General features: G+C 41.4%; 2 protein-coding genes across 4 annotated transcripts; both read left to right on the forward strand.

Moving 5' to 3' along the window:
- The first annotated feature begins 6,473 nt into the window (after positions 1–6,473).
- Positions 6,474–78,973, forward strand: TBCEL (tubulin folding cofactor E like). Of its 3 annotated transcripts, XR_015716223.1 has the most exons (9): positions 6,474–6,517; positions 25,242–25,391; positions 26,772–26,911; positions 33,413–33,594; positions 34,827–35,083; positions 37,669–37,795; positions 39,260–39,376; positions 76,249–76,451; positions 77,432–77,511. XR_015716223.1 is itself a non-coding variant. In XM_087828513.1 (8 exons), exons 2-8 carry the CDS (start codon positions 25,259–25,261, stop codon positions 77,748–77,750), a joined length of 1,275 nt encoding a protein of 424 aa, XP_087684639.1. In that variant the 5' UTR covers positions 6,474–6,517; positions 25,242–25,258; the 3' UTR covers positions 77,751–78,973. The 3 variants fall into 3 exon arrangements, 2 of the variants coding, with proteins under 2 accessions (XP_087684639.1, XP_087684640.1); XM_087828513.1 differs by lacking the exon at positions 76,249–76,451 and having other exon boundaries at positions 77,432–78,973; XM_087828514.1 differs by lacking the exons at positions 39,260–39,376; positions 76,249–76,451 and having other exon boundaries at positions 77,432–78,973.
- A 3,417-nt stretch (positions 78,974–82,390) lies between these two features.
- Positions 82,391–210,365, forward strand: TECTA (tectorin alpha). Its single transcript, XM_087828512.1, has 24 exons — positions 82,391–83,020; positions 93,289–93,353; positions 96,415–96,548; positions 99,991–100,278; positions 103,843–103,980; positions 104,374–104,539; positions 108,069–108,481; positions 125,523–126,093; positions 128,396–128,985; positions 130,197–130,770; positions 135,264–135,865; positions 150,453–151,014; positions 161,097–161,296; positions 190,546–190,929; positions 192,678–192,962; positions 194,486–194,783; positions 197,515–197,625; positions 198,779–198,981; positions 199,927–200,090; positions 200,540–200,788; positions 204,652–204,814; positions 205,860–205,947; positions 208,956–209,072; positions 209,585–210,365. Exons 1-24 carry the CDS (start codon positions 82,929–82,931, stop codon positions 209,683–209,685), a joined length of 6,558 nt encoding a protein of 2,185 aa, XP_087684638.1. The 5' UTR covers positions 82,391–82,928; the 3' UTR covers positions 209,686–210,365.
- Positions 210,366–268,489: the final 58,124 nt, after the last annotated feature.

Here is a 268,489-nt window from a genome sequence, read left to right on the forward strand (position 1 = left end):
GTTGATATTTGGTGGTGACATATTTTGATATCCTTCCCATGTCCTTTTGTCTATATTCCATAGATTTTTTTTAAGTTAAATGGGGTTACATATAACATCCTACAATTATAGCAATCTATTTTGAATTTGTACCAACTTAACTTCAATTATAAACAGAAACTCGACATTTTTTACAGCTCTGCCACCCCCTGCTCTATGTTATTTATGTCACAAATGACATTTTATATATTATGTACCATTCACATTGATTTATACTTATTTTTATGCATTTGTCTTTTACATCTTGTAGAAAATAGAAAGTGGAGTTACAAACCAAGATAACAATGATACTAGCTCTTATATTTGCCCCTGTATTTACCTTTTCTAGAGATCTTTATATCTTCATATGGCTTCAATTTGCTGTGAAGCATCCTTTCATTTCAAACTGAAGAACCATCTTTAGCATTTTTAGGACAGTTTTAGTGGTAATGAACTCTTCAGATTTTATTTATATCTTAATTTTTTCCTGATTTTTGAAGGACAGTTTTGGCAACATATAATTTTTTATTGACAGTATTTTTTCTTTGAGCACATTTAAAAAATATATTATCCCACTACCTTCTGCCCTTCAAGATTTCTGACGAGAAACAGACTGGTAATCATGTTGAGGTTCACTTGCATGTTATCATAGGGAGGAATTAACATCATTAAAATGTCTGTCCTACATAAAGCAATCTATAGGTTCAATTCAATTTCTGTAGATACCAATGGCGTATTTCGCATAACTAGAACAAATAATCCAAAAATTTATATGCAACCATGAAAAATCCCAATAGCCACAGCAATCTTGCAAAAGAACAAAGTTGGAAGAATCACTGTATCAACCTATACTACCAGGATATAGTAAATAAAACAGCATTGTACTGGCATAAAAACAGACATACAGACAATGGAACAGAATAGAGAGACAAGAAATAAACCCATGTCTTTATGGTCAAGTCATCTTTGCCAAAGGTGACAAGAACATACAATGTGGTAAAGATAGTCTATATAATATATGGTATGAAAAAACTGGCCAGATATATGCAAAAGAAATGAAACCAGACCGTCTTACATCATATACAAAAATAAACTCAAAATGGTTCAAATGTAAGACTCAAAAGCATAAAACTCCTACAAGAAAACATAGCAGTAAAATCTCTGACATTTCTTTTACCAATATTTTTTTCTGATATATCTCTTTGAGCAAGAGAATCAAAAGAAAATATAAACAAATGGGATATCAAACTACAAAGTATTCTCACAACAAAGGGTACCATCAGGGTAATGAAAAGACAACCTTCAAAAAGTGGTTAATATCCCAAATTTATAAAATGCACATATGACTCAACCCCAAAAAAACAAACAATCCAATTGAAAATCAGACAAAGGACCTGAACAGACACTTCTCCAAAGAGGACATACAGATGGCCAATAGACAACATATGAAAAGATGTGCAATGTCACTAATCATCAGAGAAATGCAAATTAAAACCAAACTGAGATATTACCTCACACCTGTCAGAATGAGCACCACGAATAAATCACCAAACAACAAGTGTTGGTCAGGATGTGGATAAAAGGGAACCCTCATGCACTGTTGGTGGGAATGCGATAGGAGCAGCCACTATGGAAACACTGCGAGAGTTCTCAAAAAATTTAAAGTGGAACTGCCCTATGACCCACCAATTCCACTTCTGAGTATATATACAAAGAAACCCAAAACACTAATTTGAAAGAATATATGCACCCCTATGTTCTTTGCAGCATTACCTGCAATAACCAAGATACGGAAGCAACCAAAGTACCCATCAATAGACGAGTGGATATAAAAGTGGTACATATATACAATGGAATATTACTCGGCCATAAAATGAGTGAAATCGAAAGACAAATACCATATGATTTCATTTATATGTGGACTCTAAAGAGCAAAATAAAAGAACAAACAGAATAGAAACAGACTCAGACTGACAGTTACCAGATGGGAGGGGAAGGGATTAAGAAGTGCAGATTAGGCCCAGCCAGGTGTGGCTCAGCAGTTGAGCATCGACCTAGGATCCAGGCGATCGGGGTTCGATTCCTGGTCAGGGCACATGCCCAGGATGTGGGCTCGATCCCCAGTTGGGGGCCTGCAGAAGGCAGCCGATCAATGACTCTCTCATCATTGATGTTTCTATCTCTCTCCCCCTCTCCCTTCCTCTTTCTGAAATCAATAAAGATATATTAAAAAAAAAAGTACAGATTGGTAGTTACAGAATAGTCACGGGGATGTAATGTACAGCCTAGGGAATACAGTGAACAATATTGTAATAACTGTGTATGGTGGGTGATAGGTGGGTAATGAAAATATAGGGGGAAAGCTTTTTTAAAGTGTATAATTGTCTAACCACTGTGCTGTACACCTGAAACTAACAGAAAATAATATTGAATGTAATCTGTAATGAAAAATAAAATTTCAACATATTCCTCCCCGTAAGGATATCCTGTTACTTTCTAAACAGTTCTAGATATGACTCTCCAGTTTAAAATAAAAATATATCTGCTTTTTGCTTGGTCACTAAGCTTGGCATGACAGACCATTTCTTGACATATCAGTAATGTTGATAAAAATAAAATATAGAACCTCAGGATTACAGTATTTAATGTCATAATGTAGCCTAAAAGATCTCTGAGGTGTAATTTCTTTGTGAAGCTGATAGAACGTATGGCACTTCCTCTTGAAAATACATGATGCATGGTATATGTATAAACATAACATATTACACATAATTTCAGTGGGTTCACCAGGGTTGTTTTACCAGTTCAGGTTATTTGGCAGATAAAGCTCTAAGGCAGAAAGAGATCAATGCCATGGCTGCTTAGCAGGAAACCAGGACTAGTACTGCAGACTCTTAATTCTAAACCGGTCACTCTTCTTTCAAGCAAAGCACCTGGCTCTCTCCCGGTGCTCTCATCTGTGCACCCTCCTGTTCACACTGGATTCTCAGGTGAATCTGACCTTATCCTCTTGCCTGCTTTGGGGACAACTTCCGCCAAGAAGATGACTTCTTTATCCCCTTTTAAAATAACCAACCTTTAATTGCCCTGTATCACAGCTACTTGAATATACAGGGTGTCCCTAAAACATGTATACACACATTTGAGCCGATGACTCAATTGATGATTCTTTCTTTTCAGATTTAACCCACTGGAATTAATAATTACTCAAAGTGTGTATACATTTTGGGGAACACCCTGTATGCATTATCTTTCCAACTACATTTTAGGGACAATGCCTTATCCATTTTTGCTTTCTCCAAACCACCTAGCTAAATGCAAGGAACTACATCCCTTATAAAATAACCATTTGTTGAATTAAAAAGACAAATACATGTCTGGAATTACAGACAGAGCTGTATCCCATCATCATAGTGTTACTATAAACTCAGATTCTGGTGTTAGACTGACCTAAATTTCAATTCAGCCTCTGCCATTTACTAGCTGTATTTTGCAGGGAGTGTATTACTTAACCTATGTCTCACTTGGTAAATCAGATGGTACCAAACATATATCATAAGATTATTGTGAGGATTAAAGGCAATAAGTTATGTGAAATATATCAAGCATTATCTGGCACATGGTAAAACTCAGAAAGTAGTTATGACTGTTGTTATAGCATAATCAACTTTGAATTAACAACTCAGTTGGAAGAACATAGACTTAGAATCTTAGAATCAGACTGGTCAACCAGTCTAACCTATCCAGGAATTTTTTATATATTATTCTAACAGATTTAGCCTTTGCTTACCAAGTCGTAAAGACAGGGAACTCATTAGATCTGACTAAAGCACCTCCAAGTCTTTTAAAGCTCTTCCTGCCTACTGGGCATGGCTCAGCGGCTGAGCGTTGACCTAGGATCCAGGTGATTGGGGTTCAATTCCCAGCCAGGGCACATGCCCGGGTTGCGGGCTTGAGCTCCAGTCCGGGGCGTGCAGGAGGCAGCCCATCAATGACTCTCTCATCATTGATGTTTCTCTCTCTCTCTCCCTCTCCTTTCCTCTCTCTGAAATCAATAAAGATATATAAAAAATTTAAAACAATAAAATAAAAAAATAAAGCTCTTCCTTACTATTAGGTTGAACCATATGAAATTGCTGTTTGTAGGTTAAAATAACCGAATTATCAACAAGTTCTAATAAAATGACCAGAAATTTGCCTTTCTGTTACTTTTTTTTCACTTTAGTTCACTGTCTACTCTCCTTCTATGTCCTTTAGACATAATGGGGAATCAGTGGTGTATAAGATAGACTCAGTTCCTGCCTTCATAGAGGTTTACGTGCTTGTCAGAGCCAATAAGAAAATAAGCAAGTATGTAAAATTTTCAGTCTCAAGGAGATAGAAGAATGTTTCCAGCAAAGAGCTTAGCAAAACAAATTTCCAAAGAAGAGAAACATGAGGAATTGAGAGTATAGAGCAGCACTGCCCAATAACTTTCTGTGATGATAAAAATACTCTGTATGGACACTGTCCAATATGATAGCACCAGCCACATATGGTTATTGAGCACTTGAAATATGGCTAGTGTCATACATCTCAGGAAATACAGTTTTAATTTAACTCAATTTTAATTAATTTAATTTTAAATAGCCACATGTAGATAGTGGCTACCAGACTGAACAGGACAGGTACAGAATAAGAGGAGACAGGGAATAACATGATCAGATATGAGTTCTAGAAAGATAATTCTGGTTGTCTTTTTGGGATAGATCGGAGATAGGTAAAGACACTGATCTTGCCTTTAGGAATTTATTCTATAAGGGGAGAGAAGGGAAGAGAAAAGTGACTCAATAATATCTCAAAGAAATAAAGAAGTATATAACTAACCACACCCAGTCATATACAATCCTCACATATACATTTATATACTTGTACACGGTATTTGTTAACAGTAATGACCCACATATCTTGCCTTTTTTCCTAGCTGCTCAGAATACATTTAACTTCCCTAAGTATTTCTGGGTGTCCCCAGGGGTACTCACAAGTAAGTGTATCATTTGAGTTTCCACGCAGCATTTACCCTATTCTTCCTCCTCTGTGCATATTTCATTCTGCTCTTCTCATGATTCTTGCTACTGAGGCTATTTTTGACTGTGATCATGGCAATGACCGGGACACTCCCAAATACATTAATCCTAAGGTGCCAGAAAGACTCTCTGTTCTCTGCAGCAGGAGAGGGAAGCCCCATCTCAGCAAACTAAGCCACACTGCTTTGGCTCACCCTCCCCTTGACCCTCAGAGCACTTTCTTTAACCAGCTCTTTCATGCCCCCTCCCCTTTAACTCCATTAAGCCCTACCTATGGGAGAGAGAAAACAGAACAAAATGAGAGAAGTCAGTCCCCAGGAACTGCCATTGGGTCCTTCCTAAAGAATTCTGTCTCCCCGTCTCCAGGAACCAATAAATACACATGCATGCATATGCGTGTGTGCCACACACAGCGAAGTACACACAGCTTATGCAGCAGACCTCAACCCCTAACCCTTCAGCTAACACATCACACACGGCCGCATTAGCCTCAGGATCAGCCAGCACCATCCTATTCCATGCACGTTCCTGCAGAAGAAATGGACAAAGAAGTACATAAGCGTCACCATCCAAGTCAGGCGCAGTGCGGGCTGGAGCAACAGCACGGCGCAATGTGGAGCGCATGCGCGGGCCCGGGTTCAAATCAGCCCGGCCACTCCTCCTAACTGGGTGGTCTGGGGCGGATCACTTAACCTCTGTGAACTTCCGTTTTCAAATCTATAAAACACTTATTTGTGGAAGATTATAAAATCTGAAGTGGCCCAAGCACAGGGCCCGGCACCTGGGGGGCGCGGCACCCGGAAGCCGCTACCGCCCCGTCGGCCCTGGAGCGCGGGCGCCCGGGACGCCCCGGCCCCGCGCGACCCCGCCTCGCGCCTCGGGCGGGCACCGGTTCCGCCTCGAGCGAGGACGCCGACCCGCACAGGAAGCGAGCGGATGGGGTCACCCTGCAACTAGGGACAACCGGGCAACCGCCACGTCGGTCGGTGAAGGTTCGCCCAGGCCCTCCTGTGCGGCCGCCCCGCGCGGCCCCCGAGCCCGACGCGGCCGACAGCCCGCGCTCCTCCCCGCGCCCCGGGCGGCCCTCGCGCGGCGCAGGGCAGGGCAGGGCCGGCCCGGCCCGCGGCCCCCAGGCTCGGCCCCGCCGCGCCAACGCCCGCCGCCCGCGCCCCCGGCCCGCGCCCGGGACCCGCTCCGCCGGCGCCCCGCCCACGCACGCAGCCGACGTGAGCGCGCGGCCGGGTCACGTGGGGCTGTTGGGCCTGACAGCTGCTTCCGGGTCAGGCCGGGACGCTGGGCTCCTGCGGCCCGCGGTGGGGACGAGGCGAGCGGAGCGGGTCGGGGTGGCCGGGACCGGGCCGAGGCGGAGCGGCTCCCGCGGCGGCCGGGAGGGGGGAGGACGGCGCAGCAGCTCCCGCCTCCCGGGCTGAGGGGTGAGTGGAGCCCCGCGCGCCGCCTCCTTGGGCTCCCGCGGCCCAGGCGCCCCTCCGGAGCCGAGGCGGGGGCCGCTCCTGCGGGCGCGGCTGAGCGAGCACCCGAGGCCCCGGGCGGGACGAGGCCCGTGTGGGAGAAGGGCCGGGTCGGCGGCTGCCCGGGGCCCCGGGAGGCAGGCCTGCCTGGCCCGGGCAGGGCGCCGGGAGAGGGTCCGGGCGGGAGAGGGCGGCCGGTCCTGGACCGGGGGCGGGGGCGGGGGGCGGCGGAGGTGCGGCGTCTCCCGCGCCCGGGCGTGGTGCATGGGAGAGGCCCCGGGGCTCGCGGGAGGCCGGGGTCCCTGGGAGCTGGGCGGGCACCTGGGCACTGGTCTCTGAACCACTGAACCAAAGCAGAACAGTAGAGGACTCGCCTCTAGGAGGTCCTGGGGCGCCGGGCCTGGCCCTCCCTGGGCTGATGCAGGGCGCGGAGCTTACGGAGGGCTTCGGGGAGTCGTTCTGCCCTCGGCGGGGGATGCGGAGGGGAGGGACTGGAGCCGGGCGGGGCCTGGGACGGGCAGGTGGCGGCCGGCTCTGCTGCGGGTGGCGAGGGCGGAGCTCGGGCTTCTCGGGGGAGACGGGCTGGGAAGTGGTGCAGCGCAGGCTTTACGCTGCCTTCTCGGGGCACTGGTGCTGGCGGCTGTAGTTGAGGAAAGTTAACTGCAAGAGTTGAGTGTTCACTAAAGTGGAGGAAGGAGGAGTTCTACTCTGAAGGTTGCTGACCTACAAGGAGTTTGTAGGCACCGCCTAAGGCTGCTTGGGGAAGTTAAGAATCCTAGTCCAAGCACAGGTTTAGCTGAGGCCTGTGCCAGCTCTTTCTGTGCTGCCCTGGAGCTCTTTAAATCGGTTTCGGAGAGTCCATCTTGAGCAAAGAGGTTTTGTGTAGGTGCTGAGGACTGTTGAAAGCATTCAGCCTCTGGGTCCTGAGCCGTTACACCCAGATCTCTAGAGCAGGAGCTTTCAAACTTCATCTTTTTAAAAACCATGTTCCATAGAGAGAAGTACATTTAATATCACGATCTAGTACATAAGGATCACAAGGCAATGTTTATCCTTATTACATGTGATGCAGTCTAATAATTTCTATTATATTTTATTCTATTTCATTAAAAAATGCTGACTAAATCCACTATGTTGATTTACGGGTCACAAATTGCCGTTTGAAAAAGACTCCAAGGCACATTTCTTTGGCTTCAATTAATGTCCTCATACTGTATGCCTCTAGAGAGCAAGGATGATTACAGGACATGGATTGTGAGGGTGTTGGGGAGAGGACCAGCTTCATTTGTTTAAATATTAATAACATACCATATTTGACTGCTGTTTTGTACCATAATCTTAATCTTTGATATCTTAATTTGCTTGATCATTTGATGAAAATTTTGAAATAAGCATGTTCTTTAACTTTCTCTGTCCTTCACTGTGTCTGAGAAATACGAGAGATCTAGTTCCATTTAGTTGATTTATCCCTACAACATATTTAAGGTAATTTTATTTCAGTGTTACAGTGCTGTAAATATACATTGATTTGCTTTTCTGCTATTTAAAAAAATATCAAGTTGAAACCTAAACTATTCTTACTCTAATAATGTATGGTATACTTCTAAATAATTAAAGGCTTTGGTGTATATTTTAAACTTAATCATAAACTTAAGTATAAATTTGACTCGGTTAACATTGTTATTCCCCTAGGAAAATGTTGTTTTCATCTGTTATAAATTAGTGAGGTGCTTATATGATAGTATTATAATAAACAGTAAGAGTGTTGGTGACCAAGTGAGAAGCCTACATATGTTGCTATGTTTAAAGCTCTTTTAAAAGTTGTCACGTAGCCTATTGCTACAGGATGTTGAGTGTCAAATGGTGTTAGCTGATTTCAGTAGGTAAATTTATAGGGTATATATTTAAGACCAGCTTAATAGTGTTAATTTTTGTTGAGGATGGCTCCATATTATTTGGAACATGGAATTCAAAGGCACAGCAGACATCAGGGAAGAATTACTGAAATTAAACTTCATCAGTGGAGCCACATTCTTGACTAGATGCCTTAAGAAAGCATTCTTACAATCTTTAAACCTTTGTGTGTTGTAAAATACAGTTTTCTTACCTTTAACTGTTTATTGACTATATCTTGGTTATTGATGAGCAGACTGTGTTGGCATGTATAAGTCCTCCTTTAAATTTTAATCGGTAAATAGTTGTTTTAAAATATTTAGCTTTAAAGAATGTTTAAAAGGTTTTTTTGTGTATGGGGGGTAGGTATTTGAAACATTAAGGAAGATTCTCATTACTTTTTTTTTTCTGGTAACTGTGTACCTATCAATAAACAGTTGTGGAGAATTTAACCTGAGTGATTGTGTGTGCTTTTTTATAGTTTTCATTTCTTTTGAACCTCAGACTTTTAAATGAATGTGCACCTATAGCAGGATCTTTTCCCCTTCTAATTTTTGCTTCCAAACTGCTGTGAGTTTGGAAATTAGATGCTTACATTTGTTAGAACTTTGTGTAAAATGAGATTGTATAGCTCTGAATAATGTTCTTTCATTTATATATATTATAATATGAAAATTAGTATATTTTTTAGCACCTGAACTTCGTGATACATATTTTGGCTACTCAGAGGCCTATTAACCACCTCTTAGACACATACTGTGTTTTAAATAAGTGAACTTTATATATTTTGAGCCAGGTTAGCTGTGTAAGAAAAAGTTCTTAAAAAGTAACATGAACCTGACAGTGATACAAGTTGGGTTTAAGGGGTGAAATCATTTAGCTGTGAGAGTTGCCTTTGCCCTACATGCAGTTAGTCATTAAGGATTACCATTCCTCCCTTTTTCAACTTTTTCACTACCCTATTCTGACTCGTATTTCTTTGAGATTAGAAAGAAATTGTCTGTTGTTCTAGTTCTGCATGATCTTGTATAGCTTCAAAGAATATTGTTGTCCTTTATCATTTCCTTCCTCAAAACCACTAGCAGCTTCCCAGTGCCAGCATTAAGAGCCCATACTGTGTAGGTTGACCTTGAGGTCATTCCACAGCCTCTATTCTTTCTGACGTTATTTTTCCATTCCTAAATGCAGATCCCCCATTTCTACCAAGTGGTCTACTCATCATACCTTCCTTTGTATGTAACATCATCCCTGAAAGTCTGTAGGAAATGTATCCTTTCCTAATGAAATCCATCTTATTTCCATTTCATTACAGATGACCCTTCTTCCTTTAAGTCTTTGTTTTCTGTATTGTCTGTATTGCTTTTCCTGAATTGCTTTGTGTTGTTTGTGTACCTTCTTTTTACCCCTTTTAGACTGTAAACTTATAGAAGACAGGAAGCTCAAATATCCTTGAATCTCTAGGACACCTAGCACAAGTTTTATGAGAGTATGGTTCCTGGACCCTTGAATCAGAATTAACTGGATTTGTGGTTAAAACTGCAGATCTCTGAAAATTGTGCCCTGGACTTACTGAATCAAAATCTAGGTATCTGCCTTTGTGATTCTTCTATACAGTAAAATTTGAGAATCACTGACCTAGCGTGATGCTTTAAATTACAGTAGGTACCTACTTATAGTATGTACCTTTTTGTTCGAGTGATGTAAATGAATAGCAGTCAGTAGGCTGGTTTAATTTTAGGGCTTTGGAGTCAGGTGGTCCACATTTGAATCCTGTCTCTTCTACTCACTAGCCATCTGACTAACATTTCTGCCTTAGTTTTTCAGTGCGTTATATGGGATTAATAATAGTACTCTGCATAGGGTATTGTAATAATTGGATGAGAGAACATATGTAAAACAACATAATACAAGGCATAAAGTGAAACTCAAAAGGTCTTATCTGCCGTCAAAAGGATGATCAGCATGACAAGAGTGGTGCTAATAGATTCCCGGTCAGTCATAGTTAACTTCTCAGGTTTAGCAGATAGAGGGCCTATATGATATTTAAAGTCATAAAGGTGTTTTGCTTTAGAATTTTTGTGTCAAATTAGCACATTAAATTTTTTTCCCCCTTCATCTCCCCATTGCCTGAAGAATAAAGTGCAAACTTTGAACGGAGGGCTGCCCTTACCATGTGGTCCTGCCAGCCCGTCTTCACCTTCCAGCCCTCTTCCCACACAGTCCACGGCAGCAACTCAACACTTGTCACCCTTATTTTGGCCTTTACATGTTCTGTATTTTTCATCTGGGGAGTTCCTGTGGCTCTCTTTTAAGACTCAGTTTTGGTGTTCTCAAAGTGCTTTGGACATTCTTTTGTATCACCTTTCTGTACATTTGCCTTCTTTTGGAAGGAAAGGCATTTAGTCCTGGTATGTATTCCCCGTACATTTTAAAAGTTAGTCTACCTCTGCTAGTGACAGAAGATGTTTAGTTGTTATCTGACTCAGATAAGCTTTCCTGCTTGTCTGGATTTTCCTACTCATAGTTTTCATCATAATAACTACAACGTATTGACTACTTACCACATGCCAGACACCACTAGATATTTTAAAAATTTTATTTAATCTCTACTATGACTTTGAAGTAGCTATTAATAGATCCGTTTTACAAATGAGAAAATAGGATTAGAGAGGTAAGTAACTTGCTCATATTTCAATTTTGATTCATTATTGAACTCAGGCCAAACTGAAGTTCATGTTCTTAATCATAGTGCTCTTCTAAGAACAGGAGATTTAGCCCTGGCCAGTGTGGCTCAGTGGTTAGAGCATTAGCCTATGCACCCAAGGATCAAGGGTTCGATTCCTGGTTAAGGGCACGTACCTGGGTTGCAGGTTGGATCCCCAGCCTGATCTGGGCCTGTGCAGGGAGCAGCCTACGGATGTGTCTCACATTGATCTTTCTCTTTTTCTCTCTCCCCCTTCCCCTCCCTTCTACTCTAAAAATCAATGGAAAATATCCTCCGGTGAGGATTAATGAAAAAAAGAACAGGAGATTTAAGCAAATGACAAACTACTGGAATTCAGGACTGTATGCCTGTGTGAAGCCTGAACTAAGATCACTGATGATCCTCGGGAGTGGGATCTATTACTAGTACTTTAGAGACAAAGAATATTTAAACTAAAATTCTTAGATGAATGCGTTTCCAGTGATTTTCAAAATTTCTCTTTCCATTCTGTCATACTCCTGATTGGTGTACTTGATTTTCATTTCACTGCCAGAAGATGTTCATGTTTATTCACAGTAAAATTAACTTTTTCATTCATCCAACAAGTACTTGTTGCCAGGTGCGAGACACTGCTGAACCAGGCTGATGGCTCCTGCTTTTGTGGGATTGGTTCTGAGAGAGAGGGACCTAGAACCAGGACCGAGAGAAGTACTGTTAAAAAATGAAAAAGGGTTGAAATGATAAGTGATTGAAGGTAGCAGGGGTGCTGCTTTTGATGGGGTTGCCAGAGGCAGCCTCATTGAGAGGTAACATTTATGTTTAAATTTATTTGAGGCTTAAATGCTGAGATGAAGCCAGCTAAGCCAAGAGCCAGGAAAAGGGCATCCTTGTGAACGCATTAAGTGGGGGAGTCACCTAGTGGGCTAGGAAGAGGGTGGAGCTCGTGAGGTTCTAGAGGGGTAGGCTTAAATGAAGCCCTTAAGACTATGATAAAGAGATTGCGTTTTATTCTAAGTGTGAAGGGAAGCCATTGGAGAGTTTAAAGAACGTGACTAAAATTTAGAGACCGCTTGGCTGCTTTGTGGAGATTGAATTGTATTGTCATGAGTGAGAGGCTGATGGAGGCTTGAACCAGAGTAAAACAATGGAGATGGAAAGAATTGGGGTGTTTTAGAGGTACCCTTGATCGGTCTTGCTGATTAACTACAAGAGAGGAAGACAGAAATCGGATGTAGCTCTGAAGGCAGGGCCCGGTGGAGGAGCGAGTTTGAGGAGGGAAGTAGGGTTGATCTGCCCCGTGTGTCTCCCTGGTTATCCATCCCCACCCTCCAGCGTACCACCACTCTGAGTGTTGTTAGCATTCTCTGCCTTTTCCTTCTGGTTTTTACCACACCTGTATGTGACCCTAAATGATACAATCATTAATTTTCTATGGCTTTAAATTTTTTAATTAGTGAACTTGTATATAGTCTTGTGATTATTCATTCAGCTTTGTTTTTTTAAAGTCATTCATGTTGATGAACAAGCAGTCGTAGGGAGATACCAATTGTTAATTTCCGTGGCTGTGTAACTATTCACCGTATGAATATAACAGTTTATCCAGCTGCCTATTCTTGGATGTAAGGCCCTTTTTACTACCAGGACTTTTGTAATTTCAAAAAATAGTCTTGTGGAGATTTTTACTTTTCTCCTGGTGCAGGTGAACAAGTTCCTGTAGAGTTTACACTGAGAAGCAGAATTTTTGTATCACAGGGTGTGTGCACCTTTAACTTCACTGGACAGTGATTGATAAATTGTTTTGCAAGGTATTTGCATTAATTTGTACCAAGGTATTTGTACTCCCACTAGCAATGGAAGAGTTCCTATTCTTCCACATTTTCTCCAACACTTGGTATTGTTGGAGTTTTTAAATGTTGTTGATTTATATAATATGGTATTTTATTGAGATTTTAATTTTTTGTTTTGGAATATTGTTGAACATCTTTTGCACATGTTTATTAATCATTAGAATTTTATCTTCTGTTAAATATTTGTTCATGTCTTTTGTCCGTTTTTCTGTTGGGTGGTTTGCCTTTTTCTTACTGTTTTCAGGAGCTCTCTATATTAGTTACATGTGTTCCGAGTATCTTTTTCCAGTTGTCTTCTTAAGTGTTTAATGCCTTTTCATGATCAAAAGTCTTTCATTTTACTGGTCAACCTTTCCTTATGGGTTCCTTTTATGTTTTATGAAATATTTTTTTATATCAAGATCTTAAAGCTCTTCTATTAGAAAAATATAATCATTTTCTTCTCATAAGGATAAAGTTTGCCTTTCACATTTTATCTGGGGTTGAGTTTTGCTGAGTTGTGAGGTGAGGATTAACTTTCATTTTCCCCAGATTGACAATCACTGTCTCAAGACCAGTTATTGAGTAGTTTTTGTTGTGGATCTCTATGCCTCTTCTTGCAGTATTACCTGTGCCTGCGCTTGGGCTGCCTTTTCTACTCACTGACCTTTCCCCCCACTCCCACCCACACCCCGAAGTTGTTAGCTTTAACAAAGTACAGCCTGTGCTTCTGAGGCTTGTTATGCATGGTACCTGTGTAAAGTTGCCACGAATACTGAATTAGTGCCTCTGGAACCATTGCTCCTGGGAGAAATACAGACTTAGGTTCCTGCCAGCCCTTGGTCAACTGATCAATACATAACCTCGTTTTATATGTGTTTCTGTTTAAAGACACCTTGTTCCGTATATATTGTTAATTCATTAACTTTGAATTACTAGTGAGCAGCGTTATAGTTCATGCCTAAAGAAATCTCATTTAATATGTATTTTCTCCATAAGGCTCATCACAGCCTTCTTGCTCTTAGGAACACTAGACAGCACTTTAGCACTACACTTGGGGCCATTTTCAATAGTAAAGTCACCTCAAAAACACAAAAATATGAAAAGCATGGCATTAAATAGATAGCGGAAAAGACACTTGTTTACAGCATGAGGGCTGAAACGAGAAGGCAGAATTCCACCTTGTTCTATCTCAGCTGGAAACGTGTACATCGTGTTACTCAAATTTTTGTTGCTTTGTGAGTATTTGCAAACAACTCTAAGTTTTGAAGTGAAAATGCTCCAAATACTGATTTTTGGATTGCAACAAATTTTAGTGGGTAGGCAAATTTGTAGATAAGGAGTTCACTAATAACGAGGCACAATTTTACTGTGAAATCTTGGGAGACAGAGAGTTTTTCAGAAAACGATTAACTTTAGCACTTTCCCTTCCCATTTATGTTTACACATATCTTTATAGTATTTTATTTTCAAAAAATAGTTTAATGCAGTGAATCTCTCAAATACTAAGCTCTTATTGACAGATATCATTATCGTAAAAAAGAGACTTCTTTTTGAGAATAATTTGCTATATTTGTAATGATATTGATACTTAATTCATAGGTAAATGAGCAAAGAATTTTAGGAAAGAATTAGGACTCTTAAAATGTTGAAAACAAGTCTAAGTTATTAATCCTTTATTATTTTAACTCATGAGGATCATTCTCAGAGATACTGTTAATAACTTGAGGCATAAATTTTATAAAGGCAAGCACCTTTTGGAAGTTGTAATTTAAATTTTAATTCTATAGTTCCTCATACATTACCCACATTTCTCCACATGAACATTAGTAAAGGAGCCCAAGAAAAAGGCAAAGATCATATACATCACAAATTAAAATTCCCATAAAATGCATTTATTGAGATTTGACTAAAATTTATCCCTCACTCACTGAGATCCTTAAGTGAATTGTTGTCATTAATTTGGTAAGTGTGCTGAGAGAGAACCAGAAATTTTGGACTTGACCCATATTCATTTTTTACATATTATATATCTTACTAAGTTTTTGAAATATTTTCTATTGTGGTAAAATATATATAACAAAATATACCATTTTTACCATTTTTTTAAAAAAGATTTTTTATTGACTTTTAGAAAGAGAGGAAGAGAGAGAGAGAAACATTGATGTGAGAGCAAAGCATCGCTTGGCTGCCTCCTGCACGTCCCCTCCTGGGGATCAAGCCCAAAACCTGGGCATGTGTCCTGACTGGGAACTGAACTGGTGACCTTTCAGTGTGCAGGATGACACCCAACTGACTGAGCCACACCAGCCAGGCCCCATTCTTACCATTTTAAAGTGTGCAGTTCAGTGGCTAACATTAGGCACATTCACGTTGTGCAGTCACCACCCCCATCCATCTCGAGAAATTTCTCATATTCCCACATTGAAACTCTGTACCCATTACTCAGTAACTTCCTATTCCCGACTTTCCCCGGCCCATAATTCTACTTTCTGTCTCTCTGAATTTTATTACTCTAGATAGCTCATATAAGTGGAATTGTACAGCATCTGTCCTTTTGTGTCTGGCTTATTTCTTTTATCATTGTGTTCAAGTTATTCCATGTGTTAGCATATGTCAGAATTTCCTTCCTTTTCAAAGCTGAATAATATTCCATCATATGTACATAGCACATTTTGTTTATCTATTCATATGTCAATTGATATTTGGGCTGTCTTCATCCTTTGGCTATTGTGAGTAATGCTGCTATAAACACTGTTGTACAAATATCTACTCAAGTCACTGCTTTCAATGCTTTTGGTATATATCCAGAAGTAGGATTGCTGGATCATATGGTAATTCTATGTTTAATTTTTTGAGGAACTGCCATTCTGTTTTCCACAGCAGCTATACCATTTTATATCCTCAATGCATATATACCAGCAATGCATATATATTAATCTGTAGTTACTAAAGTGTTCTGAAGTATGGCATAAATTATTAACTCTTGCATATGAAATGTATGATATGGATACCAAAAATCATATGTTCAATAGTATTAAAACTATTGTGATTGTAGGTTTTGCAGAAGAATTTAGCTTGTCTAGGTATTTCTGACTATGCTACGGATTCATTGCTCAATCATGTCATCTGTTATTTTTGGAATCCCCATGGAGTGGTAGACTTAAGTACATATTTAGTGGTTGATCTGAAGTATTTTTGTTCATAAGTACTTTGATCTCAGAGTTTATTAATAAACGTGCTTTTCATATTTTATAAAATTCACTTGATATGCACAATCAGAATTGATTAGAAAACTCATCGATTAGCACATTTGCTGAGTGCCAAATTAAGTGCAAAATTTTATTCCATGATCTCTACAAAGAAGCATGTGGTAAAAATAGTCCTTCCCCTCAAGAACTATACATTCTAAGGACACAAGGCATAAGCACATGAAAATCACATCATTATGCATGAGTGGTGGGACAAAAATGAAAAGATCCTATGCCAGTATGTGATTGATTAGTTGCCCACTGAATATTTTAGGCAATAGATACTATGAGCTTAGCTCAGTGGAAACCGGTAATTAGGGCAGGGGGTATCTGAAAAGGCTTCATTTTTGAAATATATTCTGAGTTGTGCATGGAAGGATGTATAAAATTTAGATAGGTGGAGAGGACAGAGGAAGAGCTTCCAGCTAAGGAGGCATTATAAGTGTCAGACATTTTTACTGCCTGAATTATTAATTGGCATTAATTAACAAAGACCTGGAACCAAAAACAATTAGGTTGAAAATTGCTAGTCCCCCAGCCCTACATTAATGCTACCATATTCCCTGGGTAGTGATGGTAGGAGTACTAGGAGTAACAGTAGTGATAGGAGTAATAGTAAGCTCATATTTATTAAGTGCTTTCTATGTGCCAGGCACTGTGGTAAACACTTTTTATGCATATTGTCACCACTCATCTTTAGCACCCTGTAAACTAGGAGTTAGAGGTTATCTATTACCCCTTTCTGTGGATAAGGCAACAAAGACTTAGAGAACCGAAGAAACTTGCCGCCAGTCACACAGAGTGGTAGAGTCAGTCATGATTTACATCAGGCAGCTCTGATCTAGAACCAGCACTTGTATTACCACCACCAGGCAATGCCACCACAGGCCATGCTATAGCAGCAATAAATGTGAAAGGGACTAGTGAATTGTTTTAATGGCATGTAAACTTTTGTGAACCCTATGTGGCCGATGTTTAACATTCTGGCATTCCCTGGTTATAAGCCAGAATGGTTTGTAAAGTCTTCTAGAACAGCAATTTTCAACCCGTGAGCCATGATCATTTTTAAAACATGCAATACCTGACTATTTATTCAGGGGCACTGACCCCTTTTCCCTTATATTATCAAATAAAATAAAAAAGACAACAGCCAACAAAATAGCCATCTGGTGTGAATGAATCAAAATTATACCAATGTTTTTTGTCAGATTGGCAAAAATATATTATTTGGTGTGCCGCAGAATTTTTGTAGTTAGTTTATGTGTCATGAGATGACAAAGGTTGAAAATCACTGGTCTGGAAGGCTACAGAGTGAACCTAGTAGTCTGTTCCCAGTGAGGCCTTATTTTAACTTAATAGTTTCTATTGGTGCTCAGGAGTGGAGATCATGGGAGTAATCTGTTCTGTGAACAGCTGAGTAATGATGACCTTAAACTTGTGTATTCATCACTGAGAGATAGCATGCACATATAATTTTCTTTTAATGAAAACGAATCCATTCAAGAAACTAGTATTTATTGCTTTTTTTAGCAGGAAGGAGAAGTTGAGAATATTTTTTCCCTTTTGGTGACTAAACCAATATTGCTGTTTAGTTTTGTGCTTCAATTTGATGTTGTTCAAGAGGTATTTTGGGTGTAGCGGTTTTCATATATTTTAATAAGTTGTATTTCTATGATTTGTGTGTGATGCCATATATTGTTGACGTGAAATATTTCTTTTTTAATAAACACAGCATGGCTCAATAGATTAGGAGTGCAGAAAGTATGACTTAGCATGTTGTTTGTGCCACAGAAACCTGAGCAAGTCACCTCAGTTTCATATCCTGTAAATAGAGATGTGTCAGTTTGTCTGTTTCAGGGGGTGGTTGTGGAAAACTGCTAGGCTTTAAAACGGTTGTTAAACTCTGTGTGGGGACACTTGGCTTTGGGGGAACATGAATTTGAGAGTAAATGTATCTGCTCCTGAATTTTGAGAAAGTGCAACAAGCCTTGAGATTGTCCCAAATTGAATCTGGGCCAGTGGAGAGGGAATGTATACAAATTTGTGAAGGAGCTGGGAGGTGCTGTAAGGGTAGAATTCTTCCTTGGATGCTAATGAATTAAAGGGTATAGTGAATGTTAAACTTTTTTTGTTACTCTTTCTGAAAGTTTATGGAAAGTGTTTTTCTATATTTTAGAATGCCTAATTTAATAGGGATATCAACACTTGGTTTAAGCCAACATTTGTGGACAATAAGGACCTATAGAAATCAAGAGAGAATTCCTTAGAAATATTTTCACTTCAGTATAAATAGCAATACTTTCTTAATTTTTGTTTTCTCTCAAATGCTTTCTAGTCAGAGTCTTAAAATTCTTAGGTCAGTGCATTTGGATCAGAAATTCCAAGTACTGTATTTACATACAATAGACCACAAGCAAGCATGTCAGTCACATTTGAAAATGTGCAGTTGTAGATGAGAAAACTTTGTCTCTTTTCAACATCAAATATGCCTTATATGCATTATAGTTGTTTAGTAGAAAATATATACAGCTCTGAGGCTGTATTCACTGATAACAGAGTCACAGCTTTAGATATCTTTGGAATAAAGAATTTGAGTTAGATATTTTAATATCTGTTACTTTTAGAGAGAAGCAAAGTGCTGTGAGAAGTTAAGAGGGCAGTAGCAGTGACTTACAATAGCATAATTCAAGGACTAAGCAGGAGACTGAATTCACATTTCATTTGGCAATGTTGGATATTTTAAAAAATATTTTATCTTGAAAAGTTGATGTGCTACATTATTACACTTAAATGTGGTTTAGTATACAGTTGAGAAAGACTGAAAAACAGTGGTTCATAGTTTATTAAGTGGTATGTCACAGTAATGGATTTATTAGCTACACTACAGTTTGTACTTGGAATGCATAGATTTGTGAATTGGTGAACTATAGAATAGTTCTGAAAGTTTATTAGAATTAGTTTATTTTCCTCTCTTTTCATCCCAAGAAAGCATCCACTTAAGTATGTTACATAATGCTTACGGGAGGTACTGAGAATTGCAGGTTTACATACTTGAAGATAAATGAAATCAAGAGTGAGACTGTCTAGCCTAATTCTATTCACTTGGATAATGTCCCTGAAGTGTTTTTATGGGAGAGATAGCTGTCATTCGTGACTTCAGCTGCAAAAGCTTGTTATTGGAATACTCTGCAAACCTTAAAAATGATTATGTAGATATACATTTATTGATAAAGTTTTTCATGAGCTATTTAGCAAAAAAATATATACATAGTATATATATAAAGTAATTTAATGTTTGTGTAAAAAATATGTATCTACATAGCATGGAGAAACTGTCTGCAAAAGTATACACTATAAAGTGCATCCTCAAGCTTCTGGGTGTGGCTGTGGCTGTAAGCATGCTTCTGATAAGAGAAGGTTTGGGCAGTGCTTATTTACATGCTTTTCTTAGCCAATAAAAATGGAAAGTACATCTACAGGAAAACTATATGGTGTTATAGGTTTTTTACAATTGAACATTTAAAAAATTCAGAAAGTGTTATCACTTGTATTTTTAAAGCAGTTATTTAGAAAAAAACTTTTTTTAAAAAAATCTTCACCCAAGGATATGTTTTGTTGATTTTTTAGCAAGAGAGGAAGGGGAGGAGAGAGAGAGAGAAACTGAGATGTCAGAGAGAAACGTTGATCGGTTGCCTCCCATACATACCTGACCAGGGATCGAACCTGCAACCTAGGTAGTGCCCTGACTGGGAATGGAACCCGCAATCTTTTTGGTATATGGGACGGTGCTCCAACCAACCAAGCCACCCAGTCAGGGCTAGAGAAAGCTTATTTCATATACCTTTATTAATTAATTTACTTAATCTTTTATGGAAGGAAAAATATATAACACGTACATATCCTTTCCTAGAGTAATTATGTTTTATTGGGATATACTTATGCTGAGGATCAGAAAGATTTGGGAAATAAATAGAAGTCCCAGCTACCTAAAATGTCCAAGACACTGGCATGGTTTGGGTGTAGTGGGATCTTTCAAAAAAGGAAGCTGTTCTGGGTTAAAAACCAACAAAGCAAAAGTTAAATGGGCGTAAAACATAATAAAAAAATACTTGGAAAAGTTGAGAAAGCTAATAATCTTAAAGGATTCTTTGATGACCTCTGGGAGATTTTCCCTCACAAACTTATTTTGTTTTTATTGACCTCCCCCCCTGAAAAACTCAGACTACAAATTTATCTTTTATCCTTTTAAAAAAGAGAATAAGCTATAAAAACTCTGTCTGTGGACACTTGGTTTTTCCTCATCAGTTTTCCCATCTCTTCTGCTCTCATCTAAACTTCTCGGAGGCCTGGTCCATGCCCCGTCTTCACTTATTTCCTTCACTGCATATGCAGTTTCTATCTACTTGTCTGTACTGAAAATGTGCCCCGAAAATGAATAAACTCCTAATTGCCCATGGGGTTTGAAATTCTCACCATTTGACTCTTGATATTCTGCATGAAGACTGGTAACCCCCTCCTTGCAACTATTCACAGTGATCTATCAAAAAATTTCTTACTGTTATCTCTAAAGGATAAAGTTGAATCTGAGCAATAAGCTGAGTCTTCTACCCACCCTGCAGCAAAATATCCTGCCTGCCTTGCTTCCCCAACACGTATTTTACATTTTAGCAATACTGCTGACTAGACAGTGTTTTATGTCCCTTGCGCCTGTTCACATTCTGTTATTTCCTGTGCATGAAATGCTCTTCTCCACCCAGTTAACCTAATGTTAATCACCTTTCAGAATGGCTCAAGCTTCACCTCCTACTTCCTTGATCATTCTTCCAAAGGTTCATCACTTCTTGTGTCTGAATTCATGGTTTCTGTGAGGCTTCTTTCAGGCGTGTGTGATGCCCCTGTTTTCGTGTAGGTTGTGGCGGTCCTGAGGGCAGAGCTCGGGTTTTCTCACTCTCACTTCTTTAGTGCTCCCCACAGTGTTTGACACAGATGCACTGTCTGCTTCCTGTTTGTTGAACAGAACTAAATAAGACTTTAAGCTTTGTGAGGACATTCATTTTATGATACATGAATGGGAAAAATGATAAGGTGCACAAAAGAGATGATAAAATTAACTAAATATATTCACTCCATTTTTGTTAAACAAGTGGTAAAGAGATTTTTACTCTTAGATTGTCTTGTAAAGGAAATAGACACCTAAGTGGAGGAAAATGACTAGAATGAAATGTCATCTGACCAAAGGGACCTAAACATAAAATTGTAGAGCCTTCATCCAAAATGTTTAACCTAAGTTTTTTTGGTTTTTTTCTTCAAATATTTGATACCAAAATATGGGCAGGTGGCTTTTATTTTATTTTATTATTTTATTTTTCAATCCTCACCCAAGGATATTTTTTCCATTGCTTTTCAGAGAGAGTGGAAGGGGGAGAGAGAGATCAGTGTGAGAGAGACACATTGATTGGTTGCTTCCCACACTTGTCCTGACGAGCTCTGGGATTGAGCCTGCAACAGAGGTACGCGCCCTTCACCAGAGTCAAAGTCAGGACCCTTCATTCCACAGCAGGCTGACACTCTAACCACTGAACCAAACCGGCTAGGGCATGGGCAGGTGGCTTTTAGAGCGTAGTTTTTTTCTGCCCTTCTCTGATGAATGATGAGATTGGTTAGTTGTGTATAAGTGGGTCCATGTCAAATGACTGAAAGTAGTTTTATTTTTTTTTAAATATGTTTTTATTGATTTCAGAGAGGGGAAGGGAGAGGGAGAGGGAGAGAGAGAGATAGAAACATCAATGATGAGAGAGTCATTGATCGGCTGCCTTCTGCATGCCCCCCGCTGGAGATAGAGCCCAAAACCTGGGTATGTGCCCTGACCGAGAATCAAACCGTGACCTCCTGGGTCCTAGGTCGGTGCTCAACCACTGAGCTGCACCGGCTGCGCTGGAAATAGTTTTAAACAACCAGAGAGTGTCTCCTCCACTCTTTTTATGCTATGAAAACTCTTACTGGAGATTTAGCCTCCCCCTAAACTAATGCATATTTTGAATTATTGCAGTTTATTTTTTAGAACTGTAAATCAGTTTCCAACTATTTATTATTCCAGTTGGATCCTGTGGGATTGGCTTCCTGCTGCAGGAAGCACCAGGCCTCTCAGTTCATCTCCATAGGAAGAGGTAGTAGGAAGCCTGGAAGCTCGCATGCACCCTCAGGTGTATTTATGGCTTTGTCACCTCTGCCTCTTGGAGCCATTATGGTTCCAGAGTCACAGTAGTTTGAACATAGTTTGGGTAATTTGGATGAAATGTTTGGCTAACATGTATTAACACATCTAACTTGTCTCTCAAAGGCAGTGACACTGCAGGCCTGAGGTGCTCTCTCAGCCCTCCACACACAGCACAGTGAAGCTTTTGCTTCATGCTGGACGGGGCCTATTTCTGTTCTGATATTATCTATTTGGCAAAAGTATACTGAACACCTTATCCACCAACTTGCACTTTATAGTGACATTGTCCAGCACTTTACAAGAGCATAGTATAGTCAGGACTTGAGGCCCAAAGGAGTTGAACTTTTGACAGGCGCGCTCCCCAACGTGATGATGGAACCAAGCAGCATCGCCCAGGCCCTGCCGCCCGCCTGAGCGCGCTGTGGGCCACTTTCACAAAGGCATTAGCGCTGTGCCAAGGAGACATAGTCAGATGTAATTTGACACCTGTTTTCCCCCCAGAAAGGCATAGATTTCCCCCCCACCCCCCAAAACCTTACAAAAGCTCCACTTAAAGATCTTTTTGCATCCTGCATTTCCTCATTTTTCAATCTGTTTGGTTTTCAATTTTCCTTTCCCACCTACTGTTCCTCCTCAAACTCCCTCAACAGATTTTGAGTAGATTTATGTTACTGATTCATTTTGCAATCTTAGCATTCTAATTCAGAACCCACATATTAATGTGTATGCTATCTACATTCCTGGAACGCTTTTTCAATAGAGTATCCTGGAAAATGACCAATGAAGGCGCCTGGCATTGCTTTTAAGCCTTTAGGGTGGGAAAAAAGAAGGAAAAAATCCCCAGCCTGTCTGGAAGAGTTATTAAAGCCTGGGGCCATGAGAAATAACTTTCCTGTGTTCCCATGATTACTCGCTTACTCGGACTTATTTTGACTTGAATGTGTCTTTAATATTACCATCCCTCAGTTTGCCTCATTCAAATTGTGTATGATTATTGCTATTGCATAGGTTTGAATTTAAGTGGTGCTGAAGCTTCCAGGTAAAAGATGCTAACTCAGTGACTTGTTTTGACACCGACAGCTCCCCGCCCTCCCCACACTCGCCATTCTTTTTGAGCTGCCAGTTGCATGGAAGACAGCAGTGTAATTTCTGTGACCTTTTTTCTTTTTAATCCTCATCTTGAGGATATTTTTTCCATTGCTTTTCAGAGAGAGTGGGATAGGGAGAGAGGGCGAGGGAGGGAAGATGGAGAGGGAGAGGGAGGGGGAGGGGGAGAGGGAGAGAGGGAGGGGGAGAGGGAGGAACATCAATGTGAGGTTGACACATCAGTTGGTTGCTTCTTGCACACACTGACCGACTGGGGCCTTAACCAAGGTGTGTGCCCGGCCAGAATGGACCCAGGACCCTTCTGTCTGTGGGCCTGCACTCTAGTCACTGAGCCAAACCGGCTAGGGTGCTGCTTTGACTTTTTTTTTAAACACTTCTTTTTTTTCTTTTTTTTAAAAAACATTTCTAAAATTTTCTTGGCATTTACTTGAGACAGATCTTTAATAAAAGCTATGGTGCTATAACTAATGACAGCACCTGCTCTATATTGTCTGTTACTTGTGATAAATTTACATTAGAAAAAGAATCTTACGGCCTGAAGTTTCCTGAAGGCCTAGATGAATGCAGAGCAGTTCAGTTTTGACACAATCAGTGCTGGGATAGAGGACACTGATAGAAAGAACAAACTGTCTTGAACTAAAAACTAACCTTAAGGTCCCAAATGAGGATCCTGACAGGGGGCAGCCCTGTATTCTCCAGGTGACTTGTGATATTATGAAATGTGTTCCATAGTCTAAACTGGTAAATTCTGCAGATAAAACTTTGATTCAGTAAGTGCACAAATGTTTGTACTGGCACAAGAACAGACACATAGATCAAGGAGCAGAAGAGAGAGCCCAGAAATAAACCCATGCCTAAATGCTCAATTAATCTACAGCAAAGAAGGCAAGAATATACATTGTTGTAAAGACAGTCTTCTCAATAAATGGTGTTGGGAAAACTGGACATGCAAAACAATGAAATTGCACCACTTTCTTACACCATATACAAAAATAAACTCAAAACCTAGTAGAGCCTTAAATGTAAAACCTGAAACCATAAAACTCCTACAAGAAAATTTAGGCAGTAAACTGTTTGATATTGATCTTAGCAATTTTGGGGGGGATATATCTTAGGCAAAGACAATAAAAGCAAAAATAAACAACTCAGGCAACAAGCATACTTTGGTTCTCTTTGAAGAATGATTTCTAGAAGTGGCCATAGAATAATTTATTTCATCAACTAGAACTTAATCGTATTCTCATTCCTAAATACAAGTAGCTATGTATACAATCAAAAATCCTTTTACTATGGAAGAAGAGACAAATATCAGAGGGTTCATTCAAATTCTTTAGTGTGATGTCTCATCAGTTCCTTCTGTCTAGCCCTTTTCACCAGTGACTACGTGAACCATATACACCACCCCAAAGTCCTGTCACCCTGAGTTGAAAATGTTTGCCACCACCTCTAAATCATGTAGGACTTTTCATCTGCATTGTAATTATCATGTGCTGAAGTGTATTGCTGTCTCTTGTCTAGATATGGTCTTCCTTAAGTCATAAGGTCTCACCACAGTATAAATTTTTGGGAGCAGTGACTGTGTCTTATATTCTGCAATGCCTAGTCTAGTGCCTTATAAATAATTGATTCTTAAAAAATTCTTCTTATACTACAAGAGAAATAATCTTAATGACTTCTTGGTTTCTTGTAGAATTTTAGGAAAGAAAGATGGATCAACCTAGCGGAAGGAGTTTTATGCAAGTATTATGTGAGAAATACAGTCCTGAAAACTTTCCTTACCGCCGTGGTCCTGGGATGGGAGTCCACGTCCCAGCTACACCTCAGGGTTCTCCTATGAAAGGTAAGAAAGATGGGACCTAAAACATTTATTTGCTGGAGCTTAATTAGCACATTAAACCACAATATTGCCTTGTTTGCAAATTATTTTCTTTATTTTGAATTATGAGTCATTCTTTCTCCCTTGCTACAATTTCAGTTTTTTTTTAAGAAATGAAAGGATTTGTTTTGCTCCTGATTGGCCAAAAGTCATTTTAGTTGCATTCATAGGACAAGAACAATATTTGAGTGATAACATTTCAAATACATATTCTTTCAAGGAACTTGGAGGGTACAAGATACTGTAAAACTGTACTGTGCCCTCAACAGCCCAACAATCTGATTGGATTGCAAGATAGCCCCATTTAGAAAAATACAGCATGAGGTAGTTTACGCTGATCCCAGTGAATGGCACGGTGATTGGGGAAGAAGTTTAGAAGAGAGTAAGATCAGAAAAGGGTTCAAAGGTGTGAGACTTGAACTAAGCCTTCAGGAATGTAGAGTTTAGTTAGAGGAGATACATTCCAGAAGAGGGGTTATGATGCGAGCAAAGATCTCCAACTAGAAGTGTGCAGGTTGTGTTTTAGCTTAATGTTGTAATTAACAGTTCATAGCATTAGTTCTTTGTAATTATGGGAGATTATTATTGAATAGTGTTTTGGTTCCTGTGTCCAAAGGTCACCGAGCATTTGTTATTTCTCAGTACAACTCTCTTGTTGCTCCATATAAACTGAAATGACAGAGAGAAGTGCACTTCTTACTTAGTCATTTTTTTCAGGATCCATTCCCATTCTAAAAAATTTGATACTGATAAGTACTAAATTGAAAAATCATGTAATATGAGGCCTCCATTAATAAATATTACCTTTGTGAGCCCTTGTTTTATACCAAATAGGGAAAGAGTGGTTGACTTCTCATGTTCACCCTTCTTATTAGTGATAGTAAGTGGTTTTATTGACACATGTAGAACAGAAGTAGTTTTGCAAAGACTAACTTTAATCGTTTGAGGTTATTTTAAAAGGCAGCAAAAGGTGAAAATATATACCAGACAGAGGTAAGAGAACTCCCCAGAGTGATACTTTTGAACTAAATTTTGAAAAGAAAAGAATCAAGAAGATACTGGTGGTCAGGCATGAGCCACAGGGACCTGGTCTTCAGGTGACAAGGTGATGGCGTGTGATGAATAAACAGTCCTGCGGGAGGTAAAGCCTCCAGGACTTTGGTGATGCTGCTCCGGGACTTCACATCTCCTGGTTAATTTTTGAACCAAACTATTGACTGATTCGTACTTGGCTGTCTCCACTTAGAATTCAGAATTCTCAGGTCCAATGCTTCCTGGGTGCTGAACGTATGTAGACAAGAATTAGGCTGACATAAAAAGTGTTTTGTTTCCCCTGTGATTCAGATCGCCTCAACCTCCCAAGTGTCCTGGTGTTGAACAGCTGTGGAATCACCTGTGCAGGGGATGAAACAGAGATTGCTGCCTTCTGCGCTCATGTGTCAGAACTAGATCTTTCTGACAACAAACTCGAAGACTGGCATGAGGTAAAATTTATATAGCTGCATTTTGGTGAAATGTAGCAATAATTACTCTTATTGTTTATGTTATTAAGTGTTCTGTGGAATTCGGTCAGTTGAGATTCTTGTGGTCTGTATGTCTCAGGATAAATAACTGATTGAACTGTTCTGTTGATAATTTTTCAGCTAATTTGGTTATTGCTCATTTGTTTTTTACTATTGTGAAAAACACTGAGGAACTTTATTCCAGGCACCCAAAGGTTAATGAGATAGAGAAGCTTAGGCTGCTAGCAGTGCATTGCTTTCTACTGTGTCACTAGTTTACATAGCCTGCACTTTGTCTCCCCTGCTCCCTCCACATTTATTACTATACACTGACATAACAATTGCTTGAGGTTGAAACTAAGGTTATAAAAATATTCTTGTTACTGAAATTTATTCCAAATACTTTAGAACTTTTTACAATTTTATTCTCTGTGGTTTGACATAACTGATGCCTTTTGATCTCAGAGTACACAGATTATAAATTCTTTCTCATGATTATACATATCATTACCTACCGGATTATAACATTACCTAATAGAAACTACCCTTTAGAATAAGGAAAAAAGTCTTTTCTACTTGATTTGTTCTCCTACCTTAACTTAGGCTCTTATTTCTTACTTGGAAAAGCTTGCTAATGGGTTATCCAGCCTCAGTTTAATTCTACCTTCTCTAAGTTAACTGCTTCCTCTAAGCTATCTTCTGCAGTGAATAAGTGAAATAGGTCATGACACTCTCTTGTTTGAAGTCCTGTAGTTGTTTGTTACTGCCTGGAAACTAAAGTGAATTCTCTAAGTGTGGCCCTCCATCACAGGGCCCTGTGCTATGTCTAGAGCTTTATCTTCATCTTTAGTCACAGTGCTGCTGCTTACAGCGCATGATAAACTCTTGACATGAAAGGCTTCCTTGCTTTCATTTCATTCTGAATAGATTGCTCTCTTCCTATGTCTCTTTCAAGACTGGCCAAGGTTGCTGTTCCTCTGAGAAGCTTTCCCTGGCTGTCCCTCAGGCAGTTGGATTACCCCAGTGCCTGGATCAGGCTGCTGTGAAAGGGTTGGTCACAATGTATTGCAACCACTTGCTACCTCGATATTTTCCTACTGGACTGTGCTTCTTCAAAGTAGAGATTTTTGTCTTTTTATCATCAGCACCCAGCATAGTAGGTGCTCAAATGTTTGTTGATTTTGCTAATGAATAAATGATTATATCCTAAGGATTGATAAAGACCACTGCTCCAGCTTTTCTTGTGATCTTAAGAAATTTCCTTAATTTTTTGATGCTTAAGTTTGCTCATTTAAAGACAGGGCTGCTAATAAATCATTGAGGCACTTTGTAGATGTTAAATGCTATACAAATTGTAAGATAGCTTTCTTCTTTACGAAAAGCCTGTCTATAACCCAGTTTTCTTCAGCTTTTCTCATATTTATTTATTTAATAGTCTTTGATCTGGTGACTGTGCCCCAGTTACAGTACTGTTCCTACTGAGATGTTTGCCAGAGTGCTTTGAGAGAGAGGCATGCCGCTTGATTTCTAAGTGACTTGCTAATAATGCAGATGTATTGGGCTGTTCCAAGAAAAAAAATCTCTCTTTGTACCTGTATTTATTTATTGATATACTTATTTAAACAGCTAGCGTAGCTCATTCTTTAACAAATGACAACCTGTGCCTTCTTGTCCTTTGAGTGCTTAATTGGCATGCGTGCTCTGTCCACACTGCACAGAAGCAAAAAGAACTCCCTTGGTAGCCTCCACGACCCCCACAGCATCCTACTGCTGAACCGCGGTGAGATTTTTGACCTGTGTGGGTGACAAGTCAAACCAGATCTTCCTCTGAATCATCTCCGTTCCTGTACTCACAGGCTGGTTCTCCTAAACTTGCTTTCTGGGAGTGTAACATTGCACGAAGGGGCTGTGCTTGCTGCTTTGACTAGGCTTTGACCACAAACATAGGGTTTTGCTAACTTGTGGGAACAATTTAATAGTGATGACGTTGCTGCCCCAGAAGAATGACTTACGTCAGTACGGATCGGAACACAGTTTGCACTAATACTTCAGCCTTTTCTCTGCCTTGACGGAGATCTGCATTAACTGTTTTCAGACCATGATGATGGGGATAGCCAGAGGGCCCGTGTCTGTCTGCACTCTGCTGAGTTTGTGTATCTGTATCCCAGATGTACGCACTCTGTAGTTTGTTTTCAAATAAATGTTTGCTGCTACTACTATTCAGGCATCTGTTTTGCAATTTATTTTTGTTTTCATCATTGCTTTATATTTTGTCGTTAGCCTTAAATGTAGTTGATCTCAATCTTCTAGAATATAAATCAGAACACAGAGAGATGGGAGAAATTCTGATAGCAAAAGAATATTGATTTTTTAGGATTGATTAAACTCTTTGCCAGCTGCAAAAGCCTCATAGGTCACAGCTTTAAGACATTACATTTCAACCCCATTGCAGCCCATATATCTGATTTCCAAAAAGATAATTTGTCTCTGTCTATTAACTAACTTTTTTCAGCCAGTATTTGATATAGCAGTGTGGAACAAAATACTGTAATATCATTTGTTCTTTTAGTGTTTTGAATGATCCCTAATGCTGTGAGTAACTTCTTTTCTAGTTTAAAGTACTGGCTGCTGTGTATCCAGAGACTAATATAAATGTGAGTAGGAAGCATAATACTTTGGGGGGAAACAAAGATTTGTCTCTATATTTCCAAAATTGGGCACCTTTGTGTTAAAAAAAAAAAAAGATGCATTTTTTTAGCTTTTGACTTAAATTTTTGTCTAGCTAGATTTTGGTCTGACCTTTCCCAAGGTATCTCCTGTTTCCTCCCTTTCTTATCAAAACCATTTTATAAAAGAAACCAAGTAGTTGAGAGGAGGGAGGTATTAGCTACTCAGGTTGGGTAGAGAATAGCTTGGATATAAATTACAGATTGTTGTCTTACAATGCTTTTCCCATTTTTCTTAAAACTAATTTCTTTTTAGAAGCCAGAAGCCTATTAAATCATAGAGTTGTGGAGAATTAAAAGGAGATCTAAGTTCATCTCTATGTTTCTGCACATGAGTATGCTCAGCTCATTCCAGCTAGAGGAGTTTTTGTTTGCTTGGGGTTTTTTTAGAAATTAAAAAAGAAGTAAATATACTGCCCTAGAAACTTATTGAATGTCAGTCTTTGCTATTAGGACATTTTTCTGTCATAAATTACCTGTGTAATTAATGTTATATTTTCCAGAATCTTATTATTTATTTAAGGTTGCCCTAAAGTACTTTCTAATTTTAGCTTTGTAAAGAAAATATTTATTTATTTCTAATATTTATTATTTTTTCTGCTTTAATTATTAGACTATAGCCTGACTGTATCTGGGATATTCCAGGGCTAGCAAGTCCTTATTCCAACCTTTATTCTCACTGGGCTGTAGTGCAGATGCAGACTATGAAAAGATTACGTCAGTGTCTGTTAGCCTTGGGCATTCTCCCAGAAATTGCTTCAAAAACGCTTAATTATCAATTTTTGAGTATTTTCCGTTTTGTCACAGAAATAAAATAGGAGGGGTGGCGGCAGTAAGGGTGTGTCCTCTCGTTCAGGGGCAGTGCTCTCGTTGGCTGTTTGCCGCGCTGTAGCTGAAGCGGAGCCCTTTTTCGTCTTCTTTGCCCTTAAAGAGATAGAGACAGGTGGCCAGCCTCTCCTGTAGGAGCGTCCACTCCATGGTGCCCGGGGGGCGGGGGCAGTGGAGGGGCGCTCCCAGCGTGGACAGTTAGCTGTGTCATGGCCACGCGCTAACTCCAGATCCCAGCCCTGCACCCCACAAACGCTTGATCAAGCAGGAGGCTATGTGCAGCCCAGTGTACATTCCTTGCGTCGTAAACAGAAGCCTTGTGTGTTTTCTCAAAAAGAACTTCATTTGAAAGTGAGGATGAAAATGGTGTTACTTCCAAGGGTTAGCGAGGAGGGCTGATGAAAATAGTGTATGTGAGGGCTCTCCCCTCAGCCATGCTTCTCTGAACCTCCTTGGAGTTAATCTGCTTCTTGCTGATTTTAGAGCTCCTGAGCTGTACAATACATAGCAAATCTGCGGTAAAGTGCAGATGGCTTTTTATGTCCCCCCATAGTGCTTAGCACGGGACACCTTTTTAACATCACCTGTGGCGCTTTGAAAACAAAGAGGCATCCATCCAGGTCGCAACCATGAAGTTTGTCCTACCCAGGAAGCTTCTGATTCAGTAGTTTAGGGTGGATGCTGGGTTCAGTATATTTTTGAAATTCTACCAATGACTTTAAATATGACGTTTAATTAAAATAAATATGGTATGAAAAAAAAAAAAAAAGCCCGGCCGGGCGTGGCTCAGCCGTTGAGCATCAACCTGGGATCCAGGCGATCGGAGTTCGATTCCCAGTCAGGGCACATGCCCAGGTTGCGGGCTCGATCAATGACTCTCTCATCATTGATGTTTCTATCTGTCTGTCTCTCTCTCTCCTTTCCTCTCTCTGAAATCAATGAAGATATATTAAAAAAATAAAAATAAATAAAATAAAATAAGATAAAATAAAAATGGTATGACATATAGCAAGAGTTGAGATAATGGTTCATACTAAACTTATATTAGTAATAGTTACATTTATTGAATGATTCTGTACCATTAATTTATTCAACAAACATCAAGTGCCCTCTGTACAGTAGTGAACTAGGTAAGTACTATCCCTGCTTTCACAGTTTACACTCTTTTGGGTAAGGAAACACGTTTCTAAAAGGTGTACCATGCGCAATGTTAAGTGCTTACACATGTATCATTTAATTCTACCAGCAGTCCTGTGGGACAGACGGGTACGATTTTCTGTATGTTCCCAATGAGGAAACTGAGATGTGGAAAGGGTAAGGAACTTGTCAAACCACACAACTAGTAAGTGTTGGAACCTGGTTTGAATGCAGGTTTTCTGACTCCAAAATCAACACTAGCTATTCTGTCCTACTCCTTTTCTCACAGCTTTTACTTTCCACATTGCCTAGCTCCTTGGTGTTTAAGGCGTGTGCTAACCTTCTAGCATTGACCTGACACTACTGTGAGCTTACTTCTCCTTTTTTCTCGTTATAGTTATGATTCTATAGTTATGTACTAGTTGTAGCACAGTCCTCCCCCCTTATCCATGTGGTATAAATTTCAAGACCCCCAGTGAATGCTGGAAACCACTGGTAGTACCAAATCCTATATATATTGGTGTTTTTGGTCTATACATACATATGCTGTATGGCTTCTCTTTGGCATTTCCAGATTGCCAGCATCACTACTCTTGTGCCTTGGCCTTATTATTAAGTAAAAAGATGACTTGAACAACAGTCGATCTGATAACTAAGATGGCTACTAAGCGACTAATGAATGGGTAGGGCAACCTGAATACACTGGACAATGGGGTGATTCGTGTCCTGGGTGGGAAGGAGTGGGGCAGAGCATGATTTCATCATGCTACTCACAGTGGTACCTGGTTTAAAACCTAGGACTTGTTTATTTCTGGAATTTTCCATTTAATACTTTCAGACCATGATTGACTGGGTAACTGACACTAGACGGCAAAACTGCAGATAAGGGGGCTACTGTATACTGGGAAGAACCATGGCTCTGATTTTTAAATTCTAGACTTGGCTTTGGGACTCTGAGACCTTATTTAATGTAAGATGTTAATTATTTAACATCTCTGAGACTCATTTTCTTAATTTGTTAAACTGAAAATAGTATTAGTCATCTTGCAGGCTGTTTTGAGCATGTAGTGAGATAAGCTGCGTCAAAGAGCCTAGAACTACGCAAAGCAAATAGTTAAGGTCAGCAGTGCTCAGTTCCTTTTTAAAAATGTTTTGTCTACCAGGTTGCTAGCTAAATCATTAAATTTGTGATCATGTTTTCTCTTTTATTATGTAGTTATTGATGCCTTCTTATATTTTTAGTCAATGTGTTTTAAAGTTTAGCACCTCTTTGAACCAAGCTGAAATTGATTTCTAAGTGATCATGGCTGTGTAGTCAATTTTGAACACCTGAATTGTTACTTTGTGGTCATTAATAAAGTTTTAATTAGCCTTATTGTTTTAATGAGGATGGAAGAAGGAAGGAGATATTCAAAGAGGATTACAAAGAGGACCCAATCTGAGCTCTTTAGAAACTTGTAGCCTAAAATGTCATCTAAACTGTCTTCTCCATTTATCAAAAAGAATATCATATAGAACAGAATCAAAAACCTTGCCAAAGGCAACATGGGAAATCTTTTTGTTTGTACCATTTACTTTTCCATTCTGACACTGTTTCATAGAAGGAGATTAAGTTATTTTCCAAGATTTGTTGTAATTATTTATGCTACTCTGGGTACTGTCACTAAATAGAACACCCCAATCTGAATGGCCCTTTGCCTGGAAACCCACTTACTTAGGCTTTTTTTGAGCATTATTTCTATTTAAAAGTCCTGATTACTGCCTGATATGCTTTTATTTTTTTTCTCCATAGGTCAGTAAAATTGTGTCAAATGTTCCCCAGTTGGAGTTTCTAAACCTGAGTTCCAACCCTCTGAATTTGTCGGTTTTAGAAAGAACATGTGCTGGGTCCTTCTCTGGAGTTCGCAAACTTGTCCTCAATAACAGCAAAGCTTCTTGGGAGACAGTCCACACGATACTGCAGGAGTTACCAGAGTAAGCAAGCACAGAGAACATGGTGGAGAGGGGCTGTCGTCATCTGTGTTAGTACATAGAACCACTCAGAAATACTAGAACTGCCGACACAGTGGAAAACGGTTATAAAAATGAAGCAATTACAATGAGGGTGTGAGTGGAATTAAGTAGCATTTTTATTGGAATGCTTGTTCAGTGTGAAGTAACACCAGGATATAGGATATGTCATTCTTTGGCTAGAAAATAGCCCTGAGAAGCAATTATCATTTCTAGATCAACCCGACCTGTCTCCATTTTAGTCTTCTGATTACCTGATTTCAGAATTTTGCCTCAACCTTTTTCTTTAGAATGAAAAAAATAATCACAGTATCTCTAAAATATATTAACACTCAGATGATCCAGTACATAGCTGGCTTCATTGGAAATGAACCTGGTGTTCTTGTCAATAATTTAAGCAAGAAATTATACTTTCGTCAGTTTAGAGATGCTTACGTTTGTTTGTATATATCTTTGAATATGCATAAATATTCAAAGGAAGTAGTTTAAAGGAATATATGAAGCTATAAATTTTTTGACTGTATAAATATGAAAATTATCAAAGCCTTTCAGAATTTTGTCTCACCCCACTTATTCCATGTTAGTTTCTCACTGTCACTCTGATGAGATTGGTGGTCTCACGCCTGCATCCAGCATGGCACAGAATGAGCTTTAAATCCCAGTTCCCCTTTCTAACCCTAGGACCTTCGATAGGCTAATTAACTTTTCCTCTATTTCCTTGTTTATAAAATGGGCACAGTAAGCTCTGCCTTACAGAAACAGAAGTAGAGTCTCTACAGCACCTGGCACAGGGTCTAACACAGGGCAGGAATTCAGTAAGTGGTAGTTATTATTGTTTCTGATCTAAGTTATTTGTTTATGTTGTTTCTTGCATTTTCTTCCATCTTCTCTCAACTTGTGTAAGTCTGCCCCTTTCTTGATTATTCTAACTACAATTTTAATTCCATTCCTGTATGAAGTACTAGTGTACTTTCAATTAGCGCTGCTTAATTAAGGACAAAATTAACTTAGTACTGGGTTTTATCTTTCTCTGCTATATTTTAAGCTTCAGGAAGACATCTTTACATTTTCTCTACAACACCTAGCAGAGTCTCACAAATAATAGGCACTTATTTATTTCTTGAATGAATGAAAATAGGTGCAAAGTAGAAAATTAACTCCTTTAAACAATGAAATATTTCTGTTTTTCTCTGCAGTTTGGAGGAGCTCTTCCTGTGCCTTAATGACTATGAAACGGTGTCCTGTCCTTCTATTTGCTGTCACTCTCTGAAGCTCCTACACATTACAGACAATAACCTCCAAGACTGGACTGAAATACGGAAGTTAGGAGCTATGTTTCCTTCCCTGGATACCCTCGTCCTGGCCAACAATCACTTGAATGCTATTGAGGAGCCCGATGATTCACTGGCCGGGTTGTTTCCTAACCTGCGATCCATCAGCCTCCATAAGTCAGGTGAGGTACTGGTTTGTTCTCATTCTAGATGCGAACTGATCTGAGCTTATACAGAAATGCAGTGAAAGTGTGTTTCTTTCAGTAGGCCCTGCCTTCTTAGAGAACGCATTTTCAAGGGTGACATTCAGATGGCTGTGGATTAGCTAAATTTAAGGCATTCATTTTCCTAAATCAAGTGGCATGGCATTATATTTGCTATTTACATTTTCTATATTAAAGGGGTCATGCTGTGAAAGGAGTGAAATTGATGAATCGTACAATAAAAGACAGAGTAAAAAGAATATAAGGAATTGCAAACTACACCATTTTGTCTGGATTTGGGTTAGGGAATCCCAACCTGCTATGCTTTTCAAATGCTCTCCTTTCTAGTACTTTCATATAGTTGATTGCCAGTCTGTTGCCAACTAATTCTGTGTATCACAGGAGTGAATATTTTTAGCGTATTTTTAAAAATTAACTTTATTTTTTAGAGCAGTTTTAGATTCACAGCAAAACTGAGCATAAAGTACAGAAAGTTTCCACATACTCTCTGCGTTCACACATGCACAACCTCCCCCACTGTCAGCATCCCAACACCAAAATGATACATTTGTTACAATGGACCCTACATTGACACATCATCATCACCCTGAAGCCCACAGTTTACATTAGGGTTCATTCTTGGTGGTGTACATTCTCTGGGTTTGGAAAATTTATAAGGACACGTGTCTACTGCTGTAGTGTAATGCCTAAGTTTCACTGCTCTAACAATCCTCTGTGCTCGGCCTATTTACCCTCCTTCCCCAGCCCCTGGCAACCACTGACCTTTCCTAGTCTCCAGAGTTTTGCCTTTTCCAAATGTCATATAGTTGGGATCATACAATATGTAGCCTTTTCAGGTTAATGTATTTTACTTGATAATATACATGTAAGTTTCCTTCCTGTCTTTTTATGGGGTGATAGCTTATTTATTTTTAGCGCTTAACATTTTGTAAGGTTCAACTAGTGCCAGTCTGTTGTCTGGATGTTCCACTGTTTATTTATCCACTCACAAACTGAAGGACATCTTGGTTGCTTCCAAGTTATGAATAAAGCTGCTATAAACCTCTGTGTGTAGGCTTTTGTGTACATACAAATTTTCATTTCATTTGGGCAAATACCAAGGAGGGTAATTGCTAACTCATATGGTAAGAATATGTTTAGTTTTGTAAGAAACTGACAGACTGTCTTTCAAAGTAGCATTTTACACCTGCAATGAATGCGAGTTCGTTTCTTCACATCCTCCTCAGCATTGGTGCTGTGGAGGTTTTGGATTTTGGCCATTCTGATAGATGTGTAATGGTGTCTTGTTTTAATTTGCAATTCCCTAATGACATATGATGTTGAATATCCTTTCATATACTTACTTGCCATCTATATATCTCCTTTGGTGAGGTGTCTGTTCAGGTCTTTTGCCCATTTTTTAATCAGGTTGTTCATTTTCTTATTGTGGAGTTTTAAGAGTGTGTATTTTGGATAACAATCCTTTATCAGATGTGTCTTTAGCATGTATATTCTCCCAGTCCATGGCTGTTTTAATCATTTTCATGACATTGTCTTTCAGCCTATTTCTTAAAACAACTACACAACTAAAAGTAGCTAACCTATAACTGAAAAACATATAAACAGTTGAATTCACCATAGAGGTTATAAGGGTGGGAACTAAGTTTTAAAAACTACTATTTTGCATAACAAAGCTGTTTGTTTCATAACTCGACACCCCTAGAGCTAACTCTAGTCTTCCTTCTAAATGGAAGTGCCAGCAGAAGGGAAGAGGACAGGGGTGACTCGGGATAGCCGTGCACCTGAGTCCTCAAAAACTGCTCCTCTGCCTTCACCACTGCTGACGGTGGATAGAAATAGGGAGGGACTGCGATGTCCAGCATGGATTTAATGTGTTGTAAAACTGACCAGCTTCATTGTTACAGGGACATTTTTCCTACCAGTGCCAAGTATTGACTTGGATGATACATTTGCTTACAGCCATAGGAAGGGTTTCGTTTTAGGACTAAATGAACTTAATTTGTTGCATGTTCTCACCCAAAGGTTCAGTTTTTTGTTTTTGTTTGCTTTAAATTTTGAATCTGTTTTCCCTGTCCCCAAAATGAGGACAGTAGGAAAGAGAGGTAATATTTAGTTTCTGGTTCTGTGGACCTTGCCTCATTTTAAAATTTGTTAGGTAAAAATTTGAGTCTGAGAGTATCAACTCTGACCAATAGTTATGATGAAAGAGTTGATCATATCACCATTTTCTGTAATCATGACACATCCTGTTTATTGAATCACCAGCTTACAAGCCTTTGGGTGGAGAGTTAGTAGATGAATGGATGTTGAAGAGTAGAGGTCTCTTGACCACTGGAGTCACAGGGGTAGGAGCAACTATAGGGAAACTTTTATGCTGTTAAAATGTATTCCATTCTTTCCTTGGATTAAAAAAGTCAGGATCTCTAACTAGTTTACAATTATTTTAACATTTCACATATTATTAATTGAAATTTTTTTCTATGTTTATCTTCTTATTTGTGTACTTTCCAGGATTAATTTAAACAATGTGTTTCTCAAATTAGGTTTGCAGTCCTGGGAAGACATTGACAAACTAAATTCATTCCCTAAACTTGAAGAAGTGAGATTGTTAGGAATTCCTCTTCTGCAGCCATATACCACTGAGGAGCGACGGAAGTTGGTAATAGCCAGGTCTGTTGTCCGGTTCCTCTGCGTCCCTCCCTCTTGGGGTCTTGTTATTTCATGAAGGGAATGATACACTATTTAGGAGGGAGTGCTTTATAAGTTGATCCAACTTGTGAACGGACTGGTTGAAGGAGTTGCTTGTGTGGCTTGAAATCCTGGGAGGAAAGAAATGCAACATGACGAGGAAAATGTGAAATGTCGCTGGCCTGCCAGCACCGTGCCGAATTCCCTCACCCGTCTCTTCTGATTTACACTCTTTGACATTTGTGCCGTCTGAAGTTCTGTTTGGGTCATGCAGTGAGAGTAGGTGCAGGGAGCTGCACGTGTTTTCTCTGGTAGCACAGTGGGCATTCAAGGCGTAAGTACCTGAAAGTTGGGCTGTTCCATTCGTGTCGACTTGCGAACAGCATCTGTATGTTCTTATTACTATACAGGCCGACTTAGATGTGACTCCTATGCTGTTACCTTCTCCCTTTGAGCCCCGCCTTTCCCGTCCGACTCCCGTGGACTGCTGACATGACCCAGGAGGGCGTATTTCAGCAGTGCCCTTAGCAGCAGTGTACTGTTCAGCTCAGATGTAGGGGCCATGACGTGTTCCCTTTGTGTGCTATGCACAGTAGTTTTGGAAGGGGAACAGTAGGCTTTAAGGTTCTCTAAAGAAGGGGGGTTCTTTAAACAGGGTTTTGATCTTTCTGACCAACCAACGTTGAGCAGACCTCCACGCTGCCCGCTGTTGACACGCACTAATATCTCACTGTGGAGATAGATTTCAGCACACTGTTCTTCTAAGGAGAATAAGTCTTGCAGTAGGTCTTGTATTTTATTTTTTACATAGTTCTTTTGTAAATGTAATAAATTCCTGAAGTATATAACCAAATTGTGCTGACTACTCTGTAGACTTAGGCTGTCCAGTTTGGTGCCAGTAGCCATGTGTGACTTTTAAGCACTTCAGATCTGGCTAGTTTGAATTGAAATGTGTTGTATGTGTAAAATATACACTGGATTTCAAATGCTTTATATGCAAAAGAGAATGTGAAGGATCTTATGAGTTATGTTTTAGTGTTGATTACACATTGAAATGAGTACATCTTGCCTATATTGGGTTAAATAAAATATATTATTAAAATTAATTACATCTGTTTTTGCTTTTTAAAATATGGCTGCTGGAGAATTTAAAATTGCCTATGTGGCTTGCACTGTGTTCAGGTTGGGAAATGCTGCCTAGAATGTTACTTTGAAAAGTGAGTTGTGATTATAAAAGGTCAGTGCCTTATCCAAAAATGAAACTTTAAATATTTTCAGTCCTTTTGTATTAAATCACTTTAGTTTATGTCAGTAGTTTGTATACAAGCAGAGCTGCACCAATGCTCCTTTCAAGAGAATAAGGCTGGACCTGAAATCGATAATTTTATTTCTAAAGCCAAATATTTTTAGTATCTTAAAATGGCTTTATTTTGGTTTTACTCACAGATTGCCATCAGTTTCCAAGCTTAATGGCAGTGTTGTTACAGAAGATGAGCGAGAAGACTCTGAGAGGTTCTTTATCCGCTACTATGTGGCTGTCCCACAGGAAGAAGTGCCCTTCAGGTACCCTCCTTAGCTTGGCAGCTTCAGCAAGTACTGGGGCAACGTAAAAACTGTTTTGTAGAGCGAAATCTAATAATTTGTTATTGGGCCCTCTTAAAGGATATTGGTGATAGGTTAAAAAATAAAGAAACACTGAAGCAAACCACTTTTATCTCATTTTCCACAGAGTGTTTCTTCCACCTTGCACTCGGTAAGTATGGTTCCCACTCCATACTGCACGCCACTGGTTCCTTTTTAACCTGTTCTCCAGGGCATATTTTCCCTAAGCCCCACATTGGTCTCTTCTTTCACGTTGCATTTGCCTTCAGGATATACTAAGTTCTGCAATTTGGAAGATTTGGCAAATGTGTACTAGGTTTAGAGAATATGAGAAAGGGACTAGAGAGCAGACTCCAGGAAATGCTAAAGGAACTTAGTGTGGCTGAGTGTGAAAAGAAATGCGGCGGGCTAAATAGTTACCTTTAAGTGTACAAGGAGCTAATATATTCTTTGGAGAGGAACTACCTTTAACACTATGTAAATATAAAAGGAAATGTAACAGGTGTGATATAGGTAAATATCAAAGAAAAAAATATTCCCCAAACAGGTTCCTAGGTGTTGGTGACTATACTCAGTTACATAAAAGTTATATGCTTTTCTTAATGACTTTAACAATCATATGAAATCCCATTTAACATGAAGAGTTTCAGACAAACAGGATACAGCTTAGGACTGAATATGTCAGATCACTTGGTCCTTCTGGTTAAAAATTTCTGTGATTCTAATACATTCTTACTGAACATATCCATTTCCCACCAAAGTTCTCTATTATTTATAGACGTTAAGGGGTCAGCGTTCTGTAAGGCTCAACGAGTGCTCTAGAAAAAGTTTCTGTGGTATTATTGGTAGAATTATAAAGCCTAAGCATTTTAAAAATATGAGACAAGTTAAATAAGGATTTAGAAGGTAACCTTTTAAAACTAGCTAAGCCTTTGCCAGTTGGTTCAGTTGGTTGGAGTATTGTCCCTACACCAAAAGTTTGCTGATTCAGTTCCCAGTCAGGGCACATACCTAGGTTGCAGGTTCGATCCCTGGTCGGGGCGCTTATAGGAGGCAACCAATCAATGTTTCTCTCTCACATAAATGTTCCTCTCTCTCTCTCTCTAAAATGGAAAAAAATCCTCAAGTGAGGCTTAAAATAAATAAATAAATAAATAAATAAATAAATAAATAAATAAATAATAAATTTAGCTAAGAACACCCAGGTAGAGAGATAGACATTACTGTGCCTTTTAATGCAGTTGAACTAACAAGCAAAATAGAGACAGACTCATAGATAGAGAGCAGGCTGACAGCTGTCAGGGGGAATGGTTGGGGGTTGGGTGATGGTGTGGGGGGATTGAGTAAAAAAAAAAAGAGACAGATAAAAAACTGATGAACAGAGACAACAGTGTGATTGCCGGGGGGAGGGGAGTAGAGGGAGGTGGAGGAGGGTATGGAGGGATAAATGGTGATAGATGAGACTTGACTTGGGGTGATGAACACACAGTACAGTGTGCAGATGATAAGTTGTGAAATTGTGTACCTGAAAACTGTATAATTTTGTTAACCAGCATCACCCTAGTACATTCAGTAAAGGAGAAAAATAGAGTGTAACCTTTTAACGTTCATTAAGAATAGCCAGCTAGAGAGAAATAGATATGACTGTGCCTTTTAATACAGCCCGAGAATATTAGGGTCAGTTGACTCAAGCTAACATATTAATGAAAGAAGTAAATATTCTAGTTTTGAGCCAGAGTCTTCCATTATAGCAGTGGTGGGGAACCCTTTTTCTGCCAAGGGCCATTTGTATATTTATAACATCATTCATGGGCCATACAAAATTATCAACTTAAAAATTAGCTATGAAAAAAACTCTTAGGTTTATTGAATTTTGAGTCCCATTTGTGGTTGCCTTGGCAGGGCCAGACCAAATGAAATCACAGCCATATATGGCCCGCGGGCCAGATGTTCCCCACACCTGCATTATAGTTTACTTCCAGTCTGCTGCAAGAAGTAGTACATACATGGGCAGTGAATTGTTCTCTGTCCTTAATGGCACTGAGTATCCTAAAGGGCATTTATGTCTCTGTACTAGTCACTGTTCTTGAATAAATTCATAGAAATCATCTTTAATTAGTGGAAGAACTTATTGGAAGGATACTGAGAAACCAAAAGGATTGTTAGGCAGGCTGAAGGACAAGGCTTAGACAGGAACCGAGGGAGGTGAGGAGAGCAAGGTTTCAACTCATGCTTTGCTTTATATGTCTCTGCTGCCACTCACAGCTAGACACTACAATGTTGGACTTTACCACTGGACACTTACGGCTCTTTCATGGATTTTTAGTCCCTTCCTAAGTAATGAAAATAATCTTTCATTAGTAATGATCTTTGCTTCATTCCCTAAGGGTCAAAAATATGCATCTGAACAATTGATTGGCTATATTTAAGGCATGTGCTCATATTCTGTTTCCCAAGAGATAGGGAGAGGGATTATCTGCTCCACTTTGGCTTCTGCAGTGAGGTAGATCTTGGGCCTTTCCCCCAAGTAGTAACAATTAAGCAAAAAGAATATCTACTATAGCCTGCCACTTTGATGACCCACCATCTATACATAAATCTTTTCCCCACAGTTACATTTGAAAAATTATTCATACCTGCTCTCATATATTCCTTGTATAAATGAAAACACATTTCACTCTCCCTGAAATTAGATAACCCATTTATTCTAATCCTAAACGCTCTGTGCTTGATTAGCTACATGCCATCAAGACATTTTAATTATCACTCTGGAGATCCAAGATTGCAGCAGAGCAGGTACACTCACCTCCTCCCAGAACCAAACTGGAATTAAAACTAAAATATAGAGCAATCAACCTGAATAACCAACTGAAGACTAGCTGAAGAGGAGTCTCATAACCAAGGATTTACAGATGAAGCCTCATCTAGACTGGTAGGAAGGGCAGAGCACCCACATGCAGTGGTTGTGAATTGAGAGGGATATCTCATCTGCAAAGGTCCCCCTGAGGAGTGGTGGGTCTCAAACTCACTCTGGGCTTCCCAGCAGGAGAACTAGTGCTGGAAAGAGGAGTCCCACATAACATCTGAATGTGAAAATCAGCAGGGATTTCATTTGCCAGGGTGAGATGGGAGTCTGCTAGAAACCCAGTCACCCTCTTAAAAAGCCAGGGCACAAAATCTCATTCACAGCCTCTCACCATGTGTTCCAGCAGACAGAAGATGGCTCAAAGCAGACTGGAGTCACTCAAGGAGAGACTGGGTTATTTGGTTTGAGGAGAGGGCTAGAGAGACAGCCACCATTGTCCCTGTGCTGAGTCCCTCTCCCACATGGCTTACAGGTGCCATCTTTCCTGGGTCGAGCACTCCACCTCCATGTGCATCAGCCTGGGTAGATGCACTAGCTTCACCTTCCCAACTGCCTGTGGCCCTGCCCTGCCATGCTTGTTCCCTGCAGAGGAGTTTGCTGGCTGAAGCCAGCCTATGCCTGTGGTACAGACTTTAATGGAGGGCTCTTGAGGAGGTTCATTCCCCCACCTACCCACCGCCTGCCACATACCCTGACTGGCACTACCATTCCTGTGCAGAGCTCCTCCTCCACGTGGCCAAATCTTGATCTGTTTAGCTTCATGATCTCTACTGGCCTTACCCTGAAAACTCCCCAAGACTACAAAGGTCCCCAGGCTTCAGGTGGGTGGCAACTGGCCTTAGCATACTCTGGGACTTCGGCCGAGCGGCCTCAGACCCAGCACTGGCACCAAGGTAGAATCTATGTCAACCTGGTGAACATCAATTGTTCCTACCTGGTGATTCACTGAGAACCTACCTCATGCAACTTGCATTCTGCCAGAGGGTCTCTCAGTGACTAAGCCTAACAGGTGACCTAGAGGTGGAGGCTTATCTCTGTGTGTCTTGGCCCATTTGCTGACCTGCCTCCAGGCTTGGTACTGGTGGGAGTCAACATTGGTATGCAGCTTGGCTTGCTTCCATGTGCACCCAGGCCCAGCAGAGGGAGCCACAAACTATGGTATGCGTGGTAGCTCCAAGCCCAGGGCCAGTCACAGGCAGCATCTGACACTGATGTGCACTGGAATCCCTTCTAAGACATCCCAGAACCAACACACCCAGTGCAGCACTTCAGACCACATTAGAGCATGACAATTAGCTTAACAAGTGAACACTCAAAGGGAGATCTTTGCAGGCAAGAGATCCTGCTGGGGTTAATTCCACTTGATGAGGTCAGCTTTTGCACAGAAGCCTATACACTGTGGTTGGGGTCAGTCCTTATACTCAGCCAGCCTGAGGGATGGGACAGGCCAACAGCAATCAAAACTGAACTACAGCAGGAGGACTCATGTAACCCATGCAAGGGACAGTCCTGGAGCACCTAACTTAGGTGATCAAGGAGACTATGTCATTGAGCCACACCAGGGAACTACTACATAAGGCCATCCTATCAAGACTGGGATGCATAGAAGATCTACCTAATACACAGAAACACAGAGGGGCAGCCAAAATGGGTAGAAAAAGGAACATGCTCCAAATGAAAGAACAGGAGAAATCTCCAGAAGAATTAAATGAAATAGAGACAAGCAATCTACCAGATACAAAGTTCAAAACAATGGTTATAAGGATGATCAAGGAACTTAGATGAACCAAGTAACAACTTAAAGATATAGTAAGCATATAAAGGGACATAGAAACCACATAAAAGAACCACTCAGAAATGAAGAACAGTATCTGAAATTAAGAACACAATAGAAGTCATGAGCAGCAGATTAGGTGATGCAGAGGATCAAATCAGTGATTTGAAAGACAAGGTAGCAGAAAACACCCAATCAGAGAAGGAAAATGAAGGAAAAAAAACTTGAGGATAATTTAAAGGACCTCTGGAACAACATGAAGCATTACAACATCCACATCATAGTGGAACCAGAAGGAGAAGAAAGATAGCAAGGGATCGAGAACCAATATGAAGAAATAATAACTAAAAACTTCTCTAAACTGGTAAAGGAAAAAGACACACAAGTTCAGGAAGCACAGAGAGTCCCAATCAAGATGAACTGAAAGAGCCCACACCAAGACACATCATAATTAAAATGGCAAAGGTTAAAGAGAAAGAGAGAATCTTAAAAGCAGCAAGAGAAAGACAGTTTCCTACAAGGGAGCTCCCATAAGACTGTCAGCTGATTTCTCAACAGAAACATTTCAGGCCAGAAGGGATTTGCATGAAATATTCAGAGTGATGTAAAGCAAGGATCTACAACTAAGACTACTCTTCAGAGCAAGGCTGGCATTCATAATTGAAGGTGAAGTACTGAGCTTCCCAGACTAAAAAATAAAAAAAAAGCTGAAGAAGTTCATTACCACCAAACCAGTATTACAAGAAATGTTAAAGGGACTTCTTTAAAAATAAGAAAGGAATTTTTAAAAAGTGGAACATAATTATAAAGAATAAAATGGCAATGCATGCGTACCTATCAGTAATCACTTTCAATGTGACTAAATGCTCCAATCAAAAAATATAGAGTAGTTGAATGAATAAGAATACTATATACATATACATATGCATACATATATATATACATATATATATATATACTGTCTACAAGAGACCCAGCTCAGAACAAAAGACACAGAGACTGAAAGCGAAGGGATGGAAAAAGATATTTCATGCAAATGGAAACAAAAAAAGCTGGGGTAACAATGCTTATATCAGACATAATAGACTTTAAAACAAAGACTAACAACATACTCAATGCAGAAAAACTAAAAGCATTTCCCTTTAGATATGGAACAAGATAGGAATGTCAGCTTTCACCATTCCTTTTCAACATAGTACTGGAAGTGCTAGCCACAGCAATCAGACAAGAAGAAGAAAAAGGCATCCAAATTGGAAAGGAAGAAGTAAAACTATCATTACTTGCAGATGACATGGTACTGTATATAGAGAACTCTAAAGATTCCACCAAAAAACTACAAGAGCCAAATAAATAAATTGAGTAATGTAGCAGGATACAAAATAAATATTCAGAAACCAGTTGAATTTTTATACACCAGTAATGAACTATCTGAAAGAGAAACCAAGAAAACAAACCCATTTAAAATTGCATTAAAAAATAAAATACCTAGAAATAAATAAAAACTCAGATAATTAGATACTATAGTAAGAAATTAAAGAAGATACAAATAAATGGCACAATATACCATCCTCATAAATAGAAAAAATTAACATCATTTAAATGTCTATACTACCCAAAACAATCTATAGATTCTACACAATTTGTATCAAAATATCAGTGGTGGTTTTCACAGAACTAGAACAAATAATTTAAAAATTTATATGGAACCACTAAAGACCATGACTAACCAGCAATCTTCAGAAAGAAGAACAAAGTTGAAGGAATCACCCTACCTGATAACAAACTGTACTACAAGGCTGTAGTAACCAAAACAGCCTGGTCCTGGCATAAAAACATACATATAGGTCAACAAAACAGAATGGAGAGCCCAGAAATAAACACACACCTATGTGGTCAATTAATATTTGACAAAGGAGTTAAGAACATACAGTGGATATTCAATATATATATACAGTCAAACCTTGGTTCTCGAATGTCTCCCATCTAGAACAATTGAATTTTCAACCAAGTTATTCATGGAAAAATGTCTTAGTTGTTGAACAAAATTTCGGTTTTCGACCTGACAACCCTTTCCTAGTGATACCTGTATGATCAGTCACGTGCCCCACGGGGGACAAACAAAGGAGAGAATATGTGAGTATGAGTCAGTTTACCACTAAGCCTTGTGTTAACATCTCAGGAAATTGAGCTATAAATATTTTTGTCAGTTTTTTTTGCTTTTGTTGCTGCTTATGATTATTAAATATATATAGTAAGTCACCATGCATCCTAAGAAGGTTAGTGATAGCAGCAGAGTGAAAAGGAAAGTTGTGAGAACAATAGAGGTTAAGAAAGAAATAATTGCAAAGTATGATAGAGGTGTTTGCTGTGTGATCTGGCTATGAAGTATGGCTTGGCAAAATTGACAGTTGGCACTATTTTAAAACATAAAGAGTCCACCAACGTGCTAATGTTGCTAAGGGTGTGACAGTGATCATGAAATGACAACCACAGGCAATTCAGAAAGGTCAAAACTGGGAATCACGTGGGGGTCTGGACAGATTAATTCAATTTACATTACTTCTAATGGGAAAAAAATGATTCGGTTTTTGAACAAATTGTTTCTTGAACAGCCTTCCAGAATGAATTAAGTCTCAGAAGTGAGGTTCCCCTGTATATAAATTACCACCATGGCTTTCCTGCCTATTTATGTAATTATGCCTGCTTTCTCACTCACTGCTGGTCAGATACCACAGCTTGGTGCCTTCCTGGTTTCAGGGTGTCCTACCAGCATCTCTGGTCTAAATATGTTTTTTCAAAGGTGTAAGTGCTTACTCACTAGTATACTTTTGAGGCCTTGGCGGAGGAAGTGGTCCTATATGGAGAATGGGGAAGTGTTTGCATGGTTAACAATAATTGTCATTCCTGTGTCCTGAAAGTTTTGAATTCCTCTTTCACATTATCCTGGAGATTTGTGGCAATTTTTTTTTAAATAATAGACCACCAGTGAGTCCATTTCCAATCAGCCAACTAGACAAAAATTTAGTACTCCTCTAAATAATTCTAAACCACTGAAATTAGCCTTTTGAATTCAGAATCTCTGTTAATGCATCTATATCAACAATGTCAGCTAGATATAAAATTGCTTTTCCTCCCTTGACCAGCATACCCTGAATCTATTACTATACTTGTTTTCTCTATTTTTATTCATATAAATCACCAAAAGTCTTGAAATTTCTATTTTTTATTTTGTGATTAAACCCACAGATCATGCTGTGATCTGATGGTAGTGGAGCGTGTATTTGTGGAAGGATGAGGTGAATGGAGAACTAGTTTACTCTTGCAAAGTAATTCCCTCAGACAGATATTTTACTGCCTTTTCAAGCAAGAGAGGAACAGTTTCCTTAGACCCAGCTAGCAGGGGGTGGGAGGTAGGGGGAGTGGGAGTCTAAGTGAGGGTTAAGGATTCAGGATACCCCCAAGTTGTCCCATATACTTCCATTCCAATTCAGTGGTAATTTTTTTATATTTCAGTTCATTCTGATTCCTCCCCCCCCCCTCTTTACCTCTCACTCTCTCTCCAATTAATGCTCCAATTTTCATAGAATAGTCCCAATATGGATGCACATTTAACTGACCTATAATTTAACAAACTGGAACATCAAACCTGTGCATTTGTTTTTATAGCTACTTCAGCTCTGTTGCTGAAAAGAGGAAGATGCTCTTCTTAAAAATACTTGGGTTTCAGTTTGTGCCTTGAGCCTAATTTATAGAGATTTGACCTTAACATTCTCTTTATTTAGGCTAATTTGTGCCCTTAGAATAGCAGATGTTCTACCTCAGTCTTGAATTCTCAATGCCCTTATATTGTTTTATTCCTGGGAACACTCTCTCAACTACCTAAAGCAATCCATGTGACTGCAAATGATAATTAGTTATTTCACTAGTTCATTCAAGGTCTCACAGAATTCCTTGCATGAACACTGATATGCTATTCATCTGCCCCTAGTAGGCCAGCAACCAATCCCTAATTGCCTTTAATTCCCTGAGGTACTATTGCCAGTAATCTATTCTTTGGTAACAATTTCTCAGTGCACACACAGAAATAAACACTGGCCAACTGAAGTAGGATAGGAATTTAGCTCAGAGAGTTGACAAGAAGATTAGAGAATTATTCTTTGGTAGGATTGATGGGAGGCAAGGCACAGCCAAGATTTGTGTGCCTTACTGTATGACAGTGTGCTTCTTACACCAGCCACTGGACAGTCATCCTCAAGCTGCTGGATTTCATTGCCCAAAGGCCTTATAGTCATGCCTTTGAGTTCTTCACTCTTATGTACTTACTGTGAATAATATCTGTTAGGCCTTGTACCTTTGCATTACATCTTAAGATGTAAAATTACAGCGACACTAGACAGTTTATGTCACCTTCCTAGGTTGTAGCTCTCAGGGAGTGCAGAGAGAGAAAACCTACCTCTCGTTCATTAGCTTCCGTAGGGGAAGGGCTTCCGGCTTCTCATCGTTCTTGAGTGCTCCTCAAACCAGAAGGGCTTTCAAAAGCTGCACAGCCAAGTGGACATACATATACTATAGCTCCTGTCCCTAGTAATTTTTCTTATAAGTCCCTTAGTGGAGTTATTTATTTACTCAGCAAGTATTTTTTGAGTTACTGTGATGTACCAGGAACTGTTATGCACTTAAAAAAGACCTAACGTAGCATCCGTGCTGGGCAAGATGGAGTGGAGAACAGGCGCAGTGGGGCTTGTATCAAAATGCAGTCAGTGTGAGTTAAGGCAGGTGTTAGTACTATCCTTATCATCCCTTCCAAGTCGTATGCATGGTCACTCCCTAAAGTAGCACAGCGCATAGTTAAAGGTGAAAATTAGGAGCCTCTGGATAACTGTGTTTCATACAGAATGACATTTGAGCTTTTGTTTCCAAGTGGGTTGGAGGTATCCATTTATTATGGAAAAAATATTCTTTGCATTAATTAGACCATGAATTTTTAAAATCTGGATTTAACTGGCCTCTCCTGCAAATTCTGACTTATAGCACTCTTCCCTAGTTGTTAGGGCCCCTAGGCTTTTCCTCCTCCTCTCATGTTCCCGCCTTGTGTCCTTAAACATGAAATACCTCTCCTCAATTTAGACATAAGAAAAGTTGGCCAAAATGTCTTTTGAGGACGTGAATAAAAAGCCATTATGACCAGCTCAATGTTGTTTATGGTAGGAAAGTTATTCTGTGCATCAGTTGAGTTATTCACACATATGTTTCCATGTGATTGGTCCTTTTGACTGCAAAAGACTAAAATGATACAAAACTTAGGTATTCTGCTTTCCTCTCAGAATAAAATAAAGGCTCCAGGTCCCTGAATTGTTTCCCTTTTTTATGATGAGCATAATAAGATGTTCAGAGGACTGAAAGGAGACATACTTATTAAGATTTTGTAATTCCCTACAGGTGCTCAGTTACCCATCACATTGCTTTGTACTGGTAGGTGGAGCTGTAAGCTTAGCCTCTCTACCGTAGCTTTTATGGTAACAATGGACTAACACAAAACCTGAGCAATCACCCATGTTTATTTACTTTGTAAAACAACAGAAAATGAAAGATGTCCATTTCCTGACTCTTGGCCTTTAAACCATATAGTGTTTGCTTTTCCAATCAGTAGACTTGGTTTTAAAGCCTTCTTCTGTTTCTTGTCTCTTCGTGGCTTGTATGGTGGTGTGTGCTGTTTCACAATATGCTCAGTGTCTAATGCAGGTGGTTGGAAAGGTGTCCTCACTGGGCGGTCATATTTCAATTATTGGACTCTCCTATTCTGCCAGGAGAACTTCTAGGAAATAACTCTAGGTTCAAGCTGGGTTTAAAGGACAGTTTAATTTATTTACTGAATATATACTATGAACCAAGAAGCACTGGAACAGAAGCTGGAGATAAAAAGGAAAAAAAAGTAGTGGCTATGCTCAAGATGCTTGCTGCCTGGGCTGAGCGAGTGGCCCACCCTCCCTTACTGCCCCCTGGTCCACCTCCACCCCCACTTGCTGCTCTGCAAGTTTTCCTCCATCTCTCCACTTTTCCAGTTGCTCAGGGCAAAAACCTTGGCATCATTCTTGATATCTTTATCATCCTATGTCTAGTCCATTTGTTTTTCCTTTCAATTCTTCTTTCAAAAACATATATAAAATCTGACTACTTCTTTGCATTTATGTTAATCCAAGCCTTCCTTACCCCCTCCCTGTATTATTATGTATAGTAGCCTTCTAATTGGGCTCCTTGAACCCACCCTTGCCCTGCATAGCTTATTCTCCACGTTGAGTTACAATAACTCAAGTTTATTAAAAAGAACAAACCTCCCTTGCTGTTTCTCAAACACATCGAGCATATTCTCACCTCAGGCCTTTGCATTTTCCCCTTTGGTAATGTCCCAAGGTAACTGCTTGGCTCTGTCCTTTGCTGATACCTTATCAAAGATTCTTTCCATGACCATCTATTTATCTCTTAGTCTACTTTTGTTTTTACTAATCAACACCTGCCTTGCACTGTGTGTGTGCTGTTGTTCTCCCACACCGTGCCGTGTGCCCTGTGAAAGCAAGAGCTGCTGCTCTGGGTCTCAGTGCTTGAGCAGTGCCTGACTGTACCATCTGTTCTCCAGTGGCTCCCACCTGAAACAATTCAGTTCTCAACGAAGTCGTTCATGGAAATGTCTTGGTTGTCTAACAAAACTTTGGTTCTCCACCTGACAACCCTTTCATGCTGACACATCAGCATGACAAAAAGCATCTCTCTGGGTAAACCTCCTGTTGTTAACATCTCAGGAAATTGTGCTGTGAATATTTTTGTGGCCTTTTTTTTTTTTGCTTTTGTTGCTGGCATAATGGAAGATTAGCACAATTTTAAAACAAAGAGACATCAAGAGTGATGTTGCTAAGGGTGTGAAGGTGCTCACAAAACAACAATCACAGGCAACTGAAGAGGCAGAAAAACTGGTTGATTTGGATAAACAAAATAAGTTAGCCTGTGATAGCATTTTGGAGGCAGTAATATGTGAAAAAAGCGGAAATACCGCATCCTAACCTCCTGAGAGACACCCCTGGAACAAGTGCTGAAAGAGTTTCGGTTAAGGCTAGTAGGAGGTGGTTCAATAAATTTAAGGAAAGAAGTGTTTGTTTATAGATTAAACAGTATATTAGACATGTACTGTATATAAGAAAGGTTAAAACAGGGAATCATGGGGATTTGGTACAGATTAATGCAATTTACATTATTTCTAATGGGAAAAATAATTCGGTTTTCAAACAAATAGCTTCTTGAACAGCCTTCGGGAATGAATTAACTCCCAAGAACTGAGTTCCCCTGCACTAGGCTCACTGTGCTCCAGAGCACACTTAGCTCTGGGGAAGAGGTGTGCTTCCTGGAAGAGGAGGGGCCTGGAGACCGGAGAGAATATGCAGGCAGCTTTGAGTGTGTGGGAAGCAGAGGCACAGAGTATGGAATGACTCTTTACACTCAGTGAGCACAGTGCTTCTGTGTGACAGTGGAAAATAGTAAGTGGGGAGTAGGGCACATAATTCTAGGGAGGAAGATAGGGGCCAGAGCAATACACTAAAGACCTTAGTAAGACTTTCCAGGAGACTAGGATGCTTTTTGTAGGCAGCAGAGAATCAGTGAAAGATTTAGTGGGGAAGTTACATAGGCAGATTTCGGTTTATATGTCGAAGGAGAAGCTGAGAGACCCAGAGACCTAGTTCACAACTGAGAGGAGGCCGCTATGTCTTTCACAGAGCTACACATGTTGGAACAGAATTGCACTGCGGAATTGATAGTCCTTAGGAGACACATTGTGAAGCTCCGCTTTTTTCCTGACATTTATAGCCATGATTTCTCATGGGGTAGGAAAATATCATTTAGAGAGGAAGAAACCTGCACGTTTATGGAACCAGCACGTGTTCAAGTTTACAGGTTTATTATTTTTGCCTTGCCCTTCATCAGATGTCTGTCTACATTGCCTATATCTATCAGTTTTCCCTTTATTTTGTGTTTGCTTTAGCTCTTAATTTCCTCTGAGAGTTTGAATTTAAATTGCTTATTTAGTACTTCTCTAACACCCAGTCATAGTTTTAAAGAGAGAGAGAAAAAAAGAAAAGCTATGTAACTTTTCTTCTGTAAATCAAAGTATCATGTGTCTTCTGGGATTCAGCAGTTTCTTCTTATTTTTGAGGTTAGTGTGGGGAAAGCAAATTCATTGATTTGGAGTGTCTCTTTTTTTCAGACTTTAAAATTTTGTTTTTTCATAAAGAGAAATTATAAGAGGCATAGCTCCTGTGAACAGTTATTTGATAGGAGGAAATGCCATGTTGAGACAGTGGCAAAGCCAGAAATGGGTTTTCTTAAAGGCTTCTCTTTGCTTTAAGAGAAGCCTGGTCCCTCACTTGCAGCCACAAATCCCAAGGAATCCCTAAACTATTCCCTGGGAAATTCTTATTTATGATGTCAAGGACTGTATCAGGCATCTGTCAAATGCTTGTTAGTCACCATGGTATCCTTTTTAAAGTACGGAGAGCATGTTTTCTTCCTGCTTGAGACTAATGGCTTTTCTAAGTAGAGCTGATTGTATCTTCATGTCACTGTGAGAGCAGGGCAACAGGCTGCATTTGGACACCACCTCAGCGAAGGCCCATTTTGTCTTGGATGCTGGAGAAACCCTTGTGTGCTGTGCCCCTTACCTGGTATCCTTCCAGACAGAGGACCCACTGTTGTGAAGGAACATTCCTGCATAGGACCTGCGTCTCCTGGGGTTCCCATAGTGGCAGGCTCCATCATCCTCTTATGGCTCTGACTTGCACTCCTCACATCCGCCCGGAATCTGTGAGAAACAAAGGGCCTTTCTCCTGGCCCGGAGCCTCTGAAACGTTAGCTCCCCCTTGCTTACAGCCTTTGTCATTCCAATGGCCTTCAGCTTTGTTTTGACTTCTTGCCACTTTCCCAGCCCAGGGGAAGACAGGCTACCTTCCTAATCTTGACTGGAATTTTGTGTGAGAATTTGAATATACCTGCAACGGAAAGAAAAAATAAGAACCAGCCCTCCCAAATCATGGTCTTAGGGGGTATTATCCTTAGTGTCTGAACTTTTGTTTTCTCAAGGACAAGGGGCCAACTTTATCTTTTTGTTTTGTTTGCTTTTTAGAATTAAAAAAAAAATCCTGAAAAATACTGAGAATAATAAACGCTCATGTTTACACTGTTCAGAACTGATAATTGTTAATACTTTACTCTTCAAGTTTATTTTTTAACTAAAAGAAACAGTATTACAGATAAAATTGGAGTATCTTTTTAACTCTTCTCACTCCTATTCCTTACTCCAAGAAGTAACCACTGGCAAAACTTGATGTGTATCCTTGCTGTCTACTTATTATATATATATATTTTTAAAATATATCTTTATTGATTTCAGAGAGAGGAAGGGAGGGAGAGAGATAGAAACATCAATGATGAGAGAGTCATTGATCGGCTGCCTCCTGCACGCCCCCAACTGGGGATCGAGCCTGAAACCCAGGCATGGGCCCTGACCGGGAATCGAACCTCAATCTCCTAGATCCTAGGTTGATGCTCAACCGCTGAGCCACGCCCGGCTGAGCTACTTACTGTGTTTTGTATATCCATTAAAATATAAAGCAGGATTTTATAATTCTTTGTCAACATGCATTGCAATTTCTTTTCCCAGTCTATAGCTTTTCAATCTGGTCTTTTCACTTTTTTGGTGTTTTGGTTTTTTTTAAAGAAGTTTAAAAATTTTAATATATAATGTATCAATCCTCTGTGGTTTATTCTTATTTCATCTTACTAAAAAAATCTTTTCCTTTTCAAAGATCACTTAAGATAATCTCTCCTGGGGTTTTTTCTTGGAATATTTTCTCATTTCTGTCTCTGACCTACCTGGAATCTGTTTTTATGTATAGTTTCAAATAGAGACTTAAGGGTGTGTGTGTGTGTGTGTGTGTGTGTGTGTGTGTGTCCACCATTGATAATCTATATTCACCACTGATCTATAATCTGCCTCTGTCATATATCTTGTTTTTTATTTATATATATACATGCATGGTCCTGTTTCAGGGCTCTCTTCTGTTCTATTGGTATATTTGTCGATTGCTGTACCATTACAAAATTGCTAAATTGGGTTGCTAAATTATATTAAGTCTGAATTCCCAATTAGGGTAAGTTTCCCCACCTAATTGTTACTTTCAGAATACCTTAGTCATTATAGGCCGTTTTGCCTATGAATTTTAGGATTGGCTTATCAAGTTCCACAAAAAAACCTACTGTACTTTGGGTTCTTATTGCATTGAATCCGCTGACTAATTTGGGAGAGTTGGTATCTTGATGCTAGTGTGTCTTCTTGTGTGCGAGCACCTCTTCATGTCCTTAGCGATGTTTCTGATTCTCTCACAATGTTTCTGACATCTGGTCTTTTGTTACATTTATTTCTAGGCATCTTCTACATTTTGTTGCTATTTTAAATGCAATCGTGTTTTCATTCACTACTTTCTAATTGGTTATTGTTAGTGTATAAGCATGCTTTTATTTTTGTGTGTTGATCATGTATCAATTTTCCTGATAGATAGAATAATCTTTTTTTGTTTTGAATCTTCACCCGAGGACGTGTTCATTGATTTTTAGAGAGAGGGGAAGGGAGGAGAAAGAGAGAAGGAGAGAGAAGACATCTGTTGCTGCCTCCTGTCCATTCGTGCCCCTGACTGAGGATCAAGCCCGCAGCCAGGATGTGCCCTGACAGGGAATCCGTCTGTTACCCCCCGGTTCATAGGGCAGTGCTCAACCACGGAGCCACGCTGGCCGGAAAGGTCGTTACTTTTCTTCAGATCCATGTAGACAGTCATATCTGCAAATGATTTTTATCCCTCTTTTTTCTGAGTTTTGCTTTTTTGGGGGAGGTTAGTAAGTTCTCCAGTATAATATTAAAACTGAACAGTAAGAGGCTATCTTTCTCTTGTTTCTCACTTTAAAGGGACTACCTCCAAAGTTTCATTGTGAAATATTTTATATGAAATACGACTTTTGCTATAGGGTTTTTTGTTTCTTTTTAAATATGTCTTTATTGATTTCAGAGAGAAGAAGGGAGAGAGAGAGAGAAACATCAACGCTGAGAGAGTCATTGATTGGCTGCCTCCTGCACACCCCCCACTGGGGATTGAGCCCAAAACCCGGGCGTGTGCCCTGACTAGGAATCGAACCCCGATTCCTGGTTCCTAGGTTGATGCTCAACCACTGAGCCACGCCCAGTCAGGCTTGCTGTAGGTTTTTCATAGGCACCCTTCAACAAGTTAAGGTAGATATACTGTCTCTGTTTTTCTAACAGTTTCCTTTATTTTAAATGCTATTTTTTTAAATAAAATGTTCTTTGTATATTCAGATAAGCATGTATTTTGTTCTGTTAATCTGTATTTTAATTATACATTTTCAGATATTGAATTATATTTACATTTCTGGAATATTCAACTTAGTTGTAAAATATTAAGTGTTCTTTTCAACACTGCAGAATTTAATTTTATAATGTTTTTGGAGGTATTTTCATATTTAAAATTGGTCTGTAATTTTTTCTACTGTTCTTTTCTGGTTTTGTTATGAAGGTTATATTAGCTTCATAAAATGAATTGGGTTGGTATTTTTTATTTATCTATGAAATTAACTGGTTCTTTTAATTTGAAAATTTTATAGTCATCAAAATATTCTTATGATTTGGGGATGGATACTCAAGTTTTTAATTACAGTGGTACCTTGGTTTTCAAAATCCCTGTTGACAAACGTTTTGGTTTATGAGCACCATAAACCTGGAAGTCAATGCTTCGGTTTTCCAACACGCTCCTCAAGTGGATCACGCCACATGGCTTCCACTGAGGGCAAGATCCTGAGGCCTAGCTGTCGGCTGTTGATCCCTCAGTTTTTGAACATTTCAGAGGTCGAACAGTCTTCCGGAACGGATCACATTTGAAAACCAAGGTCCCACTGTATCTTATTCTATTTAATACTCATTTGGACTAGGTAATCCTTCCACATAGAACCCAATTAAACATTTTAAGAAGAATATAGACCAAAAAACTAAGTGTTCTCACTTTTATCCTTAGAAGCCACTCAGGTATTTGGTCCTGAAGCAACTACTGACACTAGTTTCCTATTATAGTTTTCATTGTTACTCAGTGTATGTATAAACTTTGTGCACAAATAATCACAAAACAATACATGTTTTGCTTTTTCACAACAGTCGATCTTCAATGTTATTCCATGATGAAGGATGTTTAGTAGTGCCCTTTGTTTACAGTGAGGTTTATTGGGGTGTAATTGACACAAAGCTCTACCCTTTCTATTATGCATTTCTGAGTTTTGACAAAGACTCCGGTAAGTAGCCATCAGCACAATCAGAATATACAACGGTCCATCACCCCCAAATCTTCTGCACTCTTCAGCCCTTCCCCTGACTCTACCCTCTGGAGACTGCTGATCTGTTTTTTGCTCCTACAGTTTTGACATTTCCAGAATGTCATATAAATGTAATCATATAGAATGTAACTTGTTTTTCATTGAAATTTTTATTGAGCTAATGGTGGATTCACATGGAGTTGTAAGAAATTATACAGCCATATCCCATCTACCTTTTACCCATTTCCCCCATACTAAAAATGTGCAGAACTGCAGCACAGTGTCACAACCAGGACTTTACGTTGATGTAGTCCTGTGATCTTACTCAGATTTCTTTAGTTTTAGTTGTACACATTTGTGTGTGTGTATTTAGTTCTATATATTTTATTGCATGTATAGATTAATGTACCTACCACCATTATCACCACAAGGATCTCATAAGTTGCCCCCCCTTTTTTAAATTTACTTTAGAAAGAGAGGAAGGGAGAGAGAGGGAGAGACATGGATGTGAGAGAGATTCATCAATCAGTTGCCTCCTCTATATGCCCCTACCAGAGATTGAACTTGCAACCTAGGTGTATGCTCTGACCTGGGATGGAACCTGCAACCTTTCAGTGTACAGGATGGTGCTCCAACCAACCGAGCCACACTGCCCAGGGCTCAGGTTGCCCTTTGATAGCCACATTTAACTCCCTGACAGCTCCCCCACTCCCATCCCTATCCCCTAGTGGCCACTAATCTTTATTTCTAAAATTTCGCCATGTCAAAATTGTTACATAAATGTAATTATACAGTATATAGCCGTTTGGATTTTTTCCCCCCACTTAGCATAATTCCTTGGAGATTCATCCAAATTGTTGCATGTATCACTAGTTTGCACTTTTTCATTGCTGAGTAGTATTCCATGGTATATGTCTGTGCCACAGTTTGTTTCACCATTCACTTATTATAAAGGACATGTGGGTTGATTCCAGTTTCTGATTGTTACAAAAGGTAATCTGTGAATATGCTTGTGCAAGTTTTTATGTGAACATAAATCTTCATTCCTCTGAGATCGATTCTCAGAAGTGCAGTTGCCAAGTTGTGTGGCAATCCATGTTTAGTTTTATGAGAAATTGCTAAGCTGTTTTCTAAATTGGCTGTACCATTTTATATGCCCACCAATAATAAATGAGTGACGAGTTTTCTGCATTCTTGCCAGCATTTGGTGCTGTCACTATTTTTGTATTTTAGCCATTCTGATAGATGGGTAATGATACCTCATGCTTTCAGTTTTCATTCCCCAGATGGCTAGAGACGCTGACCATCTTTTCATGTGCTTATTTGCCGTCTGTAAAGCCTCTTCACCGAAGCATCTCTTCATGGCTTTTGCCCATGTTTTGAGTGGATTGTTTCTTTATTGTTAAGGTTGAGAACTCTCTCCGTATCCAGACACTGTCCTTTACTGGATCTGTGGTGTGCAGATACTTTTTGTTAGTATGTAGCTTGTCTTTTCATTTTTTTACATGAGCTTTGATAGCACAAACATTTTTAATTTTGATGAGTGTTCAATTTATCAATTTTTCCTTTTATTAATTGTGCTTTTAGTGTCAAAAACTCTGCCTAGACAAAGGTCTTGAAGATTTTCTTGTTTGCTTCCTAAAAGTTTTATAGTTTTACATTGTACATTTAAGTTTTTAATTCGTGTTGAGCTAATTTTTGTGCAAGGTCAGAGGTTTAGGTTGAGGTTTATTTTTTTGGCCTATAGATGCCCAGTTGCTCTGGCACCATTTGTTGAAAAAGCTGTCTGCCTCCATTGCATTGCTTTGGCAACACTTTTGAAAGTTGGGAGAGTATATTTGTGGGTACATTTCTGGACTTCCTATTCTGTTTCACTGATCTGTGTTGATTGCTCCACCACTACCACACTGTCTTGATTACCGTGACTATAGAATAAGCTTGAATGTCACGTAGAATGGTTCTTCTCACTTTATTCTTCAAGATTATTTTAGCTACTCCAGGGCCTTTACCTTTCTATATAAATTTTAGACTAAACTTGTCTCTGTCTACAAAAAATCTTGCTGGGATTTTGATAGGCATTTTATTAAAACTATAGATCAGTTTGGGGAAGCTTGACATATTTACTATATTGGATTTTCCAGTGCGTGAACACAGTATGTCTCTTTATTTATATAGGCTGTTTTTTATTTAATCTGTCAGCATTTTGTAATTTTCAACATACAAGCCTTGTAAAATCTTTCATTAGATTTATACCAAAGTATTTCATGTCATTTGCAAACACACACCAAAAAATTATTTATGTTTCCAATCTATATGACTTTATTTCGTTTTTGTGCATTGTTACAATGGCTAGAACTTCTAGTACTCTACTGTGTAAGTGATCAGACTGGACATCCTTGTTTTGCTCCTAATCTTAGGGAAATGCATTCAATTTTTTACCACTAAGTATAATGTTAGCTGTAGGTTTCTTCTGTAGATGCTCTTTATCAAGTTGAAGTAGTTCCCCTCTATTTCTAACATACTGAGAATTTTTATTATAAATGGATATCAGTTTTTCTAATCTTTTTTTGTATCAGTTACTGTGATTTTTCTTCTTTAGCTTGTTGGCAGGGATGCCATATTGATTGATTTTCAGTTGTTAAACCAGTCTTGCATCCCTAGACTATTTCCACTCAGTTGTGATGCATATTTCTTTCCATACATTGTTGAATTTAGTTTGCTAATATTTTGTTTAGGATTTTTGTGTTTAAGGTCATGGGCAATATTGGTATGTAGTATTTTTTTTTAAACAATTTTATGTGCTTTTGGTATCAGGATAATACTGGCTTCATAAAATGAATTGGTAAGTGTTCCCTCCTCTTCTGTTTTCTGGACAAGACTGTGTAAGATTGATGTTAAATTCCTTTTTTATAATTTAATTTTTAAAAATTTAATTGTAGTAAAATACACATAAAGTTTACCAACTTAATAATTTTTAAAAAAAATTGTAGTAAGATAGGCATAACAAAATTTACCATCTTAACCCTATTTAAGTGTATAGTTCAGAAGTGCTAAGTACATGCACTTTGTTGCACAACAAATCTCCAGAACATTTTTCATCTGACAAAACTGAAACTGTTTCCATCATCAACTCCCCAATGCCCCCTTTCTGCAGCCCACTGAAACCACTTGCTTGGCAACCTACTTTGTGTCTATGAATTTGATGCTTTATATAAATGGAATCATACAGTATTCCTCTTTTTGTGACTGATTTGTTTCACTTAATTTCCTCAAGGTTCACCTGTGTTGTAGCATTTGACAGATTTCCTTCTTCTTAAGGCTGAATAATATTCCATTGTGTGTACATGCCACATTTTGTTTATCCATTTATCCATCAGTAGACATTTGGGTTGTTTCCATCTCTTGGCTATTATAAATGGTGTTGCTATGAACATGGGTGTGCAGATCTCTTCAAGACCCAGCTTTTCATTTCTTTTGAATCCCAGAAGTGGGATTGCTGGGTTGTATAGTTCTGTTTTTAATTTTTGAAAAACCACCATACTGTTTTCCATAGTGGTTGCATCCTTTTACAATCACACCAACGGTGCAAAAAGGTTCCAGTTTTTCCACTAACCAAGACTTGTTATTTTGTGGGGATTTTTGATAGCCATCTTGATGGGTATTGTGGTATTTCATTGTGGGTTTGATTTGTATTTCTTTGATAATTAATGATGTTGAACAATTTTTTATGTGCCTGTTGGTCATTTGTATGTCATCTTTGGAGAAATATCTATTCAAGTCCTTTGCCCATTTTTAAAACAAGTTTTTTGTTGTTGTTATTGTTCAGTTGTAGGATTTCTTATAAATCCTGGATATTAACCCCTTATCAGATATATGATTTGCAAATATTTTCTCCCATTCTGTAAGTTGCCTTTTTGCTCTGTTCTTTGTATCCTTTGATGCACAAAAGTTTTTAAGTTTGATGTAGTCCCATTTGTCTGTTTATGCTTTTGTTGCCTGTGTTTTTGGTGTAACAGCTAAGAAATCATTGCCAAGACCAATGTCATGTAGCTTTTCCCATATGTTTTCTTCTAGGAGTTTTATAGTTTGAGGTCTTACATTTAGGTTTTCAGTGTATTTTGAGTTAATTTTTTTGTATATGGTTTGTGGTTATTTTGCATGTGGATATACAGTTTTCTCAGCCGCATTTGTTGAAGAAGCTGCCCGTTTCCTATTTAGAGGTCTTGGTACCTTTACTGATGATCACTGACCATCTACCTGAGGTTTTATTTATGGCCTCAGTATTCCGTTTTATTGGTCTGTTCGTCTGTCATAATGCCAGTACTACGCTGGCATTAATTCAAAAATATGTTTTGAATTAAGGATGTGTTAGTCCTCTAACTTTATTCTTCGTTTTCAGAATTGTTTTCAGTGTTCTTTGAAATTCTATATGAAACTCAGGATGATTTTTCCTATTCCTGCAAAGTAGTGCTTTGGGACTTTGATAGGGATTACACTGAATCTGTACATTGCTTTGGGTATTTAGACATCTTAATAATACTAAGTATTCCAAACCATCAACATGGAATCTGTTTCCATTTATTTGTGTCATCTTTAATTTTTTTCAGCAGTGTTTTGTAGTTTTTAGTGTAGTTTTACTTTTTAAAGAAAGCATTAATTTCTGCTATTTTTGTTATTTCCTTCCTTTTTGTTTGATTTGCTTTTTTTGTTTGTTTGTTTATTTTTGAGGTAAGAATGTAGATTACTGATTTGAGACTTTTCCTAATAAATATTTAGTGCTATAAATTTTACTCTCGGCACTGCTGGCATCTCACATGTTTGATATGTTATATTTTTACTTTCATTTATTTGTTTTTTATTATTCTTTTATTTGTCTTCTTGTTTTACTCATGAATTATTTAGAAATTTAATTTCCAAGTGTTTAGGAATTTTTCTGTTATTGATTTTTACCTTTGTCTCCATTATGGTTAAAGAACATACCCTGTGTAATATCAATTCTTTTAAATTTCTTAAAGTTTATTTTCTTGCCTATCTTGGTGATTGTTCCAGGGGTGCTTTGGTAAAAGGTGCTTTCTGCTGTCGTTGGATGTAGTGTTCTGTATATGTGCACGAGATTCTGTTGATGAATGTTTTGTTCAGGTCTCTTCTTGCTGATTTTTTCCGCGTAGTTTTAACCTTTGCTGAGAGGAGATGGACAGCCTTTTGAGTCTAGTTTCTTTTACTTAGCTTAATGCATTTGAGATTCACTTGTCTTGTGTGTATCATTAGTGAGATTCCTTTTACTGCTCAGTAGTATTCTTTTATATAAATGTAACTGTTTATTTAGCCAGTCATCAGCTGAAGTACATTTCTGTCCTTTCCTTTTTTTTAGCAGCTTATTAGGAAAGCTTTGATAGCCCTGGTCGGGTGGCTCAGTTGGGTGGAGCACTGTCCCATACACCAAAAAGATGCAGGTTCAATTCCCAGTCAGGGCACATCTCTAGGTTGTGGGTTTGTTCCCCGGTTGGGCACATACGGGAGGCAACTGATTGATGTTTCCCTCTTTCTGCCTCTGTCTCTCTCTCTGCTCCCTCCCTCGCCCTCCCGCTCCCCCTTCCTCTCTCTCTAAAAATCAATAAAAAACATATCCTTGGGTAAGGATTTTTTAAACAATCTTTGATAACCAGCCACCTACAGGTTTCTGTGTGAATATAAGTTCTTAATTCTCTTGCATAAAATGCGTAGAAGTGGAATGTTTGGGTTATACGGGCCGGGTATGATGAACTTGCCAAGCTGCCTTTCAAAGCGGCTGTACCGTTTGCTTTCCCACCAGCGACAGTAAGCGTTCCTGTGACTCCACATCCTCATCACTGGTGTTCTCAGGTGTTTTGTTTCTGTTCATTTTAGCCATTCTGATAGGCATGTACTGGCATCTCATTGTGGCTCTAACCCAGCTTCCCTAATGGCAGTGATGCCGGTTCGCTTTCAGATGCCGCCTTTGGTGAAGCAGACGCTTAAAATCCGTTGCCATGTTTGTACTGGGCTGTTTGTTTTCATCGTATTAGGTTTTAAGAGCTCTTCATATATTCCAGACATATGTCCCTAACCAGATGCGTGTTGTGTTTTCTTTGTGGCTTGTCATGGCATTCTTTAACAGTTTCTTTCAAGTCATATAAATTTAAAATTTAATGATATTCAACTTCTTGATTTTTTTGCTTTTATGGATTGTGCTTTTGTAATGTCTCAGAAATCTTTGAGCAACTAAGATTACAGAGGTTTTTAAAAAATTTTTGTAGACATTTTAGAGTTTTAGGTTTTACATTTAAGCTTATGATTCACTTGAGTTAAAATGTTTAAGTGATGCAGAGTATGGATTAAGTCTTTTGTTTTAATTCTGGCAGCTGGGTGTAGCTGCAGCAAGTGTTCACGCACCCTAAGACTGTTCTTTCTCTACGGCATTGATTTAACACCTGTGTTGAAATGTAATTGGCTGTATATATAGATTCTCTATTTCTGGGTTCTCTGTTCCTTTCCATTGACCCATGTGTCTATTCTTTGGCCAGTGTCATACTGTCTTGGTTCCTGTAGCTCTTGAAATTTAGGTGGTGTGGGTCCTCCAACTTTTATCTTCTTTTTCAAAGCTATTTGTGCTATTCTGTTTTCTTTACATAGAAATATTAAGATAAGCTTATTGAATTCTGGGAAAAATTCTGCTGGGATATTGATTTCCACTGTGTTAAACTGTAGAACAATTTGGGTAGAATTGACATCGTAACCATATTGAGTCTTACTGTCCATGAACCAGTGTACCTCTCCATTTATTTGCCGCCTTTGATTTTTTCAGAAATTGGTGTTTGTATTTTTCCACATATAGCTCCTGCACATATTTTGTTACATATTTACTGAAGGATTTCATGTATCTTGGTCTTGTTATAAATAGTACTATTTTTTATTTCAATTGTAACTGCTTGTTGTAGAAACACAATTGATTTTTGTATGTTGACCCTGTGTTCTGCAACCTCTCTAAACTTACTGGCCTTAGTAGCTCTGCTGTAGATGCACTGGACAGCCATGCTGTCTGTGTTAAGCACAGTGTTTGTCTTCCTTTCCAATCTATGTGACTTTAAATCATTCTTCCAACTGCTGCTGAGTATTTCAGTATTTGAGTAGGTCACATTCTATGTATCCATACCCTAGGTAGTTATGACAAGACCTGGATTTAAGAAATAGTGAATTGAAACAAACTTCCATGAGTTAAGCCTTTGTGAAAAACTATGTGGGAAATACTACATTCAGTTCAAGATACTTTGCTTTGTGTGAACGGTGAGAATAAACAATTCTGGAAGTAAGTGAAATACAGACGCTTAAGGAAGACAAGTGGGAAACGTGTATGGCTTCAGCTAAGTAAAGAATTAGGTCTGTGATGAGAGATCCTGAAGAGGTAGGGGAAGAGAATGCAGGAGTGACTGTGAGGACTGCCCAAGTGTATGCAGATGGTAAAGAGAGTACCGAGAACCCATAAAAAGCAATTGAAGGGGCATTTGAGATGTAGGATGGGAAGATATTTCTAGAACAGTGTCATCATGCAGCAGACCATAAGGAGGACAAGACCTGAGAATGAGTGGTGGTTGGAAAGCAAGACCCGAGACCTCATCTCTTCTCTCCCATTTCTGGCCGCTAGACTTTGGGCTAACAGACTGGCCCTAGTGACTGCATCTGTAAATGTGTAAGTGTAAAATCCCACTTGTAGAAAGTTAAGGAGATTTCTTTTATATGCCATGATACGATACCATATCAAAATAAGAGAAAGCATACTATATATAGTAAGAGAGATTAAGTAACAGTAACCAGATGTTTTAGAATATATTTTTTAATTATTCATAATGCCTTGGGAAACAAAGTAAACTAAATAAATATTTTTCTTCTAGTTTTACTTCAGTGATTTGGTTCAACCAAGTGAGCTGTCAGATTTTTCATGTTTTATTTGTGGCATTCCTTAAAGAGAGAGAGGCGTGTCTTAGGGATTTATTTCGGAGTGAGATAGCGTTATTTATAATAAAGACTCCAGCCAATTCAGTATGGGTCTGCATTTGAAGAACAACAGATTTGTTAAAATTAAGACTCCTATATAAGCCACCTGTGAGCACACCTCGAGCAGTCGTTAGGGACAGGCCGCCACCTCCAGAATATGCGGTGTGGGCGCCTGCAGAAATGTGAGTCCTTTTCCTTAAGGGCGCCCCTGGGACGGAACTGCTGTTTGTAATAGGTCTGGAGACGTGAAGTCCAGACACGGAAGCTTCTGCCATTAAACCCCCTGGTTCTATACCTACTTTAGCTTTCCAGTTCCCTAAAAATTATATAAGATACTTAATGCCTGTATTATTTAGTTGGGATACTTTATCCTAGCTCTCTTCAGAGCTGGGAACGAGTTAACCTTGTCTCTGTTCTTTTCTGGGTTTTAAGTGTTAACATGAATTCACCCTCTGACTAAGACTTATAATAGGGACCTGCAATCTTTTTCAAGTAGTGTGCCAAGTCTTCATTTATTCTGGGGTCATGGACCTGTTACTCAGTTGTGATGGAGGAGATGCCTCCAGGTATCTTAGGATCAAGAGTGAAAGTGGGCAATCAGGAGATAGGAGCGCCTCTCTCCCAACCCGGCCATCGTACTCCTAGCACCTGCTCACGTGGCTGCCCCATTCGGCAGGTGCCGCGGACCAGGAGCCCTTAGTGCGGGCGGCTTGCTTATGTGCCCTGGGAGTGGAGCCGCCTTAGCTCCACTACGGATGCTTCACTCTCTGTCCGGTTTGTTAGTGCCACCTTCAACCTCCCTTTACAAGCAATGTGAGTGCTCACTGGCATGACGGGAGACCCTGAAAGTCTAAGGAGCTTTTCTTTCAGTGGGTGTTTTTATTCAATAGGAAGGAAACAACAGTTCCAGTTTGCCTGTGGGTTGAGCTCCTCACAAGGCTGCACCTGGCTTTGGTTTCGTTCCCATCTTGGTGGACCGCGTGGTCGTGCTGGCCTTCCTGCTGCGTGCAGTCAGCTTTGTCTGTCTTGTGATTGTTCATTCTTTGTTAGAGCATCATGGTGGAATGGTGTTCAGAATTTCTGAACACAAATACAGCCTATATTACATTTTAGTATTGTATTATTGCAATACATCCGTATCAATATTGTCTTCCAAGGTAGGTTCAGAGCATTTTGCTTACTTCAGAAGTGAGATCTTTAAATATTAAATATTTTTAAAATAGTCAGGTAGAAGTACTGATTGGTAGAATATAAATTGAAATCATTACCTTTGAAGAATACTTAGTCATCAGAAATAATTTACCCCTTAAGACTACAGCTTTAAGGATGATGCCAGGAAAAGCTCCAATAATATTCGGATGCAGCTCAGTTTGGGTGGACTCGTGAAGAGTGAGTAAAATGTCTAAGCAGGAAGAAATTGGTTTCTAAAATTTACTGGGAACTTTGTAAAATCATGATTTCTTATATTTACTGATTTGCCCTGTTAATGATAATTCAAAACAAGGCAATTGAGAGTAAATATACTATTTTGAAATCATAATTTTTGCTTATATATCTTTAGAGGAACATAGTCAGTGTGTTAAGTCAGTCACAACTTGGATATTTTTCTTTAGTTTTATGTAGTAGAGTGAATATTTGTTATAGCCCATATCCCAACGTCTAACCATATACACAACTCTGCTGGCTTTTATTGAAAATTAATAAACATTGATTTTTAAATTTAAACAAGTGGAAAAGCGGGGTTCAGAAAGTGTTAATGTTGGTGGCACAAAGTAAGTTTGGAAAATTGTGAAGGAACTAGATCTCGAAGGACCTTTTACAGTCATTGTATTCATTTTCAGTTGCTACCGTAACAAATTACCTTGAGCTTAGTGGCTTAAAACAATCCCTACTAATTATGTCACAGTTTCTGTGGGTCAGAAGTCTGGGCACAGTGTGGCTAAGCTGGGTTCTCTGGTCTCACAAGGCCAAAATCAAGGGGTCAGCAGGGCTGAGTTCCTTAGTGGAGGATCTGGAGAAGAATCACCTTGCTAGTTCAGGATGGTGGTGGAATTCTGTTTTTTTCTCATGCCTTCCAAGTGCCCCCACTTCATCTTCAAGCTAGCAGTGGTATGTCAGGTTCTTCTCTTGCTTGGACCCTCTCTGACTTCCTCTTCTGCTGCTAACTGGAGAAACTTCTGTGCTTTTAAGGGCTCATATGATCCAATTAGGCCCATCCAGTTAACCTCCCTATTTAAGGTCAGCTGTGCCGTATAACATAATATAATCTTGAGAATAACACCAGGGAATGAAGATTATGGGTGCCAAAGTCCTGCCTAGCACAGCCATGTTAGAGTTAGGGTTTCATCCTGATGGTCGTGTGATTTAAGTAGAGGGATGAAGTGGTCAAGTTTGTGTTCTATCACTTTGTGTTTTATCACTTTGGTTGTAATACAGGCATGGGCCAACTTGAGGCCACTCTGAAGTCATGGAAAACCATTTGAAGGAGTATAATTTGGGAATCAGTTATAGATAACAGAAGCCACCCTAGCTATTTTTCAGTTAAATTTATTGGGGTGACATTGGTTAATAGGGTCAAATAGGTTTCAAGTGTATAATTCTATGATACGTGATCTGTATATTGCACTGTGTGCCCACCACCCAAAGTCATATAATCTTCCATCATCATACATTTGTCCCCCTTTACCCTTTACTACCTCCCCACCCCTTCCCTCTGGTAACCTCCATGCTGCCGTCTGTGTCTCTGAGTTTCAGTTTTATATCCCATGTATGAGTGGAATCATAGGATTCTTAGCTTTTTCTGACTGATGTATTTCAGTTTTCATAATATTTTCGGAGTCCAACCACGTTGTCACAAATGGCAGTCTTTCATCCTTTCTTATGGCTGAGTAGTGTTCCACTGTGTACATGTACCACATCTTTTTTTTTTTTTTTTTTTTTTAATCCTGATTGGGCATCAAACCGGCAACCTTTCAGTGCACAGGACAACACTCAACCAACTGAATCACTCTGGCCAGGCTGTCCCACATCCAATCCTCTATCAGAGGACTCTTTGGTTGTCTCCATGTCTTCGCCACCGTGAATAATGCTGCAATGAACATAGGGGTGCATGTATCTTTGCAAATAGTGTTTTCTAGTTTTCAGGTAGATACCCAGGAGAGAGTTTGCTGGGTCATATGGTAGCTCTATTCTTAATTTTCTGAGGAACCTCCACACTGTTTCCACAGTGGCTGTACCAGTCTACATGCCCACCAGCAGTGAATGAGGCTTTCTCCACACCCTCTCCACACTTGTTATTACCTGTCTTGTCGACAGCAGCCATTCTAACAGGTGTGAGGTGGTATCTCACTGTGGTTTTGATTTGCATTTCCCTAATTGTTAGTGAAGTTGAACATCTTTTCATATCTCTATTGGCCATTCACTGGTGTGTCTTCTGGGGAAAGTGCCTGCTCAGGTCCTCTGCCCATTTTTTAATTGGGTGGTTTGTTTGGTGTTGAGTTCTATGAGTTCTTTATATATTTCAGATATTAACCCCTTGCTGGAGCTGTTGTTTGCAAGTACCATCTCCCATCAGGTTGGCTGTCTCTTTGCTTTGTTGTCAGTTTCTTTTGCTGTGCAGAAGCTTTTTAGTTTGATGTAGTCCCATATGTTAATTTTTTCTTTTGTTTTTCTTGCCCTAGGAGATGGATCAGTGAAAAGTCCACTATGTGGGATGTCTGTGACTTTACTGCCTATGTTTTCTTCCAGGATTTTTATGGTTTTGTGACTTACATTTAAGTCTTTTATCCATCTTGAGTTTATTTTTGTGTATGGTGAAAGTTGGTGGCCTAGTTTCACTTTTTTGCATGTACCTGTCCAATTTTCCCAGCACCACTTATTGAAGAGACTGTCTTTACTCCACTGGATACTCTTGCCTCCGTTGTCAAATATTAACTGACCATAGTGGTGTGGGTCTATTTCTGAGGTCTCTGTTCTGTTCCATTGATCTATGTGCCTGTTGTACCAATACCAGGCCGTTGTGATTACAATGGCTTTGTAATACAGTTTGAAGTCCGGTAATGTGATCCCTCCCACTCTGTTCTTTTTTCTCAAGATGGCTGCAGCTATTCGAGGTCTTTTTTGGTTCCATATAAATTTTTGAAATGTGTGTTCTAGGTCTGTGAAATATGCTGTTGGTATTTTAATAGGAATTGCATTGAATTTATAAATTGCTTTGGGTAGTATGACATTTTAATGATATTAATTCTTCCAGTCCATGAGCATGGTATATTCTCCCACTTGTTTAAATCTTCCTCTATTTCTTTTTTCAGTGTCACGTAGTTTTCCGAGTACAGGTTTTTTACATCCTTGGTTAAGTTTATTCCTAGGTATCTTATATTTTTAGTTGCAGTGGTAAATGGTATTGGTTTTTTAGTCTCTCTCTCTGAAAGTTCATTGTTGGTGTATAAGAACACCATTGATTTCCGGATGTTGATTTTGTATCCAGCTACCTTGCCAAATTCATTTATCAAATCTAGTAGTACTTTGATGGGCCTTTAGGATTTTCTATGTACAATATCATGTCATCTGCAAATAAGGACAGTTTTACTTCCTCCTTTCCAATTTGGATACCTTTTATGTTTTCTTCCTGTCTGATGGCTATGGTGAGAACTTCCAGTACTATGTTGAATAAGAGTGGTGAAAGTGGACATCCCTGTCTTGTTCCGGTTTTTAATGGAAATGGTTTTAGTTTTTGCCCATTGAGTATGATGTTGGCTGTAGGTCTGTCATATATGGCCTTTATTATGTTGAGGTATAATCCCTCTATTCCCACTTTGCTGAGAGTTTTTATCAGAAATGGGTGCTGGATTTTGTCAAATGCTTTTTCTGCGTCTATTGATATGATCATATGATTTTTGTCCTTCATTTTGTTTATGTGATGTATCACATTTATTGATTTGTGGATCTTGTACCAGCCTTGCATCCCCAGAATAAATTCCACTTGGTCATGATGTATGATCTTTTTAATGTCTTGCTGGATCCGGTTTGCTAGTATTTTAGTGAGGATTTTAGCATCTATGTTCATCAGGGATATTCGCCTGTAATTTTTTCTTTGTAGTATCTTTATCTGGTTTTGAGATTAGGATGATGCTGGCCTCATAAAAAGAACTTGGGAGTTTTCCCTCCTCTTGAATTTTCTGGAATAGTTTGAATAGAATAGGTGTTCATTCTTCTTTGAATGTTTGGTAAAACTCGCCTGTAAATCCATCTGGTCCAGGACTTTTGTTTGTTGGGAGTTTTTTAATTAGTGCTTCAATTTCATTAATTGTTATCGGCCTATTCAGGTTTTCTGCCTCTTTTTGATTCAGCTTTGGAAGGTTGTATACTTCTAGGAATTTGTTCATTTCACCCATGTTTTCCTGTTTGTTGGCATATAGTTGCTGGTAGTATTTTCTTACAATCCTTTGTATTTCTGTTGGGTCAGTTGTTATATCGCCTCTTTCATTTCTGATTTTATTTATTTGGGTCCTCTCTCTTTGTTTCTTAGTTTGTCTGGCTAAAGGTGCATCAATCTTATTTACCTTTTAAAAGAGCCAGTCTAGGTTTCATTGATTTTTTTTGTATTGTTTTTTTAGTCTCTATGTCATTATTTTCTGCTCTGATTTTTATTATTTCCTTCCTTCTACTTCCTTGGGGCTTTTCTTGCTGTTCTCGTTCTAGTTCTTTTAGTTGTTGTGTTAGATGGTTCATTAGATCTTCTGCTTGTTTCTTGAGTTGGGCCTGTAATGCTATGAATTTTCCTCTCAGGACTGCTTTCACCATGTACCATAGGTTTTAGGTTGTTGTCTGTTCATTTTCTTTGCTTTCCATGAAGTGTTTGATTTCTTCCTTGACCTCATTGGTAACCCATTCATTATTTAATAACATGCTATTTAGCCTCCATGTGTTTGAATATTTTTGAGTTTTTTTATAGTGGTTGATTTCTAGTTTCATGGCATTGTGAACCGAGAAGATGCTTGATATGATTTCAATCTTCTTATATTTGTAGAGACTTGCCTTGTCCCCTAACATGTGGTCTGTTTTTGAGAATGTTCCATGTGCACTTGAGACGAATGTATATTCTGCTGCTTTGGGGTGAAACGTTCTGTAAATGTCAATTAAATCCATTAGGTCTAGTGAGTCATTTAAGGTCTGCATTTCCCTGTTGATTTTTTGTCTTGATGATCTGTCCAGTGCTGACAGTGTGGTGTTAAAGTCCCCCACTATGATTGTGTTGCTGTCAATCTCCCCTTTAAAGTCCCCCACAAATTTTTTTATATATTTAGGTGCCCCTGTATTGGGTGCATAAATGTTCATAAGGGTTATTTCCTCCTGTTGGATTGATCCCTTTAGTAATATGTAGTGACCATCTTTGTCTCTTGCTATGATCTTTATTTTGAAGTCTGTTTTGTCAGAAATAAGAATTGCTACTCCAGCTTTCTTTTCCTTTCCATTTGCATGGAATATTTTACTCCATCCCTTCACTTTTAGTCTGTGTGAGTCTTTTGCTCTCAGGTGGGTCTCTCGTAGACAGCATATATTTGGGTCCTGTCTTCTTATCCATTCATCTTCTCTATGTCTTTTGATTGGACCATTTATTCTGTTTACATTTAAGGTTACTATTGATATCAACTTATTTAATGCCATTTTCCCCTTTATGCTGATGTACCTTTCTCTCACTATTCCTTCTTTTTCTTAAAGCAGTCCTTTTAGCATTTCTTGCAATGCTGGTTTGGTGGTACTGAACTCCTTTAGCCTTTTTTTTTGTCTGGGAAGTTCTTTATTTCACCTTCAATTTTAAATTATAGCCTTGCTGGATAAAGCAATCTTGGTTGCATGTTCTTGCTTTTCATTACTTGGAGAACTTCATGCCACTGCCTTCTTGCCGGAAGAGTCTCTGTTGAGATATCAGCTGTCAGCCTTATGGGGGTTCCTTTGTAGATCACTGCTTCTCTCTCTCTCTTGCAGCCCTTAATATTTTCTCTTTGTCCTTGACACTTGCCATTTTAATTATGATGTGTCTTGGAGCGGGTCTCTTTGGGTCCTTCGTGTTTGGAACCCTCTGTTCTTTCTGAACTCATTCCATTGGTTCTTTTCCTTTGTGATTCAATGTGTTGTTTTGGTTTGGTGGTGTGTGTTTCTTCTTTCCTCTGTTTCTTCTTTTTTTAAGCTATGTGTCTCAGTGTGGTTACCATTAGGTTTATGAATAAGAAAGTTTCATATATACAGTAGTCCTTTGAGTGCATCTGATTTCCATCCTGTGCAAATTCAGACTTTTATCCCCTCTTCTTTTGTTTTTGTTGTCACAGATTACCCCTGTTTATGCTGTAAGTTTGTTGGTGATCTTACTCATAGTTTTGTGACCTTTTGTTCTTTGTTTCAGGTAGAATATCCCCCTTATTTCCTGGAGTAACAGTCTTCTGGTAATGAATTCCCTTAGCTTCTGTATGTCTGGAAAAGTCTTTATTTCTCCTTCACATTTAAATGATAACTTTGATGCATATACTATTCTTGGCTGGTAATTTCTCTCCTTCACTTGTTTGAATATTTGGTTCCTCTCTCTTCGGCCTTGTAGATTTTCTGTTGAGAAGTCTCATGATATCCTAATAGGCTTTCCTTTGTAAGTTTCTTTATTGTTTTCCTTGGCTGCCTTGAGAATTCTTTCTTTGTCATTAATTTTTGACAGTTTTAATACAATGTGCCTTGAAGAAGGCCTTTTGGATTGAGGTAACTAGGTGTTCTGTTTGCTTCTTGGATTCAAGGATCTAGCTCTTTCCATCAGCTTCAGAAGTTCTCATCCACTGTTTGTTTGAATAAGTTCTCCATTCCTTTCACCCTCTCTTCTTTTTCTGGTATGCCTATTCTTATATTGCTGTCTCTGATGGAGTCAGATTCTTCTTGTAGTGCTCGTTCATATATATTTTTTATGCTCAAGTATCTCTCTTCTTTCCTCTGCATCACTTCTAGATTTCTTTTTTCGACATCACTAATCCTTTCTTCCATCTCGTCCACTCTGTTTCCTGTGCTCACCAATTCATTCTTGATCTTTTATTGAGTTTCTCATCTTGAGAATTTGTTTGGTTCATTTTTAAAGTTTCAGTATCTTTTATAAAGTACTCATTTTGTTTGTTGGTTTGTTTTCTGAGCTCACTTAATTGCCTGTATTTTCTCACATCTCGTTGAGTATATTCAGAAGTGCAATCTTGACTTCTTTGTCATGTATATTATATATTTCCATGTCTTTAAGTTTGTTTTCTGGTGTTTTTTCATTTTGTTTCTGAGCTGCCTAGCTACCTTGGTTATTTGTGTTATTTGATGGATTCCTTCTCTATCTAGGCATCTGTGTATGAGTGGCATTTCTCTAGCACATTAATATGAAGAGGTCTTTCCATTACGTTCCAGTAGAAGGTGCTGAATCACAAGTTTTCTTATCTCTGTGAAATCCCAGTGCTGTCCACAGCCAGAGGCTAATGTCTGTGTAGCCATATTGTGTGGGGGTAGGGTAGGCTGGGGGAACCAGCCAGCTTCTTAGTTGTTTTGGCCTCCTGACAATGATGACCTCAGACCTCCGCAGGGTACCCCCTGAACCCTGACCCCAGGACTGGTCACAGAGTGCATGCACCCTTTGCTCAGGGAAAAGGTGATTCTGTAGTACCAGTTCTTGGGGTTGCAGATAATATGCTTTGCAGCCCAACACAAAGGGTGAATGGAGGTGCACTCTGGGAGGCTATGGACAGTAGAGCTCCATGGCTTTGTTTCTCTGGAATGCTGATCACCTGACAACTATGGCCATACCCTGGTGCTATGTCCTTGGGCTCAGATGCAGCTTGTACTACTCATTGCTGCAGTAATGCCCACTGAATCTCTTCGCTCTTCCCAGCTGAAGGGAGCACCAGCCACCACCAGATTCCGCTCTTCTCACCTCCCTCGTTTGTTCTGACTTGCCTACCTTTAGACGTTTCAGTGCATGGATATCTCAGTTGCATTTGTGCATTGAACAGGGAATCATTTGTTGAGTTATAGCTGTTCAAGTTGTTGAAAATTCAAGGGGAGCGTCTATGGGAATCTCTCATGCCACCATTCCTCTGACATCACCTCACTATAGCTATTTTAAGAAGAAAGGAATTTAATACAGAAAATAAGGTGCTTACAAAATCTTTGGAAGGTCTGTCTCCCTGGAACTGGTCTGCTTCTAAAATGCTACCAAAGAACTGGTGGGCCAAGGGCACTGCTACCTCCGCTAGAATTGTATAAGGAGAGACTCAGGAAGCTGATGTCCTGGTGCTGGGTCACACCACATTAACTGGGATCTGGAGATCAGCAAGCTGCTGCCAGGAACACCCTGCTTCAACTGCAATCTGGTAATTAGGAAGCCTCTACCCAAATTGTTCCTACTAGATCCATTATGTCTCTCCCTGGAGCTACTGAATGTGATTGATAGAAGCTAAATCTCACCTGCAAAGAAATGTGGGAAATGTCGTTTTCAGTTCCAGTCTGTGTAGTTCAGGAAGGCATTCCTGGAAGAGATTGGAACAGCATGAAGAAGCTCATCCAGTGTATGCATTCACACGTTTACCACTAGTTCAGATCCTTCTTTCCTTTTAAAAGATTATGGCAATAAGGTTATTCCCCCTGTTGACCAGAGAAGAATATACCTGCCAAATAGGAGCTCTTGTGGTAATCGGACTCAAATTCATAACCAGAGTCTAGCAGCCCTTGTTTACAGAGGTCCCTCGTGCACTCTGCATCTCAGGGAAAAGCCAGAGACTGGGCTGCCCAGCCTGCCGCCTTGCGGGCCTGTTGCTGAGTCCAGAGTTCCTAGGACTGAAAATTGACCAGTAGGACTGAGACTTTCCTTGTTCAATTGGAGCTGAGCAGCTGCATATTTATTTGCATTCTCACTGACCAATCAGAGCAGCACATTCTGACCAATCAGGACAGTGTTCTTTGGACTGATGTAAAGATTTGGAGTCCTTATTTGCACACAAATGGGCCAATCGGGGACTGGGCACAGATGCTGCGCCCTCCTAAGCCCGCTTCTGCGTGTCTCCTTGGAGCGCCGCCCAAGCGGACGTGCGAGTGGGCGCTCAGCACCGGGTGCAATGTCTCCGCCCTCCCGCAGGGTGCCGCTCGCCGCGCCGCGGTTGAGCGCTTCCAGCCCCCACCCCGGGGGTGTGATTGAGCGCTTCCAGCCCCCCCCCGGGGTGTGATTGAGCGCTTCCAGCCCCCCCCCAGGGTGTGATTGAGCGCTTCCAGCCCCCCCCCGGGGGTGTGATTGAGCGCTTCCAGCCCCCCCCCGGGGTGTGATTGAGCGCTTCCAGCCCCCCCCCCAGGGTGTGATTGAGCGCTTCCAGCCCCCCCCCCGGGGGTGTGATTGAGCGCTTCCAGTCCCCCCCGGGGTGTGATTGAGCGCTTCCAGCCCCCCCCCCCGCCGGGGTGTGATTGAGCGCTTCCAGCCCCCCCCCCCGCCGGGGTGTGATTGAGCGCTTCCAGCCCCCCCCCCGGGGTGTGATTGAGTGCTTCCAGCCCCCCCCCCCCGCCGGGGTGTGGTTGAGCGCTTCCAGCCCACCCCCGGGGGTGTGATTGAGCGCTTCCAGCCCCCCCCCGGGGTGTGATTGAGCGCTTCCAGCCCCCCCTGGGGTGTGATTGAGCGCTTCCAGCCCCCCCCCGGGGTGTGATTGAGCGCTTCCAGCCCCCCCCCAGGGTGTGATTGAGCGCTTCCAGCCCCCCCCCCGGGGTGTGATTGAGCGCTTCCAGCCCCCCCCCGGGGTGTGATTGAGTGCTTCCAGCCCCCCCTGGGGTGTGGTTGAGCGCTTCCAGCCCCCCCCCCCCGGGGGTGTGATTGAGCGCTTCCAGCCCCCCCCCGGGGTGTGATTGAGTGCTTCCAGCCCCCCCTGGGGTGTGATTGAGCGCTTCCAGCCCCCCCCCGGGGTGTGATTGAGCGCTTCCAGCCCCCCCCCCCAGGGTGTGATTGAGTGCTTCCAGCCCCCCCTGGGGTGTGATTGAGCGCTTCCAGCCCCCCCCCGGGGTGTGATTGAGTGCTTCCAGCCCCCCCTGGGGTGTGATTGAGCGCTTCCAGCCCCCCCCCCGGGGGTGTGATTGAGCGCTTCCAGCCCCCCCCCCCCGGGGTGTGATTGAGCGCTTCCAGCCCCCCCCCCCCCGGGGTGTGATTGAGCGCTTCCAGCCCCCCCTGGGGTGTGATTGAGCGCTTCCAGCCCCCCCCCCCGGGGTGTGATTGAGCGCTTCCAGCCCCCCCCGGGGTGTGATTGAGTGCTTCCAGCCCCCCCCCGCCGGGGTGTGATTGAGCGCTTCCAGCCCCACCCCCCCGGGGTGTGATTGAGCGCTTCCAGCCCGCCGTCCTGCCTGGGAGCTTCCACAGGGAGCTGTGCCCAGCGCTTCACCCAAGGGGGACACTCCAGTTGGTGTGGACTTGGTGACGACAGCCTTTGCTTGACGTCTCTCTTCTTCTGTTAGTTGCTGATGATGATTTCTTTACTCATTTAAAAAGTGCTCTTTTGGGCTCAAGTCCTTGGAGGAGAAGATTCTGTAATATTCTTCATCACAACACCACCTTTTCCAAGAAGTTCTACCTAAATTTCTTTCAATTATATATTTTCTAAGGAGTGTGTGCGTTTTAATAATGTAAGTTCCAGACGCATGAATGTAATGTTGATAGTTTTTATTTGTACATGAAGTGATAATCTGCAAAGTGCTATTTACCTGTTGTTATTTTATATAATTCTTATAAGGTAGGAAGGGCAGAATTTATTATCCCAATTTTACTGATGAGAAAACTGAGATCCAAAAGGACCGAGTGAGTTTCCAAGTCACAGCTAATTGTAAGAAAGAGTCAAGACTCTGACGTCCACCTTCCGACGCCAAGGCCAGTGCTGCTTTACATGCCCTTCGCCCCGCGGTGGAAACGATTGCCTCCGTCGCTGACTGCAGACGTTTTAGTATGTCTTTAATGCTCCTACCCACCTTATTGTAGCGCTGATTTAACCGAGTTAAAACCAAAAGTACAGTGGGAGAGGTGGGGGAATAATCTTATGTGACCACTGTATTCTAGTCATGAGTTACCTTTGTGTGTCTTGGCTATAATAATGTTAATATCAGATCTTTTCAGCATTTTTTTCCTCTGGTTTTTAGGAAACTGCTCAACTTCCTCAATAAAATCAGACCTAGATCCTCCAAGGCTAATATTGTAAACAAGATTTTCCACATTGAAACTTGATCTTGGGGGTCCTAGTCTCACCTCTATAATTCACTTTCCTCTAGGTGTTTGTCTTTTTGCTCTTTATTACTGCTTTGATCAAGGTGCTTGTATCCCACATTTAGACTTTTTTACAAGAATTTACTCTTGAATCTTCCACAAATATCTTGTATTGTAGCTGATGAGACTAGATTGGATCATTCAAACAAGGCATTGCTGAAAAAGCTGGGTCAAAAGCTAACATACAACTAGACATTTTTGTTTGTTAGTTACGACTTCTCCAGGGCTCAAGACCTGCTGCTGGCCTACTTCCATCTTCCCATCTGTTACCAAGAGCGTGTGCTTAGACCTCTGCCCTTCTTTATGATAGTACCCAGGAAAGCAACTGCTACAAATTTGACTCCTCTCTGTAATCGTTGCAGGGTCTTCTCTTCTGGGTTCTGCTCTCCTCTCTGAGCCTATGTAACGATTAATAGCAGGCGTGGTGACCATCTTTTGGAGAAACTCAGTCCGCAAGGATGTTGTTTTACTGTGATCTCAAAAGGGAAACCAGATCAGATCATAGATTCCACAGTGGTCATCTGACAGATACATAGATAGAACATTGGAATAGGCTATTAGAAAGATGTTGAGTGTAGCTGTCTGATTTACCAGTAGCTGTGAAAATGTTGATACTTAAGTTGCTAGTAGCTTAAGCTGACATTGTCTTTCTTTTCCTTCCAGGTATCATGAACTGATCACAAAATATGGGAAGTTGGAGCCTTTGGCAGAAGTGGATCTAAGACCCCAGAGCAGTGCAAAAGTAGAAGTCCACTTTAACGACCAGGTGGAAGAAATGAGCATTCGTCTGGACCAAACAGTTGCGGAACTAAAGAAACAACTAAAAACTCTAGTGCAGTTACCCACAAGCAGCATGCTTCTGTACCACTTCGACCACGAAGCGCCCTTTGGCCCGGAGGAGATGAAGTACAGCTCTCGGGCCTTGCACTCCTTTGGCATTCGGGATGGAGATAAGATCTACGTGGAATCCAAAACAAAGTAGCCTCTAAGACCAGACTTGTACACACACAAGGATTCCTGCAGGGCATTTGTTTCCCCGTGGTTTTGTTTAGGAGGGAGGAGATTGTTTTTGTTTTGTTTTGCTTTGTTTAGGTTAGGGGGTGGCGTATATTTTCCCCCAGAAAGGACATTTTTTACCAAGATTTCTTTGGCTCTGCCAGCAGAATTGGCCACATCTCCAGCCCATGTGCCCTCCCTCCTGAGAGGATGACGAAGAAATCACCGTCTTACTGTGTGTACTGGGGTCGCCTGCTGCTCAGTTGTCGTCACGGTTTAGGTAGACTTGTGAGGACGGCATGCGCAGCACCTCCCTCAGAAGGGTGTCTCGTGGTACAAAAGTCAGGAAACAAGGATCTTTGCAGGACTGGCCAGCACTTCTCTCTCCCAGTTCCTCCTCTGCCCTCCCTCTCACTCTTCGTGGGGTTTGTTTGGTTGTTTTTCATTGTGACTTGTGTCAGCACGTTTGCTAATAGTTTTATTCTGTCCAGAATTAACTTCTCAACTTGAGTGATGTTTTCCTTCATTTCTGCCTTTTGAAATAATTTTAAGTGTTTTAAGCATTTTTCAACCTGATTCTGATCTCAGGTACTCAATTAGAACCTATAACTATATTAGGATCTTGAAGAAGAGTAGATGGAGAGTTAGAACTCCAGGAAAACTTGCTGTTACTCTGCAAAGTCTGGCAGAGCAGTGTGATCTCTTTGTATCTAACTACCCCAGTTTTACTGTTCTTCACGTATTGTATCAACCATTGCTTTTGTAACATGAAATATGTCAGATTCCAGAGGGTTATTTTTGCTTATGGATGTATTTCCTCACATCTTTCTTTCTTTTTCATTACTTTCAACTGTTGGGAATAGAGGCCTGACTTTTTGAAGAATCCAATAGAGTAATGCATATACGTGCCAGGAGAGCTGAGCATGAGCTAATGAACCGCAGTGTGAGCGAGGGAGCAGAGTGGGGAGCATACGAGAGAAGAGGCTCCTGTGACGCACCTGCCTGGGCCACCCCCTGAAGGCCTTGCTCCTGCACTGTGCATTAAAAGAGGGAACTATGGTCAAAGGGAGCTTTGATTCCCAATTCTTCCCTGGGATTTTGTGGTGTCATAATTGAACAATTCGTTTTGTTTTACAGTTTCATTTAGTTGCCCCTACAGGACAACTCTGACTAATTTATGAGTAAAGTATAAGTGTCAAAACTTCAGAATTGCCTCCAAGTCATATTTTTTGCAGAAGCAATTTAAAGAACTTTTCTCTGAAAGCTAGTTCCTTACCTACTCTGAAGCCATTTTATTTCTTCTGTTCCTTTGTCAATCAGTGCAGTCTCTTCCTGTAACATGTTTTTCTTAGCCCACCATGTGTCCAGATGGAGACTTGAGGAGCACTTGGCACAGCTGGGGCAGGAGGGGTACACCTGAAGTGTTTTTCAAGGAATGTAATCATTATGATGGTTTTGACCTTCAGACCTTTTTCCATGATTCCACCGTCCTGGCAAATTCCTTATGAAATTTTTACGTGGCTTGTAAATTCATTTATATGGCATTGTGTTTATTGTTACTTTTTAAACTTTCCTATGCCATAATAGCAGGTATTTATTAATGCACTTCAGGTTCAGTATTTGTAAAGCCTTTGACCCAGGCCTACTGAGCCAAGTCTACATTCACCGTGATATTGAAGGTGAAAACCAAAGGGTTCAAGATGATGAGTGAGGCCTGGTTTCTGCTGCTGCAGACGTATTCTTTCTCAGTCTTAAAAATGAGCTGTGGTGATCCAGGTTGGGTATAGACAAGAATAATTATTTTGCAATCACAATTTCCTGACATATTTTTGGAAATAGGAAAAAAGTGTGGCCCCAGTGTCATGAAAATTAAAACTGGCTGCTTTGTGTATGTGTGCGTGAGTGCAGACGAGTTTGAAGGAGAAACAGTATCACTGAGCCCTTTGCTTTTATCAGCCTGGGAAGCAGATGCACCCTTATTCTTTGAGGTTGTGTGACCCCTGACTGTCCCACAGCAGAAGGCAGAGGGAACACTTATGTTATACTTTAATCATAAGTGGAATGGTCACAATTAATAAGATATTTTATATATGACAAAGTTTTATGAAATGCTTTTTTACTGTTAGAGACCTGTTCCTTCTGTTATTACAGAACAGTGTCCATCAACTGCAGGTATAATTCTTTTATTATATACTTGCATGCCAGGGGAACTTCTCATTTAACTCTGTGGACGTGGGTATTTTTAGGGCATTGTAATTGATGGTTTTAATAATAGCTGAATAATTTTTGATTGAGACAAAATCTAATACAATTACCAGTCTTTTAGAATTACAGAAGTAAGTGAGAAAAGCGATTTGAGCATGTGTACTTGTAGATTTATTTGGGTGACTGAGTAAAGATGCTTCTTTCAAAATAAAATTGGTGCTGTGTAGACACTTAGAACCAAAATTATTTTTATAACAGGCCAAAAAGGAGAGAAGACACCATGAACCTTTGAGTCTATAAGTTATGCATAGTTGATTGCTGTTGTTTATCTGTATTTTAATACTGATGTCATCTAGGTTCAGTAAGAGCATATTATTGACATTTATGAGTCGAAATGCTGTTATAACCAGTATTACAGATTTGTTGCTATAGCACAGTGTATAAAACATATCTTTTCTAAAACAGAAAATCTTTTCAGTTATGAAAAAGGAAAGGAGTAATAAAAGATATCTAAATCAAAACCAAGGGATCCTTTCCACATGTGGGCATGTAGCTGCTGAAGCCACAATAGAAATCAAGTTTCTAATTTGAATTGTTGAAATATCCCAGAATGTTTTAAAGAAAAAAAGTTCAGAGTCGTATGTCTTTTTTATTATTAGAAGTTTCTATTGTTTCTGCAACTGATAGCCACCATTGCCATAAATACATAAGAAAGCAGCAGATATTATATAACCTCTTGTTTCTTTAAAACCTTTTGATGAAAATCAGCCCAAAACATGAGCTATGTGTAACAGAGCCTAACGTTACTATGCTTGGGTTTTAAATTTTTGTTCACGTAGCAAAATTAAAGTTCAAGGTTTCAGCTGTGTTGCTGCATCAGCAGTGTCGGGAGCAGAGACCTCATGCAGGAGGAGCGGCCCCTTAGACGGGGCGCTGGCCTGGACAGCAGAGCAGGGGCACCGTTTGCAGTGGCGTCACTTCTTTTTGTGTGTCTGGTTTTTCCCTTTATTTCTTGTTAGATTGAAAATACAGACTAACTGCTTTCAAAAACACCCAGAAGCTATCTGTTACCAAAAGTGTTGTGAACACTATTTTCCATAGGTGCTTCCTCAAAATATATGCCCATTGTCACGAAGGAGAGGGACTGGGTTCTCTCAGGCTCTTGCCAGTTGTCTCCTGCAGTTGATGGAAATATATATTTTATTTTAGAATATAATTTAAACATGTTCTTTGCACTTTTTATTAATATATATAGAGAGAGTTAATCTAAAAAAATTAAAAATCCAAGTCCACTTCCTCTTTGTGTTCTGACTTTTTTCTGGAGTGTGTGGTCAAGATGCATGTTTATTCTCACATAACTAAAAACCAGCATCAGTGCTGTGATGGAGGCCTCTGGGGAACTGGCCTAGGCTGGTAAGAGTTTCATCATCTTAACAAACTTAACTGGAATTTTGTTAAAGTTAGAAATGAAAACTGCACAACAAAGTTCATAGGAAATATGTTACTGTTTTGTGTTAGCAAAGTTATTTACTTCTAACATGCTCACCCTTCTGAGATATTTGGCTCCCCCTTTTCTGAATAAGAATGAAAATCTCATTTTGATGATTTAGAAATTTGTGACACTTTTTTCCTTTGGAAAATAATTTTCTATAGGAATTAGAATTTTAGACACTTGAATGCTACCTGCTTATCAAAAATTTCTTGATAAAGGGTTATGAACTAACCTTGTGTCAAGAACTAAGGCCCAAGAACTGTGCTTTATTTCTGTATTTAAAAGACAGAGTCTGTTGACTTCTCAGTGCTTAAGAAGTGCATAAGTATCATAACCTGTTCAAATTTAAAATTATTTTTACCTCAAACTTTAAAGAACTGTACTTTTAACCTCTGTGCTAATTTCTATTTAATTAGTATTAATTGTTAGCTTCTCCGAGTATAGCAAGTACTCTGTGAAATTCATGTCCTTGAATTTATGTACTTGCGAGGTAAACATATGTCAAGACATCAGTATTCATTGGACTAAGGTGCGGAGCCTTTCATATTAGAATGTTCATTAACAAAGTCAACCTTCGAAGTTACCTTTTTCTTTCCAACTCTTCTCTGGAAAAGAAATAACTGTTCTTCAGCTTAGACTTAGAACTTTAGAGTTCAAATTTAGCCAGATAACTTTTAAAACATTTACAGGTCATTACAGAGATTAACATCAGTCATTTCGTCTACTTTTAAGTCTTTCATGTAACTAAGAATTGGGACTTGAGTTGGGCCCTGAAAGGAATAGCACAGCGCATTGTATCTCCTTAAAGTGTAGTGTGTTCCTAATCCCTTCAAACAGTTGCCTGTTAACCCTAGAAACGTTTAGTGTGTTTTTCGTAAACGGATCTACTAAAATGTCTATATAAATATATGTGTGTGTGTGTGTGTGAAGAAAATACACACAAACATTCTTATACCCCCACCTTACCCTGAACTAAAGAAAACAACAAAACATTAGGGTTTAGCATTATTCTGCTGAGTTAGTGGTCTCTTTACGACGTTATTTCAAAACACTGAAACAGTGACCTAAACAATAATTAAGCCTAATAAATAAGAGAGCAAACTAGAATGAAGGAAATAAGCTCACTTTAAATAGGCATAATAAGAATTGCTAATAGCTGTTTAAAGCTTTCATTTGGCTGTGGAATGCATGCACTTGACAACGATACTGTAGCACTTGCTGCTCAAGTTCTCTGTAACACCCCCCACACTGATTGTGAGTCTTTATGTTTCACTAAAACACTAACATGAGATGTTCCTCAACATCCACTTACTACATTGATTTGCTCTCTAACAAAATCACTGAGATGGCTGATGGCTCTAAACCCAATGGTAATTTGCCCTCGTGCCATTTCCAGAGCTGTGAAACGGTGTTGGGACTCCCCGCTCTGAATGCCGCACTGGACACGGGTGCTATTGCCGAGGATAAATGAACCAGGAACACGATGCAAGAAGACTGACAAGCTGGTGTTTAACCTCAGAACATTCTAGAACCTTAAAACTTTGTTCCAGTAGACACAGGTGAGAGAGGTCACTCTGTTCCAACTCGGACTTTTATCGAGGCATCAATGTTCAAGTAAACTTAAAATTGGTATTTATAGAAGGAAAATTAAGTTTATAATCTAACGGAGTCTGTATTAAAGGTTTTGTTATGGGAAAGAAGAGGTTGTCACTGCTATTGTTTCTCCTCAAATCTCAAGACAGCCTTGAGAAGAATGTAAATATTGTTTACAAGATAGAACACAGAGATTATATGTAATGGTTGGCAAGACGTAGACCCGCCAAAAAATTATAATGCAATTTCAGTTTCAGTCTTTCACAGACTCTTCATCCGTGAGTGCTCCCTAGTCACTACGAGTAACACACAGAAGGTGTGAAATAAATAAGAACCAGAATAAGGGGAAGCAGACGTCAAAGAGCACAGACTAAAGAGAAAAATGTGTTCCCCTGGGTTTGGAACATTTGAGGGCAGATGGAAGCTGCACTCCACTATTAGAGAATACAACTAGGACACTATGAGTTGCTTTGGTAGTGTTAAAATTTTGATTTAAATTGCAAATGATTTACAGAAAGAAGTCTTTAAAAATTAAAAGAAGAAAGTATACATTAGAAAATCCCATTCGAATCCTTGTACTCCAACTTTTATTACTTTCCTGTGTGTCTTCCCAGAGTATAAACAAATAGCAAAGGAGAATATATCTTTTTACTGTTCTGCTTATAGAGAGCAAAGTTAGTATATTACAGACTATCATGTACCTTGCTTTTTTTTTAAACTCAAAATGTATTTTGGACCTTTCTCAGAGCAGGACACAGGGAGTCACCTTAGCCCTTCCACAGGATAATATACGATGTAATTGAGAGTGTTATGTTCACCAGAGCCTCAGGGATGGACATTTCCCTCCCTCCCTCTCTCTCCCTCCCTCTCTCTCCCTCTCTCTTCCTCTCTCCCTCCCTCTCTCTCCCTCCCTCTCCCTCCCTCTCTCCTTCCCTCCCTCTCTCCCTCCCTCCCTCTCTCTCCCTCCCTCTCTCTCCCTCTCTCTCCCTCTCTCCCTCTCTCTCTCCTTCCCTCCCCCTCCCTCCCTCTCCTTCCCTCCCTCTCCCTCCCTCTCCCTCTCTCCCTCTCTCTCTCCCTCCCTCCCTCTCTCTCTCTCATCTGCCTCAGTAGCATATGTTCTTTTACACGTTTCAAATACATCCCTAGAATACATTCCCAGAAGTGGGATTGCTGTATCAAAAGGTGAAAGTGTTTTGTAATTTTGGTAGATATTGCCAAATAATTCTCCATCAGAGTTATATAAGAAGAACTTCTTTTCTGGTTTTGTGACTTGTCACATCTGTGCAGTCACAGACTATTGATCTTGGGCTTGTACGTTACTCCTGGTTAGTGCACCCGACACAGTGCTCTTTCCCATCAGGCACGCGAACCCCGGCACTCGCATTCAATGCGTCGCAGACGTGCATGGCCGTGCATGTCATCATCTTGTGAGCCGTCTTTCTGCTGGAAACTAATTTTTAATCATTAGTGAGGTTTCACCTCTGCAGGGGGTGGTATATGTATTACTTATCCTTAACATGTGTGAGCACTTGTTTCAGCTGAGTGCCCTTGAAAAGAGATAGATTAATAGCCCTAAATCTCTCCACTTATTGTCTGCAGCAATCAGCTGCTCCTGGCCGAGGTGAAATCCCGCTGGAGGAACTGCTTGGTGCTGCTCGGTGAATGAGGCAGTGTGGAGTCTGCCCCGCACCCTCTTTTTTCAACTTGATTGCTGATGTGCTGGCAAGGACGTCAGAATAAAGCTAATTGTGAGGGGTTTTTGTTGTTAGTTGGTCTACTTAGAAATAGCTATTACAGACTCTTTGGCTAGAGGTAGATACTAAAGTTGCGTTCAGAAAATATCTGAGACCTTGTTTAAATTTTAGAGAAGAATATTTTTTATTATTGAGATCTGAAGTCTAGAAATTTTTGTTGACTAATTAATAAACATTTAAAAGTGTCATCAATGTGGTTCTCAAGCCCCAGTGCCACTTCCCTCACAATTAGGCCATAGGAGTCAGCGTACCCAAGCCCAGCGTCTGCAATGAGGAAGGCCGACACGGAAATGAGTGTTACTTAGAGGCAAATCATATTAATTCTTTAAGAAGGCAGGCTCTAGAGCATTCGTGCAAGAATTTAAACAGATGCTTGCAGCTTGCTGTTTAAATGATTATTACCAAGATAGTAATAAATATGAAAAATTTTAGAAATATCACATCAGGTTATTTTTAAACATCTCCTTTTAAGAATGAGAAGCCAGCAGACTGCACACACATCCCATTGTGTGGACATCAGCTCGATGTCCAGGAACGGAGATTCCAGGGCAGTGAGAGAAGCGTGGAGCTGCACCTTCTGCATCATGCTATTTGTGCTCCAGTCGGTCAATCTTACTAGAGCCATGACCCACACTCACATCCCGTTTCTAAAAAGTAGGTTCCCTAGTCAGATGCTATTTTGCATGGAATTCTATGCCTATGGATCAGGCATTCTGCAGGCCTCCATGCTGAGCTGAGGGCTTAGCTGGTCTCTGTTATTGGCAGATTGGATATTCTGAGGCAATGATACCTAGATCAGCCTTGCTAAGTGGGAGTCCATCATAACCTGTGTCCCTACCTCTGTGGGCACTTCATACATGTGCACATGATACCAACATTGACGAAGAAGACTGCCTCAGTATGTCATCTTCTCTGCTCTTTGTTGAGTCCGCCTTCTGCAGTGAATGCTTTCTCGTGGGCATTAACATGACGCACAGATCCTCGCACTTTGTGTCTGTTCTCACTTGTCTATCCACATGTCTACTCCAGGCTTTCTTGCCATCGATTTTCCCAGCCTTTTCCTTCATGCCCCTTGTCCAACTGGCTATGTGATTCACCACTGCTTGTGCATTTGTACATGTTCTAATCTCAGAACACTTTCCCTCTGATACAAAATACATGACAAGATGCATTGCCCAAAGCTCCACAAGTTAGAAAGATATTCCCTTATCCCTCTCTTCCCAGCCCCCCTGGAGGCTGTGATAGAGCCGCCATCTGTTTAGGCTCACACACACCAAGCTGAGCCATCTACCCACCGGGCCGAGGCATCTACCCACCGGGCCGAGCCATCTACACACCGAGCCGAGGCATCTACACACGGGGCCGAGCCATCTACACACCGAGCCGAGGCATCTACCCACGGGGCCGAGCCATCTACACACCGAGCCGAGGCATCTACCCACGGGGCCGAGCCATCTACACACCGAGCCGAGGCATCTACCCACGGGGCCGAGCCATCTACACACTGAGCCAAGTCTTACTTCGCCTGTTTGTCCTGTGCGTCCCACCCCAACCCACACGTGCCTTACGTGTGATCTAGGTCAGGGCTGGGGGTACTGGTGCAAGTGACATGGAGTCTAGGCTCCTTGGCCAAGCAGCTTGCCCATTGCCAAGGTCAGATATCTCATTTCCATCTTATGAGAGGTTGCTGCTAGTCCCACTGGACTTTATGACTTGATGGGCCCAGTGTGGCCTAGCTTCTGATGGAAATTCCTGGACACCTGGTTACCTGTATCTTGGTTAAATATTCTATAACAGGGCTCAGCTGCACATCAGGAGTTGATTTCAGGAGGTTTGCTGTTCTTTGCTGCAGATGGCATCACCTTCCTCCAGAACTCAAGGCCTGCGTTCTGGTTCTCTCACTGAGGTCTGAAATGAACTGCACATTTCATCTGTTCCCACCACTGACACCCTCAACAGTAAAGGGCCTACTGAACATGTGACCTGAGTGGCAGGGTTGCTTGCATTTCAGCCGGAAGCTGCTGCAAAGTTCTCTCATGCTCTAGCCCAAGTCAGAGCTGGAAGGAAACCATATCAACCTGGAATGTGGGCTGGGGCCATTTTCATAGGTATGGAACGGGCGGCCTCTACAACCCAAAGGAAGCTACAGAGAAGGAAAAATTTCTTTGTAGAGAGGTTACAAGATGCAGCAATTTATTTTGGGGTTTTCTGGTGTGTTTTTTACTTTGAAAGAGAGGTCCCAGAATGTCCCTGACCACTAGATTCCTAAAGGCTTTACTGACTAGCTCTGAATCTTTGCAGGATTTTTCTTCCACCTTTGGGAACACGTCTTACCAAGGCCCCCAGCCTGCTAGCCCTCTCTTGTTCATTGTGCCCAGTCAGCTTGTTGTTGACAATGTAATGAATCAAGGTGATGTCCTGTAGAATCCAGAGGGTCCGGATCTCAGCCCTATTTCTGATCCTTGTCCCTGATTCAGATGGAAAATATGCATTTGCCAACTGAATGGCCACGTATCACATATCTGAAACCATGCTAACTGGCTCTAGTAAAGACACTGTGTTAGTATAGCAGCTGCAAATTGGGACTGCTGCTTGGCTGAGCTTGCAGTAATCCACGGTCATTCTTCAGGATCATCATGGCCAATTTAATCAAAGTGCAATAGAGGTCCCCACTCTTGCTCTCTAAGAGTGACACTAATTTTTACCATCTTCCCCTGACCTTGGGATGCAGTACTCTTTTGTATTTGCTACCTTGGCTGGAATGGTACCTGCAGACCATGGACTTAATGTGCTAAGTACATCTATCTCAATTATATATTGGGACTTGAAAAATGACACTCAGGCATGTCTGCAGCCCCTGTGGACCCACTGTAAGGTGGACTTGGCCAGGATCCCTTTTATTACCTGAGCCCTACATGTTCCTACCCTATCAGGGTCTCTGCGTATCAATGCTAACTCAAACCCCTTGTCCAGTTATAGTTATGCCCCAGTCCTCAAAATGCCTAGGCATTCCCTTTCCCCCATCTGCAGTCACTGAAGCGAATGGCCATAGGTCTCTTGGGGAAAGGACTGGAAGAATCATTACCACATACGTTGTGGTATTGCAGGGTTCTTCCCTTTGGGGACCTGGTTACCCTTTCAGTCTATGGATTCCAGATTTGAAAACTGACTCAAATTCACAAACTGAGCGAGGGATCAAGACTTTTTATTGGGGCAACTGCCTTTGGAGTCTTGCTCACAAACTCTCGCCCTTGGTTATATACTATAATAAACAGTACCCTTGCTGGCTCCCCACCCACTTTGCCCCGTAGATGCCATGCTCTATGAATCATCTCCATAACTCTCAAAGAGCCAGCCCCCTTGGCTGCCACTCTGAGCTGTCGGTCATCATGAGGATTATGACCCCTGGCTGCATACAGTAGAGTGCTGCCACCTGGTCTCTGTTACCTCAGGCGCCATTGTGTCACTGCTATTAGTCAGGCAAGCCTGTGGCCACACTCCTGCCACTGACGCTGGCCTGCAGGGGCGAGCCTGAGGGAGCTCTGTAGTATTGCTGGTGCTTCACTCTCCAGCATGTTCTTGCCGCCTTTGGTGGAACATGTGAGCTTTCCTGTGGAACATGATCACCAGGCGGCTCTTCCAGACTCACAGGTAGATCAGATCTGGAATGTTCACTTCCCTGGGCCTTTCAACCCCTTCTGTCATCAGTCACAGTAATTCGGGCATTTTAACCTCACTCAGTGAGGCCATCACCTTTTTCCAGGCTTCTAGGAGCTGCCCTAGCAGCAAGTTTGTACCATCCTCTGTCCTTGCCACTGTAAAAGGCTATATCCCTAGAGAATGCCCCAAGTCCTTATTCTGTGGTGTGGCCCTGTCTCTTTGACTGTGCACCCTCCCAACAATCCAGGCCCATGGGTACTTCCCTCCCCCCATTCTGTGCCACTAGGTGCTGGCTAGGCCTTACAGCTCTTTTGGGGATAGCCCCTTTCCTCCCTCATCAGGCCCAGCGTGTCCCTGGCCTGGGTAGTACTGCAACTTAACCCTGGTTATAAGCCTAGTAGTTAGGAGAGGAGATGGGAGCAGCTTCTGAAAGGGGTGGGGACTGTTGCCTTATGAGAAAAAAGTCCTCTCATTTTCCTGTTCTGGGAGAAATTTTAGCTCTTAATGAAGTCAAGTCAGACATGTCTAAGGGCTCAGAAGTCTTGAGAAATTTAGAGAATTAAAATCTTTGGGGATATCTACCCAGATGATGCCATCACAGACACACACGTATGCATGTGTGTATGTATGTATGTGCATGTATATATGATAAATCTTATACAGATAAAATTATATATATGTGTATATATATGATGTCCCCAAAAATGTTTATTAACATACAATTCATTTTCAAAATTTAAAAGAATCTACAGAAATGCATAATTTTTTTTGGCCAACATCTGTTTTCAAACTGATGACTGTTCTGGTCCAGGCCCTGCTGATAATGTGAAGCACTGGAGTCACAAACATCAAAGCTCACTTCATTCGGTATCTGTGTGCCTGTAACTGGCCAACTGCTGCTGGTTTTGTACTATAAACTTTATCTTTTGTGTATCCCCATAAAAAATCTAGTGGATAAATTTTCTTTGTTCAAAGCTTAGTCTGGCTGAAAAGAAACATCAGTTGAACGATCAGCTGTTAAAGGGTGTACATGTTTTGGGACACCCTGCATATCTATATTTATGGTTTTCCCAGTTAGGCCCTGATTTTGGCATAATAGAGCTGACGCACTGAGCATTTGACATAGTTTTTGTCAGCTCGACCGGTGTCTACAGAGCAACAGCTGCTCATTAGAGAAGCCCTGCTTTGGGTGGACAGTGTTCTACCATTGCCCCACCATGGTGCCCAGTCATTGGCTGGGGCTGCCCCAAGCATTGCATGCCCTTGACCTCAATGCTGAGGCTGAGCCTGAAAGAACTCACAGCTGAAGGCCACTGGCCAACCACACTTCTCACTGCACTGTCTCAACTGAGCTCAAAATCTCTCTCACAGAAAAGGCGTAAGAAGCTTAAGAAGAAAAAAAAATCAGCATCTGAGGCCCATTCTACTAGTTTTTAGGAAATTATCTATTTTTGTGTGTTTTGTTTCAGGTGTCTTTGCCCTGCCTAAGAAGCAGCGTCAATCTACACCATTTTAGTGCTTAATGGCACTTTTTGGGTCGCTATCTCCAAGCCACCCTCACATCACCTTTGGTCTAAATCTTGTCAGAAATCTTTGCTCACTTCACACCTTCAACAAAATAAGGCCTCCTGCCAACAGGTCATAAAAAAGACTTCTGTCCAAACTCATAGATATCGACCACAAACTGAAGGTTACCAGACAGGAGAGGGGTTGGGGGCATAGGTGAAAGGGGTTAAGAAGCACAAATTGCCAGTTATAAAAACAGTCACAGGGATGTAAAGCACAGCATAGGGAATAGAGTCAGTAATATGGAAATAATAACTACATATTATGTATCAGATGGGTACTGGACTTATCAGGTTATATGTCTAATCACTATGTTGTACGCCTGAAACTAATATAACCTTGCATGTCAACTATACTGAAAAGAACTTTTAAAAATAATCTTAAAAGTATGATATAAAAAACAGCAAAAAAAGAGATTTTTGTCATTTCTCCCTCTGTAACCACTGAGTGAACACCTGAAGTATACACTCACTGACTCACTTCCCAGCCCAACTAGACCAGTCTGTCCCCAAGCACTTGGCACTCCTCCCACCTGGATCCTCTAGTTCACTCATGCCACCACCTTGCATACCTGGTTATGTCCAGATGGCATTCATCTCAGCAGGAGTCCTGCCTCAAGAAAGGTGACGCATTTAATAAGGGCCAAAGGGCTGAGAAACAAATATCCTTGAGAGCATGAAGAAAGAAACCAAAGCAAGTACGATGCCACTAGTTTTTAAGATAGAACCAACTATTTTGCTTCAAGACACTTAGATTGGCTAAGGGACTAAAATCTTAATAAAGACTGGGATGGAGAATGCTTTTCTAGGTGAACCTAGGGTTAATTTTATTTTGATTAAGCACTCAAAAATTAGATTTCCTGTTACAAAAATATGTGCTTTTGGAGAAAAATAACCATTTGATATCTATAAGTAAGTATATGTGGAGGATTCATAATACCAGTGAGAGAGTAAACTTAATATGCAAAATCTACTGAATTATGATGGGTTTTTAGAAAAATACTGAGTAATTTATCCTAAAAAATTATTTCCCCAAATACTCTTGTCCATTTTAAGACAACTTGCTCAAAACCAGAATTATATTGTTTTGTCCAGTTGACATTTAAATGTCTGATCAGAGACAAATTTGGAGTAATTTAAAATTCCCCTCTTGATTTACATAGAGTTTTTTCCTGCTACATCAAAGTGATGCCTTTTTAATCAAATTTCACTCTAAATATTTTGAATATAAATTTGGTTTATGCCTTAGCCAATTTCTCTCATTCTTCATCCACCTTAACATTTTTCCCTTGTTTACAATACCTTTTAAATTATTCACTTACTGCAAATTTTCATCAGGAGTCTCTCTCCCCCTTTCCCCCTGAGGACCCTCCCTGGGCATCCAGGGAGGCTTCCAGAGCATGTTTGGTTTTTCCTATGAAAGATCGTGCCCAACACTGTTTACCTCCATTAGTTTTGCTAGAAAGTGCCCTGGACTCACACTGCACAGTGGTGGATAGAGAGGAAAGGGAAGAAATAAAACCTAGAAAAGTCTGAGAAAGTTTCTTTAAATACTTCATGCACAGCTGTGAAGAAAACAGAGTAGAGCCCATCTGTGGCAACTGTTCAAAACTACAGAAACTAAAAGACTTCAGCAGAAACCCAGCTTTATTTAAGTGCTGGAGGCAGCAGCTTTGTTTGAGTTTTAATCCCATGCTGGTGAATGCTAATTCTGTAACATTATACAGATGCCTTTTTTTTGGGTACAAAGGTAGAAGGGGGTTTCTTTTGTGTTTTCAGTGCAAAGTGATTCCGATCAGAGAGGCTTGAGGTTTCAGCTCCAAGCACCTGACATTTCCATCTGAATCTACTTTTTTAAGAGGGGGGAGGTCTAGTTTTTCAGGAAAAGAACCTCTCTACACAATCCTGAAACTGATCTTTAGATTTACTTTTCCTTAATCAATAGAAAAAAACTTGATTGCAACTCAACACTTAGCTGACTCTAGCACAGGACTAACTGAATTTTTGGTTTTAAGAGTAGGGGATTCAGACATCATTTCAGGAATCAGAAATAATTGGCAGCAAGAGGGGGAGAACTGACATGAATTCTTGTTTTGCCTAATTTTTTCCTGGTTTACCAAGATTTGGCTTAATATTTCTGACTCAATTCCTCCCGTCTCTACTGAACAGGTTGGTGACAATTTTCATAAATGCATATATTTAAATGAATTCTTATTGCTCTCTGAACTGTTTCCCTAAGGGCTCAAGTCTCCCATGCGCACGGCTTCTCCCTCTGCTAACGCTGTGGGATCTCAGCAGAAGTCTTAGCACCATTTTCAGCAAAACTATTACTTATTGTGTGCTTGAGATTTCAGTGTGTACGCTTGACAAGTGAAGATTCACAATAAAACTCTCACAGGGCAGATTCCTGATCTTTCCATGAAATGTTGGCTGAAGAACTGTGATAGCTTCAGTGCTAAGGGAGGGCTTGCGTTCACGAGCGCCCGGAGCAGACCGGGTCCAGCTGGGAGGTGGCCGGGCAGCCTGAGGGCGGGCTGGCCGCTGTCCCCACCGGCCAAGCAGCCTGTTCAGCTGGTTCTAAGAGGAAAACGAGTTCACTTTTGTGAGGTTCCTTAGTTAACTTGCTGGGACTAATTACTTGCTTGTGTGCTGAGTTCTATTTTTATTGTAATTCCAAGGGGCAGCCCTAGTATGTTTATCTTCTTATTACCAGTGTATCTGCCATTCACCCACCATGCGAAGTCAGCGCTTCAAAGTGGTGGGTTGGCCACAGTATAGAGAAGGTGATGGCAAGCTCTGAATTTTCCAACCGTAGAAGCGCATTGAGTTTTAGTTGATGTTTAGCCGAACCTTCCTGAAAGCTGCTGTGCCGACCGGAGGAGCCGGGTCTCGCAGAGAGGCAGCCCCAGACCTGCATCCCCGGAGCCGGCCCCCTGCCTCGGCCCCCAGCAGCTGCAGAGTAGATGGCTCTTCTTACTCGTTGCTGTTCTCAGGGATTCTGTGTAATTAACTGTTAATTTGAATGATCTCATTACACTTTCAAATGGGCTCCACGGGGAGATCTAATTTGTTCACGAAGCGTTGGACTTCGGGGGACCTGCCAGCGCGCGGGGAAGCGCAGCCTGACTCAGGACTGCCGTGTGAATCTGTTCCTCGGTGGCTGTGATGTGTCATGGGATTTGCCACTAAGCACACCTGGTGTTCTGTTTACTCTGGCAAGCTGAGGATTTTTCCTTTTTCTTTTTAAAATTTCAGGATGAATTATTCATCATTACTTAGGATTTGGGTCTCTTTCATCTTCGCACTTGTACAGCACCAAGGTGAGTACTGTAGAGTTTTGTAAAACTCTTGATTAGCATGCTCTTGAATTTATAAAGAGACACTTTTGTTGGAATAATAATTGTCAGGGCAGGTGTACATGTGACTACAGATACAACAAGAAAAATACAAATTAAATTTTGTTGTCCAAACCAAAATGCATTAAATTGGAATAATGTTTATTTATATTCCTATTTTCTTATTTAACTGTGAACACAATTTGTATATACCAGAGTGCCCTGTGTTAATGTCCTGGGTCTTTAAGATAATGCAAATTATTTTCATTAAAAGCATATAGGGCAGGTGTGTATGCAGCCCATTCCTGATGATTGGTCCCCATTAAGGCATTTAACCTGTGGCACAGACTTTAAAGAATACACTTGTTTTAGCCCAAATCAGGAAGTTCCAATGGCATTGATGATGGTGACCTGTGTGTCAGTGGCCTTTACAATGGCCAGAAACCTGAAACTGTAAGTGAAACAAAAACATTATTGCCCTCAGTGATTCCTTCTTTTTCTCTGTGTGGCATTGCCCAGGGAGGGTGAGAAGCCACATACATTTCTTTCCACTGTTTCTGGATTTTAGAAAAGAAAGGTGGGGAAGTCTACATGGATTTGAAACCTTTACGGCAAAAATTCTAAAGCATCTTTGTTATGTTGGTTTGTTTTGTTCACCTGGCACATGATTGCAAGTCTGAGTAAACAGATCTATAAGGCACGTGTAGCCCTAACATTTTTCTAGGGTTGGGTAAATTTTAACAGTAGGAGCATGCAAACTACAGGGCAAAACCCCACAATAATGAAAGAATCCCACTGACTTTAATCTCCTACCCCTGCTCTAAGAAAGTACGTTTTATTTGGTGAGAAAAAAAACACAAAGTCCAGGGACTGTAATGTTTATTATGAAATTCTCAGCCTCAGCAAGCATGGGAAGGGATATTGTTTCTTTCATTAACTCTGATGGTATTAAACAGGCCATGCTGGTAATACCTTATATTTTTTAGAATACTAATGACTTCCAAGGTGGAAATTACTGTAGTTTAAACCTACTCCCTTTTATTAAGCACCTTTTCTTATTTAACAAGTATTTAAGTATTTACAGTATTATATATTACAATATTATATACCTTTATTATTTGTATTCTTCTTAAAATTGAAAAAATTTTGACTGTTTTATCCTGTTCAAAACCATGCACTAATTAGGGTCACTCATGAAGAGAAAAATCTTGCAAACTTACCTTACCACTGGGACAGAGAGAGAAGTCAGGGACAGCCTTCGTGACCACAGTTCTCTGCCATCTCCACAAGGGGCATGGAGTTTCCATAGGCACATTGGCCAACACTGCCCAAAACACCAATTAATCTTTCCACGGAAATGATTACAACTCAGTGTGAACATAAGCCCTATTCATATGTGGGCACCACTTCTAAATGGTTCCTCATGAAGGCTAAATCCACGACATGATTTCATTTATTAGTAATTTGAGGAAGTGTATCACCTTCCAAGTTTAATAAGTAACTGTGTATAATGTTACAATAGGTATTATAAAGAGATTTTTTAATATTCCCACTTTCTAGGAATTTTGCATTTGTAACTTCTGTGTAAATACGAATGTTCAAGAGCCCTTGTTGCCTCCTGACTGCAGCTTTAAATAAAGCAGGTCGGCTGGTGGTCCTGTGTTGAATTAGCTGCAGCACCTCCTGAAGGGAGCTCTGATCGGCTCCCAAGGCTGGGCTTGGGGAACAAAGCTCATAAACTAATGAGCAGGCGAGTTTCCCTGCTTTCCTTTGATGTTAGCCCTGGAAAAAGATGAGCTCTCCATCCAGGCAGATCACCTCTTGTTCCTGTTCCAGAAGTGAGGGCGGGTGCCCGGCCGGCTCGCCTGTGCAGCCTTCTGGTCACTGTGCATTCTCACTCGCTGACTGGCGCCCGATCCTCCGCCAGGTGCTTGCCAGCTTATCTGCTCATTCAGCACAGAGCAGGGACTTTCCCAAGGACAGGCCCAGCCCGAGTGTGAGGCATTAGCATCTGGATAGCAGCAGCAGGGCCTCAGGAACTGAAGCTGGAAGCTCCAAAGGAATTAGCCACTGCCCCGAAGACTAGCAATTAAAAAAGGGAGCAAAGATGATGTTCTATTGCTCTATTTTCTCTCAAGAGAAGAGAGGACAGAGGCGGAGAAATGTTATACCCAAATGTAGATTATTTTATTGGACGTGGTCATCAGTAATGTAGACACTTGGGAAATTGCTAAACTAGGCGACCCCCTGAGGCATTTTGGAGAAGAAACAAGCCAGGCTGCCAGGAGAAGCGGTGGCAGTTACGTGAGGGCTGTGTGTTTGTGGGCTGGCTCTCGCCTTGACCAGGGTGTTGAGTAAGAGCCTCAGTCTCCTCTCCAAAGAGTTCCGCAGGGCCCGACGCCCGCGCCCCAGAGGATGCCATGCCGCCTTGCAGAGAGGAGCTGGGCAAAGCACCACCTCTCGGGGCTGGGTCTCCATCGAGGCCATTCACAGGCCAGTTGCTACAAACCCTCTCCTCCCGTTTTGTCCCAGTTCCAATAGCCATTTATTTCCTTCTGGGATCTGGTATCTTCTATTATGCAGCAGGAGGGAGGAGGCTCCCTTCTGGAAAAGACATGATAATAAAATTTTGGAGATAGGAGGGAGTTGCGTAGCCACAAGCCACCTTCTCGGTACCTTGCCTTCCGATCAAGGACCAAGCTGCCTACGCCGTGTGGGACCTAGAGGCCACCTCAGTGCTCTGAGAGCTCCAGACGGTGGTCTCACTGCTCCCAGCCAGTTGTGAACATTTCTCTCTGTGCAGCGTATGGAAGCGCAGAGATGAAGCGTGAACTGACTTCTAAGGCGAAATGGCACCACTCTCCCCTTTCCAGAGGCAGAAGAGTGCGGATGTACGGCCTCGGTTTAGGCTAAATGAGAGGAAGTCTGGCTTGCTCTTAGTCCGTGAGACTTTCTGAAAGAAGCTGGCTTTCGTGCGTGGGAGGAAAGTGGCCTGCTCCGTGGAAGAGGGGTCTGCCACCTGTCTAACCACCGTCTCTCTTGACAGTTCAGCCCAGGGAGCTCATGTATCCGTTTTGGCAGAATGACACCAAAACCCCCAAAGTAGACGATGGAAGCTCATCGGAGATTAAGTTGGCCATTCCAATTTTCTTCTTCGGCGTTCCTTACCGCACGGTCTATGTAAGTGACATGCGGCCTCGCTGTTGCCCTGTGGCTTTTCCCTTTGTTTGTTATAAGTACGTTTTCTTCCAGGGCTCCAGGAATGGAGGGGATTTATTGGCAGCACAAAGGACAGGCTGAGATATCAGGTTTTATGATTAAGGGAGTCAAAGGTATTGTAATGGCTCATGTTCATAGTATACAGGACAATACATTTCTTTTCTGGGTGATTAAACACAGAAGTGAAGCAGAGGCTTCAGAGTGATGGACATTATTTCTGCTACTCAATACGATAAAAAGATATGATGAACCGCAGCAGGAGCAGTGTCATTTTTCTTTCCCCTTTGGGGGTGTGACAAGTTTAAGTGTCTGTTGTTCTCAGGCTTCCTGCCAATCGGGAGCAGAGTCAGAGCGTAGTGGGGGATAATCAGCTGTTACATAAACGTTGTTTGCAGAATTGCCCCCCTCCTGGCATTCTGAGGTATGCCATAGGGTCCCATTGTCAAACGTGCATGAAGAAATGGTACCGTTTGCTGTCAAAACTCTCCTGGCACCTGTGTTCTCATGTTACCTTTTTGGTTCCTTGGGTTTGGTGTGACTGAAACTGTTGCACACTGAGAAAAAGGTTAGGAGCAACTGAGCCTGTTTTTATCTTTGGCCTTAAAGGATTGGGGGTGGCCTATGTGTATATCACATCCTATCCTATCCTGTGTCCTGGCCTGCAGGAAGAAACGAAACGCCAAGCACCTATTCCTCTGGCCATCTCTGCATCTGGGACTCCTGTTTTCCCCAACTTGTTGTTTTTTTTAAATCCTCACCTGAGAATATTTTCCCATTGCTCCTAGAAAGAGTGGAGGGGCGGGTGGAGAGGGAGAGAGAGAGAAACATTGATGTGAGAGAGACACACCCACTGCTTGCCTCCCCTATGTGCCCCAGCTGGGCTGGGGATTGAGCCTGCAACCCAGGTACATGCCCTTAACCAGGTAATCAAATGCAACCCTTTGGTCCATGGGCTGATGCTCTAACCACTGAGCAAACCCAGCCAGGGCCCCAACTTTTGATTTATAGCTCAGGGCTGACTCCCACTAGAAAAATGGTTTCCTGTTCCATTGCCTAACCAGGGATCCTTGAATCTGCAAAGTCACTATCACCAGGGTACTTACTAGAAATGTCAATTCTCAGGCCCCACCCAGACCTACTGAGTCAGAAGCTCTGGGAAGGGAACCAGTGGTCTGTGTTTTAACAAGCCCTCCAGGTGATTCTGATGTCTACAAAAGTTTGAGAATGACTAATCTTTTTCTTTTTTTTTAATTTTTATTTTTGTTTAAAGTATTACAGATGTCCCTTTTTCTCCCCAAAGACCCGTTCCCCCCCATTCCTTCCCCCTCCCCAGTCACTCTCCCCACCATTGTCCGTGTCCTTGGGTTGTGCATATTTGCATATAAATTCTTTGGTTGCTCTCTCCCCCTTCACCCCCCCGCCCTCCTCCATCCCTCTGACATTCGTCAGTCTCATCCATGCTTCCATGTCATTGAATCTATTCTGTTCATCAGTTTGTTAAGTTCTTTAGATTCCATGTATAAGCGAGATCATGTGATGTTTGTCTTTCGCTGCCTGGCTTATTTCACTTAGCATAATATTCTCCAGGACCATCCATACTGTCCCAAAGAGCACAAGATTCTTCTTCTTTACGGCTGCGCAGTATTCCATGGTGTGAATGTCCCACAGCTTTTTTATCCACTCATCTACTGATGGGCACTTGGGCTGTTTCCAGATCTTAGCTATTGTAAACTGTGCTGCTATGAACATCGGGGTGCATATATCCTTTCTGATGAATGTTTCAGGATTCTTAGGATATATTCCTAGGAGTGGAATCCCTGGGTCAAAAGGCAGCTCCATTTCTAGTTTTTTGAGGAAACTCCATACTGTTTTCCATAGTGGCTGCCCCAGTCTGCATTCCCACCAGCAGTGCACTAGGGCTCCCCTTTCTCCACACCCTCGCCAGCACATGTCGTTTGTTGATTTGTTGATGGCACCCAAAGAATGACTAATCTTAACATTAGAATATAATAACACAACTGAGCCATCACCAGATTCCTCTGCTAATCCCTGTGTTTTAATTGCCCCATTACTCCCCAGCAAACACCCTGAAATGCCTTTTACACTCTATTCACAGCAGAGCTGGTTGTAAATTTCAGAATGTGTTGACCTGATTTTGGAGATGGGAGATGTGTACAGGACTTGCATTCTGGAAGCACTGGGCTTACAAATAGTAGAACAAATGTATTTTGTTAAGCTCCTTTCTCTCCCATGTGCTATGTGACATGGAGTCTGAATATTTGTTGTCCTTAAAAAGGAGGGTCCTTAATTTGGGCCGGAGTTATTTGAGGGCAAATTGGTCTCAAGAGTTTCCAGCACTATGAGTGAGTAATGCAGTCCTTTTTCAAGCCTCTGGGTTGTTAGCTATTATTTGTAGACAATAGGCTCTTAATGTTATTATAGCTGGTTCTCCAGCTTCCTTTCCAAACTCCACACCGTTGCTTCCAAGCAAATTGCCAAACCGTTGGCCCAAGCACTGATAACTTACCTCTGGGATCCATGTCCTTGTTAATGTCCAGAATACCAATAATTAATATGAACATAAAAGTTAGAATGCATGGAAAAATGATCTCCAAGTTTTCTGTATCAAGAAATTGCAATTATTTCCGTCAGCCTTTCATACAGGCCACAGGGTTCAGCAGCCTCACCACCAACACAGAGCTGTGGGCTCAGGCAGAGGCAGGCTGTGAACAGGCCCTGTCAGCTGAGTGTACATACTGCTTATGATTTGCAGTGAGGTTTTGCAGTTTAACAAGTCTACTAAACCATTTGAAAATCATGATAAAAATCACGAGACAGAATAGGGAGGTAGTAACATCCCTAGAAGTCCTTTAAATGGATCATCGAGAGCAGGAAGTGATTCCTCCAGAGATCTGAGTGTGATGAGGAAGCATTTGGGTTTTTTTTTTCTGACATTCCTCTCTTGTCATATAATAGAAACCAAGGTCAATATATAGAGCTCCTTCATTTTTTAATTTAATTTAACATTTTGCTTCCATGTTTTATTTTTCCTGTGACTCTGGGTCTTCTTTACTGCCCACATTACTCCCTGCCTGGCCAAACACACACACACACACACACACACACACACACACACACACACACACCTGAGTAGCATTAGATAAATGTGAACAGAGATAGGATCAAAAACATGAAAATGAGACTGATTATTAATAAGAAATGCAGCTGACTACAAGTTGAAAGTGAAAGTAAATCAGTGAGTTTGGAAATGACCAGACCTCCTGGCTGGGTGGTATTTCGGAGTTCTGATTCACTGAAAGTTGTTTCCTAATTCATATGATTGGGCAAACATCTGTCTGTCTTAGTTTCAGATCCACTGTGCAAAACCTGTCTATTTTTGTAGGTCAATAACAACGGTGTTGTCTCCTTCAACGTGCTAGTGAGCCAGTTCACGCCGGAATCCTTTCCCCTGACAGATGGGAGGGCCTTCATCGCTCCGTTCTGGGCAGATGTGCACAATGGAATCCGAGGCGAGATCTACTATAGAGAGACCATGGACCCTATCATCTTGAAGAGAGCCACTAAGGACATCAGGAAGTACTTCAAAGACATGGCAGCCTTCTCTGCCACTTGGGTCTTCATTGTGACATGGGAAGAGGTCACGTTTTATGGAGGGAGCAGCACCACACCTGTAATAATTCAAATTTCCTGTTTTCCATTTTATATCATAGCACCTAATTCTTGTCTGTCTTCACTGCTGTGAAGTAGTCTAATTGTTAGAGCTGAGGAGCACCCATTTCCTGGAGTTAAGCTAATGAGTCTTGCCACTCATTTCCCAGGAAACAGAGGGCAATATGCTACTTAACCAGTCCAGTCAGCCATAATATTCCAGAAGATGTGTAGCCTCTGTCACTCATCATTGCAAATGTGAAAAAGAATCCGCCATCATTTTCTTGTAGGAGGTAGCGATTCTCTTTTGCAGGAGAGTGATGAGGTGCTGAGGCCTGGTCCAGGCCACATCGTTAGGGACCCACAAGGAATCCTAAGGTCTTTTTTTTTTTTCTTGCCAGAGGCACAATGTCTCTCTTCATCAGCTAATTTCCTGTTTGTTTGTTTTTTCACAAAACCTGTCAGGACAAGGAAAATAGGATGTTAGTTTTGGGCACAAATGACCTGACTCATTTTATTATGTTATGACCTTTTTTTTATTGTGACCAGGGTTTGCATTCATATTTGTTGCCAATTGGAGTGGGCAGTCAAAATGTTTCATGAATAAAGTTTTAACATCAGCTCTGAAATCCCAAATGAGCAGTCAAATAAGAAAGGTTATCACTGTAGAGAGAATCAACTTTCTACATGAAGGAGCAGACAAACTTTTGGCAAAAGCCTGCGGCTTGTCTGGTGCCTGGCTGTGGAGATTTTTGAAGTAGCAGATGCGTCTTCATCTGTATGATTTCCAGTAAGCACAGACACTCAAGAACCTGCCCTCTGCTTTCTTAGGATTATTTCCATCCCATCTGTTTTCCAATGTCCTTGGCAGTGAGTCAGCGGTTTAGGGCTAGGACAGAAGCTATTGAGCTAGACTATGTTTCCTGTCGTGTCACAGGTGGCTCATTCCTCCTCTGGCGACACCCTTTCTCCTGGTCTAGCAGCCCATAGCCGCCCCCAGTGAGCCCCGGGCTGCAGCGCCTTCTGGCCAGAGCATCAGGGCCCCTTTCTCACCAGGCAGCTCTGGAGAACAGGACACAGTGCAGACCGTGGGTGCGCTGGCTAGAAGTATCCTCTGAAGAAGTGCCGAGTCGCGGGTGGCTCACTGCTCCTCTGGTGATGCCTTCTCCTCAAGCCCGTGCTTACAGAGTGGGAATGTGAGATGCCAGCAACTGGTCCATTCCAGGGTCTGTGGAGGGTAAAAAAGGGAAGAAATGCCCATCGCATGCTGACCACCGTTTTTAAAAAACTTCCGTTGGCAATAAAAATGGCAAGATAATGTAGATACTTTCTGGTTTGTACTTTGAAGTAAATCTCTGGACTGTGAGAGAACTCTTTCCACAAGGATGTCAGATAGCATCTGAATGTTTTGAGCTCCTGCAGAAGTGTCTGTCTATCCCTATCTTGAAATTAGTTCCTCTGCCATCTGCCCTTCATCCCAGGTTCCCTTCTCTGTAGGAATCCGTATATCATCAGGCAACTAGACACTGGGCACGAGAGGCCTGTAAAAGCCTCTCATGGAAGCTCAATGGGAAGGGAAGGGAGGGGAGGGGAGGGGAGGGGAGGGGAGGGGAGGGGAGGGGAGGGGAGGGGAGGGGAGGGGAGGGGAGGGGAGGGGAGGGGAGGGGAGGGGAGGGGAGGGGAGGGGAGGGGAGGGGAGGGGAGGGGAGGGGACGTGTGATTTTAGGAAGGAAAACGAATATTTACCAAAGGCTCACTATGAGCCCAGCTCTGTGATAGGCTAATTTCACATATCCTTTAGCCCTCTCAGAACGTTCCACAATAACCATTCTCTCTACTTAAGCTGAAGGAACAGACCCAGAGAGGTTAAATAACTTGCCCAGTGTGAAGAGATTTGAACCTCAGAGAAGGGAGAGCAGGGTTCAAACTGAAGTTTAACTTTGAATCCTGAACTTTTTTCTCAGCTGGCTCCTCCAGGTATCATTAGAAGTCCTCTGGAGTATAAGAGGATTTTTTAAGCATTGAAAACATGGTTTTACAAAAGGAGATCTGGACAAGTCTTAAAACTAATGTGGAAGAGAGGAGGGTAGAGGTGTGTGAGGGGGAGCAATGATGTGCCGCAGGGCAGTGCTGCTAGGATGGCTGGCTGGTTTTGAGGTGGCTTCTGGGATCAGAAAAAAGTTGCTCTCAAGACCTTTTGGACCAGAGATATTTCCAACTTCATTTCAAGGAAGGAATTCACTTCCTGAAGGAGAATCTTGGGGTACAGGAGCGTTTAGCTTTAGTCCTTGTGTGACCTTGACTTTGTGCCTGTCTCTTGAACCTCTCCCTGCAGTGACCTTATAGCAATCTTTAACTGCTTACTCGTCTCTTTGTCCCATTTTCTTTTTTGGTTGAGCAGAGCCAAAGAATAGAGGCATATTCTTGGGTGACTGTATCATAAACACCATCAACTGTGTCAACCACAGAGCTGAGGAGAAAGTTCTCAATTACAAAAAGGGCTTTTCTTTCTTCGCACCTGTCTCCCTCCCTGAGACCATCCAGGATGGGCGATTTGGGGCTTCCAAGATCCTGTACCCCAGCCTGAATACACAGGATAAGGATCTGTGTCTCCCTTTGCATCTGACAGGATGCTAAGCAGGATGGTATCGGGCGGCTGGGACGTGCTGGGTTTCAGCGGGAAAGGTCAAAACAGCCTCTCCTTTTAACTCTATTTTTTATTTTAATTTCCTGAAAACATGCGCCAAGGGGCAGGGATTACCAAAGGGAAGTAGTAAAGGACAGCTTTTGCTACAGCCTGTTTCTAGAAACTGCAAGGCTTGTTTGGACTTATATAGTATCTCTGTCCTGAGAAGTTGAGCACCGAGACAGGCCGTCCCGGCAGTGCGCTGAGAGATGGGCCAGGAGCCCTGGCGTCAGTGTGTTTCCTGTTCCCAGTCACTGTGAGATTTCCAGCAATTCGTTTCCCTTAGGTCTCAGTTTTTCAAGCTATAAGATGGAAGTGGCCCCCAAAATTTCCCATCTTACTGTTGGTCTGAGGTACAGATGAGTACTGAGAATCTGCAGATACAAGTGATGCATAAGTGCTCAGCTAGAGGAGCCATTTTCCCCATAAGGTGCTCTATAAAGGTCACTTTCCAACTGCCAGTTTAAACAGGGGAGACCTGTCACCCAGATGGTCAGTGTTTTCTGGGGAGTGAGAGAGCCGGCCATAGCAGCGCTTTAGGCTCAGCCTCCCCACACGGCCGCCCCCTCTCCCGCGACCGGCTCCCGTCCTCCAGTCTCAGGCCGCCGTCCACAGGCGCCTGCGGACATCACAGGCTGAGCCGGGCCTGTTTTCCGTGTGGTGCAGGTCAGAGGCTGAAGAGGGACGCTGCTGAGTCAGCCTCTCGGTTATTCTCAGGCAATTTTTCTTTCAGGTGCACTGCCCCACATATCTTGCTTTTCCCACTGGAGGTGAGAACACATTCAGAGAGGAGGCAGAGCGGGGAGGCTGGCCCGCAGCACCTCTGAACTCCTTGGGGGGCAGAGTAAAGGGAGCTGCCGTTGGGGAGTGAGTCATGAGCCCATCCATTCCGCCCTGCAGGTGAACACCTTCCAGGCCGTCCTGGTGTCTGACGGCTCCTATACATTCACCCTCTTCAATTACTATGAAATCAACTGGACCACTGGGACGGCAAGCGGCGGGGACCCCCTGACGGGCCTCGGGGGAGTGATGGCACAGGTGGGTGGCGGTCAGGGAGTGATGGCGCAGGTGGGTGGCGCTCGGGGGGTGATGGCGCAGGTGGGTGGTTCTCCGTTCTATCCTTCCGCACATTCTGAAGCACTGCACTCTGCTTATGCTCTCAGCAGCCTAGAGGGAGTCCTGCCCACAGCTTTTAACTAGGTAAGTATGTATGATCTTCAGGTAGACTGGGAGGCTAGTCCTGTCCACCTTCGATACCTTGATCTGGGTGTAGCATGAACTAGGCAGGCCTTTCTTACCTGAGATGACAGCCCAGAGCTGCAGGGTCTCCTGATTTCAGGCGTCCTAGATTCTGAAAACAAGGTATTTGGGCAAGTTAACCAATGGGGTAGTGTTTGTGCTGAAAAGTCCTATCTTCCTTTTGTGCTCTAGGCAGGATTTAACGGTGGAAACCTCACCAATTACTTTAGCCTCCCTGGGTCAAGGACCCCTGATATTGTGAATATCCAGGAGACCACAAATGTCAATGTTCCAGGCCGATGGGCATTTAAAGTTGACGGGAAAGAAATCGACCCAGCCAATGGCTGCACCTCCAGAGGTAAAGGTTCTTTCTCTTCTCTACAGCAAAGCAGAGTTTGTTGAGTTTAGATTGACAGGCATGCTTTTAAGCTCCGAGGGCAGACACATCCGATGTCATGCTCCCGACATCTCTCAGCTGGGTGATGGAGATCATGGTGACGTTCGTGTGCACATTTATCAGACCAAGAGCTAAACTCCTGCATGTGCTACACTGCGGTTTATGAAGTTCTTGCCCCGGGGGGGGGTTAAAGTTCCCTGCTCAGAATAACTGCAAAGTAGATGGGGATCTTGAGTCATGTCCCAGCCAGAGGGACGGAAGGGGGCCCTTCTGTTCAACATTGTATTGCTGTTGGCATTTCCCCCTTTAGTGTGCTTCTCATCTTTGCTCCTGCTCTGCCATCGGCACTTTGCAGACCCACAGAAGTGGGCGAACTTGGAGCGTTGACTGGGCTCTACAAGAGTCAATCAGTATTAGACCATGTGATAGAAAGAGAGGAAGGAAGGAAGGAAGGAAGGGAGGAAGGAAGGAAGGAAGGAAGGAAGGAAGGAAGGAAGGAAGGAAGGAAGGAAGGAAGGAAGGAAGGAAGGAAGGAAGGAAGGAGAGAAAGAAAAAAATGTGTCACAGTCTTTAGGGTAGCTTCTCCTGAAATCCTTCCAGCAGCAGGAAAACATGCCGGCATCTGGGCGGAGTCGAAGCTGGCCTTAGGGGTGTGCGACAAGCTGGTTGAACCTCATGGGTTTTCCTTTACAACCTTTTCTGAACCATCAAACCTCTCAAAGTGCAGAACATCCCAGGAGCCTCACAGGAACATCCTTGCTTACAGAATCCTGCTGCTTATGTGTCCAAAAGTATTCTGAAAACAGGATTTCTGTTAATACATCTGCTACTAGGAGTGGAGGCGACAGCAACTAGAATTAGTAAGTCGTCCCCACCCATCCTTTCAGCCATCCAGCCACTGCACCTTTCCAAAGAGCATCCTGGGAGCACCAATGAGGTGCCAGCTGCTCTATTGGGTGCTGAAGACAAAGGAGCCCTCGCCTCGCATGACACCACTATGTAGAAAAGTCAGCCACAGAAATGACAATGATGTTATTATAGGCAGGAGGGTAGGGAGCTGTGGAAGCACAGAGGATGACCCTGGGGAAATGTTTCTAGGTCTATAAAGAGGTTTGGATTGGGGTGAAGTTTTCAGGTCTCTTGTCTTCCTGGTGATCTCCATGTCTCAGCAACGCCAGGAGACCTCAGGTTCTTCAAGTGGTACAATATACAGAAAGACCACGTTCACCTGGCCTGACGGCCACGCCATCCACCCCCAGTCCCTGCCTGACCTCTGCCTTTGCTGCAAGGAAAGGTCACTTGTGAACATGCTCTGCCTGGACACCTTTACCTCTGCAGACTCTGAGGTCCTCCATGTTCAGAATAGCAGCAAATGGGCTGAGATAGAAAATAATCTGGCTCCAGAGCTCACCAGGACTTCAGGGATTGTACACTCCTCCCTTATAGACTATAACGGCAGCTTCACTCAGGGTCTGTGGGACCAACACCCCACCACCTCTCTCCCCTCTATGGCCTGGACTAGAGACCTACCCAGTGCCTCTCCCCTTTGTCCAAGCATCACAAAGCTGACTAGCTGTGGCTGTGCAGCCTAAGTGGCCAGTGGCGGCCGCGCAGCAGTGGTGACGGGAACACTGGCTCGAGAGCGGTGGTGCTGGCTGGAGGGCAGCTGTGAGCAAACTCCCCACTTGGACTTCTTTCTCTTCCTCCTGAGTTAGGGCTTCGGGTTCTGTATCCAGGACAAATCTGAGAGCCTTATACAAATCGCTGCGCATTTTTATGTGTCGCTGGATACACATCAGTCTGATGAGCCTGGGACTTGGCCTGGGTGATAGCAGGGGAAGTTGTGTGGAGCTGGTTTATTATATCATCATTTTGCAAAGAAAATGATCTCAGAGAGTCTATCTCTTGGTCCAAACCTCGTCTATTCAAAGGCACTTGCCTCCCATTTACGGAAGCCTGAAAAGGCAGAGACTGTGCGGTACTGAGTGGAGGCTGCCGCAGTGCCTGCGGTCTGAATGGGTGCCGGGGCATCAGGCTCAGGGGCCTTTTTCAAGGCTGATGCATATCACCTGCTGGGAAGGTGAACAGGTCTATTATCCCACTTGGGGCCCTATGCTCAACAGGCCTGAGACACAATTGCCTGTTGAGATACAATTTTCCTGTTGGACCGAGACAGAAAGGACCACTGCCGAGGACCCAGGCCTTCTGGCTGGGTTAACCCTGCAGCCTGTGCTGTTCACTATGTAGTCAGCTTTTTAAAATCTTGAGAAATCTTTTCAAACTACAATTTCAAACTATAGTTACTTCTGGTCTATGACATTATTTATATTTCTTAATGTTGTGTTTTTAATTCTTTCCTTTTCAGACATTCTCAATTTACCAATGCCCCTCCCTCTATCAGTGTGTGCCAATTTTTTATAGCATCACTGTTGCCCATGAGGTGGGAATGAGGAAACAGCATTGTCCCCATTTCACAGGTCAGAAGACAGCCAGGTGGAAGTTAAGTCCGTAGTCATGGAAGCTGACTGCTGAGTGTGACCATTTCCCAGTTCTCTTGACTCTGCCCCCAACCAAGGACTGTCACAGCCCTCAGCCCTAAGATGTCCCTATTTCAATTGAAGATTGATCTTAACAACTGGCAAATTTCAAAAATTTGGGGTGGAGATAATTTATTTAGGAAAATGGTTTTAAAGACTGATTGTCTACCAAGTAAGTAGCAGTGAATACTTTAAAAATTAGCACATTCCTTGAAACCATTCCTTTCCCCCCACCTCATGTGCCTCCGGACGTAGGTCCTGTCAACAAGTTCTGTCCAGCAGATAAAGGGAGAAAGGCACGGCACTTGGACAGGGCCCAGAGTGAGGAAGACAACAACTTGTGTAGTTATAACTTTGGCCTAAGCAGCATCTGTAGGATTTATGAGCCCTGGAATGTGCCAACCCAGAGGTCTGGCCTTTCTTGAATCTACCATGGAAGACTGGGATTTAAATTTGTACATCTGACTCCTGGTTCATGCTGTTAACCTTTTCTGACATATACTGGGTCCCCAACAAATGTTTGTTGGATGAGTGGGTGCATGAACGAGTGACCAGTGTTGCTGAGTCACCTGGGCGAGCCAGCCTTCCTTGGGAGGACCTCTACTCTTGGTGCTGAGAGGAGGGCTGTGACTCCTGGGGCACAGAGCCTTTCCCGGGGATTCAGACAATGTGTCTTTCCTTGAATGAAAATGTGCTCACCAGCGTGGAAAAGATCATGCTTAGGCTGGATTCAGAAAGACTCTCTTGGAACCCTGACTTCACACTGACTGATCTTGGATAAGTCACTCAGTTTCTCTTAAGCCTCAGTTTCTCACTTGCCGAGTGGGGGCAACAACACCTCATACGCTTCTTTAGTGGATTAAATGGTGTAGTACAAGTCAAGCACTTACCCGAGTGCTGCCACAGAGAATACGTCCTCAGTAAATGTTGGCTCTGGTGTCATTGTTCCCCAGGGCAGTTCCTTCGGCGAGGGGAGGTGTTTTGGGATGACCTGAACTGTACCATCAAGTGCCGCTGTCTGGATTTCAACAATGAGATCTACTGCCAGGAGGCCTCTTGTAGTCCCTATGAAGTGTGCGAACCCAAAGGCAAATTCTTCTATTGCAGCCCCGTGGAGACCAGTACTTGTGTGGTGTTTGGGGAGCCACACTATCACACTTTCGATGGCTTCCTCTTCCACTTCCAAGGCTCTTGTGCCTACCTGTTGGCCCGGCAGTGTTTGCAGACTTCCAGCCTCCCCTTCTTCAGTGTGGAGGCCAAGAATGAACACCGGGGGGGCTCAGCTGTCTCCTGGGTGAAGGAGCTCTCTGTGGAGGTGAATGGCTACAAGATTCTCATTCCCAAAGGAAGCTATGGAAAAGTCAAGGTGAGACACCCTCCATCCTTCATAGGGAGATGGAAAAGCTGGTGATGCTTCAGCCTGGGGAAGACTTTCCTAGATCTACTGGTTCTGCTATTTGCTCTTTGCACCAAAGGGATGCATGGCTCTTTCTGCCTTGCAAGTACCTTGTAAAACTCTTTACTAAGCTAAATTTTATTTATATAAGAGCTAACTTAAGCTCCCTCTTTAACATGTCTATGTGCTGTTTATCTTAAAGTACATTTATATCCCTGGTTCCCTCTAAACACTGGCGCGCGCGCACACACACACACACACGCACACACACGTTCAAGCTCAGAAGTAACTTGGAAGAGAGGTAAGTTTACTTTCTCCTAGACCTGGCTTGAGACAGTGGTAGCCACATGGCCATGCCCTGGAGATGATGTAAACACAAAGCCACACCTACAGTCCAGTACAGGCTTGATTAACAATTCTCACCGCCCCACCCTGTGCTTCGTTCTCAGGGAAGTCTCAGCACTGATTGGTGTCTTCGGCAGCACCGCCTGTACAGGCACTTGGAGAGGACTTGGTGGCTTCTGCAGTGAAGCCTGTGTAGGAAGGCCCCATAAAGGCCTTGCCCAACACCCCTCTGACAGAGTCCCTCACTGCTGTTCGGATAAGAGAAAGCCATGGCTCTCTGCTGGTCTGTTTAGCATGTGCAAATAATCCCTCTCACTATCCCCCAGATTTCAGGCAGTGCATTGACAAAAGAGGCAGAGTGGAAAGCCACCAGCAACTACTCAGGATGTGCAGGCCCCAATTTTCATAATGTTAATGAAGCCCTCATTGCAACCATACATTTATTCAAGTAATAATAGGCTGTTTGCTGAAACCTCATGCAATCCTTAGCCCCCAGCTATGGAGGTCGTCACAGAGATTACAAAGCAGAGCAGAACCCAACGCAGGGATTTCTTTCCTTTTAAAAAGCGTGCTGCGGTGTTCATGGACGTAGCAGAGGCCAGGCTGGGGCCGAAGCCCACCCGTCCTGGCTCTCCCCGCCTAGGGTTATAGAGCTTCTCAATGTCCTGATCAGAAAAGTGAGTTCTTGGTGTGGCCGAAATCCCAATTTGCTTGTTTGGTTAGTCTCCCTAGGGGCAGCTCCGTGTTTCAAATTAAAGGTAAGCGTTCAGGCGCAGCAGTTTGGAAATGTTCCCCTTTAAATGTACACGGGGCTGCCGGCCACTGCACCACCCTCGTAGGCAGATGCTCACGCTTTCTGGCAGGAACAATGCGCGGTGGCTTCTGTTACTCCTGTGGTGGGGTGATGTGGATAATACCTGCAGTTAAAAAAAAAAGCTTTATGTTTTTCATGCTTTATTCCTACTTTCCATTTTGATGGAAATTCCGTTTTGCTTACAGCCAGACTTTGTTTTAGAAGGAAAGGGTCCGACACTCCTTTTAGGCCTGCAGCTCTGCTAATTTTGCAGGGCTCTTTTCTATCGTCCAAGTGCAGGGCATAGATTCCTCGATTTTCTGTAGCAACAGGGAGATATGGATGTGAATGTAAATGTTTCAGAGAGAAAAGGTTATGTGATTCCAACTGCAAGCTAACAATGGCTTCCTTTTCCTTTTGCCAAATGGCTTCCAAGTTTCTCTGAATAAACCTGCTCTTCTCGTGCGGGGGTGGGGGGTGGCTGGGAGGATGGCAGAGCTCCCACCCAGGGTGAACTGGGGACAGGCAGGAGAGAGACAGGAAGGGAGAGAAGCCTGATATGCCTGCAAGACAACTGACTTCCTCAGACCTGCGGGGCTAGGCTGGGAATGGCCACTAAGTCTGTGCTTGCAAAATAGAGATCTCCTTTCTCCGTGTGCAGGGCTGAGGACCTGGGCTCTGTATATGGATTTTCCCCCTTTGAACTGTTCTCAAGGAACAAAATAAACAATATAAGGTTATATATACCAATGGGGACCAAAGAAAGCCAGTTAAAATCCATATATAATAAATGCCGCCTTCTAGCTAATACCAGTTTTCCTATTTCTCCCCCAGGTAAACCTGAGCAGTTTAGGGTGCTCCAGGGAAAAGCGTGCCAGGGCGAATTAGCATATGGTGATGAAGAGCTTAGACTCTGGGGTCAGAGCTGCTCAATCCCTATGCCACTACTGCCAGCTGAGTGGCCTTCTTGAGCTTTATTTTCTCCATAAAGTGGGTTGATAGTGTCAAGGAGATAGGATTCTGAGGCTGTAGTGTGGACTTGGTTACCTCTAATCAGTCCTGGGATGGAAGAAGGAGGGAGCAGTGGAGAGCACAGCTGTGGAGCTCAGCCAGGGTGATCAGGCCCTGTCGCCTACAAGTCACACAAGCCCTGGACCTTAATTTGCTCATCTGCAGAAGAGGAAGATGATGGGGAGCTTCTGAGGGTGTTGTGAGGTTGATGGAGCAGTCACATGTTTACTGTCTGGTACAAAGCTTGGCACACTGTAGCACTCAGTATTTGCTCATTTCTGCATTGCCATCCCCACTGAAATCTCTTCCCATTCCAAGGCCTATGCTTCTACTTCTCTCTCCTCACCATGTCTCTGCCCACATATTGGGAAAGGCACAGTCAAAGAGGGAAGTGGCTGGAATACAGGAGAAGGGAAGCACAGAGGTTAGGTTCATCTATCACTGGTTAGTCAAGAGATGAAGACTGGGACTGAGGGATGAAGTAAGGTTCATGTGTTGGGATCAGAGTCCTCTGGGAGCTCCTACTCTGAGCACTGCAAGCTACAGACACAAGGACTCTCTAGCTTGTAGTTTAAACTATAGGCGTGTGAGAGTAAAAGGGAATGCAATGAACACTTATGCCAGGAAAAAGCTGTAAACTGGAAATACCAGTGCTTATGGCTGGCCTAGGGTTAAAGTCAGTCTGTGTGGGACAAGATCCAATGCAAAGAAACTGAAAAAACTGGTGTAGGTTGATCTGCATAGTACAAACATGTTGTTTAAGGGTTGACTGTATTTGGCATTAACAATTATACCAATCTTGGGTAAGATTTCATTTTTAACATCTCAGCATAGGACAATACATAGTAATCATCCAGGGATCTTGCTAATTTACTTTCCTTATAATATGACTTTTCTAGCCATTGTTGGCTAATTCACTACCTGGGAGATAAGGGTATTCTTTCTACTTTTACTTCTAGCTCTCTGTTGAACAGCTTTTTTTATTATTGAATTTATTGGGGTGACATTGATTAATAAAGTTATATGGGTTTCAGGTGTACAATTCTATAATACATCATCTATATATTATGTTGTGTGTTCACCACATAAAGTCAAGTTCCCCATCACCATTTATCTCCCCTTTACCCTCTCCTACCTGCCTCTTCCCCCTTTCCCTCTGGCAATCATCATATTGTTGTCTATGTCTATGAGACTTTTTTTTGGCTTAATCCCTTCCCCTTCCTTTTCATGCAGCCCCCAAACCCCCATCCCCTAAACAGCTGTCATTCTGTTCTCTGTATCCCTGAGTCTGTTTCTATTTTGTTTGTGAGTTTACTTTATTTATTAGATTCCACATGTAAGTAAAATCATATGATACTTGTCTTTCTCTGACTAGCTTACTTCACGTAGCATAATACCCTCTAGGTCCGTACATTCTATTGCAAATACTATGGCTGACTAGTATTCCATGGTGTAAATGTCCTACAGCTTTTTTTTACCCACTCATCTGCTGATGGGCACTTGGGCTTTTTCCAGATCTTAGCTATTGTAAAGATGCTGCTATGAACATAAGGGTGCATATGTTCTTTATGATTGGTGTTCCTTAGGATATATTCCCAGATGTGGGACACTGGGTCAAAAGGCAGTTCTGTTTCTAATTTTTTGAGGAAACTCCATACTGTTTACCACAGTGGCAGCACCAGTTTTCAGTCCCACCAGCAGCATATTAGGGTTCCCTTTTTCCTCACCCTCACCATAACGTGTTGTTTGTTGATTTATTGATAGTAACAATTTTGGCAGGTCTTTTTTTGGTTCCTTATAAAGTTTTAGAATGTTTGTTCTAGATCTATGAAATATGCCATTGGTATTTTGTAGTACAATTTGATATTTGGTAAAGTGATCCCTCCTACTCTGTTCTTCTTTCTCAAGATGACTACTGCTATTTAGCATCTTCTTTGGTTCCATATAAATTTTTGGAATATTTGTTCTAGATCTGTGAAGTATGCTGTTGGTATTTTAATAGGAATTGCATTGAATCTATAGATTGCTTTGGGTAGTAAGTACACTTTAATGATGTTAATTCTTTCAATCCATGAACATGGTATATGCATCCACTGGATTGTATCTTCCTCTGTTTCTTCAATGTCCTACAGTTTTCTGAGTACAGGGACTTTTACTATCTTGGTTAAATTTATTCCTAGGTACTTCATTTTGTTGTTGTTGCACTGGTAAATGGGATTGTTTTCTTAGTTTTTCTTTCTGAGAGTTCATTATTAGTGTATAAAAATGCCCCAGTTTTTTGGTATTAATTTTGTATCCTGCTACTTTGCCAAATTCATGTATTAGATTTATTAGGTTTTTGGTGGAGTCTTTAGGGTTTTTTATGTACAATGTCATGTCATGTGTGTATAATGACAGTTTTACTTCCTCCTTTCCAATTTAGATGCTTTTTATTTCTTCCTCTTGTCTGATGGCTGTGGCAAGGACTTCCAGTTCTATGTTGAATAAGAGGGTGTAAGGGGACATCCTTGTCTTGTTCCTGAACTTAAGGAAAACACTTTTATTTTTTGCACTTTGAGTATGATGTTGGCTGTAGGTTTGCCATATTTGGTTGTTATTATGTTGAGGTATGATCCCTCTATACCCACTTTGCTGAGAGGTTTTTGTGTGTGTTTTTTTAATCAAAAATAAGTGCTGGATTTTGTTGAATGCTGTTTCAGCATCTATTGATATGATGTGATAATTGTCCTTCATTTTGTTTATGTGATGTATCACATAATTGATTTGCAAATATTGTACCATCCTTGCATCTCCGGAATAAAAGCCACTTGGTCATCAGGTATGATCTATTTAATGTATTGCTGGATCCAATTTACTAATTTTTTGTTGAGGATTTTAGCATCTATGTTCATCAGGGATATTGGATTATAATTTTCTTCCTTTGTAGTGTGTTTATCTGGTTTTGGAATTAGGGTAATGCTGGCCTCTTAAACGAGCCTGAAAGTCTTCCCTCCTCTTGAATTTTTTGGAATAGCTTGAGGAGGATAGGTGTTAGTTCTTTGAATGTTTGGTAAAATTTGCCTGTGAAACCATCAGTCCAGGACTTTTATTTGCTCTGAATTTTATTTATTTATTTATTTTTTATTACTGTTTCAATTTCACTAGCTATTATCAGTCTATGCAGGTTTTCTGATTCTTCCTGATTTAGTTTTGTAAGATTATGTGTTTCCAGCAATTAGTCCTTTTTGTCCAGGTTGTCCAATTTGTTGGTATATAGTTGATAATAGTCTTTTCTTACTATTCTTTGTACTTCTGTAATGTCAGTTGTTACTTCACCTCTTTCATTTCTGATTTTATTTATTGGGTCCTCTCTCTCTGTTTCTTGATGAGTCTGACTAAAGGTTCATCAATCATGTTTATCTTTTTAAAGAACAAGCTATTGGTTCCATTGTTCTATTTATTTATTTATTTATTTATTTATTTATTTATTTATTTATTTATTTAGGTCTCTATGTCATTTATTTATGCTCTGACCTTTATTATTTCCTTCCTTCTACTTACTCTGGGCTTTGTTTGTTGTTCTTTTAGATGTAGGGTTAAATGGTTTATGTGAGATTGTTCTTACTTCTTGAGGCCTGTAATGCTATGAACTTTCTTCTCAGGACTGCTTTCACTGAATATCATACATTTTAGGTTGTTGTGTTCATTTTCATTTGTTTTCTGGTATTTTTACATTTCTTTTGGGTCTCATGGGTAACCCATTAATTGTTTCATAACATGATATTTAGCTTCCATGTGCTTGAATGTTTTTGAGGTTTTTTTTTTATTGTAGTTTATTTCTAGTTTCATGCCATTGTGATCTGAGAAGATGCTTCTTATGATTACAATGTTCTTGAATTTGGTAAGACTTATTTTGTGTCCTAACATGTGCTCTATATTTGAGAGTGTTCCATGTGCTCTTGAGAAGAATGTATAATCTGCTGCTTTGGGATAAAATGTTCTGTAAATGTCAATTATATCCATCTGATCTAGTATGTCTTATAAGGTTGCTGTTTTGTTATTGATTTTTTATCTGAAAGATGTACCCAGTGATGACAGTGGGGTGTTAAAGTCCCTAGTATGATTGTATTGCTGTTGATTTCTCCCTTAAAGTCCATGAAGAGTTTTTTAGGTGCTCGTATATTGGATACATATATATTTACCAGGGTTATATCCTCTTGTTGGGTTGATCCTTTAGTATTATGTAGTAACGTTCTTTGTCTCTTGCTATGGCCTTTGTTTCGAAATCTGTTTTCTCAGATATAAGTATTGCTACTCCTGCTTTTTTTCCCCCTTTCATTTCCATATGCATAAAAAATTTTTTCCATCCCTTCACTTTCAGCCTTTGTGAGCTTTTTGTTCTGTGGTGGTCTCTTATAGAAAGCATATATTTGGGTCATGATTTGTTATCCATTCAGATATCCAATGTCTTTATATTGGAGCATTTAATCTATTTACATTTTAGTTTATTATTGATAGGTACTTGTTTATTGCCATTTTTTTCCTTATACCTATGTTCTTCACTATATATATTTCTTCTTCTTCTTAATGCAGTCCCTTTAACTTTTCTTGCAGTGCTAGTTTGGTGGTAATGTACTCCTTTAGCCTTTTCTTCTCTGTGAAGCTCTTTATTTCTTCTTCAATTTTATTTTATTTATTTATTTATTTTTAAATTTATCTTTATTGTTGAAAGTATTACAGGTGTCCCATTTTCCCCCCTAATTGACCTCCTCTACCTCACTCCCACCCCCTCCCCAGGCCTTCACCCCATTATTGACTGTGTCCATGGATTATGCATATATGCATATAACTTCTTTGGTTAATCTCTTCCCACCCTCCACCCCCTTCCCTCTTTCCTCTGAAATATGATCGTTTGTTGCATGCATCAAAGTCTCTGGATCTATTTATTTTATCAGATTCTTTTGTTCATTAGCTACTTCTTAAAGAAGACCCTTCAACATTTCCTGTAGTGCTGGTCTGGTGGTGATGAATTCCTTTAGCCTTTTCTTATTTGTGAAGCTCTTTATCTGACCTTCAGTTCTAAATGATAGCTTTGCTGGGTAGAGCAATCTTGGTTGTAGTTCCATGTTTTTCATCACTTTGAAAATTTCTTGCCACTCCCTTCTGGCCTGGAAGGTTTCTGTTGAGAAATCAGCTGACAGTCGTATGGATGCTCCCTTGTAGGTAACTAACTGCTTTTCTCTTGCTGCTTTTAAGATTCTCTCTTTGTCTTTAACCTTTGGTATTTTAATTATGATGTGTCTTGCTGTGGGCCTCTTTGGGTTCCTCTTGTTTGGGACCCTCTGTGCTTCCTGGACTTGTAAGTCTATTTCTTTCCCCAGGTAGGGGAAGTTTTCTGTAATTATTTTTTCAAATAGGTTTTCAATTTCTTGGTCTGCTTCTTCCCCTTCTGGCACCCCAATAATACAAATGCTGGGGCTCTTGAAGTTGTCCCAGAGGCTCCTTATACTATCTTCATATTTCTGGATCCTTCTTTCTTCTGGGTGGGTGTTTTTTGTTTCCTCATGTTCCAAATTGCTGATTTGATTCTCAGCATCCTCTACTCTACTGTTGATTCCCTGTAAGTTACTCTTCATTTCAGTTCGTGGAGCCTTCATTTCAAATTGGTATTTATAATGTTATTGGTTTCTCAGTTATTTCCCTAATAGTCTGCTTAAATATCCTTATAAACAAAATTCTGAACTCTGTATCTGTTAGCTTGCTTGGATCTATTACATTTAGTTCCTCTTCTAGAGATTTCTTCTGTTCTTTCCTTTGTGACATGTTTCTTTGCCTCCACATTTTAGCTGCTTCCTGGTGTTTGTTTCTATGTATTAGGTAGAGCTGCTATGCTCCTGGAATTTGTAGAGTGGCTTTGTGTAGTAGGTGTCCTGTAGGGTCCAGTGGCTCAGCCTCCCCAGTCACCTGAGCTGGGCCTTCCAGGTGCTTCCCTGTGTGAGCTGTGTGCACTGTCCTGTTGTAGTTGAGCCTTGGTTGCTGTTGGCATCACTGGGAGGAATTGACCCCCAGGCTAATCAGGTGTGAGGACCAGCTGCAACTACAGCCAAAGAGCTACTGTGCTGGAGACACCTGTATGGATCAGGATTTACTTCAGTGGAGCTTTGGCATTCACCAAGTGCGCCCCTTGAGTGTGTCACTCATGGATATGGTAGGGTTGTAATCCAGCGTGGTCGAGTTTGACCACCAGGTGCACTGTCTCTGGGGCTTCCGGGGAGGTGCAAAGTCAGCCTCTGCCAGTGCCACCCAGCATGAGCTACACAGCAAACCGTAGTTGGCTGCTACTTTTGCTGCGCTTGGAGGTGCCCAGGAGAGGCCAAGCTATGAACCAGTGCAGGCTTCCACTAGTGCCAGGCCTGTGGCCAGTTATCAAGATGTATGGGGCCCGCTGCTGCTTGCTTGAGAGATTTTAGGAAAGTCCTAAGCATAAGGCTTGGGAAGCCACTTGCACAGAAAAGCTCCTGGAAATGGCTTGGATGAACTTGCAGGTAGGGAGGGGTGGGGCCTCTGGGAATCACCAGGTGGGGGGCAAAGGTGTGAGTCAGGTGCTGGAGGTTCAAATATGGTGCCTGCGTGCCCTCTGTGTGTGGGGAGGACTTGCCAAAGGAGCAATGGCCTCTGTCAGCTCTTCTGCCTGGGAGGAAGCTGCCCCTCCACTTCCTGGCCCACGTTCAGGCAGGTTAGCTCCTCCCCGAGTGTCCCAGGTCCTTTCAAGCTGCTGCCCGGAGCTGGGCTCCGAGGGAGCGCATATGAGTGAGTCCGTTCGCAGGCCCTTTAAGATGAGCTGCTTGGGACTCCTGCACCCTCCACAACTCTCAGCCACAGTCCCCACTGGTTTTCACAGCCCAAAGTTGTGGGGATATCTCTCCCCAGCCCTGGAGCCCTGGCCTGGGGGGCCTGATGTGGGCTGGGACGCCTCACTTCTTTGGGAAACTGCCACTGCCGAGATATCCCTCTCGGGTTTAAACCGGGGCACCTGCTGTGGGCCTGCAGCCTAGTCTCTGAGATCCAGCCCCAATCCACTGACGTCTCTGCCCCTCGTACCGGTCTTGATGCTTCTTCAGCTCCCTGGTTGTCGGGCTTCTGTTCAGCTAGATTTCAGGAGGTTCTGAGTGATGGTGGTTCTGTGTTTTAGTTGTATTTTTGATGTGGTTGTGGGAGGCAGCGGGTGCAGCTGTTACCTGCGCCGCCACCTTGTTTCCTCCAGATATTTTAATTTAGAGCATTTAACGTGTGTCTTCTTCAATTTTAAATGATAGCCTTGCTGGATAGAGTAATCTGGTTTCCAAATCCTTGCTTTTCATTACTTTGAGAACTTCATGACAATTTCATGTATCCTGAAGTGTTTCTGTTGAGAAATCATCTGTGTCTTGTAGGCAACTGTCTCTCTCTTGCTGCCTTTATGATTCTCTCTTTGTCCTCTTTCGCCCTTTTAATTGTGATGAGTCTTGTTGTGGGCTCTTTGGGTTAATCTTGATTGGGACCCTCTGTGGTTCCTGAACTGCTGTTACTTTTCCCTTCACCAAGTTAGGGAAGTTTTCTGCCATTATTTTTTTTAACAAGTTCTCTGCCCCTTGCTCGCTTTTTTCTCCTTCTGGTACCCCTACGATGCAGTTGTTGTGACATTTCCTATTGCCCCAAAGTTCTCTTAAAATATCCCCATTCTTTTAAATTTATTTTCTTTTTGCTGCTCTGATTGGGTGTATTTCCTACCTTGTCTCCAAATCATTTACTTGATCCCCCACCTCCTCTGGCCTATTGTTCACTCCTCCCAGTGTGTTCTTGATGTCAGATGTGGTATTTTTCATGGTTTCTGTGTCCTTTTTTATGCTGTTGTATTTCTCACGGAGTTCCTCGAGCTTTCTTAGAACCATTGCTTTGAACTGTATATTGGATCAATTGCTTGCCTCTATTTCATTTAGCTCTTTCTCTGCAGATTCCTCCTGTTTTTTCACTTGGAGCCTGTTTACTCGCCTCCCCATTTTGGCTGTCTCTTTGTGTTTGTTTTTATGTATTAGATAGAACTGCTGTGACTTCCAGTCTTTGTGGGGTGGCCTTATGTAGTAGGTGTCCTGTGGGACTCAGTGTTTCAGTCTCCTTGATCCCCTGAGCTGGCTGCCCTAGGAATGTCCCTTGTGTGGGTTATGTGGGCCCTTGTGTTGTAATTGAGTCTTGATTGTTATTTGCCCATTCATGGGTGGATCCACCCACAGGCTTACTCTTGGGCACAACCCTGACCACGGGGTGCAAGATGCTGTGCAGGTGCCATCTCGAGGTGCCTTAATGGGCTCAGTAGCACAGTCTTCCACATCACCTGAGTTCTGTGTTCTGAGAATGTTTCTTGTGGGTTATGTGCAATCCCTGTTGTAGTTGAGGCTTGAATGGTGTTGGCCCTTTTTTGGGTGGAGTTGACCCTTCAGACTGGGTGACTCTAAGGATAATCTTTGATCACTCTGTATGAGTCACTGTGCAGGGGCTACCCTCTGAGGTGGGGTTGTTCACAAGAGGGTCTGGTGCCTGACAGAATCCCTCTTTGGGTGTACTGCTTGTTGTGTTGAGCTCTGGTGTGATCTGAAGCCCACTACTGGCTGTGTTGTTTCTTGGTTCACTTGTGTGGGTTTCAGGTATAAGTCACTGTCAGACATTGTGTATAACCAGCCTTGGTCTACCTGCCTGTAGCTACCACACTTTTCAATGTTTTTGTCTGGGTCTACTTGACCTGAGTGTGCACGGGAGGGGCCAATGGGTATAAAAGTGTCAGCTTCTTCTAGCTTAGAGCTGGGGGCAGGTCTGTAAAAGGACTGAGGCCTCCTGAGTTGTGCCTTCACAGTCAGCTTCTCCACCACCCCCTGAGGTTGCCTGGTCTTCCTCTAGAGCCTTTAGAAAGGAGACTGTAGGATGACCCAAGGCTAGATGAGATAAACTTAGTGGGCCCCCTATTTGGGAATCACACAGTCATGTATTCAATGAGGGAAAGTACCCCCTGGTTCAAAGCCAAACCCCTCAGTCTCTGCCAGAGTCTCCAACTCTATTTCCCTCAAGGGAGATTTGCTGCAGGTTCAGGCTGGGTACAGACATCTATCTACTCTGCAGGAAGAAGCTAAGTCACCTTGGGCTCAGGGGGATAGATCAAAAGAGTCTCCTATTGAGGAGGATGCTGGCCCAGCTTGCGGGGGGGGGGGGACAGGGAAGGATTGGGTTGGAGGGGGGACTAAGCACTTTGTCCTGGTCCCAAACAAGAGGCTTCAACAATCTCACACTTTGAATATACCAGTTATGAGCCTCTCTCCCTTCCCCCACAAAACTGTGCTCCAAATCACTGATTCAGTCCTCTGCTTCATCCAACCTACTGTTTATTCTTTCTAGTGTATTATTAATTTCAGATAATGTATCCTTCATCTCTGACTGTTTCTTTTCCATGATTTCTGTCATTTTTCATGCTGTTGAAGTTCTAAGTTTCTTGAACATCCTTATAACCATTTTTTTGAAGTCTATATCTGGTAAATTGCTTTCCTCCATTTCACTTAGCTCTTTTTCTGGAGAACAGGAGATTTATCCTATTCTTTCATTTGGGGTATGTTTCTTTGTCTCCCCAGTTTGACTGCCTCTCTGTGTGTTTTTTACTATGCACTAGGTTTCCCTCTCTTGGTAGTATGGTCTTATGTAGTAGGTGTCTTATGGGACCCAGTGGTACAGTGCCATGATCATCTAAGCGTGGTGCTGTAGGAATGTCCCTTTTGTGGGTTATGTGAGCCCTCCTGCTGTAATTGAGTCTTGGTTGTTGCTGCTATTGGCCTATTTGTGTATGGGGTCAACTCAGATTGGCTGACTGTGAGTATTGACCCCAACCACAGTGTAGGAGCTGTTTTGCAGGTGCTGACTACATGAAGTGGAATTAGCCTCAGCAGGGTCTGATGACTATCAAAATCTCCCTTTGGATATTCCACTTGTGAAACTAATTGGATTCTACTCTGATGTTGTCTGAAGCTGGCCACTGGGTGTGTCTGTTCTGGCTCCTTTGGGAGGGACTCTGGTACGCTCACTGCCTATGACTGGACCTGGGAAACCTGTTTGGAGCTACAAAGCTATTCACACTTTGTGTCTACCTGTGTTGGGCCTTGGTGTGTGCGGGATTGACCAAGCTGCACATCAAGATTGGGCTTCACCAGCACCAAGCACATGGGCAGGTAAGCAGAAGTACCAAGGCACCCTGAGATCTGCCTTCACTTGTTGGCTGTCTGGCTTAGTCACTGAAAGAGCTTCTGGTGGTATTCAAGTGGCATAAGGTAGGTTCTCAGTGAGTCATGAGGTAGGGGAGAGTCATGTTCATCAAATTGATACAGGTTCAAACTCAGTGTTAGTGCTTGGTCTGAGGCCACTAAGCAAAAGTCCCAGGGTACAGCAAGTCCAGCTGCTACCCCCCATGTGCCCACAGACCTTTGTGCTGGGGAAGGGTCTCAGGGAGTCATCAGGGTGATGTCAACAGAGTTTATCAGGCCCAAACAGACCAAGATTTGGCTGTGTGAAAGGAAGCTCTGCATCAGTCAGGCATGGAAGGGAAATATGATGACCTCCATCATAGAGCCGCATAATTTGTCTGTCCCAGATTCTCCTGGGAGCCCTAGCTTGGTAGGGTAGCACAGCTAGCAGTTGTGAGGGTGGGGTTAGTGGCTCTCCCAAGAAGGTGAGGCACAGATCAGGCTTGGGGAAAGGTAGGGAAGTTACTCCTGCCCCAGAGCCACACAACTCAGTCTGTCTTGGATTTTGCACAGACCTCCTGGGGAATCCATGCTCAGCAGGGTGGAATGACCAGGAGTAGGGAGGGTGGGGCCACCAAGAGCCCAGGTGGTGGGGCTAGCAGATCTCCCATGATGGGGAGGTGCTGGTCAGTTTCATGGGAAAGTGGAAGGAAAGTCCACCACCCCAGAGCCACACTACTCAGTCACTGACACCCCCTGAGTCTGCCTAGACCTCTTCACCTTGGCTCAGGCAGCTGACTCCTCAGCAGGGTAAACTCTTCTGGGTAGAGTGACAGGAATTCCAGACAGTGGGGTTATTGCATTCCCCTAGGCTGATGCCATGTGGAGGGGAATGCTCCACTCAAGGAAGATGGTGTCTGTGGTGTGGGAGAGGGACTCAGTACAAGGATCCTGGCAGCTGTCCCTTCAGCTCTCTCCCCATAGCCACAACCCCCACTCTCTCCTCATAAGACTCTAATTTGCTCCACTCTCCCTCCTCCGGAGCCAAAGGTGAGTGGCTACCAATGAGATTTTTTACATTGGCCCTTTAAGAGTGTTGCCTATGTCTCTAGCAGACTCCCATCTCTCCTTTGCAGACAGAACCCCTGTTGATTTTTCACAGCCAAATGTTATGTGGACACCTCTTCCTGGCTCTGGTGCTCTGGGATGGGGAGCCCAGTGTGGGTTTGAGACCCCATGCTCCTCAGGGGGGACCTTTTCAGCTAAGGCCCAGGCATCCCTCTGGAATCTAGCTGCCTCCTGTGGGAGTGGGGCCAGCCCTTTATGTGTTGCCACCCTTCCTAAAAGTCTCCATATGGCTTCTTTAGTACATTCTTGGTAATAAGACTTCGGTTCAGCTGTCTTCAGTTGGTTATTTTCTATGCTTGCTCTATATTTTACTTATAATTCCAGTTTCATTCTGGGAGGAGGTGAGTGTAGCTTCCACCTGCTCTGCCAACATCTTCCATCTCTGGACAACTTATTTCATTCTTTTCTTCTTTTTTAAATCTTTATTGTTGATAGTATTACAGATGTCCCCCCCCCCATTGCTCCCCTCTACCCAGTTTCCACCCCATCCCAGGCCTTCATCACCATATTGTCTGTGTCCATGGGCAATGCATATATGCTCATAAAGTCTTTGGCTAATCTCTTCCCACCCCCTCCACCTCCTTACCTCTGAGATTCATCAGTCTGTTCCATGTTTCCATGTGTCTGGTTCTATTTTATTCCTCCTTTTATTTTGTTCATTAGATTCTACATAGAAGTGAGATCATGTGATATTTGTCTTTCTCTGACTGTCTTATTTCACTTAGCATAATACTCTCCAGGTCCATCCATACTGTCGCAAAAGCTAAAATTTTCTTCTTTTTATGGCCATGGTGTAAATGAACCGCAGTTTTTTAACCCACTCATTTACTGATGGGCACTTGGGCTATTTCCGGATCTTAGCTATTGTAAATAACTCTGCTATGAGCATAGAGGTGCATATATTCTTTCTGGTTGGTGTTTCAGGATTCTTAGGATATATTCCTAGAAGTGGGATCACTGGGTCAAATGGCAGTTCTATATTTAATTTTTTGAGGAGTCTCTACACTGTGTTCCATAGTGGCTGCCCCAGTCTGCATTCCTACCAGCAGTGTACCAGGGTTCCCCTTTCTCCACACCCTCTCCAGCACAGGTCATTTGTTGATGTATTGATGGTAGACATTCTGACAGGTGTGAGGTGGTACATCTTGTAGTTTCAGTTTGCATCTTTCTGATGATTAGTGATGTTGAGCATTTTTTTCATATTTCTCTTGGCCATATGTATGTCCTCTTTGGAGAAGTGTCTATTCAGGTCTGCTGCCCATTTGAACAACTTTTTTCTTAAGCATATTTTTCTTGTCTGTTTTCCCCCTTAAGTCTTACTAATCTCTAGAGACAGAAAATTGCACATGGTATCTGTCACAGTAAATGTTGGGAGTGATGCTTGGACAGTCTATTGTCTCACTCCTAGACAATTCAGAAAGTAGCAACAATGATGGCATCAAAGACCCTTGCCTTTCTTGTGTGCCAGAAATCAGTATGGTTCCAGCTTGGAAAGCATATATGCACTTACAGTCAGTTCCACCAAGGACTAAACATTCTATCCCAGCCCACGAGTGTGATGTCTATAGGTGCCAGGCATGTTAAGTGTGAAAAAGAAGAAAATTAACTCTCTCTGTTGGAGGCTTATCAAGCTACCTACTCAAGTGAGCCAGACCTTTGGGTCTCATTCTTGATTCTCCCCCCTTTCTCACTCCCCGCTGCAAATACCCACCAGGCCCTGCTGAGGGTACCCCATGAGTCTGTCCCCCGCTCTCCATGTCATTATGCAGTTTAGGCCCTCATTCTCCATCACTCCTGGATTCTAGCAGCAGTCGCCCGTCTGCTTTCTCTGCTTCCGATTTTGACTTACTTCACTGAGTCCTTCATGCTGCCCAGAATGGACTTTCTAAACTACAAATCTATGTCATTCCTTTTTTTAAAACCTTTTGGGGCTCTCCCTACAGAAGAGAAGTCCAAGTTTTGGGAGTTTTGTTTTTGTGGGATTTTGTTTTGTTTTGTTTTAAAACAGAGTTTTAAAGGTACTTCAAGGCCTGTTTCCAACACAGAAGCCCAAGCAATTTTCTAGAAATGGAAGTCAGTCAAAGCCAAAGTCTTCACAATGGATGAACGGTTCTGCCCATTTGGGCTGCTCTTATCTCTCTGATATCATGAGCACTGCCTTGCGCTCTCTGCTCCAGCCACATTGGCGTCTGGAGGTCCCGGGAGTTCCCTGGCACACTCCACCTCAAGGCCTGGCTGGTCACCCTTCATGAGCCACTTTCCTCCCAGATGATAGCATAGTTTGCTTCCTCATCTCAAATGTCCCCTTCCCAATGAAGTCTTCCCTGACTATCCTACTTGAAATTAGAAACCCTCTTTCCTAGTACTTTTGATTCACATTCTTTGCTTTATTTATCTGTAGAACATTTTTCTGGCATACTTATATATTTTACCTATTTATTTTGTTATTGATCTCCTCAACTAAAATATAAGTTCTACGATGCGGGCATTGTCACTTGTTGCTAATCCCCAGCTCTTAGATAAGTCCTTAGTATACAGAAAAGGCTGAATTGGTATTTGTTGAATGAATGGACCTCGCCCCTGTCTCCAGCTTCATCTCTGACTACCCCTTCTCTCTACAGTTCAGTAACACCCTACGACCATCCCACCTGGCCTTTATTCTTTTGTCCTGGAACCTCTTACTCCCCACTCTTCTTTTGTCCACTTCTGTTTGTCTTTAAAGACCCAGGTCAGACTTAATTCCCTCTAAAAAGCTTTAGATGACTTCCCCAGGCTGGATTAAGTGTTCATTGCATCACTTATTAACACATACTTCAAACAGTATATTATAAATATCATTTGTGGCCCTCTTCCTCAGTAGACTGAGGGCTCATGAGAGGCAGGGCCAACTATTTATTTTTATTCCTTATTTCTCAACACCTAATGTAGTGCTTGGTACCAGTAAGTGTTCAAATTTGCTGCTGTCGAATGATTTCGTCACATGATCCTGATGTCAGGAAGTGAGGGTGAAACTCTTGGAGAATAATACTAGGGCAGTCTCAATGCTAAACTGTGGAACAGTTCTCAGTGCACATTTCAGCTGGGAGGAGGGATCAGGGAGTGTTAAGTGCATTAAGGGTGGAGTGGACAAGTGACTAAGCTGACATTTAAAGAATGGTTTAGAGGAATAAAGAGGAAAAACACGGTAACCAGTCTTTCAAGAAGAGGCTTGAACTGGCCCTGAAGCCAGCAGGAAAGTTGACAATCACTTGGTCCCCGGAGGGTCCAGAGTGGCCCTAGGAATGCACATCAGTCACAGCTTAAATGAAACACAGTGCTCAGATGGCCCACACCAGCCTGACCTTGAGGGTTCCCTGGGCAAGCCGACTGGAGCCTAGGCAGTTTGGGGGATCTGTTCTCTCTGGAGCACTGAACTGCTTTGCCTCCCTTTTCTGACATTGGCTGGAACCATTGCCCTAGCACTTGCTCACCTGCCTTCTACTATTATTGTTGTTGGCAGGTTAATGATCTAGTGACTTCTTTGCCTGTCACCTTAGACTTGGGGGCAGTGAAAGTCTACCAAAGTGGCATGTCAACTGCCGTGGAAACAGATTTTGGGCTCTTAGTGACGTTTGATGGCCAGCACTACGCCTCCATTTCCATCCCAGGCTCCTATATAAACTCCACGTGTGGGCTCTGTGGGAACTACAATAAAAACCCACTGGATGATTTCCTCCGCCCAGATGGCAGGCCAGCCATGTCAGTCTTGGATCTAGGAGAGAGCTGGCGGGTCTACCACACGGAGTGGAAGTGTGACTCAGGCTGTGTTGACAACTGCACCCAATGCGATGCTGCCACCGAGGCCCTCTACTTTGGCTCCGACTACTGTGGCTTCCTCAATAAGACGGACGGCCCCCTGTGGGAGTGTGGCACTGTCGTGGACCCCACAGCCTTTGTTCACAGCTGTGTATATGATCTATGCAGCGTGAGGGACAATGGGACACTCCTCTGTCAAGCCATCCAGGCCTATGCCCTTGTGTGCCAAGCCCTTGGCATTCCAATTGGAGACTGGCGATTCCAGACTGGGTGTGGTAAGCTGACATCCATACAAATAGAAGGCTGCTTTTGTGCAGGGGTGCAGAGAAAGGGTTTCCGGGCTCCTCAGAAATCTCATTAGGAGAAATTGTCTGACAGTGAAGGTAAGGTTGAAATATCACAAATTATAAAAAACAAACTATAAAAGGATCTTGTACCCTCACCGAATACTATACCCAGAAAACAAAAAACCACTGATGTGCATAAATGGTCTGGGAACATGGAATGGGAGGCAGGAAATGCCTGGCTGGAAGAAGGCCCTGTGGCAGGGGTGGCAATCTCAGAGTTGAGCCGGGAGGTAGGGTTTTCAGAGGTGCAGGTGGCTTTCTTGGTGGCTGTTGCGTAAATGCAGACATTGGCCTGGGGCATCAAAACCAGCCACCTCCCAGGGGGACCAATGGCTTTTGTTCCTTGGCTCACTCTTCTCCACTTTCAGCCCCTTTAGTTTTGTGTCTCTTGCTCAGTAGCACTTACACTGACCTGCTGCTGCTGGTGGAGGAAGGGGCTGCAGAGGGAAACTATATCGTACCAGGAAAAAGCTCTTTTTCTGAAATGCTACATGGTTAGGAAAAGCTCCAATAGTGGGGGAAATCCAGTATCTTTTAAATTATACTTTTGGATTAAGCATTTTGTACCATTTAGTTATCTTGTTATTGCTTCTTCTAGCCCACTTAAATCTCCTTTTATTTCCCAAGTTATGCAAATTTTTAGAACAAGCAAACAAATAACAGCTACTTGGAATTTTCTTTCTTTCCTGGTCCTTGGTTTTCTCCATATGAGTAAACAAAATTATAATCCATGCATTTGAGAGTGCTATGGAGGTGAGATTTAAAAGTTCCTTTAAATTCCAAGGCCAGAGTGAAATTCTTGTCCTACCAGTATAGGTTGAATTCACATAAATCTTTGTGTATCAGATTCATTTCTTTGAGTACTGGTCAAACTACTAAGAGACAGTGTGTTTTCTCATTGTGACTGACCAGCCTCTATTGTGTCTGGAGCGTACAAATTCTGATTCAAGTTTAAATTGAACATGGCTTTTCTTTGATCCAAGGGCATCCAAATTGCCTAACTAAATTCTTGCCTATAATGACTATTTGTCCAGTGGTAGTACTTTCCTACCTTCCACATTCCCCTCCAGCCGGCCCTCCCTCTCCCACTCCCTCTCCCCTCCCCCTCCCTGTCCCTCTCTCACCCTCCCTCCCTCCCCCTCCCTCCCCCTCACCCTCCCTGTCCCTCTCTCACCCTCCCTCCCTCCCCCTCCCTCCCCCTCCCCGTCCCTGTCCCTCCCCCCTCCCCCTCCCTCCCCCCCTCCCCCTCCCTCCCCCCCTCCCCCTCCCTCCCCCCCGTCCCTCCCCCCCTCCCCCTCCCTCCCCCCTCCCCCTCCCTCCCCCTCCCTGTCCCTCCCTCCCCCTCCCTGTCCCTCTCTCCCCCTCCCTCTCTCTCCCCCTCCCTCCCCCTCCCCCTCCCTGTCCCTCTCTCACCCTCCCTCCCCTCTCTCTAACGTTGGTTGGATGAATCATATTTAATTAAGAGAGCTAGTTTACCAGGCCCTTGAGCTCCTGCCTTTTGGATTCAACCAGATCCAAACATTTATGTAGACTCTGATGTTCTTAAAGTGAGAATGGAAGGTTTCTAAGACAAGAAGGGCCATCGAAAGGCATCTAGTTCTAGTTTCAGTCCAGACACAATTCTATTCAGATAACCAGGCTCTTTCATATTTTTAATGCTCCAGATAATTCATTTTTGCAACCTTCTTTGGTCACTCTTAGGCATCCTAAGTACCTCCCTGTTCGAAATGTTATGTTTTCAAATTACTCCTCTAACAGTTACATTTTTCATTTCTTCTACGAGTTGAATTTATTTCCTCCTAAGAATGGACCGTGCCCTTTAAAATCAGAACAATATATGTGTCCATCAGTTTAAGATCTTGAAAGATCAAACAGTAAATCTATGTTGAATAACCTGTAGCCTAGTTGGGAGAGCAGCCCGAAGCTCCAATTCCGTCAAGGCGGCGGAGTGCGGGTGGGCGCCCGCGGGTCCCGGGGAGGCCCCGCGCCCGCCCCGCAGACCCCGCCTGGGCCCCGCGCCCGCCCCGCAGACCCCGCCTGGGCCCCGCGCCCGCCCCGCAGACCCCGCCTGGGCCCGGCCCTGACCCGCAGACCCCGCCTGGGCCCCGCGCCCGCCCCGCAGACCCCGCCTGGGCCCGGCCCTGACCCGCAGACCCCGCCTGGGCCCGGCCCTGACCCGCAGACCCCGCCTGGGCCCGGCCCTGACGGCCGTCCCGCGCTCTCCCCGCAGCGGCCGCCGTGCAGTGCCCCAGCTTCAGCCACTACGCCGTGTGCACCAGCAGCTGCCCCGACACGTGCGCCGACCTCACGGCCTCGCGGGGCTGCGCCGCGCCCTGCACCGAGGGCTGCGAGTGCGACGCGGGCTTCGTGCTGGGCGCGGGCCAGTGCGTCCCGCTGCACCAGTGCGGCTGCGACTTCGACGGGCGCTACTACGCGCTGGGCGAGTTCTTCTGGGCCACGGCCGACTGCTCGGTGCAGTGCGTGTGCGAGGAGGGCGGCGACGTGTACTGCTTCAACAGGACGTGCCGCGCGGACGAGGCGTGCGCGCTCGAGGCGGGCCACCGCGGCTGCTTCCCGCGCCGCGAGACCGTGTGCCTGGTGGGCCAGGACCAGGTGCTGCACACCTTCGACGGCGCCGCCTTCGCCTTCCCCGCCGAGCTGTCCTACACGCTGCTGCGGACCTGCCCCGCGCAGCCCGAGTACCTGGAGGTGGACATCCACAAGCGGCGGCCGGGCGCGCCCGCCTGGCTGCGCGGCCTGCGCGTCCTGGTGGCCGACCAGGAGGTCAAGATCGGCGGCGCGGCCGCCTCCGAGGTCAAGGTAAGGCCGCCCCGCGCGCTGCCTCCGCCCCAGCCCCAGCCCGGGAGTGGTTTGTAGAAAGGCAGTGGCTCCAAGATGGGAGCACCGTCCAGCCGCGGGCACCGAATAAGCGTCGGACGCGCGGGAGAGGGGCGACGCGGGGTTGCCGCGAGGCCCTGCCGCGGGCCCTCCCAGGGCAGCCCCGGCCGCGCTGCATTCCAGGCGGGATCGCAATTGACCCTATCAGGTATATAGAATCATCCTCATTTTACAGAGGAGAAGAGTGAGGCACAGGGAGGGTTAGTATCTTCCTCGGGGACACACAGCCACAAGAGTCAAGCCCAGGCAGGCTGGCCCCAGAGCCTATGCTCTCTGCCCTGTACCTGTAATAGGAATTCATATGGGGTAATGCAGAGGGTGCCCCTTACCCCTCTGACCTGGTCTAAAGTGCCCAGGATTAGGCATCCATACTTACAGATCATTCGTTCTGGAAGTGGTCTTAGGAATAATCTAGTGCAACTCCTTGTTTCTGTGTGCAGATCCCAACAGACCGCCTTAGAAATGCTGCCTCACAGCTACATAGTGGCAGAGCTGGGATGACAGAGGAGGTCTTCATTCTCCCTGTCTAACATGCCTTTCACAATATCACATGAAGTGAAAACAAAAATCAAAGCACTACTGTACAAGGACATAATAAAACACACATCCACAAACTGAAAGGGTGTGTTTTCACTCCCATTGACACATGGGCAGAGGTTAGTGTATTCAAAGAATAGTAAGAGAAACATAGGTGGATGGACAGCTAGATAATTAGGTGTACACTGTGTGCTGCCAAGGGGCTGGGACACAGGCAAAGTATGATTTAAAGGGAAAGGGAGGGACCAGAAATGTGGGGAAGAAGGGGCTCTGTCTATGGAATGGTGTCACGCAGCAGGGGGAGGCCGCATATATGACAACTTGCTCACATTTCAGTTTTATTTGGGGCTAGGTTAGCGTCTCATTCACATGGAAATAAACAGGAAATGTGTTGAATCAGAGGAGTCTAGAAATAAAGGAACAAAGATGCCCTTGAAAAAACATGGTGTCTGTCTGTGTGGTTTCTACAGACTGTCAGCTTCTTGACATTTCTCAAAGCACGGGTGCCGGGACCAAGCCCGGCCTTTACTCCAGCCTGGGAATTTGTGAACACTCTGTGTGTACCCGGAATTGATGACAGTGATTTGATTTTTCAGCTGAATGGTCAGGAAGTGGAATTACCTTTTTTCCATCTCTCGGGGAAGTTGGAGATTTATCGAGACAAAAACAGCACAACGGTGGAGTCCAGGGGCATTGTGAGTGTCCAGTATGCAGACACAGGTCTGCTGCACATCCGGCTCTCCACTATATACTTCAATTGCACCGGGGGCTTGTGTGGCTTCTTCAACGCCAATGCCAGTGACGAGTTCTGCCTCCCCAATGGCAAGTGCACGGACAACCTGGCAGTGTTTCTGGAAAGCTGGACAACTTTCGAGGAGATCTGCAATGGGGAATGTGGGGACCTGCTGAAGGCCTGCAACAATGACTCAGAGCTGCTCAAATTTTATCGGAGCCGTTCCAGGTGTGGCATCATCAACGACCCCTCCAACAGCTCCTTCCTAGAGTGCCACGGGGTGGTCAACGTGACTGCCTACTACCGCACGTGCCTTTTTCGCCTGTGCCAGAGTGGAGGCAACGAGTCAGAACTCTGTGACTCTGTGGCTCGGTATGCAAGTGCTTGCAAGAATGCTGACGTGGAGGTGGGCCCCTGGAGGACCTACGACTTCTGCCGTAAGTTGAGGCTACATTATGGGGAAGCTGACTGGGTGGTGGGGAAATAGATGAGACACTGGATCTTCTTTCTCAGGACTTCTCTTCCTGCTGGAATGGAGCACGAGGCCAGTCTGATTCCTGTGCACAGCTTCCTGAGTCTGATGTGACCTGTGGAAGGCCCATTACCCTAAACCAAACTGTTCCTCACCTTTAGTTTTGTTTCTAATTACACAATATCTCTTCACTGTAGAACAATTAGCCACCCTTTTGACTGGTGGTTTTATCTAACACACATCATGTCAGAGGACCAGAAAGCTTTGTGTGATGGCTCACTTGGTGCCTTCTCTCTTGGCAAAGAAGGTCCAATTCATTTAAATAAGTGATCAGTCAGGGTGCCTTTCATGGAGTAGAGATTAGCACTGTTCCCTGGGCACACTTGACAATGGCTATTAAGAGAATGTCACATTGCTGGTTTTTAACTTTGTTCCCAGAGTATCTGACCCCCCTCAGCAGGGCAGTGGTAGTACTAGTAATAATTAGAATAATTGCTGGGAGTAACTGACATAAGACACTCTTGGTTATGTGGGAGGAGTAATGTGGAAAAATAGGAGTGGCTGGGAAGGTGGGACCTACGCCTGGAGCAGGGACTGCACCACTGGATTTCAGCATCTGTCCGTTTCTCACCCAAAAGCTTAACCCTAAACCGGAACTGATGCCACCAGTAAGAGTCCATCCTCTACATTTGTTTATTTCTCTACCATTTTATTTCTTCATACCTAGGTTTGTTTATTTTAAAAAGTTATTTTGAAATAATTTCAAAGTTACAGAAAAGTTGCAAGAATATGTGTATACCCTTTACCCAGATTAGCCTGTTGTCAGCACTGTGTCCCACTTGCTTTTCATTCTCTCTCTCCCTCCATTTGAAAGTACATTGTATGCCCCTTTGTCCCTAAATACTTCAGTGTGTATTTCCTTAAAATAATGACTCTCACAGAATAAATTTAATATTGATATAATAGTTTAACATCCATATTTCAGTTTTAAGTATTGGCTCAGTAATATCCTTTATGGTTTTTTATCCCCTCAATACTGATCTAGTCTAGGACCAAAAGTTGCATTTAGTGTTCATGTCTCTTTAGTCTCCTTTAATCTGGAACACTTCCTTAGCTTTATTTGCCTTTACTGACATTGTCATTTTTAAAGAATACAGCCTCTGCTTTTTAAAAATAAAATGGCCCTCCATTTGTGTTTGATATTTTCTCATGATTAGGTTCTGCTGTACATCCCTACTCAGACTCTGACACAGGTGATGTGCGCTTTTCTCACAGTATCACATCCCAGGAGGGGCACACTCTGTCCAACCTTTTCTCTCGTGTGTGATAAGTGGATTGATACCCTGGTGTTGTCAAATGTCTCTACTCTATAGTCATTATGTTTTTCGTCTTGCAAATAATGAGCAATCTGTGAGGAGATACTTTAAGACCATACAAGTGTGCTGCATGTCATCAAAACCCCCTCATCGATTTAGTGCCCACTGAGGATTTTTGCTTCTCTCAGTCTGGAGCATGACGATTACACACTGATGACTTCCAGATGCATCACACTCTCCTTCTTTCGGCCTGTCTGCCTTTCATCCATCCATCCATCTATTTATCTGTCTCAGTCATCTGTCTCTCTTATCAATATGGATACACGGATTTCTAATTTTCTCAATGATTTATACTTCATATTACATTTGTTAATTATTTTGGTGTCAAAATTGTTCCAGATTTGGCCTGTGGGAGCCCCTTCAAGTTGCCTCCTATGTTCTTTTGGCATGCCTCTGTCATTTTCTTACTTTCTGGCATAAAAAAATTCCATACTCCTCTCTTAACCTTCTCCAGTTCCAGACTATAATCAGCCATTATTCCAAGAAACCCCAATTCCTTTTGGTCGGGAATGCATTAGAAAACAAGATCTGGATGAGGCTTATCCATTGCTATTGGAGCATTCTTGCTTTATTTCTAAGCCCTTTCAACAGAAACATCTTAGAGCTAAGCACTAACACACACACACACACACACACACTCTTGTCTATTGAAATCTCTGGTTTCTGAGCTTTGGAAGTTCAAGGTGCACTTGGAGTGTTTGGTGGCTGTCATCTCAGAAAGGGCAGTTATATACCTGGTGAACCTTACCTGTACTTGGGAGGAATTAATAGCAGAGCTGTGGACCCTAAAGCTGGAATTCTGGGAGCATATTCTCATAAAGTCACCTACAGGGAGAGAGGTTCCAGTGTTCTATGGACCGTCACATCTAGTCGAACCTTATAATACTTCCCCAAAGCCTTTCTTTTAACCCACTTCCATCCTACTCCTCTGTGCCATCTCTAATATGACCTCTGTTCCCGCTCCAGCACTCGGGCATGGAATTGCTGAGTCTGCCCCATGCCAAATCCATGTGGTTGCCAGGCTGTGCCCATGCCATTCTGTTAGAATATGAGCTCCTGCCCAGCAGGAAGTGTTCCTGGGTTGTTTTTGAACTGCACGGAACATGGTTTGGTGGCATTGTTTATATGAAGTAAGTGCAGCGGGACAGTGATGAGTCCCTCTTTTCCTGGATGTGATGGCTATGCCATCCCTTACCTGGGCCTGCAGATAGCTCTTGTATGTACCTTTTATAGAGAGAGATGTTGGACAGAAGCGTGGCTTCTTTGGGTGAAAGGCCAGGGCTCATATTTGAGATGTCCTCCAGGATGTCTCGTCCAGACCTGGTGGACACGGTACTGGCAAGAACTGGAACATGCACCCTTGATTAGTCAGGTCACTGGGTACTAAGGAGTTAATCTGGTTGGGGTCTTGAAGAATGGGGATTAGATTGGGCAACACTTGCAAAGCAGTCTTCTTTGGATTTAGAGAGAGACAACCACTGTTCAGTGTTTACATACATTGGCAGAGCCAGGCTGCCCAATTAAAATTTCACAAAGGCATTTTGGGATTCAGGGGATGTTTATTACTTATATCTGTATGTCTCAGTCTTTCAGACAAATTCAGACAACACGGTAAGTCATAAAGCGTGAGCTATTTAAATGTCACATTATTTGCTATCACCATAAATCTGCAGTCAGTATTATAACATTCATAATTTAGAGACAATTTAATCAGTGCTGAACTAGCCTTCAACTCCAACTCTGTATGGTGTTGCAGTCAACAGGGGTAGCCCAGAAAAGAAAATGATTGCTTTTAGTACATAGTGCAGAACTGTAGCTGGTACTTGTGGGCAGAGCTATTATTGCCATGCAACTTAATTCTCTGTGTTATCCTTCATGTCCTTGGATTCTGAAATTGTTAAAGAGTAATAGTACGCACAAGAGCTAAAAAAAATTTCAAAGGCAAGATCTTACTCTCGTAGGGGAAGGTGGGGACTTTCACAGGTGTTTGGAGCACACAGACATGTAGGCAGATTTCTTCTGTGCTCCTGGATTCGTCTCTGCCCATGTCAAATTTTGACAAACTAAAGTAATGAAGAGAATGGGAAGAGTACCTGGAACTCCATGGTGAGCAGCACACGCTGTTGTTATTTGATGTGCTGTGCTTTGTGACTCAGACTTGATTTGTCAAGGAAGCTTCTGGGCAGAAGTGCAAGTTGAAATAAAACTTGAAAAATGCATAGAAATTGGCTTTGTGAGGCCATCCAGGTGGGCTCTCCAGGTGGGGGAAAGTGAGCCAAGGAGGTAGAGGTGACCACATGCAGAAGGTGGTGAGGAGGTGAAAGAGGCCAGAGGAGGCAGATAAGGGAAATGAAAGACAAAGGGAAAGACCAATTTGTAGAGTAAAAATACCTTAATAACGTTTATCCATAGTAGAAGGAAGAGCAAAGCAGGGAAAGGGCCTGAGACTCTACTGTAGACTTATCTTAGCTTATTGATCCTCGGAACAACCAGGCTAAGTAAGCATTGTCCTTATTTAATAAAAGAAGAAACTGAAGCTCAGAGATGGTATCCACAGCATTTGTTCCTACAGGACCCTCTCTCCCCAGGGTCTTTGAGTCAGGACACTTAGTGTTGGGAGATCTGGATTCGGGTCTCTCTCCAGTACTTACCAGCAGGATTAAGCTAAGTCACTGAACTTCCATTTCCTCATCTATAAGGCAGGGATGATAAGACTTGCCTTACCTTCTCTGTCACTGAAAGAAGTTACATTAAAGTGCCTAGAACAGTGCCTGGCATGTAGCAGGAGCTCAGTACAGGCTCACAGAGAGCTAAGTGCACTAAAGAAGCATAAGAATGAGGGGTTTACTGAGCCTTTGATGACCCCAGATGAGGATGACATGGCATTTATCAAGCTCACTGTGCTGTCAAATAAGAGAGCACACGTGGTACACCCACACACGCACATGCTCACACACACGTACACACATGCACATACAGTACACACACATGCACACGCATGCACATGCATGCTCATGGGTGCACCCGCAGTCCGTGACCTCTATCCCTCTCTCAAGCCTGTCTTCTCCTTGACCACCTCCAGCCCTGGACTGCCCGGAGAACAGCCATTTTGAGGAGTGCATGACCTGCACAGAGACCTGCGAGACCCTGGCCCTGGGCCCCATCTGCGTGGACAGCTGCTCTGAGGGATGTCAGTGCGACGAGGGCTACGCCCTGCAAGGTAGCCAGTGTGTCACCCGGAGCGAATGCGGCTGCAACTTTGAGGGGCACCAGCTTGCCACCAATGAGACCTTCTGGGTGGACCTGGACTGCCAGATCTTCTGCTACTGCAACGGCACGGACAACAGCGTGCACTGCGAGACCGCGCCCTGCAGGGAGGACGAGTTCTGCCTGGAAGAGGGCGGCTTGTTCTACTGCCAGGCCCGCACGGACGCCTCCTGCATCGTCTCGGGCTACGGGCACTACCTGACCTTCGACGGCTACCCCTTTGACTTCCAGACCAGCTGCCCGCTCGTTCTGTGCACCGCAGGAAGCAGGCCAGGCGCGGACGCCTTCCCCAAGTTCATCGTCACGGCCAAGAATGAGGACCGGGACCCGTCTCTGGCCTTGTGGGTGAAGCAGTTGGACGTGACCGTGTTTGGCTACAGCATCGTGATTCACAGGGCCTACAAGCACACTGTGCTGGTGAGTGCTCACGGACGCGAGCTGGGGGCGTCCTGGGGCCAGGGGGACGAGGGTCCTGGGCCGCAAGCCGGGCTGCAGCTGAATCAGGCTGGTTCAGAATCTAAGGAGAGGCATCGATAGGGTGTGAGAGCAGAGAAAGGCCCTGGAGGTTTTCTGTCTCTCTGTTTTACACGTAAGAAAGCTGAGCCTCAGAGAGAAAAATGATCTTCCCAAGTCACAGGTGCCAAATTAGGCACCAGCTCTAGAAGTGGTACCTTTCGGGTTGCAGCGTAGGATGTTGGAGACAGCGCAGACCCGCGTCAGAGGCAGCTTGGCTACCACTGTGGCCTTGGGCAGTCACCGCCTCTGGCAGAGGGAACCCGTGCCCCGTGCAGGTTAGGCGTCTAAAGAGTGGTGCTATTGTCTGATCCACCTCCTCCCATATTCGGGGTCAGAACAATATTTGCCTGCTCTGGCCTCTTCCCCCCTCTTCCAGTCTCCCTGTTGGCTCTCACAGGATTGGGAGTTCGAGTCTTGCCATCATCTGAAGGACTCAGGCTCTCTACTCACAGAGGCCTGGGTTTCTTCTTTCTGCCCTTCCCACCCCTCATTCCCTTGACAATGAAGAGAGGAGCAAGCAGAAGCTGAGGAGCTCTGTGCACTCCCGGGCCAGGCTGAGGGCATCAGAAGCAGCAGGCCCAGCCTGGTCCAAGGCCTTGCTCTAATCATAACTTGGACACAAGCCAGCCCGCAGCCCCTGGCTGAGCATTTCGGAGGGGCTGATTTAGGATGTTAGACTTTCCACATTTCCCTCGTTGATCTGTGGCATGATTGATTTCTAAGGGGGCTCCTTTTCACCGTGTATACACTCTCTTTAAAATTCTGAGCTGTCACCTTAAGAGTTCCCTGGACAAGTCTACTGATACTTTCCTCCCTGAGGATTTCCTGAACCTCCTTCTCTGACAAAGAGGTTTCTGAGTTTCATGAACTGCTGTCCCTTTCACATTTTTTGGAAAATGTGCCTTAGCATCTAAGGTAGAGGTCTCACTATGCCCATTCTTCCCTTTCTTGGATATTATACCTAAATCCCTGATTGTTTTCCTCTGTGCTTCTCATAACAGTTGGTTACTGTATCCATTATTACATTAATCATGCTGTGTTTTTTGTGATGTTCATACTAACTCAGTTCTAACCGTGCATTTCTTGAGGGCAGGAGCGACACCTAATTCATCTTTATATTAAATCAATATACAGTGACCTGCATGTCATGACACTCACATTTGTCAAGTGAGTGAATGAGATGACATAATAACACCTTTCTTCCAGGGTTCCTATGACTTTCATTTTGCTGCTGGTCACATTTGCAGCAATCTAGGAGATTAAATTGCCACTGGGGAAAATTAGAAATATATCAGATACTTTGCTTTTAGCATGTAAGGTTTCCAACAGATATCTGGATAGTTTAAGCTGCACATTACAATAACTTCCCTATAATCCATTTTCATCATATGTGTTAGACTTATCAGTCATTGATCATTTGATGTATCACTACCCTTAGATTTATACATTTTTTTAGAATTTTATTTTTACTTTTAATTTTTATTTTTCAATTGCAGTTTACTCTCTATTATTTTGTATTGGTTTCAGGTATACAGCATAGTGGTTAGACAATCATATACTTTACAGAGTGTTCCTCCAATATTTCCAGTACCCACCTGGTACCATTCAAAGTTATTACAATTATCATTGACTGTATTCCTTATGCTGTACTTAACATCCTCATTACTATTTTGTAACTACCAATCTGTACTTCTCAATACCTTCACCTCTTTAATCCAGTTTCCCAACCTCCCTTCCCTCTGGCAACTACCAGTTCATTCTCTGTGAGTCTCTTTCAATTTGCTTGTTCCTTTTTTTTGTTCCTTAGATCCCACAGTTAAGTAAGTTCATATGGTATTTGTCTTTCTCTAACTGAATTATTTCACTTATTATAATACTCTCTAGGTCCATGCATGCTGTCACAAATACTAACATTTTATTATTTTTTATGGGCGAGTAATATTCCATTGTATATTTGTATCACCACTTTTTTTATCTCCTTGTCTATTGATAGGCACTTGGGTTGCTTCCATATATTGGCTATTGTAAATAACACTGCAATGAACAGAGGGGCACATATATTCTTTCCAATTAGTGTTTTGGATTTCTTCAGATATAAAACCAGAAGTGGAATCGCTGGGTCATAAGGCAGCTCCATTTTTAATTTTTTGAGGACCCTCCATACTGTTTTTCACAGCAGCTGTACAAATTTACAGTCCCACCAACAGTGTACAAGGGTTCTCTTTTCTCCACATCTTGTCAACACTTGCTGTTTGTTGATTTATTGATGGAGCCATTCTGACAGGTGTGAGGTGATATCTCATTGTGGTTTTAATTTGCATTTCTCTGATGACTAGTGAAATTGAGCATCTTTTCATATGTCTATTGGCCATCTGTGTGTCCTCTTTGGAGAAGTGTCTATTCAGGTCCTGTACCCATTTTTAATGGAATTGTTTGGTATTTTGGTAGTGAGTTGTATGAGTTCTTTATAAATTTTCTATATTAATCCCTTATTGGATGTATCATTTGCAGATATCTTCTCCCATTCAGTAGGTTGTTTTTATTTCCTTGATGGTTTCCTTTGTTGTGCAAAAATTTTCAGTTTGACATAGTCCTATTTGTTATTTTTTTTCTTTTGGTTCCCTTGCCTGAGAAGATATAGCAGAAAAAATATTGCTAAGAAATGTCAGAGAGTTTACTGGCTATGTTTTCTTCAAGGATTTTAATGTTTTCTAGTCTTACATTTAAGTCTTTAATTCATTTTGAGTTTATTTTTGTGTGTGGTGTAAGAAGGAGTTCAAGTTTTATTTTTTTGCATGTTTCTGTCCAATTTTCTCAGCACCATTTATTGAATGGACTGTCTTTATCCATTCTATGTTCTTGCTTCCTTTGTCATATATTCATTGACCATGTAGGCATGGTTTTATTTCTAGGCTCTTGATTCTGTTCCATTGATTTATGTCTGCTTTTATGCCAGTATCATGCTGTTTTGATTACTATAGCCTTATAGTATAGTTTGATATCAGGTAGTGTGATGCCTCCAACTTTGTTCTACTTTGTCAAGACTGCTGAGGCTATTCAGGGTCTTCTGTGATTCCATATATGTTTTTGGATTATTTGTTCTGTGAAATAGGCATTGGTTTTTTATTTTTATTTTTTATTTATTTATTTATTTTTAAACATATCTTTATTGATTTCAGAGAGAGGAAAGGAAGGGAGAGAGAGATAGAAATATCAATGATGAGCGAGTCATTGATCGGCTGCCTAGCCCGCAACCCGGGCATGTGCCCTGACCAGGAGTCAAACCCCGATCGATCGCCTGGATCCTAGGTCGATGCTCAACCGCTGAGCCACGCCCGGCCGGGCGCCATTGGTTTTTTAAATAGGAATTGTGTAGAATCTATAGATTGTATTGGATACTATGGACATTTTGATTATGTTAATTCTTCCTATCCGTTAACACAGTATATGATTTCATTTATTTGTATATTCTTTGATTTTCTTCAGCGTCTTATAGTTTTCAAAGTACAAGTCTTGGTTAAATTTATTCCTAGGTATTTTATATTTTTGATGCAGTTGTAAATGGTATTGTTTTATTAGTTTCCCTTTCTGATAGTTTATTATTTTTGTACAAAAATACAACTGATTTCTTAATATTCATTTTGTATCCTGCTACTTGACTGAATTCATTTATCAGTTCTAGTAGTTTTTTGGTGGAGTCATTAGGGTTTTCTATATACAGTATCATGTCACCTGCAATTAATGACAGTTTTACTTCTTCCTTTCCAATTTGGATACCTTTATTTCCTCATCTTGTCTCATTGCTGTGGCTAGAACCTCCAGAACTATGTTGAATAAGAGTGGTGAAAGCAGACATCCTTGTCTTGTTCAAGATCTTAAGGGAAACACTTATAGTTTCCCTGCATTGAGTGTGATGTTTGCTGTGGGTTTGTCATATATGGCCTTTGTTATGTTGAGGTATGTTTCCTCTATTTCCACTTCACTGAGATTTTTTTTATCATAAGTGGGTGCTGGGTTTTGTCTAATCTTTTTCTGCATCTATTGATGTGATCATATGATTTTTATCCTTCATTTTGTTTATGTGGTGTATCACATTAGTTGATTCATGAATATTGTACCAATCTTGCATCCTAAGAATAAATCCCACTTGATCATGGGGCATGATATTTTTAAATGTATTGCTAGGTTTGGTTTGCTAATATTTTGTTGAGTATTTTTGCATCTATGTTCATCAGGGATATTGGCCTATAATTTTCTTTTTTTAAATCTTCTCCTGAGGGTATGCTTATTGATTTTTTAGAGAGAGAGGCAGGGAGAGAAAGAGAGAGGGGGGAGAAACATCAATGTGAGAGAAAAACATCAATCAGTTGCCTCCTGCATGAGCCCCTATGGGGGAATTGAACCTGCAACTTAGGTATGTGTCCTGACCTGGAATCAAACCTGCAGCCTCTTGGTGTATGGGATGACACTCCAACATATTGAGCCACCTTGGCAGGGCTATAATTTTCTTTCTTTGTAGTGTCTTACCTGGTTTTGGAATTAGGATAATGCTGGCCTCAAAAAATGCTGTTTGGAGTGTTCCTTCCTCTTGATTTTCTTTTTTTGAAATAGTTTGAGAAGGATAAGTGTTAGTTCTTCCTTGAATGTTTGTTAAAATTTACCTGTGATGCCATCTGGTCCAGGACTTTTGTTTTCTGGGAGTTTTTAAATTATTATTATTATTACTGCTTTGATATCATAAATTGTAACTGGTCTGTTCAGGTTTTCTGATTCTTCTTGATTCAGTTTTGGAAGTTTTTATTTTTCTAGGAATTTATCCAGTTCTTCCACAGTGTCCAATTTATTGACATCTCATTGTAATATTTTCTTATAACCCTTTTGATTTCTATAGTGTCACTTGTCTTTCTCTTTTGTTTCAGATTTCATTTATTTGTGTTGTCTCCCTTTTTTTCTTGATTACTCTGGTTAAAGGTTTGTCAATTTTGTTTATCTTTTCAAAGAATTAGTTCTTGAGGGGTGTGTGTGTGTGTGTGTGTGTCTGCATGTGTGTGTGTTTAATGTCTATGTCATTTATTTCAGCTCTTATCTTTATTGTTTCTTTCCTTCTACTCACTTTGGGCTTTGTTTGTTGTTCTTTTTCTAATTTCTTCAGGTGTAAGTTTGGAAGGTTTATTTGAGATTTTTCTTGCTTCTTGAGGTAGGCCCTATTGCCATGAATTTGCCATTTAGGACTGTTTTCTCTGTGTCCCATAGATTAGGGGTTTTATTTGTCTCAAGGTAACTTTTTATTTCTTCCTTGATCTCATTGTTAATCCAGTCATTGTTCAGTAACATGTTATTTAGCCTCCATTGTTTGTGTGTTTTTTAGGTTTTTTTCTTGTAATGTATTTCTCATTTCATATTATCATGGTTAGAGAAGATGCTTCATATGATTTCATTCTCTTAAATTTGTTGTGACTTGTTTTGTGTCCTAACATGTGATCTATCTTGGAAATTTTTCCATGTGCACTTGAAAAGAATGTATATTCTGCTGCTTTGGAGTGAAATGCTATGAAAATATCAATTAAGTCTTTCTGATCTATTGTGTCACTTAAGGCTACTGTTTCCTTGATGATTTTCTGCCTGGAAGATCTATCTATTGATGTTAATGGGGTGTTAAAGTCTTCTGTTATGACTGTATTGCTGTTGATCTCTACTTTTATGTCCATTAAGATTTGCTTTGTATATAAGATGGGACATAAGTTGGTTTACAGTTGTGAGTACATGAAACAGTTTATTCTTGTATTTTTATTTATTAATTATTGTATTATTTTCCATACAAACAACTGTAAACCTACTTTGCCCCACCCTGTATTTAGGTGCTCCTATGTTGGGTGCATAAATGTTTACAACAGTTATAGTCTCTTGTTGGATTGATCCCTTTATCATTATGTATGGTCCTTTTTTGTCTCTTATTAGAGCCTTTGTTTTAAAGTCTGTTTGGTCAGATATAAGTATTGCTACCCCTGCTATTTTGTTTTTATTTCCATTTGCATGAAATCTCTTTTTCCATCTCTTTACTTTCAATCTCTGTGTGCCTTTCATTCTGAGGTGGGTCACCTGTAGACAGCATGTATATGGGTCTTGTTTTCTTATCCATTCAGCTACCCTAAGCATTTTGATTAGAGAATCTATGACATTTACATTTAAAGTGATTATTGATAGGTTCATATATTTTGCCATTTTATTCGTAGTAGATATGTTCCTTTTTTTTCTTTCTTTTTCTTAAAGAAGCCCCTTTAACATTTCTTGTAATACTGGGTTGGTGGTAATGAACTTCTTTGTTTTTTTCCTTGTTTGAGAAGCTTTTTATTTCACCTTCAATTTTAAATTATAGCCTTGATGGTCAAAGTAGTCTCAGTTGTAGATCCTTGCTTTTTATCACTTTGAATATTTCATGCAAATCCCTTCTGGCCTGAAATGTTTCTGTTGGGAGACCTGGAGACAGTCTTATAGGAGCTCCCTTGTAGGTTGCCGTCTTTTTCTTTCTACTTTTAAGATTCTGTTTTTGTCTTTAACCTTTGCCATTTTAATTATGATGTGTCTTGGTGTGGGGGTCTTTAGGTTCATCTTGTTTGGGACTCTCTGTGCTTCCTGGACCTGTGTATCTTTTTCCTTTACCAATTTAGGGAAGTTTTCAGTCTTTGTTTTTTCACATAGATTCTCAATCCCTTTCTCTCTCTCCTCTCCTTCTGGTACCCCTACCATATGGATGTTGTTATGCTTTATGTTGTCCCAAAGGTCTCTTAAACTATCCTTATTTCATAGAATTCTTTTTCTTCTTCTCTGATTGGGTGTTTTCTGCTACCTTGTCTCTAAATCACTGATTCAGTCCTCTGCTTCATCTAACCTTCTGTTTATTTATTCTAGTATATTCTTCATTTCTAATATTGTATTCTTCATTTGTGATTTGCCTTTTTTATGGTTTCCATTTCCTTTTTTATGCTGTTGAAGTTCTCACTAAGTTCCTTGAGCATCCTTATAACTATTGTTTTGAACTGTATACCTGGTAGATTGCTTACCTCCATTTAATTTAGTTTTTTTGTTTGTTTGTTTTTGGAGATTTTTCTGTTATTTCATTTGGGGAATGTTTCTTTGTCTTCCCAGTTTTTCTGCCTCTCTGTGTGTTTTTTGCTGTGTATTAGGTAGATCTGCTATATCTCCGAGTCTTGGTAGGGTGGCTTTAAATAGTAGGTGTTGTGTTGGACCCAGTGACGCAGTCTCTCTGACCACCTGAGCTGGGTGCTTCAGGGATGTCCCTTTTGTGAGTTATGTGAGCTCTCCTCTTGTAGTTGAGTCTTGATTGTTCTTGGCTTGTTTGTGCAGAGGGTTTACCCTCTGGCTGGTTTATTTAAGGATCAATGCCAACCACAGTGTATGAGCTGCTGTGCAGGTGCTGACCACACAAAGTGTAATTCGTCTCGGCAGGGTCTACCAAGATCACCCTTTGATTGTGCTGCTTGTGGAGCTATTTGGATCCTGCTCTGATGTTTTCTGAAGCTGACTACTAGTGTGTTGGTTCTGGCATCTCTTGGGAGGGACTCTGGTGCAGGCCAATGTCAAATCCTGCCTTCGACTGGCTCTGGGCAACCTATTTGGATCTACAAGGTGATCCACAGTGCATGACTTTCTCTGTTGGGCCTGGGTGTGCATGGGAAGGGGCAAGCTGCACACCAAGGCTGGCTTTTTTTAGCACTGAGCTCAGGGGCAGGTCAGAAAATGGCTCAAGCCATTCTGAGATCCACCTCTGCATGACTTCATCTATAGGCTGCCTGTTACTCTCAGTCACTGAAAGAGCCTCTGGTGGTATACAAGTTGCATAAAGTAGGTTCTCAATGAGAGTCATCAGGTAGGCATGAGTGGTTCACCAGCTTGATACAGATTCAGACTTGGTGCCAATGCTGGGTCTAAGGTCGCTCAGCAAATGTATCATAGTACACTAAAGTCAGTTTCCAGCAGACCTTTGTGGTGGGGCAGGGTTTCAGGGAGTTGTCAGGGTGAGGCCAGCAGAGTTTTTCAGGTCCCAACAGACCAATATTTGGCCGTGTGAAGGGAGGGCTTTGTACCTCTCAGGCATATGAGGAAAAAATGGACCCTGACTTCAAGCAACACAGCTCAGTCTATTCAGAATTCTGCTTGGACCTCCTTGAGAGTTCTAGAGCTTGGCAGGGTTGGACCACTGGGAGTGGGAGGGTGGGGCTAGTGGATCTCCCATGAGGGAATGACATCATTCAGAGCTACCCAACTCAATCTTTGACACCCCTGAGTCCACCCAGACCTCTACACCAGGGGCATAGGCAGCTGACTCCTCCATAAAGCAAGAGCTTGGCAGAGCAGGGCGATGGTGGGACTACTGCATTCTTCCAGGCTGATGACATATGGAGGGGAGTGTTTGACTCAATAAAGTTGGCATCTCAGGGTGGTGTGGAAGAGGAACTCAGCACAGGGAAACTGACAGCTGTCCCTTCAGCTCTCTCCCCAAAGACATACAACCCAGTCTCTCCTTGCACTACTGTAGTTTGCACCAAGCTGCCTCTCTCTGCTAGAGCCCAGAGTGAGTGGCTGCTAACCAGATTTTGAGTGCTGGCCCTTTAAGAGAGTATCTGGGTTTCTAGAAGATGCTGGTCTCTACATAGTAGACAGAATCCCCACTGGTTTTCACAGCCACATAATATATGGGCTCTTTTTCCCAGATTTGGTGATTTGGGCTGGGGAGCCTAAAGTGGGGTTCAGACTCCACACTCCTAATGGGGGAAGCTTTGCAGCTGAGATATCCCTCCAGATTCTCAACCACCACCTGTGGGAGTGGGGCCACCCCTTTTTGCATCTCCTCCCTACTTACCAGTTTTGATGTGGCTTCTTCTTTAAATCCTTGGTTATAAGACTTCTGTTCAGTTAGTCTTTAGTTGGTTATTCAGGTTGATCTACATTTTAGTTGTAATTCTAGTTTGATTCTGGGAGGAGGTGAGTATAACTTTTACCTATCACTTTCTTCTTTCCTAAATTTGTAAATTTCCATGCAGTTCCTTATTGCCTTGACATTCAACACTCATCCACCTTTCTACCTTTTAGGGTTTTTCTTCTATTAAAATATAATCTTTTCATAGGTCCCATCTTATCCAATGTATTATGAAATGATATTTTCTGCCTTGTGTTACATGCTTTCACCTTTTAGGTATATAGACATCTGGGGCTACACATGTTGTTTTCTGACCCAGTTATTTTCATCTATAGATCATTGGAGCCTCATGTACACTTACTCTTGTTTATGCTCTGCCTTCTCTGCTTCCTGATAGCTATTCTCCACTCTCACTACATGCTCCACTTCCTTTCCTTTTGCTTTAGGAATAAAGCCTAATGGGTCAGCTTACCTTGCAGGCATGTATCCTGCTCTAATCTCATGCAATATACTCATGACTAAAGACAAAAATCATGAGAACCACACCTTTGGATTCTTCCTCCCATAGAGAGATGGAAAGGGAAGGGTGTCTAAGTTTCTCAGGGCTCTCTCACAATGCATCACAGACTAGGTGGCTTAAAACAACAGGAACGTATTCTCTTCCAGTTCTGGAGGCTAGGAGTACGAAATCAATGTTAGTAGGCCCATGCTTCCTCTTACAGAAAAATCTGCGCCAGGCCTTTTCCCTAACATCCGCTGGTTGTAGGAAATCCTGGGCTTGTGGCAACATAATTCCAGTCTCTGGCCTCTGTCTTTATTTGGCCTTTTTCTCTCTGTGTCTTCTGTTTCCCTGTGAAAAATCTCTCTCTCCTTTTTCGAGGACACTAGTCATTGGTTTTAAAGCCCGCCCTAATCTAATATGATCTTATCGCAACTTGATTGCATCTGCAAAGATCCTCGTTTCAAATAAGGGCACATTTACAGTTACTAGGGATTAAGAGTTCAACATATCTTTGGAGGACATGATTTAATCCACTACAAGGGGTAATTCCAGAATAAGGAGCATCAGGGAGGAATCGGTTAAATGGGTAGAGGGGACTCCTTACCAGAGCTCAACTTTCTAAGTCACCCAGGTGTCCTAGGTGTCTAAGCTGGGAACAGAGTTTATAGCTTTCAAATCTGTGACAAGAAAACCAAGTTCAAGACACACTGAAGTTTTTTTTCTTTTGGGGCCTGGGGGATAGATTTAGTATTTACTTTGAATTACTAATATGCTCTGCAGGATCTGCTTGTTTAACGATTTCCACTTGTTTCCCCATGATATTATTTTTAGTCACCATCTCTCCTTAAGAGTGGAATAATGCCCATCCTAAGGACAGTGTGCAGTGAAGTGCCAAGCAGAATAGTGCCGAGCCCTGGGTCATTGCCTGTGCTGTTAGAAATGGAGGTGATATAGAAGTGATTCTTTGGGACACAGGGGCCCTTTATGACTCTGACCTTTCCCAGCATTAAACAGTAGTGGAGGACATGGGAAAATGTACTAAGTCAAGAAAAACTAGAAATAAACATGCTGTCCATATACCAAATGGTTACAATGGTGAGCACCAGGGTGAGCCACTCCAGGACGCTGAGGCAGCACACGTCTCAGCTGTCCACAGCCTGAGTTCAGTAAAGGTGTCCTCTCAGCTGGGTCTGTCATGGTCCAGCCAAAGGGAAGATTGTGAGGACCCTCACAGCTGGTGTCTTTGTCACTGACTGCCAAACCTGTAGCCACCAGAAAAGAGTGAGGTTTTGAGCCTCACTCTAGCTCTAATTAGTTTAATGATCTTATATTTATGCCTGTTCTGTGCCAAGTTCTGCTGGTAAAAAAAACCAATGAATTAAACATGACTTTTGTCCTAAGATAATTCAGGGTCTAGTGGGAGAGACAGATGTGTTCTCAGGGAATGTGGGTGTCATGTGATGTGCTACAAAGGTGGAGGGTCATGGGAGCACAGAAGATGGGTTGCCTAAACCAGCAGTGGCTTTGTGGGGTGCTTTCTGGTAAAGATGACCCAGAACTGAGCCCTGAAGGAGCATGTTAGCCAGGCCAAGGATGGTGTAAGGGCCTTAGGAAAAGGAAGCATCAATGAAGACCTGGAGATGGAGCCAAGTGTGAGGTATGACAGGACTTCAGGTGGCTGAACAGGCTGTAGAAGCTATCAGAGCCAGTTGTTTAAAGGAAAGTTCTCCAATAAAAATCTAATGTGTGGTCTTATTTCCAACATTTAAATATTTGAAATACATTTCCCCACACTCATCCTCATGCCCTCTTCTCTTCCTCCTCTGCACCTTCCTCCTCCATCCACCAGGCTCTGCTTCTGTGCCAACCTCTCCCTTTCTCTGCCTCCTCTCCCTCTGTTCCTTCTTTCTCTCCGTGTCTCACTCATAGACAGGGCAGTGATATCAGGATGGAGGTGGCATTTCTGGGCTTCAGAGTGTGTTGCTTCCTCAGGGTTCTCCTGGACAGTGACAGAATCTATAAGCCCTTAGCATTAATTCTGTTATATTTTATTCCCAAGGTGTTGCCTCCTGCTTGACACCCTGTAGCCAAGAATATAGAAAAGAAAACAGGAGGAGAAGCAAGCTGGCACCTGGGAGCCTTTGGATGCAGAGCTTTTAGTGTATTGGTGTGAGTCTTCATGGCCCACGCTTCACTCAGTGACCTTCCATATTTCTGTTCTGTGTTTACACACAGCCTAAGTCACTCAGTCTCCGGACCTCCCACTGGGAAAGTTGTGCTCACCGGGTACTCCCTCCCTCCTCCCACCCCCTGTACCCTGTCATTGAAGACCCATTGCAGCGTCTTCACCTCCTCCCTCCCAGGCACCTTGCCCATCTGTCTTCCCCTCTCCCTACTGTGTCTCTAACCTGCAAACATGCTCATTCTAAACACACCTTGACCCCCATTTTATACTAGCTTCTATCCAGTCTCTTCTCCCCTTTCTGTCCAGACTCCTGGCAAAGGACATGTCTGCTTCCATATATCCTATTTGCTGTTTAACTTCTGCAGTCTGACTCTGGCGTCATTATTCTACTGAATTTCTCTTATTAAGGTCACTGATGACTCCTTTTTTGAGAAATGAATGAGTCTTTTTCAGGCTTTAACTCCTGAGCCTCTCTGACATTTGTGGCATTGCATACGAGGCCCCCACGATCCAAGCTCTCTCTACTTCTCCATCTCCATCTTCATCTCCCACCACTCCCAAGGTCACATTTTATGCTCCAGTAGCACTAAATTGCTGCAATTCTTCATATTCATTTCTCTGCCTTCTTGCCTTTTCTTGGGATTCTCTTTCCTCTGCTTTTATTCCTCCTTGACTGGCCAGTATCTACTCATCTATTAGAATCAGGTGTGGGCACATCTTCTGCCGGCATCCCTCATTCTGTCCCCAGGCTGAGTTTGGTGCCTATAAGTAAAATCTATTTATCTCTATTGCAGCTTTGATCAGATGGTGTTAGTATTATCTCTTTATGTACTTGCCTCTCCATATGCCTGTGAGCTACTAGGAAAAGGGCCCTGTGCTTTAGTCTAGCATTTAGTGCAGTGCCTGGTGCATAGTAGTGCCAAATTGATGCCTACTGAATGGGTGAATGAATTTTGCCAAGAAAAATATTTGTAGAAGATGAGAGAGTTGTTGAAATTTGAAGGGTGAATAGTGCCCCGTAAAGAGGGGGAAGTACATCATTGCTTTCTTGAGGCAGGTTGCTTAGGGGCAGAGTCTGAGGTGGGCAATCTTGGGAAAGTGAGGGAGGCACCAGGGGAAGAGAGTTCAGCAAGGATGTGATCTGAGCCGGAACCCAGCTTCTACCTGGGCCCCAGGAGCTCTGACACGTGACCTGCACACAAAGGTGGTCCCCTATGTTGGTCAGTCAATGCCCTTAGGGTGGGGAGGTGTGGCTGCATTGTGTGGGGGGGTCATAACCTCCTGGGTCAAGTGACTGCCATGGAGCCACGGCCAGCTGAGTTACCTTTAGCCTTTATTCACAGTGGCTGAGGATGGAGGTCCCAGGCAGGCACAGGAAGCACCACCACTCTTGCAGCAAAGGAAATGGTGGGTGGAAGGATGCAGCTTGGGCCATGAGGGGAACTGCAAAGTGCTAGATATTGCTGGAGTGGCAGAGGAAGTGGGGGAGCCCTAAAAGACAGATGCCAGCTCTAGAAACCTGTGGGATGTGCTCAGCATATCAAATGTTTCATTCAGGTCACAGAGAGGGTTTCACGTGTTGGATTAACTGCTTTCAATTGCATTAGGAAATATTGGAGTGACATTAGTGAGTGAATGGAGGACAGGAGCAACACCAGAGCAGGGAGACCATTAGGAGAGCATTCAATAATCAAGGTGAAAGGTGGTGAGAGTCTGAACTAAAGTAGTGCAGTGGAGATGAGGGAGGGGTGTCAGATAAGAGAGAGATTAAGCAGTCAGGAGGGAAGGTGTTTGTGGTCATAGAGCACTCTCAGAACACCCCATAGGAGCAGTACCTACTTCTCTCACTGGGAAGACCAACTCTCCTCTTAGCCCTTAAAGCCATCTCTGTTTCCATCACACACTCACCTAGCCAGGAGTTATACAGTTTGTCTCATCTGAATCAAATAGTTCAAGGGGAGTACAGTTCTGGAGTTTTGCATTAAGGGATTTCCTTGTTTTCTGAATTTAAAAGTGTATGGGAGGAAACGTGTCAGGTGCCCTGTCTGTGTACGGCATTGTGCTGACACACAGGTAGCCAGGAGGGAGTGGACATAAAGATCAACAAAGTATGGGCCCTGCCCTCAAGTTGCTCATAATCTTGTAGGTGAGCTAGAAATGCAGACAACCAACCATACTATGAGGCAGGTTGTGATATGTGCCTCAGTAACAGTGTGCAATGCTTGATCTTGGTTGAAGGTGGAGAAGATTACAAGAGATAAACAACATGTTCTCATTGCCCAGATAAAGGAGGGATTAATTCTGACCATGGGCTCAGATCATCTTGCTTAATAGAAGATAGGATATTTGAGCATGGTCTGGAGGGTGAGAGGGATGTTGCTGGGTAAAGAAGGACCAGCAAATGAAGTCATTCTTCAGGGGAAATAACAACAACAACAAAACAACAACAACAACAACATATCCCAAAGGAATTAATAAGTTGGGGCTTGCCTAAAATAATTCCACAATAGTGCTGGAAATAGAAACACAGGCATTCCAGGTTTGGGTGTTTTAGTCTGAACTTTAATTGAATTCTTATTACTCTATCATTATGTTGGAGGAAACAATTTGAACTTCTAGGGGAAAGAATGCTATGTAAACAGAGGTGTCTGAAATAAATCGGTATATTAGTATACAAAGGATAGTAATTTAAGCCTGTTCAGATCCTAATAATAATAGTTGACTGACGTAAACAACACTAAATGCAAAGATTGTATTCAACCTGCTCAAATCACCCTTTGTGACGATCTCTCTTAAGACTAATCATTAGGAGAAGAGCTGGAAGATCTCTGGAATTCTCTACTTCAACTTCTTTCTCTTGCAGGTCAACAATGAACGGCTGTATCTACCTCTGAAATTGGGACAAGGGAAGATAAATATCTTTTCCTTTGGCTTCCATGTGGTGGTGGAAACTGATTTTGGCCTGAAGGTTGTGTATGACTGGAAGACTTTCCTGTCAATCACAGTCCCACGAAACATGCAGAACAGCACCTACGGCTTGTGTGGCCGCTATAACGGCAACCCTGACGATGACCTGGAGATGCCTATGGGTCTGCTTGCATCCAGCGTCAATGAGTTTGGGCAGAGCTGGGTGAAGAGGGACACCTTCTGCCAGGTGGGCTGTGGGGACCGCTGCCCTTCCTGTGCCAAGGTGGAAGGTTTCTCAAAGGTTCAGCAGCTGTGCAGCCTAATTCCCAACCAGAACGCTGGCTTCACCAAGTGTCACAGCAAAGTCAATCCCACCTTCTTTTACAAGAACTGCCTGTTTGACTCTTGCATTGATGGGGGCGCGGTGCAGACTGCCTGCAGCTGGCTACAGAACTACGCCAGCACCTGCCAGACTCAGGGGATTGCAGTGACTGGCTGGAGGAATTACACGTCATGCTGTGAGTCCTTCCCCTTATCTTGCCTTGTGTCTTAATTGGTGTGGACGGGTCGGTCTTCCATCTCTATAGGTGTCATAGAAAATTAAATAGAGCAATTTAAGGATAAGCACTTTGAAATTGAGTTAGTTGTCTAAAACAACATGTATAACCTACCAGAGTCTCCGTTTCTTTTTCTGTAAAACTGACTCATTTCATATGTTGCTCTGAGGATGAAATAAGATCATTTACCTTTTTATTTTTTAAAAAAATATTTTATTATATTTTATTTTTAAATCACTTTTTATTTTTCAATTACAGTTGACATACAATATTATATTAGTTGCAAGTGTACAACATACTAATTAGGCATTTATATAACTTACAAAGTGATCACCCAATAAATCTATTACCCATCTGACAAAATACATAGTTATTACAATATTTTTTACTATATTCCCTGTGCTGTACTTTACATCCCCATGGCTATTTTGTAACTATTAATTTGCACTTCTTAACCCTTTCTCCTTTTTCAAACCCATTCCCCCAAACCTCCCTCTGATCTAGCAACCACCAAAAGTTTCCTTGTATCTATGACTTTGTTTCTGCTTAGTTTGCTCATTTATTTTGTTTTTAGATTCCATATATCAGTGAAATATTAGGGCATTTGCCTTTGTCTGATTTATTTCACTCAGCATAATACACTCTAGATCCAATCCATGTTGTTGCAGATGGCAAGATTTCATTCTTTTTTTATGGAAGAGTTACATTGCATTGTATGTAGGCATCACTTCTTTCTCCATTAATTTTTGATGGACGCTTAGGTTGCTCCCATATCTTGGCTATTGTAAATAAAGCTGCGGTGAACATACGGATGCGCCTATGCTTTTGAATTGGTGTTACGGGTTTCTTTGGATATGATACCTGGAAGAGAAATTGCTGGGCCCTTCTTGTCTCTTGTTATACCCTTTATTTTAAAGTTTATTTTGTCTGGTATAAGTTTTTCTATCCCAGCTTTTTTTGTTTTTCCATTTGCATGAAATGTCGTTTTAAATTTATTTACTTTCAGTCTGTGCATGTCTTTCAATCTGAGTGAGACTCTTGTAGGCAGCGTATGTGAGGGTCTTGTTTTCTTATCCATTCAGCCACCCTATGCTTTTTGGTTGGAGCATTTAATCTTTACCTTTAAAGTGACTATTTATAGCTATATAGTTATTGTCATTTTATTGTTCATATTTGTAATCTTTCTTCTTCTTCTTAAAGAGACCCCTCAACATTTCCCATGATACAAATTTGGGGGTTGATGAGCTCCTTTAGCTGCCTCTCGTCTGGGAAGCTCTTTACCTGTCCTTCGATTCTAAATGACAGCTTTGGTTTGGAGTAACCTTGGTTGTATGTAGGTCCTTGCTTTCATCAGTTTGAATATTTTGTGCCAGTCCTTCTGGCCTGCAAAGTTTCTGTTGGGAGCCCCTTGTAGGTAACTAACTGCTTTTCTCTTGCTGCTTTTAAGATTCTCTTTGTCTTTAACCTTTGGCATTTTAATTATGGTGTGTCTTGGTGTGGGACTTTCAACGCATCTTGTTTGGGACTCTGTGCTTCCTGGGCTTATATGTCTATTTTCTTCATCATATTAAGGAACATTTTCATCATTATTTCGTCAAATGGGTTTACAGTTCCTTGCTCTCTCTCTTCTTCTTCTAGAACCCCTAGGATGCAAATGTTGGAACAATTGATGTTGTCCCAGAGGCCCCTTAAACCATCCTCATCGTTTTTTAAATATGTTTTTATTGATTTTAGAGAGGAAGGGAGAGAAAGATAGAAACATAGATGAGACAGAAACAGTGATCCGTTGCCTCCCACATGCCTCCTACTGGGGATCGCGCCTGTAACCTGGGCATGTGCCGTGACTGGGAATTGAACTGGTGACTCTTGGTGCATGGGTCGATGCGCAACCACTGAGCCACACCAGGTGGGACATCCTCATCTTTTTTTTTATCATTTCGTTTTTGCCATTCTGATTGGAATTTTCTGCTACCTTACCTTCCAAATTGCTGATTCTATCCTCTGCTTCATCTAATCTAGTGTTGATTTCCTTAAATGTATTCTCCATTTCAGTTACTGTATTATTCTTTTCTGACTGGTTCTTTTTATATTTTCTATCTCCCACTTTATGTTTCCTGTCTCCCTGAGGTTGAAGTTCTCACTAGATCATTGAGCAGCCTTATAACCAGACCAGTGTTTTAAACTCTGCATCTCGTAGATAGCTTGTCTTTATTTTGTTTAGGTTTTTTCCTGGAGTTTTGTTCTGTTCTTTCATTTAGGACATGTTTCTGTGTCTCCTCATGTTGACTGTCTCCCTGTGTTTGTTTCTATGTATTAGGTAGAGCTATTACATCAACTGTTCTTGGTAGAGTAGCTTTATGTAGTAGATGTCTTGTGGAGCCCGGGGACACAGTCTCCCTGGTCACCTGAGCTGGGTGTTCCACATGTGTCCCTTGTGTGGGCATGTGTGCCTTCCTGTTGTAATTTATGCTTGATTGACATCGGCTGATTGCTCAGGATGATTGTTTAAATCTGGCCACTCTGTGTTGGTTCTGGGGCCTCTTGGGAGGGGCTCTGGTGTAGGCCACAGTCAGTTGCTGCCTGTGCCCTGCTCAGGGCCACTTGGTATAAGCCATAAAGTTACCTGCAGATGGTTGCCGCTTGTCCTGGGCTTATAGGTGCCTGGAAAGCCTGAGCAAGTGAACTGAGGCTGACTGTTGCTAGTGTTAGGCTTGGGGCTGTTTAGCAAGAGGTGGGGGGCATGCTGAGACCAGATGTTGCTTGTTTGAGGTTTGTGAAACTAAGAGATTTTAGGAAAGTCCACAGCATGAGCCAAAACTGCTTGTATGGAAAAGCTACTGGAAGCAGCTTGGGTGGGCCTGCAAGTTGGGTGGGGGAGGGTCTCAGGGAGTCACCAGGGCGGGGCAAATGGTTTTAGCTAGGTTGATAGAGACTCAGATATGGTGCCCACCTGTGTGTGCAGGCTGGGTGGGGAGAGGGATCAACAAAGGAACAATGGCCTCTACGAGCACTTATAATGTCTGAGAGAAAACTGCTCTTCCAGTCCTCGGCCTGAAACCAGACAATTTAGTTCCTCCTCATATGTCCCTGGCACCTTTCAAGCGGTTGCCCCAGTTCTGGAGCTCAGACTGAGTGAGACCAATGGCAAGTAAGTCCATGTGTGTGCCCTTTAAGAGGAATGCCTGGGACACCTCACTACTCAGGAAGGACCTCTACAGCTGAGATATCCCTCCCAATTCTTATCTGCCACATGTGAGTATGAGACCAGCCTCTCCTACCTGTCTTGATGTGGCATCTTCTGTATATCCTCAGTTGTAGAACTTCAGGGAGTTCTGAATGATGGCTGTTCTATAATTGGCTTGTAATTTTGATGTGGTTGTGAGAGGTGGTGAGCACAGCCTTTACCTGCTCCACCATCTTAACCAATCACTTATATAAAGGGCAGAGCACCATACATGGTATTTGGACTCAGCAAGTACACAATAAAATTCTAACAAAGGACTAATAGGGAAAGAGTTAGCTAGTAGGTTAGTTAGCTCTAGAACCTCATGGGCCCACCGTTGTATTGATAATTTATATGCTCTCTCTAAGTGTGTTATTCTATTTGACTCATACATGTGCTGTATCAGACTTTGAGCTTATGAAACATAGCAAGGTGTTAAGAGCATTAGAGACAGAATAGAGCCCCTGGATTCTGGCCCTGCTCTATCTTTAAGAAGCAGTGTAGCCTTGGAGCATCTCACTTTTCCTCCTGGCCTGTAGTTCCCCCAGTGATGGTGTGATAAAGCTGCTGTCTGTATCCCTCATGCTGCAGAAGCATCCAGAGGGTACAGTTAGGTAGCTGGAGACACAGCAGCACATTCTGCATGCTAACTGGCGTTCTTGTTACATTAATGGCATGCTCTGAGCCAATCCCAGTGCCACACACCTCATCAGCATTACCTTATTTATTCTCTTCAGCAACCCAGTTAGTTGGGGAAAACCTAGACTCAGAGGAATTTTGTAACTTGCCTACAGTTATACGATCTCAGTAGCAAAGTCTGAATTTGACCTTCTTAACCCCAAAGCTCATGCTCTCGACCCATTCATTCACTATACTCGTATACTATGTACTGAAAGAATTTGCCTTCATTTAGCACATCATACTAGGAAAAAACTGGAGGAGAAACCACTATTGGTCTTTGGCCGATCTGTCATCTCAGTATCATTAGCTATACCAAATTTCTTTGTAGACCCAACTGTATAAAATGGCTACATATTGATGCTGAATGTGTGGAGTTCTAAATAAGTGATATAGCAAGGGTCCCAGAGAACAAACTCCCTTTGCATTCTGGAAAAAGAGGATTTGGATGAACAACCAGAAAGAATGTTATTGTTTAATACTCACACAGTTAATTTACATTCTACATAATTATGTTCATGCAGATTGTTGGAGGAAATGGGGAGAGGGAGAAAAAAGATTTTAATACCATTTCATCCAGACTTGGTCCCTGAGTGAGGCGTTGGAGTAATGATTCCAGAATTACTGTCCACACTAATTGACCTTCGATAACTTCAGTAAAATAAATATGCCTATAAAAAGTCAGGGTCTGGATATCTACCCAGAGCTGCCCTGGATTCATCAGGGTGAGCACAGTCTGGCCTGAGAGCTTGCCTTTCTGCAAATCAGAAAACCAAGTTGTGGACTCAGGGGTGTTGAAATGGTGCATATTTGGGAAAGAGTTTTAAGAAGGACATTGCTTGCTTCATCTTGAGACCCACTACAAGGACACCCTTTCTTCCTGAAGCCATGATGTGGCTGAACTGCTCTCTAGGATGGCTGGGATGGGGAGTGGCATAGTGTGTGTCCAAACCATTGCTTCTAGCTACAGTGAGCGACGATGTCATTGGAATAGTTGTTTTTTGAGGGGGATAATGCCAGGAACTCTCACCTTAAATATGGGTCTCAATTTTTGTCACTCCTGGGAAGGAAAAGGAATTGAGTTAGCAAGCCCCTATGACATTACCTCTGAAGATGAAGGTCTCCCTAGCCCTATAGAGCTTGGACCCAGAGGGCTAACAGTGCTGCAGGGTGAGGAAACCGGTTTAGAAAGGCTGACTTCGTACCGACATGAAGACTGTTTCCTTGTCCTTCTGCCCTTCTACCAGAACCCTTTTCTCTCCCCACCTTGATGTTTTTTCCAGACATCGGTTGCTTCCTCTATACGTAGTAATGGAGAGTTGGATCCAAGGCACTTAGAGCAGAGTCCGTCCTGCCTCATCCTCAGCCTTGGACCCACCCCACCCTTGCCTCCTCCATTTGCTTAGCAGTGTCCCTCACAGTAGGGTTATACCTCCTCCGACCTTGGCATTTCAGGACAGGGGGAATATCCAAAAGGGAGTACCTGAGAAGATGGTGGCAGTAACTGGCAAAGAGAAAATCTAAAATAAGAGAAATATTCATAATTTAAAGACAGTATGTGGGTGAGGATGGGGGAGGGGGTGCATACATTTGGAGGCACCTTAGTTTTCCATTTTAAAGTTAAGAAGCAGAAAAAATCTGGGAGAGACTGAATCCCAGTTCCACCCTTCGATCTGAGAGATCAGTGAACAGAGAAAATCTGTCTTAGATATACTTGCTTGTAACCATATTTCATATAACTCTAACCACTGAGAAGTAAAGGCAGAACTAGTACCCCTCCCCTCCCCTCATTCTTCTAAGACTTGATCCAATGCAATGTTCACAGGTTGCACAATGAGAAATGGTTCTTTCAGGAGAAGGGAGTTAGACCAGAATTGCCATTAAATTTATGCTTCATTGAGAGCAGAGTAGAGCTCTGCTGTTCTTTAACATCTCAATGCTATTAGCAGGTCCTATAAATGAAATAATTTATTACTCAATTACCTCATTTGTAAATGCATTGGAAAGTTCTTGACCCAAGTTGAACATATAGGGAAGGGGAAGTAAATCGTCTTAATTACTAACCTCTCCTTAAAATTCATTCAGCTGAATCTTTCATTCTTTCAGTGCCTTAAAATGAGGACTTAATGTGCTAGAGAGTGAACGTACATAACTGAAGAACATAATAAGGGAATAAGTTGCTTGGCTCTGACTACGTGCCAGGTACCAGTGTAGGTGCTCTAGGTACTCTTCACTGCCCACAGCAACCCTGTAAAGTAGGTACTATTACTAGTTCCATGGTCTTGAGGAAGAAACCAAAGCTCAGAGAAATTAGGTAATTTTCCCACGGAAAGTGGCTTGAGTAAGCTGGACAGTACTCTCCCCACAGAGCAGTGCAGCCTTCCCAACCCTGGTCAGGCCACGGGCCCGGGGGAGCTGGGGAATCCCCTGGTGCCGAAGGGGGTATTCAGTCTATAGAATCGGGAGTGGGGGGTGTCTGCCAGCCATTGGAGAATTCAGCGTGATGATGTCTCAAGAGCCAGGCCTCCCGGGCCTGGCACCTGGTAGGCGGTCAGTCCCGTTTGAGAACTGCTACCATTTTCCCTTTGACCCGAGGCAACTTCTGCTACTTCAGAGCCCTCATTGCAAAGTCTAGTAATTAGGGATTTTCTTACATAGTTCTCTGCAGATCCAATAAACTTTTGTTGAATAACTAAAAAAAGAATCCTATCACTGCTACTAAACAGTGACAGCTACTAATGGCAGAAGCTATCATTCAAGCACCAGGCACTGTACTAGAAGCTTTGAAAAGCTGAACCTCATTTTATCTTAACAACTACTTCATGAGGGAGATGTTTTTATGCCCGTTTTACAGATGAGGAAAAGCGGTTTAGAGAGGGTAAGTAACCTGCCCAAGGTGGCACTGCTAGGTAGTGGCAGAGCCAGGGCTCAAGCCAGGTCGTTTTGACTACAAAGCCCTGTCCATTCTACCGTATGCCATGGCTCTTCAGGGAACCCATGCATCCTGCCCACCTGGGAGCAAAGGCTAAATCAGCCCACTGGCCATGGAAAGAGACACACTGTGACCATAGTGGAACTCAAGAGTAGGGTTATCATCACTCACAGCCCTCATTACTTCATTTGGGTTGAGAAAGTCAGTATTCATATTTCAAAGTTTGTCTTAAAAAATCAAGTTTCTTAGCCTCCTGTTATGTTCTTAGCACTTTTTTGGGTGACATGGAAGAATCAGAAGCATAAAGTATGAAGTTTATAGTCTAGTTGGAGAAATAGGACCAGCGTACTTGAAACAATAATGGACATCTTTAAATCAGTAGCATATCATCCCAGATATCAAAACATGTTGTAGAACTTCAGTAATGAAAACTGGAACATGAACAGAAAAACCAACCAGTAGAAAGATATGAAATATAGAAATAGGTCGAAGTGCTAAGGGGAGATTGCTATATAGTGGCATTTGAAATCATCGGGGAAAAATATCTAAGCAGCTCCTTCACTCTTCACTTCAAAATAAAATCCAGACAGAACCAAGATTAAACAAACAAACAAAAGTTATAAAAGTGCTAGAAAGCAATAAAGGAGTTTTGTTTGGTTCAGTTTGGTAATCTTGCTGTAGAGAGGGCCTTTTCTAAGCAAGACTCATAAAGCCATAGGGAAAACCTGATAAATTTGACCACTTTAAAATTTCAAATTTCTACATATCAGAAACATAAAAGCAAATAAATATCCACAAAAAGCAGAGTCAAATGGAAAATGAAAAATATTTAATAACTGAATGACAAAAGTCTTTCATTTATAAAGAGATTTTACAATTTAATAAGAAAAAAATGTGTAAAGGACATTGAAAGACAATTAACAGAAAAAGACGTACAAATGGATTATAAACAAATGAAAAGGCGATGGGCCTCACAAAGAATGCAAACTGCAGAAGGATATAGCAGATACCATTTTTTATTATGGTAGAACACATATAACAGAATTTACTCTTTTCACCATTTCTAGTGTACATGTCAGTGCTTTTAAGTAGTCCATACTGTGCAACCACCACCACCACCTCCAGCACTCTTTTCATCTTGCAAAACTGAAACTCCATACCCATTCAGCAATAGCTCTCATCCCCAACCCCCAGTAACCACTCTTCTAATTTCTGTCTCTCTGGACTTGAGTACTTTAGATACTTCATGTAAGTGGAATCATACAGTATTTGTCTTCTTACAGGTGACTTCTTTCACGTACATAACGTCCTCAAGGTTCATCTGTGTTGTAGTATAATATAGACTTTCCTTCCTTTTCAAAGCTGAATAATATTCTGTTGTATGTACATACCACCTTTTGTTTATCCATTCACTCATCAACAGACCCGGCTGCTTCTACACTCTAGCTATTGTGAGTAATGCTGCTGTGAACATGGCATACAAATCTTTTTGAGATACTTTTTTCAAAACTTTTGAGTATTTACCTAATTCCAAAACTTTTGGAATTATTGGATCATATGGTAATTCCATGTTTAATCTTTTGAGGAGCTACCATAATGTCTTCCACAGCAGCTATACCATTTTACTTTTCATCAATGGTACACAAGGGTTCTAATTTCTCCACATCTTTGCCAACATTTGCTATTTTCCTGTTTTTTTAACAGTAGCCATTCTAATGGGTATGAGATCTCATTGTAGTTTTGGTATATATTTCTCTGATCATTAGTTACATGGAGCAGATTTTCTGTGCTTATTGGTCATTTATATACCTTCATTCATATATCTTCTTTGGAGAAATGTCTATTCAAATCCTTTGTCCATTTTTTAATCAGGGTGTTTGATTATTTTATTGTTGAGTTTTAAGAGTTCTCTATATATTCTGGATAGCAATCCCTTATAGCCACAGCATTTAACTTGTCATATTTCCAAGGATCGGAAAATTTGGTGATAAACAATCAGTGAGAATGCGGGAAAATAAACCTCCTGTAGACCTGGTAGGAGGAAAAATTAGCACAGCCTCTTTAGAAGGCAATTCAGTAGCATCTATCAAGGATTTAAATGGATATACCCTTTGACCCAATAATTTCACTTTCCAGAATTTATTGTACAGATTCACTTGCTCATGAGGGCAAATATATGTACAAGGATGTTCACTGCAACAGCATCAAAGCACAAGATGTGTCACGCAGCAATGCAAAAACAGTAATTCAAGGCTAAGTGGTATTGAGTAGAAATTCTCACATATTAGTAGTTGTGCTTTTAATATCTGTCTATTAAAATAAGTTTCTATAAAACTTTTAAGCAAACCTGTCTTTAATGATTGGCGATTGGCTAACACTTACTAAACACTTCTGTGCTGAGCACTGCTCTAAGCACAGACTCACTCAGTCCTTCCCAACAAGTCATGAGCAGGTGTCATGGGTATGTGCATGTTGCAGATTAGGGAGCTGAGAACCAGGAGGCTAATTAACTGGCTATGGTCTCTTACATCTGCCCCAGAGCCCACACTCTTCACCAGGACCCTAACTGCTTCCCATAACCATCTGCATGCTTTTGAAATCAATAGAACATAGTTAACATGGGTCAGTCTACACACACACACATAAGGCACATTTGCCTTCTCAGCAATCAAGGGGCTCAGAGGCCTACCGTCTATAAACTACTGCCTGAGAAGAAGGTTCTGTGGAAGTTCTGAGGTGAAGGTGAGTTATTAGAATAGGTGTAAGAGTGGGGAACTGTATGAATAAGACTTGAAGAATGGGGAGTTTGGATAGGCTGTGAGGATAAAGAAAGGCATGCCAAAGGGAGATCCGCATGAGTGAGGGCCTAGAGGTGGGAGTGAGTGTGGATGCCTAACTGAAACTGAGAGGCATGTTGGGAGGTGTGTTTAAGGTAGCAGATTAGAGGACCTCAAAAACAGGCTGAAGAGAGGACAAGGGTTATGTGAGGAACCTCCAGCTACCTTCATCTTCTCTTTGGTCCATTGTTTAAGCAATAATAACTCAGAGGCTTTATGTAAGCAGAGAGGATACTAGTAAGAAAAGGTGGTAAATTTCATTCTACCTTCCTCAACACCCCCTCCATCTCCCTAAGTAGGTGAGCAATGACTTCAGGAGATCACCTACAGTTCTTGGGACTGTACAAGTTTTGACTTGTGTCTTCTGTTCCAGCTGTCACCTGCCCTCCCAACAGCCATTATGAGAGCTGTGTGAGTGTCTGCCAGCCCCGCTGTGCTGCCATCCGCCTGAAAAGTGACTGCAACCACTACTGTGTGGAGGGCTGTCAGTGCGACTCGGGCTATGTCCTCAATGGCAAGAGCTGCATCCTGCCCCACAGCTGCGGCTGCTACTCAGATGGCAAATATTACGAGGTAGGAGAGCTTGGCACTGATTGTTCCTCTTTGCCAAGAGGTTAATCACAGTTGACCGATCTTCCCGCTTCATCATGAAGATTAGGGTGCTTATTTGTAGGGAGGTGGGAGAACAGAGAGGTTAACAACAGGTCTGTGGAGGCTCTTGCTCACTGAGTACTGGATTTGGAAATGCATTTGAGCCTCACTCTCCTCCCTCCTCCGTAGCAGCACGGTCGCTAGCACTCTGCATTCCCTCCTCTTAGCATTTGTGTTTCTCTCTCCCTATGCCTGTCTCTAGGCCCTCTGATTTCCTCTCCTGTTAATCTTAATTTGCTTCTCGAAAGCATTTGGAAATATGGTAGCTGTGAATATGACACTTGTAACTGTCTTAGCCAAGGACATTTTTAACTGGGAAATATGGGGCTTGAGGCTGGAAGCAATAGCTTTTCCTTTCTGGCTATTGAAGCTCCATGGGAGTGAGGGAAAGCATGTGCCATCTATCACTCTGGTACTATCTGCAGAGGATTCCACCTGAACTGCTTAATGTGATGCCCCCACACCTACCATTTGCTTCCCTATATATAGGGTCTTAAACATCTAGCTAATGAAGATGTCCTTTGTAGATATCACTTGGTAAAACATATCAGCCCACTAAATTGTTTACTTTGTACTTTATAAATTTTATTTATTTCAACTTTAAATAATCTTTTATTTTCAATTACAGCTGACATGTAATATTATATTAGTTTCAGGTGTACAACCCAGTGATCAGACATTATATAACTAACTAAATGATCATCTGTATAAATCTCATACGCATCTGACACCATACACAGTTATTACAGTATTATTGACTATATTCCCTGTGCTGTACTTTACATCCTTGTTACTATTCTGTAACTACCGATCTGTACTTCTTCATTCCTTCACCTTTTTCGCCCATCCCCCAAGCCCCTTCCCATCTGGCAACTGTCAAAATGTTCTCTGTATCTATGAGTCTGTTTCTGGTCTGCTTGTTCATTAATTTTGTTTTTAAAATTCAATTGTTGATAGATGTGTATTTATTGCCATTTTATTACTCATATTTTTAATGTTTTTCCCCCTTCTTCTTCTTAAAGAAGGCCCTTCAACATTTCATGTAATGCTGGTGAGTGGTGATAATGAATTCCTTTAGCTTTTTCATGTCTGAGAAGCTCTTTGTATGTTCTTTGATTCTATAATTGCCTTGCTGGGTAGAGTAATCTTGGTTGTAGGTCCTTGTTTTTCATCACTTTGAACACTTCTTGCCCCTCCCTCCTGCCCTGCAAAGTTTCTGTTGAGAAATCAGTTGACAGCCTTGTGGGAGCTCCCTTGTAGGTAACTAACTGCTTTTCTCTTGCTGCTTTTAAGATTTTCTCTGTCTTTAACCTTTGATGTTTTAATTATGATGCATCTTAGTGTGAGCCCCTTTGGGTTCCTCTCATTTGGGACCCTTTGTGCTTCCTGGACTTATGTGTCTATTTTATTCACCAGGTTAGGGAAGTTTTCTGTCATTATATTTTCACACAGGTGTTCAATTTCTTACTTTCTCTCTTTTCCCTCCGGCACCCCATGATGTGAATGTTGATATGCTTAAAGTTGTCCCAGAGGCTCCTTACACTATCCTCTTTTTTTTATTATTATTCTTTTTTCCTTCTACTGTTCTGATTGGGTGTTTTCTGCTTTCTTATCTTCCAAATCTCTGATTTGATCCTCTGCTTCATCTACTCCACTGTTGATTCCCTATAATGTATTGTTCATTTCAGTTAGTGTAATTTTCACTTCTGACTGGTTCTTTTTTATGTTTCCTATCTTTGTTGAAGTTCTCACTAAGTTCATCTACTCTTCCCCTAAGTTCATTGAGCATCCTTATAACCAGTATTTTTCTTTGAATCTAGTAGATTGTTTTTCTCCATTTTGTTTAGTTTTTTTTTCTGGAGCTTAGTTCTATTTTTATTTAGGAAATGTTTCTTTGTCTCCTCATTTTGACTGCCTCCCTGTGTTTGTTTCTATGTATTAGGTAGAGCTGCTACATCTCCCAGTCATGGTAGAGTGGCCTTATGTAGTAGGTGTCCTGTAGGGTTCAGTGTCACAGCCTTCCTATTTACCCATGCTGGGGATTCCAGGTGTGTGCCTTGCCCCCCCATGTGGGCTGTGTGTACCTTCCTGTTGTAGTTGAGCTTTGAATTCTGTTGGCACATCAATGGGAGGAATTTACCTCCAGGCTAATCAGCTGCAAGGACTGGCTGTGATCATTGACCATCTTGGAGAATCAGCTGTGCAAGGGCCAATCCCAGGAGAAACACTTACTTCAGTGGGGCTCTGGTGAGTCCTTCCTTTGCATGTGTCACTTATGGAGGTGGTTGGGTGGTACTTTGACATAGTCTAAAGCTCTCCACAAGTGTGCTGGCTCTGGGGTCTCCCAGGAGGTGCAGGCCAATGCCAGCCACCACCTATGTTCTGTGAGAGGCCACCCAGCATGAGCTACAGAATGATCTGCAGATTACTGCTACTTGTGCTGGGCTTGGAGGTGCCCAGAAGAGGTAAAGTTACAAAGCAAAGCTGGCTGCCACTATTGCCAGGCCTGGGGCCTCCTGGCACACTGAGGCCAGATACTACTAGTTTGAGAGATTTTAGGAAAGTCTGAAGCATGATTCAATACAAGCAGTTCATATGGAAAAGCCACTAGAAACAGCTTGAGTGGGCCTGCAATTTGCATGGGGCAGGGTCCCAGGGAATCACCAGATTGAGGAGAATAGAGATAGCCAGGTTGATGGAGACTCAAATATGGGGCACCCCAGTTGGCTCTGTGGGGGAGGGCTCAGCAAAGGAACAATGACCTCTGCTAGCACTTTTGTCTGGGAGAAAGCTGCTCCCCCCAGCTCTCTCCCTGATGCCCATCAATTCTGTTCCTCCCCATATGCCTCTGGCACTTTTCAAACTGCTGCCCCAGCACTGGAGCTCAGAGCAAGTGAGTCCTAGTAAGTCCACGTGGACCCTTTAAGAGGAATTCCTGGGACTCCAGGAGCCCTCCATCTCACTCAGCCACAATCTCTGCTGGTTTTTACAGCCAAAAGTTATGGGGACCTTTCTTTCTGGCAGTAGAACCCTGGTCTTGGGGGCCTGGTGTGGGCCTGGGACCCCTCGATCCTCAGCGGGACCTCTGCAGCCAAGATATCCCTCCAGATTCCTATCCAGCACACATGGGTAGGGGACCAGCCCATTGAGCCTCTCCACCTTCTTACCAGTCTCAATGTAGCTTCTTTTGTACATCCTTAGTTGTAGGACTTCCATTCAGCTAGATTTCAGTAAGTTCTGAATGACGGTTCTGTAGTTTAGTTGTAATTTTTAAAAATATTTTTTATTGATTTCAGAAAGAGGAGGGGAGGGGAGAGAGAGAGATAGAAACATCAATGATGAGAGAGTTGTCATTGATCAGCTGCCTCCTCCTCCTGCTCCTGCACACCCCTAACTGGGGATTGAGCCCACAGTCCGAGCATGTGCCCTGACCAGGAATCTAACCATGATCTCCTGGATCCTAAGTCAATGCTCAACCGCTGATCCACGCCCAGCCAGGCAGTTTAGTTGTAATTTTGATGTGCTTTTGGGAGGATGCAAGCACTGCTTTTATCTGCTCCACCATCTTGACCTGTGTAAATTCTTTATGTGCGTAATACTCAGTGAGGAAGGCCTTGCCTGAAGAAGGTATTTAGCCCATGGTTCTGTCTTAAGTCCATTTTCTCTTTAAACAACATCAATACCTTATATTGGTGAGTAGACAATTAACAGCAAATTGAGCATCTGCTATTTGCAGATTCCTATGCTAGTGGTATTGTTAGGGATGATAAAGCATGTTCCCTGCCTTAAGAAACTTAAAAAATCTATTCCAGAGAGGAAAATAAATGCACTTTAAAAACAAGAAAATCATTACAAAATGAAATAACAAGTGAAAAATAACATCCCACACAACTAATCAATTTTATTTTTTTAAATTTTTTAATTTATTTTTTATTTTTTAATCCTCACCTAAGGATATTTTTTCATTGCTTTTTCAGAGGGAGGGAGAGAGATGGAGAAAGAGAAACATCTATGTGAGAGAGACACATTGATCGGTTACCTCCTACACACACCCCGACCGGGGCTAGGGATCGAGCCTGCAACCTAAGTATATGCCCTTGGCTGGAATCGAACCTGGGACCCTTCAGCCTGCAGGCCGATGCTCTAACCACTGAGCAAAACTGACTAGAGCACTAATCAATTTTAAATGAAAAATAATAGCATCATTAATAAATTGAATGTCTGAATTGTAAATAAACTAGGCAAAAATAAATATTATCTCCTTTTTGTAAAGATGCATTGACTTGTTCAAGAACAACTAAGTTGACTTTACTTTGAGAATAAGTAAAAGAAAATAAATGTTGAAGTTACCCTCAATTTCACTTTCAGTGGGAAATTTGCTTAAATATTGTTTCAGAAAGACAGGAGAGAGTAGAGTTAAATAGTAGAGCTAATCAGCCCTAGCTGGTTTGGCTCAGTGGTTAGAGCTGGTCCAGTTGGCATGTGGACTGAAGGGTCATGATTCTGCCTCCAGCCAAGGGTACATACCTCAATTGCAGGCTTAATCCCAGACCCAGTTGGTATGCAAGCAGGAAGCAACCAATTGATGTGTCTCTTTTGCATCGATGTTTCCTCTTCTCTCTCTCTCTCTCTCTCCACTCTCTCTGAAAAGCAATGGAAAAAATATCCTCGAGGGAAGCCTAAAAAAAAATAGTAGAGCCAATCAAAGAAGACTTCTTGGGAGAGGTGGGTTTTGAAGTTAGCTTTTAGAAATATTGATAATTTGAAAGGAAAAGGCAAAACATGTAGTAGATAAGAATAATAAATTCTATTTTCTCACAATCTGGGAGAAGAAATAACCAGGATTGAGACTGGAAAAGCACAGTTCTCATCTCTGCTCCCCTGTCTGGAGCCTCACTGAATGTAGCCATCTAGCAAGCATGTCATGCACCCCTCAACAGAGATCCTGGAAGCCTGTGGCACAGGAGAATGACACTTGGGCTTGAACCTAGCTAAGCCATGGCTTGTGTGTGACATTGAACAATGTGTGTCATTACTCTGAGCTTCAGCTGTCCCATCTATGAAATGTGACTAATAATACCTACTCAATGATGATACTGTGTAATAATCTATGCCGGGTGCCTTGCCTGGTATGTGGTTCCTAGCAGTTCAGTAATTAGTTATTGTTACTTCTGTTATTCTCCTGAGGAGCATTTTGTAAATAAAAAGAATCCAGAAGTGTTTATGAAATGATGCATATAAAAGCCCTTGGAACTTCCAGCAAAGGCACAGTACAGCTCTTGGCAGCCATTAGTACTATAAACATTGCTAACTGCTTTTCATCAGAAAGTTCCTGGGTTTTGACAATAGCTTATAACTGCTAACTCACAGAACAAATAATGTGCATCTACTTGTCTCAATTCAAAGTTTGGGGCTTGTTTATACAATAGATTTCTTTGGAAAGAGAGGGCATATCTAGCTATTAGCACGTAGGGTAATCACCAGTTGTTGTTGTCTAATTAAGAGAGCAGTCACTTTACTGTGGTGCTAGTTTCACAGTCAAGGTCTCCTGTGGGATGAGTTACTTACCCTTTATCATAGCCACATGTGTCAGGTTATTTTTCTTTCCACTTATGTAATGTCTAACTTCTTATCAGAAATAGCCCAGACCATCCACTCAATTATTCTGCATATCTGAGGCTGCTGGCCTCTAGAGTATTTTACAGATCTGGAAGGAGGAAATACTTGGTTCCAGGAGCTACTTCACTTTGAGGATTAAAGTTATCAGCAGTGGCATCTTGAAGTGAATTAAGGAAAATCCTCTTGGAAGATCTTCGCCTGTATCTATTGACCCTTGAATCTGAGTCCTATCTGTAGCTGATATCCAGGATTTTATTAAGTCTATAGTTAAAGCAGAAAACAGTGACCAGACAGAAGCATAGACCTGTAGTACAATTAAAACATCTCTGCAGGTGTTTTAACTGCACTGTTCTGGTAAAGTGAGTTAGTGCACTAAGTGCCCAGTCTCTGTGCCATAGTCTGCTTGTTGGGAGCTCACCCAACTTGGACCGTCATGACCGCTTTCCAGCAGTTCACGGGGATTCCTAGTCTAGAAAAGTGCAAGATGGACAGCATAGACACGACCAGACGCAGCTGTATCTACAGGATGCTGCTCATTTGGGGAAGGGTGCAAAATGAAGGCTGCCCCAGTGAGGACGGCCTGTGACGCAGGTATGTCACGCACCATGGTGTAAAATCCTCGCCACCTGCGAGGGGGGCTGGGCCTTCGCCTGCAACAGCAGCTACGATTCTTCCAGTGCCTCCTCTATGTCAGGAACTTTGCTTAACCCATTTAATTTAATCTTAACACGTGCCCTACAAGATATTTTTGTAAATTAAATTACAGTTGACATTCTATATTGTTTTACTTTCGGATGTGTGGCATAGTGCGTAGACATTTATGTAACTTGCAGGTGATCCCTTGATAAGTCTTGCATCCGCCTGACTCCATACATAGATATTACAACCTTATTGAGTATATTTCCTATGCTGTACCTTACAGCACTGACTGTTTTGTAACTGCCAGTTTGTACTTCTTAATTTTTTAACCTTTTTCATCTAACCCCCAAACACCCTTCCTATCTGGCAACCATTGGCTTATTCTCTGTATCTGAGTTTGTTTCTGCTTTCTTTGTTTGTTGATTTTTTAAATTTTATGTTTTTAGTTTCTACATGTAAGTGAAATCATGTGGCAGTGGTCCCTGTCTGACATATTTCACTTAGCATAATACCCTTTAGGCCCACCCATGTAACAGACAGTAAGGTTTCCTTCCTTTTTGTGACCAACGTTCCATTGCATGCTGTATAGGCAAAGCTTCTTTATCCATTTTTCTATCGGTGGACACTTAGGTTGCTTCCACTTCTTAGCTATTGTAAAGAATGCTGTAGGGAATCTTATATCTTTTCAAATAAGTGTTTGGGACTTTTTTGTAAATATGCAGAAGTAGAATTGCTGGATTATAGGGTAGTTTTATTTTTAATTTTTTAAGGATACTCCATACTATTTTCCAGAGGCTACCAGTTTACAGTCCCACCAAGAGTGCATGAGGGTTCTCTTTTCCCCATGCCTTCACCAGCTTTTATTGTTTGTTGATATATTGATAATAACCACTTTGACAAGTATAAGGAGATATCTTATTATGGTTTTAATTTGCATTTCTCTGATGAATAGTGACATTGAGCATCTTTTCATATGTCTGTTGGCCATCTGTATGTCCTCTTTGGAGAAATGTCTACTCAGGTTCTCTGCCCATTTTTTAATCAAGTTGTTTGTTTTTCTGGTGTTAAGTTGTATGAGATCTCTACATATTTTGGATATTAAACCCTTATCGAATATATCATTGGTGAATATCTTCCCCAATTAAGTAGATTGCCTTTTTGTTTCATTGATAGTTTCTTAGTTGCCCAGAAACTTTTATTTTGATGTAGTTGCATTTGTTTATTTTTTTGTTTGTTTCCCTTGCCCAAGAGGAAATATACAAAAAAATTATTACTAAGTGATATAAAAGGTTTTATAAAATGTTTTCTTCTAGGAGTTTTATGGTATTGGTCTTACATTTAAGTCTTTAATCTATTTTGATTTTATTCTTGTATATGGTGAAAGAAAGTGGGCAGTTTAATTTTTTACATGTATCTGTCCAGTTTCCCCAACACCATTTATTAAAGAGACTATCTTTACCCCATTGTATATTCTTGCCTCCTTTGTCATAAATTAATTTATGGTGTGGGGTTATTTCCAGGTTCTCTATTCTGTTCCATTGATTTAAGTATCTGTTTAATGTCAGTACCATGATGTTTTGAATACTATGGCTTATAGTATAGTTTTATATCAGGGTGCTGGATACCTGCAACTATGTTCTTCTTTCTCAAGATTGCTTTGGCTATTCAGGGTCTTTTGTGATTCAATATAAATTTTAGGATTATTCTTTGTTCTAGTTCTGTGAAAAATGCCATTGGTATTTTTGATATGGTTGCATTGAATCTATAGATTATTTGGTAGTATAAACATTTTCATGGTTTTATTATTTTCTATCCACGAGCCTTCAGTTTATCTGTATCTCCTTCAATTGCTTTATTCAATGTCATATAATTTTCCAAGTACAGATCTTTCACCTCCTTGGTTAAATTTTTAGCTAGGCAGTTTTTCCTGATACAGTTGTAAGTAGGATTGTTTTTTTAATTTTCCTGATTGTTGTTGGTATATAAAATCGCAACTGATTTCTAAATATTAATGTTGCATCCTGCTACTTTACTGAATTCATTTATCAATTTTAATAGTTTTTGGTGGAATCTCTAGAGTTCTCTATATATAGTATCGTGTCATCTGCAAACAATAACAATTTTACTTCTTCTTTTCCCATTTGAGTGTTGGCTGTGGCTAAGACTTTCAATAGTATGTTGAATAGAAAATGGTAAAAATGGACGTTCTTATTACTGATCTTAAGGAAAATGCTTTTAGCTTTTACCATTGTGAATCATTTTAGCTATGGGTTTGTCATATATGGCCTTGATTATGTTGAGGTATGTTCCCTCTGTTTCCACTTTTCTGAGAGTTATTATCATAAATGGATGCTAGATTTTGGAAAATGCTTTATCTGATACTATTGATATGATGATACTGTTTTTTTCTTTCATTTTGTTTTGTGATATATCATGTTAATTGATTTGTGGATATTGAACTAACCTTGCATCCCAGGAATAAATCCCACTTGATTTGTCATATATTTAAATATATATATTCTGAATTCAAATTGGCAATATTTTGTTGAGGACTTTTGCATCTATGTTCATCAGGGATATTGGCCTGCGATTTTTTTTTTTTTTTTTTTTTTTTTGGTAATGTCCTTGTCTGGCCTCAGGATAATGCTGGCCTCATAAACTGAGTTTGAGAGTTATCTCTCCCATTTAATATTTTAGAATACCTTGAGAAGCATAGGTATTAATTCTTCTTTGAATGTTTGGTAAAATTCACCTGTGAAGCCACCTGGTCTAGAACTTTTGCTTTGGGGGAATTCTTTAATTACTGGTTTGATTTCCTTAGTAGTTACCTGTCTGTTCAGATTTTTTGCTTATCATTCAGATCTTAGAAGATTCAGTGTTTCTAGAAATTTATACATTTCTCCCAGGTCATCCAATAGGTTGGCATATAATTGATCGTAGTATCTTCTTATAATCCTTTGTATTTCTGTAATGTAAGATGTGACTTCTCTGCTTTCATAGCTGATTTTATATATTTGGATTCTCTTTCTTTTTTTACTTAATCAAAAGTATTTTTTTTACATTTAATATTATTTTATATTTTCTTCAGGTGTAGAGCATAGTGGTTAGACAATCACATTCTTTACAAAGTGATCCTTTGACATTTCCAGCACCCACCTAGCACCATACGTGGTTATTACAATATTATTGACTACATTTCCTAGACTGTACATTACATTACCTATCACTGTTCTGTAACTACCAATCTGTACTTCTCAATCCCTTTACCTTTTTCACACAGTCCCCCAAAACTCCTCCCCTCTGGCAACTATCAATCTCTCTCTCTGAGTCTGTTTCTGTTTGTTTTTTCTTTTAATTGTTCTTTAGATTCCACATATAAGTGAAATTATATGGTAATTGTCTTTCTCTGACTGACTCATTTTATTTAGCTTAATGCTTTCTAGGTCCATCCATGCTATGCCAAATGGTAAGAGTTCATCCTTTTTTGTGTGCAAGTTATATTCCATTTTATATATGTACTACCATGTTTTTTATCCACTTGTCTTTTGATGGACACTTGGGTTGCTTCCATATCTTGGCTATTGTAAAGAATGCTGCAATGAACATAAGGGTGCATATTTTATTTCAAGTTAGTAATCTGACTTTCTTTGGATATATATCCCGAACTGGAATCGCTAGGTCATGAAGCAGTTTTGTTTTTAATTTTTTTAAGAACCTGCATATAGTTTTTCATAGTGGCTGCACCAACCTGCATTCACACCAACAGTGCATGAGGGTTCCCTTTCCTATACATCCTTGCTGTCACTTGTTGTTTGTTCATTTATTGGTGATAGCCATTCTTACAAGTGTGTGGTGATATTTCACTTTGGTTTTAATTTGCATCCCTTGATGATTAGTGAGGAACATCTCTTCATTTGTCACTTTGCCAGCTGTATGTCCTCTTTGGAGAAGTGTCTGTTCAGGCCCTCTGCCTAGTTTTTAATTGGATTTTTTTCCTTAGTGTTGAGTTGCATGAGTTTGTTTTTTTTTGAAAAGATAAATTTTGGATATTAAGCCCTTATCAGATATATCATTGGGGAATATCTTCTCCCATTTAGTAGGTTGTCTTTTCGTTTTGTTAATGGTTTCCTTTGCTGGGCAGAAGCTTTTTAGTTTGATATAGTCCCATTTTTTCAAATTTTTTCTTGTGTTTTCCTAGTCCAAGAAGATATAACAGAAAAATATTGCTAAATGTCAGAGATTTTACTGCCTATGTTATCTTCTAGGATTTTTATGATTTTGAGTCTTACATTTAAGTCTTTAATACATTTTGAGTTTATTTTTGTATATGATGTAAAAGGGGGTCTAGATTTATTTTTATTTTTTGCATGTATCTGTTCAATTTTCCCAGCACCATTTATTGAATAGAGTGTCTTTACCGTATTGTATGTTTTTGCCACCTTTATTAAATATGAATGGACTATATAAGTGTGGATTTATGTCTGGAATCTCTATTTTGTTCCATTGATCTATGTGTCTCTTTTTATGCCAGTATCATACTGTTTTGATTATTATAACCTCATAGTATATTTTGATATCAGGTAGCGAGATAACTAACTTTGTTCTTATTTCTCAAGTTTGCTGTAGCTATTCATTATCTTTTGTAGTTTCATATAAATTTTAAAATTATTCTAGTTCTGTGAAATATTCCATTGGTATTCAGTATGAATTGCATTGAATATATAGATTTCTTTGTGCAGTATTTACATTTTAATGATGTTATTTCTTCCTATCCATGAACATGGTATATACTCCCACTAATTTGTATCTTCTTTCATTTCTTCATTGTTTTATAATTTTCTGAGTACAGGTTTTTTACTCCCTTGGTTAAATTTATTTGTAGGTATTTTTTAATGCAATTATAAATGAGATTGTTTTCTTAGTTTCCCTGTCAACAGTTCATTACCGGTGTATTAAAATACAGCCAATTTCCATTGATGGACACTTGGGTTGCTTCCATATCTTGGCTATTTATTTTACATTCTGCTAATTTACTAATTCATTTCTCAGTTCTCGTAGTGTTAGTAGTGTTTTGGAGGAATATTTAGGGTTCTGTATATACAGTATCATGTCATCTGCAATAATGACAATTTTACGTCTTCCTTTTCAGTTTGGATGCCTTTTATTTTTTCTTCATCTGATTATTGTGACTAGGACTTCTGGTGCTATGTTGAATAAGAGAGGTTATAGTGGACATGCATCTCTTCTTCCTGATCTTAAATGAAACACTATTAATTTTTCCTTGTTGACTATGATGTTAACTGTGGGTTTGTCATATATGGCTTTTATTATTTTGAAGTACTTTCCCTATATTTCCACTTTACTGAGCATTTTTATTTACAAGTGGGTGTTGCATTTTGTCAAATGCTTCATCTGCATCTATTGATATGATCATATGACTTTTATCCTTCATTTTGTTTATGAGGTATAACACGTTAATTCATTTGTGGATAGTGTACCAACCTTGCATCCCAGGAATAAATCATTGTTTATGTTCTTTATCTTTTAATTTTTATTTATTTTTGTTCAAAATATTACAGATGTCCCTTTTTCTCCCCATTGACCCCTTCCATCCCCCCTCTCCAGTCCCTCACCACACGATTGTCTGTATCCTTGGGTTGTGCATATATGCATATAAATTCTTTGGTTACTCTCTGCCCTGCCACCCACCCACCACTTCCCTTCCCCCTGAGATTTGTCAGTCTGGTCCATGCTTCCATGTCATTGAATCTACTCTCTTCATCAGTTTATTAAGTTCTTTAGATTTCACATATAAGTGAGATCAGGTGATGTTTGTCTTTCTCTGCCTAGCTTATTTCACTTAGCATAATATTCTCCAGGCCCATCCATACCATCCCAAACGGTACAAGATCTTTCTTCTTTAGAGCTGCGTAGTATTCCATGGTGTATATGTGCCACAGCTTTTTTATCCACTCATCTACTGATGGGCACTTGGGCTCTTTCCAGATCTTAGCTATTGTAAATTGTGCTGCAATGAACATAGGAGTACATGTATTTTGATTAGTGTTTCAGGATTCTTAGGATATATTCCTAGAAGTGGGATCACTGGGTCAAAAGGCAGCTCCATGTTTAATTTTTTGAGGAACCTCCATACTGTTTTCCATAGTGGCTGTACCAGTTTGCATTCCCACCAGCAGTGTACCAGGGTTCCCTTTTCTCCACATCCTCACCAGTACATGTCATTTGTTGATTTGTTGATGGTATCCATTCTGACAGGTGTGAAGTGATACCTGATTGTGGTTTTAATCTGCATCTCTCTGATGATTACTGATACTGAGCATTTGTTCATATGTCTCTTGTCCATCTCTATGTCCTCTTTTGAGAAGTGTCTATTCAGGACCTTTGCCCATTTTTAAATTTGATTGTTTGTCTCCCTCTTGTTGAGTTATATGAATTCTTTGTACACTTTGGGAACTATCAGTTGCATCCTTGGCAAATATGTTTTCCCAGACTGTGACGTTCTTTTGTATTTTGAGGCTGATTTCTTTTGCTGTGCAGAGGCTTTTTAGTTTGATGTAGTCCCATATGTTTATTTTTTCTTTTGTTTCTCTTGCCCTGGACGATGTATCAGTGAAAATTCTACTACCTGAGATGTCTGTGACTTTACTGCCTATGTTTTCTTCTAGGATGTTTCTGGTTTTGCAACTTACACTTAAGTCTTTTATCCATTTTGAGTTTATATTTGTGTATGGAGTAAGTTGGTGGTCTAGTTTCATTTTTTTGAACGTACCTGTCCAATTTTCCCAGCACCATTTGTTGAAGAGACTGTCTTTACTCCATTGTATGCTCTTGCCTCCTTTGTCAAATATTAACTGACCATACTGGCGTGGGTCTATTTCTGGGGTCTCTGTTCTGTTCCATTGATCTATATTTCTGTTGTTGTACAGGCTGTTTTGATTACAATGGCTTTGTAGTACAATTTGATATTCGGTAAAATGATCCCTCCCACTCTGTTCTTTCTCAAGATGGCTACTGCTGTTTAGCATCTTTTTTGGTTCAATATAAATTTTTGGAATATTTATTATAGATCTGTGAAATATGTTGTTGGTATTTTAATAGGAATTGCATTGAATCTATAGATTGCTTTGGGTAGTATGGACATTTTAATGATATTAATACTTCCAGTCCATGAACATGGTATATTCTTCCACTTGTTTATGTCTTCCTCTATTTCTATTTTCATTGTCCTGTAGTTTTCCGAGTATAGGTCTTTTACATCCTTGGTTAAGTTTATTCCTGGGTATCTTATTTTTTTAGTTGCAATGGTAAATGATATTTTTTGTTTGTTTGTTTCTCCTTCTGAGAATTCATTGTTGGTGTATAAAAATGCCATCGATTTCCAGATGTTAATTTTGTATTCAGCTACCTTACTGAATTCATTTATCAAATCTAATAGTACTTTGGTGCAGTCTTTAGGGTTTTCCTTGTACAGTATCATGTCATCTGTAAATAATGACAGTTTTGCTTCCTCCTTTCCAATTTGGATACCTTCTATGTTTTCTTCCTGTCTGATGGCTATGGCGAGGACTTCCAGTACTATGTTGAATGAGTGGTGAAAGCAGACATCCCTGTCTTGTTCCTGATTTTAAGGGAAATGGTTTTAGTTTTTGACCACTGAGTATGATGTTGGCTGTAGGTTTGTCATATATGGCCTATATTATGTTGAGATATGATCACTCTATTTTCACTTTGCCGAAAGCTTTTATCAAAATTGGGTGCTGGATTTTGTCAAATGCTTTTACTGCTTCTATTGATATGATAATATGACTTTTGTCCTTCATTTTGTTTATGTGATGTGTCACATTTATTGATTTGTGGATGCTGTACCAGCCTTGCATCCCTGGAATAAATCCCACTTGGTTGTGGTGTATGATCTTTTTAATGTATTGCTGGATCCAGTTTGTTAGTATTTTGTTGAGGATTTTAGCATCTATGTTCATCATGGATATTGGCCTGTAATTTGCTTTCTTTGTAGTATCTTTATCTGGTTTTGGAATTAGGATGATGCTGGCCTCATAAAAAGAGTTTGGGAGTTGGCCCTCCTCTTGAATTTTCTGGAATAGTTTGAGATTAATAGGTGTTAATTCTTCTTTGAATGTTTGGTAAAACTCACTTGTAAATTCATCTGGTCCAGGGCTTTTGTTTGCTGAGAGTTTTTTTTATTACTGCTTCCATTTCATTAGTTATCAGCCTTTCAGATTTTCTGCCTCATCCCAATTCATCTTTGGAAAATTGTATACTTTTAGGAATTTGTCAGTTTTACCCATGTTCTGTAGTTTGTTGACATATAGTTGTTCATAGTATTTTCTTACGATCCTTTGTATTTCTGTTGGGTCAATTGTTATAGCTCCTCTTTCATTTCTGATTTTGTTTATTTGGGTCCTCTCTCTTTGTTTCTTGGCGAGTCTGGCTAAAGATGCATCAATCTTATTTATCTTTTCAAAAAACCAGCTCTTGGTTTCATTGATCTTTTGTAATTTTTTTTAGTCTCCATGTCATTAATTTCTGCTCTGATCTTTATTTTTTCCTTCCTTTTACTTCCTCGGGGCTTTTCTTACTGTTATCTTTTTAATTCTTTTGGTTGTTGTGTTAGATGGTTTAGTAGAGCTTTTTCTTTTTTCTTGAGGTACACCTGTACTGCTATGAACTTTCCTTCAGGACTGCTTTCGCTGTGTCCCATAGATTTTGGGTTGTCTGTTCATTTTCATTTTTTCCATGAAGTGTTTGATTTCTTCCTTGATCTCATTGGTTACCCACTCATTGTTTAATAACATGCTATTTAGCCTCCATGTGTTTGAGTATTTTTGACTTTTTTTATACTGGTTGACTTCTAGTTTCATGCCATTGTAATTTGAGAAGATGCTTGATTTCATTCTTCTTGAACTTGTAGAGACTTGCCTTGTGCCCTAATGTGGTTTATTTTTGAGAATGTTCCATGTGCACTTGAGAAGAATGTGTATTCTGCTGGTTTGGGATGAAATATTCTATAAATGTCAATTAAATCCATTAGATCTAGTGTGTCATTTAAGGTCTGTGTTTCCCTCCTGATTTTTTGTCTTGATGGTCTGTCCAATGATGACAGTGGGGTGTTAAAGTCCCCCACTATGATTGTGTTGCTGTCGATCTCCCTCTTAAAGTCCCCCAAGAAATTTTGTATATATTTAGGTGCTCCTATATTGGGTGCAAATATATTTATAAGGGTTATTTCCATTTGTTGGATTGATCCCTTTAATGTTATGTAGTGACTTTCTTTGTCTCTTATTATGGTCTTTATTTTGAAGTCTATTTTGTTGAAATAAGCATTACTACTCCAGCTTTTCCTTTGCTTCCAATTACATGGAATATTTTTTTTCCATCCCTTTACTTTTAGGTTGTGTGAATCTTTTGCTCTCAGTTGGGTCTCCTATAGACAGCCTATATATGGGTCATGTTTTCTTCATTCAGCTACCCTATGTCTTTTGATTGGGCCATTTATTCCATTTACATTTAAGGTTACTATTGATATATATTTATTTAATGCCATTTTCCCCCTTTATGCTGATGTACCTTTCTCTCAATATTTATTCTTTTTTAAAGCAGTCATTTTAGCATTTCTTGCAATGCTGGTTTGGTGGTACTGAATTCTTTTAGTTTTCTTTTGTCTGGGAAAGGTCCTTATTTCACCTTCAATTTTAAATGATAGCCTTGCTAAATAAAGCAGTCTTGGTTGCAGGTTCTTGCTTTTCATTACTTTGAGAACTTCATGCCACTCCCTTCTGGCCTGAAGAGTTTCTATTGAGAAATCTGCTATCAGTCTTATGGAGGTTCCCTTGTAGGTCACTGGTTGTCTCTCTCTCTCGCAGCTCTTAATATTCTTTGTCTTTAACATTTGCCATTTTAATTATGATATGTCTTGGAGTGGGTCTCTTTGGGTTCCTCTTGTTTGGAACCCTCTGGGCTTCCTGAACTTGTGTGGCAGAAATTCTCCCTTACCAGCTTAGGGAAGTTTTCTGTCCTTATTTCTTTCACAAATTTCTCTATCTCTTGATGACTTTCCTTTCCCTGTGACACCCCTATGATGCAAATGTTGTTTCACATCATGTTGTCCCTAAGCTCCCTTAGACTGTCCTCGTGCTTTTAAAGTATTTTTTTTTTGCTTCTCTGATTGAGTAGCTTTTTCTGCCTTGTCTTCTAAGTCACTTATTCTATCCTCTGCTTCATTGAGCCTGCTTTTAATTCCTTCCAGTGTAACATTGATATCAAATACAGTATTCTTCATTTCTCCCTGGTTGTTATTTATTATATCTAGCTCTTTTTTCATGTTTTCACTAATTTCCTGGACCTTTCCATTAAGTGTTTTGTTCTCTTTAATTTCCTTGAGCATCTTTATAACCATTATTGTGGACTCTATTTCTGATAACTTGCTCAACTCCATCTCATCAAGGTATTTTTCTGGCAATTTTTCCTTTTCTTTAGTTTGGGGGTTGTCTTCCCATTTTGGTGGCTCTTAGTGTTTGTGTCTGTATATTTAAATATATTTGCTGTTTCCCAGTCTTGTGGGGTGGGATTTTGTCGTGTATTTCCAGTGGAGTTCAGTGGTGTGTTTTTCTTATACTTCTGAGCTGTTTGCTCTAGGCATGTCCCTTTTGTGAGTTCTTTGGGCTCTCTTATTGTGATTTGGTCTAGATTGTTGTTGACCCATTCTTGGGAGGAGTCCTCTCTCAGGTTGGCTAACTGTGTCTCAGCCCCAACCACATCATATGAGCTGTTGTATGGGTGCTGGCAAGGCAAGACAGTACACAACCAAACTGCTAGGGAACAAGCAGTATCTTACAAAATATCCTGACAATCACTATGAAAACATCCCAAGTGAAAGTAGAATTGGGAGAATGAAGTGAGAGCACAAATACTAAAGCAAAAAAAAAAAAAAAAAAGAAAAGAAAAAAGAGCGAGAAAAGGATATTATTGCTAATAGTAATGAAAAAGAAAAAACAAAAATAATAAACTAAAATAAAAAGTAAAAAATAGAGAAGCTACTGGGAGATAAAATAGGCAGAGAAAAGATTCTCAAAGATGGGCAAGCAAAAAATTAAGAGTAGAGTGTAGGAATAGGAAAATAGTTGAAAATGAAAAAACAAAAATACAATAAAGAGAAACAGAAACTAACAATCAAACAAAAAGACAGGCAGAAGAGGAAAAAAGAAAAGGGGGAAAAAAGTTATGCCAATGGAATGAGAAGAGAGAGAGAGATAAAGCCAGGGCACAGAGGGAGTCAAATAAGAGATATGGGGGAAACGATAGAGAAAAGCAGTAAACTTATTGGTTATAATGATAATGTCCCAGCAATTAAGCAGAGAATATCATGAAAATCTTGATAATGGAACAAAAGTCAAAACAAAACAAAGAAGAAAAAAAAAGGCAAAGCAAAACAATTTTTTTTTTAATATTAAAAATTAATTTTTTGAAAATTTTTTTTCCCTTTTCTCTTTTTTTCTTGAGGAAAAAAACAAAATCAATCAGGTGAGTTTCATCAGGAAGCTTATGTTGTCTGCAGCTCACTGTTTTGTATGCTGATTTCAGGTCTCCTAGGAGGTACTTTTTTATCAGCCAACATCAGGAGCTATCCAGGTTTGGCTCTGGTGTCCTTAGGTAGTTGGTTGATCTGAGGGTCTCTGAGGACCACCTCCTCTTGTCAGCTACTTTGCCTCCCTCTTGTGGCTGTCTGGTCTTACTCCAGAGTCTTCTGAAAAGTCTTTAGGGTGCAGGCCTGCTAGTGTAGCTGGGGATATTACTCCCCTTACTGAGAGGTTTTGCTGTTAGGCACTCACTCTGGGGAAGTCAGTCTCTGCTTCAAAGCCAGCTCCTCAGTCTGTACCCTATCCTCCAATTCTAGTTCCCCACAAGATGGCCTGCTGCAGGTTCAGATTGAATTCAGTCTGTTGCCTTTTCTATATGGGCAGTTTCAGTGGCCTGGGCACAGTGGGTTCGATTAAAAAACATTCCAGTGAGCACTTTACCCCCCATCCCCCAGCAGGGGTTTTAAGCTTTTCCTCCAGTTCTAGTCCCAGAGAGACTTACTCTTGTACAGTGGTACCTTGGTTTTTGAACGTCTCCATAGACAAACATTTCAGTTTACGAACACTGTAAACCCGGAAGTAAATGCTTCAGTTTTCGAACTGCCTCAGAAGTTGAACATGCCATGTGGCTTCCACTGAGTATAAGACCCTGAGGCCTAGCTGTCAGCTGTTGATCCCTCGGTTTTTGAACGTTTCAGAACTTGTACAATCTTCCAAACAGATTGTATTTGAAAACCGAGGTACCACTGTAATGTCCTCCTGTGAGCTGTTCTCCCTTCTCCCTCAGGACTGTGCCCTGCAGGAGATATGTGGGGGCTCAGTGAGCTGAACTAGCCCCTTTCTTGTTGGGGGGGGGGTGCTCCTAGCCTGCAGGAGAAGTAGACATGCTCTGCCCCTCCTTTCCAAGATCTGGTTGGCTGATTGCATGGGTCACACTAATTTCAAACTCTACACAATGTAGACATAAATCCCAGCTTTTGCTGGTCTGTCTCCCCAGTGCAAGCCAGGAAAGTGGACGCCTGTTCAGCAGTCAAAAACTCAAAAATGCACAAAGCAACACACAGGCAGAGAATCCTCCCTGCAAGGTCCCACCTCCCCCATGCGTAGGCACCATGTAAGAGAGGTCACAAAGTCATTCCCATGCAGCTCCCCTGCACAGCTGATCTCAGTAAAGCTGGGGCAGCTCTTTGTGTGCTATCCATGCACCCCTCAGGGAAGGTCAGAAATCCCAGATTTTCCCCACAGGGAGCTCAGGTGGCCGGAGACCTGCTCCACCCCACAGGCATCTCTATTCCATCGCTGGTGGCGGAAGCGCTCTCTTCCCCTTGCCTTGCCACACAGATTAAATGCTCTCTGGGGTTCTTCACAGTGCCTTACAGGAAGCCAGAGGGTCCCTGCATGTGGCTGCTCAGTGCAGCCCTCTGGCCCCTTTCTATTCAGGAGCCATACGCTGTTGAACTGCCTTTCCTATGGTCAGTACCCAGTGTGAAAGATGCCTGTCATGACCGCCATTAGAAGCTTTGTTTCCCTCCTTGCAGGCACACTGTTCCCCTGAGTCCCTCTGCCCTCCACATGGGGCCCCCCTTCCCTTCTCCTTTGCTCTGGGTTTGAGATCCCAGCTTTTGGAGGCCAGGTCCACACTCCCAAGGGGAGGGAGCTTTGCAGCTGCTAGCCCTAGGGCCTCAGAGGCCAGCACAGGCTTCAAGGGGGAGGGGGAATCCCCCTTTCTATGCCCAAAACTCTCTTAGCAGACTCTATGATGTTTCTTCAGTGCTCCCTACTCGAAATATGTACACTCAGGTATATTTCTCTGGTTTTTCCAAGTTGGTCACACAGTATTTTAGCAGTAAATTGAGTCTGTGGCTGTGAGCAAGTGCTCTCTGCTTTTTGTCAAAGTGCCACCATCTTCCCACACCTATGCTCTTTATAATGTACTGCTAAATTTGGTTTGCTAATATTTTGTTGAGGATTTTTGCATCTGTGTTCATCGGGGATATTGACCTATAATTGTCTTTCTTCATAGTGTCTTTATCTGGTTTTGGAATTAAAATATTGCTGGCCACGTAAAATGTTCTTGGGTGTTTTCCCTCCTCTTGAATTTTTTGGAATAGTTTGAGAAAGATAGGTATAAGTTATTTTTTGAATGTTTGGTAAAATTCACCTGTGAAGCCACCTGGTCCAGGACTTTTGTTTCTTGGGAGGTTTTTAATTTATTTTATTATTGCTTTGATTTCATTAGTTGTATTTGGGCTGTTCAGATTTTCTGTTTCTTCTTTATTCAGTTTTGGAAGATTGTATGTTTTCCAGGAATTTATTTGTTTCTTCCAGATTGTTTAATTTGTTGGCATATAGTTTTTCATAATATTTTCTTACAATCCTTTGTATTTCTGTTGTGTCAGTGTTACTTCACCTCTTTCATATTTGATTTTATTTATTTGGATTCTTTCTCTTGTTTTCTTCATAAGTCTGGTTAAAGGTTTGTCAGTTTTATTTATCTTTTCTGATAATCAGCTCTTGGTTTCATTGATCTTTTGTATTGTTTGTTTACACTACATTTTGTTTAATTTCTCTCTGGTCTTTATACTTTTTTCCTTCAATTCACTTTGGGCCTTGTTTGTTGTTCTTTCTCTATTTCCTGTTGGTGTAAGTTTAGATTTTATATTTGAAATTTTTCTTGTTTCTTCAGGTAGGCCTGTAATGCTTGAATTTCCCTCTTAGGACTGCTTTCACAGTGTCCCATAAATTTTGAGTAGTTGTGTTTCCATTTCAATTTGACTCAAGGTATCTTTTGATTTCTTCCCTGATCTCATTGTTAACCCATTCATAGTTTAGTAACATGTTATTTAGCCTCCATGAGTTGTGTGTGTTTATCAGTTTTTTCTTTTAACTGATTTCTAATTTCACATAACTATGGTTAGAGAAGATGCTTTATATGATTTCAATCTTCTTAAATTTATTTATGTGTCCTAACGTGGTCTTTTCTGGAAAATATTTCATGTGCACTTAAAAAGAATGTATATTCTGCTGCTTTGGGATGAAGTGTTCTAAACATTCCAATTAAATCCATCTGGTCTAATGTGTCAGTTAAGACCTCTGTTTCCTTGTCAATTTTCTGTCTGGATGATCTATCCATTGATGTTAATAGGGTGTTAACGTCTCTTACTGTCAATCTCTCTTTATGTCCATCAATATTTGCTTTATATATTTTGGTACACCTACACTGGGTGTGTAAATGTTTAGAAGAATTATATGTTTTTGCTTTATTAATCCTTTATTATTAAGAAATGTCTTTCTTTGTCTCTTATTACACCTTGTAAAGTATATTTTGTCTGATACAAGTATTGCTATCCCAGCTTTTGTTTTGTTTTCATTTGCATGAAATATTTTTTCATCTCTTTACATTCAAGTTGTTTGCTCTTTTCATTCTTAGGTAGGTATATGTAGATAGCATATATTTGGGTCCTGTATTGTTATCAGTTCAGCCATTTGTTATTTTTGATTGGAGCCTTTAGTTTAGCTCACTTTCTGTTTTTTTTAATTTTGAAGGGAATTCCTTTTATTTTTTTTCTCTTTATTTAATTTTTCCATCACCACTTATCCCCCTATACCCTCTACTGCCTCCAACCGCCCCCTTACCCCAGCTATCACCACACTGTTGTCCATGTCCATGAGTTCTTTCTCTCTTTTTTCTTTGCTCAACCCCTCCACCCCCAAACAATCCCTGCAACAGAGCTGCCTGCCTGCTATCTATGAGTTTGTCTCTATTTTGCTTGTTAGTTCAGTTTCCACATAGTTAGATTCCACATATGAGTGAGGTCATATGGTACTTGTCTTCCTCTGACTGGCTCATTTCACTTATGTTCACTTATAATGCTCTCCAGGTCCATCCAGGCTGCAACAAAAGATACAATTTCCTTCTTTTTATGGCTGAGTAGTGTTCCATGGTGTAGATGTAGCACAGTCGTTTTATCCACTCATCTACTGATGGGCACTGGGCTGCTTCCAAATGTTGGCTACTGTAATAACACAGCAGTGAACACGGGGGCCACGTATCCTTTTGAACAGTGTTTCGGGATTCTCTGGATAAATTCCCAGAAGTGGAGTTGCTGTGTCGTAAGGCGGCTCCACTTTTAATTTTATTTTATCCTTGCCCAAGTATATTTTATCCACTGGTTTTGAAAAGAGCGAAAGGAAGGGTGGGGAGGGGAGAAGGGAGCGGGAGGGTGGAGAGAGAGAGAGAAAGAGAAACATTGATGTGAAAAAGAAACATCAACTGGTTGCCACCCACACATACCATGACCAGGTCCTGGGATTGAACCTACAGCCCTGTTGGTGCCCTGATCTGCAACCTTCAAACCTGCAACCTTCCCGTGCACTGGATAATGCTCTAACCCACTGAGCCACACCGGCTAGGCAGATTTCTAATTTTTTGAGGTAACTCCTACTGCTTTCCACAGTGGCTGCACCAGTCTGCATTCCCACCAGCAGTGTGCAAGGGTTCTTTTTTCTCCACACCCTCACGAGCACTTTTCTGTTGATTTATTGATTTAGCCATTCTGACAGGTGTGAGGTGATATTTCATTGTGGTTTTAATTTCCATTTCTCTTATGATTAGTGACACTAAGCATCTTTTCATATGTCTCTTGGCCATCTGTGTGTCCCATTTGGAGAAGTGACTCTTCAGGTCTCTTGCCCATTTTTTATTCGGATTGTGGTTGGTTTTTTTTTTTTTTGGTTGAGTTTTATAAGTTCTTTATAAATTTTGGATATTAACCCCTTATCAGATGTGTTGGTGAATATGTTCTGCCATTCAGTGGTTGTCTTTTCATTTTGTTGACAGTTTCCTTTGCTGTGCAAAAAACTTAAAAAAAAAAATCTTTATTTCAGGGAGAAGAAGGGAGAGGGAGAGAGAGAGAGAAAGATCAGTGATGAGAGAGTCATTGATCGGCTGCCTCCTGCACACCCCGTACTGGGGCTCAAGCCTGCAACCTGGGCATGTGCCCTGACTGGGAATCAAAACTCGATCTCCTGGATCATAGGTGGATGTTCAACTGCTGAGCCATGACAGCCAGGCTATGCAAAAAACTTTTTGGTTTGATGTAGTCCCATTTTTAAATTTTTTCTTTTGTTTCCCTTGTCCACGGAGATATATCAGGAATAAAATATTGCTATTAGAAGTGTCTGAGATTTTACTGCCTGTTTTCTTTTAGGATTTTTATGGTTTTGAGTCAGACATTTAAGCCTTTAATCTGTTTTGAGTGTATTCTTTTGTGTGTTGTAAGAAGGTGGTCTAATTTCTTTTTTTATCTGTCCAATTTTCCCAGCACCCGTTATTGAATAGACTATCTTTACCCATTGTATGATTTTGCCTCATTTGTCAAATATTAATTGACTATAAAGCTGTGGATTTATTTCTGGGATCTCTGTTCTTTTCCATAAGTCAATTTGTCTGTTTTTATGACAGTACCATGCTGTTTTGATTACTATGTCCTTGTAGTGTAGTTTGACATTGGGCAGCATGATTCCTTCAACTTTGTTCTTCAGTCTCAAGATCACTGTCTCTATTTGGGTTCTTTTGTGGTTCCATATAAATTTTTGAAATATTTTCTCTACTTCTGTGAAATACGCCATTGATATCTTGATAGGAATTGCATTGAATCTGTAGATTGCTTTGGGTAGTGTGGATATTTTAATGATGTTAATTATTCATATCCATGAACATGGTATATGCTTCCACTGATTTGTATCTTCTTCAGTTTCTTTCTTTAGTGTCTTATATTTTTCCGAGCACAAGTCTTTAAAATCATTGGTTAAATTTACTCCTAAGTATTTTTTTAAATTTTGCAGCAATTGTGAATGGGATTGTTTTTTGGTATCCATTTCTGATAGTTCATTATTGGTGTATAAAATTGCAGCTGATTCCTAGATGTTTATTTTGTATCCTGCTACTTTACTGAATTCATTTATCAATTCTAGTAGTTTTTGGAGGAATCTTTAGGGTTCTATATGTACAGTATGATGTCATCTCCGACTAATGACAGTTTTACTTCTTCATTTCCAATTAGAATGCCTTTTATTTCTTCTTTCTGATTGCTGTGGCTCAGACTTCCACTACTATGTTGGCTAAGAGTGGTGAAAGCAGACATCCCTGTCTTGTTCCCAATCATAAGTGGAACATTTGTAGTTTTTGCCCATTGAGTTTGAAGCTGGCTGTGGGCTTGTCATACGTGGTCTTTAATACATTGAGGTATGTTCCCTCTATTCCCACTTTGCTGAGAGTTTTTATCATAAATGGGTGCTCTTTTTATCAAATGTTTTCCTGCATCTGTTGACATGATCATGTGGTTTGTAGCCTTCATTTTGTTTATGTGGTGTATCAGATTAATTGATCTGCAGATATTTTACCAACCTTGCATCCCCTGATAAAACCCCACTTGATCATGGTGTATGATCTTTTTTAAAAAATTGATTGATCGATCGATTGATTGATTGATTGATTGGAGCAGGGGGAGGGAGAGAGGTTGATTTGTTGTTCCACTTATTTATGCATTCATTGGTTGATTCTTGTATGTGCCCTCACTGGGGATCAAATGCACAACCTTGGAGTATCAGGGTGATGCTCTAACCAACTGAGCTACCTACCTAGAGCTGATTTTTTAAAATATGTTTTTTACTGATTTCAGAGGAAGGGAGAGGGAGAGAGAGTTAAAAACATCAATGTTGAGAGAGAATCATTCATCAGCTGCCTCCAGCATGTCCCCTAATGGGGATCAAGCTACAACTCGGTCACATGCCCTGACCTGGAATCGAATTGTGACCTTCTGGTTCATGGGTCGATGCTCAACCACTGAGCTACTCCATCTGGGCTGATCTTTTTAATGTATTGCTGGATTCAGTTTGCTAATATTTTGTCAAGGATTTTAGCATCTATGTTTGTTAATCAGAGATATTGGCCTGCCTATACATTCTTTCTTTGTTGTGTTTTATCTGGTTTTAGAATTAGGATAATGCTGGCCTCATAAAATGAACTTTGGAGTCTTGTCTATCTTGAATTTTTTTGAATAGTTTGAGAAGGATAGGTTTTAACTCTTCTTTGAATATTTGGTAAAATTCACCTGTGAAATCATCTGGTCCAGGGCTTTTGTTTGTTGTGAGTTTTTTTTATTACTGCTTTATTTCACTAGTTGTAACCTGTCTCTTCAAATTCTCTGATTATTCCTGATTTAGTTTTAAAAGGTTGTATGTTTCAAAACGGAATCTGTCCGTTTTGCCCTGATTTTCTGATTTGTTGGCATATAGTGGTTCATAATATTTTCTTACAATCCTTTCCATTTCTTTGGTGTCAGTTTTTATTTTTCCTCTTTCATTTCTGATTTTATTTATTTGGTTCATCTCTTTTTTCCCCCTTGATGAGTCTGGTTAAAGATTTGTCAATCTTGTTTATCTTTTCAAAGAACCAGCTCTTGGTTTCATTGACCTTTTGTATTGGTTTTTTAGATTCTAATTCATTTATTTCTACTCTGATCTTTATTATTTCCTTCCTTCTACTCACTCTGGACTTTGTTGTTCTTCAAGTTCCCTTAAGTGTAAACGTTACATGGTTTATTTGAGCTTGTCCATGTTTCTTGAGATAGGTGTATAATGCTATGAATTTCCCTCTTAGGACTGCTTTCCTTGTGTCCCACAGATTTTGAATCATTGTTTTTTCATTTTAATTTGTTTCAAGATATCTTCTGATTTTATTTCTATGTATTAGGTAGTTCTGCTATGACTTCTAGTCTTGGCAGGGTGGCTTTATGTAGTAGGTGGTAGGACCCAGTGGTGCAGTCTCCCTGATGACCTGAGCTGGGCGCTCTAATATCCCTTGTGTGTGTTATGTGGGTCCTCCTGTTGTAATTGAGTCTTGATTGCTGTTGGCCCATTTGTGTGTGGCATCGACCCTCAGGCTGGTTGACAGTGAGGCTCAACCTCCAACACAGCATACAAGCTGCTGTGTAGATGCTGACCACATGGAGTAGAATTCGCCTCAGTAGGGATGGTGCCTGTTGATATCTCCCTGTGGATATGCTGCTTGTGAAGCTTATTGGATCTTACTCTGCTGTTGTCTGAAGCTGGGTGTATTGGTTCTGGGCCTATGTGGAGGGACTCTGGTGTAGGCCAATTTCAGATGCTGTCTGTGACTGGCCCTGGACAACTTGTTTGGAGCTATCAACCATCCACAACTTGTGTAACCTCTGCTGGACCTAGGTGCATGTGAAAAGGACCAAGCTATGTATCCAGAGATCTGCTTCTAGTTCATTTTCATTTAAAATAATTATCGATTGCTTGTAGTTATTGCCATTTTAGTCATTGTTTTCTGATTTTTTGTTGTTCTTCTCTGTTTCTTTCTTATTCTTTTGTGCTCTTCTTTTGTATGTTGATGACTTTCTGTGGTGTTGTATTTGGATTATTTTCTTTTTAGTTCTTGTATATCTCTTGCAGATTTTTGATTTGTGGTTATCTGTGCTTCATATATGCCAAGCTATGTTTTTAGCCATCTATTTTAACATAATGTTTGCTTACATTTGAAGACATTCTGAAATTATTACCCTTTTTACTCACTCCCTCCATGTTTATATTTTTGTAGTTATTATTCTTTTTGTGTGTATCTTTTAATTTACTGTTGTAATTACACATGATCTTCTTAGTTTTGCTTTTTACCCTCTGTACTAGCTTTATAATTGTTTGATTCACTGCTTTTATTATGTGTTTGCCATTGTAAGTGAGAGGTTTTTCCTTTGGAATATTTTCGTATTCATATTTTCTATCTCTTTTTCTTCTTCTTCTTAACATTTATTGTAATACTAGTTTGGTGATGATGAAATCCTTTAGCTTTTTCTGGTCTGGGAAACTCTTATTTCTCTATCAATTCTAAGTCATAGCCTTGTTGGGTAGAGTAATCTTGGTTGTAGGTCCTGCTTTTCATCACATTGACTATTTTGTGCGAATCTCTTCTGGCCTGCAATGTTTTTGTTGAGAAATCAGCTGACAGTCTTATAGGAGCTCCTTTGTAGGTAACTTAACTGCTTTTCTCTTTCTGCTCTTAAAATTCTCTCTTTGTCTTTAACCTTTGGTATTTTAATTATATGTTTCCTGGTGTGGGTCCCTTTGGGTTCATCTTATTTCAGACTCACTGCACTTCCTGGGCTTTTATGGTGCCCCAATGATGTAGATATTATCTTAGAGGTCCCTTAAACTGTCCTCACTTTTTAAAAATTCTTTTTTCAAATTGCTGTAATACTGATTGTTTTTTGCTTGCTTGTCTTTCAGATTGCTGGCTTGATCCTCCACTTCATCTAATCTACTGTTGATTCCATCTAATGGATTCTTAATTTCTGTTATTCTTCATTTCTGACATTTCTTTTCTACGGTTTCTATTTACTTGTATAAGTTTCACTGAGTTAATTTATTCTTTTCTTAAGTTCATTGAGCATCATAACCATTGTTTTGAACTCTGTACCTGGTAGGCTGTGAGTTTTGTTCTGTTCTTTCACTTGGGACATTTTCTTTGTCTCCTTATTTTGGCTACCTCCCTGTGTTTGTTTCTACAAATCTGGTAAATCTGCTTCATCTCCCAGTCTTGGCAGAATGTTTTTATGTAATAGGTTTCTCATGTGGCCTAATGGTGCAAGTCCCTAGTCACCTGACCTGGGTGTTCCATGGTGTCCCTTGTGTGGGTTGTGTGTGCCCTCCTGTTAGTTGACCCTTGATTGCTGTTAGCCTGTCATTGGGTGGGATTGACTCTATGGCTGAGTTGCTGTGAGAACTGGCTGTGACAAGAGCAGACAAGCTGTTGTGTGGGATTCACCTTAGTGGGATTCTGGTTCCTGTTAAGTCCCACACTTTGGGTGTGTATTTGTTGAGCTACTTGGGTGCTGCTCTAATGTGGTCTGAAATTGGCCACTGGGTATGTTGGTTCTGGGGCCTTCTTGCTATGGGGTGGGGTCTCAGAGAATGACTGGGGTGTGATGAGCTAGCAGTGTTAGCCAGGTTAATGGAGACTCAGATTTGGTACCTGCCATTCATTTGGGGGTAGGACTCAACATAGGAACAATGGTGAATCCTCCCCCCAAATGGTGAGTGCCTGGCACAGCAGGCACTTTAGCCCCAGAGAGAGTTGCCCCTTCAGCCCTTTCCCTGAAGTAGGACAGTTCAGTTCCTCCCCATATGTCCCACATGCTTTTTGAGCTTTTGTCCCTTTGTTAGAGCTTAGCATGTGTTTTCTTGAGCAAGTGAATCTGTGCTCTGCTTGGGCCCTTTAAGAGGAAGGCAGGATGGAGTCTTAGCTGATTTTCATAGTCAGACGTTGTGGGGACTCCTCTTCCTGGCACTGGTGCTCTGGGCTGAAGAACCCAGTGTAGGGGTGGAACCCCTCACTCCTCAGGGGAGACTTCCACAACCAAGATATACCTGCTGATTCTTAACCATCACACAGTATGGGACCAGTCAATTTCATGTCTCCACCCCTCCTTCCAGTCTCAACATGGCTCTTCTTTATATTCTTAGTTATAGGACATCTGTTCAGCTAGTCTTAAGGTGGTTCTCAAAGATGGTTGTTCTATAACTTAGACGTCATTTTGATGAGAAATGGTGAGCACAGCATGTATCTATTCTGCCATCTGGACTGGAATCAGGAAGTGCCCTGCAAGACATTATCTTCAATTTAGAGATAGCAAACTGAGAGTGTGGGAGGTTAGTAGTGCTCCTCAAGGTGGCACATTTATCATGCCAAGGATGGATTGAAATGCAGTTGGCATTATCCCAAAGCTTCCCTTTCATGGAACATCAGTGTTTCTTAGATCTCTCACTTCAGTCACATAGACATGAGGTGCTTGCAATAGAAATAAATTAGAAGTAACCTAGATACAAGAAAAAAGTTTGGAGTGTTGAGCATTGTGAAATGTTAAAATGGTTCATCATAAGGTTTGGTTAGCACTTTCTTTTTACATATTTAGGGTTTGAAGGGCCAGTTTATTATGCTTGGGTGAATTTAAACGGCATCCTCAAAATGGAACTGGTACTTGTTAGAATAATTTTTTACCAAATATACGTGCTCTTCGCCTAGTTCCTCTTACAGCTGCGCATTCGGGCTGGCTGTGAGGAGCTCCACAGTCCAGCTGGGACGATTCCCATTCTTGACTGAAACCGGTGAGGACGCGGCCGCGTGTGGCGCGGCCTCTGAAGGGAGCGGGGCGGGCGCGTCTGGCGGCCCCGCCGCCCGGTGGCGCGGAGGAGGAACAGCCGCCGCCTCTCTTGCAGCCCAAGCAGCTCTTCTGGAACAGCGACTGCACGCGGCGCTGCCGCTGCTTCCGCCGCAACCTGATCCAGTGCGACCCGCGCCAGTGCAAGTCGGGCGAGGAGTGCGCGCTGCGCCACGGCGTGCGGGGCTGCTTCAGCACGCGCACCTCCTACTGCCTGGCGGCCGGCGGCGGCGTCTTCCGCACCTTCGACGGCGCCTTCCTGCGCTTCCCCGCCAACTGCGCCTTCGTGCTCTCCACCATCTGCCAGAAGCTGCCCGACATCTCCTTCCAGCTCATCATCAACTTCGACAAGTGGTCGGCGCCCAACCTCACCGTCATCTCGCCCGTCTACTTCTACATCAACGAGGAGCAGATCCTCATCAGCGACCGCAACACTGTCAAGGTGACGCGGGCGGGGCGGCTGCCCGGGGCCGGGGCGGGGTCGTGGGTCGTTGCCTCCCGGGCGCCACTCGCGGGGAACCAGGTGCCAGGAGTAAAGTGCAGACGTCCCGCAGGGCGAGACCGGCCCCGCCGAGGCCTTCGCGGGCGGCTCCAGACGCCTGGGCGAGCCCGTCGGCCCTCGCTCTCCGTCGGCTTCCAACAGCATCTCACTTGGTTTCACGAGCCTTTAAAATTATTCTTGGCGCTGCCCACCTGCACCAAGACGTGCTCTTTCATCTCTGCCACCTTTTCCAGAAGCTGAGAGAAGGCAAGCAGTTGCCTAAAAACACAGGTATCTGAATAAAACCTGAAGGAGGCTGCCCTGCTACTGGAGGGCCCATGACGGCGCCACCTGCAGGAAAGCACAGGCTGAGTGTGCTGAATTTCTCACAGGTTAACTCTTCCCTGGGACAGCTGCCTGCTTTCTTGTGGATCTTAGACATGTGTATAAATAAATACATGGATGGCCTCCCCGCCCTCCCGTAAGGAGCATGCCTCCCTGACTCAGGTTCCTGCACCTCTTCCCCATGAGAAGGGACTGTGCTGATGAGCTGCTGGCAGTGACTCCCAGCCTCTCAATTAAACCAGGCCGCTCACCGCAGGGAGAGCTGAAGGATGGAGTCAAACCTCAGCGCTCTGATTACAGCTAGGGAGGGACAGATAGACCAGGACATATGCGTGAACATTTTTTGGAGGAATTGAGTGTTTTTGTGTATATCTGCTTTCCATCATTAGCTTACGTAATTGAGCGTATCTTTATTTTAACAATCATCAAATAGCTTGGTATCCAGAGTTAGGCAAAAGACTGGCTGTATTTTACAAGCTTAAAAGGAAGAGTTTGAACTATATTGGCTTTTAACTGCAGTGAAAGCTTCTACTGTTTTTTGACATCCCAATTCCTTTTGCAAATTGGCCCACATGGACACAACTGCATTGGTTCAGAATCCAGGAGCTAGAAAGGGAAAGTGACCACCTAACAGCAAAACTGACCTTGTTGTGGAATAAAATACCCCGAGGTAACAAAATAGTAAAGAATCATATTTTTTAAAAGGCTTCTGATTTTTTAAGAAATAAAATTTACTAATAACCTGCAGGTGGAAAAAAAGTATTTTGTAAGTATAAGAAAAGCATGGTATGTCCTGTCCTAGGGACTAAGAAGAAACTGTTAGAAAGCAGGAAAATGAATGCAGAAAGCACTGTGCCTCTCAGCTCTCTGGTGTGGACCTCCTGCTGGAGCATTAACAGCAAGAAAACAATAAAGATAGCAGGAATCCTCAGATTCATTTTAACCATGTTAGACACTCCTCAGTACAGGATTGATTTCATTTTCAGTAATTGGTTTATGCTTGGGAAAGTTTTATACAAAAACCCAGCCATTTGCTGTGGGTCATATTTTTCTAATGTTTTCTTACCTCTCTGCCTTCATATTTTGCTTCCTTAGGGGGAACAGTAAGATGAGTGAGTGTCCTTGAACTCTGCAGCAGGGGTCAGCAAACTACAGGATTTAGCCAAATTTACTTGCTTCCTGTTTTTGTAAATAAAACTTTATTGGAACACAGCCTCAGTGACATTTTGTCTATGGGCTGCTTTCCTGCCAAGAGGTTAGAATTGAGTAGCAATAGAGATCATAAAATATTAACTCTGGCCCTTTACAGTAAACATTTGCCAACCTCTGCTCTAAGGGTCATCTACTTTTACTTTCTTCAATAGGTGAATGGCACACAAGTGAATGTCCCATTTATAACTGGGTTGGCAACCAAAATCTACAGCAGTGAGGGGTTCCTGGTGATTGACACCAGCCCTGACATCCAGATATACTACAATGGCTTCAATGTCATAAAAATCAGCATCAGTGAGAGGCTGCAGAACAAAGTGTGTGGCCTCTGTGGCAACTTCAATGGAGACTTAACTGATGACTATGTGACCTTGCGGGGAAAGCCAGTGGTGAGCAGTGTGGTGCTGGCCCAGAGCTGGAAAACCAACGGCATGCAAAAGAGGTGAGAATTTTAGCCACTAGGCTCATGGCCCAAATCCTCCCACTTCCGTGGGTGGTGTTCATAAAAAATGCATTTTCCATAACATTATTTTCCTCTCCTGCAAAGAGCTGAGCCAAAAGTCTATGGAGTTTTCATGATACAAAGAGACATATCAGAGGCCTCAGTAATTTCTTGAATGGTAGAGGAAGAAACTGGGCTTAGGTGGTATAACTCTAAATTTTCATGCCATTCAGCCCTCAGCTAAACAGCCGAGTCTGCACAGGCTTCAAATTCTGAAGCCTTCCCCAGCTGCCCAGCTGGGCCCTGAGTCCCTGTTGGGGTGGGATTCAGAGTTGACTCAGGAGAAAAAGGGCTACCCCTTGCCCCCCAGGGCTGGGTCCCATTGTGTGTTTGTGACTTTTACTAGGCTTGGTTGTGGTTGTGCAGGTAGAAGTTGGTGGGAGTAAAAAAAAAATCCTTTTTAAATATAGAAGTCATCAAGGTTATTGTCAGGCCCTAACTGTCCAACTTAGATAGAATGAGCTATAAAAAGTTATTTCATATGTGTTTAATTTAGGACCCTTCTGGGCTGCTAAATTATAGTCCCACCTTTCCGGATCTACAGATACTCTTCTCTTACCCAACATTATTTTGTCTGTACAATGGCTCGACCCCCTTGTGCTTTAACGTGCCAAACATCAGCTAAATATCCAGATGTGGAAATGAAGCTTCAAACCCTTTTTGACCCTTCTGCAGGTAAACTGAAATAGACAATCCTTTTAATTATGGGGTTCAGAGCTGGAAAGAACCTTGGGCAATATCTTGTCCAGTCTCTTTCTTTTCTGGCTGAAATGGAGACCAGAGCAGAACGATTTACATGAGGACGCCCTATAAGAGCCGGGTCAGATTCCAGAATTCCTAATTTCATGCTCTCTCTAAAATATCACTTTTTCAGCTCACAGTTAGAAACTGACAGCTTTGGACATTTAAGCTATTCCGAGGCTTCCAAAGATGAGAAAGGTTCAGCTCCTCCTGAGGAATTATGACTCTGTTTGAGCTTCCTTTGCCTTCCTTCTTTTATAAATGCTTTCAGCCTGACATCAGTCTTCTTGTGAAGGCTTTGCTCCTGCTCTCTAATAGCTAAACTGGAACTGGTTTAGAAGCTTCTGTACTTTCTTCCAAATCTTTAATTCTACCCACTGCCATTACTATTATAGTAGTTATTGTTATTTGTTATATCAATACTTGCTTATGGTTATTGTATCAATTATATCAGTCAATTATATCAAAGGTTAATAATTGTTATGTCAATATTTACCTTTTGTCTGACACTTGGCTACCAATTCATTATTTTATTTTATGCTCACTTTTCACAGTGATATTAACAATTGAAATTACCTAACTTTTCCAAGGTCTCATAGCCAATTAGTGTTGGAGTCAGTGTAGTGCATTGACTTCTTGGTTAGCAAAAGAGGTAACAGATATAGCCTTCCCTTTCACGGGCGATCTCAGATGCCTGTCTTTGCATCACCTGGTCTGACCCGACTTCTTGCCCCCAGCTGCAACGAGCTGCAGTTCTCCCAGTACGCGGCCCTATGTGATAATGTTCACATCCAGAAGATGCAGGGCGACGGCTACTGCCTCAAGCTCACGGACATGAAGGGCTTCTTCCAGCCCTGCTACGGGCTGCTTGACCCCCTGCCCTTCTATGAGTCCTGTTACCTGGACGGCTGCTATAACCACAAGAAGTTCCAGCTGTGCGGCTCCCTGGCCGCCTACGGAGAGTCCTGCCGTTCCTTTGGGATCCTCAGCACTGAGTGGATTGAGAAGGAGAATTGCTGTAAGAGAATTATTTTATTTCTGCAGATTATTTTCTAAGTTAAAATAACAGCTTTTTTGCCCGGCTGGGCGTGGCTCAGTGGTTGAATGTCGACCTGGGATCGAGGTGATCGGGGTTTGATTCCCAGTCAGGGCGCATGCCTGGGTTGCGGGCTCGATCCCCAGTTAGGGGCGTGCAGGAAGCAGCTGATCAATGACTCTCTCATCATTGATGTTTCTATCTCTCTTTCTCCCTCTCCTTTCCTCTCTCTGAAATCAATAAAGATATATTTTTTTAAAAAGAATAGCTTTGCCAGTTGCATTGCTTTGTCTCATTTGGCTGGCTGGTCGCCATAGAGCTGCTTCCAGAGTTGGAATATTAAGATGGTGAGCTGTCAGTAGAGCCTCCCTCACCTGTAGCTCCTGTCCAGTTGTAGAATTTGGAACATCACCTTGGGAAGATGAGGCTCTCTGGGTTGAGTGAGTACCTGTTTAGTGACTTATGAGGTAGAGGGACAGAGTCTGGGGCACCCACTTGATCACCAGCTCCTTTGATGTGGGTCAGAGCCCACACCAGAAAGGGAGTGTATGTGGCAAGTTGAGTTGGAATTGAACTGGCTGAACCTGCCTGGGTGAAAGGAAGCTGAGGTTAGAATTATAAAGGGATTTTATGTATATATTAGTGATAAAGACCTATGGATTCTTATATTTTTTCTGTACTAAACATTATTTGATGTATATCCATTATTCTCTTTATTTTCTTACCATGTTAATCATATTCATGGAACAAATCTGTATTATATAAACATATAGAAATTTGCCACAGACATATATGTGTGTCTAAATACATAAGTGGTCACTCTGTCCCACCAATGTTGTATGATATGGTGTCCAACAGAATGTGTGCATGTCCCCTAACACGTACCACCAACCCGATGCGCACACAGGTGCCACCGTGAAAACTGGCCCACTCCAAGGCTGCGCATGCTCATTGGGAAACCTGAAGATTTAACCTGACCAAGTATTGGAATACAGTTTGTTCCAAACCAGAAACAAAGTAGCGGATTAAAATATGCATTCAGTGATTTCAGAATTTCTTAAAATTACTAGTCTCTTTTGGAGATGAACAGAAATGCTTTGTTCAATAACTTTAATATGTTGTGTTAACAAGCAATACTTTAATTTTAAAATTAACTGTTTTAAACTTTTAAAATTGTTTGGAAGTTTTAAGAAAACATTGGTTTTTGCTTTTAACCTCAGAAGCTCCTCTGAATAGGGCATATCTTATTTGCCACTTGGCAGATGGGCCTCCACATTTTAGGGCAGGTTTTTTCTTCCTGTGGCTGTAGCCTCAGCACCTTCTTCCTCTTATGCTCTGGGCTGTGTTCGTGTTGTGTTCATTAACTATAACACCTACTGAGGGCTGCTGTGTGCTTGGCATTGTGTGAGGGACTGAGCATACTGGGCCAGTGAACAGGCCTTTTAAATGATGCTGAGGCTTTCGTTCAGTCTCCAGGATTCAGACAAGGTGATGTGAGGCCACCACTGTACCCCACCGGTTACAGTTAGGGACTTCTCAGGGAGCAGCTGCACCAAGAGAGGTGTCTGCAGCTCTGGGACGGCTCCATCTCTGTTTCATTGTCATTGTTACACTCACGCTGGGATGGACAGTTGTTGTTTCTCTTTCATTTTAAAATATGTCTTTATTGATTTCAGAGAGAGGAAGGGAGAGGGAAAGAGATAGAAACATCAACGATGAATCATTGCTTGTCTGCCTCCTGCACACCCCCCACTGGGGATCGAGCCTGAAACCTGGGCATGTGCTCTGACCATGAATCAAACCATATCCTCTGGCCTCAGAGGTCCGTGCTCAACCGCTGAGCCACACCAGCCGGGCTGGACAGCTGTTTCTTTAGCTCTCACTGTCATGTACCAGGATGAACAGAAGAAGTATTACATCTGGGTAGGGAGAAAGATTCTTTAAAGAAGTGTCTCAAAGGAAAGTATCTGAATTAGTGATTTCAGACTAAGTCATTAGTGAACTTGAGGGTGGCCTGTGGACCCCTCTGCTGCAGAAATGTTCATATGATAATGGTGACAGTTCACATACATTTATATTTTACTTATAGTTTTACCCTCTTGGCAAAACAGTACCATTAACGTGAGTCAATGCTTGTGAGTTGTGTGTAAGTTTTTGGTTTATCTGTTTTTATACAGTTAAATAGAAGCTTATGGGAAAGGTGGACCATGAATCAAAAAGACTAAGAAATCTTGGTTTAAGGGAACTTACTGGCCCTAAAATTGTCTTTCTTGAAAGATATTTGTTAAGCACCTGCTATGGGGTGACTGGGTGTTGGGAATATAGAAATAAATGACTCAGGAAGATTCGATCCTGGTGTATGTTGGCAGTTGAGGTTACCTGTGCATCCCATTTACCACTTAGCTCCACCTGGGCATAACCTGGGGCAAATTTCAGCTGTGAAATGGGATTACAATCCTTAGCTCACAGAGCATCTGTGAGGGTTGGAGGAGACAATGCAACTAAAGCATTAAGCACAGTGTCGGGCCCATAGCAGGGGCCCAGTTTCTAGCTGTTGTCATTATTTTCTGGAAGGTTGCCCTATATGTTAATTGGTGGCTGCTCTCTGACCATCCAGTTCCATTCAAGTGGCAAATCCAGAGTGTAACCACATGCTACTGTGTGTTGGTGTGAAAATCAAGTTGTGTGTGTTTCTGTTTGTTTTCCTTTTTAGCAGGAGTGGTTGAAGATCCCTGTGTGGGGGCAGACTGTCCCAACCGAACCTGTGAGCTGGACAATGGAGGAGAGCTGTGTGGTTGCATCGAGCCGCCCCCCTATGGAAACAGTGAGTGACACCTGCCACCCCACCCCTGGCACCCAAGCAGGCCCAATGGGAGAGGCCTGGCAGCCACTTAGGAAAGCTCCAGGACTGCAGCCCATATGTCTCACACTGTAGGTTAGAAACCAAAATAGCAAAGCTTTGCCCATTATTTAATCAGAACAAGGAAGCCACCTGGCCACTTCAGAGTGGGCTAGCGTTCACTTCCTCAGAGCACTGTGCAGTACATCATAACAAAAATGTGTGCGTAGTGGCATCAGCCACTCCATCGGGCCTCGTTCAACATTAGAGAGCTCCAAAATGCTCTTCAGGACTTACAGGGAAGTAAGGAGGTTTGACGAAAACCTGAAAGGATCAGGGCAAGAGTGCCAGGGGCTGTAACACGCTTTACAGCAGCTTTACCTGGCCCCAGGTTTAGGTGGGTCCCAAAGAAACAACTGAAATGTGTGAAGCAAACTAACCATGTGGACTCCAAGTCCTGCCCTGACTACAGTCCTGCAGTCAGAGCACACCCTGGATGTCTCGGGAAGGCAGCTGCCTTGCCTCCCAGCTCCCCACCCCCGCCTGAACCAAGGAACTAGAAGGCACCTGCTAAATTAACGTGAGACTGCGAAAGCCAAATGGGCTCAGGCTCCATAGAGGGGACAGCATGTGCTGTTCAGTGCTTCATCTGAGCAGATAAGATGTTTCTCTATTCTCTACATGTGCTTATGTACTCACAGAGAATGTCAGTTGGTGCATCACTGGGTCAAAGACAAGCTCCTAGTGCTCACCAGGGATTAAGCTGGGGCCTCGGGTGGCCTGGCCAGTGCTGCTCTCGCTTGGGCCAGTTTCCTTAGCCAAGCTCCAGAGAGCCAGATGCAGTGCAAAGCTTATGGAAAAGCAGCTACCACCAAAGTGGGGGGAAGCTCTGGGTGTACAAAGAAAAGACATTTCATTAGTATTTTCTTCTTTTAAAAAAGGCTCTACAGTGTACTGGTTATTGCTTTGAATGCATTCATGTACTCATTTGATTTGAGCAAAGCTGAGTTGGAAATGCCACAGCCATTGTGCAGATTATCAGCCTTTTCCAAAGGAAACTGCAATGGATGCCTCACCCCGACCTCTGCAGCAAGGCCAACCCCCACTCACTTGACTTTCGTAATAACTGTTCCCACAGACTCACATGACATCATTGACGCAGAGGTGACCTGCAAGGCGTCCCAGATGGAAGTGTCCATATCTAAGTGCAAACTCTTCCAGCTTGGCTTTGAGAGAGAGGGTGTGAGGATCAATGACAGACAGTGCACTGGCATCGAAGGGGAGGACTTTATCTCCTTTCAGATCAACAACACCAAAGGGAATTGTGGAAACATTGTACAGGTGAGACACTGGGACCAGAAGGAGCACCTGGCAGAGGTTCTAACTGTCCAGGTGTTTGCACATTGATTGTCCTTAAAACCAACTTCAGGGTGGTCCTATTAGAAATATCCTCCTTGGAAAACAGCAGAAGACATGTAGGAAATGAAAGACATAGGGACAGTGAGTATTTAGTGCTCAGGGACTGACGGCTGGAAGAGCACAAGAGGTGACAGGCTTCTTTCCCTGGTTTGCTCTGTCTGCTGTCATCCTTTGTCCTGGGTGTTGACAAAATGTTGTCCCCTCTCTTACCCTGCGGTGGTTGTTATAGGTAAACACAGTGGGTTTAGCATTTCAGGGATGAGCGTGTCCCAGACACCGTTTAAGAGAAATGCAGCAGGGCCTCACCTTTTGGTGTCAGATTATCCAATTCGCAGCCTAGCAAAGCCTCTCCTCTTCCTCCTGCTGTTGGTGTCTATGTTTGTTGTTGTTGTTGTTGTTGTTGTTTTGGCTTTTTGATAACTTTTTATCAACACTTTGATCAGGGAGAAAAGGAGTACAGTGAAGCCACGTTTGTTCAGTTTGGTACTGGGAGCATGCCTGGTAAAGACTTGGCAGAGGAGAGATTTCCAATTAAGAGCTGAAAAAGACGACTTATATTACCTCCTGATGGCAGCATTTCATGCTGCCCCTGCTCGGGCTCCCAGAGAGACTGGGGGCTGTTTGTAGTTAGAATTCATGACATCACCCTCTGTGGGCATCCGAGGTTGTCAGACTGAAGGATGCTGTTGACATCGATTGTAATACTTTTTTTTAGTAAGGGCTGGGGTAGCTCCATACTGATTTATACTGGCCTCCGGGGTATGTATGAAATGAAGCCGTTTCTCCACTTTCAGAGCAGGGATTTGAAATGCAAGCCACACCCTCACTCCCAGGTTTAATGCTCTCTGACCTCCCTTTGCTCTGCAGTCTAATGGCACTCATATCATGTATAAGAACACAATCTGGATAGAAAGTGCCAACAACACTGGCAACATCATCACCAGGGACAGGACAATCAATGTGGAGTTTTCATGTGCTTACGAGCTGGATATCAAGATCTCCTTAGACTCTGTTGTGAAGCCCATGCTAAGGTAAAGAGTTGACGGGCTGTGAACATTGCTTGTCTGTTTGCTGACAGTTAAGGTTAGCATAATCAAAATTGCTAGCTTTTGTCTTTGAAGCACTAGGGGAAAATAATTCATAGGTAAACATCTGCATCTTACTTTCTGCCTTAGACTAGCCCTAGTCAACAAAACTTTCTATAATGATGGAAATGTTCTACATCTGTACTCTCCAATGCAATATCTATATGTGGCTATTGGCCCTGGAAGTGTGGCTGGGGTTGCTGAGGAATTGCATTTTAACTTAATATAATTTTAATTGCCACATGTGGCTAATGGGTACCATTTTGGACAGTGCAGCCTTAGACTTGACTACTATCTGCTTTGCCTTCTCTCTGTATTTTCAGCTAGGTAATGGTAGGTAACTTAATAAATATAATTGTTTGGGGTTCCCTGCCTCATGATTTTTTCCCTCTTAGTGTCATTAACCTGACAGTTCCAACCCAAGAAGGCAGCTTCACCACCAAGATGGCGCTCTACAAGAATGCCTCCTACAAGCATCCCTATCGCCAGGGCGAAGTGGTGTTGACAACGCGAGATGTGCTGTATGTTGGGGTCTTTGTGGTTGGAGCTGATGCCACACATTTGATCCTGACGCTGAACAAATGTTATGCCACACCCTCCCGCGACAGCAATGACAAACTCCGGTACTTCATCATTGAGGAAGGGTGCGTAGCCTCCACCAAGGATGGTCTCGGAGCCTTCACTATAATATTAGTCTACACCACTTTTTGGAGAAGGGAGTAGGAACTAATATTTGTTGACTACCTACAGGGCCAGCATTTTGCATCCATGAACTGTCAAATTCTCGTTACAACCTATAAGATTGATGTCAGAAGCCTTTCTTTATGGGTGAGAAGGCTTAGGCTTAGTGAGAGCAAGCAATTTGCTCAAAGTCACAGCAATTTACAGTTAAATCCAGCAATTTACTGCTAGATCCCCAAGTCCATACGGCATTAACTACAAATATATTCTCAATGTGATCAGAGAGAGGATTCTACCCTGCCTACTTTAAATTTCAGCTTGAGAGAAATGTGGATCATCTGCAAATGAAAGAATGTAATGAGAATAACTAAAGATGACTAGGACATCTATTAAAATTATAAAATAATTACAATGATAGGCGATCAAATCAAAGAGTTTCTTTTTACTCTCCACTATATACCCAGCACCTAGTATATTTTCTGAAATATAGTGGTTATGAAACAAAATTTATTGAATGAATAAAGAAGAAAAGACAACAGATCAAACAACGATAATGATAATTATTTTTTTAAAAAACAGTGTCAAAGCAGTGTTTTTTAATTCTTTTAAATTAGTGTTTACTAATTTTTTTAAGTTTTATTGCAAACATAATTTATATGTAATAAAATGTACTTGCTTTAAGTGTAAAATTCAACGATTTTTAGTAAATTTACAAGAGTGGAACCATCACCATAATCTAATTTTAGAACATTTCCCTAATACAGTAATTCTTATAGCAGATGACTGATTAATCAAATATTCTTCTATTAGATGTGGTAGAAACCAATTCAAAGTAGCTTATGCAAAAAACAAGGCATTTAATAATCACAAAAACAAAACCCAGGAGTGGATGTGGCCTCGGGGATGACTGGATCCAGGGGCCAGATGCTGTCACACTCTCCTCCCCTCGCTCTGTCCTTTGTCTTTGCCTGTCTCTGCGTCTCTGGTTGACCTTGTTAGACCCTGGCAGTCCTGGACTCCCATCCCTACAGCATTGATCCAACCCCATTTCAGGGGCTCCCGGGAAGGAACCAGGTGAGCTTTCTTGGATCACCGCTTCTTGACTGGAGGGGATGAGGCAACGTGAAATCTGGTGTTGAGGAGGATCGAGTTCTCCTTCACCCTCTTAGGCTCCTGGACTGGGTCTAAAAATTAAACAGACAAAGGTTAACAGAAGAAAAGTTTCATAATTTATTTAATAAAAGTTTTATGTGACACAGGAGCCTTCATTAAGGGAAATTAAGACCCAAAGAAATGGTTAGACCTGGGTGTTTTATGGACAGTCATGGAGCAATATGACAGTCCAGAGTATAAAGTGGTTGTAGTGACCTGTTTGTTCATGTTCTTCTCTGAGTCCTTTTGTCTTTGGGGTAAGGATGCTCCTTCCCTCGGGCCGGGGGACAGGGGATACCTCTCACATGAAGGTTTTATGACCTGTTTCAGGTGAAAAGGGTCAGGGAGAAAGTCAGGATGACTTTCCTGCTTCTGCCATTTTCTCAGACTCTTCACCTTAAAGTGTTTCTTGTGCTAGATGTGGGGAGGGTGTCCTGGGTCAGCACCATGGGGTGGTCGGGGGGTGCTGTGCATGCCATATCGAATTAGCTTTAAGGTTGGGAATGGTTCCGCAAAAGAAGGGTGTGGTCTGGGCAGACAAACACTAAAAAGCCACTGTTTTGCAGATGAAACAGGCTCAGAGAGGTTAGGTCTACAGGTAACCCAAGGCTGCCCAACCAGCAAGGGGAGGAGGAAGGGTCCTTCAGGTATCAGGACACACTGCCAGGCACGGCTTGTGGCTTGGGTTGCTGAGGCATATTGTGAGATTTTCAGCAGAAGTCTCACTCAGGCATTTCACTTTCTGAATTGGTTTCTAGCTTCTTCAGAGGCCAAGGGAAGGACTTGGTGACCATGCACCCTGCAGGCAGAGGCACTCAGGCTAACATCTCTGTTCTTTCTCCATTTCTCTTCCCTCCCGTGTCATAGTCCTTTCCCAGCATGAAAGGGCTAAAATCTGGGCCATCATCAAATGCAAACCCAGGTGATATGGCTTCTGCCTCCTTTAAAGGTCCCTCTGACATTAAGCATTTTTAAAACAGGAGTTAATAGAATTGACCCCAAGAGGGGGCGTGAGCAAGTGAGCATGTTCATAAATCTCAGCTTCTTCCAGGGTCTGGATAAAGGCCTTCAAATTAAACTGTTATTGGACGTAAAGGGATTTTGTCATGTGGGACAATTTTAATTCATGAGTCCTTCTGACCTTGGATATTGTTTTTTTCCCAGTGAACTTGCATGAAAAGCAATGCTCAGTGCTGAATGAATGAGCAACAAAGTGGGTTCACTGAAGAATTTTGAGGGGTCATTGTTCCCCCCAGCTGTGTGGGGGGAAGACGGCACCAGCCTCTGTTAGTGACTCAGAAAGAAGATTGGGGACATGCAAGGCACTTCTCTCTCCTCTTCTCGTGCCTAGACAGAGGAAAGGACGGTTTTCCTCTGAGAGTGGACAGAGTTCCCATGCGTGGCTCATTGCTCACACTAAGGCAGCACACAGACAGCCTGTCTCCCCTTCCCTGGGCCCCTTCCTTCTGCTCCATGTTTTTCTGATACCTAAACTTCAAGTAATATGTGATAGTTGGGGGTCTGATTAAGAGGGAAGGGCCTGAAGATCAAGGGCTATGAATATTTTAGAATCTTTAGCCAATTCAGATTATTCAAATGAGTAAGAGTGACAAGAAATAGTCTAACAAGTTTTTGTGTCAAAGCATTGAAGAAACTATTGCCTTGAAGACTAATTACAAAATGTGATGGGTGTGGGAATGCTGAAGGATTGTTTCAATTTATAATTCTGTTAACTAAGTTACTTAATTCTGTGGGCTAGGGAAAGGAAACATGAGGAAACGAGTCACCCTTTTATCTTTATCATTTTAAAGAACTTCTTAAACCCTAAGAGCCACCCTTGGCCACGCAGCAGGTTCATCCTTCTGGAATTCACATGTGCAACAAAGGTCCAGCGTGCACGCAGTGCACTGCAGACGCAGCGAGGGCTGTGGTGTGACCCGTGCACTCTAGGGGCTCAGCGGGGCGCTCTTGGCAAGCCAGGAGAAGCCACTTTTTTCTGCCTGGTCAGGGCAGGGCTGGGGAATGTTTATCAAGGAGGGAGCCCTAGACCGGTGTTGGAGAAGGAGCGTGAGTGGTGCATGTGAGGAACCGCAGAAGGACTTGCAGGCGGGGACACGTGAAAAACCCTGAACACTTGGGGGACTCTAAGCGGTGGAGGCAAGATGTCTGTGCCTGAGGGAGGGCTGCCGCGGTCACCCCGCCAGGAGCCGGGAGGTGAGAGGAGGCTGGCCCTGCTTCAGAACAGTTCAGCTCGTCCCGGACTGACTTTCTTTTCCTCAGCTCCACCTGTTTCACACTGTGGGAGGATTCCCGGCAGCGTTAGAATCAGGAGCTCTTTCCCAAACTGATAGTTAACTGGAGAACATAAGGAAGAAGCAATATTGCGCGTGTTAAATGGAGATCAGTAGCACACCATTGTGAGGGAGCAGCATGGGAACCGGAAGCAGAAGGAAACAGCTCCTCCCACCATCATTTTGTTCTTAGTTGCAGTTAGGGTACTAATTTGAGGTGCTATTTGATGCTTTTAAAACAAACTGTAAATATAAGGGAGTGGTAATAAATGATAAACCCACACAATCCAGAGGTCACTTTCAAGTGCAAATGCATTTTTACTGTTTATGCTGGTTTTATATGAAGATGAAACAAGAAGCAGAAGTATAACTTTTCTGAATAGGTGTCAGAACATTAAAGACAACACCATTGGCATCGAGGAGAACGGCGTCTCCCTGACCTGCCGCTTCCACGTCACCGTCTTCAAGTTCATCGGGGACTACGACGAGGTCCACCTTCACTGCGCAGTGTCACTCTGTGATTCAGAAAAGTACTCCTGTAAAATAGTAAGTAGACTTGGGAAGCACGTGCACAGCCTTATTTCTCACTGCCCAGCGTCAGTGTGACTCCCTCGGGTTGTTTAGGTCTCACAGCACCTGGAGGGGGCTGAATTGGGATTGTCCTCAGATGGTTGGGAGCGGCAGACACCTCTGGGGAGAGAACACAGTGGAATGATGTCCACTGACTGCTCTGCCTCTGAAATGTCCATCTATCATTGACACTAGATTAGGGCTTCTCAAACCTTGCTACTACTGACATTTTGGGTCAAATCATTCTTTGAGTGGGGATTGTTCTGTGCATTGTAAGACATTTAGCAGCTTCACTGGCCTCTACCCACTAGATGCTAGTAGCAACCCCACCCAGCAGCAACTCCCAAAAATGTCTCCTGACATTGCCAGTTGACCCCTGGGAGCAAAAGCAGCCCATCTGAGACCTACTGTACTGGAGTATTAAGGAGCCAGGTCACCTGAATCTGAAGTGAACAGTGGGGCCAAGCTCCCTTCCACTGTAGAAGCAAACTCCTGGGCTCAGGATGCACTTTATCTAGGTGTTCTTAGATAGGGATTGTCCTACAGGTCCCCCAGCGTCATACTAGGGCCTGAGGCTCTGAAAGGACTGGTAGGAGGAGTGACAAACCCATCCCCTCTCCCACACCAGATGTATTCCCCACTACATATGGCTAATGTCACTAAGAGTTTATTGCACTGGCTCCTAACCTTTAACATTCCAGCTTTCTGCTTACCCCATATTTGCAAAATTGAGATGTGAGCTATAGTCAGAACTTCTTCAACACGCTGCTGCATACATTAGTGTCTGATGAGACACAGCAATCCTCATTCCCAGGAAGGAGCCTTGTGTGGAGAATGCACCCGATCCTCTTCAACATAAAGTACAGAGTCCCAGTGGGCCCGAGATGGAGAAGGCACTGGGCTAATTAATGAGGACAGGGGTAGTACTCAAGGTTGGAGCCACTGTCTCTGGAGGTGGAAACATGGTGAAGAAAAGTTATCTTAATTGTGTGAAATTTTCCCCTGGTGTTCTGTCTTTCAGAATTGCCCACAAAATTCCAGGATTGCCACAGATTATACCAAAGAACCTAAAGAACAGATCATTTCAGTGGGACCTATTAGGAGAAAAAGTATGTATGTTTCCTAAAACACGCTAAAATTATTAAAACTATGGGATTGGAAGGCTTGAGGGAACTCTTGCCTGCGTTTCACCTGTAATGTGAATCTGGTGAATAATACTAGTTTGAGAAGACTGCCGAATTCCATAGTGAAATATTTTTCATTTTTTTCTTTTTTTAATTTATCTTTATTGTTGAGAGTATTACAGGTGTCCCATTTTTCCCCCCAATTGACCCCCTCCACTTCACTCCCACCCCCTCCCCAGGACTTCACCCCATTACTGACTGTGTCCATGGGTTATGCATATATACATATAACTTCTTTGGTTAATCTCTTCCCACCCTCCACCCCCCTTCCTTCTTTCCTCTGAAATATGATCGTCTGTTGCCTGTGTCAGTGTCTCTGGATCTATTTAGTTCATCAGATTCTTTTGTTCATTAGCTTCTTAAAGAAGACCCTTCAACTTTTCCTGTAGTGCTGGTCTGGGGGTGATGAACTCCTTTAGCTTTTTCTTATCTGTGAAGCTCTTTATCTGACCTTCGATTCTAAATGATAGCTTTGCTGGGTCGAGCAATCTTGGTTGTAGTTCCATGTTTTTCATCACTTTGAATATTTCTTGCCACTCCCTTCTGGCCTGCAAAGTTTCTGTTGAGAAATCAGCTGACAGTCGTATGAATGCTCCCTTGTAGGTAACTAACTGCTTTTCTCTTGCTGCTTTTAAGATTCTTTGACTTTAACCTTTGGCATTTTCATTATGATGTGTTTTGCTGTGGGCCTCTTTGGGTTCCTCTTGTTTGGGACCCTCTGTGCTTCCTGGACTTATAAGACTATTTCTTTCCCCAGGTAGGGGAAGTTTTCTGTCATTAATTTTTTCAAATAGGTTATCAATTTCTTGCTCTCTTTCTTCTCCTTCTGGTATCCCAATAATATGAATGCTGGGCCTCTTGAAGTTGTGCCAGAGGCTCCTTATACTGTCTTCATATTTCTGGATTCTTATTTCTTTTTGTTCTTCTGGTTTGGTGTTTTTTGTTTCCTAACGTTCCAAATTGCTGATTTGATTCTCAGCATCCTCTACTCTACTGTTGATTCCCTGTAAATTATTCTTCATTTCAGTTTGTGTAGCCTTCATTTCAAATTGGTATTTATAATGTTATTGGTTTCTCAGTTATTTCCCTAATAGTCTGCTTAAACATCCTTATAAACAAAATTCTGAACTCTGTATCTGTTAGCTTGCTTGGATCTATCTTTTAGTTCCTCTTCTAGAGATTTTTCTGTTCTTTCTTTTGTGACATGTTTCTTTGCCTCCACATTTTGGCTGCTTACAGGTGTTTGTTTCTGTGTATTAGGTAGAGCTGATCTGTCTCCTGGAATTTGTAGAGTGCCTTTGTGTGGTAGGTGTCTTGTAGGGTCCAGTGGCTCAGCCTCCCCAGTCACCTGAGCTGGGCCTTCTAGGTGCTCCCCTGTGTGGGCTTTGTGCACTGTCCTGTTGTGGAGGAGCTGACCCCCAGGCCAATCAGCTATGAGGACGAGCTGCAACTATAGCCAGAGAGCTGCTGTGCTGGGGACACCCCTATGGAGCAGGATTTACTTCAGTGGGGCTTTGGTGTTCACCAAGTGCAACCCTTGAGTGTGTCACTAGTGGATGTGGTAGGGTTGTAATCCAGTGTGGTCGAGTCTGACCACCAGGTGCACTGTCTCTGGGGCCTCCTGGGAGGTGCAAAGTCAGCCTGTGCCAGTGCCTTGCCCAGGGCCACCCAGCATGAGCTACACAACAAACCGTAGTTGGCTGCTACTTGTGCTGGGCTTGGCGGCATCCAGGAGAGGCCAAGCTATGAGCCAATGCAGCTGCCGCTAGTGCCAGGCCTGGGGCCACTTATCAAGCCATATGGGGCACACTGCTGCTTGAGAGATTTTAGGAAAGTCCTAAGCATGAGGCCCGAGAGGCCACTTATACAGAAAAGTCACTGGAAATGGCCTGGATGAGCCTGCGGGTGGGGAGGGGAGGGGCCTCTGGGAATCACGGGGCGGGGCCAAAGGTGAGAGTCAGGTGCTGGCGACTCAAATATGGCACCTGCCTGCCGGCTGTGTGCAGAGCAGACTCGCCAAAGGAGCCATGGCCTCCGCCAGCTCCTCTGCCTGGGAGGAAGCTGCCCCTCCCTCACCCAGGTTTCAGGCAGGTTAGTTCCTCCCCGAGTGTCCCAGGTCCTTTCAGCCTGCTGCCCGGCGCTGAGCTCAGAGGGAGCGTCCGAGGAGCTGCTGGGGCTCCCGCAGCCTCCGGGACCCTTAGGGACAGTCCCGCTGGTGTCACAGCCTGGAGTTGTGGGGACGTCTCTCCCTGGCCCTGGAGCACTGGGCTGGGGGCCTCACTCCTCCGGGAAACCCCCACCACCGAGATGTCCCTCATGGGTTTAACCCGCGGCACCGGGTGTGGGCCCGCGGCCGTCTCCATGATTCAGCCCCGACCTGCCCGAGTCTCCGCCCCTCCTACCGGTCTCGGTGCTTCTTCAGCTCCCTGGTTGTGGGGATTCTGTTCAGCCAGATCTCAGGAGGCTCTGAGTGCTGGTGGTTCTGTATTTTAGTTGTGATTTTGATGTGGTTGCGGGAGCGGCGGGTGCAGCTGTTACCTACCTGCCATCTTGTTTCTCTCCTGAAATATTTTTCTCGACTATTAAAAACTCACAATCACACCCAGTCGGCGTGGCTCAGCGGTTGAGCATTGACCTAGGGTCCAGGTGATCGGGGTTCGATTCCCCGTCAGGGTACATGCCCAGGTTGTGGGCTCGATCCCTAGTCAGGGGCGTGCAGGAGGCCGCCGATCAATGACTCTCATCATTGATGTTTCTCTCTCTCCCTCTCCTTTCCTCTCTCTGAAATCAATAAAAATGTATTTTTAAGAAAACACAAACAAACCCTCACAGTCACATTGGGCTTCCTCTGTTCTTCCCTCTCTTTAAGCTTTGCCCATAGATATGAGTTGAAGAGTTGAACTGTGTGCAGTTACCTCGACTGTTCTTTTCAGGGCTGGACTGGTGTGAGGACAACGGAGGGTGCGAGCAGATCTGTACCAGCCGGGTGGAGGGGCCTCTGTGCAGCTGTGTGACAGGCGCCCTGCAGGAGGACGGCAAGAGCTGCAGAGGTAGACACCCCCCCCCATTCTGGGCAGGCAGCTGGGGCACAGGAACTTCCTTATACTGAGAGGAGAAAGCCATGACTGAGGCTCAAGCAGACAGCAACGAAGCTATAAAAATTTAGAAATTAAGAAGGAAAGATTAGAAAAACTCCCAAGAAATTTTAGCACCATTTTGGTTTTTTTAAACCATTGGGTCCCTGTTCTTTCACTAAAAGATGAAGGCGATTTTTAAAAATAATAATATTGGCCTTAAATATGGTCACCAAGTCTACTGGGCTGTGATTGGTTTTGGAATGTTTGATTCAACAAACAAGATTTCCTGCAGCAGCCTTAGCTCAGGGTCTCCCTGGTGCCCACTGAGTCTTCTGAAGGTTGGGTTAATTCTGCTGCTTTGTGGCCATTTGGATGAAGTGAGTTCTTAGAAATGCACTTTCCTTTAATTGGATCTGCAGAAATCTCTGATCTTTATCAAAAAGGTTTATTTTCATAGGACTCACTATGTGCCTTTCTGTTCACAGCCTCTAACTCTTCCACTGAACGTCAAATCTGGACGCTGCTTCTCATCGTGACCCAGATTTCACTGTGGCATTTTGTGTATAAATCAGTCACGACCTCATAATTAACTCAAGGTTGCTATATGAAGTACTGTAATTTACTTTTTTCAATTCCCTGTAGGATAAAAGGTGTGTGCCCTTAAGTCAAAACCTATTCGAAAGTGTCCAGAATCTCAACACAATGCCACCTGCCTCAAGTGGTTAGAGATCTGGAGATGAGTGAAATTCCAAGCTCCTCTTTCAAAGCACACAATGGGGCTTCTAAAGCCAGTTGTGGAAAGCATGTATCTTGCCTAAAAGTTTCAAACAGTTGTCACTAGAAACTGATTCACGTAAATAACCAGTGAAGGAAGAAATTCTGGTTAGAAACGTCTGACTGGAATCTGAGCAGAGAGTCTGTCCAGCCAGCGCTGTTTCCGGATCATAGCTTTTACAAAGAGGGGCCTGTGGAACATGTGGAGCAGCAGTGACTGGGAGGCTCGACTCCCTCTGAAGAATCTTTCTGAAGTTTGCAAGTGTCTGGTCTATGATATGCATGTGTTGCTCCTTTTCTTTATGATGAACCCCTTCCCTACCCTCGTGTCCTTCAACCTTGCCATGGCAGCTTGGTCACTGGGTATACTGTTTGCAGACCTTGAGAACTCCATCCCCTATCCCATCCCCTCAGACCCAATTCCTTCTCTTTTTTAAATCAACCAAATAATTTTTAATGTGTTTTATGCTTAAATAAACTTTGTGTTCAGTATTCTCATTACTTGATGGCTGAAATCGTTCTTGCTGGTGTTAAGCCCTGCACACCAAATAGCATGCTCTGATTTTAAAAAGGAAGCAGTGGCGGCAACAATAGGATCAGGTCTACACTGCTAGCCAGAGCTTTAATGCACTTTATTATGTGGCTCTGTGGGTACTTACACAGGGCACTAAGGTGGCTGCGCAGAAGAGAAGCAGGTCGACCCTCTTTTGTAAGTAGTACGTAAACACACATTTATTATAATTAACTACCAAATGGAGGGCCTATTAAATACATCCCTGAAATGCCTCTCTTTTTAAGGTTAAAACAAGGTAAAAACCACTTCAAGCTTAGTTTGAAATTGTTTCGGATTTAAGTTGATGGCAATTTTGATTTTTCCCAGAAGTCTGTGAAGAGCTGAGCAGAAATCCTCAGCATCCGTACCTGTGGGGCGGATGCCACTCCTGTCTCTCACACATAGAGGCATGTCCCGCTGTCACCCTTGGAAGCAGAGGGACGCAGGCTGGGTCTGCACTGAGCTGCTTTGTTCACCCAGCCCCCTGGAACACCAGCGAGTGTGGCTTGTCTTGGTCACACGTGCTGTGTGGCTTAAAGGACAGCAGTATTGATGCAGAAAAATACGCATCTGCCTCAACTTGGACATCGTAAGGTCTTTTGGGAAAATGCGCGTTGAGATGGATTAAGGAATGAAACCATCTATTCTCCGTGAGACACAATACATCTTCTCTGTGGTGGACGTTGATGTTCTTTTTTCACATAGAAATTTCAGCTCCAGACTCCTCTCAAGTTCGGAAGACTCAGATGAGCTAATGCACGGCACCACCCACACCAGTTAAGATTTCACAATCAGACAGAATCTGAATTGAACACAATATGTCTTACTATCTTTTCACTTGATTTCATTAGATGAATTTTAGCTAAAAACATACAAGGAAGGGTTTTAGTATTTAATAACTCCTCTTTCTTGATTTTCATGTCAAAGTCATTAGAAATTTCGATATTTAAGACTATAGGTTTTTTTTAAAGCTTTTAAACTAAACCCTTTCCTGCCACACTTTTATTCTTGGCCTCTGGATTTCCCACTTGATTGACATCGATGATCAGGATAAGCTGGGTGGTGGTCCCATAACAGAAAACCCAGAATCTCTAAAGTGTTAAACAACAAAGGTCTCTCAGAAAGAGACACCGCTTGTGCCAGGGGCCTGGTCCTCATGCTCACTCTGGACAGGGGTGAATGGAGACCTGATTATCTTTTTTTTCTCTCAAAGGAATTTATTGAACAATTTATCTTTTCCCCTTAGAACTTCCCACTTTACTAGGTATCAAGCTTCAGTGTCGGTACTCCTGTTTGTGAGCTCTCGATTACTTTCCATTGGTTTATTTTTCTGTCGCTGTGTCAGAACGACGCTTTTAAAACTGAGACATAATTAACATACAGTACGTTAGTTTCAGGTGTACAGCATAATGACTTGATATGTATATACATATTTGGGGAAATAATCAGCACAATGTTAACATCCATCACCACACAGTTACAACTTTTAAAACTACTCTCTTAGCAGTTTTCAAATATGCCACTTAGCATTTTTAATTACAGGCACCATGTGTGCATTGTGTATCCACAGGGCTCACTTACTTTCTAATAGAAGTTTGTACCTTTTGACCACCTTTGGTCATTTCACCTACTCCCAACCCCCTGACTCCGGCAACCACCAATGTGTTCTCTCTATCCGTGAATTGTTATTTCAGATTCCACATGTAAGTAAAATTATGCAATATTTGTCTGTCTCCATCTGACTTATTTCACTTAGCACAATGCCCTCAAGGTCCATCCATGTTGTTGTAAATGGCAGGATTTTATTCCTTTTTATGGATGAATAAAAGTCGCGTGTATGTGCGTGCGCATGCACCACCATTACCCATTCATCTATTTTTACTTTAAATTACAGTTGACATTCAACATTATTTTATACCAGTTTTAGGTGTACAGTGTAGTGGTTAGATGTTTATATAATTTACAAAGTGCTCTTCCGACAATTCCAGTACCAAACTGACACCACACACAGTAATTCCCATATTATTGACTATGTTCCCTGTGCTGTACTTACATCCCCGTGACTTTTCTGTAACTGCCAATTTGTACTTCTCGTCCCTTCTCCTTTCTCACCCAGCCCCCAAATCCTGCTCCCATCTGGCAGCCATCAGTTTGTTCTCTGCATCTAGGAGTCTCTTTCTGTTTCATTTGTTCATTTGTTTTGTTCTTTAGATTCCACATATAAGTGAAATCATGTGGTCCTTGTCTCTGGCTGACTTATTTCACTTCCCATAACACCCGCTAGGTCCATCGTGGTATCACAAATGGTAAGATTTCATTCTTTTTATGGCTCAGTACTACTCCACTGTGTGTAGGCACCACCTCCCTTTCATTCACTGGGGCTGCTTCCCTATCTTGGCTCTTATAAATAATGCTCCAGTGAACATGGGGTGCATATATCTTTTCAAATTAGTGGTTTTTTATTTCTTCAAATAAATACCAAGAATTGGAATTACTGGGTCATATGGTAGTTTTATTAAAAGTGTTTTGAGGAACCTCTATATTGTTTTCATAGTGGCGGCACCAATTTGCAATCCCCAAAACAATGCACAGGGGTTTCCTCTTCTCCACATCCCCACCAGCACTTGTTTGTTGGTTTATCGATGGAGCCATTCTGACAGGTATGAGGTGAAATCTCATTGTCATTTTAATTCGCATCTCTGATGATTAGTGATATTGGTCATCTTTTAATAGGTATACTGGCTGTCTGCATGTCCTCCTTGGAGAAATGTCTATAGGATGTCCCAAAAAAATGTATACCCACTTAAGAGCTGATAGATCAATTGACACCTCTTTCTTTTCAGATTTAACCCATTGGAATTAATTATTCAAAGTGTATATACATTTTGGGGACACCCTGAATTCAGGTCCTCTGTCCATTTTTAAATGAACTGTTTGTTTGTTTGTTTGTTTTTGGTTGGCATTGAGTTGTATGAGATCTTTATAAATTTTGGATATTAGCCCCTTACTTGGTATCATTGCCAAATATCTTCTCCCATTCAGGAGATTCTTTTTGTTGGTAGTTTCTTTTGTTGTGCAAAAACATTGTAGTTTGATGTAGCCCCATGTGTTTATTTTTACTTTTTGACCAAGAAGCTATATCAGTAAAAAATATCACTAAGATCAATGCCTGAGAATTTACTGCCTACGTTTTCTTCTAGGGAATTTATGGTTTCAAGTCTTACATTTAAGTCCTTTAATCCATTTTGAGTTTATTCTAGTGTATGGTGAAAGAAAGTAGTCTAATTTTTTCTGCATATATCTGTCCCATTTTCCCAACACCATTTATTAAACAGACTGTCTTTACCCCATTGTATATTCAAGCCTCCTTTATCATAGATTAATTGACCATATAATCATGGGTTTATTGCTGAACTCTCTATTCTGTTCCATCGATCCTTATGTCTGTTTTTATGCCAGTACCACGCTGTTTTGATTACTATGGCCTTGTGGTATGGTTATAAGGTAGTGTATCACACTTCCTTCTTCTTTCTCAAGATTGCTGTGGCTATTTGGGGTCATTTGGGGTTCCATGTAAATTTTCAGATTATTTGTTCTAATTCTGTGAAAAATGCCTTTGATATTTTGATAGGAATTGCATTAAAATCTATAGATTGCTTTGGGTAGTATGAACAGTTTAACAATGTTAATTCTTTTTATTCATGAGTGGGTCTATGTTTTTATTTGTATCTTCAATATCTTTCTTCAATGTATTTTAATTTTCTGATTATAGGTCTTACCTCCTTGATTAAATGTATTTCTAGGTATTTTTGTCAGATGCAATTGTAAATGGGATTTTTTTTTTTATTTTCTCTTTCTGATATTTCATTGTTGGTGTGTAAAATTGTAATCAATTTCTAAACAGTAATTTTGTATCCTGCTACTTTTCTAAATTCATTTAACAATTCTAGTAGTTTTTGGAGGAATCTTTAGGGTTCTATGTAATGTCGTATCACTTGCAAATAATAAGTTTTACTTTTTCTTTTCCAATTTAAATGCCTTTATTTCTTGTCTGAATCTTGTGGCTGGGCCTCCCAATACTATGTTGAATAAAAGTGGTGAAGGTGAACATCCTTGTCATGTTCTGGATCTTAAGAAAAAGCTTTTAGCTTTCCCCCAATGAGTATGATGATAGCTGCGGATGTGTCATGTACAGACTTTATTGCGTTGAAGTATGTTCTGGCTCTTTTCACTGTGCTGAGAGCTTTACATTATATATGGGTGCTGGGTTTTGCCAAATGCATTTTCTTCATCTATTTATATAATCATAGGATTTTTAGCCTTCATTTTGTTTATATGGTTTGTCACGTTGATTTGCAGATATTGAACCAATCTTACATCCCAGAAATAAATCTTACTTGATCATGGTATATGATCGTTTTAATGTATTGTTGGATTTGGTTTTCTAATATTTTGTTGAGGAATTCTGCATCTATGTTCATCAGAGGTATTGGCCTATAATTTTATTTTTTGTAATGTCTTTATCTAGTTTTGGAATCAGGGTAATGCTGGCCTCATAAAACAAGCTTGGGAGCCTTCCATTATCTTGAATTTTTTAAAATAGTTTGAAAAGGATAAGTGTAATTCTTCTTTGAATGTTTGATAAAATTCACCTGTGAAGCCATCCTGGTCAGGGCATTTGTTTGTTGTGAGTTTTTTATTGTTGATTTGATTTTTCTGGTAATCATCAGTCTATTCAGATTGTTTCCTTCTGATTCAGTCTTGGAAGATTTATGAATCTAGAACTTTATCCATTTCTTCCAGATTGTCCAATTTTCTGGCACATAATTGTTTGTAGTAGTTTCTTATAATCTTCTGTATTTCTGTGGGGTCCATTGTGACTTCCCCCCTTTTCATTTTTTATTCTATTTATTTGAGTCCTCTCTTTTTTTCTTGAGTCTGGTAATCTATTTTTATCTTTTCAAAGAATGAGCTCAATTTTATTGATCTTTTTTATTGTCTTTTTAGAGACATCTATTACATATATTTTTGCTCTGATATTTATCATTTTCTTCTATGCCCTTTCGGCTTTGTTTGTTTTTGTTTTTCCAGTTCATTTAGGTGTACAGTTGAATTGTTGACTTGGGATTTTTCCTGTTTCTTGAGGTTGGCCTCTATTGCTGTTGCTATTTCCTATAGATTTTGGGTTGTTTTATTTTCATTTTCATTTGTCTCAAGGTATATTTTTATTTCTTCTTTGATCTCATTGTTAAACCATTCATTGTTTAGTGGTAAGTCATTTAGCCTCCACATGTTTGTGTGTTTTTCAGTTTTTTTCTTGAAATTCATTTCTTTTTAAAAAAATTTTATTGAAATTATTGGAATGACAGTTTTCAGGTGTACAGTTCTGTATGCATCATCTGTATTTTGTACTGTGTGTTCACTACCCGAAGTCAAGTCTCCTCCCGTCACCATTTAACCCCCTTTGCCCTCTTCTACCTCCCCCACCTGCCTTTCCCTCTAGTAATCACCATACTGCTGTCTAAATCTATGAGGGTGGTTGTTGTTTTTTTGCTTCATTCCTTTACCTGTTTCACCCATCCTCCCAAATACCCTTCCCTCAACAGCTGGCGGTCTGTTCTCTATATCTATGAGTCTCTTTGTTTGTTAGTTTATTTTATTCATTAGAAATATATATAAGAAATCACTTTGTATTTGTCTTTCTCTGACCTGCTTATTTCAGTTAACATAATAGTCTCCAGGTCCATCCATGCTGTTGCAAAAGATAAGATTTACTTCCTTTTTACAGCTGCATAGTATTCCATGGTGTAAATGTACCACAGCTTTTTGATCCTTCATTACTGTTGGGCACTTGGGCTGCTTCCAAATCTTGGCTATTGCAAATAACACTATCATGAATATAGGTGTGCATATATTCTTTCAAATCAGAGTTTCGGGGTTCTTCAGATATATTCACAAAAGAGAAATCACTGCTCATAAGTAAGTTCTATTTTTAATTTTTTGAGGAAACTCCATACAGTTTTTCACAGTGGCTGCACCAGTCTGCATTCCCACCAGCAGTGCATGAGGGTTCTATTTTTTCCACAGCCTCTCCAACATGTTTGTTGATTTATTGATGATAGCCATTCTGACAGGTGTGAGGTTGGTACCTATGGATTTAATTTGCATTTCTCAGATGAGAAATGTTTACTGGCCATCTGTATGTCCTGTTTAGAGATGAAACTATTCAGGTTATTTGCCCCTTTTTTAATTGGATTTTTGGAGATTTTTTGGTGGCGTGTTATTTAAGTTCTTTATAAATTTTGGATATTAAGCCCCTATCAGATGCATCATTGGTGAATATGTTCCCCCATTCAGTGGGCTGTCTTCATTTTGTGGATGGTTTCCTTTGCTGTGCAAACGCTTTTTAGTTTGATGTAGTCCCATTACTTCTTTTTCTCTTTTGTTTCCCTTGCCCAAGTAGATATATCAGAAAAAATATTGTTATGAGAAATGTCAGAGATTTTACTGTCTATGTTTTATCCTAGGATTTTTATGGTTTCAAGTCTTACATTTAAGTTTGTACTACATTTCAGTTTATTCTTGTGTATGGTGTAAGAAGGTGATCTAATTTTTATTTTATTTTTTGCACGTACCTGTCCAGCTTTCCCAACAGCAGTTATTGAATAGGCTACATTTACCCCATTGTATGTTCTTGCCTCCTTTGTCAAATTTTAACTGACCGTAAAGGTATGGGCTTATTTCTGGGCTCTCTATTCTGGTCCATTGATCTGTATGTCTATTTTTATGCCAGTACCATGCTGTTTTGGTTACTATAGCCTTGTTTTATATTTTGATATCAGGTCTATGATTCCTCCAACTTTGTTCTTTTTCAAAATTACTGTGGCTTTTGAGGTTCTTTTGTGGTTCCATATAAATTTCTGGAATATTTGTTCCAGGTCTGTGAAATGTGCCCTTGATATCTTGATAGGAATTGCATTGAATCTATAGATTGCTTTGGGTAGTATGAACATTATAATGATGTTAATTCTTCCCATCCACTTATGCTTCCACTTATTTGTATCTTGTTCTATTTCTTTATTCCGTGTCATAATTTTCTAAATATAGATCTTTTACATCCTTGGTTAAATTTATTACTTATTACTTTATTTTTTTATGTAAATGGGATTGATTTCTTAATTTCCCTTTCTGACAGTTTGTCATTGGTGTATAAAATGCAACTGACTTCTAGACATTTATTTTGTATCCTGCTACTTTCCTGAATTCAATGATCAGTTCTAGTAGTTTTTGGTGGAATCTTTATGGTTGTCTATATACAGTATCATGTCACCTGCAAATAATGACAGTTTTACTTCCTCCTATACAATCTGAATGCCTTTTATTCTCTTCCTGTCTGATGGCTGTGGCTAGACTTCCAGTACTATGTTCAATAAGAGCGTTGAAAGCAGACATTCCTGTCTTGGTCCTGATCTTAATGGATATGCCTTTATTTTTTGCCCACTGAGTATGACATGAGTTTGTCAGATCGGCCTTTATTACACTGAGGTATATTCCCTCTATTCCCACTTTGGTGAGAATTTTTATCATAAATGGGTGTTGGATTTTATCAAATACATTTTCTGTACCTATTGATATGATTGTGTGATTTTTATCCTTTATTTTGCTTAAGTGATGTATCACATTTATTGATTTGTGGATATTGTACCAGCCTTGCATGCCTGGAATAAATCTCACTTGATCATGATGTGTGATCTTTTTAATTTATTGCTAGAACTGGTTTTCCAATATTTTGCTGATTTTTTTTTTTTTTTTAACAACTATGTTCATCAGGATGTGGGCCTATAAATTTCTTTCTATGTAGTGTCTTTTTATGGTTTTAGAATTAAGATAATGGTGGCCTAGTAAAACTAGCTTGGGAATCTTCTCTCCTCTTGAATGTTTTGGAAGATTCTGATGTTTGGTAAAATACATTTGTGTAGCCATCCAGTTCAGGACTTATGTATGCTGAGAATTTTTTTATTACCACTGTAATTTCGTTAGTTGTAATCATCCTATTGAGATGATTACATTGACTTCAAAGAGAGAAAGGGAGAGGGCAAGAGAAATAGAAACACTGAGAGAAACAATGATTGCTGCCTGCTGCACACACCCTACTGGGGATCATGCCTGGAACTCAGTTACCTGCCCTGACAGGAATCAAGCCAGCAACCTCCTGGTACGTGGGATGATGCTTAACAAACTGAGCCACAATGGCCTGGCCATATTTTATTACAATCGTTTGTATTTTTCTGGAGACAGTAGTTACTTCTCTTTCATTTCTGATTTTATTTATTTGGGCCTTCTCTTTTTTTTTTAACTTTATCTTTATTGTTGAAAGTATTACAAATATCCTCTTTTTCCCCCCATTGATCTTCTCCTCCCTGGACCCCTCCCCCCCAGGCCTTCACAACACTATTGTCTGCGTCTATGGGGTATACATATATGCATATAAATTCTTATGTTAATCTCTACCTCCCACACCCCCACTCCCTCTTCCCTCTGAGATTCGTCAGTCTGTGCCATGCTTTTATGTCTCTGGATCAATTTTGTTCATCAGTTTATTTTGTCCATTGGATTCCACATATGAGTAAAATCATGTGATATTTGTCTTTCTCTGGCTTATTTCACTTAGCATAATACTCTGCAGGTCCCACCATGCTGACTCAAAGGGTAGGGGACTTTTTGTTTTTATAGCTGCATAGTATTCCATGGTGTAAATGTCTGAAAAGATGCTTGATATGATTTCAATCTTCGTGAACTTATAGAAACTTGTTTTGTGTCCTAACATGTAGTCTACCTTTCAGAATGTCCCATGTGCACTTGAAGAGAATGCCAGTTCTGCAGCTTTGGAGTGGAATGTTCTGTAAATGTCAATTAAATCTACCTGGTCTAGTGTGTCATTTACAGTCACTGTTTCCTTGTTAATTTTTTGTCTGGAAGACCTATCCAGTGAAGTCAGGGGGGTGATAAAGTCCCTACTGTGACTGTATTGCTGTTGATCTTTCCCTTAAAGTCCTCCAGAAGTTTTTGTTTGTTTGTTTGTTTGTTTGCTTTTTGGTAGGGGTTTTAGGGTTTTAGGGTTTTTTCCCTAGACTGTGTGAGTCTTTTGTTCTGAGGTGGGTCTCTTGTAGACAGCATATATTTGGGTCATGTTTTCTTATCTATTAAGCTACTTTATGTCTTTTGATTGTGACATTTAATCCATTTATATTTAAGGTTATTATTGATAAGTACTTATCTATTGCCGTTTTAATTTTTTATGCCTATGTTTCTCTCTCTGTATTTCAACTTATTACAGCAGTCCCTTTAACATTTCTTGCAGTGCTGGTTTGGTGGTGATAAATTCCTTTATCCTTTTTTGTCTGGAAAGCTCTTTATTTCACCACCTATTTTTAATGATAGCCTCGCTGGATAGAGTAGTCTTGGTTTCAGATCCTTGTTTTGCATTACCTTGACTACTTCATGCCATTCCCTTCTGGCCTGTAGAGTTTCTGATGCAAAATCAGCTGACAGCCTTATGGGAGCTCCTTTGTGGGTAACAGGTTGCTTTTCTCTTGCTGCCTTTAAGATTCTTTGTCTTTAATTTTTGGCATTTTAATTATGATGTGTCTGGGTGTGGTCCTCTTTGGGTTCTTCTTGCTTGGGACTCTCTGTGCCTCCTGAACTTGTATAACTTTTCCTTGACCAGTTTAAGGAAGTTTTCTGCCATTATTTCTTCAAATAGGTTCTCTAACCCTTGCTTACTTTTGACCTCTTCTGGCATTCCTATGATGTGAATATTTTTACATTTCATATTGTGCCACAGCTCCCTAAACTGTCCACCCATTTTTTAATTGTTTTTTCTTTTTGGTTCTCTGATTGAATGTTTTTTCTACCCTGTCTTCTAATTCACTAATTCACTAATTCAACCGTCAGTTTTCCCTAATCTGCTGTTTATTCCTTCCAATGTATTCTTTATTTCTACTATGTCATTCTTAATTTCCTTCAGAGTTTCCAGTTCTTTTCTCATGCTATTGAGCATCCTTATGATCAGTGTTCTAGTCTCTATATCTGATAGATTGCTTATCTCCATTTCATTTAGCTTTTCTCCTGGATAATTATTTTGTTCTTTCATTTAGGGCTTATTTTGGCTGCCTATTTGGACTTATGTCTATGTATTAGATAGAATTGCTAGGACTCCCAGTGTTTTGGAGGGTCTCTGGTGCAGGTCAATGTCAGACTCTGTTTGGCCTTGAGTACCCTGTTTGACGTTTTCCACATGCCACAGCTTCTTGTTCCCTCTGCTGGGGCTGAGTGTGTTTGGACAGGACCAAGATGTGCACCAAGCTCTGCTTTTCCAAGCCCTGGGTCCAGAATCAAATCAGGCAAAGATTCAAAGCACCCAGAGGCTTTTATGCAGTCTCTTAAGGAGCCTCAGGCTGTAGAAACTCCACAAGGTGGGGCAGTTGCTCCCCCCACCCGGGCAAAAGCTGCTTGGAAGGTAAATGTCTGCCTGAGAAATATGTCCTCTCTGGTATGGGGGAATGACTCAGCACCGGGGTGCAGATGGGAACCCTGTGAGATCTATTCCCTGAGCCAGCCCCTCTGGATTATCTGCACACTGCTCTAGTCCACTCTGCCTCCACTATAGCCCAAAGTGAGTGGCTGCACGTGAACTTTGTGTATTGGCCCTTTAAGAGGGTGCCAGCATTTCCAGCTGTCTTTCCCTGGCAGACAAAAACCCATTGTTTTCACAGCCAGATGTTATGTGGGCACCTTTCTCAGTTCTGGTGCTCTTGGCTGGGTAGCCAAGCTTAGGGTTTAGGCCCCCCAAGATTCTCAGTGGGAACCCCCACAACTGGGATATCCCTCTGGACCTTCAGCTGCTGCCTGTGGGAGCCCAGCCAGCCCTCTTGTGCCTCTGCACTTCCTACCAGTCTCTATGTGGTCTCCACTTTTCCTCCTTGGTTATGATTGTGTGCCCCAGCTAGTCTTCATTTGCAGTTGATTATTCAGGTGGTTTCTCTGTATTTTAGTTGTAATTCCAGTTTGGTCCCAGGAGAGTGTCAGTGTAGCTTCCACTCAGTCTGTTGCCATCTTGGATGTCTCTGGGTCCTCTCTATTTTCTTGAAGAGTCTGGTTAAAGGTTCTCAATCTTCTATATATTTTCAAAGAACTGGCTCTTGGTTTCATTGATTTTTTTTTTTACTGTTTTTTTAAGACTCTTTCATTTATGTCTGCTCTAATCATTATTTTCTTTCTACTACTCAGTCTGTGTTTCATGTTTTTCTTTCCCCAGTTTCTTTAAATGTAAAGTTAGATTATTTATTTCAGATTTCTCTTGCTCCTTGTGGTAGGCCAGTATTGCTATGAATGTCTCTCTTAGGACTGCTTTTGCTGTGGCCCATAGATTTGGGGTTTTTGTATTCTCATTTTGTTTCAGTTATCTTTTGATTCCTTCCTTGATATCACTGTTAACCCACTGACTATTTAGTAACATGTTATTTAGCCTCCATGTGTTTGTATATTTTTCAGTTTTTTTCCTGTTGTAGATTTCTAGTTTCATACCATTATGGTCAGATAAAAATGCCTCATATGATTTCAATCTTCTTAAGTTTACTGAGATTTGTTTTGTGTCCTAACATGTGGTCTATCCCAGAAAATGTTCCATGTGCATTTGAAAGGCATGTATATTCTGCTGCTTTAGGTTGAAATGCTCTAAAGATATAAATTAAATCCATCTGATCTAGTGTGTCATTTAAAGATGCCATCTCCTTATTGATGCTCTGTCTGGAAGAGCTATCCATTGAGGTCAATGGTACGTTAAATGCCCTACTCTGGCTGTATTACTGTTGATCTCCCCTTTTATGTCAATAAAGATTTGCTTTATATATTTAGGTGCTCCTTTGTTGAGTACATAAATGTTTACAAGGGTTATGTCCTCGTGTTGGATTGATCCTTTTATCATTGTGTGATGCCCTTTGTCTCTTTTTATGGCTTTTGTTTTGAGGTTTATTTTGTCTGATATAAGTATTATTATACCAGTGTTTTTCCCCTTTCCATTTGCATGAAATACCTTTTTCCATTTTTTAACTTTCATTTTGTGTGTGTCTTTCTTTCTGAGGTGAGTCTCTTGTAGACAACATATATATGGGACTTGTTTTCTTATCCTTGTGCTACCCTATTTCTTTCAATTGGCGTATTTAAGGCATTTACATTTAAAGTGATTATTGATAGATACATATTGTTGCCATTTTATTCTTCATAACTAGGTTCCTCTGTAGTTCTTGTTGTTCTTATTCTACTTGTTCTCCTTCTCCTTCTTCTCCTTTTCCATCAAGAAGACCCTTTAACATTTCTTGTAGTACTGGTTTGAGGAACCCAAAAAGAACCAACAACAAGACACATCATAATTGAAATAGCAAACCTTAAAGACAGACAGAATCATAAGGGCAGCAAGAAAGACAATCAGTTACCTACAAGGGAGTTCCCATAAGGCTTTCAGCTGACTTCTCAAGAAAAACACTACAGGCTAGCAGGGAATGGCATGAAATATTCAAGGTAATGAAAAGCAAGGAACTGAAACCAAGACTGCTACATCCAGCATGGATATAACGCAAAATTTAATGTGAAATAACAAACTTCCTAGGCAAAATGAAAAGAGTCTAAAGGAGTTTATTACCACCAAGCCAGCAATGCAAGAAATGTTAAAGGGACTGTTGTAAGGAGAAAAAAATAGAGCACAAGACAAAATATACTTCAAAACAAAGGCCATAAAAGAGACAAAGAAGGTCACTACATAAAGTGAAAGGAATTGATCAAACAAGAGGATATAACCCTGGTAAACATATATGCATTCAATATAAAAGTACCTAAGTATGTGTGTATATACATATACATATACATATACAATACATATACATATAATGTATATGTGTGTGTATATATATAATTATTATTATTATTTTTAAAACAAAAAACACCTGGAGGACTTTAAGGGGGAGATTGACAGCAATACATAGTCAAGTAGGGGACTTTAACACCACACTACCATCACTGGATAATTCCTGCAGACAAAAAAATCAATAAGGAAACAGTGACTTTAAATGACACACTAGATAAGATGGATTTAATTGACATTTACAAAACTTTTCATCCCAAAGCAGCAGAACATACATTCTTCTCAAGTGCACATGGAACATTCTCAAAAATAGACACATTAGGACACATAATAAGTCATAAAAAGTTCAAGAAGATAGAAATAATACCTAGCATCTTCTCAGTTCACAATGGAATCAAAATAGAATAAACTACAATCAAAAACTGAAAAACATTCAAACATGTGGAGGCTAAAAAGCATGTTATTAAACAATGAATGGATTACCAATGATATCAAGGAAGAAATCAAAAACTTCCTGGAAACAAATGCAAATAAACACAAAGCAACCCAAAATCTATGGGACACAGCGAAAGCAGTTCTGAGAGGGAAGTTTATACCATTACAGGCCTACCTCAAGAAACAAGAAAAACCTCAACTAAACAATCTAACTCTACACCTAAAAGAATTAGAAAGATAACAACAATAAAAGCCCTGAGTAAGTAAAAGGAAGAAAACAATAAAGACGAGATTGGAAATCAATGATACAGAGACAAAAAAAAAAAAAACAAATACAAAAGATCAATGAAACCAAGAGCTGTTTTTTTGAAAAGATAAACAAGACTGGTGAACCTTTAGCCAGACTCATCAAGAAACAAAGAGAGAGAATCCAAATAAACAAAATCAGAAATGAAAAAGGTGAAGTAACAACGGACAATGAAGAAACACAAAGGATTGTACGAAAATACTATGCCAAAAAAATTGGACAACTTGGGCGAAATGGACAAATTCTTGGAAAAATATAATCTTCCAAAACTTAATTAGGAAAAATAAGAACATGAATAGGCCAATAACAACTAATAAAATTGAAGCAGTAATCAAAAAACTTTCAGCAAACTAAAGTCCTGGATCAGATGGTTTCACAGGCAAGGTTTACTAACACCTATCCTCCTCAAACTATTCCAAAAAACTCAAGAGGAGGGAAGACTTTCGGGCTCTTTTTGCAAGGCTGGCATTATCCCAATTCCAAAACCAGATAAAGTCACTACAAAGAAAGAAAATGCAGGCCAGTATCCCTGAGAAACATAGGTGCAAAAACCCTCAACAAAATATTAGCATCTAACCCAGAAATACATTAAAAATATCATATACCATGACCAAGTGGGATTTATTCCAGGGATGCAAGGCTAGTACAATATTCTCAAATCAATAAACGTGATACATCACATAAACAAAATGAAGGACAAAAATCACATGTTCATATCAATAGATGCAGAAAAAGCATTCAACAAAGTCCCACACCCATTTTTTATAAAAACTCTCAGCAAAGTGGGAAGAGAGTGATCATACCTCAACATAACAGAGGTCATATATGACAAACCTACAGCCAACATCATTCTCAGTGGCCAAAACTAAAAACATTTCCCCTAAGAACAGGAACAAGACAGGGATGTCCACTTTCACCACTCTTATTCAACATAGTACTGGAAGTCCTAGCCATAGCCATCAGACAGGAAAAAAACATAAAAGGCATCCAAATTGGAAAGGAGGGAACAAAACTCTCATTATTCACAGATGACATGATATTGGACATAGAGAACTTTAAAGACTACAGCAAAAAACTACTAGATTTAATAAATAAACTTGGGCCTGGCTGGGCATGGCTCAGTTGTTGAACACGGACCTGTGATCCAGGAGATCTTGTTTCAGTTCCTGTCAGGGCACATGTCTGAGTTGTGGGCTCGATCCCCAGCAGAGGGCGTGCAGGAGGCAGCCAATCAATGGCTCTCTCATCATTGATATTTCTCTCTCTCTCTCTCTCCCCCTCTGAAATCTAAAAGATATATTTAAATAAATAAATAAATTTGGCAAGACAATGGGATACATATTTAATATCCAGAAATGAAAGGTATTTTTACACACCAATAATGAACTCTCAGAAAGAGAAACTAAAACAACAATCCCATTTACCATTGCAACAACAACAAAAATAAATTTCCAAGGAATAAACTTAACCAAGGAGGTAAAAAACCTGTACTTGGAAAACTACAGGACATTGAAAAGAGAAATAGGGGAAGATATAAACAAGTGGAAGCAAATATCATGTTCAGGGATTGGAGAATTAGCATCATTAAAATGTCCATACTACCCAAAGCAATCGATAGATTCCATGCAATTCCTATTAAAATACCAACAGCATATTTCACAGATCTACAATAAACATTTCAAAAATATATATGGAACCAAAAAGACCCCCAATAGCTGCAGCCATCTTGAGAAAAAAGAACAAGGTGGAAAGGATCACAAAACCTGGTATCTAGTTATGCTACAAAACCATTATAATCAAAACAGCCTGGTACTGGCACAAGAACAGGCATACAGACCAGTGGAACAGAACAGAGGCCCCAGAAATCGACCCACACCTTTATGTTCAAATTATTATTTTACAAAGGAGGCAATAGCGTATAATGGAGTAAAGACAGTTTCTTCAAAAAATGGTGCTGGGAAAATTGGACAGGTACATTCAAAAAAATGAAACTAGAGCACAAAATTACACCATACACAAGAATAAACTCAAAATGGATAAAAGACTTAAATGTAAGTCATGAACCATAAAAATCATGGAAGAAAACAAAGACAGTAAAATCTCAGACATCTCACGTAACAGAATTCTCACTAAGCCTCTCCTAGGCCAATGAAACAAAGGAAAACAATAAACAAACATGACTACATCAAAGTAAAAAGCTTCCGCACAGCAAAAGAAACCAACATTGAAGTGAAGAGAACTCACTGTATGGAACAACATATTTGCCAATGATACATCTGATAAGGGGCTAATTTCCAAAATATATAGAGAACTTATACAACTCAACAAAAGGAAGACAAACAATCCAATTTAAAAATGCGCAAAGGGCCTGAACAGACATTTCTCCACAGAGGACATACATATGGCCAATAGGCATATGAGAAAATGCTCATCACTAACCATCAGTGAGATGCAAATTAAAATGACAATGAGGCATCACCTCACACCCACCTAAGTGGCTACCATCAATAAATCAAGAAAGAACAAGTGCTGGGGAAAAGGGAACCTTAGTACACTGCTGGTGGAAATGCAGACTCGTGAAGCCACTGTGGAAAATAGTATGGAGTTTCTCCAAAAATTAAAAATGGGATTTTCTTATGACCTAGTAATTCCACTTTTGGGAATATATCCTAAGAATCCTGAGACACACATCAGAAAGAATATATGCACCCCTATGATCATTACTTACAGCAGTATTATTTACAATGGCTAAGATCTGGAAACAGCCCAAGTGCCCATCAGTAGATGAGTGGATAAAAAAGCTGTGGGACATTTACACCATGGAATACTATGCAGCTGTAAAGAAGAAGGCTATCTTACCCTTTGGGAGCATGGATGGACCTGGAGAATATTGTGCTAAGTGAAATAAGACAGAGAAAGACAAATATCACATGATTTCACTTATATGTGGAATCTAATGAACAAAATAAACTGAGGAAAAAAATAGGTCAAGAGGCACAGAGGCATGGAACAAACTGATGAATCTCAGAGGGGAAGGTGGTGGAGGGGAAGGAAAAAGATTAACCAAGAAACATATATGCATATACTCATAGCCCATGGACACAGAGAATAGTGTGGTAAAGAACTGGGGTGGGGTGGTAGCTAAGCGGAAGGGAGATATGAAGGGAGAATGGTTGACATCTGTAATACTGTCAACAATGTTTTTAAACAGATTTCGTGGGAAACTCAAGCTCAGCAGGGCAGGGCCACCAGGAGTCTGCAGGGTGGCTCTAGTGGGTGTTCCATAAGGAGGATGTGCCAGTAAGTGTCGGGGAAAGTGGAAGGAGTGGCCCCCACACCGTAGCCGCACAACTCAGCCTGTCCTAAATTCTGCCCAGATCTCAGCAGGGTGGGGCCACTGGGAGTTCAGAGGGTGAGGCTAGCTGATATCTCTTAAGTGGGAGGCACCAGCCAGTTTCATGGGAAAGTGGGAGGCAATGACTCCCACCCCAAAGCCTCACCACTCATTCACTGATACCCCGAGTCTGTAAAGAATTCTATACCCAAACCCAGGCAGCTGACTCCACAGGAGGTTGTGAGCTCCACAGGGTGGGTTGACAGGGAGTCCAGAGGCTGGGGGCTTTTGCTTTCCCCTAGACTGATGCCATTATGTGGGGAGAGCCCCACCCCAGAAAAATAGCATCTGTGTAGTGTGAGAGGGTCTCAGCACAGGATTCCTGGTGGCTGTACCTTCAGCTCTCTCCCCAGAGCCACAAACCCCAGCCTCTCATCATATGACTCTAATCAGCTCCACCCTCCCTCCTCGAGGGCCCAGGTTTATAGCTTTGAACAAGAATTTGTGCACTGGCCCTTTAAGAGGGTGCCTGTGTCTCTAGCACTTCTTTTTTCTTTCTTTTTTTAATTTTATTTTTGTTTAAAATATTACAGGTGTCCCTTTTTCTCCCCAATGACCCGCTCCACCCCGCCCATCCCCCTCCCCAGTCCCTCTCCCCACCATTGTCCCTGTCCTTGGGTTGTGCATATTTGCATATAAATTCTTTGGTTACTCTCTCCCCCTCCACCCACCCGCCCTCCTCCATCCCTCTGACATTCGTCAGTCTCATCCATGCTTCCATGTCATTGAATCTATTCTGTTCATCAGTTTATTAAGTTCTTTAGATTCCACATATAAGCAAGATCATGTGATGTTTGTCTTTCTCTGCCTGGCTTATTTCACTTAGCATAATATTCCTCAGGCCCATCCATACTGTCCCAAAGGGCACGAGATTCTTCTTCTTTATGGCTGCGTAGTATTCCACGGTGTAAATGTCCCACAGCTTTATATCCACTCGTCTACTGATGGGCACTTGGGCTGTTTCCAGATCTTAGCTATTGTAAACTGTGCTGCTATGAACATAGGGTACATATATTGTCTCTCCCAGATGTACAGAATCTCCACAGATTTTCACAGCCAGCCATCATGTGGTGGTTTCTTCCTGGCTGTGGTGCTCTGGGCTGGGGCACCGGACATGCAGTTGAGAGCTCACCCTCCTCAGGGGGAAACTTTGCAGCTGAGATATCTCCTAACCTAGCCACCACCCATGGGAACGAGGGAGCCCTCTCTCATCTCCACCCTTCCCACCAGTGTCTATGTAGCTCCTGTAAGCCCTTGGTTATGAGTCTTCTGTTCAGCTGGTCCTCGGTTGGTTGGTTACTCAGGTTGACTGCTCTATATGTAGTTGTAATTCCAATTTGGTCCTGGGAGGAGGTGAGTGTAACTTCCACCTACTTTTCCACCATCTTGGAGCCCCAGACTCTTAACATTTGTGGTTGAGGATGATGCTTGATAAGATTTTAGTATTCTTAAATTTACTGAGACTTTTTTGTGCCCTAACATGTTCCATCCTGGAAAATGTTTCATGTGCACTTGAAAAAAAGTATGTATTCTTCTGCTTTAATGTAAAATGCTCTAAAAATATTAAATTTATTTGGTCTAATATGTAACTTAAGGCCACTGTTTCCTTGCTGATATCCTGTCTGGAAGATCTACCCATTGATGTCAATGTGGTGTTCGAGTCTCTACTAGGACGGTATTACTGATAATCTCTCCCTTTATGTCTGTCAATATTTGCTTTACATATTTAGATACTCCTATGTTGGGTGAATCAATCTGTACAAATGTTATACCCTCTTGCTGAATTGATGCTTTTATCATGAAAAGTCCATCTTTGTCTCTTATCATAGCCTTTTTTAAAAGTAAACTTTGTATAAGTATTAATGTCTCGACTCTTTTCATTGTTATTTGCATGAAATATTTTTTTTAATCCTTTACTTTTAGTCTGTGTGTTTATTTCTGAGGTGGGTCTCTTGTAGACAGCATAGGTATGGGTCCTGTTTCCTTATCCATTCAGATACCCTATGTCTTTTGATTAGAGAATTTAATCCATTGGCATTTTTTAATTTTTTAAAAATTATCTTGATTGTTGAAAGTATTACAGATGTCCTCTTCGCCCCCCACACTGATCCCCTCCACCCCACATCCACCCCACCCCTAGGCCTTCCCCATACAACTGTCTGTGTCCATAGGTTATTGACATTGTTTTAAATCCTCACTCAAGGATATGTTTTTATTGATATTACAGATGGAGAGAGAGAGGGAGAGAGAGAGAGAGAGAGAGGGAGAGAGAGAGAGAGAGAGATGAGAGAACCATCAATCAGTTGTCTCCCATTTTATTATTCACATTTATGTTCTGTTTTTTTCTTCTTTTTCTTAAAGAAGTCCCTATAATATTTCTCATAATACAGGTTTGGTTTTGATGATTTTTTAAGCTTTTTTCCTGTCTTAAAGCTTCTTATAACTTCACTTTTTCAATAAGAGCCTTGCTGGGTAGAGTAGTCTTGGGTGTAGGTCCTTGCTTTCCATCACTTTAAATATTTTTTCCAAAATTTTGTTTGAAAATTTTATGTTGAAAAACCAACTGACAGTTTTATGGGAGCTCTATTATAGGTAACTGCCTTTTTCTTGCTGCTTTTAAGATTGTCTTTAACCTTTGCCATTTTAATTATGATGTTTCTTATTGTCAGCTTCTTTGGGTTCATCTTTTTTGGGACTTTCTGCAGTTTTTGGACTTGTATGTCTATTTCCTTCAACAGGATAGGAAAGTTTTCAGTTATTGTTTCTTCAAATAGATTCTCAATCCCTTGCCCTCTGTCTCCTCCTCTGGTACCTACATGATGAATATGTTACTATTGATGTTGTCCCTGAGATCCCTTAAACTATCCTAATTTTGTTATGTTTGTTGTTGTTCTGATTGTTTTTCTGCTACCTTTTCTTCAAAATTATTGATTAGGTCCTCCACTTAATCTATCTGCTGTTGATTTCTTCTAGGTTATTCTTCACTCCTAGACTATTATTCATTTCACTTCAGGACTTGTTTTTCCTTATGGTTTCTATGCCCCTTTTTATGCTTAGTATCTACTTGTTAAAGTTTCTTGAGTATCCTCATAACCACTGTTTTAAACTCTGTTGTTTTGTTTTTTTGAGTTATTTTTATGTATTTATTTTTTAATTTATCTATATTGTTGAAAGTATTACAGGTGAACACTTTTTCCCCCCCATTGGTCCCCTCCACCCAGCTCCTGCCCCCTCCCCAGGCTTTCACCTCATTATCGTCTGTGTCCATGGGTTTTGCATATATGCATATAATTTCTTTGGTTAATCTCCCCCCTGCCCCTTCCCTGTGAAATATGTCAATCTGTTGCATTCTTCAATGTCTATTTTGTCATTTTATTTTTTGTTCATTAGCTTCTTAAAGAAGACCCTTCAACATTCATGTAATACTGGTTTGTGATGGTAATACTGGTTTCATTGTCTGTGAAGCTCTTTATCTCACCTTCAATTCTAAATGATAGCTATGCTGGGTAGAGTAGTCTTGGATATAGGTCCTTCCTTTTCATCACTTTTAATATTTCTTGCCACTCCCTTCTGGCCTGCAAAGTTTCTGTTGAGAGATCAGCTGACAGTCGTATGGGTGCTCCCTTGTAGGTAACTAACTGCTTTTCTCTTGCTGCTTTTAAGATTCTCTCTTTGTCTTTAACCTTTGGCATTTTAATTATGATGTGTCTTGGTGTGGGCCTCTTTGGGTTCCTCTTATTTGGAACTCTCTGTGCTTCCTGGATTTGTAAGTCTATTTCTTTCACCAGATAGGGAAAGTTTTCTGTCATTAATTTTTCAAATAGGTTTTCAATTTCTTGCTCCCTCTCTTCTGTCACCTCTATTATTCAAATGTTGGAATGCTTGAAGTTGTCCCAGAGGCTCCTTACACTATCTTCATATTTTTGAAATCTTTAATTTATATTTATTGTTGAAAGTATTACAGATGTCCTCTTTTCCCCCCCATTAATCCCGTCCACCCCACATCCTCCCCATCCCCAAACCTTCCCCATACTATTGTCTGTGTCCATGGGTTATGTCTTTTTTTTTTCTTTTCTTTTCTTTTTAATATATCTTTATTGATTCCAGTGAGAGGACAGGAGAGGGAGAGAGAGAGTTAGAAACATCAATGATGAGAGAGTCATTGATCGAGCCCGCAACCCGGGCATGTGCCCTGACCGGGAATCGAACCCCGATCACCTGGATCCTAGGTCGACGCTCAACCGCTGAGCCACGAACGGCTGGGCCATGGGTTATGTCTTTATCCATATATGTTCTTTGATTAATCTCTCCCCACCCACTCCCCCACACCTGCCTTCCTGCTGAGATTCATCAGTCTGTCCAATCTTTCTATGTCTCTTGATCTATTTTGTTCAGCAGTTTATTTTGTTCATTATATTCCACATATGATTGAGATCATGTGATACTTGTCTTTCTCTGACTGGCTTATTTCACTTAGCATAATACTCTCCAGGTCCATCTATGCTGTACCAAAGAGTAAGAGATCCTACTTTTTTACAGCTGCATAGTATTCCAAGTGTAAATGTTCCACAGCTTTTTTATCCACTCATCTACTGATGGGCACTTGGGCTGTTTCCAGATCTTAGCTATGAACATGGGGGTGCATATATTCTTTCTGATTGGTGTTTTGGGATTCTTAGGATATATTCCTAGCAGTACAATCACTGGGTCAAATGGCAGTTCCATATTTAATTTTTGCAGAAACTCCATAGTGTTTTCCATGGTGGCTGCACAAGTCTGCATTCCCATTTGTAGTATACTAGGGTTCTCTTTTCTCAACATCCTCTCCACACTTGTTATTTACTTATTGATGGTAGCCATTCTGACAGGTGTGAGGTCATTTTAATTTGCATCTCTCTGATGATTAGCGATGTTGAGCATTTTTTCATATGTCTCTTAGCCATCTGTATGTCCTCTTTGGAGAAGTGTCTATTTAGGTCCTTTGCCCATTTTTTAATTGGATTGTCTTCCTTTTGTTAAGTTGTATGTGTTCCTTATATATTTTTGAAATTAGCCCCTTATCAGATGTGTCATTGGCAAATAAGTTCTCTTTTTCATTTTTGTTGATGGTTCCTTTTGCTATGTAGAAAATTTTTTATTTTGAGGTAGTCTCATTGTTTATTTTCTCCTTTGTTTCTCTTGCCCTAGGAGATGTATCAGCAAACATATTGCAGCATGTCCGAGATTTTGCTGCCTATGTTTTCTTCTAGGATTTTTATGGTTTCATGTCTTACATTTAAGTCTTTTATCCATTTCAAGTTTATTCTTGAGTGTGGTATAAAGTTGTGATCCAGTTTCATATTTTTCCATGTACCTGTCCAGTTTTCCCAACACCATTTATTGAAGAGACTGTCTTACTCCATTGTATGTTTTTGCCTCCTTTGTCAAATATTAATTGAGCATAATGGCTTGGGTCAATTCCTGGGTTCTTTGTCCTGTTCCTCTGATCTATATGCCTGTTCTTGTGTCAGTACTTGGTTTTTTTGGTTACAGGGGCTTTGTAGTATAATTTGATTTCTGGTATTGTGATCCAACTTTGTTCTTCTCTTTCAAGATTGCTGCAGATACTTGGGGTCTTTTTTAATTCCATATAAATTTTTGGAATATTTGTTCTAGCTCTATGAGATATGCCATTGGTATTTTAATAGGGATTGCATTGAATCTGTAGTAGACTGCTTTGGGTAGTATGAACATTTTAATGATGTTAATTCTACCAATCTATGAACATGTTATATTCTTCCACTTGTTTATATTTTCCTCTATCTCTCTTTGTAATATCCTGTGGCAATCCCATGTACTGTTGCCACAAAAATTAAGATACTTAGGAATAAACTTCACCAAAGAGGTGAAAGATGTGTAAAGTCTGTTTTGTAAATTCCTCTTCCATATTATGTTTAGATCCTTTTCAGAAGTTTTTTTCCTGCTCTTTCATTTGGGGCATGTTTACTTGCATTCCCATTTTAGCTCTCTGTGGTTGTTTCTATATATTAGATTAATCTGCTACATCTCTCCCAGTCTTGGCTGTGTGGTCTTGGTCATATGTTGTAAGTGTCCTGTTAGGCACAATTGCACCATCTCTCTGATCACCTAGGCTGGCTGTTCCAAGAGTATCCCTTGTTTGGGTTTGTGTTCCCTCCTGTTGTAGTTGAGTCTTGATTGCTGTTGGTATGTTTTGGGGACAGATTGACCTTCAGGCTGACTGGTTGTGAAGATTGGCCATAACCACAGTGTACAAGCAACTGTGTGAGGGCTGACCACATAAGGGAAAATTTGCCAGAGTGGGTTCTGACACCTGCCCTGACCACCCTTTGAGTATATTGTTCGTGGAGCTAATTTGGTGTGCTCTATTATGGTCTGAAACTGTCCACCAGGTTGTTGCATCTGGGGCCTCTTGGGAGAAACTCCTGTGCAGGCCAAGATCAACCACTGCCTATGAATGGCATGGGGCCATATGGTAAGGACTACAAAGTTACCTGAGGTTGGTAGCTGTGCTGGACCTGGAGGCACATAAAAGAGGCTATGTGTCAACTCCACTCCACCTGCCACCAATACCATGTCTGAGGCATCTCAGCATAATGCACAGGGCACCCTGAAGCCTGCTGCTGCTTGCTGGCTTCTCATCATGCTCAGCCACTAAAAGAACCTAAGCCAGCACACAAGTTGGGTGAGGCAAGGTTTCAGGGAGTCATCAGGGTAGGGCAAGTTGTGTTCTCCAGGTTAATGCAGATTCATATTTAGCACAAGTGCTGAAACTGGGTCCATTTAGTGAAAGACACAGTCCACTGAGGCCAGCAGGGCCTGTGAATCTTTGAGAGTTTTTTGAAAAACTGCAGCGTGGGCCAGGGTCTGCTTCCTGCCACTGAAATAGCCTCTAGTAGTGAACAAGTTGGGTAGGAAGGGGTCTCAGGAAGTCATTGTGTGAAGCAAGTGAAGTTTACCACGCTGAATAAAATTCAGTTTGTCCAGGCACGGGGAGGGTTCAACAGAGGAAAGCCTGTTTCTCATCTCCACCCCTCCTGCCAGTCTTGACATGATTTCCTTTTTATATCCTTAATTTATATCCTTAGTTATAGAACTTCAGTTCAGCCAATCTTCAGGTGGTTCTCCAGGTTCACTGTCCCATAATATAGTTGTAATTTTGAAGCGGTCATGGAAGAAGGCAAGCACAGTGTTTACCTACTCTGCTATCTTGTCTGGAACTCCTCATTCATCTACTGATGGCCACTTAGGTTGTTTTCATATCTTGGTTAATATAACAAATGCTGCAAATGACTTCAGAGGAATGGTGAAGTGAGAGATCCCTTGTGTCTCCACCTAGAAATTTCAACTATTTGAACAGCTATAACTATGAAGGATTTCCTGTTCAACACACAAATATGCCTCAGAGATCACACATTGAAAGATCTAAAGGTGGGCAACTGGAGCAAAAGGGGACGCAAAAAGGTAGAGAGGCTGATACCAGTCAGGGATACACCCAGTAGCCTCGAGCTCACAGTGGGGATCTGTTAGAGAGGGAAGGAATCCAGTGGTGGCCGATACTCCCTTCAGCCAGGAAGAGACTTGGTGAGTGCTTCTGCAAGAATGAGCAATGTAACCTGCAGCTGAGCCAAGAGACCTTGGCAAAGATGCACAGCACAGGAAAGTGGCTGCAGTTGTTGGTGGTTGGCATTTCAGTTGGAGAAACAAAGACATGGAGCCTGGCCACCTCCCCTTAGCCTCCCAGAATATGACTCCCTTTCCCCTTGGTGTTGGGGTGCAGAGCATATTATCTGCAATCTGGAGAACTAGCACTACAAAAACACATTTCTGCCTAAGTGAACAGTGTACTCTGTGACTGGTCACAGGGTTAGGACACAGGGTAGACAGGGAAGAGGACCACGGTTGCCATTACTGAGAGGGCAAAACAACAAAGAAACTAGCAGGTTTCCCCAGCACGCCCTGACCCAGACATATCACAGCTACACTGATGGCTGCATGGACACTGGGATTTTGCACAGCTAAAAAAAAAAAAAAAAAAAATGTAATTCAGCACCACCTACTGGAAAAGAATAGAAAGACCTCTCATATTAATCTGCTAGAGAAATGCCACTCACACACTGATGCCTAAACAGAGAAAGAATCCATCAAATACCATTAATAACCAAAGTAGTGAGGCAGACAGGAAAGAAAATGAAAAATCTCCAGAAAACAAGTTTAAAAACATGGAAATGTATGATATAAAAGACAATCATGATTGTGGTTCTGAAAATACTCAGTGAGATGCAAGAAAATACAGACAGGCAATTTAGTGAGCTCAGAAAATAACTTAATGAACAAGACAACTATTTCACCAAAGCGATTGAAACTTTAAAAAAGAACCAAACAGAAATTCTGGAGATGAAGAATTCAATAAAAGCGTTCAGAGTAAACCAAATGGATGAAAGGATCAATGATATTGAAGGTAGAAATACAGAAATACTACAGAGGAAGGAAGACAGATACATGAGCATAAAAAAATGAAAGAGCTCTATAAGAACTATCTGACTCCATCAGAAAAAAACAACGTAAGAATAATAGACATACCAGCCATGGCTGGGTGGCCCAGTTGGTTGGGTATTGTCCTATGACCAAAAGGTTGCCAGTTCAATTCCCAGTCAGGGCACATGCCTTGGTTTGGGGTTTGATCCCTGGGAGGGGGCATGCAGGAGGCAGCCAATCAATGCCTTTCTCTTGCATTGATTTTTTTTTCTCTCTCCCCCTCTCCCTTCCTCTCTCTCTAAAAGTCAATAAAAAATCATTTAAAAGAAAGAATAAGCATACCAGAAGAAGAAGAAAGGGAGAAAGGAATGGAGAACCTACTGAAACAAATAGTTAATGAGACCATCCCAAACCTATGGAAAGAGTTAGATACTTGAATCCAAGAAGGAAACAGAACACCTAGTTAACTCAATCCAAAGAGGCTTTCCTCAAGGCACATTGTATCAAAAATTAATGACAAAGAAAGAATTCTCAAAGCAGCCAGAAAAAGAAGAAAGAAACCTATAAAGGCAGTCCATTCGGTTATCATCGAACTTCTCAGCAGAAACTCTACAAGCTAGAAGAAAGTAGAATCAAATGTTCAAACTACTGAAAGAGAAAGCACCAGCCAAGAATAATATAGCTAAGTTATCCTAAATATGAAGGAAAAATAAAGACTTTTCCAGACATACAGAAGTTGAGGGAATTCATTACTAGAAGACTTCCTTTACAAGAAACACTCAAAGAGGTTATTCTACCTGAAATAAAGAACAAAAACTCACAAATCTATAAGTAAGATCACCAATAAACTTACAGCATAAACTGGGATAACTTGTGACAACAAAAACATAATAATGGATAAAGGTCTGAACTGGCAAAGGAGGAAGGAGATCAGATGCACTCAAAAGATAAAGGACTACTGTATGCATGAAACTTTCTTTTTCATAAATCTAATGTTAACCACACACACACACACCACAATGCTGAAACACACAGGGTAGAAAAGAAGAAGCAGAGGAAAGAAATATGAAACACCACCAAACAAAAACAACAGAAACACAAAGGGAAAACCAATGGGGGCACAGAGCTACCGGAAAACAAAATATACAACGGTTATAGAAAATCCTCATACATCAATAATTACTCAAAATGTAAATAGACTGAATTCAACAATAAAGAGGCACACAGTAGCAGATTGGATAAAACAAACAAACAAACAAACAGACAAACAAAAGCAATCATGTGCTTCCTTCAAGAGAAACAGCTAAGATTCAAAGTTAGACACAAAATGAAAGGGTGGAAAATGATTCTCCAAGCAAATAACATCCACTGAAAAGCAGATATAGCCACATTTATATCTGACAAAATAGATTTCAAAATAACAAAAGACAAAGATTGAAATTTATAATGATAAAGGGGAAACTAAATCAAGAAGACATAACACTTCTCAATATATATACACCCAATCAGGGAACACTGAAATATGTAAAGCAACTACAGAATGAAAGGGAGAAGCAGACCAAAATACAATCATAGTTGGGAACTTTAATGCTCCATTAACAGCTCTGGGCAGATCATTCAAACAGAAAATCAATTTTAAAAAATACTGGCCTTAAATGACACATTAGGACCAATGGAAATAATTGATACTTACAGATCTTTTCAACCCAGAACATCAGATTATACCTTCTTCTCCAGGGCACATGGAACATTTTCAAGGATAGTCCATATGTGGGGTAACAAAATTGGTGTCAACAAATTCAAAAAGACTAAAATTATGCCAAGTATATTCTCTGACCACAATGCTTTGAAATTAGAAGTCAACTGGAAAGAGAAAATAAAGATACCCACAAATATGTGGAGATTAAACATACTATTAAAAAATGACTGGGTCAAAGAAGAAATAAAAGATAAGATCGAATGATAGAAAGAGAAAGAGAATGACAATATAACATATCAAAACTTCTGGGATGCAGCAAAAGTAGTAATAAGAAGGAAATTTATGTCATTGTAGGCCTATCTCAAGAAACAACAGAAATACCAAGTAAACAACATAACATTACATCATAAATAACTGGAAAATTAAGAACAAAAGCAACCCAAAGTCAGCAGAAGAAAGGAAATAATTAAAATTAGAGCAGAATTGAATAAAATAGAGAACAAAAAGATTGTATAAAAAATTAATAAAACAAAGAGCTGGTTCTTTGAAAAGATTTAAAAAATTGACAAACCCCTGGTTAGCCACACTAAGGAAAAAATAGAAAAGACTCATATAAACAAAATCAGAAATAAAAGAGAAGTCACCACAGACATCACAGATATACAAAGGATCATACTAGAATACTATGAAAGCATATATGACACCAAATTCAATAACCTAGAAGAAATGGATACATTCCCAGAAATATATAACCTTCCCATTTCTTCATGAAGAAATGGGAAATCTAAATAGACCAATAAACAGTGAGAAAACTGAAACAACCATCAAAAATCTCCTCAAAAATAAAAGTCAGGACCAGATGGCTTCAAGAGTGAATTCCACCAAACATACAAAGAAGGTTTGAAATCTATCCTCCTCAAACTCTTCCAAAAAATTGAAGGAAAGGCCATACTTCCTAACACATTGTATGAAGCCAACATAACCCTGATATGGAAACATGGCAAGGATAACACAAATAAAGAAAACTAATATCTCTGATGAATCCCAATGCAAAAATCCTGAACAAAATACTAGCAAATCGAATCCAGCAGTAAATAAAAAAATAATACATCACTATAACATGGGGTTCATACCAGGGTCACAAGGATGGTTCAACATACACAAATCAATCAATGTAATACACCACATTAACAAAATAAAGGATAAAAAATCATATGATCTTATCAATAGATGCAGAAAAAGCATTTGATAAGATACAACATCCAATTTTGATTAAAACACTCAATAAAACTGGTATAGAAGGAAAGTAACTTAATAAAGGTCATATATGATAAACCCTCAGTTAATATCATACTCAATGGCTAAAAACTGAAAGCTTTTCCTCTAAATTCAGGAAAAATGCAAGGATGCCCACCCTCATCACTCTTAATCAACATAGTTCTGGAAGTCCTAGCTGCAAGAGAAAGAAATAAAAGGCATCTATACTGGGAATGAAGGAGTAAAAATGTCACTTTTTGCAGATGACATGATTCTATATATAGAAAACCCTAAATACTCCACCAAAAAAACTATTAAAAATAATAAATTCAGTAAAGCTGCAGGATACAAAATCAATGAACAAAAATCCACTGCTTTCCCATATATTAACAATGAAGATTCAGAAAAAAGAATTGAAAAATAATTTCTTTAGCAATTGCAATGAAAAGAATAAACTTATCAAAGGATGTGAAGGACCCATATACTGAAAACTACAAAGCATTATTAAAAGAGATAGAAAAAGACTCAATGAAATGATAAGATATCCTGTGTTCATGAACTGGAATAATCAACATAGTTTAAGTGGCCATATTACCAAAGCAATATATGGATTTAATGGATCCCATCAAAATACCAATGTTATTTTTTAAGAAAATGGAACAAAAAGTCATCAGATTTGTATCAAACAACAGAAGACCCTTAATAGCCAAAGCCATCCTGAGAAAAAAGAATGAAGTCAGAGGTATCACATTACTTGACTTCAAATTTGTACCACAGAGCTATGAAGATCAAAACAGCATGGTAATGGCACTAACACTAACCAATGGAACAGAATTGAGAGCCCAGAAATAAAACCACAGGTATATAGGCAAATAGATTTTTAAAATCCTCACCCAAGGATATTTTTTCCTTTGCTTTTCAGAGTGGATGGGGAGGAGAGAGAGAGAGAGAGAGAGAGAGGGAAAGAGAGAGAGAGAGAGGAACATTGATGTGAGAGAGACACACAGATTGGTTGCCTCCCACACACACCCCAACCAGGGCTGGGGATTGAGCCTGCAACCAAGGCATGTGCCCTTGGCCAGAATTGAATCTGGCACCCTTCAGTCTGAGAGCCTACCCTCTAACCACTGAGCCAAACTGGCCAGGGGTGGGCAAGTAATTTTTGACAAAGGAAACAAAAAACATAATGGAGAAAAGAAATCTTCAATAATTGGTATTGGGAGAATTGGAAAGCCACATGCAAAAGAATGAAACTAGATTACACTTTGCTCCCTTGTAGAAAAATTAATGCAAAATGAATCAAAGACCTAAATATAAGGCCTGAAACAATAAAGTACACAGAAAAAAACATAGCTACTAAACACATGTACCTTAGAGAACATTTTATGAATTTGACCCCAAACATAAGGGAAGTAAAGGCAAAAATTTAAAAGTGGGACTTATATCAAACTAAAAAGCTTCTGCACAGCAAAAGAAACTAACAAAACAAAGAGGCAACCAACCTGATGGGAGATGATGTTTGCAAACAACAGCTCCAGCAAGGGATTAGTATCTGAAATATATAAAGAACTCATACAACTCAACACCAAACAAACAACCCAATACAAAATGGGCGTGGCGGGGGAGGAAGATGGTGGCACTCTGACAAGAAGATCGCCCTTGCTTCCAGCCACTGACTGAATTTACAGCTAAAATACTGCATAGCCAGCTTGGAAAAACAAGAAAAATATACCTGAGTCGACATATTTGCAGTAAGGAGCACTGAAGAAACATCATAGAGAAGGGGGTGTAGGAAGGGGGATTCCACCTAAAACCAGTGCTGGGCTGTGAGGCCCAAGAGTTAGAGGTGGCAAAGCAACCTCCCCTTGGGAGTGTGGACTGGCATCTAAAAGCTGGGATCTCAAACCCAGAGCGGAGGAGAAGGTAAGGCGAGCCCATGCAGGGCAGGCAGAGGGAGGCAGGGGAACAGTCTGCCTGTGACGAGGGGACAGCCAGTTCCCAGTTAAACAATGCACTTAATGGCTGCAGCCCAGGCAGGATACTCACCACTGGTGCTAACTGCAGAAAAGCTTGTCCCTCAGGGTGTGGCTTCCAAACAGAAAGGGGCCAAAGGGTTGCACTCAGCAGCAACCTACGGGGACCCTCTGCTTTCCAGTAAGGCATTGTGTAGAACCCCAGAAAGCATTTGAACTCTGTGGCACGAGGAAGGGGAGGAGAGCCCTCCCACTACCAGAGAACGACTAGAGCAGCCAGCAAGGCAGATGGGGACTCCAGCCGCTGAAGCTGCCAGTGGAGTAAATCTGAGATTTTTTACTTGCTCTGAGGGTAGCCAGGATAGCACACAAGGAGCTATCCCAGCTTTATTGGCATCAGCTGTGCAGGAGACCTGCCTGGGACTGACTTTGTGACCTCTCCAGCTTGGTTCCAAGGTGTAAGAGTGACAGGACCTCCTAGGGAACTCTGTCTGTTTGTTGCTTTGTGCATTTTTGATTGCTGAACGGACATCCACCTTCCTGCCTTGCACTGGGGAGACAGACCAGCAAAAGGTTGGATTTTTGTCTGCACTGTGGAGAGTTTGAAATGAGCACCCTGTGGGATCAGCCAACCAGATCTGGGAAAAGGGATGGAGCACACCTACCTCTCCCCCAGGCTAGGAGCACCACCAGCAATAGGAAAGGGGCTGGTTCAGCTCACTGAAGCCCCCAATATGCCCACCTGGGCAGAGTTCAGAGGGGGAAGGGAAAACAGCACACAGGACATTACAAGATCAGGGACTATTATTTGGGAACTGGAGTAAAAGTTTAAAACCCCTTCTGGGGGCTGGGCAGGCAACATTCTCACCAGAACCCTTCTTAATCAAACCCACTGAGCCCAGGCCACTGAAACTGCCCATATGGAAAAGGCAACAGACTGAATTCAATCTGAACCTGCAGCAGGCCATCTTGTGGGGAACTAGAATTGGAGGATAGGGTAGACTGAGGAGCTGGCTTTGAAGCGGAGACTGACTTCCCCACAGTGAGTGCCTAACAGCAAAACCTCTCAGTAAGGGGAGCGATATCCCCAGCTACACTAGCAGGCCTGCACTCTAAAGACTTTTCAGAAGACTCTGGAGTAAGACCAGACAACCACAAAGGGGAGGCAAAATAGCTGACAAGAGGAAGTGGTCCACAGAGAGCCTCAGATCAACCATCTACTTAAGGACGCCAGAGCCAAACCTGGATAGCTCCTAACATTGGCTGACACACAAGTACCTCCCAGGAAACCTGAAATCAGCACACACAACAGTGAGCCTCAGACAACATGAGCTGTCCAGACAAAACTCACTTGGTTGACTTTTTTTTTCTAGAAAAAAGGGAAAAGAAATCTTTTAAATTTTTTTAATTTTTTAATAAATTTTTTAAAAATTTGTTTTATCTTTCTTGTTTTTTTTCTTTGTTGTATTTTGTTCTATTATCAAGATTTTCTTTATAGTTTCTGCTTTATTGCTGGGATGGTATCATTATTACCAATAAGTTTATTACTTTTCTCTATTTTTTTCCCCCATATTTCTTTTTTTTTCTTTTTTTCTTTTTTTATATATATCTTTATTGATTTCAGAGAGAGGGCAGCAGAGGGAGAGAGAGATAGAAACACCAATGATGAGAGAGTCATTGGGGATGGAGCCCGCAACCCGGCCATGTGCCCTGGCCAGGAATTGAACCTCAATCTCCTGGATCCTAGGTCGATGCTCAACCACTGAGCCACGCCCGGCCGGGCTCCCCCATATTTCTTATTGGACTCCCTCCCTGCCCTGGCTTTATCTCTCTCTCTTCTTGTTCCATTCGCATAACATTTTTTTTTTCTCTCCCCTTTTATCCTATGTCTTCCTGTCTTTTTGTTTGTTTGCTTGCTTCTGTTTGTCTCTTTATTTTTATTTTGGAACTCTTTTCCTATTCCTACTCTCTACCCTTTTTTGCTTGCCCTTCTTTCAGAATCTTTCTCTCCCCCTTTTATCTCCCAGTAGCCTCTCTATTTTTACTTTTAATTTTATTTATTATTTTTAAAATTTTCTTTACTATTAATAATATCCTCATCTCACTCTTTTTGTTTTGTTGCCGTCGTTGTTGTTTTTGATTTAGCATTTGTGTTCTCTCTTCACTCTTCCAATTCTATTTTCTCTTGGGATGTTTTCATTGTGATTGTTAGGACATTTTGTAAGATACCCCTTGTTTCCTGGGAGTTTGGTTGTGTATTGTCCTGCCTTGCCAGCACCTGTACAACAGCTCACATGATGTGCTTGGCCTCAGCCACACAATTGGCCAACATGAGAGGAGAGTCCTCTCAAGAACAGGTCAAAGACAATCTAGACCCAATCACAACAGGAGAGCCCAAAGAACCCACAAAAGGGACATACCTAGAGCAAATACCTCAGAAGTATAAGGAAAACATACCTCTGCGCACCACTGGACATACACTACAAAATCCCACTCCACAAGACTTGGAGATAGCAAATATATCTAATATACAGATACAAACACTAAGAGTCATTAAAATGGTGAGACAAAGAAACAACCCCCAAATTAAAGAACAGGAAAAATTGCCAGGAAAAGGCCCTGATGAGATGGAGTTAAGCAAGTTATCAGAAGTTCAGGGTAATGGTTATAATGATGCCCAAGGAAATTAATGAGAACAAAACACTTAATGGAAAGGTCCAGGAACTTAGTGAAAACACAAAAAGGAGCTAAATATCATAAATAAGAAATATGCATCAGCATAAAGGGGGAAAATGGCATTAAGTAAATATATATCAATAGTAACCTTAAATGTAAATGGAATAATGGTCCAATCAAAAGACATAAGGTAGCTGAATGGATAGGAAAACAGGACCCATATATATGTTGTCTACAAGCGACCCACCTGAGAGCAAGATTCACAAAGGCTGAAAGTAAAGGAATGAAAAAAATATCCCATGCAAATAGAAAGGGAAAAAAGCTGGAATAGTAATACTTATTTCTGACAAAATAGACTTCAAAAGACAGACCATAACAAGGGACAAAGAAGGTCACTACATAATACTAAAGGGATCAATCCAACGGGAGAAAATAACCCTTACAAATATATATGCACTCAATATAGGAGCATCTAAATATATAAAAAATTTCTTGGGGAACTTTAAGGGGGAGATTGACAGCAATATAATCATAGTGGGGGACATAACATCCCTTGCCATCACTGGACAGATCTTCAAAACAAAAAATCAGCAGGGAACACAGACCTTAAATGACACACTAGACCTAATGGATTTAACTGACATTTACAGAACATTTCATCCCAAACCAGCAGAATACACATTCTTCTCAAGCACACACAGAACATTCTTAAAAATAGACCACATGTTAGGGCACAAGGCAAGTCTCTACAAATTCAAGAAGACTGAAATCATATCAAGCATCTTCTTGGATCACAATGCCATGAAGTTAGAAATAAACCACAATAAAAAAAACAAAACAAAACAAAAAAAACCTCAAAAATATTCAAACACATGAAGGCTAAATAGCATGTTATTAAACAGTGAATGGGTTACCAATAAGATCAAGGAAGAAATCAAACACTTCATGGAAAAAAATGAAAATGAACAGACAACCCAAAATCTATGGGACACAGCAAAAGCAGTCCTGAGAGGAAAGTTCATAGCAGTACAGGTCTACCTCAAGAAACAAGAAAAAGCTCTACTAAACCATATAACATGGCAACTAAAAGAATTAAAAAGAGGACAACAGGAAAAGCTCCAAGGAAGTAGAAGGAAAGAAATAAATAATAAAGAGCAGAAATTAATGACATGGAGACTTAAAAAAAAAATACAAAAGATCAATGAAACCAAGAGCTGGTTATTTGAAAAGATAAATAAGATTGATGCACCTTTAGCCAGACTCGCCAAGAAACAAAGAGAGAGGACCCAAATAAATAAAATCAGAAATGAAAGAGGCAATATAACAACTGACCCAACAGGAATACAAAGGATTGTAAGAAAATAGTATGAGGAACTAAACTGGAAAACCTGGGTGAAATGGACAAATTGTTAGATACCCACAATCTTCCAAAACTGAATCAAGAAGAGGCAGAAAACCTGAACAGGTTGATAACAATTAATGAAATTGAACCAATAATCAAAAAGCTCCCAGAAACAAAAGTCCTGAACCAGATGGATTTACAGGAGAGTTTTACCAAACATTCAAAGAAGAATTTACATTTATTATCCTCAAACTATTTCAGAAAATTCAAGACGAGGGAAAATTCCCAAAATCATCCTAACCCCCAAACCAGATAGAGACACTACAAAGAAAGCAAATTACAGGCCAATAACCTTGGTGAAGATAGATGCTAAAATCCTCAACAAAATACTAGCAAACTAGATCCAGAAATATATTAAAAATATCATACACCACAACCAAGTAGGATTTATTCCGAGGATGCAAGGCTGGTATAATATTCACAAATCAGTAAATGTGATACATCACATTAAAAAAATGAAGGACAGAAATCATAATCACATCAATAGATGCAGAAAAAGCATTCAACAAAATCCAGCACCGATTTTTGATAAAAACCCTCAGCAAAGTGGGAGTAGAGGGAACATATCTCAACATAATAAAGATCATATACAACAAACCTACAGCCAACATCATACTCAGTGGTCAAAAACTAAAACCATTTCCCTTAAAATCAGGAACAAGACAGGGATGTCTGCTTTCACCACTCATTCAACCTAGTACTGGAAGTCCTTGCCACAGCCATCAGACAGTAAGAAAACAAAAGGTATCCAAATTGGAAAGGAGGAAGTAAACCTTTCATTATTTGCAGATGATATGATATTGTACATAGAAAACCCTAAAGACTCCATCAAAGTACTACTAGATTTGATAAACGTATTTGGCAAGGTAGCTGGATACAAAGTTAACATCTGAAAATCGATGGCATTTTTATACACCAACAATGAACTCTCAGAAAGAGAAAGTAAAAAAAAAATAACATTGCAACTAAAAAAATAAGATATCTAGGAATAAACTTAACCAAGGACGTAAAAGATCTGTACTCGGAAAACTACGGGACAATGAAAAAAGAAATAGAGGAAGACATAAACAAGTGGAAGAATATACCATGTTCATGGATTGGAAGAATATCATTAAAATGTCCATACTACACAAAGCAATCTATAGATTCAATGCAATTCCTATTAAAATACCAACAGCATATTTCACAGAGCTAGATCAAATATTCCAAAAATTTATATAAATCATAAAAGACCCCAAATAGCTGCAGCCATCGTGAGAAAGCAGAATACAGTTGGAGGGATCACCTTACTGTACATCAAACTCTACTACAAAGCCACTGTCATCAAAAGAGCCTGGTATTGATACAACAACAGACAGATCAATGGAACAGGACAGGGACCCCAGAAATAGATCCAGGCCATTATGGTCAGTTAATACTCGACAAAGGAGGCAAGAGCATTCAAAAAAGCAAAGACAGTCTCTTCAATATATGGTGCTAGGGAAATTGGACAGGTATATGCAAAAAATTAAACTAGATCACCAACTTACTCCATATACAGGAATAAATTCAAAATGGATAAAAGACTTAAATGTAAATCAGGAAACAAAAAAAATTCTGGAGGATAACAGGCAGTAAAATCACAGACATCTCAGGTAGTGGAATTTTCACTGATCCATCTCCTAGTGCAAGAGAAACAAAAGAAAAAATAAACAAATGGGACTACATCAAACTATAAAGCTTTTGCACAGCAAAAGAAAACACCCTCAGAATACAAAGGAACCCCACGGTCTGGGAAAACATATTTGCCAAGGATGTATCTGATAAGGGGCTAATTTCCAAAGTGTATAAAGAACTCATACTACTCAGCAAGAGGAAGACAAACAACCCCATTAAGAAATGGGCAAAGGGCCTGAATAGACACTTCTCCAAAGAGGACATACAGATGGCCAAGAGACACATGAGAAAATGCTCAAAGTTGCTAATCATCAGAGAGATGCAAATTAAAACCACAATGAGGTATCACTTCACATCTGTCAGAATGACTACTGTCAATAAATCAACAAATTACATGTGCTGGTGAGGATGTGGGGAAAGGGGACCCTAGTACACTGCTGGTGACAATGCAGACTGGTGCAGCCACTATGGAAAACAGTATGGAGGTTCCTCAAAAAATTAAAAATGAAACTGCCTTTTGACCCAGTGATTCCTATTCTAGAAATATATCCTAAGAATCCTGAAACACTAATCAGATAGAATATATGCACCCCTATGTTCATAGCAGCACAATTTACCAAAGCTAAGACCTGGAAACATCCCAAGTGCTCATCAGTAGATGAGTGGATAAAAAAGCTGTGGGACATTTGCACCATGGAATAACATGCAGCTGTAAAGGACAATCTCGTACCCTTTGGGATAGTATGGAAGGACATGAAGAATATTATGGTAAGCAAAATAAGCCAGGCAGAGAAAGACAAATATCATATGACCTCACTTATATGAGAATCTAAAGAACATAATAAACTGATGAACAGAATGGAGTCAGGGACATGGAAGCATGGATCATGCTGAGGAAACTCAGAGGGAAGGTGTGGGTGGGTGAGTCGGTGGGTGGGGAGAGACTAACCAAAGAATCTGTATACATACATGGAAAACTCCCAGACACAGACAATGGTGTGGTGAGGGACTGGGGAGGAGGAAGGGTGGGGTGGAAAAGGTCAATAGGGAAAGAAGGCACGTCTGTAATATTTTGAACAATAATGAATGAATGAACGAAAAATAAATAAATAAATAAATAAATAAATAAATAAATAAATAATCAAATTTTTAAACAATAAAATAAATAATAAGTTAGTCATGTCCTAGCCAGTTTGGTTCAATGGTTGGAGCGTCGGCCAGCTGACTGAGGGGTCAAGGGCATGTACCTCAGTTGCAGGCTCAATCCTTGACGGGGACTGGAACCTGTGACTCTGCAGTGTGGAGGTCAGAACTTTAACCACTGACCCACACTGGCCAGGGCTTGATTTCACCTTTTAAAAATTTCTCCTTTATCAGGAAGTAAACCTTTCATTATTTGCAGATGACATGATATTGTACATAGAAAACATTAAAGGCTCCATCAAAGTACTAGTAGATTTTATAAACAAATTTGGTAAGGTGGCTGGATACAAAATCAACATCCGGAAATCAATGGCATTCTTATACACCAACAATGAACTTTCACAGAGAGAGACTAAAAAAACAATATCATTTACCATTGCAACTAAAAAAATAAGATATCTAGGAATAAACTTAACCAAGGATGTGAAGGACCTGTACTCGGAAAACTACAGGACACTGAAAAAAGAAATAGAGGAAGATTTAAACAAGTGGAAGGATATACCATGCTCATGGACTGGAAGAATTAATATCATTAAAATGTCCATACTACCCAAAGCAATTTATAAATTCAATGCAATTCCTATTAAAATACCAACAGCATATTTCACAGACCTAGAACACACATTTCAAAAATTTATATGGAACCAAAAAAGACCCCAAATAGCTGCAGCCATCTTGAGAAAAAAGAACAGAGTGGGAGGGATCACATTACCAGACTTCAAACTGTATTATAAAGCCACTGTAATCACAACGGCCTGGTATTGGTACAACAACAGGCACATAGATCAATGGAACAGAACAGAGACCCCAGGAATAGCCCCACGCCATTATGGTCAGTTAATATTTGACAAAGGAGGCAAGAGTATCCAGTGGAGTAAAGACAGTCTCTTCAATAAGTGGTGCTGGGAAAATTGGACAGATACACGCAAAAGAATGAAACTAGACCACCAACTTTCACCATACACAAAAATAAACTCAAAATGAATAAAAGGCTTAAATATAAGTCACAAAACCATAAAAATCCTGGAAGAAAACATAGGCAGTGAAGTCACAGACATCCCACGTAGTGGAATTTTCACTGATACATCTCCTAGGGCAAGAGAAACAAAAGAAAAAATAAACATATGAGACTACATCAAACTAAAAAGCTTCTGCACAGCAAAAGAAAACAGCCTCAAAATACAAAGGAACCCCACGGTCTGGGAAAACATATTTGCCAAGGATGAATCTGATCAGGGGCTAATTTCCAAAGTGTACAAAGAACTCATACTATTCAGCAAGAGAAAGACAAACAACCCAATTAAGAAATGGGCAAAGGACCTGAATAGACACTTCTCCAAAGAGGACATATAGATGGCCAAGAGACACATGAGAAAATGCTCAAAGTCGTTAATCATCAAAGAAATTAAAATTAAAACCACAATGAGGTATCACTTCACACCGGTAAGAATGGTTACCATCAACAAATCAACAAAGGACTCCTGCTGGCCAGGGTGTGGAGAAAGGGGAGCCCTAGTACACTGCTGGTGGGAATGCTGACTGGGGCAGCCACTATGGAAAACAGTATGGAGGTTCCTCAAAAAATTAAAAATGGCCCGGCCGGGCGTGGCTCAGCGGTTGAGCTTCGACCTACGATCCAGGCGACTGGGGTTCGATTCCTGCTCAGGGCACATGCCCAGGTTGCGGGCTCAATCAATGACTCTCTCATCGATGTTTCAGTCTCTCTCTCTCCCTCTCCTTTCCTCTCTCTGAAATCAACAAAGATATATGTTAAAAAAATTAAAAATGGAACTGCCTTTTGACCCAGTGATCCCACTTCTAGGAATATGTCCTAAGAATCCTGAAACACTAATCAGAAAGAATATATGCACCCCTATGTTCATAGCAGCGCAGTTTACAATAGCTAAGATCTGGAAACAGCCCAAGTGCCCATCAGTAGATAAGTGGATAAAAAAGCTGTGGGACATTTACACCATGGGATACTACGCAACTTTAAAGAAGAAGAATCTCGTGCCCTTTGGAACAGTATGGATGGACCTGGGGAATATTATGCTAAGTGAAATAAGCCAGGCAGCGAAAGACAAACATCACATGATCTCACTTATACGTGGAATCTAAAGAACTTAATAAACTGATGAACAGAATAGATTCAATGACATGGAAGCACAGATGAGAGTGACGAATGTTAGAGGGATGGAGGAGGGAGGATGGGTGGAGGGGGAGAGAGTAACCAAAGAATTTATATGCAAATATGCACAACCCAAGGACAGGGACAATGGTGGGGAGAGGGACTGGGGAGGGGGATGGGCGGGGTGGAGCGGTTCATTGGGGAAAAAAAGGGACATCTGTAATATTTTAAACAAAAATAAAAATTTAAAAAAATTTCTCCTTGATCTAAGGTTATTTTTGTTTAAACTTTTGCAGGGTCACCTTATGTATTTTTATCTTTATGTGTTTTTCACTTTTTAGGTTAATAATCAATAGGACCCTAAAGTACTGGAATTTCATGATGGCATATTTAAGTATCAGTCTGTTTTCTTCATTTCCATCATTTTGCTGAGCATGAAGTGCACTCTTTAAATGTGAAAACACTATCACTCGGTTCTCAGGAACTTTCTTAAATAGTATTTTATTGTATCCTGCCCCTTGTCCTTTATCAACTTCCAAAAATAATTACTATTCAGATGTCAGATGTCTTGAAGTGGTTCCGAAATTTAAAAAAAAAAAATGTTTTCTGTATTTTAAAAAGATTATTTTTAAAAATTAAAAATTGGTTTTGTTTTGTTGAAAACAAAAATGGGCAGAGGACCCAAACACTCTTCCCCAGAAGACACACCAATGAATGGCCAATAGATATATGAAAAGATGCTCAACCTCACTAGCAATTAGGGAAATATTAGGGAAATGCAAATCAAAACCACAGTGAGAGACCACCTCACACCTGTTAGAATGGCTGCTGTCGACAAGACAAGTGTGGAGAGGCTGTGGAGAAAAGGGAGCCTCATTCACTGCCGGAGGGAATGTAGACTGGTACAGCCACTGTGGGAACAGTATGGCGGTTCCTGAAAAAAATTAAAATAGAGCTACCATATGACCCAGCAAGCTCTCTTCCAGGTATCTACCCAAAAACTTTAAGTCATTTATTGGCAAGTATTTATGCATCCCTATGTGGACTGCAGCATTACTCATGGTGAGGAAGACATGAGAACCACCGAGGTGCCCTTTGATAGATGACTGGATAAAGAAGACATGGTACATACACCGCGGAGCACTACTCAGCTGTGAAAGACAAAATGCTGCCATTTGCGATAACATGGATGGGCCTTCAGAATATTATGCTAACTGAAATGCATCAGTTAGAAAACACTAAGAACCATATAATTTCATTCATATGTGAGACATAAAACAAACTGAGACAGACAGACGACAGCTGGGTGGTACCAGAAGGATGAGGGGTGGGGAGATAGCAAACAGCAAAGGGGCCAAATATATGGTGACAGAAGATGAGGTGGCTTTGGGTGGTGGGCACACAGTGCAATATACAGAGCATGTACCCTCGAAATATACACTTGAAACCTGTATGACCCTATTAACCAATGTCACCCCAGTAAATTTAATTAAATAAATAAAGCTGCAATAAACATGCTAGTGCAGATATCTTGTTTGAGTCAGTGTTTTAATTTCCTTTGGATAAATACCTCAAGTGGAATTGCTGTGTCATACGGTAGCTCTGTCTTCAGTTTTCTGAGGAAACTGCATACTGTTTCCATGGTGGTTGCACCAGCTTACATTCCCTGCAATATGCATAAGTGTTCCCTTTTCCCCACCTCCTGACAAGTGCTTGTTCTTCCTGAGACTTCATTATCTTCTGATGCCACAATACCAACCCAAGGCTTGGGGTCACCTTGGCAAGGCAGACAGTGTGGGGAATCACGTCCCACAAGCGACACGTATCACTCCTGTTCCCATTTCATTGGCCAAAGCACGTGACATACGTGAAACTAACGTTTAGAGAGTGCAGAACGGTGAACTTCCATGAGCCTGGGAGGGAGAATACCCAGAAATCTATGCTGACAGCTGCCCAGTCTTTGAGTCGATCAGCTCCATCTGTCCCGAAGAGGAGCACATCTACAGAACTAAAAACCAAGGCGCTCCTTAGCTGACTACCCAGAAGACAGCTGGAAGATGAACGTCACGATTCTATTAGCCCTCTGCCTGAAACAAACCATTCGATGTCACAAAAATCTTAACTTTGCTCTCTCTAAAATGAGAACATTAAGCTTCTTTTAAAATATTCTTATGTTTTAAAATGACACTATACAAATGTAAACCACATGATAGTGTATATTTAGGTAACTCCAGAACATTGTTCTTTTCTGCCATTCAAAATATTTTGCCTCAAGGAAGGGAAGAGGAAGCACAGGCTTAGAAAAAGTTAAAAATAAAGTTAATTGGGAAGCTCATTAACTTGGTATTTGTCTGATAGCAAAAGAAGCAACACCTTGGGATCTGGTATTTCTGACAATTGGGAATTCTATAATTATCTTCTTAAATTATTTTTAGAAGTAGGTATGTGCTCTACTCAAAATCCTAATGGCAAAACGGGAGAGCATTGTTTCTCACTGTCTAACATTCTAGCTGTTTGACATTGAAGTGTAATAAAATTTTTAACTAAAGGAATTAATTATCAAAAGATGATAATCATGCAGGTTTAGGCTAATAATTACTTTTTTACTAATTCAAAATTAATTATGCATTGACCCCCATTCTGAACCTCCCAGCCTCTCTCCTGGAGCTCAGTTTTTCTACACCCTGTATTTCATTGCAATCTGGTCTTGGCCAGAAGAGCATGATGGCATTTTTTAGGGCCCTGATGCACTGCTATCTGCCTACAACTCAGTGAAAAAGAAAATCTAATGGCACCCTCTAGTGTCTTTTTTTATTTTTGCATGAAACTCAAACATGTATATTGAACCACAACAATCAAAATATGTTTTCTCGCCCTGAGCCGTGTGGCTCCGTTGGTTGGACGTCATCCCATGCACCAAAAGGTGGTTGGTTTGATTTCCAGTCAGGGCACATACCCGGGTTGTGGGCTCGACCCCACATTGATGTTTCTCTCTCTCCCGTCCTCTCTCTCTAAATATCAGTTTTAAAAATCTTTTAAAAATATGACTTTTCCCCTTCCTTGAAACCTTAGATGAAGGACAGTACCAGAATATAGCTTTCGAGGACATACAAATGCCAAGGACATTTTCTAGAGAACAGTGTGGGATTTTTATATACACAGTAAGCATCTTTCCAGGAAAATACCAGTTCTTGGCATGCCATGCAAATTTTGTCCTGAAGACCTATTTTTCTAACAAGTTGACAAAAATAGCTGTTGAAAAAAATTACGTATTTCTCCAAAAATACTCTTACTTTTTAATCCCATGAAATATTTAGTGGTCTTTCTTTTCCCCCAACAGAATGTGATTTACTTTCATATGCATGAAAACTCACCAGCAATAACTCTGCACAACAGAACGAAGCACAAAAGCCTCCTGGTTCCATGAAGAACTTGGCAATCAAATTCTATTTGCTAAGGAAGCAAAAGGGGGAGAATGTTCACTGTGCATCTTCGTGTTTCTGTCTGCAGGGCCTCTGAGTTCACTGCTGTTTAATTTGCTGGCATAAAATATGTTGAAAGAATCATTGCAAAAGGGGTAGTAGGTTGCTCAGAGTCGTTTCAGAGCCTCCCTGTGGATGTCCCAGGCGCCTCTGCACAGCAAGTCTCCTGCCTATTTCCTCCCTGTGTCATGGGCCTCAAGTCTTCAGTGACTTGCTGTGTCAATCTAGCTCATCTGAACCATTCACAAATAGTTTTAAAAAGGAACCGTAAGTAGTTAACCCTAAAGATTAGAGTTTTAAACCATAGTTGGTCACTTGCCTGTGATAAGGGCTTTTCATCTATTATTTATTTTAGTCCCCCTTAATAATCCTATAAAATTATTTCCTTATTTTGTAAATGAAGAAATAATGGTCTAAAAAGGTTAAGTAACTTGTCCAAAGTCATTTGATTTGATTTCACAGAGTATTTAATAGAATTCAAAAAATCATTGCAAAAGATCTTGTTTGGACCTCTTAGTAAACCAGATGCAAATGCAGTATACCTTGTGGTGTCCAGCCCACTGTGCACTGGGAGGACAGAGGTCGAGCAAGCACTCTGTTGTCCTTAGAGTGTTATCAGATGGACTATCAAATTTTAAAAGAATTTGATATCTTTATGCTAAAATTAATTTCACACTGAAATTCCACTGGAAATGGAATAGTTTTGCTCACAGCATAATAATTCAGAAGACAGATTTTGGAATTGAACAGACCTGGGCTTGAATCCAAGTTTCACCACTTATTAGCCAGATGCACTTTACTCACCAAATATTTGATTGGCTACCTTGTACCAGTTCTACAGTGGTAAATAAAGACAGGTATATTTCCTGCCCTTATAGAATTTATAGGTCAGTGGGCAGAACAATAGTAAACAGGTAAACAAATTGATAAAGATGTACTTACCAACGGATAAAAGTCTTATGAAGAAAACAAATAGGGTATTACCAAAAAAATGGAAGTGGAGTACTCATTTAAATACAGTGGTGAAGCAGGCCTTCTGAGATGGCATCATTTCAGTTGATATTTAAGGGAAAAGGAGCCAAGCTTCGGGAGAGGCATTTCAAACAGTGGCCAGAGCAAGGGCAAGGCTCTAGGACTTGAGAGTGGCATGTTGGCGGGGATGAGAAAGAGCGAGTGTGGTGAAATTTTCTAGGTGGCATGAGTTAGGGCTAGAGGGGTAGGCAGGGGCCTTATCAGCCTCAAGAAGGCATCTGAGTTTTATCTCAATGGCAATAGTAAGCCACTAGAAGATGGTCTCTAGGAGAGTGGTATTATTCAATTTATTTTTTAACTACTTTATATTTTAGAGCAGCTTTATGTTCACAGCGAAGTTGATCAAAAGTCCTTCCATGCACATGCACAGCCTCCCCACTACTGACATCCCACACCAGCAAGTTCATTTGTTACAATCAATGACCCTGCATTGACATCATCACACTGAGTCCACAGTTCACATGAGGGTCCACTCTTGGTGGTTGTACATTCTATGGTTTTTGACAAATGTATGAATATTTAGTATCACACAGAATAGTTTTACTGCTCTGTGCCCTGCCTATTTATCTCTTCCAATTTTCATTTAAAAAGTCATTTAAAATACTATATAGAGAATGGATTTGAAGAGAGAGGAAGAGAGGAAATAGGAAGAACAAGGGACAATTGTATTAGTGCAGCCTGAAATGTTGGCAACAGCCCCAGGGACAGAGGGTGAGCAAAGACATCAATGACCTTGTGCTATATGCTGGAGGAAGAAGCTAGGGGACTAAGTGAAATGTACTGGATTTGAAGATAAAGAAAAGGTAAGAATTTAAAATAATAATGTCATTTACTGAGATGGAAAAATTGAGTGAGAAATAGTTTCAGGGGAAAAAATCAAGTGTTCAGTTTTGACATGTTGAGCATGAGATGTCGTCCGTAAGTGATCCAAATATAAGGGTGTCAAGTAGACAGTAAGGTTCATAGCAGGAGCTCAGACTAGTCTGGTACGGTGGTAAACCATATATGGGAATCACATAAATTTAGAAGTTATTTTAAACTTAAGACAGATTTAGACTAGAAGGGGCCTCAATCTTGAGAGGCCTAAGAATCTAAAGGATCAAAATTTAGGTTAAAAAGAGGGGAAAACGCTAAAGGAAACGAGAAATGGCCAGAAAAGGTCAAGGAAACTCAGAGCAAGCATGACTGACGCAGAGGAGGGAGTACTTCAGGCAGGGTGCACTGGGCGGCCCTATTCAGAGAAGGATGATCTTGGCAAGTTACTTGGCATTTCTGAGAACCTCTGAAATCTATGATAGGGACAACACTACCCATTCTTCTGGCTGTTCAGCATAGTAAGTGCAATGACAAATATAGGTCACTTGACACGGGACTCTGTATGTAATAGGTGTACAGTTTTTTATCTTTGTTATCCCAGTGCCATCCCTTATGGCTGCATTGTAGATATGCAGAAGAGAATCTAGTAGAGAACTGTGTTTATAAGAGTGCCAGCTCAACCAGCTTTTAAGATCACTCTTTCCTTACAGACATTATAAATTACTGAAAAGGCATAAGGATAAATTTCTTCTTGTATGAAAGAAGAAATGGCCAGGCCACTGTGGCTTAGTTGGATGAGTGTCCTCCTATGCACCAAGAGGGCACTGGTTCAATTCCTCATCAGGGCACATGCCCGGGTTGCAGACTTGATCCCCAATAGGAGGCGTGCAGGAGGGAGCCAACTGATGTTTCTCTCTCCCTCTCCTTTCATCAATAAAAAACACATTATACAAAAAAGACGAGCCCGGCCAGGCGTGGCTCAGCGGTTGAGCATCAACCTAGGATCCAGGCAATCGGGGTTCGATTCCCGGTCAGGGCACATGCCCGAGTTTCGGGCCCGGTCCCCAACTGGGGGCGTGCGGGAGGCAGCTGATCACTGACTCTCTCATCATTGATGTTTCTATCTCTCTCTCCCTCTCCCTTCCTCTCTCTGAAATCAATAAGATACATTAAAAAAAAAAAAGATGAAATGTCAGTGAGAGAGTATACCATTAATTTTTACACTTCTACCATTTCCTAATATTATTTGGCAGTCCTATAGAGTGTATCAGTGGTTTTCAATTTGTGTGTCTGTTTGTTTTTTCGGTTAATTTTATCTGTTACCTGAGGAGTGACCAAATCAACAATTTCCAACATATAAAAATACTAGCCCACTTACTATAAAAACATTCATATAAATATCTCTTATGGGAATATTCTCTCAAAACCTTGCCGTTGTTTCTAAACGCTGAAGTGCTGTTTAAAGAGGAAAATTATCAAGCAAATAGGCCTTTAAAAAAGCATGATAAAATTAAAACTATTAAAAACAGTAAAGCATTAATTTAAAAAGCAGCTTTTATTTATTAAAATTATATAAACACATGCATTTCAGACCCATTATTAATGCACTTGGATATTTTTGCTAAATATTATCAGCAGGTAGAAATGTAAGATTTAAATTTGCTCTTAACTAGCATTTAAAAATATAATGCTATTTTCAAAATAGTAGTACTTATTAAGTTTTAAGACCAGGTGGACTGATAATAATTACACTAGCTTATGAAAATTCAACCAAATTGCCTGGCCGGGCATGGTTCGGCGGTCGACCTTGGATCCAGGCGATCGGGGTTCGATTCCTGGTCAGGGCACATGCCCGGTTGCGGGCTTGATCAATGACTCTCTCATCATTGATGTTTCTGTCTCTCTCTCTCCCTCTCCTTTCCTCTCTCTGAAATCAATAAAGATACATTTAAAAAAAAAGAAAAGAAAATTAAACCAATAGAAAGTTAAAGATTATGATAAATTTTCTAAGCTCATGAAAAAAATCCAAGAGAAATAGAAAAAGGACCCCCTCCTCTACTTTTCCCCAAATTAAACACTTGGAAATTTTCCCCAATTAATGAAAAATCTGTATCTCAATCCTTTTATGATTCAATGGAGACTGCCTTAAAAGCAAAAATAGCAAGTAATTATCTATAAAATAGCTTCTTAATTTGTTAGTATTTGCCCAATGAATATAGAATTAGTACATAAATACCCATTAAAGAGAAATATCCATGGAAAACTGTAATATGCATTGGATACTTGTACTCTAATTCTAATTATTGCATTAGAACATGTATGAGCTAGAGCTGACCTAGACACATCCTTCCAACTACTCACTTTTTCTCCTCTCATCTATGTTCTTACTCACTTATACTCTCTTCCTTCCCTTGCTCTTACCGGGTTTTAAAAACTCTATAAGGCAATAACAAAAACATATAAATAACAAAAAATAATCTATTGTTTAGAAATAGGTGGACAAAAAGGTAAGAACAAAAAATAATATGAAAAATTAGATGCTGTTTTGCATGTCATGAAATTCTATATAGGTAAGAAGAGCAAGTTTCTAAGGAAGGGCCACGGATTTTGGTTCTAAGGTTTCCAGCAAACAATGCAAAAGTAACTCAATTTAGTATCTATGATAAAAAAACAAACTGCTTAAAAATAACTGGTAAATGATATAGACAAAATAGATATAATCATTTAGTAACTCCAACCAATGATTCACTTCCTCTGTTGGGATCTACATATTCGTGGGAGGTACTTTGGTCAGCTATGACAGCCATTTAAACCAAGTATGAAAATAAATTGAACTAAGAACCACACCTTATTTGTTTTGGCCTTATTTGTTTGATGTATGTGTGAAACAATGTTGTCCAATATTAAACCGGAATTTTATTTAAAGGCAAAAAAAAAACAGGTATCCAAATATCTGGATTACAGAGAGTCTAGTCAAGGTGTCAGAGAAGGTAAATGCATGCTGTGCTCACCTCCTTCCATGACCACTTAAATTACAACTAAATTATGGGAAAATCAACTTGGAGAACCATCTTAAGACTAGCTGAACAGAAGTTTTATAACTAAGGATACAAAGGAAAAGCCATGTTGAGACTGGTAAGAGGGGTGAGATGCAAAACAGGCTGTCTACACACACACACACACACACACACACACACACACACACACACACACACACACACACACACACACACACACACACACACACACACACACACACACACACACACACGTAGCAGTTAAGAATTGGTAGAGGCCTGGCAGGGCGTGGCTCAGCGGTTGAGCGTCGACCTAGGATCCAGGTGATCACGGTTCGATTCCTGGTCAGGGCACATGCCTGGGTTGCGGGTTCGATCCCCAGTTGGGGGCGTGCAGGAGGCAGCTGATCAATGACTCTCTCATCATTGATGTTTCTATCTCTCTCTCTCCCTCTCCTTTCCTCTCTCTGAAATCAATAAAGATATATTTTAAAATAAAGAACTTTAAAAAAAAAAAAGGATTGGTAGAGGTCCTTAGAATAGCTGCAGAGGTCCCTCCTAAGAAACAAGGGGTCTTAGACCCACACAGGGATCCCCAGGCTGGAGCACCAGTGCTGGGAAGAGGAGCCCCACTGTATGTGGCCATGAAAATCAGCAGGGAGCCCATCCATCCACATGAGATAGAAGGCTGATGAAAACTCAGGCATTCTTTTAAAGGGCCACTTCACAGACTCACTTGCTGGCAGGCACTTACCCTGGGCTCTGGCAGATGAATGGCAGCTCAGAGGCACCAGAGAAATACAGGGAGAGGCTGAGTTGTGTGGTTTCTGGGTAAGGTCTGGGGGGACAGCCACTATTTTCCCTGTGTTGAACCCCCTCTCACACAGCCAGAAGGTGGGTGCCATCATTCCTATGTTGAGCTGTACCCCAACACAACAAAAACTAAACCTGCATTAGCCTAGTGAACACCACTTGGTCCACCCTGATGACTCCCTGAGACCCCACCCCACCCAACCTGCATACTGCACAAGAAACTTTCAGCAACTGAGTCTTATGGGCAGCTTGCAGGTGGCAGTAGGACTCAGGGTGCCCTGTGCCTTTTGATGAATGGCTCTAGGACTGGTGGTCTGGGTTCAAAGCATGGCGTCTCCCACATGCCTCCAGGTCCATCATGAGCAATTACCAATTGCAGGTTGATTTGCAGTTCCTACCAGGTAGCCACGGGCTGGTCACAGGCAACTGCTAACCTTGGCTTGCAACTGAGGCTCAAGAGGCCTGAGAACCAACACAAGGTGGCTGGTTTCAGACTACAACAGAATACCACCCAAATAACTCTACAGGTGGCACCCTCAAAAGGTAGTTTTGGCAGGCACCAGGGCCCACTGGGGTGAATCCTGCTGCATGGGGTAAACCCCCACAGAGAAACCCTTACACTGTGGCCATGGCCAGTCTTCACAGCCAGTCAACCTGAGGGTCAATCCCACACACAGAGAAGCCAAAAGCAATCAAGACTCAACTACAACAGTAGGGCTCACACAACCCACACAAGGAACACTCCTGGAGCACACAGCTTGGGTGATCAGAGAGACTGTGCCACTCAACCCCATAATACACCTACTACATAAGACTATCCTTCCCAAACTTGGAGATGTAGCAGATCTACCTAATACATAGAAGCAAACACAGACAGGTAGCCAAAATAAGGAGACAAAGAGGCATGTCCCAAATGAAAATCAGGGGGGAAAACTCCAGACAAAAATCTTAAAAAGATAAGGGAAATCTTCCAGATACATAGATTAAAAAAAAAAAAAAAAAAAAAAGGCTATAAGATGAGAACTTCAACAAAGAAATAGTAAGCATAAAAAATCTATAGAAATTATAAAAAAAGAACCATTCAGAAATAAAGAGTATAATAACTGAAATAAAAAAAAAAATACTCTAGAAGGATCAAAAGCAGTTTCAATAAAGCAGGGCGTTGAATCAGCAATTTCAAAGACAATGTAGCAGAAAAATAATAAAAAATTAGCATAGTTTAAGGAACTCTGGGACAACATTGAGCATAAGAACATTTACATCACAGGGGTACCAGAAAGAGAAGAGCAAGAGGAAGGGACTGAGAATCTGTCTGAAGAAATAATGACTGAAAGCTTCCCTAAGCTGGTGAAGAAAATAGACATACAAGCCCCAAAAGTGCAGAGAGTCTAAAAAAAGATAAACTCAAAGAAGCTCACACCAAGACACATCATAATTAATCTGGCAAAGGTTAAAGACAAAGAGAGAATCGTAAAAGCAGCAAGAGAAAGACAGACAAGGGGGCTCCCATAAGACTGTCAGCTGATTTCTCAACAGAAACTTTGCAGGTCAAAAAAGATGGACAAACAAAATATTTAAAATGATGAAAAGCAAGATACTCTATCCATAAAGGCTGTCACTTAAAAGTGAAGAGATAAGACACTTCCAGACATGAAAAATCTAAAAAAGGTCATCACCACCAAACCAGTATTCCACAAAATGTTAAAGGGACTTAAGAATAAAAAAAAATAAAAGAACAAAAATGTGAATAATAAAATGGCAATAACTATGTATCTATCAATAACCACTTTAAATGTCAATTAATTAAATTCTACAATCAAAAGACATAAGGTAGTAGATTGGATAAGAAAACAAGACCCATACCTGTGCTGTCTACAAGAGATTCACTTCAGACCAAAAGACACACACAGAGTGAAAGTAAAAGATGGACTAATATAATTCATGCAAATGGAAACAAAAACAAAAAACCCAGGTGGAATATAAATACTAATATCAGACAAAACAGACTTGAAAACAAAGGCTATAATAAGAAACAAAGAAATATTTAATTATGATAAAGGGATCAATCTAAAAAGAGGATATAACATAGACACAGAAGCACCTAAATATGTAAAGCAAATATTGACAGACATAAAGGGAGAGATCAATAGTAATAGAGTCATAGTAGGGGCTTTAACAACCCATTCACATCAATGGATAGATCTTTCAGACAGAATTCAGCAAGGACACAGTGGCCTTAAATTACACATTAGACCAGATAAATTTAACAGATATTTTTAGAGCATTTCATCCAAAGTAGCAAAATATACATTATTTTTAAGTGCACATAGAATATTTTTTCTGATAGACCAATGTTAGGCAACAAAACAAATCTCAATAAATTTAAGAAGATTAAAGTCATATCGAGCATCTTCTTCAACCACAAATGTATGAAAGTAGAAATCAATTACAAGAAAAAAGCTGAAAAACACACAAACATATAGAGGCTACTAAGCCGTGAATGAGCTATCAATGATATCAAGGAAGAAATAAAAAAATACCTTGAGACAAAAGAAAATGAAAACATACAGTACCAAATCTATGGGACACAGCAAAAACAGTCGTAAGAGGGAAATTCATAGCAATATTGGCCTACCTTAAAAAGAAAGAAAAATCTCAAGTAAACAATATAACAGTATATCTAAAGGAACTGTAACAGGGTATAGAGTATTTTTAAAAACTTCACATTTAATTAACTAACTAATGCAGAATTAAAAATAATTCAAAGTGAGTAGAAGGATGGGAATAAACAAGAGAGTTAGTACTTACAAGTTCGCTCCCTTGGGCTCTGGGTGGGCGCAGCTCCCACCCAAGAGGAAAAGGAACCGGGTGGCCGGGTTCCAGCATAGGTGCCATAGCGAGTCTGAGTAAATGTCTCCTCCCCACGTGTGCCTGTCTGCTGCCCTACAGCCCCAAGCCTGCTGCTGCCTCTTCAAAGGGCGACCTTCTCATTGGGTCAGCTTCTGGGAGCCCACCACAGTGGAGGATGGGACTCCACGGGGCAGATGGGCTCAGAGCCCGAGCCTGAGGAAGCAGGGCCCAGCAGCAGTTGCAAGGCCCAGGGGCAGTAGCAGGACCTGCTGCCAGCAAAGCCCCCAGCATGAGCGGCGGGCTGCCCGGGCCAGTCCCATACTGGACCAGGACACCGAGCAGGGTGCTGATTATGAAAATGGACATGAAAGGGTCCTACTGCCGGTTGCTACCAGAGTCAAATAAGCGGAGACGAGGTTAAATCTTTCTTTCTGGTGTGTTTTATTAATCAGATGGCCAGCAATCTGAGAGTGGCAGGTGTAAACCATGAAAAGACCACTCTAACATTTCATTTCAATCAGCCCTTATTTATGGTTAGATGATGGAAAAAAATATAAAACTAGTGAGTTCCTGGGGCTTGCTTGCTATCGTTGTCCTTGCAAAGATTATCCCCAGAAGACTGTAAAAGTCAGCCCTGAATACTGTCTCCCTTCAGATGGATCCTGTCATTGATCTGCCCTCAAAACTTATCTTCTTTTCTCAGTAATGGACCATCTGGGCTTTCAGGTCACCTTATCTTTACAGCCCTGTTTTTCTTCTTGTGACACACCCTCCAGTTTCCTAGGATCGGTAGGAAAATCTTTTTTATTATGTGCCCCTCCCCTATAATTCCCCGTTAGTATTAAATCTTATATCTATGAGATTAGTTTCACATGGAAAGTGTCTCGCTGCTGAAGGGGAGGCGGGGGCAGAGTCCTTCCTATCCCAAAGTATCACAGTCTGCTTACAGGTGGCCTTCACTATATTTCCCACAGGGTAGGAGGGTGAGTTGGTGGGATGGGGCCCACGATCCCATTTACCATACATTACACCCCAACATCAGTCCCTTTTCTTTCCACTCCCGTACAATCTGCCTGTTATGTTGTCTGCACATATCCTGGGGAAGGAGGAGGATGGGTGAGACATTGTATTTGTAATTTACAGCAATAATATTACATACAATAAAGGAATAACAGACTTATATATAATAGATTCATACATAATAGAATCAGAGTATATATAGTTGATCGCTAGTGCCAAGAAAACTTCCCAAATCATGTTGAGATTGGACCATTCTGTCAGGTTGACTGGATTTGTTTACCAAGGCAGCCCAGCAGTAGCAGAGAGGGGCATCTCTGAACATACCCAATAGTCTGAAACATTAGACCAGAGAGCCACTTCATCAGCCTATCTCGCAAAGCTGTTAGCCTGCACTGAACTGAGAATGAGACAAATGTTTAGTGGGCACTAACAGAGGCAAATCAGTACTAGTGAGCAGTACACAGGTAGGCCATTGACCTGTTCAGGTGGTGTCCCTGGCCTTCTATATCATGCCTTTTGACTGGTGATGTCCCCTCCAACCTAGAATACTAGCTGTGAGAGGAGGAATACAAATCTGCCAGATGGAATAGCAGCTGGCCACTTACCAGTTATGGTAGGTTGTATAAGCAATCCCTGGGCAAGACCCTTCCCCCATGGGCTAGGAAAGTGCACTAGTGGGTACCAGTTTGAGTTTCCCATGGCCAGGTTAATATGCTAGCTCCAGGGTCTATGTCCTGGGGTACTGGAAAAACAGGTTATTCTCCACTCCCCAACAAGGTTTTAATTTAGTATCCATTGTTCAAACCTGTACTCTCAATGGGATGCCAACATCTCCTGCTGCACCTGGAACACTGCAGGTCGGTCTGGTCTGGGCTTTTCATTCATGGTTAGTAGTACATCAGAGAGTCTTGTGATCCATCCTTGCAGTGACTCTCCCTCATTTTTCAGGGTGTTTTTCGACAGTCCCTTATAACTTCTATGGTCCACCTCCTGTTGGATTTAAGGGAGGTGCAGTCACCATTCAATGTTGTTGTGCCCAGACTTGCACATAATGTCCTGGAAAATGGGTCTCTTGGTCACTTCTAATAGCACACAGAGTACCACGTACACCCACAGTCTCTGTGGCCCGCTGATCCCCTCAGGAAAATGCTTGCATCAAGTTCACTATAGTATGCGCATGCTAGCGCACACCGAGCTCCCTGACAGCGGCAGAGGGCCTATACAGTCTACTGGCCACCTGGTCAGGGGATCTTGTCCTTTTTTATCTCTCCTGTCATTGCTGACAAAGGACATGGATGCTGCTTCGCACACAGAAAACACTGTTGACAAGCTGTACCAATGTCAGCCATTTTCAGTGGGAGGCCCCAGGCTTTAGCAGCTGCTGACAGGGTTTTCTGCCCTGTATGTTTTATTTTCCTGTGTAGCCAGTTATCCAGGTCTTCTGGGGCCTCTTCTAACCATCAAATGCAAATGGGTACATCCGCTTCATCATTCTCTGGATATTGTAACAGTTCATGTCCTGCAGCATGACATAGGGTCACCTCCTTAGTCTGTACAACCACCCATATGTTGGCCCACATGGTTTGTCCCCACAGGGGTCTGTTGTTGATAATCCAGTCTTGCACATGCTTAGGTGGCTGTCCTTTGCAGGGGCCATCAGTCTACCCTGCTACAGGTGGCACTGGAACTATACTTTCTTTCACTGGCAAAGGGCCAATAGGCTCTTCCTCGAGTGCCTTTTCAGCATCTCCTTCTGACGTGAAGGTGACTGTCCCTTACAATATCTGCAATTCCTGGCTAAGAGGAGATGCTGTATGGACACGTCTCTGCTGCAGGTAAATACTCCATCTTATTATAGTTTATGTCTATGCTGCACCAGATTTTGGGGTGTGAGACACAGTGTACAGCCACCCCATGATGGGATAGGTGGTCTGCACTGTTACAGGAGACCTTCCAGTTATAGGCTCTATTGCTTGCAGGGTATGGTAGGTGGCATAGAGCTATTTTTCTATTAGGCTGTATCTTTCTTCAGGCCCTTTCCATACCTGGGGCCAAAATTCTTTAGGGATGCTGAGTCTCCCCTGTCACTGCCAGAGAACCCCACAATATCCCCTCCTGGGTTACATGTGCATCCAATTCCTCAGGTAGGGCTGGATCATAGATACCAAGCACTTATACCTGTTTAACTGCTCTTTTGCTTCCTCATAAGCCCACTGGTGCTTCTCATGCCAATCCTACTGTTGTCCTTTGCTTATAAGAGTATACAAAGAGATGTAATGGACCTGTGACAGAAAAATCCCTAGGACATGCCAAATCATTAATTACATCAGGGTTTGATTAAGATGCTGCATATAATTCTGAATTTTAACATCCTGGGTCACCCATATATATTATTTCATAGGGATTCAAACCAATCCCGCGTTGGAGGGCTACTCTAATCCAGCACAGGGCAACTGGCAACACCAGATCCCAATGCAGATGAGTCTCTTGACATAGTTTTGGCTCTCAACCTTTCCTGAGGCCTATATATTATCTCTATGGAGGAAATGTTAGGGGGTCCAAACTGCATGACTAGTGATATGCTAGGAAAGGCCATCCTAGTAGCGAGGTTCCACCCTACCCTACAATTGTCCCTTGTTGAGCACCTGTGGCTTTTCACTCTGATGACCTTCTATACCTGGGCCCTTATCCTTGCTCTGCTCATGTCTGTCTGACTGCCTACCACATCCCCCCTCAGGGACCTTGGCTATGAACTCTTTCAGAGAAAAGGGGGACAGGGTATCTTCTATAGCTACTTCCTGCTGAAGAGGAACAAAGTTTACCTTCAGAGCCAAGAGATCCTTGCTCTCTGTCAGAGAGATGATGAGACCTGGGCACAGAGGGAGGTGGTGATAGTATATCTAGAGACGGTTTTCCCTGAGTATGAGTAGGGCTTGTAACCTGGTGGAGGCAAACTGTGTTACAAATTTTAGTATTATTGGGCCAAAGCTAGAACAATACGAATTATGACAGATGGTCTGGTGGAAGGAAAAAAAACATTTCAGTTGTAATATTTCCCTATTGAAACAATTTCTCTCCCTAAAATCACTGTAATTTTTATTAAAGAGCCAAATTAAGACCAATCTATTAACTGTATTATTTAGTTTCAATTTAGGCTGATTGTATGAACACAATAAGAATAGCACATGATTATATAGGCCTTTTTTAAAAAGTCTGCTTTGCTGGAATCTCATGATTAAGCTTTAATTAGACCCTCAAGGCAAAGAAGCCGAGCTACCTAGTTGCCATCAGGCTTGCCTGCAATACCTATAGACTTGGGTGAATTCCTCAAGTTCTTGAGGTCCTCAAAATGTCTTGAGGTTCCTTACTTGCCATCTCTCAGGAAAGCATCCTTCGTTCCTTACCTGGAAAGACTGCCATAAACCATATGACCAAGCAAGGTACCAGGCTATTTCTCCAAGGTGCTCTTATTGGCTTCAAAGTCAGTCTTCATTTCTTGAGGCTTTTTGGTGACATCCAAAGTCCAGACATGTCTCACTCAGACGTAACATTACAGTCAAAGTTTTGGTTAATAAAACCATAGCTGTAAACTGATCTTATTGAATTCATGAAAAGAAATGTATTGCCATGCCTCATTCATTAAAAATTGCCAGATTAAAGATAGTGGCGGAGTGAGTGGAAGCTACACTGACACTCCTTTTGCACCAAACTGGAATTACAACTAAAATATAGAAAAACCATCCTGAATAATCAACTGCAACTGAAGATGAGCTGCAGAGCACCCTCATAACCAAGGACATAAAGAGGAGACCACATACACACTGGTAGGAAGTGTGGAGGCATGAGAGGGCTGGCTGGGCTCCCACAGGGAGCAGCTGAAAGTCTGGAGGGAGATCTCAGCTGAAGAGGGTTCCCACTGAGGACTCTGGGATCTAAACGCCAGGCTGAGCTTCCCAGCCAAGAGCACAAGAACTGAGAAAGGTACTCACATAACATCTGGCTGTGAAAAGCAGCTGGGTTTCTGTCAGCCAGGGAGAGATGGCTGGAAATGCAGGCACCGCCTAAAGAGCCAACACACAAAGTGTCGTGTGCAGTTACTCACCTTGGGCTCCAGCAGAGGGAGGGAAGAGTGAACTGGAGCTGTGTGAGGAGAATCTAGGGTTGTGGGCCCTGGAGAAGAAACTCAGAGGGCATCCCTCTGATTCCTGTGCTGAGTCATTCCCCCACACTATGGAGGGTATTTTTCTTAGGCATATATTTTGCTGCTTTTGCCTGGGTGCTGGGGGAGATGCCTAATGCTGCTGGAAAACCTTGCACCCTACCCTAAGGAGTTTCTACAGCCTGAGGCTCACTAAGAGACATAACAATCAGCCACCCCACCTTGTGGAGTTTCTACAGCCTGAGGCTCATTAAGAGAATCAGATTAATTAGTCTGCAGGCAAAGGCAGACCTCAGAGTGCTTTGAGTCTTTGCCTGATCTGCTTCTGGACCAGGGGCTTGGAAAACTAGACTTTGGTGTGCATCTTGGTCCTGTCCAAATGCACCCAGCGCCAGCAGAGGAGACCTCAAGCCAATGGTTGTTGATAGCTCCAAACAGTGTACTTAAGGCCAGTCACAAACTACACCTGACATTGGCCTGTACCAGAGACCCTCCAAAAAGACTGAGAGTCCTAGCAGACCTACCTAATACATAGAAACAAACCCAAACAGGCAGCCAAAATGAGGAAAAAAAACAAGCCCCAAATGAAAGAATAAGAGAAGTCTCCAGAAAAAGAGCTAAATGAAATGGAGATAAGAAATCTACCAGAGATAGAGTTCAGAATACTGACTGTATGGATACTCAACATCATGGAAAAAGATATGGGAACTATGAAGCAAAGTAAGAATAACATGGCAGAAATAAAAAATACATTGGAAGGAATAAACAGATTAGGGGAAGCTGAGGACTGGATCAGTGAATTAGAAGACAGCAGAAAAACTCAATCAGAGATTCAAAAAGAAAAAACAATTAAAAAAACAGAGAACAGTCTAAGGGAGCTGTGGGACAACATGAAAGGTAAAAATATTCACATCATAGAAATGCCATAAGGGGAAGAGAATAAGAAAGGGATAGCGAATCTGTTTGAAGAAATAATGGCAGAAAACTTCCCTAACTTGGTCAAGAAAAAAAGTCATACAAGTTCAGGAGGCACAGAGAGTACCAAGCAAGAAGAATCCAAAGAGGCCCATGCCCAGACACATCATAATTAAAAAGTCAAGAATTCAAGACAAACTAACTCTACAACTTAAAGAATTAGAAAGGCCTGGGAGAGGTGGGTGTGGGGTGGAGGGGATAAATGGGAGAAAGGGGAGGGTATTTGTAATACTTTCAACAACAAAGATAAATTTAAAAAAAAAAAAAAAAAAAAGAATTGCCAAATTCTGGAGGAATCAGGTAGGGAGAAAAATATAATTAACCTAACTGCTTTAAGAAACAAGTTTCCTTATG

Source organism: Miniopterus natalensis, chromosome 20 (assembly GCF_054644295.1).
Source record: "Miniopterus natalensis isolate mMinNat1 chromosome 20, mMinNat1.hap1, whole genome shotgun sequence".
NCBI lineage: Eukaryota > Metazoa > Chordata > Mammalia > Chiroptera > Miniopteridae > Miniopterus > Miniopterus natalensis.

Excerpts from the sequence above, each read along its gene's own strand:
- TBCEL (XM_087828513.1), top strand. The coding sequence starts at position 25,259 with ATGGATCAACCTAGCGGAAGGAGTTTTATGCAAGTATTATGTGAGAAA. Across the intron at positions 26,912-33,412 it reads AACTCGAAGACTGGCATGAG|GTCAGTAAAATTGTGTCAAA; the intron begins GTAAAATTTATA and ends TTTTCTCCATAG. Across the intron at positions 33,595-34,826 it reads ATACTGCAGGAGTTACCAGA|TTTGGAGGAGCTCTTCCTGT; the intron begins GTAAGCAAGCAC and ends TTTTCTCTGCAG.
- TECTA (XM_087828512.1), top strand. The coding sequence starts at position 82,929 with ATGAACCAGGAACACGATGCAAGAAGACTGACAAGCTGGTGTTTAACC. Across the intron at positions 83,021-93,288 it reads CTTTGTTCCAGTAGACACAG|GATGAATTATTCATCATTAC; the intron begins GTGAGAGAGGTC and ends TTAAAATTTCAG. Across the intron at positions 130,771-135,263 it reads GAGGACCTACGACTTCTGCC|CCCTGGACTGCCCGGAGAAC; the intron begins GTAAGTTGAGGC and ends GACCACCTCCAG.